Source organism: Melanerpes formicivorus, unplaced genomic scaffold (genome assembly GCF_026170545.1).
Source record: "Melanerpes formicivorus ecotype bairdi unplaced genomic scaffold, bMelFor1.0.p_v2 SCAF_30, whole genome shotgun sequence".
NCBI lineage: Eukaryota > Metazoa > Chordata > Aves > Piciformes > Picidae > Melanerpes > Melanerpes formicivorus.
This window is the reverse complement of record NW_027142382.1, coordinates 5,454,779-5,743,136: the sequence shown is the minus strand read 5'-3', so window position 1 is coordinate 5,743,136 and position 288,358 is coordinate 5,454,779. Positions and strand designations below refer to the sequence as shown.

Sequence of the window (288,358 nt, the reverse complement as noted above, 5' to 3'; positions counted from 1 at the left end):
GTTCCAGACTTTATCCTTTTCTCTTTATACCCTTAGCATTATCCTCTTGCAGCTATGACAAGGCAATGGCTACCGAGTTGCTTCTATGAAAGTGCTTATAGCATAGCCGTGTCTCTTATTCTCCCTCTCTCTGTTTCTAGTTTCTCTTTCTTCTGCAGTGACTGGCACAGGTTGTTCATACCACCTTATCTTCCTTCACCTCTGTCCTTGCTGTCAGCCTGTGTTTAAGGCTCTAGAAAGAAACCATGTTCTGAAGGGACATTAGAGCCTAAATTACTTCCAACCATCTAGTCTCTTTGCTGGGCATCCAAATGGACCCAGGTGTGCTGACTCTGCCTCCTGAGCTGAGAGACACCATTGGGATGCTGTGGGTACCTATTCTGCTCATGCAGGACTTTGTTTTTTCTGTAGCTAAACTAGTGGTTTCCAATAGTGCACTGCATGGTAAAAAACCCATCATGAATATAATTTAAAGAACCTTAATTAGAATAATGATTGCACTATTGATGGTATCAACAGTGTCCTAGAATGAAAACAAAAAGTTTATTCTTTCTAATGGATCTTTCCCCCCCTTCTTCTCCCATGAACAGGAGCTTATTAGCACCATTTCCACTCCCATATTCCATATGTGACTCCTGAGCTATTTCATCTCATGGCTGGCAGGGTCAGTTTAACATATCAAAATCAGCCTGACTTACATCTGCTTTGCAGATCATTACTGGCATACTTCTAAAATTGTAATATGTCTATAATGACACCTTCCTCCCCTCCCCCAGTGCTCCAGTAATGTCAAGATTTATTGAATTTGAGGGTCCAGTTGTGACCTTGGCTCCCACTCACTAAATCTGAACCTCCAGGGTCTATAAATCTTTGTACACAGTTCGATTTATAGAAGTGAACATCTGCTTATCATACAATATCTCAGTTGCAGGTGTATTCTACCAGTAAAATAAACACAGGAGTTCACAACTGCCCAAGCTATAGGACATTAGACAGATGTAGAAGAGATGGTGATAGTTTTGCCTGTTGGGAGAACCCTCAGCAGGAGCACTCACTGTTGGCAGAGCTGCTGAACAGTGAGGTGGCTCCCAGTGCTCTGTGTCACTGAGAATTGAAGGCAGCAACAGCTTTTAACCCCCAAACCTCAGCCTAATCACCCTGCCATGCACAGAACAATATGTGGTTGAGATGCACACAAATCACTAAGGGAAAAGAGATCTTGTCCTCCTTCCTTTCCTCTGTCTGGTGGGAAAGGTGTCAGCCCACGTAAGAACTGTGAGCTTTCTGCACAACCTGGGGAATGAGAGGCAGAGCAGTGATTCTGTTTCTTCATTCATGTGCTGAAAAATACAGTGCACAGGAGAACAGCATCTCAGAGTGTGCACAGAGAGACCTATGAACACCTGAGAATGAGTCCTGCTCCACAGGGTAAGGAAAGCATTACTGACCACAAATCATCGGAAAGAGAAGACAAAAGGAGCTGAAAGTATCCACTGTGAGTGCAAAGGAGGAAAGAGGAGGTGATCAAGCAAACAATTAGTCAGTGATGAGCTGGGAAACAGAAGGGTAGAACAAAACCAGATGATTTTGTACCCAAAGGAGATGACAAGGACAGAAAGTTTTTGACAACTGGGGAAGCCAGGGGTGACAGCAGTTTCATAAACAAAAGGAGGAGGAGATAAAATGAATTACTAAAGTGACTGAAAATCTTCCTAGTTTGATGAGAAAGCTGAGTTTTAAATATTGCATATATATTAAGACTATCTTGCAACAAAGCTCCCAGGTCCAAGCAGGCATTCCAGCTGAATCCCAACTCTCTGTTAGGAGGTTACCTTCCTTTCTGTCTGCTTGCCTGCTTTGAAGGAAATTTGGCCATGGGGACCAAATGGGAGCTGTGGTGTGCTGAGGACCTCTTTGGGCATGCAACCTAATGCAGAGATGAAAGATGCTGACAACCAGCTCCTCTGCTCTCCCTATGGCTCAAGTCCAGTCACAGCTGTGCACAGAATCACAGAAACATTCAGGTTGGAAAAGACCCTCAGGATCACCAAGTCCAACTGGTAACTCCACAAGGTTCTCCCCTAAACCAGATCCCCAAGCACCACATCCAAATGACCTTTAGACACATCCAGGGTTGGTGACTCCACCACCTCCCTGGGCAGCACATTCCAATGCCTGACCACTCTTGCCATGAATTTTTTTTTTTTCCTGATGTCCAGTCTCAACCTACCCAGTTGTAGCTTGAGGCCATTCCCTTTTGTTCTATCACTAATTACCTGTGAGAAGAGACCAGCAGCAGCCTCTCCACAACGTCCTTTCAGGTAGCTGTAGAGAGCAATGAGGTCTCACCTCAGCCTCCTCTTTTCCAAGCTAAATAGCCCCAGCTCCTCCAGTCACTCTTCATGAGAAGTACCATTCCAAGCAGTGCTGCGAGAGCAGCTGAGCTCAGAAGTGTGGTGAGCATTCACAAAGGCTGGGGCAGCATTTCTGGTTGCCCTCCATCCTTGTGGCTGACAGGGGCAATGCCTTTCTCCCAGCTTTGCCCAAAGAGAGTCCTTGTAAACAGCTTTGGTCTTGCAATGGGCGAAGTGTCAACTGCAAGCAGGTAGCAAAAGATCCTTTGTGCATGAGGCACTTTTAAAAAGCATATTTGCATTTAAGAAGTGTTTATGCTCCCTCTTTGGGATGACAAGCCTCTCTGCAAGGAGCTCAGCTCTTAGGTTGGGGCAAAGGGCTTTCTCCTCTCAGCTAGCAGCTGACTGGGAAGGGAACTGTCGATGATGGATGCAGCTACACCACATGGTGTGGTGCTGGGCTGAGAAATTGTCTGGAGTCTCAAAAGCCACGTAGCTGTGTCAGCAATGGGCTGTCCCCCAGCTAGATAACCCTGTTTTGCAGGAGAGAGGATGACCAGCACCAGAGTGTTTCTGAGGCAAAACCATGGACCTTATTCTGCCTAGGCACATGGCTGGCCACCGTGCTTCTCTCTTCTCACTGCTTCTTTGACGCTCCAGGGTGTACTGGGGAGAATGTGAATTCACTAACTGGAAAAGTTGGACATACCATAAAGAATGGCAGTGGCAGAGGATGTATTTTACTTTGCTTTTGCTCCTGTATGTCCCTGCGGAAGGCAGAGCTCTGCAGCTACAGCCAGCCTCATCATCCCATTGCATGCATTCTGGAGGGTGACCAAGCTCAGTTCATTAAGTTGCCCATGAAGGAGGGCAGGAGGTCATCCAGTTAGCATAACAAAGCACCTGAAGAAAAAAAGATCGTGAAATATTTTAGCTCTACTTCTATCAAAACATCTATTAATATATTTCAAGACCTTCCATAGTTGTTTTCTCCTCCCTCTAGGCTACTCTAACCCCGGCCATAATTTAGCGGCAGGCATGAATATCTCCACTTATTTTACCCATAAAAGAAGAAAATCGGGAATTTGTTCAGACTGCCAGGAATCTGGAATTTGTTGATGAATGGACATTTGGCTGAACATAGTGAATTCCCAGCTAATTGAAAGCAGATAACAAAAGTAATACATTTACCTTGAAAAACATAATTTTCATAATAAATAATTGACATGGCAATCTCCTGACAGATGAAAAAAAGAACAAAACACTAAATAAATTCAGGATTAATTCCTGTCCTATATATTATAACATACTTAGCAGGCATACTTTGTGAGGAGATTAAAAACTATAAATCTTTTTTTTTTCTTTTCTTTTTTTTTTTTTTTTCCAGCATAGTCCCAGAGAGTGCTTTGGTCTAGAAAGTGCAAGGGCCATCCTGTTCAGGGGAATGTGCTTTCAGCCATCATGTTCCTGTCTCCAAATATCATACCTAGGGAGAAGAACGCAGAAGAAACCAACTTTGGTAAAACACATGGGCTGCCTGAGGAGGTGGTGGAGTCACCATCACTGGAGGTGTTCAGAAGGAGACTTGACAGGGTGCTTGGTTGCATGGTTTAGTTGGTGGGGTGGTGTTGGATGATAGGTTGGACACGATGCAGTGTGCCCAGGCAGCCAAGAGGGCCAATGGCATCCTGGCCTGCATCAAGAACAGTGTGGCCAGCAGTAGCAAGGAGGTCATTCTGCCCCTGTACACTGCACTGGTTAGGCCACACTTCGAGTCTTGTGTCCAGTTCTGGGCCCCTCAGTTTAGGAAGGAGGTTGACTTGCTGGAACGAGTCCAGAGAAGGGCAACAAAGTTGGTGAGGGGTTTGGAACACAAGTCCTATGAGGAAAGACTGAGGGAGCTGGGGTTGCTTAGCCTGGAGAAGAGGAGACTCAGGGGTGACCTTATTGCTCTCTACAACTACCTGAAGGGAGGTTGTAGACAGGTGGAGTTTGGTCTCTTCTCCCAGGCAGCCAACACCAGAACAAGAGGACACAGTCTCAGGCTGCACCAGGGGAGGTTTAAGTTGGATGTTAGGAAGAAGTTCTATACAGAGAGAGTGATTGCTCATTGGAATGGGCTGCCTGGGGAGGTGGTGGAGTCACCATCATTGGAGGTGTTCAGGAGGAGACTTGATGGGGTGCTTGGTGCCATGGGTTAGTTGTTTAGGTGGGTTGGATTGGTTGATGGGTTGGACGCGATGATCTTGAAGGTCTCTTCCAACCTGGTCTATTCTATTATTCTATGATCTCAAAGGTCTCTTCCAACCTGGTCTCGTCTCGTCTCGTCTCTTCTCTTCTCTTCTCTTCTCTTCTCTTCTCTTCTCTTCTCTTCTCTTCTCTTCTCTTCTCTTCTCTTCTCTTCTCTTCTCTTCTCTTCTCTTCTCTTCTCTTCTCTTCTCTTCTCTTCTCTTCTCTTCTCTTCTCTTCTCTTCTCTTCTCTTCTCTTCTCTTCTCTTCTCTTCTCTTCTCTTCTCTTCTCTTCTCTTCTCTTCTCTTCTCTTCTCTTCTCTTCTCTTCTCTTCTCTTCTCTTCTCTTCTCTTCTCTTCTCTTCTCTTCTCTCACAAACAATTGAATCAGTATCTTTGTAGGTGTTCATCCTTCTCATCTCCTCCTTCTCCACAAGGGTGGGCCATCAAACATGTTTCTCATTGAACTGGTGAGGAACTGGTGGATAGATATTACACTTCAAGCAGGAGGCAATGATTTTTAGCTAAAGGGAGGTTAATGACTGAAAACATGTTCGCTTGAAACACTTGCAGACGATCTGAACACACCCTCCATATTAAGGCAAAAAATAGTGAAGGATCCAAACAAAAGCATATGGGTCCAAATATCCCGATCTGGGTAGGGCTATGATTTGGAAACAGTTCTGGATCTAGAAGCAGGTTCCTCCCATCTTTATGCAACAGGGCAAAATTAAACTGCTGTTCTGAGCTCCACCAAAGTGTAGAGTTTTCAAAATGGAAAGGTGGGTTTTTGTTTATGCTTCAATAGCTTTGGTTTGGTGGTAATAATTTGCTGTGGGATTGTGGTTTGAGTGGAACAAAATGTTCACCAAGAGGCATGAAACCTGACAATTTTTTACTCTTTTAAACTGCAAAACTTGGCCATGCTAACTGGGAGTGTTATTAATCTGGGTTAAATTTGGAATTAGTTTTTGAATTAATTTGCAGCAGGTTGTGGCTTTGGGCAAAAGCCATGGAAAACTTGGTAGTCTCACAGATTTTTAAGGGGAAAATGGGGAAAATCATGGTGATTTTGCTTGAGCTGTGATTTAAGACCATAGACGTTGTCAAACTGGTGGGCTGCAAGGCTATGCAAACTAAAAGTCCTGCAAATGGAAGCTTTCCCGTTGAGTGCAGCAGATCTACTCACAGAGTTAGCACAGATCAGCTCTTTAGCCGACAAGCAGCAAGAGATGCATCCAGCTTCTTCACAAAATCAGTGAGGCAGAAGTTTCAGAAGGCTACATAAGGAGATGAGGAGAATAAAGAAATGGAATAAATGGTTTTGAACACCTAGCTTCCTCACTACTAGTTGCTCACTAATTTCACAGAATGACAGAATCACAGAATGTTAGGGGCTAGAAGGGACCTTGAAAGATCATCCAGTCCAACCCCCCTGTCAGAGCAGGATCATCTATACCAGGTCATGCAGGAAAACATCCAGGCAGGTTTTGAATATCTCCAGAGAGGGAGACTCCACAAGCCCTCTGGGCAGCCTGTTCCAGTGCTCTGTCACCCTCACAGTAAAAAAAAAAGTAATAAATTCCTTGTGTTTATATGGAATTTGCAAGATCTGTAAGTCCTATTAACATGGGGAAATTGCCATACTCTCAAGTCAGATTTGAAAGAACAACTTCTGAAAAGCTTGACAGTGAGCAAACATGGTTGCTGCACTAGCCAAGAGGCCTGCTTTAGTTTATCTGTAAGAGCATCTAGCTGGTAAAAGTAAAGAGTAACTTCAGGAATACACTACTGTGTAAATGAGGGTCTTCCTAGTTGTCCCAGTGGTGAGACATTCTGCTGGACAAAAGACTCACTGAAATTGTGTGTCATCACTGCCAATCTGTTTTCTGGGTTTTTATTCTAAGGTTAGAAGAGACCTGAGGGTTTTTTAGAGAAATCTTCATTGTAACACAACCCCTCAGTTTCTTCCTGCTTGAATTGTCCTGATTTCAATGTTTTACAGTACTTTTGTTTTTGGTTTTGGTTTTTCTTTGGGAGTTCAGTCCTTAGAAACTGATCAGTAACAAGGAGCCTATTGATGAGTAGCTCTGGCAGTTAATTATTATCCCTTCTGAAAAACAGTGTCTTATTTCTGTCAGAATGAATCCAACTTCAGCATCAGACCATGAGATTTGTTAAACATTTATCCACCAAGTGAAGGATCCCATCTTTGTGAAAGCTCTGCTGCCTCTACATCCGTAACTCATTAGTATCAAATCATCCTTGAGCCTTCCATTGGATGTGTCACATAAACTGAGCTCATCTCTCAGAACAAAATATGCTTCCCTATCATTTAAACACATTGGAGATTTGGGGTTTGAGTGTTGTTACCACCCCCACCCCCCTCAAATTTTATCTGTGTTCTTTTGTTTGGTAGGATTGGGTTTTTTGGGTTTTTTTAAGTACCCCCTTTTTTTTTGTTCTAAAAAGGATTGAATGTGGCACTTGGAGCCATGGTTTAGTTGTCATAAAGTGTTAGGAATTAGGTAATAGGCTGGACTTGATGATCTCTGAGGTCTTTTACAACCTGGTTGATTCTGTGATTCTGAGCACCAAAAAAATTGTAGGAGCCTTCACATCATTGTCAAATACAGAGGATTACCCTGCCTCTTAATGAACCCTGCTTTGGACAGCCAAAAGCTGTCTTGGCCTCTTTAGACACTGAGCTGATGTTCAGTTGACTTTATACCTGGGTCTGGAAATCCCTTCATAATCACTGACCTTCCCTCTTGGTAAGGCTGTCCTCTTTGTAATGTGTCACAGAGCAAACCAGATTTGCCTCTCCCATCAACTGTTACATCTTTGCCATGTACCAGTCCCTCACTGCTTTTGTCTTATTTTTCAACTCCATCAGCAAGGAAGAGTTAACAAAGAGAACAAGAATCTAGTTCATGAGATTGGCTGATTCCCCAAAGCCAGCCTTATTTGAGGACCTACCGGCTGGTAAAGTAGTCCAAAGGTATCATTTACATCAGTACCATTACCTTCACCAGTTAAACCTGTAGATGTTCCAGCATTATAAAATTATTTGGATAGAGTCACTTTTTAAAAAAATTCATAACAATTGCAATATAATTTGGGGCTTTTCTCCTTTAATTCTTCTCTAATTAGATTCTTAATAGAGTCCCCAAATAACCATTCTATTATTTTGCTCAGATTGCTGTCAGGCTGACAGGCCTATATTTACTCACATCATCCTAGTTACTCTGTTTAGGAGCTGGCACAGCATTATCTTTCCTTCACATCTCTGACTCTTGTAGTGTTCCAAAACTTACTCAAAATCAGCAGCAGAGGTTCAGTGAAGATCTTTGCCTCTTGGATGCGAATTGTCCAGGAACTGCCAATTAAAAACGGCTAAGTTTAGAAATGATTGTTCTAGAAGAAAGGCTTGTTTTTGTCTTACATAAGATGGAATGCATTATCTGGCTGGTCTCCAAATACAAGTGGGAAATATTTACTCAACACTTTACTTATTTGGATTTATTATTAGTAGTCTTGGCATGTCCAAATATTTAGAAGCAATGCAGTACCTCTCTGATGATCCAATTTGTGGCTAGCATGCTTTCAAAACTGCTGAACATAGATGTCTATTTGTGTCCTTTTCTTACTGTACTGTTGTAACTTACACCTTCTAATTCAGACTCATTATCCTCAATTTGTGTTTTTATTAATAAATGGCTTCTCTGGATTTAAGTCTTTAGTACTGTCTTTAATTACTAGACATCAGAGGACCCATCCTAGAGGATCCCCTTATGAACAGCCAGCAATAAGCAAAGCTTTGGCCAAGATCAACTTTTGTCAGACACCAATGGCCGGTCAGTGGTGAAAGATCTTTCTCAGAACCAAGGATTCATTTAATCTTTGTTGTCACTGATCTGCTATTAAGCAGCTGTCAATCACCCGTGGTTCTCTCTCTAAGTCTTCCTTGTGATGTTTTCAGGCTTTTGAAGCCAGGCTTTTCAAAATACTTGATCCTGGATGGGGCTATGTGGTGATGATTCAAACAGTCATGATCCAGCCATGATGGACTGTGTCTATCCAGCCTTCACTTTGCACTGTCTGATCTGGTGGTAACCCATAAGTCATAAAAAACCTAGTAGACAGTATGCTGCACACCAGATTTTACACACACTACATCTTATACACTGCAAGTGTTTAATTTGAGCTATGTCTTCTGTATGTCTGGACATGCCATAAGTGTGTTGGTAGATGCAATGCAAGGTCTCTCACTTGCACTCCACAGGCTGCAGCACCCATGACAATGTGGGGGTTTGTCCCCAGGCATCATAATCCAGGAAGCTAAATTCACTTCTCCCATTTGGCTTTGGAGTTGATGCTGGTTGTATTCATATCAGACATGATTTCTGAGGACACTGATACATGAGAATATGAGAACATTCATTCCTGAGTTGCTAAAAAATTGGAAGCAGGCCAAACCCATTTTCACAAGGAGTGCAAGTCCTCCTTAGCTTTTGCTCAGCTGATCCTCCTGAAATACACAATAAAGATTGATTTAAACATTCCAGCCATGGGAATGTTCCCAACAGATTTCAGCCATACTGACGAGGTCAAGCTTATGTTTCCAAAGGAGGAAAAATTGTTCCCAGTTTGCCCTACAAGCAATTACAGAATGTCCTCTCTTAGTCTATAAAGGTGTTTTCCCTGACTTTCTGATTTGGTGCTAAAGGAATGATTGGACCTTCTCTTGCTTGCCACCCTTTTTCCTCCAGTGTGCCAGGAAGATCAGTTCTTTCCTTAGATGGATGCTCTCCAGCCTGCTGCAGCCCATGCACCAGAGAGCAGAGACAGATGAACCACAATCTAAATGACAGCCGCTCTTGGCATTTTAAAGTGGCCAGTAGTAATTTTGCTTATGAAATAAAGTTCCTGTCTGTTTCTCACACAGCACAGGAGACAGCCTGTCTCAGTGCAAACTACATTATTGTAATGAAGCAATCATTCCTTTACAGCCAAGCTACCCATACTCTGAAGGGGTTGTGTCAAGTGATAAACAGAGACAACAGCAAATGCAGCTGAGAGATTGGCTGACTCCTTCCAAGAAGTCCCTTCATGTTTTTTACAGAGGTATGCAACAAAAGTCTAGGTTGGGCAAATGTTTGGTGCTTCACTTCTTGAAATTCTCAGCCTTATTTTCTTGTTGACACTCAGTTTGGGGTGAAGAGCACAGAAAGAATGAGTTAGCTAGAAACAAACTGGTCGTCTATTAACAAAGACTCTTTCTGCCTTTTGTATGTGCTTACTGGATGACAATGCTGAGGCTGAGGCCACTCATCTTAAAAATCGTTCTCCAAACTGAAACAAAGTTGTTCTTGGGGCTGATGACTTGCTCACAGAAGTGGAGTCTACCTGAAGCATGTAGGCACCCAAAGCTCAAATAGAGCACAATTCATCTCACCTGGCTTTAGGAAGCTTTTGTCAGCAATTGAGAAAATAATGTTTTGTCTAAGACTTCAGTCTTCCTTTCCTATGGTAGATGTCCACACAGTCTTCAGTTTTAATTAACCACCTTTACTCATTCCTAGCAGCTCCAAAATCTATGGACGGCACTGGTCCCCTCAGCAGGACTGCTTGAGGAGCAGACTGCTGCAGAGAGATGGATGAGGATGACAGAGAGCAGGGCTAAGCTAGCACGTCATTTTGCAATGAAAGTATGGTGATTTGAGGCATTTCTTCAGATTTCAGTGCTTGAGAGACAACAGTGCAATTCTTACAGCTCTTCCCTTCCAACTCTCCTGCCAGACTTGGAATGTTCTTCAACCATTTGGGAAGGTATTATACTTGCAGATCCATTTATTACTTTGATTTGGGCATTCTCATTAGAGCCCTGGCTGTACATCTGAACTAACACCCCAGCTCAATTTACCTTCTTGTAAACTTTGATGATATGTGAAGTGCTGTATGGGTCCTGTGTAAAGCATATTGTCCTATTAAAACACATTTAAAGATCTTGTAAACCCTGGAGATTAACCCCAATGTTTATGGAGAGTTATAGATGCTAATTCTTGCATACTTGTCATTCCAGAGCATGGCCTGGTGGCAAACATTCTTGCTACCCACACCATTTACGTCAATGGGATTTGTCCATGCTCTGATTTCTTAGCCAGGGAAAAGAAATGGTGGGAAAGTGAGGAATATGGGCATTTACCATCCTGGACAACATTAGCTGGTCGTAAAATCTTACAACTATCTCATAAGAGGAGACCTCAGACTGGGAAATAGAAGAAGATCTTCCCCAGAGGACAGTTTTAGTTAAGACTGTACTGATAAGAGGTTGTCTTGTCCTATTGGAAGAGTAATTTTATCTTTCCATTTTAGTTAGTGACCCTGTTATGGGGCACATCTCTTCTCTCTGTCCTGCCAAACACACTGTGTTGGCAGCAGCAACCACACACAGCTTCAAGTTCCTCACTAGCTGTGGTCATCTCAGTCTGCTCAGCAGTCATCAGTTTCTTTTCTTCCGGGTTTATAATCATAGAATCATAGAATCAATGAGGTTGGAAAAGACCTCAGAGATCATCAAGTCCACCTGTCACCAAAGACCTCATGACTACTAGTAGTCCCTTCCCTTCCCTTCCCTTCCCTTCCCTTCCCTTCCCTTCCCTTCCCTTCCCTTCCCTTCCCTTCCCTTCCCTTCCCTTCCCTTCCCTTCCCTTCCCTTCCCTTCCCTTCCCTTCCCTTCCCTTCCCTTCCCTTCCCTTCCCTTCCCTTCCCTTCCCTTCCCTTCCCTTTTAATGATGGAGAAGGGTTCTTTGAAATGTGAATGAAGGAAAAAAGTTGCTGTATAAAACTGAGAAATTGCCATGATCTGGTGTCCTGAGCCAGCCTTGGGCAGCAAGGAGGTTCATGCAAAGACTCAAAAATTCCCTTGGAGTTAATGAAGGTGAACTGATGCCAAACAGCTGATGAGTTGGGTTTATTAGAGCCAATGGAAACTCTTGATCACTTAAAGACTCTTGGTTGGACTGGAGCAGAGGGAAAATGGGAAGAAAAAGGAAAGGGAAAATAAAAAGAGAGAGTTAAGAAGTAAGAGAGAAAGAAAGATGTCACCATATTTGGATCCCATAAAGTCTCATGGGCATAGTCCAAGTCCTTCAGTGGTGGGTAGACATCCCAACAGGGTCTTCTGTGGTAGAAGCAACACGTGGACCCTGGAAGTTGCAGGATTTTTATGCCCTTCTGGCAGTGGCAGGGGTGGTCTCTCCAAATCACAAAGAGAGGTGTGCATGAGTGAAGTGTGGACCTCAGTGCAATGTCTGCCATTGGCCTTTCCATGGGGTTGTTGCAGTGACTTTAAGGAGGGAATGCCTACCTGCAGATAAATTACCTCTTTTGATTGTTAAGGCAGCAGCTCTAGTCCAGAGCTATTAAGGCCATTACTTGCTCGATTCAAGACCACCTTGTTTGAGACAATAGAGTCATTAAGGACTATCAGCCCTGCCCTGCCCCGCCCCACATTTTTTTGAGACAAGGTAGGATTAGGCTATCACAGAAACCAAGAGTGAATAACAGGACAGCTAAAGGATGGCAGATCATATAGTCATTTCTGATTAGATTTCTGCTGGACAAATCTTGGGGAAATAGTTTTTCAGGAAAAATCAATCTAATGAATTTAATCTCTTTTATCCCCCCTTTTAAATGTCTTTTTCCCCAAGAGAGCTCATCATTTTGAATACATTCATCCATCAACTATATTTTCTGGACAACCTTAAAAAAATATTTCTTCCTCTCTTGGCCTAGAGCAGATCACAGTGAGTAATAGATGTTTTTAATGCTTTGGGTGCATGCTTCTCCATGTAGAATGCCTCTGCTGTCTGCTTAACAAAATTCAGCTTCAAAACATAGGTTTCTAGTAACTCTCTATCTCTGTATGTGTCTAGTAGCTCTGTATACCTAGCTAAATATCTATGATACAGTGTAGAGGAAGGTGCACTAACCTGTTTAAGAAGATTGTATGTGAAACATAGATGGCAAAAAAGACATGCTCCCTTTGGCTTTTGGAGCATGCTGGATGCCCTGATTTCTCCTGGCAGTTACATCTTTGGAAGCCCTTTCCCTTAATCCCTTTGTTGTGGCCAGCCTTAAGAAGCCATGACTAAGAGAGTCATACATGAGGAGACTCAGGGGTGACCTTATTGCTCTCTACAACTACCTAAAGGGAAGTTGTAGACAGGTGGATGTTGGTCTCTTCTCCCAGGCAGCCAGCACCAGAACAAGAGGACACAGTCTCAGGCTGCACCAGGGGAGGTTTAAGTTGGATGTTAGGAAGAAGTTTTATACAGAGAGAGTGATTGCCCGTTGGAATGGGCTGCCTGGTGAGGTGGTGGAGTCACCATCATTGGAGGTGTTCAGGAGGAGCCTTGCTGGGGTGCTTGGTGCCATGGGTTAGTTGTTTAGGTGGGTTGCATTGGTTGATGGGTTGGACACGATGATCTTGAAGGTATCTTCCAACCTGGTTTGTTATTGTTATTGTTATTGTTATTGTTATTGTTATTGTTATTGTTATTGTTATTGTTATTGTTATTGTTATTGTTATTATATTAACTCTTAGCTCCATGATGACCTCTCTGCATACCCCTGACATTTGGCTGTGCTTCTAAGATAAAAGCCTGAAGAGTTGCCTTTGTAAAGAGCCATGAGCATCCAGCTCCAGGCGATGTTGCACACATCATTTTACACAGATATAGCATGCAGCTAGTGAGGTTTTTTCCCAGCGTTCACTTCAGCTTAAAATGCTCACCAACTACCTTATGATTACTTAGTGCTTCTGAAGGCAAGATTTGTCCTTTCTTGTTAAAAAAAAAAAAAAAAAAAAAAAAGAAAAAAAAGAAAAAACGGAAAACAAAAGGGAAAAATAAAAAGAAATGAACAAAATGTCATCCAGGGTTCACTTTTTACTCTTTCAAACTTCATCTACATTACCTTGCAGAGTGATTGCTTGGGCACTTGTGAGAAGACCCTCTCCTGGATGTGCTGATAACCTTCAGGTACCCCCTCAGGTTGGACTGTCTTGTAACTCCTGGAAGGAGAAATGGGTGTACATAGTGTTTCAGGCTCTGGTTATACTGCAGCCTGTGAGAAGCAATTCACAACCTAGCACTCTTTTATCAGCTGGGTTTGCTTAGACATTCTCCTGTGAACAGCTGTTTGGGCACTGCATGGAAATTTTACTGATATTGGTGGATTTTACTTGCTTCATGTAAGAACAGCCTCTGTGCCTTGCTGACTCCCATGCTTGCACCTAGAGCACAGTGGAAATGAAACCGTAACACCAGAAAAGAGCTAGAGACAGTTTCGCCTTTGGATGATTAAGAACTTGGAGTCTGTTATCTCAAACAGCTAAAACGCAAAATTACTTAGTCGTGGAGCAGTTCAGAGTTGGACCAAGGCAGCTCCTCCACAGAGGGAGGAGCACAAAAGTTCCTCTTCTCAGTCATTTGTCAATTTAATGCCTGACATGATTCAGCCAATAGCTTTAAATAACAAAACCATTCATTGCATTTGCTTATGGGAGCTGACTGCAACGGCTGGTCTTGCTGCAGGGTGTGGACTAGGGAGTTGCGTGTGTTTCCCACGGCTGTGCGGCATCCTTCCAGGCACCACAGCTTGGACCCTAGAGCTACCAAAAGAGCAGCCAGGCATGGGCTAAGTGTGCTGCACCCTGCTCAAGTAGAGAATCTCCCCCCACAAAATAGAAAAAACTATATAACTGGTAAAGGGTTCAGGCTGGAAAGCTTTTCTTAATATTCTGGGAGCTACACTTGCCCCTTGGGGTTAGTTTCCCCATTGTTTTTCTCTCAGTTAATTTAGACCTTTATTTTGCAAAAAAAGATTGTGCACAATCCCTGTCTGCTCCACTTTGAGCAGGATTTTTTTTTTGGTAGTCACAGAAAGTCTGTGTTGGAGCAGGGCTGGGTGTTGGAGCAGGGCTGGGTGTTGGAGCAGGGCTGGGTGTTGGAGCAGGGCTGGTTGCTGGAGCAAGGATGGCCATGGGACCACCTGCAATCATCCTTCTTTCACATGACTAAAATGAGTGGAAGAGCCTCTGGGCTGCTGTGCTGGGCTAGTCCCTCTGCAAATGCCTTGGTGCTGAGGTGAATTGGTGTGCAGCAGAGATTAGGCTTTCAGCATTATGAGGAGAGTCCAAATTTTCATTATTTCCTAGGCTTTAATGTGTTCTGGTTTATTTCTTCCTCAGAGGAGAAAACAGAAAATATTGTTTGGGTCTATAAAAATGACTAATTGAGACAAAACCAGAAGAGCTGAGCAGCTCGAATGCTAAAAGAAAACATGCAGCTATTGAGTTTGGTCTGGGTGGATGATTGCTTGATTGTGCAGTTACTGGAAAACATGTGGTTAGAGTGGCAGTGCAAGCATTTTGTTGTAAAGCCTTGGGAAATGCTGGGGTCCTGCTAGCGCTGCATCTGCTGACGAGCAGGGAGCCTCCTGGAGGGCATGTGGATATGCTGCTGCCTGCATGACAAAGGGCGGTGACTGATGCAGACCCTGAGGATGCTGGCCACCCTGCCAGACACGCAGCTGCAGGAAAGTGTGGCCACTTTGAGGTTGTGGGTGCCTTTAAGAACCACAAAGTTACAGACCTCCAGAGAGGCTAGTGTTCAGGAGGTGGACTGGAGGATGTATTTCATACCCATAAGTCCTGCATCCCTATGAAACTGGCTGCAAAATCAATTTTCTCCTGTTTTTCCTCCCTCTCTTCTCCTAGGAAGGACACACAGGCTCTTATCTCTTTTGGCGGGGGAGTGAGGCCTGGTGTCAGCCTTGGCAATGCTGCCAATGAGGTCTGGAGCTGCCTAATTGGGATCTGGAGCTGTCTAATTGGGGTCTGGAGCTGTCTAATTGGGGTCTGGAGCTGCCAAGACAAATTTTGTGCTGTGTCACAATGGTGTGGTATGGAGGGTAGAGAGACTTGGCATGAAAACTTGGGTTTTGTTAGCCTGGTTTAAAGGGAGGTTTGTGTAAAGCTTTGGCTTAATGAGCTTCAGTGTTCAGCCTAGACCATGGATTTTGGTGTACTTTATACGCTCTGCTGTGCTGCGCCATGCTTTGTACGTTGTGTCTAGCTGTAAATGGCGTTTCCATTTAAACGTTCCAATCCTATCCAATCCTTTTTGTGAGTGATTTTCTTTTGCCTCTTTTGGAAGAGGTAAAAGAGCAATCTGTCTTGCCCTAAACCATGGCAGAAATCCAGCATTCCCATTGGAAGTGCAGGCTCTTTGTGGAAGCCAAGACCAGTGAGGTCCTGCTGGACTGGGGGTTAGCAAATGTGACACTGATCTACAAAAGGTGCTGCAAGGACAGCAAGATGATTAGGCCCTGTCAGCATAAGTTTATGAAGGTCAGGTCTTGCTGAACTGATATGGTTTCCTTCTCTGAAAAGGTGTCTTGCCTGGTGGATGAGGAAAAGGCTGTCAATGTTCTCTAGGTATGTGAGCCAGCAGTGTGCTCAGGTGGCATCCTGGCTTGTGTCAGGAATAGTGTGGCTAGGGATGTGATTGTCCCCCTCTGCTTGGCACTGGTGAGGTCATAGAGTATTCAGTTTTAGGCCACTCATTACAAGGACACTGAGATTCTGGAACGTGTCCAAAGAAAAGCAACCAAAGTGGTGAGCTGCCTTGAACATAAGTCTTACGAGGGAACTGAGGTTTGGTCTTCAGAAGGGGAGACTGAGGGGAGACCTCATAACCCTCTACAACTACCTCAAAACAGGCTGGAGTGAGGTGGGAGTCAGTCTTTTCTCACATGCAACAAGCAACAGGATGACAGGACACAGCCTCAGGTTGTGTCAGTGGAAGCTCAAGGTTGGATATTATGAAAGTTTTCTTCGCAGGAGGAATCATCAAGCATTGGAACAGGCTGCCCAGGAAAATGGTGAAGTCACTGTCCCTGAAGGTGCTTTAAAAGATGTATGGACGTGATGATGTGGGACATGGTTTAGTGGTAGTGGCTTAGCAGTAGTGGTGGGCTCTAAATGAGGGATTTCTCCTGATGATCTCGAAGGTTTCTTCCAACCGTAACAGTTATGTGATTCTATGGTGATCACTAAGCAAACACAAGTGATAGCCTCAAATTACAACAATTTGGTGGGTTGATTTCTATTGCTTAGAAACAAGCCACTCTGCCTTTCTGCTTGTGAGGACATTGAAGCTATAGCCCACAATGAAGCCGTAGCCCACAATGAAGCCCACAGAGACAGCAACCAGTAGCTCATTGTTTGTGGGAAAGGCTCTATGTTTATTGTTTGCTGTCCCAAGTAATTTCTTGTTACAATTAATCTGTGACTGACTGTTAAAAAAATCTGTTGCCTATTTTAAAAAGACTCCTTCTCCCATACCTGAGCATGTAGTGTGGGGCCTTAGCTGGCTGAGCAGAGGAAAGAGAGGCTGCTGGTACACTGGCTTGACTTTAACACTTGCAACCAGATCCAGCCTGCCTGGCCTTGAGTTAGTATTGAATGGATTGTGGCTTCCCTGTTTTGGCTCTGCACAGGGACTTAGGATGACTAAAGCTGGAGTGATGAGTAAGCCAGCTTGTCTGGTCTGACCCCTGAATGGCATTTTGCTCCCTGGATGAGCACAGCAGAAGAAAGAAGGTGCAGATCATGGGAAAGTGGTGAGAATCTCTCTCGATGAGCCAATTACTCAGACTTTCCCCCTCTGATCATGTCAGGTGCCTCTCTCAAAAATCTTAACTCACACTGTTAGGAGTTTAATTTTAGGCTCATGCCTCCCACATATGGCTTTTATACTGTGGGAAGCCTTCAGACATATCACACTTAATCTGTTTATCCTTACTCATTTTCTTGCCATGCTTGATATTTGTTTTTAATCAAGAACAAGTTTTCTGTCTCATGCACTCATCCAGCTAAATGATAATGTGTAGTTCTGCTCCAAGAAGTCACTAGGAGCTTACTGCATCAGTTCAAAGCTGGGCTTGCTGAGTTGAATGGCAAATACAGCTTTTTCTTCTGCCATTCCTGAGCAACTAGCACAATTCTGAGGCAGTAAAATAAGCTTTATTTTATGCCTTGTCAAAAGAAATGCCAGAAAAATTCCCTATTCATGGCACTTTGAGGTTGCTTGTAGGGCTTTTCCTAGGAAGGGAGGTAGTGAGGACAGAGAGATTCCTATTTGAGTGATGCTGTCCTTCTGCCCATTGGCAAAAACACAGTGAGTAAAAGCTTGGCCCTTCAGAAGACAGCAAGAGCTTTGCTAAAGGCTTTCATAAAACCAGGATTAAACTCACCTACTTTTAGCACAAAGTAAATTCTATGCCCAATACATCTGATACATTTCCTATTGGATTTACTAGTAGCTGAAATGGGATCTTGGGTCTGAAAGATAGTAAACTCAGAGACACAACCATGTATCACTGGGGAACCTAAGGTCTCATACTGCAGCTGATGTGTTGCCAAGGTAGAAATATGTGGGAGACAAGTGCAGATGTTTTAGCTCTGTAAACCTTGGAGTCAAACTGGATTAAAAGAAAATACATGCTTACTTCCCTTGCAGTCATTGATGCTGTGATGGAGAGAGAGGAAAACACTCATCCACAACATGTATCCATACAAGCAGGAATTCTATGAAAGCAGCTTTGTCAAAGGGTAAGGAACAAAGGTGTGTGTGGTGGGTTTTTTTGTTCAGCATTTTAATGTTCACATTTTAATCCGCTTCTCTACTTCTTCTGGCTATTTCAGGGAGTCGAAGATGTTTGGAAGTACCTGACACACACATCAGATGTTTTCCATGTCAGAATCACCATGTAGGATGCAGCAATCATTTTTATCTGTTAGTGAAAGAATGAGTAAATGAATCTGCATTCCCAGCAGAGCTGCCCAGATGGGATGGACATCCTCTATGCAGAGTCTCCTCACAGATGCTGACAGACACCAGCACTTTAAAACTCTTTATCTTTCACCTTCCATTTTTGCATACCAAATACCCTGTAAAAAGTACATGCTCTGGAGAGGTCAAGGGTTAGGTGAGACATAACCATATCTGGTTTCTCTTTTACCCATCCCCTCTTGCAGAAATCATCCTCCAAACCCTGTAACGTCAACCTTGCTCTGGTTTTATAAGGGCTGCTTTTTCTTGTGGCCAGGTTTTACAGCAGCCTGTGATGATGTTGGTCTATTCGTTCTCTGCTCCTTAGAGCATCAGCTCAGATGTGGGTGACCAAGAGGAGCCACACCACAGAGCTGCAGTGTGACACTGCTGGTGCACAGTAGGAGGATGGCATTCAGGGGCTGATGTTTCACTCAGACATAGATGCAAAGACAAGTTTTAGCCAATCACTGAGTAACCCCTGAGTGAGCAAAGCCCTGGTCTGGTGCTTATTAGCTCCTTGACGCCCGAAGTCTTGTTGCTGCCTTGACTCTCAAGTGACTTCTGGGTCTGGTGAATTAAAAAATTGTGTACATTTAGCTTTCCTACAGTCATAGGACAGCTGGGAAAGTGGTGATGCTAATAAAACATGAGAGAAACCATGGGGCAGTGCAATGGGAAGGGATATTTAGTAGATGCTTTGCTCCTTTGCTCTTTTCTGGGCCAGAATTTCTCCATGCTGAAGAGGTATTCCAGTATTAATTCAATGTGTTTCCTGTTATGATGGCAGACAGTTTTGGTTTTGGCTTCTGTCAACACCCACACAACTCAACAACTGCTTCTTTATAGAAGTAACCATTAAGGACTTGAACTGTCTCACAATCCACAGGCAGGAGTAAGAAATGACAAATAAAACTCCATATCATCAGGAAAACTTCTAGAACAAGGACAAGATATTTACTTATTTTATATCAGCTAGAAACAGAAAAGGCATCTTTAAACTTTGAGCTTCTTATATGCCATCAGTCAAAGTGATTAGAATCCAAGGTTAAAATAGAATATCCTTCTTAAGTCCTCCTTAAGTTGGTCTTATCCACATTTCAGTCAGGTACTGAGGAGACACAACCAAGCAAAGCAGCTTTTCAGTCTCATAAATCGAAAAGCTTTTTCCCATCACGCTAAAGCTTTGTGCCAGAATTGATTTTAAAGAGAAATGTACAAATATGTTCTGCCTGAAACACCCACAATTGCTAGAAAACACAGAGAGGATTTGAAGGATTAAAACAGGGCAACCCTGGTGAGACCCCACCTGGAGTACTGTGTCCAGTTCTGGAGCCCCTATTACAAGAGGGATGTGGAGGTGCTGGAACGTGTCCAGAGAAGGGCCACAAGGATGATCAGAGGGCTGGAGCACCTCTCCTATGAGGACAGACTGAAGGAGTTGGGGCTGTTCAGTCTGCAGAAGAGAAGGCTCCGAGGTGACCTAATTGTGGCCTTCCACTATCTGAAGGGGGCCTCCAGGAAGGCTGGGGAAAGACTTCTCAGGATCTCAGGTAGTGATAGGACTAGGGGGAATGGAATGAAGCTGGAGGTGGGGAGATTCAGGCTAGATGTGAGGAGGAGGTTCTTCACCATGAGAGTGGTGAAGCCCTGGAATGTGTTGTCCAGGGAGGTGGTCGAGGCCCCGTCCCTGGGGGTGTTTAAGCCCAGGCTGGATGAGGCTCTGGCCAGCCTGATGTAGTGTGGGGTGTCCCTGCCCATGGCAGGGGGGTTGGAACTAGATGATCCTTGTGGTCCCTTCCAACCCTGAATGAAACTATGAAACTATGAAACCTGCAAATTGAACTTGGCTGGTAAGGAGTGGGTTTGGTGTTGGTTGTTGTGTTGCTTTTTATTTTATTTTTTTTCCAGTTCATTTGCAGCACTGAAAGAACTAAGCCATAGTTTGTTTCACTTTACCCCAAAATGAGAATATTCAAAGCATTCTGGATGAACAGAAGAGTGAAAAGAAAAGTGATTTGTGGCTGAACAAAAGGGCTTATTGTGAATGAAATCAAAGATTAGAAACATTTCAATGAAGCTGGAACTCTGTTTTCAGTCTTGAAAGCATAGCATCTCATCTTAAAAATAGGAACCTGCAGTTGTTTTTTCACTTTATCAGGGCTTTTTTAAGGTCTTATTTTTCTGACCAGTCCAACTAGCAAATGTTGAACATAAACCAGGACTTAATTTTGTCAATCTGTGTCAGTATTTTCTAGGAAAAATCTGTAGCTATAAATGCCATCCATCTGTTCAGCCAGGAAGCATGGCAATACCTGCTCCTACTTGGTACAGTAAGCGTGATTCACCAAGAATGGGGAACTGGTAAGAAATTATTCTGATCTCTTAGTCTTGCAGCAGAGCTCTAGGTTTTCATCTTTCTAGGCTCATATTGTGCTGGAAAAAAAAAAAAACACAGAAAGAAAGAGAGAAAGAAAGAGAGAAAGAAAAAGAGAAAGAAAAAGAGAAAGAAAAAAAGAGAGAAAGAAAGAGAGAGAAAAAGAGAGAAAAAGAGAGAGAGAGAGAAAGGGAGAAAGAGAGAAAGAGAGAGAGAAAGGGAGAAAGGGAGAAAGGAAGAAAGAAAGGAAGGAAGGAAGGAAGGTAGGAAGAAAGGAAGGAAGGAAGGAAGGAAGAAAAAGAAAGAAAGGAAGAAAGAAAGAAAGGAAAGAAAGAAAGAAAGAAAGAGAAGGAAAGAGAGAAAAAGAAAAATAAAGAAGGAAAGAAAGAAAGAAGGAAGATGCTGATCATTGTTACCTCTTTGCAGCAAGGCTTTTCTCTGAAGTGTCAACTCCATCTCCATGCAGCTATGTGAACGGTGGAATCTTCTAGGGCTGCCTGGCGTGAAGATGTTTGTAGACCCCAAGAGAACAAGTTCTTGAGTGCTATAATTAACTTTAGAGCAGCTTTAATTTTCGAAACCTTCCATCTCACAATGGGCTCGTATCTAAAATGCATTGTGCAATAGATTTTTGCCATCCAATCCTGAGGCTATACAGCAAGCTATCGAAAACACACAATGCATGTTATTTTACATAATAGTGTTTTACATGCAGCACATACAAGAAGTTATTTACTCTGCAAAGACCTGTGGTGAAACATATGTTGACCTTAGTAACATTTCCTCTTTTTTTTTTTTTTTTCCCTTTTGCAATCTACATGTTTGTGGAAGGGGCAGTGCTTTCCTGTCTGTGACAGCCTTGTGTTTGAGAGCAAATGTGAGAACAGAAGACTCATGTAGTTGGGAATGAATATTTTTTTGTGAAGCACATATTTCTTTCTGGTATATGAATGCACATCAGAGGGTGAGTCCCCCAGCTGTTGAATATTGGTCCCCTGTGTGTTTCATCTGTATAGCACACTGTAAAGTCCAGTGGTTGTAAGGCAACAACAAAGCAAACCCGTGAAGCCTGGAGCAACTGCAGTGTTTCAAAACCCAGAACATGAACACAGTGATGTTGCCAGGACTGTCAAAGCAGCAGATTTCCGACACCTGGGGAGCTGGATGCTGCACCTCGATCAATGGAGATAAGGACTTTGTGAGAGTCAGCATTTGTGCTAATTAGAATAACTGTGATGCTTGTCTGGCTTTTCTTTTAACCTCTATCATCCATGCGTATGTCTGCTCAAGCTGGAGAGTTAGCCTTTGACTAGGAAGCCCACAGTGCTTCTTGTTCCGTGATATTGTCCCACAGCACTAGCTCCCCAGACACAGTGGAAGAGGATATTCAGAAGGTTACTCAAAATCTTTTCTTGGCTGGGCAGTTTGTACAGCCCCAGGAAACAAACACAGAGGAGGGCATGGAAAAGCAGCAGACATTAAAAGCACTGTCACATGCTGCTTTTCCATTCTCTGAAACCCTGGTTATGTACACTGTTCATTCTTTATGAGGAAGAAGTTGTGGGGGTGAGTGCAGGGGGTGGGAGGGTCATTCACTTCACTGAGGAACTGACTTCTCTCTGCCCTTCTCCATGTAAAAATGAGAAACCTCCAAGGGAATCCAAAGGGATGTGCAGTCCCAGAAGGCTATTCAATGGGTAAAATACGACACTTTGCACAACTTAAGAAATGGAGCAGACATGCATTAAATCATGTCCATTGGTGGGAAAGACGCTTCTGCCCTGGGTAAAATCATGTCTTCGGTTCTGCAGATTTACTGCTTGGCCATGGCGGAGAGTGGGGTTCATGGAAAGTCCTGAGTATTCTCGTATGAGCAGTGCTGTGGAGGTGGAGAAAGTTTACACCTGCTTGGGGCTGGACTACTTGTCAGAGGACCGTGTACCTCTGTGACATGATCTAATTCTGGACTATAGAGGACACCTACTCAGTAAATGAATCTGGATATGGCAAGTTGATGAAAAACCCAGAAACAAATTGGAGAAAAAACACCCAAAAAACTAAACGGTTTTCAGTTCCAGAGAAGTCTAGGCTCCTGTGGGACCTTGGTCCCTGTTATTTATTTGCATTGTGTTGCTGCTTGCAGGTCCTGCTGAAACACCAGCAGCCTGGTGTGGCCAGACTCTTAGCAACTGAACTAGATGCAGTGACCTTATGGCCAGCAGTGGAGTACAGCAAATTGATGCAGACTGACAAAAAGGCAGTTTCTGTTAGGGTAAGCTCTTGCTGTTTCAGTAACGTGCTACAGGATAAAATTGCTCAAGGTTTAATTTTGGCATGCCATGTTCTAGTCTTCACTCTGGCTGAAGAAGACTATACCTGATAATGTGATGTCTGAAGACCTGTTTTTTCCCCCCTCAGAGGTACCATTGTGCAAAGTGACAAACTGAGCCTGTCACTGGAACCTCGATTGTCCACACAGACCTGCTGTTTCCTATGGCACTACAGCATCTGTGCTGGAGATCTCTAGGGGCTAGGGCCCCTCATTACTCAGGGTGTCTGCAGTCTTGAATCCTTCATCAAAAATTTTCTTCCACTAGTTGAACAAGAAAGGTATTGTGGTAGTTTTAGTCTGATGCCTAGGAAAATTTTCTGCAGATTGAGTAGAAAGTGGTAGAATGCAAATAAATTACCACTGGATGCAAAAGAAAAATAGTAATAAGGTCTAAATAATCCCTTTGGTCTGATACCTAACATAGAGTTAGTTGTGTAAACTACCTCTCTCTCTTTTTGGTTTCTTCACTCTAGCTGATACTAGCTGGTGCTGATCTTGACTGCGTTCTTGTTGTGGCCAAGTACTAACAAGCTACCATTTGCTCTTCTTGTTCTCTTGTACCATGGAAAAGGGGGAAGAGGGGAAAGCTGTTGGTAATCCCCTGGTTTTGTCCAGGGGTCATTCTTGTGCTGTTTATGAATTGTAAATACATGTAAATATTGTATATTTTGTACATATCCATTGCATTCCATATTTCTAGATTGGAGTGATGCTTGTAAATACAGCTTCATTTGCTTTCCAACTGAGCTGGCCTGGCAATTTTATTATGGGGGTAAATTCAACCCACCACATGTATGCATGAGAGGAGACTGAAGGATAGTACAAAAGCAGCTAAGGTGCAGTGTGCAAGTAAGAAAATCAGTGGGCATGTTGGTTTGTACAGTGCAGCTGCCAGCCAAACTCTGATCCTGTGCACTTTTATCACGAGCAACAGAGGAAAGAAACTTCATGGTTGCTTTGCAGTTGTTCAAAAAAGAACCCAGGCAGAGAGGCATGTCATGTGAAGCACAGGGAAAGCAAATGTGATTTTGGTTTCCCAAAGACAAGCAAGCATGATTTTGACAATTGCCAGAGAGACATGTGTTGTAGGTTAAGGGAAACCAAGAGTTAATTGGTGTAACCACAAAGAAAAGTCCTCCAGAGGTTAGAGAGTCCCAGGGGTATGGGCAGTTTGTCCCAGGATATTGTAATCTATTATTCTATTCCATTTCCCTGTATTTCTCTATTTAAGGGAGTGCACAACCAGTTATCTCTGCTTCCCAGTTGGGATGCACGTGCTGCTCTGTCATGGTTTGTGGGGAAGAGGTTTTTCTCTTGGCCTTGGCTAGCAGGGAATTTCCAGCTATGCTACAGAGCCTGTTGAAGCCTGTGGCAGACTTGAGTGTAGTGGGGTACAACCTGGCCTACTCTTGGGCATGCTGAGACTGAGGGGGGTGGAGGTTTTTGTGGAAGGCTCTGGAAGCTTTTGCCTTGGTAAGCCCAGGTGTATTCCTTTTGCCCGGGGATGCTTGTGGCTCAAAACTTGGGCAATGTGTGATCTCCCTCTAACCTTCCCATCCCCAAGAAAAGTGATACTTGTCAGAGGCAACCCCAACCAGAGATGCTGAGGGTAGGGTAACCCATCCTCACTTTCCAGTCTGTTCCTAGGATGAGAACAATGGCACTAACCTATCATTCAGCCCTTCTCAGCTGACTGACTCACTGTTTTATGGAGTTAACCCACCTGCATCTGAAGGCACCCTTTGCTCCACAGAAAGAACTGATTTGCTGTTGTCTGCTGGGCGGGTTGGCTTTCTGTTGTTGTGGTTTGGTTTGTTTTTTTGTTTCACTTTCGATTTGTTTGGTTTGGATTGGTTTGTTTTGTTTTGGTTGTTTTGTTTTGGATGGTTTGTGACCTAGACCTCCTGAGGTGCCATGTGGCAGACAAACTGATATGTAGATCCTGTCCTTCTTACCCTGCACACCCAAAGCCCATCATGGCACCCTTGTCATTGCCTAAGAAATAATACATTGAAATGTAGGGCATGGGCCTGGGTCCCTGTTGCTCCTTTCTTCAATCCTGTCAGCTCCAAGCAGGGTTACGGATATTCAGCAAAGCTGGCAGCTTTGGTGGATTTGGATCTCAATCAAAAACAATCATAGAATCAGTTGGAAAAGACCTTTAAAATATCATTGAGTCCAATCATTATCTAACTCTACCAAGTCCTGTGCCAAACCTTGTCCCTCGATATATCTATGCCTCATTTAAACATCTCCAGGGATGGGGATCCAACCACCTCCCTGGGGAACCTATTCCAGTTGCTGTTGCTGTTATGGGCAAGATGCTCTTGGCCTTGATGGCCACCTGAGTACACTTAAATAGAATAGAATAAACCAGGTTGGAAGAGACCTTCAAGATCATCACGTCCAACCTATCACCCAACACCACCTAATCAACTAACCCATGTAACCAAGCACCCTGTCAAGTCTCCTCCTGAACACCTCCAGTGATGGCGACTCCACCACCTCCCCGGGCAGTCCATTCCAATGGGCAATCACTCTCTCTGTGTAAAACTTCCTCCTGACCTCCAGCCTGAACTTCCCCTGGCGCAGCCTGAGACTGTGTCCTCTTGTTCTGGTGCTGGCTGCCTGGGAGAAGAGACCAACCTCTGCCTGTTTACAACCCCCCTTCAGGTAGTTGTAGAGAGCAATAAGGTCACCCCTGAGTCTCCTCCTCTCCAGGCTGAGCAGCCCCAGCTCCCTCAGCCTCTCCTCATAGGGCTTGTGTTCCAAGCCCCTCACTAACTTTGTTGCCCTTCTCTGGACTCATTCCAGCAAGTCAACCTCCTTCCTAAACTGAGGGGCCCAGAACTGGACACAGTACTCGAAGTGTGGCCTAACCAGTGCAGTGTACAGGGGCAGAATGACCTCCCTGCTCCTGCTGGCCACACTGTTCCTGATGCAGGCCAGGATGCCATTGGCCCTCCTGGCTGCCTGGGCACACTGCAGGCTCATGTTCATCCTACCATCAACCAGCATCCCCAGGTCCCTCTCTGCCTGGCTGCTCTCCAGCCACTCTGACCCCAGCCTGTAGCTCTGCATGGGGTTGTTGTGGCCAATGTGCAGAACCCGGCACTTGGATGTGTTCAATCTCATGCCATTGGACTCTGCCCATCTGTCCAGCCTGTCCAGGTCTCTCTGCAAAGCCTCTCTACCCTCTAGCAGATCAACTTCAGCTGGCTGCCAGTTGACACCGCCAGGTCTTTCTCTGCTGGGCATTTTTTCATCCACTCTCCCCCAAGCCTTTGGCATTGCATGGGGTAGTTGTGGCCGAAGTGCAGGACCTGCCACATGGACTTGTTCAGCTGACCTTGGCCCATGGATCCAGCCTGTCCAGATCCCTCTGCAGAGTCTTCCTACCCTGAAGCAGATCAACATTCCCAACCAATTTGGCATCATCTGGAAGCTTGCTGAGGATGCACTCAATCCTCTCATCTAAATCATTCATAAAAATACTTAAGAGAACTGGCCCCAAAACTGAGCCCTGGGGAGCACTACTTGTGACCAGCCACCAACTAGATTTAACTCCATTCTCTACCACTCATACAGACACTTTTTTACCCAGTGAAGTGTCCACCCATCCAAGCCATGTGCCGAGCCAGTTTCTCCAGGAGGATGCTGTGAAAGACAGTGTCAGATGCTTTACTAAGGCCCAAGTAAGCAATATCCACAGACCTTCCCTTATCTACTAAGTGACTCACCTTGTCTTAGAAGGAAATCAGGTTCCTCAAGCAGGACCTGTGTTTCATGAAACCATGCTGGCTGGGCCTGATTACTTGGTTTCCCTGCACATGCTGCATAACGGCACTCTGTGACCCTTCCCAAGTCTGTAGTTCTCTGGATCCTCCTTCTGGCTCTTCTTGTAGGTACATGTCACATTTGCCAGTGTGCCAGAGGGTGGGATTCTGAAGCTGTAACAAGGAGGTGGTCCATTCCATGCTGTGAAGCAAGCCCAATTGCTCCTGGCAGCCCATTCATTCCCAAGCCTTTTGGAGACCAGCTCCCCACTTCTGTCTGAAGTGTCTTAGAGATCCCTAGCATAGCTACCCCCTGCCAGCAAGTTTATGAATTTCAGCATTTAATGTTGTTCTGAGTATTATTTACAGATGAATCCTTTCCCTAGCTTAAACAAATTATCCCTTCCTCTTTTCCCCATAAATCATGCATTTCAGTCCCTCGCATCTCCTCTTTCCTATATGCTCCCATCTGCCTGTGTCCTCTTCAGAGTCTGCTGCCAAGGTCTGGGTGCAGGCCTGCTTCTCAGGGCTCCTCAGAGCAGAGTAGCTGTTTATGATGCTTGCTGACATGTCCCAGAATGACATTTGCCTTTTTTCCAACAGTGTCACATTGTCAATTCATGCTCACTCCCTGCTTTGCTCTAACCCCCAGACCAGTTTGTGACACAGCCCAGCCCATCTCACCAGCTTGTCCTGGGCACTCAAGTAGGGGGCATTTCCTGAATGCCACCCTCCGTGTCTGAGTTTCATCCTGCTGCTTTCAGATCTGGTTTAGTTTATTTTATTCAGACCACTTTGAATTCTGGTTTGTGTTCTTTTGTTTATTTGTTTTTCTCTGAAAGTGCTGCTCAGGCCTCTCTAGCCTCACTGTTGAAAATCTTATTGATGCCAAGATACACCACATCTACAGCATATCCTTATCCACCAGCACTGTGACCCTGCCAGAGAAGGAAATGTAGTTGGTTGGACACAATTTACTCTTCAGAAATCCAAGCTGGCTGTTTCCCTTCCCCTTGTTATCCTCTAAGAGTCATAGAATTGGTTTGGGTTGGAAGTGACCACTAAAGTTTATCTAGTCCATCCTGAGAGACATCCTCAGCTAGACTAGGTTGCCCAGAGCTCTGCTGAGCCTGACCTTCAATATTTCCAGGGATGGGGCCTCAACCACCTCCCTGGGCAACCTGTTCCAGTGTTCCACCACCCTCATGGTAAAGAACTTGTTCCTAACATGCAATCTAAATCTACTCTTCTCTAGCCTGAGTCACAGAATGATTGTCTAATAATTTGGCTGAGTATTTTTCAGGGATGTCAAACTTCATTTGAATGCTCTATCATTCCTCAGGTGATCTTTCTCTTCCTTTCTAAAGCCAGGTACTATGCTTTTGCCTTCAGTTAATGAATCCTGCATCTCAAAATTCATTCACACCTGGTTTATTTGGAGCATTGCCCCTGGGGTTGCCAGGAGTGCCAGCAGTACTCAATGAGTGCATGACCAGCCCAGAAGGTAGACCTACACACACCTACTGGTCAGTTTTCAGTGAGCTATGTGTTCTCTAAAAGCAGTTTGTTGCTTTTCAACACACAGCAAAAATGGTGCCATAGGAAGGCTACTGCAAATAAATCAAGGAAAAAATCTGCTATGTAATTCTGGGAGTTGAATTAGCTCCATGAGAGGTGGGTCTTCATGCATGGGTCTGGGAGTTGGATTAGCCCCATGAGAGGTGGGTCTTCATGCATGGGTCTGAGAGTTGGATTACCCCCATGAGAGGTGGGTCTTCATGAATGGGTTTGGGAGTTGGATTAGCCCCATGAGAGGTGGGTCTTCATGTATGGGTCTGGGAGTTGGATTAGCCCCATGAGAGGTGGGTCATCATGCATGGGTCTGGGAGTTGGATTAACCCCATGGGATGGGGGTCTTCATGCATGGGTCTGGGAGTTGGATTAACCCCATGAGCGGTGGGTCTTCATGCATGGGTCTGAGAGTTGGATTAGCCCCATGGGAGGGGATCTCCATACATGGGTCTGGGAGTGATGCTTGAGCTGGCCAACAGAACCACTGTCTTTCACTGTATTTCCACCAAGTGTCACAAGCAGTTACTTCCTCCAAAACAATAATAATAAAAAAACCATAGTGCAACATCCTCACATCTACCTCTCCTAAAATGTCATGTGGTGGTGATCTCTGCTGTTCCTTTGAGATTCACTGCTGTGTTTTCTGAATTTGGTGATGATGTAATTACTTTGATCTTAGCCTGGTCCCCCAGTCACCTAATCCTGCTCTACTTGCACCTACCCACATGTCTTAAATCCCTGTGCAATATACCTTTTGCAGATGCCTTCTCTAAAGATAAACATATGTTATAATCATAGTAAAACAACACCTAACCCTCACGAGCCTTCACACTCGTTAACACTCATCTGGATGTATGCAACCTCAATTTTTATGTCTATAATTTTATTTCCATTAATTTTAAATCCATACCTAGGCTGTGGGATTTAATAACAGGTAACTAATGCCTTGCTTTATGAAACTTACTGTTGGTGCACTTAACTGTAGCACAAAGCTCAAGAGCAAAACTTCTTTGCTGGGACCCATATGTTAAAAGAATAAAGCTCTGACTTAATGCTGTAACCTTCAGGGTACCACAGTCAATGAAGCACTATCAGATCATGGGATAAATACATACAAATTCCAGAGTATTGTTTAAGCCTGTTGCTGTAGTAATTTGAAATATATCAACTGCTTTAAAAAGGGGGACAAAGCAACACGTTGGTATTTGCTTCCTCATAAATTTGCTGTATTTGCAACATTCAAACCAGAATAATCTGCTTTTGAAAGAACAGCAGAGGGTGGGCATCTCTAGTCCAAGTTGCTCTGCATAGGCTTCCACCCTGGAAATTAATTTTTTCATATTAATGGAGAAAAAGAGTCTTTTCTCTGCTCACTCATCTGATACTTTAAAGTTCAGAGATCCTAACCAGATGACACTGCTTATTGTTGGAGCCACAAAAGTTTACAACTTCATGTGCAGGATAAGTGTTTTAATGGGTAGTTGTAGAAGGGCAGTCATGCACTATGCTTTACTGAGCAGTGAATATCAAGACTCTTAAGCATAGCACAGGGAGGAATGTATCATCCATAATGTACAGACTACCCCTGAGCAGACTTTCTGTAGTGTGAAAAGATGGTGGGAGTGCATCGGATAAGAGCAGAGACAAAGGTCAGGAACCTGGGCAAGCCTGAGCAGACTGGACTAATTATCAGATGTGGCAAGGGATCATGCATGGACTCTTATCCAAGTTAGGTCTCCACAGCTGTAGCAACTGTGTGAGGTTTGTGTCCTTTAGCAGGACTCGGCAAACTGACCAGCAGTATTTGGTCCTTGTTTCATATATGTTTCCTTCTATAGTGCAATCTTCTTGGAAAGCATCAGTCCCCTCCTGCATGGTGGTGGTTTTTTTGCACTTTCTCTGTAGTAGGCAGTATTCTTTTGCCCCTCTCTTATTTTTTAGAGGTAAGGCTTACTAGCTAGAGATGTCCTGCAAGGTTATTTCTTAGGATTTTACAGTTGCTACTTCTTAACACAACACTGCACTTGAACTCTTAGCCTGTTGTAATGCTAAGGCTCTATGAGGGAAAGGAAAGTGCTCTTCAATCTGTGGTACACGCTTTCTGCTCGTCTGTAAAGCAGCAGATAGGTGGTCTGCAGGTGGACAAAAGAATAGAATAGAATAAACCAGGTTAGAAGAGACGTTCAAGATCATTTTGTCCAACCCATCAACCAATCCAACCCACCTAAACAACTAAACCATGGCACCAAGCACCCCATCAAGACTCCTCCTGAACACCTCCAATGATGGTGACTCTACCACCTCCCCAGGCAGCCCATTCCAATGGGCAATCACTCTCTCTGTATAGAACTTCTTCCTAACATCCAGCCTAAACCTCCCCTGGCGCAGCCTGAGACTGTGTCCTCTTGTTCTGGTACTGGCTGCCTGGGAGAAGAGACCAACCTCTGCCTGTCTACAACCTCCCTTCAGGTAGTTGTAGAGAGCAATAAGGTCACCCCTGAGTCTCCTCTTCTCCAGGCTAAGCAACCCCAGCTCCCTCAGCCTCTCCTCATAGGGCTGTGTTCCAAACCCCTCACCAACTTTGTTGCCCTTCTCTGGGCTCGTTCCAGCAAGTCAACATCCTTCCTAAACTGAGGGGCCCAGAACTGGACACAGTACTCGAAGTGTGGCCTAACCAGTGCAGTGTACAGGGGCAGAATGACCTCCCTGCTCCTGCTGGCCACACTGTTCTTGATGCAGGCCAGGATGCCATTGGCCCTCTTGGCTGCCTGGGCACACTGCAGGCTCATGTTCAGCCTACCATCAAAGGACATCCATGCACAACCAAAAGTCAAACAAACTAGAAGAAGAAAACAGACTGAAAAATTAACATCTGAAATTTAGCATGAGTTACATTTGACTGTAGAGGAATGTGGTAGTTTTAGGTTGTGCCTAGAAAATTTTCCACAGATCTTGAACAGAAGGTAGTAGGATGTAAATATATTATTATTAGATGTAAAAAGGAAAATAATGATAAGTTCTGAACAATCCCATTGGACGGATATCTACCATAAAGCTAGTTTTGTACACTAAGTCACTCTCTTTTTCAGCTTCTTCACTCTGGCAGACACTAACTTGTGCTTCTGCTGGCTTCGCTGACCCTGAATGCGTTCTCGTTATGGTTAAGTACTAACAGCTACTCACTGCTCTTTCTCTTGTCTCATGTACAGGGGGAAGAGAAGGGAGCAGTGAATGAGGAAGCTATTACTAGCCCCCTGGCTTGTCCAGGGGCATTCTTCTGTTGTTTATAAATTGTACATATATGTAAATATTGTATATTTTGTTCTTGTTAATTGCATTTCATGTTTAGATTGTAGGTTTGCTTGTAAATACAGCTTCATTTGCTTTCTAACTGAGCTAGTCTGGCAATTTTATGTCGGGGGAAACTTTCAACCCACCACAAGGAAAAGCAAAATGGGGGATCACAGAAGTTGGCCCTTGATTTTTTTTTCCTCTCCCTTCAAGATGATGCAAAGCTTTTGGCACAAAAAAATGTTATAAGGCACCGTTGGGCAGTATTGCCTACACTGTTGCATAAGACTTATGGGGACTGCAACACTACCATGTGAAATCTGGTAAATGCCTTTGTCTAAATGTCTGGAGATTGCACAGTTGCTACTGTGTCTTTGATAAGGCAGCATTTTGCAAACTATTGAATATGTGGCTACCTGCTCTGAAGTTACTGTATAGTGGCTTTTGATGGCAAGGACTAGTAAAAGTGAGCCTCATCGACTTGTGCAAGCCGGGATTTGTCACTTTGAGTTTTGGTTCCTGCCTGTGCACACTTGCTGACCCCACAACTCTATGTAAGAACACCCTTGGAAGGGTTAAATCTTTCCTTTAGCAGTGACCAACTCCAATCCCTGTGTCAAGCCTTTCTCCAAGGAGCAGCCTTTTCCCCTTCTCAGTTCTCAGAAACCAAACGACTGGCACCATGCCCACAGTTTGTTTGTCAGAAACTGGGATCCTTTCTTTTCTGAGTGTGTGGCCACAGAGCAGTGAGTGTGCCTGTCTTGGTGTAGTGGTTTGAGCCTTAACTGAAAGTTAAAAGCTCAAATGGGGAAAAGGCTGAGAATCTCTTCCCCACTCCCCCCCCCCCCCCCAAACAGGGAGAGGGAAGAAAAAAAGGTAAGGAGCAAATCCACTAAACAACAATCTGGAGTCAGCTTGGAAGTAGAGAGGCAAATAATGGTTTTTTTCTTCAAATTATATATATATATATGACAATAACAGGGAAAAACCAAAAGGTTCACAAGGGCAAGGAACAAGAATGGGTGGGAGTGGGACAGAAAAGAATAATACAAAACCAGTCTTTCTCTGAGGAGGTGCAGAGGCAGCAGGGAGAAGGATCAGGTCTGGCCATGTGGCTGAGGAGCAGGAGGGCAGCTGCAGTAGCTCTCATCCAGCAGAGGCAGGAGCCAAAAAGGAGATCCCAACAGCTATGATGTCCTGCTTTTTATACCCTAGCTGGGCAGGGAGGGGGGAGTGGAACAGACTCAGCTTTCCCAGGGGGAAACGCCCTTCAGGGAGTGTAAAGTACCCGCAAGCCCTCCACCCTGCTCTCTTCTTTTGTTTTCAGAAAGAGGCGTTAACCCACCACATTTGGTCTGTCAATATCCTGGGGTAGAAAATGTTTCTCACAGCTCTGGTGACAGCTCTCAAGATCCACTGGATGACATCTGGCTTTTTCTTTCCATTTTCTTCCTCCTCGCAGCCCTGGCAAGTGCAAATCTTCTACTTGCAGGTCATGAAATACGTTTTATTTGCAAGGAAAGGTTTTATCTCCTACTCTGCATTGATATTACAGAATTATAGAAGGGTTTGGAAGGCACCTTAAATATCATCTAGTTCTAACCCCCTTGCCATGGGCAGGGATGCCTTCCACTAGAACAGGTTGCTCAAGGCTTCATCCAACCTGGCCTTGAACACCTCCAGGGAGGAGGCATCCACAATGTCCCTGGCAAACTGTTCCAGTGTCTCACCACCCTCACTGTAAAGAATTTCTTACTAATACCCAGTCTAAACCTACCCCTCTTCTATCTTAAAGCCATTACCCCTATCACTACAAGCCCTTGTAAAAAGTCCCTCCCTGGCTTCCTTGTAGGCCACCTTCATGTATGGGAAGACCACTATAAGGTCTCCCTAGAGCCACCTTCTCTCCAGGCTGAACAGCCCCAACTCTCTCAGCCTGCCCCCATAGAGAAGGTACTCCAGCTTCATGGCCCTCCTCTGGACCCACTCCAACAATTTGATGTCCTTGCATTGGGTGGAGTATTCCAGTTAGGGTCCCACGAGAGCAGAGTAGAGGGGGTGAATTGCCTCCCTTGTCCTGCTGGCCACACTTCTGATGCAGCCCAGGATACTGTTGGTCTATTGGGCTGCAAGCACACATTGTCAGCTTGTGTTGAGTTTTTCTTTAAACAGCTCCCCCAAGTCCTTCTCCTCAAGACTGCTCTCAAGCCATTCTCCATCCATCCTGTATTTGTGCTTGAGACTGCCCTGAGCCAGGTGCAGGGCTTTGTACTTGGCCTTGTTGAACTTCATGAAGTTGACATGGGCTCACATTCCAAGCCTGTTCAGGTCCCTCTGGATGGCATCCCTTCCCTCCAGCATGTACCATCCATATGCTTGATGAGGGTGCATTCTGTTCCATGTGATGTGCATCACCCAGAAATGAAGATATACTTGTGGAGGGAGTGGAAGGAAAGGGGTGGAAACACTCTGCTCTCAGATTGATGACTGCTCAACCTCCACAGCTGCTATGGACACATCCAAGGGCTGCACCCCTTGTTGAATTTCACATCAAGCAGGTAAGGAGAAGGAGGAGTCTTTCTTGTACCTGCAAGTCACTTGGGAAGTGCTACACTGCAGGTGCAAGTGAATGGTTCAGTACCATTTTGGGTAATAATCTACCCTAAAGCACCACTTCTTGGACTGCTGTCAAAATCACTAGCTGAGCAGTGAGACCAACAAATGCTTCTGCACGCTCATTAGGTCTCACATTTGAAGGGCATCCCACACAGCTGGATCCTGACACGCAGAGTTTATAAATATTCAAAAGGTGACAATCTAGTTATTTTTGCATGAGTAAGTTGCCTGGGCACTAGTGAACTCTAGATGCTACGCCAGCCTGGAAATTGAAGTAGTTTGTGTCTCCTTGCCTCCTTTTTTTCTGTGGGAAACAATGGCAGACATTTTCTGTCAGCACCATCTACAATGTCCTTCCCCAGGCACTGTCAAACACCTCCTGTTCAAAAAGCATCTGTGAGAGTTCTCATAGCTACATGCTGGGATGTGTAAATTCACTTTATTTCCATGGGTGATGCCACTGCCCTGAAGCTTTTAATTGCTGCAGAGGAATTGCCTCTGAACCCTTCTCAGAAATGCCCAAGGTATATGATCTATCCACAGCTGTTTTTAAGAGCTGCCTGTGATTTTCACCATAGCATGCACTTTCTGGGCCAAACTCTTTGGTGGCATACAGTAAGAGAGTGTCAAGGACCATGTAAACCAAGATCAGTTCACAGCAATAGAATCATAGTATTATTTTGGCTGGAAAAGGCTTCTAAGATCATCAAGTCCAACCACCAGCCTAAGAACACCATAGCCATTAAACCATGTCCTGAAGCGCCATGTCCCCACATTTCTTGAGTACCTCCAGGGATGGCATCTCCACCATCTTCCTGGTCTGGGAGGTGGTCACTTTCCAGCCACTCTCCCCAGGCCTGTAGCACTGCATGTGCTTGTTGTGACCCAAGTGCAAGACCTGACACTTGGCTTTGTTAAACCTCATACAATTGACCTTGGCCCATTGATCCAGCCTATCCAGAGCCCTTTGCACAGCCTTCGTACCCTCAAGCAGATCAATACTCCCACTCAGTTTAGTCTCATCTGCAAACCTACTGAGCATGCACTCAACTCCCTTGTCCAGGTATTGAAGAGAACTGGCTCCAATACTGAGCCCAGCCACTTGTGACTGGCTGACAACTGGATTTAGCTCCATTCACCACCACCTCTCTTTGGGCCCAGCCATCCAGCCAGTTCTTAACTCAGTGAAGAGTTTTAGGTAAGAAGCTGCAAGTTTCAGGTAAGAGGAAGAATATGATGCACTGAAAATCAGCACTGTTGGGCTCACAGATTGAACTGTGAGGCAACCCCTTTCTGCAGGTGCCACTGGCAGCATCAGTGAGAATTAGTGGGGAAAAATGGACTAGCTTGTGAAGCAGTAGCTTGAAAATGAAGCAAAAAGTACTATTTAATGAAGCTGTGATATAATGATTAAGTGGAAAGTATTTTCAAAGAAAATACAGATAAAATGACTGAGAAGACAGTTGAGTCCCATGGGTAAAATATCTGGAGACCTTTAGCTCACACTAACATACACAAGGAAGTCTTGCAGGATTTGCTATTCTTCAGATTTCATTTATTTTCTTTATAAGCAATGCAAGGAGTAGAGTGCTTCTTAGGGAGCTATGACTCTGTACATGGTATCTGTGAGTTTAGGGAGGAAATGCAAGCAGGTAGATGTAGCTATCCTCTAAAGAAAAGGCTCCTGAAAAGTGAAGTGTGACCCTGTAAAACTGGGAGCATTTGGCAGGCCTAAGCATTGATGGTGCTAGAGGAAGGCATGCATATGCAAACATGGAAATAGATATGAAACCAGAGAACATCTATTGTACTTATTCCTTGGTAAAGGCACATTCCCCAAAATAAGAAGAGCTCTGCAGCTCATGTGTGTGTCAGGAAAGCTGCTTCTGCAGCCAAGAGTGTGTCATAGTGGCAGAGCCTCAGCCATGTATGATTGCAGTGTTCCTGCTGCAAACTCGGGGCTCTGGCTGGCCCTTTGACTGGGCAGAGTTGAGCATTGTACAGGAAGCAATGACATGGGAGATGGGCATGGAGAAGAGAGCAACCACTACAGGTGTGAAGAGGTACAGCCAGTGCTGCCAAGCCCCTGGAGGTGGGTAGAGCTTTCCTGTGAACCAAGAGGTAGGAGCAGGGACTTGCTCAGCTCTAAGTCAGTTTGCTTTCTATTACTCTTTTGTTTTGGCAGGATGTCTAGCCACTTCTATCAGACTTTTGTGTATCTTCCATTTTGGGCATGAATCACAGAATTACAGAAACATTAAGGTTGGAAAAAACCCTCAGGATCAGTAAGTCCTATCAATAACCCTACTTTACAAGATTTACCCCTAAGTCATGTCCCCAAGCACACATCCAAACAACCTTTAAACACATCACAGTATCACAGTATATTAGGGGTTGGTAGGGACCTCAAGAGATCATCAAGTCCAACCCCCTGCCAAAGCCTACAAAGACTAACTTTTGCTGAGCAATAGTATTGAAATAGCCAGACCCTTTCCATAAATTTGGTGGGATTTGAAATGTTTCTTATGTCAATAATTTTTATTCATTCTTGAATTTCATGTAATTATTTCATTTCTTATGACAATATACAGAAGACCTTATTTTCAAAACAAGGTAGCTTCAAATCCATAATCCATCATAGCTACCATATTATGTTTTGATTTCATTGTACAGTAAAAAAACAAAACAACAAAACCCACCAAAACCCTTAAAGATGTTGACTTGGGCTAGTGAAAGGTGTCCCTGCCCTTGGCAAGGGGTTTAAAACTAGATCCTAGAGTCACAGAATCACTAGAGTTGGAAGTGGCCTCTACAGGTCATCTAATTTAACCTCCCTCCCTCCCCCACCATCAGCCTTCATCTTCCCAGAGCAGCTCCTGCTCCCTCTGCACCATCCTCCCCCCTTCCTGAACAGCTCCTGCTCCCCACCCACCATTTTTGAACCCATCCCAGAGCCAGGGGCAAGACCCTCAACCAGCCAAGATACCACACAGAAGAGCTCAGCCCCAGCATCTGTGGATGATATTAGGGTGGTCATCAATCATTGCCCTACCTAACAGGGGGCCACTAGACCCCCTGGCCTTTGTTGTCACCACCACCCAGTGTGCACCATGGGCACTCACCAGTGATGAGAGAAGAATGCCTCATCCCAGATGGGCTCAGCTTGGGGCTTCTGCCTTTCCTGGTGGGAATTAAAAAGGGAGTGGGCAGGGAGGGCAAAGTGGCCACACCTGGGGTGGGAGGAGTCCTACTCTTGTTGCAGCCCTGCAAGGGTCCTCCCCTTGCTGTAGCCCTGTGAGGGTCACAGATATTCAGGGGTTGGAAGGGACCTTGAAAGTTCATCCAGTCCAACCTCCCTGCCAGAGCAGGATCATCTACACCAGATTACATGGGAACACATCCAGGTGAGTTTTGAGTATCTCCAGAGAGGGAGACTCCACAACCTCCCTGGGCAGCCTCTTCCAGTGCTCCATCACCCTCACAGTGAAAAATTTTTCCACATACTTACATGGAACTTCCTATGCCTCAACTTCCACCTATTGCCCCTTGTCCTGTCATTGGGCATCACCAAGAAGAGCCTGGTAGGCTCAGGTAGAGAACTGGGTTGAGGCTGATTTTGATTTGTATTAAGGCCAGGCTGGATGTGGCTGTGAGCAACCTGATCTAGTGTGAGGTGACCCTGCCCATGGCAGGGGGGTTGGAACAAGATAATCCTTGAGGTCCCTTCCAACCCTAATCATTCTATGATTCTATGATTTCCTTTGTACCTTTATATCTTTAGAGTTGGTGGGTTTGTTTGTTGCTGTTTCTTGTTTGTTTGTTTTTAATAACAGTATGCATATTAAACCTCCAGTTCTGTGTGTTTTTATTTTACTCCTTTCAGGGTAAAATAACTTCCTGTCCTTTCGCCCTGGGCAGCTTGTGGCTCAAATGAGGACAGGCATCATGATAGTTTTTTCCCAAGGGGAGGGTGAAAAGCAAAGCAAAGGGGAAAGCAAAGCAAGGGGAAAAAAAGCAAGCGGGTAGCCCATGTGGAATAAATATCATTCAGCTATACAGAAGGAAGATCAAATACATGGACTTTGTTGAGCCCATAACTTTTGTTTTCACTCTAGTAAACACTCTCCTTTTCAGGGTTGTCTTTTGGCATTGCATCAGAAGCCACCATTCAGGATGACCCTTTAAGAGGTCAGGGGGGAATGTGTAGTGAAAAATATTCTCTACATGGTAACAGGATGCTATGGTCCTTTATTGTCTGGCAGAGTTCACTCCAGCACACGTGTTGTCCAACTGCACAGTTTCAATGTCCTGTAGTGCACGGGTGTAATGTGTGTCATGTTTCATGGTGAGCATGTGAAGGCTCCCTGGACTGCAGTGGGGCTGCTCAGGGAGCAGTGATGGCAGTGGCTGCAGAGATGGGCTGGCAGGTTTATTTTCTGCTCAATCCTCTTCATTTGTTAAGGCCACATTCACTTTGTTTTGCTTCTGATGATGAGTTTGTTGAGGGTTTGTTGGGGTTTATTTAAAAGGAAGTTAGATGCTAGGAGAAGTTCCTTTCACAACCCGTGGTCTTCTAATGCTGGTTGTGGTTGCTTGCTGATTTTCCATGTGGATCCCATTAGGGTTTAGCATGTGAAAACTAAGGAGTAGCATTAAGCTTCTGGTTCCTCATTCATTGTGAGGTAAAAGTAGTTTTTTTGATAAGCAAAACCCAATCCTACACCAATGAAGTGCCATCATTGCTTTCCTCTAAGTGACTAGCTGTCCTTGAAGGGTCTGCTTTAAGGTACAGTGAAGAAAATATGTTTTGAATGGTTGCAAGCTCATTGTTTGTCTGCAGGCATGCTTGTGCATGGAAGACTGGGTGTGCCACTTCTCTAATGACAGCACCCACAAAGCTGATAGAGGTGTAAGGATGTTTCAGAGACAGCTTGATGGCATTGCTGATTAATGAATTTGCTATGAGAACACAAAACAAAGCACAAGCTTCCAATCCACATGGTGAACATGTGATTTCTGAATGTTGGGTGAAGTATGGGCTTTAAAAGGAAAAATATTCTGTGAAGCTGGTTATAAAGAAGCTGGTGCATCTGGGGGTAACCCAGGTGCCTTTGGCCTGAAATGATTGGAGAAAAAATGAAAGATTGGTGGGGTCAGGGATGAAGTGGATGAGTTTGGTGGTGTGTTTGGGTTGGGAGTCTGTGACTAGATGTTATTTTGCAGGTTCTTCAGAAAGGCTGCACCACTCTTACTGGGGATGTCATTGCACAGGTGGTGCTTGGCTGTTGTTGAATGAATGGTGCTGATCTGGGGGACTTCATGGGCAGAGCTGAGGATAATTTCTTTGCCTTGTGATAATTCTTCAGGAAGTGGGAAGCAATTGATCTGCCCAAGTTATGAGGTGGTTTTTTTTCTTTTTGGTGTTTTGTTGGCTCAAGAGAGCAAAAGCACTGAATTCAGAACTGTCGTCTCAGTGCAACCTTTGTGTGCTGCAGGGCTTCCCAAACCCTGCAGCCGGGCAGCTGACCAGCCTCTGCCAGCAGCCAGGCTCCCAGCTGCCAGCACTTCATGTGCATGCATGCAAAGAGCTGCCTGTTCTGCCTTTTGTCTGACTTCCTGCATCTCCCTCCTTTTCTTTGCTCAATTCCTCCCATGGAGGAAGAAGTGGCTGCATGGCTGAGGAGTTACCCAGGCAAGGGAATATACTGGGATTTTCAGTCACGTTTTTGTGACTTGGGAAGCTGTTTGTCCTCTTTCAGTATTCCAGGCAGCTAGCCTGAAAAGAAGTCCTTATCCTGTGCTACAGGCCAGTGCTGTTCACAGAGATCTCTTTGTTACACCCGTGTCTATTGCATTGTTCTTCTTGAATGAAGATCCTTTGCCAAAGCCTCAGTGTACTTGGCTCTGAAAGTGCCAGGCTGGTAGTATAAGGGGTGAATGAATTCCTGCTTGTTCCCCCTTCCTGTCTCCTGCATCCTCCTGACCCATAGCTTGCTTCTTTCCTTCTATGATGGGCAGGACAATGCAGGCAAGTTATGGTGGTGGCGGTAACCTTCTTGCAGCCTATGTTTTCCTTTGGCTTCATATTATCAGGTGGGCAAAAGTCCTGCTGTCCAGACAAGTTTGGACAGTTTGTGTAGTGTCAGACCTAGCAGATTGTGTCTGGGTAGATTACAGTGAACAGGCTTTCAAAAATGGGACTGGCTGATCAGCCTGTGGGGAAATTGAAGCGTTAAGGTCTTCATCACACCAGAGGGTTTTTAATACCCATGCAGAGGGCTCCTTAGTGTCTGTACTAACTCAGCTGCCAAACACCTGGGAGCATTTGTCAGTTTTTCAGTCCAATGCACCTATTTCTGGCCCCTGGGACAGGACACGTGGGCAGGACCGCAGACTCTGCAACCTCAATTCAGCCAAAAGCTTGAGTTCCTTGAGTTCCTGTTGCTGCAGGCTGTACCTGCATTGCCATGTGATATTGTTAACGCTTTTTGTTTTTCCTTAGTTAACTTGTCCTGTTTGTAATCACTACTGCAGTTTTCACTATGTTAGAGGAAAATCAGAAGAGTTTTCCAACCAGTATTTCTGTTCAAGTTGACTTGTATTTCATAACAGAGGGTTTAATAGGGAGGTGCCAGAGGTGGGGAGCAGTAAAACCCCTCTCCCTTTCTCCTTTCTGGTTCTGCATCTCCTGAAGCCCTTCTAAGGGTCCTGAACAGCCCTTCTAAGACATCCATCTGCTCCTGGCAAACTCCAGTCAAACACCTGTGAGCCAGATGCAAACAGCTGCATGGTTGGTGTTATTTGTGATCCAGACTTAATTCAGACCATGCTTAGGAATGGCTACAAATGGCTCCATAAAAAAGAGAAAATGCATAACACAGGTAAGTAGCACCTCTTTCCTTATTTCATCTTTCCTTTTATCTTACTTGCTTTCATAGCTATGATGTGGAGGATACTTTTCTGTGTCAGGATGAATAACAGTTGAATTTCATTAGTTTGGCCTCAGTGTATTAAAGCACTCAAGTAAATGCTTAAGTCATGTGCTTGGTCTAAACATTTGTTTAACTCCTTACCTGGACAAGGAGACTTTAGTGCTATTACTTACCTTCACTAGCCCTAATGGCTAGCCTGGCAGGCTGACTGGTTCTGTCTTGGATATTTAACTTGGTGCGTGTAAAATTACTAATCTGAGTGTTTCTGATTGCCAAGCCTTTCAAATACTGCAATCCCTAGGCTGCACAGGCTTCACAAGGGCATTGCCACACAGCAAAGTATCTTTGGGAGACCCCTCTGGGTAAGGGTTAGGTGCTTTTTCCCTTTGAGATATCGGTGTTACAGGCTGCAGTTGCCTTTGTTCACCCCTCCAGGGCTGGCTTTTCACCACTTGTCTTCCATTACATTTTCCATTTCTTAATACTTTTTGGATTGATATCAGAATCTCCTCTTTTGGTTTATTTTTATTTTAAACTTGCAACATCTTGCCTTGTCCAAGGGCTGCTGTTAGCAACTGTAGGGAATGCACTGACTATTTTCCAATAGTCTGTGTGCCTTTGCTGACAATTTCAACAAATATATTGAATTTCAATCTGGGTCATGATATTTTATAATCTCACATTTTATAATCTCACATTCCAGGCAGTTACAGCTTGATTCTCCTGTCATTGAGAGCTATTCGTATTTTTAGCAGGCTGCTGGATAGTTCATGCTGTGTCAGATCATGCTGGGTTCCCTGTAGTAGTTGCATTGTAAGCCCCCAAGGATTCATATTCTGTAAAATAGGTTTGGCTCAGACTGGATGCTAAATCGAGGTTATAAAAAACCTTGCACGTTTTTTTCATCTTCTTTCTTTTCATTCCTCCCCTTCCTTCCTTTTCTTTCTTTCCTTTCCTTCCCTTTCTTCCTTCTTTCCACCCTCCATCCCTGCCTCCCTCCTGCTCCTCCCTCCTTCCTTGCACGTCTGGCATGCATCTGTTTTCATTTGCCACATAGGGTGGGAACCCTCAAGAAAAAGAAAGCCTTGAGGTTGTTCTTGCCTACCATCAAGCAAAGCTGCTGAAATGAAATTCAGACCACAAGAAGTAGGATCAAAAATAAAAGCGATGCCAATATGCTGCTTTTGCAAGCCTATCTCAGACAAGTTTCAGAAATCTTTGGGAAGTGGAGTACCTATAAGTAGACTTTTAGTGCTTTTCTAATCACACCTTGATGAAGCACTACAGACTGGATACTTAGAGTCAATTGCTTCATATTTACCTTATAAAACAAATAGCAGCCATTAGCCATTGTCCTTAACTGTACCCTTACTAAATTTGAAGGGAAGAATAAAATACAAACCTAGAGCTAACAAGCACCTCTATTAGATAGTTTTGCACATAGAATCATAGAATTGTTAGGGTTGGAAGGGACCTCAAGGATCATCCAGTTCCAAACCCCCTGCCATGGGCAGGGACACCTCACACTAGATCAGGTTGCTCACAGCCACATCCAGCCTGGCCTTAAAAAACCTCCAGGGATGGAGCTTCTACCACCTCCATGGGCAACCTGTTCCAGTGTCTCACCATCCTCATGGGGAAGAACTTCTTCCTAACATCCAATCTCAATCTATCCATTTCTATTTTCCTTCCATTCCCCCTAGTCCTATCACTACCTGACAACCTGAAAAGTCCCTCACCAGTTTTCTTGTAGGCCCCCTTCAGATACTGCAAGGCCACAATAAGGTCTTCTTAGAGCCTTCTGTTCTTCAGACTCTGCAGACTGAACAGCCCCAACTCTCTCAGTCTGTCCTTATAGGAGAGGTGCACGCAGATTTACAGGAACCACTCAACGCAGAAGAGATGCAGGGCTGGAGATTATGTCAATGCTCCCTTAACTCAGGAGGTTAAGTTAGCAGTGGTGGTCTCCTGTATGGGTGCCTATTCCCTGCCATCTCCACAGTGCTGTTTCCATGGTATCACTTTGGCGACAAGTCCTGAAGAGGTGGGGAGAGACCGGAGTCAAGTATCTGCTGGTACTATCACACGTAAACATGATTTACTTAATCTTCAAGTGTCAAAAGAAAATGTAGAAATGTTGGGCTTGGCTGGCAATACCACTTGTAGGTTGGATGCTTGGGAGTTAGAGATTCAGTAAATATGAACCTTCTTTTTTTTTTTGGCCTTGTTTGTTCTTACTATCTCCCTGCCCTTTTTCCATCAAACACTTTGCTCTCCTGCAATAAGTTGACTTATTTTTGTTCCTGTTCCAGGGAGTTCTAACAAAAAAAAAATCTCAAACTTTAGTAGAAAGCAAGAAACAAGGCAAAATCTTGGATGTTTTTTTTTTTTCTTCTGAAGAACAGATTTGCAGGACAGTGTTTGGATAACTTAATTTATAAGGACACAGCGAAAAATGGAAGATGACATTTAAACGTGTTTAACGTCTGGGCAACTTCTCACTTTGGCTTTCTTCAAAATCCTTGCATTAAGGCTGGGGTTCACTGTTGAGGGGAGGAAAAAAATAAATAAAAAGAAGCAAGCTATAAATGGATTGGTTTGCTCCATCACAAAAGGGACTGAACCGTAAGTTTCATCTGGAAAGCAAACAAGAAATAAAGTGCACTTCGCAGGGTTGAGTAACCCTTGCTAACAGTGACTGGCACTGTACTTGAATCTAAATGAGAGCTGTACTTTGCAGTTACACTGCAAAGGTGGAAAAAAAAAGTTATGCCAACTCTGTGTTTGATCTCGCTTGTTTTGGGAAAAGGAACAGTGTGGCAACACACATGGACTAAGTTATAAATCTCACGCAAAGATTCCTGAGGACTTCCAACTCTTCACCCAGCTTTCCAGATCTCTATACAAATGACCTGCTGTTTCAAGACAGCAAGACCCCATAGCCCCTGAAGGCAGTTACTTTCTGGTTCCTGGTTTTGGGTGTCTGGCAGGTGACTGGATAACACGGACATCCCTTGGATGCATTGGGATGTGGTATGAGTGCATTTCTCACCTCCCTTCCTGGACTGTGTGACAAGTTCCCCCCTGAGAAAGCCCATTGCTACCTAACACAAGGCAGAGTTGGTTCAACCTTCTCATTGTGTTTTTCTTTCTCATATATAGTTTCAGTTCACAGACACCAAAATTGCCACATTGTTTTGTAGGTGACAGTGCCCTGCTGCTTGTCCCTGTGAGGGGCATTGGGCACAATGGCTGAAACTAGGAGGTAAGTTTTGGGTGAACGATGATCTTACCTGATCCTGCCAGACCCTCACTTCTTCATACAAGTGAAACACAATACCAAATAGTGATTCAGTCAGACCTTCCCACCTTTGTGTGAATTGAAGACAAGAACAAACACTTTCAAATGAGATTCAGAAGCTCCTGCTCTGTATTACCTTTGAGTATTGCAGGAGGCATGATGCCACACAGGAATTGGTTATTTATCAGAGCCTTTCACCTGCTAGCCCAGATACAAAGCCAAATAATGTGCGGGACAGGGGTCCCTCAACACAGATGACAAGGGAATTCAACAAGTCATTGCAATGAGTAGTAATGGTTGAATCTAATGAACGTAAAGGTTTTTTCTAGCTGAAGTGATTCTCTGATTCTGCAGTATGTCTTTGGTCTGTGCCTCATAAAGGCTGCTCTACAGAAGTACTCTGTTCATAAAGGAGTGGAAGTGCAGGGTCCTGACACTCTAGGTACCATGAGAGGTTGTACCTGGACCAGTGCAACACAGTGGCTGTGAAGTGGTGCTGTCACCGCAGTCCCAAAAGTCAAGTCTAGTAGGTGCTAAGGAGCAGCAGGATTTTGGCTTGCTTTTAGGACCCACCATCAGCTGGATGGCAACTCTGGAGCATCAGAGGGACGTGGATATGGTGATGTGTGTTAGTGAGCACTAAAGCTTGTTGTCTCTGTCCGGAGAGGGAAAGAGACTCAAGTTGTTTTAGAACATTCTCGTGATGTGAAATTAGAGGCACAAACGAGGCCAAAATATCAACAGCTAGACTATTTATTACATAAATAAAGTGGACATAAGAAGGGGAGAGGGAGAAAATAGAGAGGGAGAGAGAGAGGAGAGAGAGAAGAGGAAAGGAATTATATTACCACACCCCTCATCCCCCCAAGACAGTTTGAGTCTGTGGAGGAAAGGTGCTGCAGGAGATGTTGGGTCTGTAGATAAACGGTGCTGAGGCTTTTGCTGGAGAAGAGCTGTGGTCCTCTGGGGAGATGTTGGGTTTGTACAGGAACGGGGATGAGGCTCTGGCTGGAGAAGAGCTGTGGTCCTCTGGGCAGCCTGGGTCTGTAGAGAAAGGGTGCTGAGGCTTTGGCTGGAGAAGAGCTGTGGTCCTCTGGGCAGCCTCTTTTCTCCAGAGCAGCATTGTCCTGGCTTTCCCTTCTCAGCGGCATGGTCTGTCTCCTGTGTTTTCCTTCATCTCCGTTTTTCTCCCTCTAAGCCAGTCTGGGAGACACAGTCCCCTGCATTTTCCTTCCGCGTATTTCTCCTCCTGCTAGCCAGTAGTGGCTCCAGTCTTTTATACAGTTTTTAGTATGTGTCCAAGTATTGTCCCTCAGGAATTCCAGGGGCAGGAAATAATCCTTAGGTAAATATCCAGGTATCGTTTCCCTGGAAATCTTTCTGTGCATTTCTGTGTGTTTGGGCAAGAGATCTGGATGGGGGGTGGAGGGGGGCCCTCCATCCAGACAAACCCCCCCCACTCATTACACATCATTGTCTACCCTTTCCAGGGTACTTGATGGGTGGAGATTATCTTGTCCTGAAGGCGTGAATGGCTGGGTCATTGTTGTAGGCCAGCTGTGGCCCAGTGAGCAATGTTATCTTTGCACCTTCCTAGAGTCGTTCTAGTGGCTCTGTCAGCTATTGTCTGCGCAAGCAGCAAGTGATTTTATCTTTGTTGACTCACACCAAGAGAGACAAACTTTTGGTCTCTCACACTTGTCTATCCAGATGATGGTCCTACCTCTTCCTTGCATGTGCGGTATTGCTGCTGATGGAGTTCTAACAACTGAAGATCTGCAAAGATGTTGACTAGTTGATGTAGTTCTAATTTTATAGATTTCTGTTCTTTTGTACACATCTGAAATACTGAACAGGTTTACCATCTTCTGAATCTTTGTCTTTTTGATTTGGTAACATTACGCTGATTTGTTGCCTATAGGCAATCATATAATTTAAGGCCATATAAATGAAGTCACTGCACAGCTCCTGAGAGGAGTTGCTTATTTGGAAGAGAAATTACCTTATTTGCTCTCTGTCATAAATTTGTGGCTGCCATAAATGTTACAAAATGTTTTGCTTGTTCTTTTCTGTAACGCTCCTATGTCAGACAAGATGTTTATGTACATAAATTAAATTTTATATAGTCTTCCAAACTTCATAGCAGGAGGTGCTTTATCTTGCTACACCATAAATGGAATACCTCAGGATCACAGCATGTCTCCCTGCCAACAAACTCTCCTCTTCATGACAGATGATAAATTATTTCAGCATTTTAGCAAGGTGGCTGCGTTCACCTGGAAAATTAGAATTGGCAATGGTAATTAAAGAAACTGCTTCTATAGAGACATCAATGCTCGAGTGTACAACCAGCCTGAGACTGCTGTGCTGAACAAAAATATCCTTCAATTCATTACAGACTGAAGAGATAGAGTTGGCCTCTTGAGTTCTGTAGAGCAAGCCATTGAAACAAATGGATTCGATTTACAACTACAGGGAATCTGAATTGTAATGTTACTATTATGAAACTCCAGAAGAGATAATTCCTCTTTTCTAACAGCATCATTTTCTCCCCTAAAGTACAGCACAAATGCAAATGAAATGAAGCTGTTAAAATCTGAGAAAAAAACCTCAACACAACCCAAATCCCCAGACAAACAAAATCAGCAAACCATGATATTGCTTTTCTTTATCAGAAGGCTTGATTTTAATAATGTTGAGAAGTTCTGTTCTGAAGAAGCAAACCCATTTCATTTGGCCATCATCATTCCATTCACTTAATTCAGTAAGCTATCATGCCATGCTGTGTCATGCTATGAAATATCTTATGATATCAATCAGAGAACCCTAAACATGACCCCACTGCACCAGACAGAGGTCCACCCAGTGAGTGCCCCATTTCCAATAGGGTCCAGTAGTGGATGCTGGTGGTGAGAAGCGACCAAGCTTGTGGGCAGGATTGTTACCAGGAGCAGCTTTCTGGTTCAGAGCCCTTAGTAGGTGAGGTTGGTGTCTGTGCTGCCTTGTCACGGTAGTGAAGCTCTCCTGCCCAAAGGCTTTGACATTACAGCACTTTCTAAATGGATTGTCACCCAAACTTTTCACTTCTGTGTGAGATCTGGAAGCTGCATTTCACTCCCAGTTTCAATGGGGAAGAGATTTGGATGAATACCATCCTCATGTCCTCCATCCTTAAGACATTGGTCAGATCTCTTTTCCAGGCTAAAGAGCCCCAGGACTCTCAGCCTCTCCTTGTAAGAGAGATGATCCAATCCTCTAATCACCTTTGTAGCCCTCTATTTCACTCTATCCAGTAGTTCTCTGTCCCTCACAGTAGATTTCATGTGAACTTAAGGAAAAACTTCTTTACATTGAGGGGGAAGGAGCACTGGGATAGGCTGCCCAGAAAGGCCATGGAGTCTCCTTCTCTGGAGACTTTCAAAACCTGCCTGGATTCATTCCTGCACAACCCAATCTAGAAAAACCTGCATTAGCAGAGGTGTTGCACTAGATGGTCTCCAGAACTCCCTACCATTCTGTGATTCTTTGACAGGTGTTTCTCCTGCCATGTTAGCCATGCTCTAAGCAGCTTTAGAAGACATAGTAACAAAAAATGGAGTGTCTTGTCTGCACTATAGCTCCTAGTCCTCCACATAGGTGAATTGGCTTGACCCATTTCCAGTGCTTGGCAACCATTTCAATGAAGAAATGAGATGAAGCACTCCTGTTCCAAAGCATCTCTTGCAGTTGTTGCAATGAGTTGTTACAGGCTGGTAGGAGATTACAACTCCAGACTAATCTTACAGAGGTTTTAGCTACCCAGGGCCTTGCTGCACCCAATGGAACTGTGAAAGGCACAACTGAGGAGGAGGTGAATAGCTGCAGCTTTTATGAGCTTTGGACCAGTTCTGATCAAGCCAGTCCACAGCACAAAGGTGTTGACAGTCACAGACAAGCCTGTGCAGCTTTGAAACCAGGGAACCTGACAAAAACCTCTATAATTAATTTGTTCATTCATTTGTTTATTTTGCATCCAGTGACTGAGTTGTAAGTGATTTTCACAGCCCAGCAAGGAAGTATCAAACTCACAGCTGTATTTCCAGCTAATTCTTAGAAGAGCATTCCAAATTAATTTCCTCCTATTCTACCAGGTTAAACAAAAAAAGCAGCAATGAGGCATCAAAACCACAAAAGTTAATGCCATATTCTCAGTGGGTTAGTGGTGCTTGCTGAGCCTCTGAAGAGCCTTTCACTCACAAGTGAAGATGCTGGCTTTGCCTGAGACTATTTCTGGCATTTTAGGCAGGCATGTAAATGCAAATCCATATGGTGTATTTCCATGTTCATTGCTAACTAACCACTCTATTCCTTGAATTTTATCTTTTCCTGGCAATCTAGGTTTAGTTACATATTTTCATTCTTACAGCCTGTACATGAAAACTGGGAGATGGGGTGTGTGTGTGTTGAGATATTTTGCTGATTCAGGGAGTAAGTACCCAGGGGTGGGACTTTGTTGTTTGACTGGCACAAAATGAGGTACTGGAGCACTGTCTTGAAGCACTTCTCCTTTGCATGGTAACTTACCCAGTCTGGCTTTGAAAACAAAGTGTTTGACAGTTCTGTCATTATTGGGAAGAATGTGATCTGCCATGCCAATGAAGTTATGACTTTGTCATAAGTGAAACAAAGTTCCCTGCCTCTGTGCTGGTCAAGTGCGATATGAGACTTCAGGACATTGTTTAATGGCCATGGTGGTCTTAGGCTGAAGGTTGGACTTGATAATCTTAAAAGATCTCTTCCAACCAAAACAATTCTATGATTCTATGAACAGCAATTCATTGGTCCAGGCTATCAAACTGGTCTAAACCCAGAAGTGTACCTCTTCCCCTGAGTCATTGGCTGTCCTAGGCTCTGGACCTCAGCCCCAGCCTGCTGCAACACGACAAACTGGGCAGGGGCTTACAAGGATGGCCATCTGCGTTTCCAAACACATTCCTCAGGGTCGGACTTATTCCCATCAGGCTGTGCCCTTGTCAGGTGTTCTTACATCAGATAAAGTGTGTGTGGTGAACCCCTCACCTTTCTGCCTATTTTCCAAGAATTTTCTATTCATGTGTTTAATTTCCAGCCCCAGGGCCACAGGCTCACAGCAACATCACAAAGTCCTGTTTCCTTCTCTTGGTGGCCCAGAAGACAGCCAAGTAGTAGGCTAACACTTAGGTGGTGTAAACCAACAGGAAACCACACCTGAATTTCCTGCACCGTCCTCTTCTAGTTAGCAACATGCCTACACCCATTACTGCCTTATCTGTGTCTGTCAAACTTCAGAAATTTATTTCATAACTGAAAATTTTATTTTCAGTGCTTACTAGGCAGTGGGAAAAGCTGGTCCCTTCAGCCTGGTTAACAGCTTCAACTGTGAGGTGAAAGCCTAGGCAGAGTCTTTGGCAATCACAGTTCATGATCTATAAGATGGCATCCAGGTCTGCCTTTTCCTTTTGTCTCAGTGCTGTGGACAGGCACCTTGTGCACAATGCTCAAAAGGTGGTCTGGAGCTACCCACATGCCTTCTCAGTGTGATGGTACTATGGTTCTCCCTACACAGAATCACAAACATTCAGGTTGGAAAAGACCCTCAGGATCACCAAATCTAATCCAACTGAGGATATCCATCCCAATGATACTTTACATCCTTTCCTTGTCTGTTGGGATAGATGTATTGGTAATAATTTCAGCCTTATCAGGATATGCCTGCATCCTCACTGTGCTGTTCCCCCTGCCAGGCATGAGATTCTGTGCCATGGAATTGGCAGTTGTTGGTAGCTTTGCTGCAGTCCTGGGAGCCTGAGCCACTTCCTGAGCTCAGATCTGTAGATGTTCTTCCATTCAGACAACAGGATTATGTATGGAGTCAAGGAAGCTTTATACAGTCAAAAGGTGAATTTCCTTCAGAGGTTTCTTTTCCTGAGAAACACCTTCAGTTTACCTCACCAGGCAGTGAGTCAAGGAAATGAGGATGCTAAATACACTCTATTTAAACACCAGCTCCTGCCCAAGAGCACTGCCTGGTGCGTTGGATACAGTGTGTGGTATCAGCCATCTTCTGAAAGCCATTCCCCCATGTAAGGAGAGGAAAACAGACTCTATTCATGTGCTGACTTCATTTTCCTCCTATGAATGGACATGGAGTCCCTCCAGGCCTGAGTTCCTCCCTGGATGGCTGATTCCTAGAGCAGAAGGTAAAAGTCTCCAGCCATCCCCTGGAGTGGGAAAGGGGAGGGTGAGGTGCTTTTGTGCACTGTTGCACAGTTTGCAGATAACATCTTTACTCTTTGGAGTCCTTTAGACTTTTCTGCTATTATTTTGACTTCAGTGCACTCACACCAGGGCTGGGATCAAGGATGGGACATTTTGAAAATCCCTGACACTGTTAAGAGCTTCGTCTTTCATTTATACATGCCTTTATCTCCTTCTGTGAGGAACAGCTCTTCTGAGCCCTTTCTTTTCTTCCCTTATGTTGCCTGTAGCTTTTCTTTCAGTGCTTGCAACCCTGTCAGACACCTTATCAGCTTGTGCAGCTCTGTCCAGCTGAAAAACTGATTATAGCCATTTGCCTATGGGCTGGTTGTCCTCTTATCTGTGCTGCAGTATTTGTCTCAGCTCTTGTGAATAAACCCCATCCCTCTAATGGTGCTGTCACAATCCTTCTCACTCATGCTGTGCACCACAGTTTCATGATGATTCTTTCTCAGGCAAAGTAAACTGTTGTGATTCTTGCATCTTTTCCCAAATCCCAGGCATATCCACAGCTTGTCAAGGCATGTGCATCAGATGTGGTTTTCCAGTGTCTCCCAGCACAGTAGTTCTTGGCTTAATCTTCCATTTCAGGGCTCTTTTCGGAGTCTCTGCCCTTCCTTACACGAGTCCAAATCTGTTCTGGTTGACTTCCTTCACTTGGCAGATCCTAGATCCTTTCTCCAGAGTTAATTCTACTTCCTGCAGTAGACTGTAGGCTCTGCCCCAGGCAGCAATTGCAAGGGAGGCTTTTGCCAGAGTCTGCTCCTGAAGCTCTATCTTTGTCTCCCGCAATGTGAGAGTGGTTTTGTACCCTCTATTAGAAAACCTCTTATTTATCTTCTTAGCTTTTAGATGAAGTACATTTCTGGATTGGTTTCTTTGCCCAGCAAATCTGAAGATAATTTAGAAACACCAAATAGTGTCTCTTTCTAATGCCTCTCCTGCTTTTTGCTGACAATCTCTCATACTTACTGTGCTCATTACACCACAGCGTATGCTCTCTTCTGGTGTCCTTTTCAGATGTGGTGTATTTCAGGTCTGTCAGGTCTTTTGCTACCTTTAGTCTTACACAAAGGATGTTTTCTCAGTTTGACTTGCTCCTGAGAATGTATCCTTCAGTCTTTGTTGCCCCAAAAATTCCTCTGGTGTTGAGGAGGATTGTGAACGCCTTGGCTTTCTGTAGCCTGTCACCCTTCTGTGTCTTGATCATCCCCCTGAAGTCAGCAGGGCCCCAGGAACCTGACCAGCCATGGAGAGTGGCTGGCTTTTTTTATGGGCTCCTTAGCTGTGCACAGCTTCAGACCTGCAGAACATCTCTCTTTATAGACAGAAATCCAAATCACTCTTTTGTAAAGGCAGTACTGAGGAAGTGGGTCAAAGGTGCTTAAATTTATAACTGTGCAAGTATTTACTCTCTTTCTGTACCTAAAGTCCACCTGTGTTTTACACTTGCAGCTTGAGACATATTCCATATCAGAAAGATGTGCTTGCTTTTATTATTAATAAAAAAGTGCAACAAAACCAACCAACCAAAAAAAGCAAAAGCAAACCAAACCCCAAAACCCTACCATAATAATTGTATAAGTTGCCAAAACTTCACTCACATCAAAATTGCTAACCATATGCATTCAATTCCCTATTCTAGACTTATAACAGGGTGAAATAATAGTTCCTATGCTTATTTAGATGGAATAAACTGCAGTAATATGAGCAATCTGTGAGCTTCTTCTCTACTGTGGAGGCCAGAAAGTGTCCAGCATCTAGCTGTCAAAGACTTGACAGTGGTGGCAGCAGATTTCCACCTAGGGCACCAAAAGTCAAAAAGAATTTCCAGCTCTCACTGGATGAGGCTGTCCCTGGGCTGTCTCCTTCTCCACTGAATTGCAACAAGTTGCCTTCTGCAATGTTGGTTTCTCCAGTACAGGCATATGCTTCACTGAAGCTGGGGTCTGCATGCAGATGGGTACAGACATGTCCTTGTGTCTCTGCTCCCACCAGCTGCTGGAGCTTCAGGAGCTCATCTGAGTCCAAAGGGAAGCTGAGATTTCAGTGAATTGGTTGAAACCATCATATATCTGAGGTGCTACCTGCATAAAATGCACAAGTTTTGCAGATGAGGGCGCAGTCTGAGCATCCAACCATTCCACTGTAATGACTTTTGTCCTAGTAATAGCTTAAATGGTTTCCTAAACATTAACTCGAACTTGCTTAAGGGAAGGGCCTTTCTTATTTCACATGAAGTACAGCATGCACATTGGAGGGTAACTAGAGTTAATGACAATTATGAATCACCAATTTCCTGCTCTAAATGGCATTTCTTCTCAGCAGCTTCACCTACAACAAGTTCTCCTGCAGTTTTAACCCAAATTGTTTAGCTGAGCCTGATTCTCTTTTAATGTCTCCTTTAGAAACATGAAGCTTTGCCCAGGGAGTGGCCTCACGAAGCTGGGTGGTAGACAAGATAATGGTCTTTAATTTTCCATAACAAGTAACTCAGAAAAATGTCTCTTCCACTTTGCTTATTGCATTTTTACTGCAAGAAAATCACATCACGTGGGTACTGGCAGGAGACTGCAATAAAATAAGGTTGCCATTATTAATATCTGGCTGTATCTTATCAGGTCATTTTTGCTGCTGTAAATGAATTTAGGGGAAGGGTTTTGTCATTATGGAAGCGTTGTCCAAATTGCATTCCAAACCTGGTATACTACTGAGGAAGGTAATGATGCCCTTCCCAGTTAAGTGGAGATACTTCTGCCACTTTAGTTAGTATTTTCTGTCTCTCCTGCCATGTGTCCCAGAAATGAAGCTACAGTTTGACCCTCAGTGATATGCAAGCTACAAGAAACCCCTCAGAACCCGGCCCTTGCTAAGGAAAGCTACTGTAAACTACATTTAGATTCATCAACCCTCAGTTTGTACTCAGGCAGAACTACCAGTTGTGCCACTGCACACTGTTTAGGGCTTTCTGGCAAACTCTGATCTCTTGAGGAACACAGGAAACAGCAGAAATATTCTGGCTTGTCGTTTGGGAAGTCAGGGTAGAGAGAACAAGTTTGATGCCCAAGACACATGACACATCACCCGCAAGGGGAGATGGAGATGAAGCTACCAAAGAAGCATGGGAGAAACAGAATCACAGAATTGTAAGGTTAGAAGGGACCCCAAGGAACATCTTGTTCCAACCCCCCTGCCATGGGTTGAGGTTGCACAGAGCCACATCCATCCTAGCCTCAAAAACACCCAGGGATGGGTCTTCCACCACCTCCTTGGGCAATCTGTTCCAGTGTCTCACCACCCTAATGGTGAAGAACTTCTTCCTAACATCCAATCTGAATTTCCCCTCCTCTAGCTTGGATCCATTCCCCCTAATTCTATCACTACCTGACACCCTAAAGAGTCCCTCCCCAGCTTTCTTGTAGGCCCCCTTCAGATACTGGAAGGCCACAATAAGGTCTCCTCGGAGCCTTCTCCAAACTGAACAATCCCAACTCTCTCAGTCTGTCCTCATATGAGAAGTGCTCAGCCCTCTGATCATTCTCACAGTTTCCAGTGTGGAATTAAGGATCTGAGATCCTAAACTCCACATTGCATGATTGTAACTCCTGTCTACAGGAGACTGGGGTTCATGTAGCCTGCTTTTAAACGCGGTTTGGGGATCCTCTAGGACACACCATAACTACATTTTGATACTTGGATAAGCATTTGACATACTACAAGCCTTCACAGAGAGACTTTTCCTACCTCTATTGGAGGGAAGAAAACCACTGCAAATTACACTCTGAAGATCAAGGGCTGTTATCCCACACTGACACAAAACTTCCCCTGCAGCCTTGGCAAAAGAGCAAAATATTTAGCATTGACCTGTGTACAACTATAGATATCTGGTATGTTATCTATTCACCACATAGGCTTATAAGATAATTTGAAACAAACTTAAAGGTGGAATTCATCTGTTCTAGCCAAGGCATCCAACAGCTGGATGGCTAAATCTGATCCAGTCACTCTCGGCTCCTTTTGTTTATTAATAGAGATAAATAGACACTGTCAAAAGGCAACTCCACCTCATCCTATCATCAATAAGTGCACAGCCCTGCAGGCAGTACCCCTTTGTGCTTTCCACTGACAATAAGAGGATCCGAGATGTGACTGATTTCAGGTGGGGTTCATAAATCCCACTAGGGTCTGGAGAACTCTTGATGGATGTTTCTGAGATGCAGAGAAACATGGTAGCTTTCTTCTTTCTTCATTAGATATAAAGTGGTGGTAAAGGACATTGAGAAGTGGAGCCAGCCACTTGAAAGATGATGGGAATGGGGATCACAGTGGCCACAGTCTCTTCTAAGAGAAAGAGAGCCTACCTTTCAGCAGCCTGAAGGTAGAAAAAAGATGTCTTTATTCTTGAGGTGGTTTAGGCTGGGTGGTGGCCCAGATGCCACTGTACAGACCACACCTGGGAGGTCCCAAAAGGGTCCAGCCCACTGGGTGGTCACAGCAAACCAGGTTACTTCACCCACAATCCTCTGCTCCTCTATAAAACATCAGCGTGGGGTCTTCACTTCCTCTTTCATCCCCTGCTGCTGCCTAGGTAAAATGGCGTGAGCTGCCTCCCTTGGGCCTGCCCAGGCCCAAGGCTGGGTTGGGGGGGGGAGAAAGAGCCCTGTGGAGGTTTGGATGTACCCCCAGGTGGGGATGGGATGTTCTTGAGTATGTGTTGGGGTTTCTTTGGTCACTGTGTTTCTGGCTTTCTGTACACACTCATGGTTTTCTATTTAAACTTTCCATCACTTTTGCAATCCATTTGTCTGAGTCGTTATTTCTGCCCGCGGTGGGGAGGGGGGCTGCCCCAACCCATTACAATTCTCTCATTTAGAATTTTTTGTGGAATTGAGTTGCCCTTTCCTCTGTCTGCCCTGATGTTTGTTTTTCCCATTGGCTTTTCAACGCTGCCCAATTTCAACCAATTGGAACAGCAAAGTAGAGGTCTCAAAGAAAACTGCATTTCTAGGCAATTTCTTGGACACATAAAGAGCTGTGGTGCCTAGCCAGAAGTCTTACATCTTATTGTTGTCCTGCAGAAGAAAACTGAAGCACACAGAAGTTGGCAGTCTGAAGAAGCATGGAGCCACAGAATGCTGGATGATGAGCATGTGCTTGCTAACCAGTGAAGAGCATGCTGCTCCTTGCTCCACAGTCTTGTAGGGGCTTTAAAAGTAGTTGAAAACTTTGTTGGATGGAGCCAAGGGAAGGGTGCAGAGGACAGAGAGCTGAAGATAACGCAGAAGCAAAACCTGAGTGGATAACCATGAGGGTCATGGGCTTAAAAATGTGCAGGAATCCAGGCTTCTTCACCCCTCCTATACAAACTGCTGATCACAACTCTGTGCTGAGCACAGGGGAGCCTGCATGTGTCCAACAGTAGGCAGCAACTTGGATCACTCATGCTAAACTTTCTCTGCTTGATTGCTGCCTGCCTCTCAGAGATTTGTGTAAAAGCCAGTGTTCACCCAAGGTGTCTCCTTGGTACACTGTTTTCCTTGTCAGGCTGTTCAGCTTGTCTTTTTTAAGCACCAATACTCCAACATCAGTTGTGCCTTGTAGGTAGCATACCACAAGCAGGTCCCACTTGACCATCTACTTCTTGCTGAAGGAGCTAGCAGGACATCAACTTCTGGTCTTACTGCAGTCTGTTTTCAAGTAAACCTAAAGTCTGAGTATAGTCCAGGGGCAACATGTCTTTCTGACTTCTGTCATAAAATGAATAAGCATATAGTTTAGGCCCAGTTTTAACTGTCTTCTACATAGCAGCCTTATTTAGATGATGGGAGCCTTGCTGTAATAAAGGTGTTCGTGTAAGGCTATGAGTAAACATTTTAGGTACTGTGTCTTAACCACACACATTGATGGATACACAATAAAATAGAAATAAAAGGCTCAGTTTTAGGTTACAGAAGAATATATGAGTTTAGGTATTTAAATATCCCTGCAAAATGAATCTGAGATAATGCACAACAGAGAGGAAGAAAAGATGAAAAATATCAAGTGCCTCAAAAGACTTCTGTGCCACCTGCTCCCACACTGCTGTATGTGAATGTAGAAATTTATTGATTATATGCCTAATAGCTATTTTGATTATTAAAACAATAGAAAGTACTTCCTCTAAGAATTTTAGGTATCTCTTGCCTGCACAAAGTGTATATTCATTATAGAACTATTATATTGTTTATTATTGTAGATTATCATCACAATGCTGTGAGTTCCTCCTAATCTGCAGCTACAAAAAGAATACCAATAGTTAAGCCCTAAATGTAAATCACCCTTTATCATTTCAATAGCAGAACAAAGCATGGGCCTTCCCTGAATCATATTTCTATACATCTCATTCCCTCTAACTGTTTGCATTACTAGTGTGTGGGTTTATGTACGTTCATTAACACATACACTTAAAAATTGTCCTTGCACAGGTACTCCATTCATGGTATTTGCAGGTACAAACAACACAGATGATAAGCAGTGCCTGTTCCAACAGTACATTTGATGGTATGGAGGCCTGTTATCTACTGTCTCAGAACGTTGGAGTTGCTTGAGGAATCACAGAATCACTATGGTTGGAAAAGGCCTTTAAGATTATCAAGTCTGACCATTATCTAACTCTACCAGAGCCACTACTATACCATATCCTGGAGCACCATATCTAGACATCTTTCAAATATATCCAAGGGTGGTGATTCAACCACTTTCTTTGGCAGCCTGTTACGGTATCACAGTATCACAGTATCGCTAAGGTTGGAAGAGACCTCGAGGATCATCAAGTCCAATCTGTCACCACAGACCTCATGACTAGACCATGGCACCAAGTGCCACATCCAATCTCCTCTTGAACACCTCCAGGGATGGTGACTCCACCACCTCCCTGGGCAGCACATTCCAATGGCCAATGACTCTCTCAGTGAAGAACTTTCTCCTCACCTCCAGCCTAAACTTCCCCTGGTGCAGCTTGAGACTGTGTCCCCTTGTTCTGGTGCTGGTTGCCTGGGAGAAGAGACCAACCCCTTCCTGGCTACAGCCACCTTTCAGGTAGTTGTAGAGGGCAATGAGGTCACCCCTGAGCCTCCTCTTCTCCAGGCTAAACAATCCCAGCTCCCTCAGCCTCTCCTCATAGGGCTGTGCTCAAGGCCTCTCCCCAGCCTTGTTGCCCTTCTCTGGACACATTCAAGTGTCTCAATGTCCTTCTTAAACTGAGGGGCCCAGAACTGGACACAGTACTCGAGGTGCAGCCTAACCAAAGCAGAGTACAGGGGCACAGTTCCAGTCTTTGATAACCTTTCCATATAGACATTTTCCTTAACGTCTAACCTAAACCTCCTCTGGTATAACTTGATGCCATCTCCCCTTGTCCTATCAGCTGGGACTCATGAGAAGAGACCAATACCCACCTCTCTCCAACCCCCTCTGAAGTAGTCTTAAAGAGCAAGAAGGTCTTCCCTTAGCCTCCTTTTCTTCATACTGAACAGCCCCAGCTTCCTCAACTGCTCCTGATAAGACTTCTTTTCAAGACCCTTCACCAGCCTTGTTGCCCTTCTCTGGACATGCTCCACGACCTTGGTGTCTCTGTTATTCTGAGGCTCTCAAACCTGAACACAGGACTCAAGGCAGACTGCAAAACGGCAGCACTGGAAAATGAAAAATTGACTTTGCTGCAGAAGTCTGAAATGTATTTCACAACGTGATGATGGAGAGGTGAAATCCTGCTCTTCTGACAAAGCAACACATTGCTAGATGACACAAACAGGGCAAACAATCTAAGCCCACTGAATTGTGGGTAATGGTAGTACAATGTGTTTCCAAAGGCAAGCATAAGTCTAGTAGCTCGTACAGTGGTGGAATGAGGAAATCCACAAATTAAGGTTGCAGGTCTCCTGTGCCTGTCATGAGAATGCAACCAAGGAGTTTGGTGGATCTCCATCTCCTCAAAATTACAAGGACAAATTTGTCTCACCTAGTTTTATATATTTAGAAAAAACCTAAATATTTAGTCCAATTGTGTCAGCAGAGCATCTTTGGTGGTTCACAGAGAGAAACACTGCCATCCACGCCGACCTGGAACTAGCCTGAACTGAAAGTAATTTGGGAAGGAAACTCCCCATTTGCTACTGGGAGATCCTAAGCTTAGTTTTCAGGCAATTACTGTTAAGTGAGCTAAATTCCTCCTGAAGGGAACACAGATCAGGAGTGATGGGAGTAGGATACTTTAGGTCTTGTGGAAATCTTATCCAATATCTAGGGTCATCTCAAATATCTAATCGTCTTTGAAAATTGAGCTCCGAGCTCCTGTGCTTTCCGCTTTTATTTGTTTCTTTAAAATAACTGGTTTTATAGGTAGGATTAAGTCACAGTGGTTGAGAAAGGCCAAAGATTTATGAACAGCTATGAAAAAGTTATGGGCCATAGTGTTCTTGAGGTAGGGGAAGGATACATTTGATCTTTCTACTTTTTTCCTTGTGATTGTGTGTAAGTTCATTCAGAAGGCCTGAAACAAGAGCATCAGTTTATAAGTCACCAGCCTAAGAAATCAGTTGCCTGCTGATTAACTTCCACTTACTGCCAAACATGGTCTTGAGGCTGAAGATAAAAAAATTGAAAGCCACTTTAAAATTTCTTTTTTTTTAACTTTAATTTTATTTTTAGTAGGTTTTCCTGTATTAGGAATTCGCAGCTGCAGTAGAACACGGCTGAGCACTACTCAAAAGTATCCTTTTGAGCATTATTGATTACTGTTGAGTATTTAAAGTATATTTAGGATCCAACAAACAATTAATATAGCTATTGTCACCTGTAGATTACACACAGATAGGAAAACTAAGCTGCACCAGTTAAAAACTTAAGCATCATTTTCAGTAAGGTCCCTGAGTAGTATATCTACTGTCTTCTGGAAGACATAATCCAGGAGCTGCTTAGTCAAGCCCATGTCTTGCACACGGCAGGTTCTTAGTGCAAACCTCCAGAGTGTCTGAGTCACCTTCTTGCCCATGGAAACAGAGGCACAATCTGGCTGCATAATGACCAAATGGCCAATAACCTTAATTTTAAAAGAGGGTGTTGGTGTCTGTTTAAAGTAAGGCTAGTGCCAGAGCATCAGTTACATTTCAGCTTGCAGTTACAGAGAGGGAAAGATGCTGGTGAGCTCTGTCATCATCCACCTGGGTGACTGCGGTGGCATCAGTGAGGAAGGCAGAGAGCTGGGACCTGTATGGTCAGTGAGAGAAACTCAGGGTTGGCTTAAGAGGCAAAGCAATGTAAACACTAAATATGAGGGGGAAAAAATGCAAAAATCATCTTGATAATATTGATCCTGAGTGGATCATTCATTTATGCCACTAGCCAAACCTGACTGTGTACAAAGCAAGCCAAAGAATGTCTCCTTTATTGTTTCCATGATGCTTACTCATCTATGAGCTATTCCTCTTTTAGATTATTCTGTTTTTAAGGCGTAATTTCCACCTGTCCTTTGATCTTATACCACATAAGACACTTAGGTAATAACATCATCCATCAAATACCAACTTTCCTTTAGAGTTCAAACAGAATTGACACAGGACCCTGTCCATCTGCTGGCCAGTGGCTCTGAACAGACCCAGCTTGTGAATGAGCAGCTATGTTGCCTAATTTTTAATTAACCAGGTCTGTGCTTCCCATAATGCCGCAGGACAACCAGGGCACGCTTCAAAGGCAAGTGAAATACTCTCCTCTGTGGAAGTGGAGAAGAGAATTTGTGCATCCCATGTTGCCATGTGCTCATTTTAAGAGAGGTTTTCCAGTGGATGGAGATTGCCTTCAGCCTCTCAGGGCATTAAGTTTTTTTTTACATTAATCAGCAATAGCTATATAAAATGTTTGAAGTATAACCTTCAGAAGAAGGTAAAGCAGAAAGACAGGGTTTGCCTCTGTGAACAAACTTCCGGATTTATTTGAGAGAAGCTTCAGAATTTCAGGGCAGGTGACAGAAAGCATCCAAACTACAGATTTGGAGGCAAGTATTTATGCAGAAAATGGTTATCTGCTTACCCAACTGGAGAGACAGAATTTGTCAGATGACTGTGGTCACCAATTGTAGTGAAGCCGCACAGTTTGGATTAAGGGTACCTGAGATCAATCACAGGTTAAAAAATACTAAGAAAAACTTGTCAGAGGGGAAAAAAAAAAGTAGATTAATGACTAATTGTGGGGGAAAGGTAGTTTCCCTATAGATATGTCTGAATTGCAAACAGGTATCAACTTTTTAAAATCACAGCTTTCAGCTTCTTTGCTTAGCTCTGTTACCTTGCCTCTCAGTGGTTTGCTCGATCTTGCACACAGTGCATTTGTTTAGGAAGGAATTTGATTCAGGATTTGTATTCCCCTGGTTTGCATATGCCACAGCGTGTGTGTCTCCCGATCCGAAACAATAACAACAACAGAAAAAGAGCCCACATTTCCTTCTATTTCCTGGCTTGCCAATAATAAGAAGTCCCTGCAGAGTGGAGCTTGGCTGGTGGTGTTTTGTGATTTCTCAGATAACAAGAGCTTCACATTTCTGTGGAATTCCCATTTGCCAGTGAGCTGCTGCTGCCGCTGCCCTGATTGATATATGACTGCAATGGCACTTTTCCATTTGACATTCCCTCTCTCTCTCTCCCTCTCCCTCTCTCTCCCAAACAACAGCTCTAACTTTTGTGTGTTGCAAATATAAAAGGCAAGCCATGTGACGGAGGGACAGAAGAACAAAAGCATTTGGAAGTAACAGGACCTCTTTTTAGCTCTCTGAAGAGTTCGAGGGGAGGAAGGAGCAGTGCATTTCCTGAAGGTAAGCGAAAAAAATAATAAGAGATTCCTCCAGATTTTGAGTATTACAGGGACTTAAACCGAGTGCTTGATTTCTTTGACAGACACATCTTCTCCTTGTACCAATTTTTAAATGTAAAGGTGCTGATGTGAGATCGACACAGCTGTAGTACCTGTGTCTCCTTCGCTACTTGTATCTTGATCTCCTGTCTGAAGAATGCCTGTGTGCAGTCAAATATGCAGTCCAGTGTGCTTCTGAGTAACTTGATTAAACCTCTGTGTCTTGTGAGTGTGGCAGGCTCATGTCTGCAGCTCTGTGCTGGTCCTAGCTGTACGGCATTGGAGTGAATGGACACACTGGACTCTGCCCTGAATTCATTGAGACGGTCCTGGTATCGCCAGCACCCTCTTTGTCTCATTACAATAGGGCTCTATGAGCACAGGCAAGCCTCCTAGTTTAAAGCTGAGCTGTTTACTTCTATCAGTACTTATGCATGCTGTTCTCTTGCCAGTCATCTGCCGGAGTGACAGAATAATTTGAAACAACAGGCAGTATTTATTTCCAGCTTTGTGTGTCATGCTTTGCAGGAGCCCTCTTAATTTGCACATTATTATTTATCCAAACTTCTGGGAAGCTTTACTATGGACTGCACAGCACCGGTTATGGATTAGGACAGATTTCATATTCTCTCTTGATTGGCTGAAACCCATGAGGAAAGCCACAGTGTTTGCCTTTGTGTAGCGCTGAGGGATATATTTAGTAGGTAGCCGACCCTGTCAGAGCGACGTGTAATGCAGCGTGGCTGTGCAGTTGGTAGCTGACACGGGAGGATGCTGCAGGACCCCAGATCGCCTGCTGAAGGGGAGAGGGGGGCTCTCCTCATTTGCTAGCAGATCATTTTCCTGTGTATCAGCATCAGAGGCTGTGCTCTCTGTGTCTTGGGGACAAAAGAAGAGTTTCACTGTTAGGAGCTCAGTGATAAAGTGTCAGTGTAATGTAACTGCGAGGGGCAGGGACAGACACTGCTCCAGGAGAGCTTGGCTGAGAAAGAAAGCCCCAACTCCATCCTAGGATTCAGGTGAGTGAATTCATCCTATAAAAGTTAAAAAATATGGGTCCAGTAGCAAAAAAACAGAGTAACAAAGACAAAGTATATGAAGAGCACCATCAATAGTCTGTTACCTGACTGCTGCAGTGTTAGTAAAGCAGGCTCACACAGGGTGTGTGTTGAGTGGGGGTTCATTTTCTTGTGGCAAATCTAAATTTGCAAATCAGTGTGCATGGACAGACTCCTGTGTGGCTGTCTGCTACCCCTCCAGGTCATTTAAATTTCTCCCATAGCCTCCCCATAACACAGCTTATTTGTTTCTGCTTGTTTCTGCCTTGAGCAGATGGCATGGCAAGTAGTTTGTTAAGGTTTCTGCAGCTCTTTAAAGATGGGTGCGGGGGGGGGGGGGGGGGGGGGGCGCAAAAAGAAGTTTCCTATATGCTAAAAGTTACTAACAGTTCCCAAAGCTTTGTAACTGTGCTGGTGAAAAGTCTGCATATTGGAAAAGGACAGGCAAATTACTATTTTGTATTTAAAACCCGCAGTGAGGACAAATTCACTTCAAACCAGTTCCTCATTGCAGAGTTATTTTGTAATAGAAGCAACCCAGCTGCCTGGTAGAGTCAATAAATGTGGAACTAATAACAAAAGTGCTGTTATTTGTCCCTCATCAAGGAACATCTACATTTTAGGACTTTCTTTCTTTCTTTCTTTCTTTCTTTCTTTCTTTTGTTAAAATTTCAATCCTTTGGAATTAGTAATGATGCTCACTTTTACTCAGGCTGTGGGACCTTACTCATATCTGTGGGCAGTTTATACACATGAATAATTCCCTCTACCTAAATGGAGCTGTTTGGTGAGTAGTTACATAGCAGTCTGAGTCAGGGGTTCCCAGTGTGATTTATATATGCACTGACATCCTCTTGATGCAATAATGAATTCTTATTTGCAATGCTGGTATTATAAGAAGATGCTTGAATATTTTCCATTAAAAGCAAATATGGAAGGAATAGGTGTTCCAAGCTTATAAAATAAAATGCAACTTGATTCAGTGAGTTGCAATTTGATTTAGAGACTGCTTCTGATTACTCTAGTTACAAGCTCAGATCTCTACCTGAAGGTGTCCCATGCAGGTTTCCTGGGTTTGTGCAGCACCTGGTTTTGATCAGATGCTTGTACACTGGTTATTTCCCCTTGCAGAGCAGGATACTTGTTATAGACAGTCTTGTGTACAGTTTGCAGTAGCAATATTCCAGGTAGCTACCTACACATGGTTGATCTCCACAAAAGTCATCTGTCCCGTCTGTACAAATCCTCACTTGCCATCAAGGCTTATGATAGGATCTGTATGTTGTTCTTTGCTTGATTTGCCAACATTGCAATCTCTTGTTTCCAAGTGAGCCACAGTGAAGGCTCACATTGATGTCTGCAGCAACCCATTTGGCAGGGAGTCTCCCTGGAGTCGGCTTCATTCCCCATTTCCTCTGGGCCTACTGCTTCCCCTTCCTGGCCTCTCTGTTGTCAGATGCACTAGGAAGTGCTCAAGGTTGTTCTTGGACCTTGAAGGGGTTTGACTACCCCTTGGTGCAAAGATTGCATGAAGCCACTGAGACATTTATTTTTGCAACAAGTCTAGTGGATTATTTGTTTAACTGAAAGAAGTAGAAGAAAATACTCCTTTCCTCCTCCCTCCCCCCCCCCCCCCCCAAAATGCTACCACTGTAATTCCAAGTTGTGCTACAAATACTACAAATTCCTCTGCCTCTAATGCCCTGCAGAGTATGAGGAGAGACTTGTCTCTATGAGTTTATAGAAAAGTTTTGCTACATGAGACTGTACCACAGTCCCATGTTATTTGAGCAATCCACCTCTTGAGCGTGGCTGGAAGCAGCCACATCAAAGACAGACATAGAGACCCCATGGCAGGCAGCTATAGGGTAACTTGCTGTGGCAAAGGATTTTTCCCTAACCCCATCGACTGAACTCTCAGAGTCCTAAGAGTTTATAATCCTTCCAGAAACCTTTTAAAAATAAAACCCTTGCAACTGTAACCCTCACATACATAACAGGTCCTTTTGCTGAGCCCAGCTAAACTTTTGCCCTCTATGATATCTTGTTCCACTGGATCATTGTCGGTTGTGTAAACACGTGTTTCTTTTCATCAGTGTTAAATGTGCAGGCGCTCAGCTCCCCTGCCCTTCTCCATGTCCTGGTATCTCAGGATAGGGTGAGTAGCCATGCCCAGGTCACATTTATTTTTACTGTTTTGCTCCCTGCTCAACACTCCTTTCAATGAAATTCAGTACAAAGGCAGGAGAGAGGCTTAGCTGGGTCAGGTTAGCTTGGGTACTCAAGTCTCCCTGGCCAAGAGCACCCCACTTTGTCCTCGCTTCTGTGCATATATATGAAGTGATGCTGCAGTCTCTGCTGACTATGATCAGCTGTTATTTCCTTTTTATATGTGTCAGCGTGGAACATATTAAAATTTCTCAGTAGCGGTATGTTAGGAATCCCTCTGATGCCCCACCTCTAACTTAGCAGAACAATAAAAGCAAGGTTGTAATAAGCCTTTGAGCAGCTGGCTGTCTATATATTCCTTCTTTTCTCACATAATCTAATTCAGACTATTATCCAGGCAGCAGTGGCACTACCACTTCCAGACACTCATTGGTCCTCATCCTGTTTGCTGGAATTCCATTGTGCAGCATGGAGATCCTTTCTCCCACAGAGGAGTATAACCTTTCTCCTGGTGTCAGGACAGCGGGCTGCTGGTGCCATGGAGATACCAGTCCCAGGAATTCCACCACATCACTGTTTTTCAGTTCCTCTTTGTTATTTTTCTGCGCACATCAATCATTGTTACAGCTCACGCCTGTCACATTTATGTGCTCATTATTACTGAGCTGCAAACTGTGTTGGTCTGAGACTGTGGAGGCAGCACAGGTTATGTTGCCCTTTAAGACATGTGAGTTGAGGATCTAAGTTAATGCCTCAGCTCTGGTTTGGCAAAGGTTAAGCATACCATGGCGGTGACAATCGCATTACTGTCATAGCAGCATGGCTCAAAGAGGGTAGGACCCAGAAGAACTCTGTTCCCCTTGTTAGAAGACATTAAATTGTTACTATGAGCCAAATATTTATGTTCCCTAATTATCAGAGGCTGAATTATATGGATGATGGTCTGAGTCTTGCCTGTGTATAAAAGAAGAGAGGATTTTGCTCTAGGGTTAGAAAAGAACGAACTTCTCCTTTGATCATGCTATCTCCTGCACGCAAAGCATTCTCTGCTGGTCCCTGTGGCAGGAATGTCTGTGTGTAGTATTAAAGAATAGGAAACCCATTCCTAGTCCTGCACCTATTGATAATGTCAGTCCCTTGAGTTCTCTGGAAAATATATGAAAGATAGAGTCAGAAACTGCTCACCTGCTTGTAATACACTCCAACAAGTAGAGGACACATGCCTGAATGCACTAGACCTCTCAGCAACTTGCAATTTGGCCAAGAGTCATTTTGCCTCATGTTGGGTCACAAGACTAAAGCAGAGGTAATTACTGAGGCAAGTCCTATAGCTAATGCTTGGCTGGGAATATTTATGCTTCAGCCAGCAGCCACCCTTGCTAGTTTGCCTCCTGGGAAGGATGGGCAGCCTTACTCACACAGCTCAGCTCTGTGCCTGGTACTTCACCGAGGGGTGATCCCATCCGGTACCCTCTGCATGAGCAAATGGAAAGCTGTATTCCTCACAATTCCTATCCCATGCTCAAGACCATGACCACTCTGCTATTCAGAGAGACAAAAGAATGAAGAAAGAATCTGAGGCTGGCATCACCTCACTATTAAATGACTCTAGTAGCTCATTAGAGAGAGATCCCATACATGCCCCTAATCAATCTATTTAAAGTTTCCTGGAAACAGGAAAAGGAAAGAATAAAAATACAAGCACTCTTTTGTCCACCAAGTGGACAAGTGTATTAAGAAACTTTTCTCCATGTTGGTCTGTGCCTGTCTGCTGGCAGGGTGCCAGGGTGTGCAGTACCCACTAGAGTTTGTTATTTCAACCGCCTTGCAGGAAGGCCTTGGCTGCTCCCCCTCTTCTAGCTACCTGAAAGACTGGAAATGTTCTTGGAAACTTAGAAATGAGAGGGAAGCTCAGGCAGCTCAAGTGCTGTTCAGCTTAATTTGTTCCACCTCACGCACTGGGACCCCACTGCATGAACACTTATGGGGGCTTTACAGGAGCTGCTGCAGCAAAGCCTGGGGAACAAGTCCCATGCGTTCTCATCACACGCATGCTGGTGCTCTGAGAGGTGCTTGCAGCAGTAATGCTATATTATGTTATATTATATTATATTTCTTCCATTATATTTACTGTAATTACTATGCTGTTTCTTAAGCGTCAAACACATTGGTCTTCCTACTTTTTCAGCCACAGGTATTCATCTCCTGAAATATTAAAAAACCCTCAGTAGAAAAAAATGTGCAGGCCTTTCTCTCAGCTGCCACCAGTGTGTCTGACATTTCTGACTGCTCTGAGGTAGTCTCCGTTTTATGTTCTTGGGTTTTACAGGGCAACGTTCTGCAAGTTACTGGCTGGCAGGTGGTAGGACAGGCAGCCTCAGTAGGACCAGAAGATGTTTTGTCTCCTGTGGACACTTGAATGAAAAGGTTTACGTCCTTCCTTGGGAGCCTCTTTTCTTTCTGCCTTGTTCCCTTCCCCTCTTGTCTTGCCTCCCAGCTGTGCCCAGCTCTGTCCAGGAGTGCATGTAATTTGTGTACCCTCCTTGCAGGTGCACACTGCTCTGCAACCTCCTGTGTAACAGGGGGATGGAGCTCCTGTGCTATGGGTGAGCACACTCCCCTTGGTGTCAGAGGGGACAAGCTTCAGCACAGCTGGATGTCAGCAGGGCAAATGCTCATTTGGCATAATGAGGCCTCAGGAAAGCATTTCACTTATGTAGACCTGTAAGGCTCTCACTTGAAATATTTAGTTTGGTATTTGTCCTGTCTTGGGAGGGGAAAAAAACCTGTTTAAGTGTTCACCTGCTGCTTCCCAGTTGCCACATGGGCACTCTGTGACTTTGTCAGGTGTTTTGAAAGGTGGCTGCAGCTCTGAGCAAGGATTTTGATAGCATATATCACAGAATCACAGAACCACAGAACGTTAGGAGTTGGAAGAGGATCATTTAGTCCAACCAGGAGGAGGCCAGCTATTTCACTGCTGGAACAGAAATGGCCAAAGTAAAATAACTAGAAGACACTTATTTATGGAGCTAAAACATGCACTGGAGCTGATTCAAGCCTCTGAGCTGATTCAACAGAAAGCAGGACTAGGCACAGCATCTTAGGTCATCTACTATATAAACTGTTTTCTTAAATTGCTCAAATGATCACTTGTATAATTTTGTCCCACAGCACACAGTGCAAGCAGTGCTTGAGCGTGGTGCAGGCAGTTCCATAGGCTGGGAACTGTCTGAGTGGTATGGAGACTGCAGGAGGCCTGAGAACAGACCACAACAGGCCAGGTGGCCAGAGGGCTGGAAAGCCACTCCAGGTGTCTTTAATGTCCCAGCAAAGATGTGGGCTTGGTGTGGATTTTTGCTGTGGACATGCAGAACAAACACATGGCTTCAGGACACAGGGAACCTCTTCACAATGGCAGCCCTGGCGAAAGGGCAGTCCGGCTGCTGCTGCCACCTGGGAGCTATGATAGAGAGTGGGGCAGCTCTGTACACAGGTGTCCACCAGCTGACAGCCCATCTGAGGCCTCAGCAACTCATTGCAGGAAGAGGATAAATGGCTCCCCAAGTTTTCTGAAAGCACAGCTTTGTTATTCTGATATTGTTGTAATGAGTTGCTGCAGAGCACACTAGCACTATGGCCAGGTGGCAGCAGGAAGGACACTGCAGCTCTACTCCATGCCCAAGACTGAAAGTCTGGATGATGTCTCCAGCACAGATTGCTCCTCCTTGCTCTCTCATCCCCATTCCCTTTCATGGCCCTTCTCATGGCAGTGGGTAGTTTAGCTCTGCAGAACAAGCCTTGGTATAACCTGATGGTGTAGTCTGACTAATGCAATTGTTGCAACTACAGTCCAGATCTTGGAGCACCAAATCCCCAAACAATCATCTTTCTGGCATGAACTTTTCCAGGTTAGATAAACTTCCTAAGAAATACATTTTGGACTCATAGAAGATGTCTTGGGTTTTTTTTTTCTTGTCAGAACAGCAGTGGTGAACTACCTATGCACACAAATAAATACAGACACATATATAGTGACAGTTTTTGTAGGGCTCAAGTTTGGAGAAACTAAGTAGTCTTGCAACTCTTCTGTTTACATAACAAATTCAGAATGAGGGAACCACATGGCGGGATCCAAGTAATTGTGTTTACTAAATATGCACAGCATGCAAGGCCAGGCTTAGTTATATATACACACACTGCTGCTCCATCAGGATTTTGGCAGCCTCCAAAACACAAGAGGCATCGAATGACTTGATTTGTGCCCTCATCGTCAAGGAGGAGACTCAAACATGGAAAATGCACAGCTAAACCAAGGCCAAGCTGAACAGACATTCAGGCCTAATTCAGGGGGCTCAGTAGCAGGGAACAGCTGAGTAGAAGTTCACCATAAATGAGTTTTTCCCTCGCTCCTTTCCTACCTTCCTGGGTAAAAGCGATGCAGATCCAATAGGCCTTCGGAGAATTGCTCAGCTCTTTATTTTTTTTCCAAGATACATAGCGAAAAGGGAATTTCTGTTTATGTTCTCACCAAGTGACTGGCTAAATAATTCCAGATGACAGACTTTTCTCCTGTCCTTAAAGCAAAACAAAATCTTAACCTTCACCCCTCTGTAAATAAGAGTATGATATGAAATTTTTATTTCAGCATTCACAAAGCAGTTAATAGCAACAGAAAGTGGGGGGAATAATCCTAACTGCCCCTGTGTCCATGTACAATGCAGTCTGGGATTGTATGTTCCTGTGGTCTGCCTTTGGGTTGGCTTCTATTTTTCCCTGCAGTTTTTTAGGTAACAGCTGTAACAGTTTTTAGCATGTTATGTCTCTATGAATTCCTGAAAACTAGTTTCATGGAAAGGGCACCATAAGCTTGTTACTAACAGCACGCAATGTCTGTATCAGTGAATTCTGGAAAAATCCAAACCCAAAAATGGGAAGCAGTGATTTTCATCCACTGTTAGCCCAAATATGTCTGCAGACAGTTTTCAGCCTGAGAATAGGAAGTCATCTTTTCATCTTTTTCTTTGCAGGATGCTGTAAAGAAGAAGTATTTTAGCTTCCTTTTGTTAGCTTGACAAATGAGCTGTTCACAACAGGGTTGTTTTTTCTTTTTCCACAGGAAAAGAAATTGAGGAAGCATTAGCTGAAATAAAAGAATAAAACTATCTATGTGAAATTAATGAATCATGATTACAGGTGTACTTGCATCTGGTTTTGGACAGAGGGATAGACTGAAAGCCACATATATCAATCCCAATACCGCATACTGCCTAGGATATGATCATTTCAGATAGCATTTCAAAAGGAATGCAACAACAAGAAAGTTAAAGTGAAATGCCATTGCACACTATCAACTGGAAATGGAAAATGTCATGCCAGCATATTTCATCAGTGAGGTACCTGAGGGAACATATTTGGATGGGTTTTTACACAATCAAAAATCTATACACTGACTTCCATATGTTTAAATGTCCCTGTGAGGCTTTTTGTCCCCCCAAACATCTCAATTCTATAGAGCACATATACTTAATGATAATGATAATGATAATGATAATGATAATAATAATAATAACAATAATAATAACAATAATAATAAACAACCAGGTTGGAAGAGACCTTCAAGATCATCGTGTCCAACCCATCAACCAATCCAACCCACCTAAACAACTAAAAGGTATGCCCAACCCATCAACCAATCCAACCCACCTAAACAACTAAAAGGTATGCTTCACACAGGTATGCCAGGAGATAATGGCATCTGCAAATAGTCCTGTTTCCAATACCTACACATTCTTTTTGCCAGCATGTCTATCAACAACTGTACACAGATTTCTCACACAAGATGGGTCACATTTACCTCTGTGGTCTCCCTTTCTTACTAGCAAATATGTGATCGCAGTATTTTTTTCTTCTTTAAAACGTTTTGTTACCAAAGCTTGTTACATTTTAATTTATTTATTTATTCATTTCTTGCTAGGCAAGTATCAGGGCAAGTTTAAAAGATTGTGAAAGTCTTACTACTTTGTGTATTGTGCTGTGCTTATCAGGAAGAAGGTACAGACATCTTCCTTTTCTCACATTTCCCCCCTCCTTCTTTCCAGCTTTCTCAGGATCTTTTCATGAAGCAGACTCTATGTCATCCAATTATTTCCTGAAGAAAACTAGAGAGATAAGCCTTTGAAAACTGAGCCAGGACTCCAGATTTCTCTCACTGTATTAAATCATTAAGACACAAAGAGATATGGAAGCACAAAATTAACAGTGGGACAGAGAGAGTGGGAAATGGGGATCCCTGGAAGCAACACGACATGAGAGGAGACCGTCCAATATCAAGTAAATTTAGCTGGACAGAGAGGGAATTACTGGGTGTGTAATACTGATTAACTATGTTGGAGAGAGACTTTGCCAAGCAGCATGTTCTGGTCAGCCTCTTTATAAAGAATAGGAATGTAGGTAAAAGGTTAAATAAATGTAAAAAAAAAAAAAGAAAAGTTCATCACTCCTGCTGTTAGCTAATCCTTGGGCATCAGTCTGCATGAATCAGAGCAGCACAGTTCACTTCTGGGAACAACGCTGTCCCAGCTCCCATGACTGAGAGATTCCTCTCTTAGCCTGCTACAGTGTTTGGAGGGATATTTATTGACATGAATGAGTCTGTGCATAAACGTATCCAAGATTCTAAGTGGTTAGTATGAGTTTAAGCTTGTTACACTGCAAAGGCATTGTATTTTTTAAATGACATATCCACTGAAAATCATTTGCTTCAGAAAAATATACCAGGTCATAAGTTAGACTCTGGGGGGAAAAAAAAAATTGTTTATTAAATTCAACTTCACATCATTTTTCCTTTCCTGCTTAGGCACATGGATGATAGCTTGAAATCCAAAAAAGGCTTTAAACAATGGTTAGTACACAGAGCATCCCTAATTATATTTCTTCTCAGCATGAGATTTTATATGTCACTTGAGCTCAGCAAATCCTGACTCCCAGCTTGGATGAGCTCTGGAAGTGTTTCTCACTGCTAGGCACTCTCCTCACAAAAGTGTTTGAGCGAGCTATAAAGCAACACACAAATCATCAAGCACTCTGATGGGGAGGCCTCATCATTTCAGGCTGCGTAGGAGATGACTATCAGTCAGTTTTGAGTACCAACAGCAAACCAGAAAACAGTTTTGAAAGAGGATTGTATAAGGCAATAAAGGCACACAGTGGCTATTTAAATAGGCAAGAGGTTGTGAGGGAGCGTTTCTGAGCGATCAGGAAATAGTTTTACTATAAGTTTCTTCTGAAAGTCCTTGCTTTTTTTTGCTTATGATTATCCTTTGCTTCATCAGATTGCATTTAGCTGGATAATCCACGGCTCTTCCAAGCTATAGATGTTTGTAGTAAAAGCAAAACTAAACTGTTTGAGACAACAGGCTTTGTGAGAAGCTCAGGGGGTTGTGATAAAGCAGCTAAGGGAGGTGTCCTACTTTCCCTGCAGCACAGAGCTCTGGACAGTGTTTCAGGGGCTGCCCTGTGCCTATTTTCTGGGGGATCGCCAACATGCACCAGAAATCTAGATGCCTGGGTGGATATCCACTTGAATCCACCTGCATTTATTTTTGTTCCCAGTTGATAGGTAGAATGTACTTGGATATTATGGAGCAAAATATATTTTTCAGATGCCACTTTTTAATTAACAGGAAAATGTGAAACTGAGCAAGTGCAGCCTGATGAGTAAGTAAGTAAAACCTGCATGTGTGCGAGTTTCACACTCAGGAGGTCAGGGAAGCCAGAGACCTAGGCAGTCCTCCATGCAGGGCAAAACAGTGCTTAGAAAGCTTTCCAGGGGACCATTTTGCTCATGCCTGGGCTTGGACTCTCAGCATCCCTCCATCCTGGGAGTGTCCCTTGCCTCTGTAGCACAGCAGCTGCAGGAGAACAACATGGAGCCCCTAGAGCCAGGGATAAACCTACCTCAAGCCTTTCCATGTGCTACCTAGGCCAGAAATTCCCATCTGTAGTGCAGGAGGCAGCCTAGCTTTGCTCCCCATGGACACACTGTCCTTTCAATTTGCAGAAATCTCTGATGTGTTACAAATGACCAGTTTGGAGGGAAGCCCATTAAGGACATCACCAAGTGAAAAAGATTGGCACCATGCCACTTGGGATGTTAAAAGTCACAAAGCTCTCTCCAGTAAAATGACAGAGCAATGCTTTAAGCCTTGACATCTCCTTCCTAATGCCATACACACTCTACCTGCTGTGGGAATGATGCTCACTCAGAGAGTATACTTTAGCTAGCAAAAATCCTGGGAGCCTTAACATTATTTACATCTGTTTTTTCTCCAGGCATCTTTTTGGTCAGGATTGTGATTTATGCTGGTTTTATCCCAGCTACACAGGAGATTCTTTGATGGATTACAATCTCAGCAAACTCTAACTAGAGGAGAAGAATGACAGTGAAGAGGCTTAAACCAGACTTTTTACTCTCGTGGAAAGGAACGGGCTGTCAGTATTTGGAGTTTTTTTAGTGCTCTACCTCCCTCTGCTGTTACCAGCGAGAAGTTCCTCGACAATGGGAAATCAAGTACTTGCGGCTTCGATTTCCATGCTCTCTCTCCTGGCCATGATGGGAGACTCGGACAGTAAAACAGACAGCTCCTTCATGATTGACTCCGACCCCAGCCGCTGTATGAGGCATCACTATGTCGACTCCATCAGCCACCCCCTCTACAAGTGTAGCTCGAAGGTAAGGATTGCCCTCAGCACCTCACAGCAGAGTGCTGCACCAACAGAGTTGTTAAAATAAGCCATTTTAGGTGATTTTTCTCTGTGCAAATTCCATGCTACCAAAATCAAGCTGCAGAGGCATGCTGATGTAGAGACCTCTGAGTGTGCACACCAGAACTAGGACTGGAGAGAAAGGTTCTTGACTCTCTTTTCACCTCTTCAGAAGGAGAAACAGACTACTGACATGCAGTAAATGGTGAGCTTTAATGGAGCATGTTGGGATGTCAGGTGCTGGTACCAAGCAGATGGGCTAGTTTGGAAGTTTAGATCAACCCAGCCACCCCCTCCTTCAAGTGAGTCTTTAATCAGGAGTATGTAGACTTACAACTTTCAGGGTGAAGGACTGAGCTGAAGAATTACATGGTAAAATGGTAATGAATCAAGAATGTGAAAAACATGGCTTATTTCTTTCCCTGATTTAGTTTCAGGGCCTTTGTTTTCATGCAGAATGACAATTGGATATTTACTGTAGGGCTTAGGACCAGAAGGAACTACAAGATTATCTTTCATTTGGGATTTCAAGCCTGAAAAATTTTGTGTCAAAAAGGTTTAGCAGCCTGTGCATATAGCCTCTAGTAATTTATTTCATTGTGTGGAGAAAAAGAATGGGGAGAAACAATGGGAACATTCTTGCTGGTTCCTTTCATTTTGTCCTAATTTATTCCATTTTAGTTAATTCAGCATGTATTCAGTTGTACAGTCTCTGCATATTCCATCCCTCTGTTCTGTGGAAAGTGGCTTTGCCTCATAGAATTGCCTGGTTGGAAAAGACCTTAAGATCATAAAATCCAAGCATAACCTAACATCTCCCTGTACACAACTGTTAGACCATGTCCCTGAGCTCTTCATCCAAATGTCTTTTAAACACCTTCGAGGATGGTGGCTCCACCACTTCCCTGGGCAGCCCATTCCAGTGCCTAGTGCCCCTTACAGTGAAGAAATGTTTCCTCATATCCAATCTAGATCTCCATTAGTACAACTTGAAATAATTTCCACTTGTCCTATCACTTGGGAGAGGATTCACCCACATTCCTGGATTAACAAAAGGGGACAAATGCCAGCACCATGCCAGCCCTGTGCTGGGTAAGAGAGCAGTGAGAGGCAGGTACATGATGGCAACCCCCAGCAGCAGTGATCCTAGGAATACTTCTAAGGAGGGAGGATGCACGTTGTTCAGACAGGTGCAGTGCTGGCTATGGAGACTCCTAAAAACCTTTGTGCAGAATGAGCTGTATTTACTTCCTGCTATCAGCACAGGATAAGGTAGTACCACAGGTAGCAGGAAGTTGTAAAATTTAAAACGAAGCACAAAGAGTCAATAGAAAGTAAGACTTGCTCAGAGCTCTGCACTCTCCCTTTGCACCAGGATGGCTACTGCCCTTGTTATGCACCTTCAGTGGGTCTTGCCCTGTGCCTGCTCACCAGAGAGGGACTGGTGGCCTCAAAATTTGGCACAAAGGAAAGTCCTACTCTGGGTATCCTTACACCATTCTCACAGCAGTGCTGTCAGCCCAGCTTTGTGTAACCATGCCTGATTCACAGCAATAGGAGACCAGAGACTTTTGCCCTACTGTCTCACAGTCTCAAGCTGCGCCAGGGGAGGTTTAGACTTGAGGTGAGGAGGAAGTTCTTCACCGAGCGAGTCGTTCGTCATTGGAACGGGCTGCCCAGGGAGGTGGTTGAGTTGCTGTCCCTGGAGGTGTTCAAAAGGAGATTGGACGTGGCACTTGGTGCCATGGTCTAGTCATGGGTCTGTGTTGATAGGTTGGACTCGATGATCCTCGAGGTACATCCCAACCTAAGTTATACTGTGATACTGCTTCTGAGTTCAAACAGTAAATTCATGCAGTACTTGTGATTCAGGAGAGATCTTTTGATTAGCTTTCAGACCAGAATAAACCAGGTCACCAGGAGCTGTGATTGCACCTGGACTCTGTGGGTTTCTTACTTGATGGCTGGGATGTGCTGCTAGGTCTGTACATGATTCTGCACACCTCAGTGAAGCCCTTTCACTGTGTGGTTGCCTTCCTTGCTCTGCCATTGCTGTCATCATCCTCTTGTATTTTGATAAAACTCTGGCTGCCAGAGACATCAGACAGGACTTTTTTTTTTTTTTTTTTGAAGAAGGGATGAAGGGAAGGGAAGGGAAGGGAACACCAGAACAAGGGGACACAGTCTCAAGCTGCGCCAGGGGAGGTTTAGACTTGAGGTGAGGAGGAAGTTCTTCACCGAGCGAGTCATTCGTCATTGGAACGGGCTGCCCAGGGAGGTGGTGGAGTCATCGACCCTGGAGGTGTTCAAGAGGAGATTGGACGTGGCACTTGGTGCCATGGTCTAGTCATGGGGTCTGTGTTGATAGGTTGGACTCAATGATCCTCGAGGTCCTTTCCAACCTAAGTGATACTGTGATACTGTGGAAGGGAAGGGAAGGGAAGGGAAGGGAAGGGAAGGGAAGGGAAGGGAAGGGAAGGGAAGGGAAGGGAAGGGAAGGGAAGGGAAGGGAAGGGAAGGGAAGGGAAGGGAAGGGAAGGGAAGGGAAGGGAAGGGAAGGGAAGGGAAGGGAAGGGAAGGGAAGGGAAGGGAAGGGAAGGGAAGGGATTCAGAAGGAAGGAATTTGGAAGAAAACCCAGCAACTCAACTTCTTGTCATTCCCAGTGACAGAGAAAAGCAGTCATGCCTTTAGGCACAGGACTGATGGAGATGAGAACACAGAACACATTGTAATGAAAACCAGATTATTTCAAAAATGAGCTTGGAGAAAAAAGCTGTTGAAACAAACATTTGTAACTGACTGAAAAAATGTCAGTGGCTTCTTTTAAATCAAGCCTTTAATGGAGATCATGTTTTGCAATATTACCACATCTCTTGGCTTCCCAAATTCCACAATGGTTTCAAGAACTATTTTCTTAACTATACTGTAAGTTGCATGGACTTTCTCATGAAGTGTTAAACCAAGCTTTTTTATTTTTTTGAAGATCTCAGGAATCTGAATCATCCTGGTAGACATATGGCTTCTGTTCTGGATCTAGCATATAAACACAGAAACATAGAGCAATATTAGACTTGTTAATGAAAATTAGACATCGTGTCTGTTCCTATATATAATGTGATAGAAGATAAACAAGGGGGGGGAAAAACGAGAAGGTTCTGTGGGAGTAGCTGTGGGAATTATGGAACCTCATCTCCACCAAGTTCCCATTGTGAAGCTTGGATGGACTACTGATGCCAAGCAGAGACTTTGCCCTTTTTTGGCATGATATATTGGTTCCACCAAGCTCCCCTTTTTCACTCCTTATATTTTCCCCTTTCAGTGCAGCATAGAATTACAGAAGTTAAAAATGGCTTCAGAAACTGCAATTCAGATTATATCTGCTGTCCATCTTGGTTAAAAAAGGATTATGTCTACTGTGCTCCTCTGTGGAGGCTGCCAATTGTACCCACATGGGAAGTAGTTTTGTTACATTTGGAAACAACCACCCAATGTAATTTAAACATTAAAATTCCCCCTTGCTGTGACCTCAGGCAGATGTTGAGAAAAAAGTTTCAAAGCCTTCAGAAATATAGTCTATTATACTTACAGAATGTACAAAAGAGGGATGGAAAAAGGGTCCTGAAAATGTGCTTTCCTTTGACCTAAAGGAAGTGTTTCTATCAGCTCATGAGGTGTTGCTTTTCCAACTATATTGGATTCTGCCTTGTCTCTGTCACAGAGATGCCCTGATCTTCACCAATGTGCTGGATCACCTCATCGTTGCAACCAGAGCCTCCTAAATTACAGTACTGGCTGTAACATACTCTTCCTCCAGATGTGCCAGGAGTGTGCTACCACTGTCAGCCTTGCACTACAGAATCCACCCCAGAGAGACGCAGACAAGATGAAGAAAGATTTAGAAAATGTTCACAGACACTTATTCATGAGGTAGCTTGTGGAAGATTGTCAGTTTGAAGCCAGGTGCTGGTTGAATCTCTGTTCTAATGCATCTCAGCCCATCAACATGAGGAGGAACTTCTTCACTTTGAGGGTCACAAAGCACTGAAACAAGCTCTCCAGAGGGGTTGTGGAGTCTCCTTCTCTGGAGACTTTCAAGACCCCACTGGATGCATTCGTGTGTGACCTGTGCTAGATTCTCTGGTCCTGCTCTGGCAGGGGGGTTGGACTTGATTATCTCTTGAGGTCCCCTCCAACCCCTAACATCCTTTGATCCTGTGATCAGCTTGCTGACAAGGAGTTCGGAAAAGTAGACTACAAATACCATTAATAACTAATCACTTCACATCCTTCTGAATATGGCTCAAATGTTAAGAGTCAAATGTTGATTCAGACCCCAGTTGCTCTCTTTCATGGTCTTCCAGACAGCTATGAGACTTTCACTAAGAAAACCTACTCTGTAGCATACTGAGGCACAGACCTCATGGCATCTTAGAAGGAGAGGCTGGACACTGTGGAAAGCTCAGGAAAGGCAGGATGCACTTTATTGTGAGAGCATAGGGTTTACATGTCTTTCAACTACAGCACAATGCAAGCAGGAGTCTAGGAGTACTTTTCCATTCCTAGCAAAACAAAACTAATCTGAAAAGTAATTGGCTGAGCAATTCAAAACTTCTTACACCACTGAGGAAAACTGAAGAAAACAGCAGATGTCCATTACCTGTCTCCTCTCTGTCTTAGTGCTTCTCAAGGCCTCTTCATAATGAGGGTGTCTGCTTCTTTACCAGCACACACTGTGTTGCAGGCTCAAAAGAGGGAGATGGGGCTCTTCAGCTTGGAGAGGAGGAGACTGAGAGGTGACCTCATTCATGTTTATTAAATATGTAAAGTGTGAGTGCCAAGAGGATGGCGCCAGGCTCTTCTTGGCAATATCCAATGACAGGACAAGGGGCAATGGGTGGAAGCTGAGGTGTAGGGAGTTCCATGGAAATAGGAGGAAAAATTATTTCACTGTGAGGGTGACAGAACACTGGAACAGGCTGCCTAGGGGGGATGTGGAGTCTGCCTCTCTCAGGACCCACCTGGATGAGTTCCTGTGTGACCTGGTCTAGGTGATTCTGCTCTGGCAGGGGGGTTGGACTGGATGTTCTCTCGAGGTCCCTTCCAGCCCCTAACATGCTGTGATTCTGTGAAAAGTAAAATTAATTAACTCTTTCTCTTCTCCAACCCCCTCACTATTCTTCCCTAGCTGCTCATACACGTGAGACTCCTGTGGTCCTCACGTTGTCTGTAGCATGTTGTGCTTCTGGATCCAGCGTTGCTAGGTAGCATGCACAACCCCACATGTGTGGGAGACAAAGGGAGCCAAGAGGCCTATCAGGTTCTAAAACACCCACACATTTTTACTATATATATCCCCCCACTGTATTACTGTGCTATGCCACCATAGTATTACTAATTATTTAGGTGATAATCTCAATTGCACTATAGCATAGGATGCAATTGACAGCTGTTTGGATTGATTAGATGGCAGAGCAAAGCTTTTAAAGTACATACTATTTCCAGCTCATTTGCACACCTGCCAAAAACCACCGGTGCTGCTCTGGATTTATGAGGAGTAGGAGGTTCAATTTTGCTGAGGTTAGCCCAGAAGTTTAGAAAGCTATTAAAATGGGAAATCTGAACATTTGTTATCTTGTGAGTTTGACTTGACACCTATGGGGCTACGGCATCCGTAAAAGTCTACATCGTCATCCAAAATCAGGGCATAAAACCAACACTGTAATTTTACATAGTATGATTATTGACCATATTCTTATGAAAAAATAAGTTGCCAGTAAAATTTGAGATTAGAGTCTCCACAGAATAATGCATGTTTTTAAAGGCAAGATTTGCTAAGCAATTATAAATGCAGTTGCACATTGACTGGCTTTGCAGTAGTGTGGCGGGTTTAACTTCATGTTAGTAATCAGACCAATGGGATTATTTAGACCTCATCATTATTTTCCTTTTCCATCCAATGGCAATTTATTTACATTCTACCACTTTCCTACTCAGTCTGTGGAAAATTTTCCTAGGCATCAGCCTAAAACTACCACAAAAGCTTGCTGGTTGAGGGGATATTGGCACATCAGATAATTCTATCGTATAATTACACTGCTGCAACTGTTCTGTAGTCTTTAGTCCTGTTCCTTGGGGGTTTGTTTTTTGGTATTTTTTCCAGCCATTTCTGAAAGTACTTGCAGATACAGGAGCAGATGTGTGCCATAAAATAGTCCTCAAGGCAACAGTACCAGAAGTGACTGATGCTCCAGAAGCATCAACCATTAGAAGTTCACCTTCTCCACACAGCCACACATGTTGTCATATTTGGGCTAAAATCACTGAATCGTAGCAATGATGGTTGGAAGGGACTGTGGAGGTCCCCTGAACTTTCCAAAAAGCATCTTGTGGCCATTGCACATCCCCTTTTGCCACTCCTGAGAAGAGTTTGCGTACCTTGTCCTTGCAACCTTCAAGCGATTGCCAACTGCCTCTTCACCCTCCTCTTCAGTCAAACACTTGGAAATAGCTTGTGACAGACAATGCACACAGTATGGTGAACTGGTCAAACTTGGGGACCTAATAAGAGCTGTCAAGGGATCCAACAGTTTAAAATGCCCCAGTCTGCTGTCTTTCCTTTGCAGTACAGGCAGGATTACGTACATGTGTATCCTCCCACCAGCTGCCTGCCTGTCATGATGAAAAGTGAGATTCATTTAACGGAGGGACAAAAGTGGGTCTTTATCTGCCAGTAATGAGGTGCTAGTAGTGTTCTTATATACACTACAGACACTGGTATGAAGGAGCTTGACATAGCTGATAGTCTGAAACCAGGATGTAGCTCAATAGTACTCTGAAATGTCCTTCCCACCATATTACTACTAAAGGCTGAAGTATCTGTACTCATCAATGTACACCATCACAGGAAGGGGACCACAAATTTATCCTACAAATCATGAAAGCCAGCAAATTTGTCAGAGAGCAACCCATCACTTAATTAAGCCAAGAAACAAGATGGTACCAACCCCAGATCATCAGTTCATGAAGACACCTATCTCCCTTGTAATCTACTTGTGTTGTCTGGAGGTGTAGTTGTTAGTATACTAACACATTTCCAAGCAAAACATTCAGCATGCAAGTACTCCTGGAAGAGTAATTTTTAATGGGTGATCAGTGTCTTTCCCATGGATGCAGGTGGTGCTGGTATCTCCTACTTGATACCCAGAACATTCTCTCTCTGTTTCTCATGACTCTGACAAAAGAGAAAATTAAACATATGGCATACCTTCCTGCAAGACTTGGAGATTTGCAGGCTGTTATGCATGTGTAGGGAAAGAAACTCAAAATGGTTTCATGTTGTAAAATATTTGCAGTTATCCTTTAGGCTGCTGAGATGTTAGGAAGAAGTTCTACACAGAGAGAGTGATTGCCCATTGGAATGGGCTGCCTGGGGAGGTGGTGGAGTCACCATCATTGGAGGTGTTCAGGAGGAGACTTGATGGGGTGCTTGGTGCCGTAGTTTAGTTGTTTAGGTGGGTTGGATTGGTTGAAGGGTTGGACGCGATGATCTTGAAGGTCTCTTCCAACCTGGTCTATTCTATTCTATTCTGTTCTATTCTGATATATGCAGCATTAATATTTAATTTTCTTCTCAGCTATAGGATAGACTTCTGTCTGTTTCGCTGCCTACTTCCTCACCTATGTCACATTTTGACCTTGTTTGAATGATACAATAAGTTGATTTTTTTGTATTTCTGTTGATTAAACAGAATTGTGTTGGTTAAACAGATAGGAACTTAATATTTAATTCCCCACTCTTATACAACAGTTTGTTCAAACTTGTCCAACACCTACCTGTTAAGAACAGCTGTTTTTAACCACATCATTTCCTGTGCTTTAGCACATCTTTCCATGTTTTATACAAAGCCTAAGAGAATTTATCCAAATTCTCTGCTAAGCAAGGGGTTGTTGGGAAAGGTGACTCCCTATGGGCTTTCCTTCCTCAGTGGCTCCTGTTGTGCAAATTACCTTGTTCTGGTCACAGTTCATACGGTGAGCTCAGGAGGAGAAGAACCATGGAGCCTGCATTGCTTTTGGAAAACCTCACTAGTGAACCCTCATGTTTGGCAATGAGTTCATTTTGTTTACATTTTCACTCTCTTAAGCTATGCAGTGATACAGATACAACTCATCCAATTATATATACAGACACACATATAATTGTCCATATGTATTCAAGGTGATTGTAAAAAGAGTGAGCTAGAAATGTACTTCTTTAGAGATCTTCTTTATATTTCTGCTTTAGGTGTCTATATAGAATCACAGAACTGTTGAGGTTGGAAGAGACCTTTGAGATCATCAAGTCCAACTGCTCATCTAGAGCTCACAATCCCACCACTACTGCTAAGCCATTACCACTAAACCATGTCCCTAAGCATCACATCCATGCATCTTTTAAATACCTTCAGGAAAGGTGACTCTACCACTTTCCCAGGCAGCCTGCTCCAATGCTTGACAACCCTTCTTGTAAAGACACTGTTCTTAATATCCAACCTGAACCTTTCCTGGCACAACTTGAAGCCATTTCATACATCTAAGCATTTGAAATATTCACTGGCCTCAGAGACCTGCTCTGCTGGTCATTAATACATACACTCAAAACATTGGAAAATACCCCACAGAAGTACCAGGCTGACTGATGATTTGAGGGCTTGGCTGCCAGAAATACTGGGTTAGAAATTTGCAGTTGCAGCTCCTGTGCAGGAATGCACAGCTGCCTGTGATCATTTGGAGCCCTGAAGTCAGTTTTCAGAAAACCAGGCCCCATAGTCCTTATTGGTATTGGTACTTGGGACTCCAGGAGTAGCCTTGCTTTTTTAGGATGTCAGGTAAAGATAGGACTAGGGGGAATGGAACAAAACCGGAAATGGGTAGATTCAGATTGGATATTAGGAAGAAATTCTTCATCATGAGGGCAGTGAGGCACTGGAACAGGTTGCCCAGGGAGGTGGTGGAAGCCTCATCCCTGGAGCTTTTTAAGGCTAGGCTGGATGTGGCTGTGAGCAACCTGATCTAGTGTAAGGTGTCCCTGCCCATGGCAGGGGGGGTGGAAGAAGATGATCCCTGAGGTCCTTTCCAATCCTAACAATTCTATAATTCTATGATTCTCCTGCCCATGTTACTGTCTCCATTCTCCCAGACACAGCTCAGAGGCAATGTGCTGTGTGGGACTGGGTGCCCTTCCAAGGTAGGAAGATGTAGGAAGCAAAGAAAAAGGCCAGGCAGCTTGGAAGAAGGTACCCATCTGCTGGTGTTAAGCTGTGCACTGGCAGCCCCAGGGGCACATTCCCTAACCTGTCTCTTTTCCTCCACAGATGGTACTGCTGGCTCGCTGTGAAGGGCGCTGCAGCCAGACGTCACGCTCGGAGCCAATGGTTTCTTTCAGCACCGTCCTGAAGCAGCCTTTCCGCTCCACCTGCCACTGCTGCAGGCCCCAGACCTCCAAGCTGAAAGCCATGAGGTTGCGATGCTCGGGGGGCATGCGGCTCACGGCCACCTACCGCTACATCCTCTCCTGCCACTGTGAGGAGTGCAACTCCTAGGGGTGTATGTGCCACAGCAGAGAGGGGGTTGGGATGCTGCTGTTGAGGAAGGCTCCCAAGAAATAGTCCAAGGTGAGGCCGACACTCCCAGCGTACGTTTGCAGCATGGACAGGACTAACTAGGCTGGATTGGATCTGAGAGCTAAAGTGTAAAATATCCTGGGGTCCTGGATGGTGCTGGTAGCAAAGTGTGGGCTGTGACAAAGGCGAAGGCACAAGGACTTGTTTTAAAGAAGCCTTTCTTTCTTGCTGAAAGGATATTTTTGTGAGTTTCTTCTTTTTCAGGCTCAACAATGACCTCAGAGAGGTGCTTTTACTTTAGGCCAAGGGCAGCAGGGGAAAAGAGTGGAAGGACAGCTGGATGACAGCACCGCGCCCTGGAAGGTGGCATTCAGACAGAGGATGGGCATCAGTTCCAACATGCAACCCCTTAACACTATGAATTTTATTCTCAGTCTTCTAGTAATATTGGCCTTCAAAACAAACTGTGTTGCTGGCAGGGTTTTCTGTTACTGACCTAGCAGCCAAGTGCTGGATAACTTTAATTGTGGTTCGTCAGAAATTACAAATAAATCATTGAAAATTGAACTGGATATGAAATGTCACGCTGGGATTACACAGCCCCAGCCAGCCAAAATGATTACTTGCAGTGTGTGGCATTACAGTCCAATGATTGAGTGACTCTCGAGAAGTGAAAGGTCATGAGACTCATCATTCCCTTCTAAAAGCCTGGAAATGTGACACATCTCATCTGTCACAAAAGCCATTACTCAAATGCTAAAAACCAATCAAAGATTAAAATGAGACATACTAAATGGAGTCTTTTCTTAAGTTGGGTAGAACTGTGGATGTACAGAGTCAGGGCCACCAAAACAATCACCCAACCTAGGACTTATTTTCATCTACAGATTTTAGGTTATTGAGTGAGTACCATTTTGCCTTTTAAAGACCAGCAATGCCAAAACCAGGGGCATTAAGCTGACATGCCCATAGGAAGGTCAAGCCAGAGTCCCAGCGTTATCCACTCAGCCACAGAGGCTGTGTGTCAATTTACCTAATTATCTGCTACGTGGGATCCCAGGTGATTCACCATTCCGCTTGGCAGCTGCTTGGAGAATAGCTTAGCTCTTGGCTGGTCCCTACACTGACACATCCTTTGTGCACGCACAAGGATGTAGGAGTCTCTGGAGGAGTTATAAGACCAGAGCTCAACCATAGGTGAAGCTACCCCACAGCTTCAGAGCTGCAGGGTCCTGCAGATCAGGCATAGACAGCACTTCTTTGTAAGAAGTGAGGCCCTAGGCTGCTTTTCCCTGTAGGCCCATCTCAGAAAGAAATTCCTTGAGGAGCTGAATGAATTACAGTGACTGACAGGGTGAAAGGCTCTCAAAAATAACAAATAAAGATCTTAAAAATAACCAGAGATCCCAGCTTTCAGAATGGGACTTGGTATTTGCAGAGACACTCTGTCCCTCTGGCATTAACAAGAGTTTTTAGGAAGGTTCAGTAATAGCCTCTTGTGATTGCAAGGAGATAACATAACAGTTCTTATCTCATATTACAGTTCTCCTTATGGAAATATATCCCACCACTCAGCAACATGTCTGTGATGCTCACATAAACCTAGCTAAGCTATTTTTGGGACAGAAGTCAAGAAGAAGTTGGCAGCATCTTTGCTGTATAAGTTGTGCTTTCTACCCCTCAGCAGATCCCATGCACATAGTCCCACAGTTATTCTCTGGGACAGGCTGGAGTGGACACCTGCACAGCAATGTCTGGCAGGGTCCCAAGGTAAGAAGGGGAAGTCCTATCCAAGTCCAGCATTCGGTCCATCTGTTCATCACCCTCCAGTCTGTCTGCAGCAAACGCCATCAATTGCAGCTTGAGGATGCACACTGATGTTGCAGAGGATCCCCAAGGCCTGCCAGGGAGGGTAGCCATCCAGTGTTCTGCACAGGAGGTACTGCAGCTGCTCAAGGAAAGCCAAATTCCTCTGCCACTGCCTCCTTGTGATGAATATATATGGGATATAAAAGCAAGGCAGACAACAGAATGACCTTGAATGCCAAATGCTGGACCAGGGTGGCAGTCAGTAGTGGAAAGTGACAGCTACACCAGTTAGAGAGATTTCTAGGGAAGGATGGGCTATGCTTTTGGGAGACAACTCAGAGATGGCCAATTTTCAACAACACTGAGCTGTGGGCAAACAAAAGGGCAAATTAAACTGTTACAATCTGAGGAGTTCAGATTAAATGTCAAAACTGGGAGTGATGGGCCCCAGTGTGCTCATTAGACACCATGTGTTGTTTCAGTGTTGTCAGTCACTCTTTTCACATCTGATGCATGGTCTGAACATCAAAGGGTGGGCAAAGGCTACTTTCTGTGGAAGATCATATGTGCAACCCTTTTCTACTCTCTTTCAACCTCCAGTGTCTAAAAATCCCAGTAGCAAAAAAGCACCACTCCCTACTGATAATTATATATAGAAAATTCCAGTCCTTATTGGAAACATCAACAATACCTTTGATAACCAAATAACTATACTGCAAAATATGTGTGACCTCTGAGGGTGGGTACAGAAACTGCTGCACACAAGTAATATTATGCAGTTTCCTAAGGAACAGGGAATGTTTGAAGGGTAACTGCTACATCCAGCATCACCTCCCCACTGGGTTGTGTTGCCATTGGCCTCCCTTGCCAGTGCAAAAACGGGATGGCAGGAAGCTGAGACACAAAACTTGGGTGATGATTTGCAGTGCTCCTGCATGGCTACAAGTGGCTCTGTTGGCTGAACAGGATGTGGCAGAACAGAGTGATCCCAGTCGGAGACAGGAGAGGTTTGAGTAGACACCATGCCTGAGCTGACTTGGAGGGGGAGGGGGGGAAGAGAACATTATAGTGAGAGAACAACCTGGCTGGTATTTATTCTCACATCTTCTCACTATCACAGGGCCAGAGCTATAACTGCTCAAATCAGTCTCACTAAAGCTATTCATGGTCCAACAAAGGTTTTTTTTTCCTTCTCACATCCCACATGCCTTCTTCTTTTGCTCAATTCCTCTAATGACATCATCACTTTGCAACCACAAAAGCTGTTGTCAGCTGTAAGTGTTGAAGTGAATTCAAACCGTTCAGTTGAGCAAATGCATGGAAGGGCTATAACAGAAGTTAGGAATGACAAGACAAAACATATTTGTAAATAGCTGGAACTGGATATCCAGCAATGAATGGAATGGAATGGAATGGAATGGAATGGAATGGAATGGAATGGAATGGAATGGAATGGAATGGAATGGAATGGAATAGAATAGACCAAACCAGGCCAGGTTGGAAGAGACCTTCAAGATCATTGTGTCCAACCTATCATCCAACACCACCCAACCAACTAAACCAGGGCACCAAGCACCCTATCAAGTCTCCTCCTGAACACCTCCCGTGATGGTGACCTCACCATCTCCCCAGGCAGCCGATTCCAATGGGCAATCAACCTTCTCCTTTTGGCTTTGTCAGACAATCTTAATATTAACATTTAAGAAAAGGAGGAGCTATTCTTCAAAGCCAGATGCCCCCAAAATTAGTATAAAACCATGTTTTGATACCCCTAAATCAGTATCTTAGGCAAATAAGTGCTGAATGAAGCACATGAGTGTTACAATTCTGGTGTATTTCAGCAAAAGAAAATGAGGTGTCAGGTAAAATGCCAGGGTATGGCTCATGGTGAGACAGAGTTTAAATGGTGGTTGGAGATGAAATGCCTTTCTTATCTTGACACTATTTTGGATACTTAAACTCTTTTTTCTCTTTTAAATCATAGTTTTGTGTAAGTGCATCTGAAATTGAACGACACGGAGAGTAACGTCTGGTTGCTTTATGTACCTCAACACAGAAAGATCAGGGTTCACTAACAAGAATAACTACATTAGTTTGGTCTGCACCAAGAATGCATTTTTCAATATGTTTCCCATTCAGGAATGGTCTAGGAATTAAAAAAAAGATAAATTAAAAGATAAAAGGACATTTAAAAGGACACCTAGGAACTCCATGCAGAGCTACAGGCTGGGGTCGGAGTGGCTGGAGAGCTGCCAAACAGAAAGGGACCCGGGGGTGCTGATTGACAGCTGCCTAAACATGGGCCAGCAGTGTGTCCAAGTGGCCAAGAAGGCCAATGGCATCCTGACCTGCATTAGGAATAGTGTGGCCAGCAGGAGCAGGGAAGTCATTGTGCCCCTGTACTCTGCATTGGTTAGGCCACACCTTGAGTCCTGTGTCCAGTTCTGGGCCCCTCAGTTTAGGAAGGACACTGAGATACTTGAACGTGTCCAGAGAAGGACAACGAGGCTGGGGAGAGTCCTCGAGCACAAACCCTATAAGGAGAGGCTGAGGGAGCTGGGGTTGTTTAGCCTGGAGAAGAGGAGGCTCAGGGGAGACCTTATTGTTCTCTACAACTACTTGAAAGGAGGTTGTAGACAGCTGGGGGTTGGTCTCTTCTCCCAAGCAACCAGCACCAGAACAAGGGGACACAGTCTCAAGCTGCGCCAGGGGAAGTTTAGGCCCAAGGTGAGGAGAAAGTTCTTCATAGAAAGAGTCATTAGCCATTGGAATGTGCTGCCCAGGGAGGTGGTGGAGTCACTGTCCCTGGAGGTGTTCAAAAGAGAATTGGATGTTGCACCTGAAGCCATGGTTTAGTAGTCATGAGGTGTTGGGTGATAGGTTGGACTTGATGACCTCTGAGGTCTTTTCCAACCTTATTGATACTATGATTGGTCCCCAGCTCTACAGCAGACTGGGATCAACCCTCCTGTTTGAGCAGAGGAAGGACTGCAATTTTTCCACTAACTTGGGGAAAAGCAAGGTGGTAAACCCACAAAAGCAGTTGTTACTAACTGCAGTGAAGTCTGAGTGAGCTAAGCATACTTTCAGCACTGAGAGAAAAACTGGGTTCCTCATTGGACATGAGTTTTCTCTATGCCAAACAATTTTACACAGATGCAATTTCCCAGGTAGTCCCTGTAGGAAAGGCAGAGAGAATCTCTGATGGTCAGAGAGAATTCCATCTGAAAGCCTGAGTCTGAAAATGACTCAGGTAGGTGTATTAGGAATCAAATTTGCAGAATTCACATAAATATTTTTGAGAATACATTGAGAGCATTTCAAGCAAATTTCATGCTTACTGTCAGCTTGGCTCTCTGAAAGTGACATAAATATGCTTTTGCAGAAGTCACAGGACATCACAGGATGGATGGATCACAGGATGGAAGGGATCTTTGAAGATCTTTGTGTCCACCCCCACTGCTAAAGCAGGACCATATAATCTACCCCAGGTCATGCATCCAGATGGGTCTTGAAAGTCTCCAGAGAAGGAGGCTCCACAACCTTTCTATGGAGCCTGTTCCAGTGCTCCATCACCCTTACAGTAAAGTTGTTCTCCCTTATGTTGGGGTGAAACTTCCTGTGCTGGAGTTTACATCCATTGCTTCTTGTCCTATCGCAGAGCACGACTGAGAAGAGGCTGTGCCTTCCTTCCCAACACCCAGCACTCACATATTGATATACAGTACTTAGATCCCCTCTCAATATTCTCTCCAGACTAAACAGCCCCCGGGCTCCCAGCCTTTCCTCACAAGGCAGTACTCTAATCCCTTGTAGTCCTCTGTTGGATTCTCTCAAGTAGATCCCTATCCCTCTTGGTCTGGGAAGCCCTTAACTGGATGCAATATTCCAGGTAGGGCTTCAGTAGAGCAAGGTAGAGAGGAAGGAGAACCTCCCTCAGTCTTCCGGACACACTCTTCTTAATGCATCCCAGGATACCATTGGCCCTTTTGGCCAGAAGGGCACATTGCTGTCCCATAGATAACTTTTTTATTCTAGCAAGACTCCCAGGTCCTTCTCCACAGGGCTGCTCTCTAGCAGGTCATCTCCTAACCTATACTGGTGCAGTTTATTATTCCTTCCCACGTGCAGGACTCTGCACTCATCCTTGTTGAACCTCATTAGTTTCCTCTCTGCCCAGCTCTCCAGTCTGTCTGGGTCTCACTGAATGGCTGCACAGCCTTTGGTGTGTCAGCCAAGCCTCCCAGTTTCATATCAAATATCACAAGCCCTATAGCTTTACTAAGGAGCAATTTGGTACTATTAGAAGTAATAACTTGATCTTTTTTATAGTCCTGTGTATATGTACACATATGTTCAAAACCAAACTCTATTTTATAGGCATTTCTCTTTAGCCTCACAGCCTGATAGCACTTCCTGAGAGCCTGGTAGGTGGAGAGTAGCAAAGACCTTTCCTAGATCCTTTCCACCACTCTTAGAGAGCTGCTGTGTTTCAACACTGTTTGCAAGACGGACAAAATTTTGCAAGCAGGTGGCCTGAATTACTCATCATCCTCCTCGAGTGAGATGTGACAGAAGGCATCCAAATCCACCTAATTCCCTTAGCTGACTGCTCAAATACAGCTCTCTGTGGTCACATCAGGGGTCACTTTTTGGAGCCAAAGAAATATTTCAGACAAAGCTCTATAAAAAGGATCATGGTGGTGCCACGGGAAGCTGCCTGTATACATTTACTCTTCTCATCTATACTTACTTTTAAAATTGCAGGTCTTCCCAACTCTTGTTTTGAACTGTTCAGAGTATCGACAGAGAGACTGTTGGCACTTCAGAAAAACCCAAACTGTTCTATATTGATTAGAAATTCTGCCATTCCTCATCCCTGGAATTAGATTCAAAAATGTAGTTCTTTTCTACAGACTGCAACTGTGGGGAAAATACATCAGAAGATGAAATGCAGCAGAGGGAAGCTTGAGGGAAGACACCATATTTTACACTTTGATGAAATGACAGTAAGGGATTTTCTTTAGCTAAAGAGATCTCATAATTTATTTAATTGAATAAGCACTGAATTAATTCCAAGTGGGATTTTTCAAAGGTGCTAGCTTAACTCCAGTTCCATTCACACAGAAGACCAATCTGTAACTTTACTGAGAAGCTACCAGCACCACAAAGCATCTGTCCTGACAGGGATGGGGTAGACAAATAGGGGAAAAAAGGTGGTTGGATCCATTTCTGTGACACAGCTGCTCAGGATACTAGTAGTCCTCAGCATCAGACATTCACAAGTCAGCTGCCATTACTGAAGAAAATTCAGAGTTATGCTCATTAAAGATTTCTTCATCCCTTTTGTTTGTCATGCTCCTTCTTACCTACTCTGTACCTCTAACTAGTGGAAACAATTATGCATCTGGGATCCTCCTACTAATATCAGACATCACTACATTGTTACATGCACACCTTGTCCAGATATTCCCAGTAACTGGGAATGGGATGCTGGAAGAAATCTGTCACCTGCTGCAGCAAGACTGTACAGACTTAAAACCAATTCTAAGTTTATATTAGCAAGATAATGTTCAAATACTCCTACTCCAGGGACTGGACTTACTGCTGCCTGACATATTTCATTCCTTTTGAAGTGTAAGAGCATCCCTACACTAGGAGAACATATTCCTGTACCTCCTCATTTCCCATACATCCATAGAATCAATAAGACTGGAAATTACCTCAGAGATCATCAAATCCAACCTGTATTTGTTTATGTTAGCTGCTGCCTTTAAAGCCTTGAGCAAAGAAGAGCCAGTAGTTCACCTCTCTTCCTCTGTACTCTCCAATTTGGAAACAGCCTTTAAGGGGGAAATATCTGCATCCTCCTCCTCTTCTGTAACTGATGACTTATCTCTTGTTTCAAAGATCAAATGATGTACCAATGCTGGTTTTTCATATGCAGGCACTGTAAACTCCAGGCAGTAGGGCTATTTGGTGATCTGCTGCTGGAAACTCACTACTGACTTCTTTGTGAGTTCTGCCCCCCCCCCCCCCCCAAACGTAATGATAGGTACCTGTGTATGCATATGTGTATGCACACATACACATGGAGACAGGCGTAGTGAGACTGTGTTTACTGTAACATGAGCAGAGCTGCAGTTTGTAGCCCTGACTTGGATAATCACAGCTTTGTCAGAAGTGATTTCTACTAGGATCTTTCATGAAATACAAGAGAAAGAGAGAAACCCACACAAATCTGCTTCTATATATTTATAAATATATTTGTAGGCATTTAAACCTCAATAATATCATTGCTGTCAGGAAAAAAACAAACCACAAAAAGATAACTGCATGAATGACCTTGAACACAATAAAATAAAAGGTGATAAATACAAAAGGAGGCCAGGTCAGCAGCACACCTGCCTGCAGTGCAGGCAAAGGCAATTACTGACGGATCCTACATTTTGCTGAGTAACCTATGCTTTTCCCTGGGTGTGGAGCACAGAAGTGAGGCTCAGACATGATGAAATCCCCGTGGACCCCTCCTCCGTTCCTGAGAGAGAACTGGGGGCTGAGCCTTTAGGTGGAGCTCACGTACCGCCGCTCCCGGGAAGAGCCACGCTTAGAGATCCTGCTGGACACAGCCGACCTTGCCCAGCCCTGTAAGCAGAGGCAGGAAAAGCAGAATTAGTCTCCTGGTTTTCACAGCGTGGCTGGTAGGCAGATTCGTCACAAGCTGAAAATGCTCTTCTTTCGAGAGCTGTTTGAAGATGACTTTTGTCCTGTGTACACAGTGTGGAGTAGCGCATGCAGGGCATAAGGCTGCTAGTGGATCCACCTTGGCTAGGCTACATTACTGGAATTGGACTACCATTGCAGGATGAGATCAGAGACTCTTTGTGCAGCTCCACACTGCCAGAGAAACTCCCTTTAGGTCTACCTCACATCCCAGTCCAAAAGGATTCCATGGACCTTCTGCTCAGGATGAGACACCATGGTCCAGGAGCATGGGACACTGGATGTTCCTGGCACTTTTTGCTGCATGGCTGCAGAAGGCTGTGCTGTGGGACAGGGTGGGCAGTGTGTGATCGGGAGGAAGGCCACTGCACAAGTGCAGTGCATTGGAAAGTATGAAAAAAAATCAGGTTTTTGTGCAAGTTTTGTGCTCAGGAAGGGAAACTTGCTAGCCATGCACCTGCTGCAAAGTGTGTGGTTCCCACCTCTTGCAGCTTCTTCTGCGAGATCTGGAAGGCTGGAGGACGAGCACAAATAAGTGAAAGCAAGCTTTACCTTTATCTAAATTAATGGACTGCAATTAAGTCACATGAGAGGGGCTGCAGTTGTCTAATATAGCCACGCTTGTAAAAACTGATCATTTCACACTCTAAAGGTGACACTGGGCATGACAAGCAAGGCCTGTGTCAGCTAAGGGGAGATGAAGAACCCAAGTGTCCTGGAGAACCCAGGGGACAAGTCTAGACAGCAGAAAGGGGCAGGAATGGTTTAAACCTGCAAAATGACATCACTTGTCTTATTATACCTGACACTGCCAGCGATATCACATTATACTCATGGAAGTCACAGAATCACAGAACTGGAATAGGCTGAATAGAATCACAGGCTGGAATAGACCTCTGAGATCATCAAGTCCAGCCTATGACCTAACACCACCACACTGACCAGACCATGTCACTAAGTGCCACATCCAATCTTTCCTTAAGCACCTCCAGGGATGGTGACTCTACCACCTTCCCAGACAGTCCATTCCAGTGTCTAATTACCCATTCCATGAGGAAGTGCTTCCCAATATCCAACCTAAACCTCCCCTGGCACAGCTTCAGTCCACGTTGTCTTGTCTAGTCCTAAGCTGTCTGGGAGAAGAGCCTCACCCCCACCTTACTATAACTTCCCTTCAGGTAGTTGTAGAATGTGATAAGGTCCCTCTGCAGTCTCCTCTTCTCCAGGCTAAAAAACCCCAGCTCCCTCAGCCTCTCCTTGTAAGACTTTCCCTCCAGTCCCTTCACCCAGTGTCCTTGCTCTCATCTGGAAGAGCCAGACATAGCTCCAAATCTTGCCCATCATATTTTCACACTCCCAGGCCTCCTGGGATGATCAGATATTTGGGACAGAAAGCTATTTTAAAAGCACCTTTACAGTGAAGGAGTCCACCTGCTAGCTGTGGGATGGTGCATGGATATCCAAGAGGGATCAGGGGGTGCCAAATGCCATGTCGAAGCCCTGGCAGTGAATTGAAAGGTTAGACTTACAACAGCTGCCCCTAGCTTGCTGTCCCAGGGCTGAACTGAAAGGCTAGGTGGTTAGTATGAGCCTGGACTGTAGCAGCATCATGCAGGCAGTCTGTCCACATGCTGCAGCTTGAGTAGGGATCTGTTAAGAAAGTTACTCTAACATTCTTGTTATCTCATTAAATGCTATACCTATGAGCTCTTGCTCCTTCTTGCCTTTAATATAAGTTGATATGAGGTATGGTCAGGTACAAAGAAGGTTGATATTGTCAATCTACAACTTCAGCCAGCAGAATCTGCCTTTAACGATTTGGGTTTATACAGCTGAGGCAACTAAAGGAGGAGGAAAGTTCAGATACTCAGTTAGCAGGCAAGGCCTCTGAAGAGCAGATTTTGTGATTCAGCTTTGTACTTAAACAATATTTAAGTCTTTACAGCTGAGAATTGGTGACCAATAGAAGAGGAGACATAAGTGGTGCCTCCAGGGAAGAACTGTCTGCAGCCATGGTATAAACAAAAGGCAGACCAGAAGAGCAAGAAGCATTCAGGGGGAAAAAAACCCAACAAAACACCAAAACACAACAGCCAAACCCAAAACCCACAAACAAAACAAATCCAAAACAGATATAGATGTAGGTTTTGTAATTTTGGCTTTGTAATTAGGCTTTTCAATTCTGCTGCCTGAAGAGCTCCTCTTCTTTCTTACTTCAGCGCATATTTTTGCTGGATTCTCACAAATGCCTGTGTTTTGGGGTTGGTTTTTTTTTTTTTTTTACTACCTGTGCAAGATAGAAGAGTCTGGGTTATTGTGAATATCTGTAAAATAGCAGTTCTTTCAGTGAGCACTTTCTCAGATAAAGCTTCATCAACTGAAACTACACCTGCACCACAAAGCCTTCCCTACCTTGCGATTTCTCATACTAATATCCACACCTTCCTCCTATGTATGCATCTAGAGGTTTCAAAAGGAAATAAAGTTAGAAAGGAAACAATCTTTAAGTGTTGCTAGCACATGCTTCTCATTCTGTTCTTGTTACTGTATTTTGCTCCCCATGTTTTTCACAGCACAAAGCTTAATTACTACAAATGTAAGTAACATTAGTAATTTAAGGTGATCTCATAGGTCAGGGTTAGGAAGACTCAACTACCCTTTTCACATGACAGATCACTGTCCATACTGTAAGTAATTACTGAGATCAGCAATAACAAACTCCTGTGTTTATAGACTCATAGAATGACTGGAGAAGAGAAGGCTCCGAGGTGACCTCATTGTGGCCTTCCACTATCTGAAGGGGGCCTACAGAAAGGCTGGGGAGGGACTTCTCAGGGTCTCAGGTAGTGATAGGACTAGGGGGAATGGAATGAAGCTGGAGGTAGGGAGATTCAGGCTGTAGGTGAGGAGGAAGTTCTTCACCATGAGTGTGGTGAAACCCTGGAATGGGTTGTCCAGGGAGGTGGTTGGGGCACTGTCCCTGGAGGTGTTTAAGAGCAGGCTGGATGAGGCTCTGGCCAGCCTGATCTAGTGTGGGGTGTCCCTGCCCATGGCAGGGGGGGTTGGAACTAGATGATCCTTGTGGTCCCTTCCAACCCTGAATGAAACTATGCTTACACAGCAAATATTACCCTTCTCATTGGTTTTCTCCTACACTTTGAAAATGTGTGCCATAATAGAATCACAGAATAGTAGAGTCACTCAGGTTAGAAAAGACCTTTCAAATCATCAAGTACAACTACTAACTTAACACTGCCATGTCTGCCACCAAACCATGCTCCTAAGAATGAGAATTACTTGTAAGTCCACCTAGACCACAGCTAAAGGAGTGTAGTATCTAAGGACAGCTTAAATAGCTTTCTTTGAGGGTCCCTCCTAACCAATGCCTTCTATGATTTGATGATTCTATGATTTGGCTTACAGGTCAAAGCACTTAGAATCAGGTCTGTGTCTAAACCTCCTGCTGCAGTCAGTGGAGATACATTTGAGACAACTGAGTCTAGAGTCAACCCAGATGACTAGACATTGGTGTCTACTTCTAGGTGAGACTAAACTCACTGTCCTGATTAGATATCCATGGACTATGGCAGGATGTTAGACACTGATTACCTACTCTTAATCTGCAAGGTAAATCCACCTGCTATTTCTTTCCTATAATTTATTACTTTTGCTATGATTCCTAATGGAGTGATAGTTTCAGGTGCAGATCACTATACTGTACACACACAAAAAGGACAATTTTAACTCAAAGAACTCAGATTCAGATATAACCTCACTGCAGTTGTGGAATCAATAGGAGTCAAGAGAATGGTCTTAGCATAATCTCTTTAGTGATAGCCTCACAAATATGATGATGAGGAAGCATGGTCCAGATGGCCCCCCAGCCTTTGTTGTCATCATCACCACCACCCAGTGTGCACCATGGGCACTCCCCAGTGATGAGAGGAGGATCCCTCAGCCCAGATGGGCTCAGCTTGAGGCTTCTGCCTTTCCTGGGGGGGATTAAAAAGAGAAGTGGGTGGGGAGAGCAAAGTGGCCACACCTGGGGTGGGAGGAGTCCTGCCCTTGCTGAAGCCCTGCAAGGGTCACAGAATCAAAAGATCACCCAGTCCAACCCCCCTGCTAGAGCAGGATCATCTACACCAAATTACACAGGAATGCATCCAGGCAAGTTTTGAATATCTCCACAGAGGGAGACTCCACAACCTCCCTGGGCAGCCTGATCCAGTGCTCTGTCACCCTCACAGTGACAATTTATTTCCTCATACTTACATGAAACTTCCTATGCCTCAGCTTGCACCCATTGCCCCTTGTCCTGTCATTGGGCACCACTGAGAAGAGCCTGGCTCCATCCTCTTGGCACTCACCCTTTACATATTTATAAACATTGACGCGGTCACCTCTCAGTCTCCTCTTCTCTAAGCTAAAGAGCCCCAACTCCCTCAGTCTCTCCTCTAACCACTCCTCATGGTAAGGATACTTACTGGTTTTGTACGTGGCACTAAGCAGGAAGGACAGCAAATAAAAATTAGTATTCAAAACAATCCTGACAAATTGAAGATACTGCCTAAAGTAAACAGAAAGGAGACCTGAAACACACATCAGACAAGAAAGAATAATCAGCTGTGCAAATACAAAACTTCACCAGGAAAAGATACAGGGGTTCTGGTGGATCACATCAGAATGTAAATCAATAGCATCATATTGTTATGAGAAAGCTAAATGTGATACTGCAAGGCATCATGAGGTGCCTGAAACAGTCCTTCCACAATATTCAGTGTTAGTAAAGCTTCAGCGGAATAGCATGATCAGTTTAGAGCTGAAGAAAGTGTTTCACTAAATAGAGAAAGCATAGAGGACAGAAATTCTACTAGAGGACATGAAAACATAGCCCATAAGAAAGAACTGAAGGAAGTGGGGTTTATGACCAAAAGAAGAGAAGGTCTGCTGAAAATAATAAAATATGCAAAAAAAAACCCAAAACCAAACCAAAATGCTGCAGGGATTAGATTTATAATACTCAATGAAAAAAACCACCATTCTTACACAGAAGAAAAGAGCAGTTTAGATAAATGGTTAGGTATAGTCAATCCTACCTCTGGATGGTGCAGTGAAAGAAAAGATCTACTCAGGTGTCTTTCTGTTTGTCTGTGTGTAACAGTGCATCACAACCGTCATCTTTCTCGTGGGTAAATTCATGATGCATAACCCCTGATGAGAGGTTGAAAATATTATGCTACTGAACTAAGTGGAGTAGGTCAAGGCATGTGTCATCATTGCAGGGGGTGTTAGAAAAATTCTGCCAAAGTGATTCTCTGCTCAGGAAGCAGAAAAGGAGAGTCACCTGCAAGCTGCTATCAAAACTGAGCTGAAAAGACAGCAGAGCTGCAATGTTTGGAAATAGTAAATACACCATGAAATTGTTTCATATAACAAGGCAGCTTGCAGAGGCCTGGCAACAGTTGGCTTGTCAAAGTGTAAGCTAAAGTAGCCTATTATTTGTCCTGACTGTTCTTTGGCAAAAGCAAAAACAGCTTTAGGTTGCAGGTGTGAGCAGGTGTCTGCTGCAGATACCTGTAGAGATGGGGAAGATTCAACCAAAAGCCTTGAACAATTTACAAGAGCGATTGGATTCTGTTTCTCTTGGTCTACATTTTCATTTCTGTTCTTGTTTATATTCTGCACTTCCTAAACACAATAGAACATTTGTCACATAGCCAGGAAGCTTAGAAACTTCTTGAGGCTTGAAGCCAGGTCCTTGAAACAGCCAGTATTGACACTAATGCTTCCTTACTATAGTGCTCCAGCAATAAGCTGAAATGCTACTCATCTAAAGTATGGTGGCAAGACCATAAGAAATAAGATGCCTTGTTTCTGAATACAGGAACAGAGGCTTAGGCTTTATGGCCAAGAAGGTATACAGGAAAGGGCATGTCCAAAAGGCAGGGAAAAAGGAGTTTTGAAATCTCAGAAAATAGCTCTAGAAAAAGATTTTGAGACTAAATTGTGGCGGTCATGCATAGAGATATGACAATGCAAACAAATATGTAAATGCTGCTTCCAGGCACTCGAAGCTACAATCACTGTCCTGGGAATCTCTGCGTGAAGATGTGTGAGGAACCTCAGCATTTCTTTGTGTGAGACTGGATGTTGCGAAAAAATTCTTCACAGAGAGAGAGACTGGCCATTGGAATGTGCTGCCCAGGGAGGTGGTGGAGTCACCGTCATTGGAGGTGTTTAGGAAGAGACTGAATGGGGTGCTTGGTGCCATGGTTTAGTTGATTAGATGGTGTTGGGTGATAGGTTGGACTCGATCTTGAAGGTCTCTTCCAACCTGGTCTGGTCTATTCTATTCTATTCTATTCTATTCTATTCTATTCTATTCTATTCTATTCTTTGCTGTGTGTATGCCTCTGCTGATCATAGAATGGTTTGGGTTGGCAGGGATCTTAAAGACCACTTATTTCCCCTCACCCTGTTGTAGGCAGGGACACCTACTAGACCAGGTTGCTCAAATCCACATGCAATCAGGCCTTGAACACTTTCAGGGATGAGGCATCTAAAACCTCTCTGGACAACCTGTTCCAGTGTTTCACCACCCTTACAGCAAAGATTTGCTTGTACCTAAACTAAATATACCTCTTTCAGTTTGAAACTACAGGACAGCCACAGCTCTCTCAGCATGTCCTCACAGGGAAGGTGCTCCAGAGTCCAGATCCTCTTCATGGCAGTATAGTTCTGATAATCCCAAATAAGGAGGCTTCTGGGCGGTTTCATTGACTTCTTGTAACACGCTTTACTAACCCTGTTTTTCATGAGAACTGACCAAAGGAAGTACTTCCATGTTGAAAAAGAGATTGTGGTAGTTTTAGGCTGTGCCTAGAAAATTTTCCACAGATCTTGGACAGAAAGTGATAGAGTGTAAATAAATCACCATTGGATGCAAAAGGACAAATAGCAATAAGGTCTAAGTAATCCCATTGGACAGACTGCTAACATAAAGTTAGTATATATAAACTAACTTTCTCTCTTTTTGGCTTCCTTTACACTAGCAAGATACTAGCTCTAGCTTCTGCTGGATTTCCTGACCTTGGCTGCATTGCTTTGCTGTGGATAAGTATTAACAAACAGCTGTCTCTGCTTTTCTCCTTTCTTCTCTTGTCCCGTGTACAGCGGGGGCAGGCAAGGGAGCAGGGAGAGGGAAGCTATTAGTAGACCCCAGGTTTTTGCAGGGGGGTTCTTGTGTTTATAAATTATACATATATGTAAATATTGTATATCTTGTACATATTCATTGCATTTAATATTTTTGATTGTAGTTTTGCTTTTATATAGAGCTTAATTTGCTTTCTAACTGAGCTAGTCTGGTAATTTTATGTTGGGAGGTAATTTCAACCCACCACAGAAATGTATGTGCAGATATTACCCTCTGAGATCAGCATCCAGAGCTGAACTGTTGCCACAACAGTTTGGCAGGTAAGTAGAGTGGCAGTGCTCAGTGGATGGGGGTCTTCTTTTTCCCAAAGCAGGGATACACATGGTGAGTGGAGCAACCTCCTTCACCAAGCTGATCACTCTTGGGAGACAGGCAGGCAAGGTGTGGGTGGAGCCACAGCCTCAAGGGGCTCTTTAAATGCCAAGGTTGAAGAGCAGGGGACATGTTGAGTCACCTGGGGCAGTCTGCAGGGTTAGTTACCTGTGCAGATACAGCTATGGTTGCAACCTGGGATAAAGCTTTTAGTAAAAGAAATGTGGTGACAGTGGTTCCACATAAACAGGTAGGTGTCCAGGCCCCTGGCTGCAGGAGAGACAGCTGAGGATTGGAGGAAAGCAAATGTCACTCCAGCGGAATAGGTTAATGCAAGGGCAACCTGCCTGCTCCCCCTGTTTGTACTGATGGCAGCTGTTCTGCTGCCTTTCAGCATGTGAGACAATGAGCAGCAACTTGTTGTCTGGTATTTAGCACCATACAGCTGTATTTTACAGGCTGGGTGGAACATGACAGGCAGCATGGAAATGGGATAACTGTGAGGAGCTCATGTCTTTTTTGTTCCAAGTGTAAATCCTTCAGTCACACAGAGATCACAGTTACATAGTCTGACAGGGAACACAAATGCTCCTCACAGCTCATGAACACGTGCGAACTATGGACCATTTTGGACAATAACTGTGATTTGGAACATGAACAATGTCAACAAGGAGATAGGGTGACATTATCATAGTTAATATTTGAAGATTGCTTCATCTGTAATCTGTCTTAAAATCACTAAGGTTATGAACCTTCTGGATGCTTTGTCTCTATCTCATTTAATTGCCATGGGCTTTTCAAATGCCAACACTGACATTTTTTTCTGTACTGAGATCTACGTACAGGACAAGTGTTCAGACTCCGAGGCTTCACAGGGCTACAGTAATAACCAGAACATAAATTTTAATTGCATTCTGAGGTGTCACTCTGATTCTGCTGGATTATGAATCATCGTTGAGTACCACACAAACCTACCAAAGCTAGACACGTAGAGACAAAAATAACCTCGCTGATGAAAGTTGGGATTCTCCATTTTGCTGCTTTGTACATTTAAGCCAGGTTGTTCTATCACTTTCACTATAAATAAAAACAGATTCTTTGTCTCCTGGCAGCAACATATGTGCTACTCACCCCCTTCCTTCTTCCTCTGGGACTGACACTTTGATGGGAGAATGATTACTTATCGGAAAAAGAAAAGGAATCTTGCTAGGACAGAGCCAGTGTAATGAGAATGTAATAAAATACCATGCTGTTCACATGAAAGAGAACAAACAAGCACTTAATAACATAGCTGAGTCATGTCACCTTGTTGCTTGCCTATTCCAAAGCAAACAGTGGCAGTACAGTTTGTCATACATTGAACACGGATCAAGATGCCAGCAGGATGAAATAACTATCCAATAACGAGGCTTGCAATACAAACTGTTAATCTGGTTATGTTCCTCTTCAGTATTCATTTCATATTACAAAGAAAGCCTCTTGTAGAGCACTAATAATCTTAGAAAAACAGAAACATAGCATTGTTAGGGTTGGAAGGGACCTCAGGGATCATTTAGTTCCAAACCCCCTGCCTTACTACATCAGGTTGCTCAGAGCCACATCCAGCCTGGCCTTAAAAACTTCCAGGGATGGGGCTTCCCTCCCTGGGCAACCTGTTCTAGTGTCTTACCACCCTCATGGTGAAAAACTTCTTCCTAACATCCAGGGTTGGATTAGATGATCTTTCGAGGTCCCTTCCAACCCCTAACATTCTGTGATTCTCTGATATGGTTACTGAGTGCCAGTTTAAAACATACAGGTACAACAAAGAATCTCACTTCAGAGTACATTCCGTCACTAAGCAAGCCTCATGGTCATGTAATGCTTACAATCCCTGAGTCTCCTATGAAAATGTCAGCATTTCTTTCAGAAATACCATGTATATTTGCTAATTAATCACAATGTGTTTACTTTGCTTATCTGTACTATTTTTACTGGTCAGTCAATCCCAGACAAAATGCTGGCTACTCTAATGAACTCAGGGTATTTGAAATCACTAACCAATATTCAAAAAGGCCATTTCTTTCTGTTATTGTCTGCACATAATTCTCCAAGTATGAAAGTATGCAAATATACTTGCTTTATTAAAGTCTTACATCAATGCTGAGGCATTTTTGACTGTGAATTCATAAGACCTGACTGACAGAATTGCTTCAATTGCTTCTCTTGACTGACATAGCTTAAAAGTCACATTTATTTGCCAGAAGAATTACCATATGAGATATTTCTTGTACCTTTGATCAGACATCCCTGGACAGGTACCAGTTCCAGAAACCTGTGTGGCTTAGACAAAATGTCTGTCTAACTTCAGTGAACTGCTTGTGTACGTCAATGTTCTTTTAATCTAAAAATCACGCATGAAAAGCAAACTAGTTTTTTCAAAGCTGGGAATTTCTGAACAGCAATAAAACCCATGACACCAGCTCTCAGGAAACAGTCCCTGACACCAGCATGAATCTCTCCACTGACTCTGGCAGTCACCAGAACAAAATCACAAAATTCATTGGCTATGGGCAGCATGCCAAGCAAAAAAAATATGTGGCAGAAGTTGCAGATGGCTGTAAATTAGCTTGTCACACCACACTCTGCAATATTTAAAAAAGCCAAATAATGAAACTTTGTAACCTCTCTCCAAATTGGCAGAGACATAGTGGATGAACCAATAGAGGGTGGAACTAGTCATACACAGTATATAAACAAAAGCAGTGTTCAGAAAGGCATCACAGCAATTTCCTTCACCACTCCGCTTACGCTGCAGATACATGAAGCCAACAGCAAAAAAGACTGAGCAAGGTCAGGCTCACCCAGCCACAGCAGACAAAGCCAACTCATAGGAAACTAGAAGAAAATGCAGAACAAGACAGACCAAAAGTCCGTTAGGGAAGCAGGCAAGACTTTAGAATGAGTACAGACTCAAATCAGGACATAGTTTGATTCCAGGGCATCATTAGGAGTACTAACACAACATTTAAAGTAAAAGAACACCTGTCTGAACAAGCAAAGCAGGTGGAAATAGCCTTGCAGAGTACTCTACTGAAAGTGCCTGCATACAATGCGTTAAAAACGTCTGACACAGCACCATCAGGTATCAGCCATTCCCCAGAAAAGCGTAAGGGAAAGCAATGGCCAGTGCAGGAGGCAGTAAGTCAAATGCATGTGATGGATCATGATCAAGATTTTAATCCTAACACAGAAAAGGCAGGAGGCTCACCTTAATCTTTTTTTGCCATCTGCTATGAAATGGTAATGGCCGGAAGATAAAGGATCACTGCAGTTCTTTGCCCAAGCATGCAGACAGTAGGGTCAGGTATTTGATCAGTACAAGCTTCTGTTTTCACATCACAAACTAGATGGTTGATGCTATCCTAGATTCTAGATGATATTCTGATTTATGGATCTAGTTCATGAAGATAAAGCCAGGACCAGGTGAGGTCTTTATTTAAAATAATGTTGCTCTCAGCCAGCCCTGACAATTCCGTTCAATGCAGTCACCAGCAACAAGAAAACAGATGAAGAGACAGAGGCAAGGTCACTTGGTGCTGTCTTGCTGCTCATCTCTGTAAACTAACAGCATTTAAAAATATCCCAGTTAGTACTGACCTCCTCTAAAACCAACCTTTTGTGAAATACAACCCACAGTAACACTTACTACATGCTGGCTACTGCATGAAACCAAAACACTGATCATGAGAAAGCTGGGATCGAATAATATTTTTATCTGATAACTATTGTTTAGTTTCTATATGTGACAGCAGTAAAAAAGCTGATGCACAAGGGATCTGTAAATACAAAGGACATGCAGCAGGCTCCTTTTGCAGTAAACAAAGAGACTTACAACTGATCCTTGGTGCACTGTACAGAAAAGCAAATATAAACAAACCCCCTTTGCTTGCCAGGCTTATTAAAATAACCATGTGTTTCTGAAGAAGCAGGCTGTACAATGTAAGACAATAAGGAAAGACAGATCTACATACTTAGAGAGACAATAAAAATAGCATGAAAACACTACAAGGAGCCCTGCTTATTGTTAGAAACAGATCCTATGGATTTAAAACTATTGTGCATCTAGTAAGTGGACACAGATGTATTTGTTTAGTTCTCTGGAGGACTTCTGTTCTTCTATGGAAATAAGTTAAAGGAAGCATTCAAGGAAAAGCTGATGAGGAGCTGGACTTGGGAATTTATGGGGCAATTAAAAATTTGGGAGAAAGTTTAGGCCTGAAAAGAATGAAAATTGTGTATAGAACAGAAAGCAAAAATAACATGAGCATGGAAAATCTGCCCCAAGCCTCAAAGAACAGGATCAAGTCCTCACCCCAGAGGATTTGGCATAGAAAGATTTGGATTAAACCCAGCCCTGTGCAATGCTTGGATTTTGAATGTTTAGAAAGCAGACCACAAAGAGCAATGACCAGATACAAACTTGATTCTGGTCCAGCATTCAGCTAATGATGTTTATGTCTGTGGGTACTTATAATCTGTGCTTTGATGTTAACATTTAGCAAGGCCCCAGTCTTCCTATGTCAAGAGGCTCTCCCTGCCCATTCAGGAAGCTGTATCAGCTTTGCTCCAGGGCAGTGAGGCGTACTAATGAAAGGCATGGGGATGAGCAATACAACCCAGGCCTTTGCAGTGGAAGTCGTGGCATTCCTGGAAGTGCAAGGAACCAATCCATCTTGAAGTGACAGTCTCATGCTTCTTCTCAGGAACAAGGACAAGATCTTACGATCTGTACAAAATAACCCAAGTGGTGAGTTTCCAGGGAAGATCTGTATTGATTTCTCCTTAGTTAGCCTGAAGAACTTATGAATAGTTCTTTGCCTCCTCAATACATACTTGGATTGGGACGTAGTTCACTAGTTCTCATAATCTGAAAGTTTATCTAGTCAAAATCAATCAGTTAAGCGTCCTTAGAGAGAGCCAGGCATCTTGGGAGGAAATTTATCCCATCTCTCTTGATCTCTCTAGTATAGTATAAATCAGTCTTAGACCTAGCTATATACTCAGAAGGGAGCTTGTTGGCCACTGCAAATGGCTGATAGAGGACTGGATGAATCCCACCTGTAGAGGCCATAACTTCTTAACCTTCTCTTCTTTAAATTTGATTATTCACTAGAAAGCATATTTCCCAGTCTGTTATTTATTTTCAGGGCTCTTCACTGAAGCCATTTTGACTGGGGCTATCTTGGACTATGGAAGTGTGCAAACAAGTATAAGCGGCATACCCCTAGTAGTGACACCAGCATTACCATACACACACTTTGTAGTACATAATACATGCAATAACAGCCTCCTCAGTGACAGTAGCTTCCATATCAACACATGACAGCCTGTTGTTAATTATTTCAAGTCTTTCCTAAGTTTGCATTGTAGCAGCTTGGAGAATATCTTCCTGTATACATTTCCCATGAGTTTTGCTACTGATGCTGATCTATTTCACCACAGCTACCAATTAGGGAATGAAGCATTAGAGGAAACACAGGTAAAAGACATAATTAGAGAATGAGGAAAAAAGAGGAATGCAAACCTAGGAACTCCTTTTGACTCCAATTCAGGTAAAAATAGGCTAGTGGTGAATTAATGAAAGCTGGCAGTGGCCGCACAGAAAGGGAGTTATCTTTCAAGTGACAGATGGAAACAGCATGCTTTGCCTTCAATAGATGTGAAGCAGCAAAACCAGCATGATTAAGGAAAAATAAAAGGTCACCTGCCATTATTCACTAGGAAAACATTTGACATAAGTGAGAGGCATAACCTGTCTCTTCAGTAACACCTCAGATCAGGTTATTGGTGAACATGACAGTAAGTTTTTCAAAAAAGGATGAAAGTGTTTCCTTGCCTCATGTATTCTGAGCTATGGCAATGCATATCACACAGAACAATGTTCAGAGTTATGAGAAGGAATTTCACTGCTGTCATCTGCTTTGTATCTTTAGCATCTGTTCATCTAGTTCAAGAAAAAAAAAACCTGAGCTCAAGCAGACTCTAAACATGGGTCAGAACAAAATAAAAAGGCTTTGCATAGCAAAGACTGTAGATTGTCAGTTCAGAACATGTGTCTGTTGGTATCTGGTTGCTAAACATGGATTATTTGGCAACAAAAGCTTTCAACTACAAACTCAAGACTGGCTCCGTCTGAAATTCTGTATGCTCAGGAATAATGTGTTTACTTTCACTCATCACTTTTGCTAATGGCCTTAATCTTGTAGGGTTTATGCTTAATGATCAGTCCTGCTTTGAATGGAATCTGATTGATTAAATATTTAATTTGGGCTTATTAGCTCTAGATTAATGTCAGACTGTTGCATGTTAGATTAAAAATTGTGACTGTTAACATTTAGGGTCTCCAGTTAACATTTTCTGCTAATGAAGCTACATTTTGGTTATGGCTGATGCTGCCATAGGGCATAGGAAAAGACTAGACAACCTCCTGAGACTTCTTGCAGCAGTTTTCTCTTTATTGGGAAGCCTAGCATGGAGCTTATATTTATTTAATTGTAGAGTACATCAAGAGGACCAGGAAAAGCTTTCACAATCTCTGTACTGATAGCTTTAGAGAGATTCGAAAGCATGTAAAATAAATTCTTAAAGTTTTATTTAAATCTGCCTTTCCTCTGTAACATCAGTATTCAGCAGACACAAAGGTACTAACCAGAAGAATAGCATGACCTGGTAGCAGACTAGAGGTAGCAAGCCATGTTCAGCCTACCTTCAGGGGATTCTCCAGCAGAAATTGATTATGAAGTACAAGTACAAATTCACTAAGTGACTGATAACTCAAAGTCTCAGCATATGCTCATGATGGAAGACTCAGTCTTACTCTTCACAACCAATCTCTTTATCTTTCCCTTCTCAGTTTCTCTGCATATGATGGCAATGTCCTAAGGTTGTGTCTAGGCTTACCTGTGCTCCTACGATTGCACCTCTGACCATCAAACCCAGAAAATTATTCAGTTCCTTGTGCCCTGACCCCAATTATGAAGGTCAGGAATCCACTGTGGTGTGCTATGGTGTACATCTAGCCTGTGTGTCTGGGCTTGTGCAGTAGGCAATGGTGGCAGTGGTAGGGAATAGTGGGAAGCAGGATAAAGGTCCAGAGCTCACTGACATTGACCTGGCACAGTGTGATTTTGCATCCAGACCTTGGAACTTAGAAGAATTTCTGTTCTGATCATATGACTATCAGTGAAGCACTCCAGTGATGAAGGTGCTAATATAGCTTGCAGGTAATGGAGGAATTCATTATGATGCTTTGATTAAAGATGATGTCAACACGCATTACCTGCCAGCAGGAAAATTCAGCAGCAAAACCTGGCTTGTCCTGAAGCAGAGACATTCCTGCTGAATATGATGGAGAGAAACTGTGACACATTAAAAACAATGAAAAGCTGGCTTATTAAATACACTGCTGTTTAAGAAGAAGAAACTGAGAAGTGTAATTTAAAATGCTGTACTATGTTTTACCCGTCGGTGACCAGGCAGTCATGAATCATGTGCCTAAGTTCTACCTCTTAGTCTTTGTAAATTTGGAGGTCTTTGGCTTTGATCCCTACTCCATCATCTTTCCACTGATTTCTTAAAATTATTTCAGAACTGTCAGTACATTTTCTACCAGACAGTACATCTATTTATACCATCTCATGGCCACAGTGCCTATATGCCTAACAACATTTATGAAAGCATTACACTTTGTCTCAGACATGTTCTCTTCCAAGAGGAGAAAAGCTGGAGGCTCTCAGTTGCCATTTCCTTAGAAAGTTTGATTTGCTTTTAATATTAGACTTTCACAGGGTAACACACGAAAATCCAGGCAGAAGACTTCATCTATCTCATTAGTTAGAATCAAATAACATTAGAGAAGTAATGGGGCCATAAAAACCAGAAAGAGAATCCTAATATCATTAGAAGAGAGGGTTCCAGACACAAACAGTCTTTATGCCATTAAAGAGGTTTTGTTAGGATTATGTACACCACTTTAGTCAGCAGCCCCCTGCTTACTGGAGAGAGGTTGGACAAGATGACCTCTGAGGGTCCCTTCCAAGCCACTGCAATCTGTGACTCTGTGAATCGCACTATGAGAGGATACTAAAGCACTTGACAAGCATCAACACTGCAAAGAGAAAAGCAGAAAGGGGAACATGGTATCTCTTTATATGCATCATGGTGTAAGCATTTTGGAAGCATAATCTACTGAGATGAAAAAAAATGAACTCTTGAAACACTGTAGGAGAGAGGAGGGAAAAGCTACCAACCCAGCTTGGGGGGAGATTTGTCCTGTTATATTTATGCACTAAAGAGAATTATATGATGTGTTGTGGTGGGTTGAAAGTGCCCCCCAACTAATTGGAATCTACCCCTCAGAGTAAATCCCCAAAAGGAAACAAATTCAGAACTCAGAAAGCAAAATGAAAGTTATATTTACAAAAGGGAAACTAAAATCTAGAAGTATGAAATGCCATGAATATGTACAAAATATATTTATGACTCAACAATCAGAATTAGGGTTGGGGTTCATGGGGAACATTACTAACCTCCTCCTGTCCTTCCCTTACCTTCCTGGTATCACACACAGTAGTCAAGAGAGCAAGGTCACAGAAAAAGAGAGAAGTGGCAAGCAGAAGCAACAGAAGAAGGGAAAAAAAGAGCTATATGTGCAACCAAGTATAGGTTGCTCAGCAAGGGAATGGAATGATATATACCTAGCAGTTGTTATTATTCCATGTCCAATGGTAACTTATTTACCTTTTTTTTTACTCTAAGTCTATGGAAAATCTTTAGGGAATGAGAGTAGACTTGGAGAGGAAACTGAGGTGGAAGCATAAAGACATTTTTTTTGGCAGAAGAAATTATTTATAGTGAGAGTGGTGTGACACTGGAGGAGGTTGCCCAGAGAAGCTGTGGATATCCTATTACTGGAAGTGTTCAAGGTCAGGTTGTATGGAGCACTGAGCAACCTGATATGGTGAAAGATGTCCCTGCCCATGGCAGCAGGAGTTAGACTAGCTGATCTTCAAAGGTTCCTTTCAACCTACCATTCTGTAATTCTATGAAAAGTGTAAGGGGACACAGAATCCTTTTTAGACACCAAGATAACGGTATTTCATCCTGGAGCATCATGAAGATGGTAGAGCCTTAGCACTGGACATTAAACTTGGTGTCCATGAACAAAGTGTCATCTACTGTGAATGAGAACCAGGATACAGGTCTTCTAGCAAACTAAGCATGTCCAAGACACATCCTCAGGCAATGCCCTGTGATCATCTTACTGTCTGTTAGAATACCTCCTGGCACTGCTTGGCCCATGGCAACTAGCACAGTGCTACACAGTGTCTGGGTAGGACATACGGAACAGCATGGAGTGGGAATTATTCTCAGCAATGAAAGACAGGATGAGACCATGAATGATTAGTTTTGCAGACAGTTGATTTAGACCTAATTTTGTTCTGCTTCCTGACCTGTACATTATCTTCCCTCCCACTCTCCCCAAAAAGGTAGGACTCCACCTGCGGTAGCAATATTTGTGACTCCCATCACAGGTGTCTCCATCTCTGTACACCATAAAATATCACTCAAGGTATCATGGAAGAGGGACAGGGACTCTTGTTCAGACTCTCATGGCCTGTTTCTTCTGATGTATGGCTCCAGGAAACTGAGAATGGCACATGAAAGTGCATCTTGGGCTCAGAGGAGTCTGCTTGATGTGATCTGTACCGCTGTGCCTGATGAAACATGTTTACATGTTTCAAACATTATTTCCAAAGCCATGGCTTCTTGGAGCCACACTCACAGTAAGGTAGAAACCCATGTGATGGAAAAACCTGCTGGGGACGTAGAAGACCAGCCCAAAGACTCAAGGTGAACTTGATGATGCTGTTGCTTCTGGGTGAGCCAGTCATTTTCCCTGTGGGTCAGTCTCTTGGAGATTTCATCAGACCATTCTCAGTGTGGTGGCCAATGTGGAAAAGCACCGATGCATACCAGCATGTCACTACAAAAACTGCAGTGGGCACAAGGTGCTGCTCATTTTGAGGAGCTCTTGAGGGAAGCACTAGCTGGTTTTCCAGAGTCCATACTTCCGGCCTTAGCAGCCACAGGTCCCCTCTGGCAGCACTGGGGCAGCTGCAGAGGGCACAGAAGTAGACTCCAATGTTTCTATGGCCTTTGGAGAGAAGAAGAGTGCTGCATCTCAAGGGCGGCACTCCTCATATGGGGGCATTCTCTCTCCCCAAACCCACTGGGAGGTAGGAGAGAAAAGAGCAACATGCATGTTGCTGTGGGTGTGGGTTGTGGGGCTGATATGAGGGGTCAGCCATCACCAAGAGGCTCAGTGGCCCCTCAGCAGTATCACAAAATCACAGAATGGTAGGGGTTGAAAGGGACCTCATCGTCCCTGATTGGAGCACAGGAACATGTCCAGGTGGGTTTTGAATGCTGCCAGAAATGAAGACTCCACAACCTCCCTGGGCAGCCTGTTCCAGTGCTCTGCAACTCTAATAGTGATTTTTTTTCCCCGTTATGTTTACGTGGAACCTCCTGTGTTCCAGCTCGTGTCCGTGGCCCCTGGTCTTGCACCACTGAGAAGAGTCTGGCTCCATCTTCCCGACACTTGCCCTTCAGATATTAAGGATTGAGACCCCTCCAGAGTCTCTTCTCCAGGCTAAACAGACACAAGTCTTTCAGTCTTTCCTCGTAAGGCAGATGTTCCAGCCCCTTAATCGTCGTAGTGGCTCTCCGCTGGACTGTCTCCAGTAGTTCCAGCAGCCCTATTCGCCGCCTCCCCGGCGAGCCTACACACCCGGCAGAACGCCCGGAGCGCCTCCGTCACCCGTCAGCCTCGCCGGGGGGTGGTGGGAGGCGGCGCCCATCGCTGGGGCGGGGAAAGAAGGGGTCCGCCCTGGGGACGCTAGAGCTGGGCTAGAGCCGTCACGGGAGGGAGCGGCCGGCGGGCCGGGGAGCGGGCATCAGCATGGCCGAGCGATACGACGTGATCGTCGTTGGGGGCGGCATCTCAGGTGGGTCCGGCGGCCCGGGGCGGAGGTTCTTGTAAGCCGCCGGGCCGCCGAGCTTGAGCGGTGGCTGGGCGAGTGGCGGCACGCACACGCAGAAGGCTTGGGCTTTGTCGCCCGGCGCCCCGCGCTGCCGCTCGCTCTCCCGGCCGGCCGGGTGGAGGCGGCGGAACCGGCGGGGTGGCCGGAGCATCACGGCATCGCAGCGGGGAAAAGCTGTGCTGGTGCTCATCTGCTCCTCGGCCTGAGCGGGTGTCCTGTGGCGAGCCTGAAGTGCGAGCGCGTCCCGTCTGGCTCGGTAAAGCTGACTAAGCTGGGTCCCCATAATTGCCACAGACAGTATTGTTATTTATTGTATTAATTGTGTTTAAAATGGTTTATATTTTATTTTATTTATTTATTTTTTAATTTATTTTTATTTTATTTCGTCGTATTTAATTATTTATTTTATTATTATGGTTCTACTGTCCAGCCCCAACATCCCCTGAACCTGTGTGATTCTGAATGGAACCCCTGGGAAGTTTTGGGCAGGTGAGGCTGTGCATGTTCTGCATCCTCTGCACTGAGTCCAGGGGTATTATGCAGAGGCCCTCGGTCACAAATGCCTAGTTTAAATCTTGAGGTACCTTCTGTTTAGAGCAGGTAGAAGCCTAAAGGAAAAATGCCTGGAACAAGCTGGATCGTTTAGTAAGTTTCTGGCTCCTTAGTCAGCACAGGTATGGATTTGAGAGCATGTGTGGTCTGCCAGAGATGGACAGCAGGCCTGGAAGCCTTCTTGCACCGAATGGATATCTGCTGGTTTTAACCTGTTCCTGGCAAAAGACTGCCCAGAGTAAATCTCCCTCCTGTGTTTTGTTCTGAGATACATAGAATCATAAAATTGCCTGGTTGGAACAGACCTTGAAGATCATCAACTTTGCAACTGTAACCTAGCATCTCCCTGTACACAGCTGTTAGGCCATGTTGCTGAGCTCCTCATCCAAATGTCTTTTAAGCACTTCCAGGGATGGTGACTCCACTGCTTCCCTGGGCAGCCCATTCCAGCGCCCAATGACCCTTTTGATGAAGAGATTTTTCCTAATATCCAATCTAAACCTCCCCTGGCACAACTTGAGGCCATTTTTTCTCATGCTATCATTTGCTCCCTGGAAGAAGAGAATGGCTTTCCATCTCACTACAACTTCCTTTCAGGTAGATTTGGTATGTGCAGTAGATTTTTTTTTTCCCTGTTGTTTTGGCATACCAAACCATTGCATTGAGTCATTTTAGTGCTGGGAGGTATGTAGCTTGATAGCTTCTATGCCATATGTGTATCTCCTTGGTGTATAATGAGATCCAGGTAGTATCTTTTGCCAAACTGCAAACGAGTTACTCAAATTTGTTACAAAGCATGATTGCATTAATCCTTTTTGTATCTGCCTTTTAATGTTCACTATTTATTTATGTGTAGTTCTGGATGTCTGTACAACCATTCCATTAAGGTGTGCAGTGTGCAATCTGAATGACGTACAAAATGCAGTGGACAAAGTCATTGGCCTTATTTCCTAAGGGTGATTCTTTGATAACAAACCACTGAACAATTACAGAATGTTTCAAGTATGATGAGCAAAAACCGACCATCACTTTTGTGTTGATTTTGAACACAGTGTCATGGCTAATTTTTAACTTGCACCATGTTTCACAGTGGCAGCTGGTTACAGAAAATGAACCAGTGTTAGCTGTTTGTGCTTTCTAAATGAAAATATTTCCAGTGGTGTGCTTTAGTACAGCCATAGCGCTACAGGTTCTCTCTTGAATGAGTTAGAGTGAAAGAGTTAGTCTAACAGCTTTTAATATACCCTTGTTTTTTTCATGGTTGCCATGGGAATACTTTCATAGCAGGCCTGCACAGCCCACATGTTTGTCTGACAAAGCAGTCAGAGCAGAGAAGCAGTCTTAGGCCATATTAAATTGTGTGCTTCGTGTTTTGCTACCTGTGGACAGCAGCAAGTAGCTGCTGCTGGTGGTACAGGAACTGATTTTGTATTTACTTCTTGTTACACTGGACAGTCACCAAAGCACTCTGGTTTCATTTGTGCAGCAGCAGCTTCTCTCATGTCTTTATAAGAGGCTGGAACACACACACACAAATATTAATAATGACTAAGCACCTCTCTTCAGTCGCTTTCCCTTAGCTGCTATGTACTTACACTCTTGATTCACCTCTGTCTTCGGCCTGCACACCTCTCTGTAAATCATAGAGTCATTGAATCATAGAATGTCAGAGGTTGGAAGGGACCTACAGAGATCATCAGGTCCAACCCCCCTGCCAAAGCAGGATCACCTAGGGCAGGCCACACAGGAACATGTCCTGTTTGGCTTTGAAAGTCTGCAGAGAAAGAGACTCCACAACCTCTCTGAGCAGCCTGTTCCAGTGCTCTCTCACCCTCACGGTAAAGAAGTTACTCCTTGTGTTGAGCTGGAACTTCCTGTGTGATCTTGCAGCCAGGTGATGAAATTGGTTTTGTATCTCCTTACTCTGATTGAAAGCTCTTACTGGTGTGCCACCCTGCTGCAGAGACCTGTCTACTGAAAAATTAAGTATATGATTTTTAAAATTAGTTGTTTGTTGAAGCAACCAAGATGTGGGCTCCTTCATAAAACCACTGCTTTTGAGCCATCTGAGGCATAGCCACCTGAGACTCTGCTATTCCTGCCTTTAGGAGAGGAAGGCAACAGCTAGTGCACAGTGGAAAGCTCTCATAACCCTCAGGTGTGCTTGAGTTAACCACTACAGCCATAAGCAAAGCTCATAGTCACAGAAGAAACAGAGTTGCTGTGCTGAGGTGAGTGTGACAGCAAATAGAATAGAACAGAATAGAATAGAATAGAATAGAATAGAATAGAATAGAATAGAATAGAATAGACCAGGTTGGAAGAGACCTGCAAGATCATTGTGTCCAACCCATCAACCAATCCAACCCACCTAAATGACTAAACCATGGCACCAAGCACCCCATCAAGTCTCCTCCGGAACACCTCCAATGATGGTGACTCCACCACCTCCCTGGGCAGCCCATTCCAGTGGGCAATCACTCTCTCTGTATAGAACTTCTTCCTAACATCCAACCTAAACCTCCCGTGGCGCAGCCTGAGACTGTGTCCTCTTGTTCTGGTGCTGGCTGCCTGGGAGAAGAAACCAACATCCGCCTGTCTACAACTTCCCTTCAGGTAGTTGTAGAGAGCAATAAGGTCACCCCTGAGTCTCCTCCTCTCCAGGCTAAGCAACCCCAGCTCCCTCAGCCTCTCCTCATAGGGCTTGTGTTCCAAACCCCTCACCAACTTTGTTGCCCTTCTCTGGACTCGTTCCAGCAAGTCAACCTCCTTCCTAAACTGAGGGGCTCAGAACTGGACACAGTACTCGAGGTGCAGCCTAAGCAGTGCAGTGTACATGGGTAGAATGACCTCCCTGCTCCTGCTGGCCACACTGTAAAAGCCTGAGCCATATTTGGGACAGGAACGCCTCCATTCAACCCACAAATGTTGCAGTGGTGCCACTCAGCTGTCTCTTTTTCTCTATTTATTGAGGTGAATGTGAGCTGTCCATGCAGTGCTGTGGCCTTCTTTACCCATCCTTTTATCCAGATTTAATTAGTAGGATTTAAAAGATAAAAACTGAAAAACCTGGTAATGGAATAGCAGTGCAGAGACCTTCACAACCCTGACAGCCACCATTCTCCTCTGGAGGGGCTGATGTTTAATCAGAAAATACCAGCTCCTTTGATGAATTATTTTCAGTGTCCTTCATTACAGGTTTGTTGAAAACTAAAGAACTGGCTGATTCAAGTGTTATGTGATGAAAATCAACTCAAAATTAAACTTTATGAAATTCTTTCAAGTCTAAAAAAAAATGCCCTGTGGCTTCTCTGAAGAATTCAAATTATCTCTGTACAGCTGATGACAGCAAAGACCTGTGAGGAACAGGATTTACTGAAGCGCAGATCGCAGTTTATGGCTAAAGCCATGACTCAAGTTCTTGAACTTTTTGTGACTGGTGTAGATTAAAAATGAATATTTTGAAAGAAAATTTAGCAGCCTAAAAAAGCATGCCTGAAAATGCTTAGCCATACATTGTGTGTAGCATGGACATAAAAGGTCCTCATGGGGGTGGAACTTGTGACAGGCTCCTCTGTCTGCTCAGGCCATTGCTTTCTTTGAAGGGCTCCTCTAGCACGAGGATGGAAATGACTGTGAAAAACTATGAGGTTGTGTCATCAGGCTTGCTCATCTTCTTAATGGAGGTACTGAGGACAGACATTTTCTTAAAATCAAATCTTGGAATCTCTTCAGGGGTTTTGTTTGAAAACTCCCTCTACATGTTTTCAGAAGTGCCTTCCTGTGCCTGCTTTTGCAGTGGGGCCTTTTTCTTCCATTTTTTCTTTGTTTGTTTCTTTGTTGTCAAAGAAGTTATCTAATCTTATCCTAATGTTATGCCAGTCCTCCTGATGAAAAAGCTTCTTTTAAATTTCTGGCACACAGATTTTACAATCAATTATAACTTTTTTTTTTCCTGAAAGGTGAAACCTGTCTTTTCTCTTAAATTATGCTGAATGTTATTTTCAGTATGCTTAGTTTTGTTTCTGTTCACAAGCCACCTGTCATGTTCTTTTAAGTTAACAACCAAAGCCTCATGTAAAATAACAGAACAGAATTACAGAATCAACCAGGTTGGAAAAGACCTCAGAGGTCATCAAGTCCAACTTATGATCTAATATCTAACACCTCCTGACAACTAAGCCATGGGTCCAAGTGCCACATCCAATCCTCTCCTGAGCACCTCCAGGGACAGTTACTCCACCACCTCCCTGGGCAGCCCTTTCCAAAGGCCAATTACTCTTTCTGTGAAGAACTTTCTCCTCACCTTGAGCCTAAACTTCCCCTGGTGCAGCTTGAGACTGTGTCCTCTTGTTCTGGTGCTGGTTGCTTGGGAGAGGAGACCAACCCCCAGCTGTCTACAACCTCCTTTCATGTAGTTGTAGAGAGCAATAAGGTCTTCCCTGAGCCTCCTCCAGGCTAAACAATCCCAGCTCCCTCAGCCTCTCCTCATAGCTATGGCTGTGCTCAAGGCCTCTCCCCAGCCTCGCTGCCCTTCTCTGGACACATTCAAGTATCTCAATGTCCTTCTTAAGCTGAGGGGCCCAGAACTGGACACAATATTCAAGGTGTGGCTTAACCAGTGCTGAGTACAGGGCAGAATGACTTCCCTGCTCCTGCTGGCCACACTATTTGTTATGCAGGCCAGGATGCCCTTGGCCTTCTTGGCCACCTGGGCACACTGCTGGCTCATGTTTAGGTGGCTGTCAATCAGCACTCCCAGGTCCCTTTCTGTTTGGCTGCTCTCCAGCCACTCTGACCCTAGCCTGTGGCACTGCATGGGGTTGTTGTGGCCAAATTGCAGCACCCAGCACTTGGACTTGTTGAACTCCATCGTGTTGTACACGGCCCATCTGTCCAGCCTGTCAGGGTCCTTCTAACAGATCAACACCAAAATATTTCTATTGAAGTGTCAGTTTTTTAAACTATCACAGTATCACAGTATCAATACTTTAATACCTATTCTTGTGCTCTGTATTCTTCTTTGTAAGCCTTGTTTTGAATTTGTGTGATGATCTAATACGCTGTTAGTTACAGTAGCTGTAACTGCATCTGTTTGCCAGTTTCAGATTAGTTTAAAAAGCCCCAAGCCAAACCAAACCCAGATCCAGTGCTTTAGGCTGAAGATGTTCAGTCTGTTTTAAAATAGGCAGAACTAGAGGGTAAAACTGGTTTTGAAACAAGACTAGGACGTGCTGCAAGAAAAGTTTATGAGATGCATAACCCCCACTACTTGCTTCTTTTTGCTCTCTGCTAGTAATTTACATTGTCATAACACTTCTCCTTTCAAGTGCCAAACAAGACACTATTTTTGGATAGCATTACTAGTCTAGCAGCCCTGTACTAAATTCAATCTGAAGAGGAAAAAAAGCCCAGAACAAAATGAAATGCAGGCATGGAAGAAATAGCTGTGCATGACGAAATAAATGGATCCATCCACGGGAGGACTGTGACCTTCACTGAGGGATAACACTCTCTCTGGGATGCACTTGGGCAAAGACAGTCCAGGACATTTCCCAGTTGGCTGACACGACAAAGCTCTTTGTTCAGTTTTTCAGTCCTCAGCCTCTGTCATCAAGAGTTCATCCTTTTGTATTCAATTACTTTTATGGCTTCTGCAAAGGATCATGAGGCAGTTGGGTGGAGCCTGCTGTTTTACTCCTCCCCCTTCCCCCCTCTGCCCCCTAAAAACTTGGCAATACACAGTAAACAGGACAGAAAGCAGCTGTGTAATGTTGCAAAATAGTTTGGTAGCCTAGGCAGCAGGGACAGTGCTTCTAATTCCCTGGCTGATAGATACCTCCTAATTGCACTGAAAGCTGATTTGATAACAAGCTTTGCAGCCTACATGCAGGAGCCATCTCATCTCCTAAAGCTCAGAACAATGTGTCATTAAAGAAAGCCTTTTCATTAGCTTATTTAAGCATTATGAAATGGTGCTATTAGGGAAAGTTCATTCAGACTGTTCAGTAAAATGTGAAAACCAATGTCAGGGGCTAAAAAGGTGAGTTAAGGTGGCAAAACTTTGGGCAAGTAATTCCTAGGAGTTCCCAGGTTTGTGTGGAGAGTTGCAAACTGCAAACGCCACAGGATTTTCTTATCTGTACTGCTGAGTTGCACATTGTTTTTTGACCCACAAGGTTAGACGCAGGAGAAGATGGAAGTTCTTTGTAACAAAGTTCAGTGCATTGTTTACTTGGACAACTACCTGCAGTGGGGCTTTTAGTTTGTGAGATTTGTCAGAATCTGGTCTAGTACTTCACTGCAACCTTATCACACTGCAGGTGGTGGTAGGTATTCCCTATAGAATGGAATGGAATGGAATGGAATGGAATAGAATAGAATAGAATAGAATAGAATAGAATAGAATAGAATAGAATAGAATAGAATAGAATAGAATAGAATAGAATAGAATTAACCAGGTTGGAAGAGACCTTTGAGCTCATAAAGTCCAACCTATCATCCAACACTATCTAATCAACTAAACCATGGCACCAAGCGCCCCATCCAGTCTCTTCCTAAACACCTCCAGTGATGGTGACTCCACCACCTCCCCGGGCAGCCCTTTCCAGTGGGCAATCTCTCTTTCTATGAAGAACTTCTTCCTAACATCCAGCCTAAACCTCTGCTGGAGCAGCTTGAGACTGTGTCCTCTTGTTCTGGTGCTGGTTGCCTGGGAGAAGAGACCAACCTCTGCCTGTCTACAACCTCTGTTCAGGTAGTTGTAGAGAGCAATAAGGTCTTCCCTGAGCCTCCTCTTCTCCAGGCTAAGCAACTCCAGCTCCCTCATCCTTTCCTCATAGGGCTTGTACTCCAAGCCCCTCACCAGCTTTGTGGCAGGGCATTGGTTCAGATCCAGCTGGAGCTGCTTAGCCTGATTGACCCTACCTGTTACTGTATGGTATGCATCATGGTGCAGATCCAGAGTCTGCATTGGATTCTGTCTTGCTCAAGACTGAATAGGAAGACATGCTCTAGGAGCTCACATTTTGAACTCCAACTCCTAATGGGATGTTCAGCCTGTAGGACCATACAAGAGTTAGTCTGAAATAAGGCCCTTTCCGTGGATATAGTATGGCCACGTGTTCAGGATACAACTCTTACTCTTCAGACCTTCTGCTCTTCTGCACTATGTGCAAAGGTAGACACTGCGCACTGCTTTCCTGGGATGCTTTTAGTTTTGCAGATCAAAGGTAGTAACATAGAAGGAGTAAGCATTTAAATGCTATGCTTTTCTTCCACAAAGAGACAGTTAAACAGTAATGTACTTGTTTATCCTGACCACAGACATGCACCTGCATCCTCTGTCTCAATCCTCTATGTGTTCTACTTTTTTCCCCTTTCTTTAATTTTCTTGTAGCATCAAGAGGCTGCCAAAAGATCACATTCTGTGTACTTGTGAATTTTGATTTGCTCATTTTACTGCTTGGCACCACCGAGGACAGGAGTAATTTTACAGGCACACAACTTGGCATGCTTCCCTTCCTGTAACAAGTGACTGTAATGTTGGTCTTCAGCAAATAGCAAGATGTCAGTCACCACAGTGATATGAGTCTGGGTCAAATGCTGGTCTCTGCAGTCCCAGAGACTTTGAGGAGCAGCTCAGGATGTCTGGTGTGATCCCATGAGTATGCAAGGACTTAAGGACAGCTGTAGAGTTGAGGTAGTCTTATCAAAAGGTGGAGAACTGAGGCAAAAAGCTAAGTAGGCATGTTTGTACTGCCTAAGTAGCCAGCCTGAGCAATGCAGGCTTATGCAGCTCTGATAATCCCGAAGGGTAAACTTCCAGTGCTGCTTGTAGCAGCATAAACAAGCACAGAGCTTGATCTGTGTTTACATATTTTACACAGCAGCTAATGACAATGAATTGGTTCTTATGCATGATTTAGTCAATGAAGAAGGCTTGTCTTCTACAGAAGATAGTATTCTGTATGTAAACAATCTGGATGACTTTGGCATGTTTCCCACTGGCTCAGTTTCCCTCTGTATAGCAAAACTGACAACTGTAGTTAAGTACTTCTGTTATTTAAAGATAAAAAACCCATACTGTCTCACTGCCCCTTTCAGAAGAGGAGTTGCCTGTCTTTGTGTTTTGTCTCAGTTCTGTGGCAGCTACTTCAGACAGTGCTGATACAATGGTGAAGCTTATCATGGTTATAACTTCTGAGCAGTGCCATAGTACATTGAAGACTGACCTTATATTGTCATTTACAAAGAATGTGTAATGATGCACTTAAAAAGCTCTCATTATGTTTCTGAAATCAGTCATCATTCATAGAATCGTAGAATGATTGAAGTTGGAAGTGACCATTGAAGGTCATCTAGTCCAAGGGCCCTGTAGTAAGTAGGGGCATCCTCAACTAGATCAGGTTGCCCGGAGCCCCATCCAACATGCCTATAGATGTTTCCAAGGATGGGGCATCAACTGCCTCTCTGAGCAACCTGTTCCAGTGTTTCACCACTCATATTGCAAAAATTTATTTCTTAAGTCTAGTCCAAATTTACCCTCTTTTAGTTAAAAACCATTGCTCCTGTCCTATTGCTACAGGCCCTGCTTTATTACAAAGCCCCCTTTAAGTATTGAAAGGCAACAATAAGGTCTCCCTGGAGCCTTATCTTCTCCAGGCCAAGCAACTGCAACTCTCTCAGCCTTTTTTTACAGCGGAGGTTGTTCTATCCCTCTGATCATTTTTGTGGCCCTCCTCTGGACTGGCTCCAACAGATCCATGTCTTAAATTTCTTGGAGAAATTCCATTAATCTAATTACAATTTCAGATGTTTAGTTGATATATATCCATTATTGAACTTAATGTGGCTTTCCTTCTGGGTCAATAATCTATTTCATCATCATAAACTTACATGAGATATTACGGTTCTTGCTGCCTTGTGAGATGCTGTGTCAGAACTTGATCATTCATCTAATTGACCAATCTGAATCTCCCTCTTTTAGTTTCAAGCCATAACTCTTTGTCCTGTCACAACAGGCCCTGCTAAAAAGTCTGTCCCCAGCTTTCTGATCAGCCCCTTTAATTACTGAAAGGACACAACAAGTTCCCCTTAGAGCCTTCTCTTGTCAAGGCTGCTCTGCCCAGGGAGGTGGTGGAATCACCATCCCTGGAGGTGTTCAGGAGGGGATTGGATGTGGGACTTGATGCCATGGTTTAGTCATGAGGTCTGTGGACAGGTTGGACTTGATGATCTTTGAGGTCTCTTCCAACCTTGGTGATTCTGTGATTCTGTGATTTTATTTCCTTGTGGGCTGATCTTGTTCTAAGCTTTATAATTGTGTAATGTATGATCCTTCTTTAAAAGGTTTGGTTTTTTTCTGATTTTAGCTGTCAATGAGCTTGTACTACAGTGCATTGGTATTTTAACCACGAATGTCTAGCATTCTTTTAAGTAACTTACCCAGGCACTTGTATTTTGTACAACCTTTTCTGTCAGTTTTCTGTTCATACAGCTTGGTTAAAGGTAATGTCAGCATGAAGTCTCTTAGAAATGGTATTTGCTCTACAAACCACTACTACGAGAAGTATTTGGGGCTGGGGTGCTGAAAGGGAACAGGAAGAGGAATAGGCATTGGTATCTCAGTTGGTGAGACCCTGAGTTCTGGACAAGTAATCAAAAAAGGAGATGCTGGAAAGTGCCTTTCAAGCAAAAGAGGAGTTGTATTGATTTAGTCAGGAAATAGTGATAATATTTATTATCACTTGCAACAGCAAGTTTCCAAGAAAAGAGTGAAATATGCTCAGGGACAAAGCTGCCCAAGGGAATTTAACCCATCTTTTTCTTCTTCCCATCTCTTATTCATTCCCCTGTTGTTCTTCATGCTGCCCCCATTGCCAGACAGATGTTACCACCTTCCTGGCAAGTATTTGGGGCTCCTGCTCTCATAGATAGTGTAAGGAGGAATGGGCTTTTGATGGCATCAGTGACAGTATCAGCTGTGGATAGAGAGCAAAGAATGCTTCAAGGAAATGATGGGCATCAGGATTTTTGTGTGGAGTCTGTGTCTATTTGTGCAGAAGAAGGGAGGGCAGAGAACAGGATGGGGAAACACAATGTGCACATCATGCCCAGAAGAAATGGTTGTGCACTCTGGAAAGTTTGAGACCGTGAGCTACTTCTGGCAAATGGTGTGTAAAGCAAAATACATCATAGATGAGCTAATGGTTGACACTGGCTTAACAATGAAGAGGCTAGTTGTGGCTTGTTAGAGCCTCTGGCATCTTGCAGTTAAAAGAGTTATGGTGGTGACCACTGTTCATGTATCAGGTGATTAATGAATTCCTTGAAGTTTTAATTCTTTTTAAACATGTTTATCTTGTAAGTATTGTTTTGTACTGTCCATCTTCTTCAGATTCCTCAGTTTCCACCATATAATTCAACTGGGAGTGAAAGGAGTGGGGAGGAAAGACGTCTTTGTAGCCTTCTGCCTCCCAGCCAGCTGGCCTTTGTCTTGATGGTACAATTCATATATAAAACACTGAATGCAGTCTGTTTGGTTGACTGCACATGGCAACAGCTGATCAAACAGCCGGTTCATACTATGCATATAAAATTGCATCCTGCTTGCTTGAGCGATAGATCTGTGTTTGAGTTATAGGAGCACACCTCTTTTGTTCCCATATAAATGAACTTCTATGACTTGGCCGAAGGATGAATCAGTGAATTATGCACAAATAAGGAAAGGGGAGAGTGTAAATTCTTTTATTTTACACCTTAGATACTTCTCTTTCCCTCTGTGCTTTCTTCCCTGCCTGGGTTGTTAGGGTTTTGTTTTCTTTTGTTTATTTGCATGTTTTGTTGGTGTTTTGTGTGTGTGTGTTTGTTGTTGTTGTTTTCTGTTTTGTTTGGTTGGGTTTTTTGTTTGTTTTGTGGTTTTCTATTTTGTTGGTGTGGGTTTTTTTCCTTTTCTCACTCATTATATCAGAATGGTACAAATCTAACTTTAGCATTTTTTTTCTTCTGTAACACTGATGGTTTTATGGGATGCTCAGATCAAACTTCATCCTGCCTGCACTTAGAGATGGAGGGAAGACTACTTGAATACTTTCTTATTCAGTAGTTCCCTTTTGGACTTCTCTGGGTGACATCTATGTTCTCAGCCTTTGGTGTCCCAGCTAAGGTTCATCCTGAGCTGGCTGTTAAGAAATGAAGTGGTCTTTTGGGGTATCAGCAAAGATCTAGATAGTAGATGGGAAGTATTTGGATTCATCTTCATTTTCCAGATAAAATGCAAAGCCTTGTAAGCCAGTAATACCTAGCCTGTGTGTGCATGTGCATGTATGTTTCCCTACTTGTACATGTGTGCTGTGCTGATTCCAGAGAATCACCAGGGCGTGGCTTGGTGGATATATGAAAGCGACAGTGAAATATGCTCAATATAAATCCATTAATTTGGGGGTTCAGCTAGCTGAAAATAGCTGAAAATCAAGGCAAACGTGAAACAAAATGGATAACCATGGAATGAAGGCATGATAGCTCTGCTGAGGGCTTTGCTATCTGCCCTGAGAAGGGACCTTCTCTAGATGGATGCCTATGAGTCACCAGATACTGAGAAATCTGGGAAATGACGTGTTACTTTTTAATATCATGATATGAATGGCTGAATGATAGTCTGTTTATTTTTTTTAAGTTCACATCTATGTGATCACATATTTTGAGACTATATTTTTTTTCAAGGGACAGTAGAAAATAAATTCTTTCCTTGAGAACATGCAAGTCTTAGTGAAACAGGTTAACATTTCTGTACTGGTGCAATTGCTGCATAATTTTACAAGATTTTCTAGACATAGCTTAGTGTTTTTTTCCCCCCTCATATTGCTGAGTATGGAAGCCAAAACTCTTCTTCAGAGTAAGTCTGGCTGGTTCTTTGTTTGCTTGTATATCTGATCATAGTAGTAATGCCTAAAAGCATGCTTTTAGTTCACTGCTTGTGTACTGCCTCAGCCAGTTCATTGTGCTAAGCTTTCTTTGTTCCAGTGCCACAGCATGCTCATTGTAGTGCTGCCTTATCTTTCAGTTCTCTTTCTCTCTGTTTTTCCCTCTCTCTGTTGTGTTTTGAGGCAGCTTAGGTTGTAAACTGGCAGAAAGGGATGACATAAGCCAAAGGAGGCTCTAGGATTGAACATATTATATAGTACTGCAATACAGATAATAATAATGTAATCAACCTTAACTCTTCAGTATATCCTTGGGCCATAACAAAGGATGTACAGAATGTTTGTTGGGTTTTGTTTGGTTGGTTTTGTGTGTGATTTATTTTTATTTTTACTTTGAGTTTTTGAGTGCCTGCTTTCATTGATCTTAAGTTTCACTGGAAACTTCAATTGTAAAAATACAATGGAAACTAAAGGGAAGCCCTGAGCAAGGACAGAAGAGCTGTGGCCTCAGCGCTTCAGTGTGAGCACCACTGCATTGAAGACATTGAGTTTCTCCCCAAACACAATAAGCTTTCTTCATTCTGTGCTTGGCAGGGCTTGGTCTTAAGGCACCACCACTTTGCTCTTCTCACTCATAACTGTACAGGCTCTTTATCACTTAACCAAGTGTGATACCTGTAGACTGAATGGTTTTAATGTTCTTAAGAAGTTTGCTTAATATACACACAAGCTCGCTGCACTGTGGATGAATCGTCTGGGAGCGTCACCAGGGAGAAGAAATCACAGGAAGTTGGGACTTGACTTTATGCTCACATGAAGTCACATTAGCTCAAGGGTAACGGTCTCAGTGGCAGGGTTACAGAACCAGTGTTCAGACAGAAGTACTCATTGCTTCAGCTAGACAATGAAATGCTAACAGAAATAAATTATATTTGCTCATAGAGTGCCATATCCTAGGCAGAAATGTTCTGTCCTTTGTACAAATATTTTAAGTAAATGTACATTTTAAGCAGAGAGGCAGATTGATAATGTCTTTTTTCTCTCCTTGGGGTTTCAGAAATTAAATTTATTATTTTATTATTGTTTAAGTTCTCTAATGTCATAGGTGAGTGATACTCATTTTAATGAAATTCATTGCTGCGCAGTGATGCAGCTTGGGAAGAGAGAGTATCTCCCACATGGTCAAAATACTTGAATGAAAAAAAAAGTTGCTTTGATATCTTTTACTGTATTGTTCAACACATGAAGTTAAGGCATTGAGAATAACCAAGAGTGACAATTTACAGAGGCCCAGCTCTACCATGTGTTAACTTGTGAACCATAGCTATTGTATCTTCCATGAGATTGAGTCAGGTATCTAAAGTACCCATTAGAGAACTCAAGAAGTTATCTTCGCTGGAAAGTCTATGAGTGGAGGCAAGAGGCTTAACTGCTGAAAGATATTGTCAGATTGCCTGTCACCCTTGCAGCTCGCTTCTTTCTTTCTTTTTCTTTCTTCCTTTCTTTCTTTCTTTCTTTCTTTCTTTCTTTCTTTCTTTCTTTCTTTCTTTCTTTCCTTCTTTCTTTCTTTCTTTCTTTCTTTCTTTCTTTCTTTCTTTCTTTCTTTCTTTCTTTCTTTCTTTCTTTCTTTCTTTCTTTCTTTCTTTCTTTCTTTCTTTCTTTCTTTCTTTCCTTCTTTCCTTCTTTCTTTCTTTCTTTCCTTCTTTCTTTCTTTCTTTCTTTCTTTCTTTCTTTCTTTCTTTCTTTCTTTCTTTCTTTCTTTCTTTCTTTCTTTCTTTCTTTCTTTCTTTCTTTCTTTCTTTCTTTCTTTCTTTCTTTCTTTCTTTTCTTTCTTTCTTTCTTTCTTTCTTTCTTTTCTTCCTTTCTTCCTTTCTTCCTTTCTTCCTTTCTTCCTTTCTTCCTTTCTTCCTTTCTTTCCTTTCTTCCTTCCTTCCTTTCTTCCTTCCTTCCTTTCTTCCTTCCTTCCTTCCTTTCTTCCTTTCTTTCTTTCTTCCTCTCTTTCTTTCTTCCTCTCTTTCTTTCTTCCTCTCTTCCTCTCTTCCTCCCTTCCTCCCTTCCTCCCTTCCTCCCTTCCTTCTGTCCTTCCTTCCTTCCTTCCTTCCTTCCTCTGAAAAGCTCTTTGCTTCTCATAAGTATTGCATCTAGCCAACTCTTGGAGCAGTCTGGATGCTGTCCTCCTTGCAGAGGACTGAGAAAGCAATGAAGCAGGAAAACTGACTTGTTTACTCTTACCATTTCCGATAGAAGTGTGCCAGTCTGCTGTGAACTGAGTTTCAAGGCAGTGTGCTCTCAGCTGTCTCTCTTTAGTGCTCCCATTACAATTCTGAGCACGCCCCTTGAATTTATAAAGGGATACTATTCTTCACATGAGCAAAATCCCTTGATCTTTCCATAATATGAGGAAAGCTACAAAACAATTGCCTGTATCACCTTAACTCACCCAGACCTTGGACCAGTTTCATGTTCGCTTTAATTTTTTTGTGGTTGTTGTTTTGGTGTTTTTTACTTTGCATACAATCCATATCTATAATGCCTTACAGGCATTATTACAGGCATTATTGTCTCAAGCCATTATTTCAGTTAAAACACTTCAGCTGGCTAATCATGAGTGACAGAAGTAAAGATGCCCAGTGCCAGGTTCAATCTCTCAGTGGCAGAGCAGTAATCGGATTGTGTTCATTAGAGCGGTCAACACAAACAAGACCAGCACTATTAAATTGCCGTTTCTAACACAGTAATACAATAAAGAAGCCATGGAAGACTTGAAGGAGAAAACCCACTGGTGCAAAATGGCTGCTCAGCTGTGGTTTTGACTTCTGTCTCCTCAGTACCACAGCAGTGTGCTAACTGTATTACACTAACGGCACTGCCCTGACAGGGTATTTTGGGGACATCTCTTAAAAGGAAGTCACAGGTATCTGAATATAAAGAAGGAGGGGGTTTATTTTAGTTTTAAAGTAATTACATCTAAGTAACACCAAACAGGATTCTTCCTTTAACTGATTTAAATTTGAGATGCTAGGAACTCACCCAGAGGGTATTGATGGTTGCAGGAGCGTTTTCCAGCTATCCCTACAATTTACATCAATTACTTGGAGTATATTCCTTTGTATTTCTTCCTGTTGCCCTGAGTCAAACCCTGCAACTGTGATGACCACTAACAAAGAGGTTATCCTCAGAAGTTATTCTGCAGTTTTAAGACAGATGGATTTTATCTTGCTGGGTACAGTGTAGCAGTTTTGGCCAAAGTTATTTGCTGTATGTTTTTGTATGTATTTCTGAGCACCAGAGATGGAAGATAAGGGTTGAGGTATGAAGACATCTTACAGTGATGGCAGTTGTGTTTCTCATGTGATTCCACAGCAATACCAACTTCTGTTACTTTTTGTAGGTTTTGACAGATTTGCTGCTTTTTTCATAACATTTCAGCTTCTGAAGCTTGCATTTTTGTGAGGCTCATTGCTTTCATTATGAAAAGAAATTAAATTCCTGAGCTCTCTGGTCAAAATGAAACTTGGGCTCAAGATCAAGATGAAGAATGCAAATCTTGGAGATTTCTAGAATGACTGCTTCAAGATGGTAAATGGCCATGGACAAAGGTGGTCTGACTAACGATGTTGAACACTTATGTTAAAAAAACCTTGAGTTCATTTACCTTAATGACCTTGAACTCAACTCTTATTCATCTATATATCTAATAAATTATGGTATGTTTCCTTTAATGACCTTGAACTCAACTCTTATTCATCTATATATCTAATAAATTATGGTATGTTTCCTTTTCTTTCTTTCCCAATCTTGTGAAACATCTTGTAACTTCTTCCTTAACCCTAGGGCCAAAGACTCTACTTGTTCTGCAAGCTAAGTATTGTGCTATTTCCAAGATGCATCTTGTGACATGTCCTTGTGTTGAACTTTGTGCTGTGCTTGTTTACCTCCCTGAGCCCCATCAAAGTACTGAGGCTCTGACCCTGGTGCTGTGGGCTGCTCTGCCCTGGGTAAAAGAGGGTCTGCTACCTGACATCTCTGCAGACAGTGATTTAGATGTGGCTGAACAAGTTGAGAGCAAGGAAATAGTCCTTAAGAAACTCAACAGTCTTGGCTTTATTTACAAGGTATGTTACAGCAGCTACTTCTCATGCCGGCATGCCTGAGGTTTCATCTGGTTGCCTGGAGATGACTTTCAGTGCAGCTGGTGCGCTTGTAAATATATTGGAAAAACCACGTGTTAGCCCCTGCTCAAACACGTGATGTCAAAGGAGAAGCTTGTCAGCACAGACCTTGTTCACACATACATCCAAGTCATGAAGACACAGCAAAAATGGAAATCAGCTCCTTTCCTGCTTTGTGTTGGATGTTTCTAATCTATTGGGGGGGCAGGGTGGCTCAGCTTGGTAGTGCATCAGACCCTTAATGGGAAGGTCATGAGTTCAAGCCTGTAGTGGGCAGTAGTGTCTTCCCTACACTAGTCATGTGGTCTGTGGTGACAGGTTGGACTCGATGATCTTTGAGGTCTCTTCCAATCTTAGGAATACTGAATACTGAATCTACATATACAGCCAATGTTCGTATGCAGAGCTCAAGCGCTCAGGTTCTATTATAGATGTTACAGCTCCTCTGTGCAGTACTTTGTAAACATATCTTTGGTGTTAAAATAAATAAATAAAGAGGAGGAGAGAGAAATATCATCAAATTTCATGAGTCTGAGGAAATAAAAGTGTGAAATATTGAAGTTCTGCAGTAAGACTTGCGAGTAAGTACCATGCAGGTATGATGGCAGCCTTTCGTCTTGCTCATCTTACAATTTCTGTTGGAGAAAGAAATTAAGTATTTAAAGTAAACAAGTTTTTTTACAACCATCTTAGAAACTGTTAAATGAACGCCAGTGTCTTTGGGATTATTTTTTTTTGCTTCCTACAGGAATTAGAGTTTAGAATTTGTAGTCAATTTTTATAAGTACATCTTATGTTCTAAGAAGAGAGATAGTAAATATGGAGGAACGTATTAAAGTGGAAAATGATACAGAGCAAGTACATCAGGTCCTCCAAGAATGCCTTCATAACTAAACTTTATTCACAATTTTATAATATATACCTCTTGAGACAGGTGATTCTACAACTCTACTTAGCTCTGGTGAGAACATACATGGCATACTGTGTCCAGCCCTGGGGCTCCCAACACATGGACCTGCTGGAGCAGGTCCAGAGGAGGGCTGCAAAGATGATCAGAGGACTGGGTCACCTCTCTGACTGAAAGAATTGGGGCTTTTTGGCCTGGAGAAGAGAAGGCTCCAGGAAGACCTTATAGCTACATTTCAGTATCTGAAGAGCACCTGCAGGAATACAGGGGAAGGACTGTTTAGAAGGGCTTGTAGTGATAGGATAAGGGGCAATGGTTTTAAACTGGAGCAGGGTAAATTTAGGTTGGACATAATGAGGAAGTTCTTTACAATCAGAGTGGTAAAATACTGGAACATGTTGCTCAGGGATGTGGTTGAAGCCCTGTCCCTGAAGACATTCAAGATCAGACTTAGTGGTTACCCTGATCTAGTTGGAGGTGCCTCTGCTCGCTGCAGGAGGGTTGGGCAAGATAACCTTTGAGGTTCCCTTCCAACCCAATGCAATCTGTGAATCTGTGAGCCTGTGAATTTACCTACCCTGTCCTTTATACATTGCAAGGGAATTGAACATATCTCGAGGGAGAAAGATCTTGCTGATGATCTTGCTGTTGCGTCTGGGTTATGTAGCCATGCAGAGAATGACAAAGTATCCTATGGAAAAAGTAACTAAATGGAAGAAGTCACAAGTATCATTTAGAGACCTGTTAGAGATGCCACTACCATTCATGTCCTCTCCAGTGAAACTTTTGTGGAAATCCTGAAGTTGGAAGAGTATTTCAGTAAATTTACTGATTCCAGGCAGAATGAGGCTGGTGTTACAGAATTTCAGTCAGTTTTGCAAAAGTGTGCCTTACAGTATTTTTCAGTCAGATGGGTTTAATTTTGAGCATTCGTTGTAGTCAGATGAAAAATGTGACTCTTGACACATTTATCATGAACATTTACTGCAAACTAGAATGATCCCTGAGGTCCCTTCCAGCCCTGATCATTCTGGGGTTCTATGATCAGTCCAAATGTGAGTTTGGATTCTGCCCTAGCACAGAAATACAATATTTTCTCTTTAAAGAAAAAACTAATAATTAGTTCTTGTCTTAACATAAGACAGTTGTTAATGTTAGAAAGTGAGTGAAGCTGTTCATAATCAAGTGGTGTAATTCAAGATATTTAGGAGGTATAGAGATATCAAGTAGGAAAGAAGAAAGTTGGATTTGAAGATGAAGTAATTATTGTGATTGTTACATTAGAGTGTGGTCTGTGTGAGAGCACAGTGCTGCACGATGGAGAAAAGATTTTCATGGCTTGAACTTGCATTATAAATTTCTGGGGAAGGCAATCTCTTACCAGAATCTCTGAGTGGCTGCAGTTGGGTACCAGGTTGCTATGGTGACGGATGAAGGCTTGCCTGGTTAAACATTCTCTAAGCACAATGGTATTTTCAGTCTAGGGCTTCAAATAAGACCTAATGTCTTTGTTTCTTTGTTATGTGCATTAATTATCTGCCTATCAATTCTTTGAGCAGAACTGTAAGTGAGGCTGCTTAACCACATGTTTTCTGCCATGGGTATATATCTGGCACTCTCTTAGCCCTTGAAGAAATCTGACCTGCAATGGAAACAGGACCCAGTTACTGTCTTTGAAGTAGTGGCAAAAGTGGCTGAGCCCTTATATTGCAAATCAGATCTGATTCTATTGCTGATTCTATTGAAATGTTCCTGGGAGAAGGGAGAGATGCCAGTGGCTGACAAAACATTGTGCACAAAATAAGAGTAATAACAGCATCAGTCACACTTGGGAGTGAGCTTTACATTTGAATGTAGCTATTTGCCTCACTCCTGAGGAATGGGGGCAATATTAAAGATCTGCCTTTTGTTAATAGTGATATGCAAGACAATGAGAGGTAAGGCAGAGACAGTGCTGAAATGTGAAACTTGTGAAGGGTTAAACTACTCAAGAGGAGACCTTGCCTCATGTGTGATTGATTTTTTTTCCAGGCTTTGCTTCTCTGGCTTCACGCATGCTCTGTTTGCCACATCTGGAGTGTTCAGCACAGCAAGGCCACTCTGATTCTTTCCCAGACATGGTTTGGATGAACTTTCTGAAGCAGTTTTTAGTTTATGAAAAGCAAACCTCAACCTCATGCCTCAATATTCATATGCTAATATTTATTTTAATATGTTTTTGTTGCTGTTCCTGATTCCCTATCTGTCCTTGTATCACTTTGGTTTGGAGCTCTCCCTCTGAAGCATCCAGTTCTCTAACTGATATTATAGTAACAGTTCAAGAGCCCCTTTGTAGTCTTGGCTTGAGCTCCAGGGCACAGGTACAGAGAGATGCGCCAATATTGTGACAATACTGTGTGAGATACCAAAACCAGTGATGCTCCTGCTTGTCAGCATCACACTGGTGATGTGTTATCTATGACAGCAGTCTTGCCCTGTCCTGTGCTGCATGTGTTGTGAGACCTATCCGGATCCTTCACTGAGCCTCTGGCTTCATTTATTCCACTTGTTTTCCCTAGTTACATGTTTGTGATGAGGGAGATACTGGTTGTGTTTCCTGTCTTTGTCAGCACTTACCTGTATAATTTCTCTAGCAAACTTTGGACCAGAATAGAGATGTCATGTAGGTGAGAGAAGAAGGTGGACTGCCAGTCCTTGAAGTGCTCAGGTGGTGCTTAGTTTAGGAACCCTGAAGACTGCAACTGCTGCTATAAATCCAAGTTCTGAGGACACATTCCACCACCTGCAGAGATCTATCTCCTGCAGGAAGGGCGTGGGGCAGTGAGATGCTGTGGCAGTTTTAGGCTGATACCTAGGAAAATATTCCACAGATTGAGTAGAAAAGTGGTGGAATGTAAATAAATTACCACTGGATATGAAAGAAATATAATGATAAGTTCTAAAGAAACCCATTGGTCTGATAACTAACATAAGGTTAGTTGTGTAAACTAACTCTCTTTGTGGCTTCCTCACTCTAGCAGATACTATCTAGTAGCTTTTACTTGGCTGTTGCTGACCTTGGCTGCATTCTTGTTGTGGCTAAGTACTAGCAAGCTACTTTCTGCTCTTCTGTCTCTCTCTTTTACCTTGTATAGGGTGGCGGAAGGGAGCAGGGAGGGGGAAGCTATTAGTAGCTCCCTGGTTTTGTCCAGGGGGGTTCTTGTGTTGTTTATAACTTGTAAATACAAGTAAATATAGTATATTTTGTACATATTGCATTCCATATTTCTAGTTTTTAGTGCATTTGTAAATATAGCTTCGTTTGCTTTCCATCTGAGCTGTTCTGGCAATTTTATTTTGGGGGGTGATTTTAACCCACCACAGATGCTAATGAGCCTGATCCTCCTCTCAGCACTGGTTTGTGGAGTTTTTTGTACTTGCATCAAGAAAGTAAGTTGTCATCCATTGCTACCAGGTACACTTGTGAATGTGGGGAGAAAAAAATCCTAAAAGGATAGAACTTGCCTCAAAATGAACATCAGGGAAGAAATATTATGTAGGTCAAATAGGGTGGATGAGAAGTGGATAAGGAAACGAGGGATTGTTATCTGAGCCGACCACTGCAGATTGGCTGCATTTCAGTTGAGTCTAGAGAGCTATCCCTTCACAAGCTTCTCTGTCTTTTCATCTCTTGGGAGTAAACTGCCTTTTTTCTCAGCTATATTGAAGTGTTTATTCATTAGATTTTAATAAAGGAAGTCAAATCTTATATTCCTTAATCAGTGCTGGTAAGTGAATGTTATTAATTGATTAAGCAATAGCTGTTAGCATGGTGAACCAATGGCAACCTGCAGTGACAGCAACCTTCAGATTATGTATTCATTCTGTAAATTATTAATAAAACCTATTGATCCACTCCTAACTGATGAAACATTTGTTTGAAGAGCAGTGGTTTGGGTGTTATGTATTTGTTTTTTTTTATTTGGTTGGGGTTTTATTCCAGGTTGTTTTTTTGGTTTTTTTTTTCATTAACTGGTCAGATATATTTATTTAGGAGATTTGTTGCCTCTTTTTCCTTCAGGAGCTGGTCTCTTTCTGCAGATTGTTTGAAGAGGTGGTCTATGTTTGCATGCCATGAAAGTTTTCTATATTTTTTTTTCTTCCTCGGTATCTTCAAATATTTGTGAATGGAGTCACAGAATCACAGAATATATCTGGTTGGAAGAGACCTCAAAGATTATCCAGTCCAACCCTTGACCCAGCACTAAAGGGCTGACACTAAACCATGTCCCTAAGCTCCAAGTCCACACCACACTTGACCACCCCCCGGGAATGGTGACTCCAGCATTGCCCTGGGCAGACCATTCCTGTGTTTGATAACCCTATCAGTGAAGAAATATTTAATACCTAACCTAAATGTCCCCTGGCACAGCTTGTAACCATTTCCACTAGGAAAGTCACAGCCCATAACCCAGCCAGATGTTTTTACAATACAATTTCTTCAATAAGGAAGTATGGAAAGACCTTTATCAGTGTCATTACTGGTTTTCTCACTAACACTTAAGTAAACACTCTAGCCTGGCCTGTGCTGAACTTTATTCAAGAGGATGATGAAGCTTTCTAGAGTATTAACTCCTGTTGTCCACTAGAAATTCACTCACCCAAGGCCAAATTAATAACTTCAGTTTATACAAATCTCAGTTTCTGTTCCTTCCTATAGAAGCTTGGCACACTAGCTCTAGGACTTGGTGTTAAAATTTTCATCTGCTACTATGGAAAATGATGGCATCAGAACTAAAATGAGATGTTCTCTCTTGCATTCCCATTGTTTCTTCCCTTGGTGTCTCAGCTTCAAGAATCACAAGATGGAAATAAAAGTGTGTGAAGAAAATGGATGAGGAATTAAACAATTTTTTGAGGTTGACTTATCTTTTTTGTCTTTTTTTCCCCTTGCTGCCACTCACAAGTGCACGTTATGTCTCTTCTGAGTCAGACCATGTCTTCTTCAGAGGAAGAAACTTGACTGTGTGGGAGTTTTGCTTAATGTACTTCAAAGTACTTGAAGCTGTAAAGCTGTTGTGTGCAACAAGCTTCAGGAAAACTTCAATTCCTTTTTTTTCGTGTGTGCTGATATTAGAAAACAGAAAGCTGTCCCCTCCCCAAGTTCTCTGCCTGACTGGATGCCTATCACCACAGTGTTGGCTTATGCACCAGCCGAGCATGCAGTGCAAAAAGTGCTCAGCATGTATAAAATTTAGCTTCAGTTCCATTTCATGGTTATTGTTGTTTGGTGGGTTTTTTTAATTCCAAATCACCACCCTGGCAAGTGTTTTAATGAAAACTTCAGGATTTGGTGGACAGCTAATGTAAGTGTTTCATGTTAAGTCACAGAAGCTGTGGGGTGCATATACAGAAATGTTCTTTAATTGTTTTTCTTGTCTTGTAGGCCTCTCAGCAGCCAAACTCCTGACTGAGGCAGGCTTGAATGTGGTGCTGCTAGAAGCCAATGACAGGGTTGGTGGAAGAACGTTCACTGTAAGGGTAATTATCTCTAAACCCATTTATACTACATACACATCCCTCTAATGTATACCACACGTATGTATAATTATGCACGTGCATGTAGTATATATGTATATAGGTATAGTATACATATAGTATATGAATAGTGCACATAAATGTATTTATTTATCTTTTGTGCTAGAGGACCTACCTGGGGGGAAATTTCTAGAGCACTCTCAGGTGGGAAATTCACTGTTATACCAGCAAGAGTGGAGAAAGATTGGTGTGATGATGAGGACAGAATATTTCCTTGTGATCTCCAGGCTCTGGTGCTGTCAGTTCTTTCCTCTGGGAAGAAGAACATGATTAACTAAATTTCAGAATATTTTCCCAGGAAGAGGCACTGTAGAAATCTCTAAAAAAACCCACTCATGAAGCAAACAATGCCTTGAAGAGCCATGAGCTAAACTGTAACAAGCTGTGTGAGAAGTGACCTAGGCTAGAGGAATGGCAAGGGTGGCTGGGAGCTGGAATGTTGCAGCATGTCTCCCTTCACTCATTTACCTTCTACTGTACTTTGACCTGGGAGACCACTTTTCCCACTCAGCTCATTACAAAATCTTACCTGTGCAGCTTCCTAGTACAGTCTGTTTTGAACTAGTTGTTGGTGAGATGCCTGATGGAGCAAAAACTGTGTGTGTGTCTCTGATGTTAATCTCTCTCTCTGTGTGTCAGATTCTTTCCCCTCATGTTTGTTAAGGCTGTAATGTAACAACAGACCATCTAAGCTGGTTATGAACTCCTGATCTGAGATTCTCAGTAGCCACCACACCAGAACTCTATAAAAGAGCTGAAGTTTTCCATGGAGAGAAGAATCTTCTCCAAAATTCTCTGGGAGTATTTAATTTGATGAATTTGCCTGGTTTGCTCTTTTAATTTGTATACTATTTTTAAAAGGCTTATCTATTTTTAATGTTTATTGTTTGTGTTTGTGGTTTTTTTTCCCTGTTGTGTGTGACACACTAGAATAAACAAGTTAAATATGTGGACCTTGGAGGAGCTTATGTGGGGCCAACACAAAATCGTATCCTGCGGTTATCTAAAGAGTTAGGAATAGAGACGTATAAAGTGAATGAAGTGGAGCACCTGATACATCATGTCAAGGTAAGATGCTCTCAAGATGTTGCTGTAGACCAGCAAGATCTAGTGATCTCCTTTCTCATTGTTTTCCATCCGTGCTTCACTGGAATATACCTAGTTATGTATGACATCATCTGAGTTTCTTGGAGAAAAATAAGTATGCTGGTAATGAAGAACTCCTACCCATTACTATTTGCTTGCACATGTACATGTGTACCTTCTAAGGTCATCCTCCTAGCTGTTGCCTTGCTTCAGGTCTGAGCTCTTAGTTAGAAGTTCTCAAAAAGCTTCATTTTTTAGTGGACACTACAACTATGACTCATCCATGCAGATGAGCTCTCATATGCACTGCCCAAGGTTTCTGAAAGTCTCAGAAGTCCTAGAAGTATCTTCAATCAGGATGAAAGTTTCTCAGGAAGGACTTCCAAAACCAGTGACAATGTTTATCCTGACTGAATGAAACATGAGAGGTTAAGTCTGGTTTGCTGGTAGGGAAGCTAGCATGCAGAGGTGCAAAAGGCATTGTATTAGTAATTTCAAAATGCTCTGGGAGTAAAATGTTCTTGTGGAGGCAGATCTAAACAATCCGAAGCAGGACAGCTATGGCAAAGCTGTTAAAAAGCCCACATGTTCTCAGTGCTCATACTATGCCTTCTCTAAAAGAGCAGCCTTTCTCCTTTCCTGATATAGAGCAATGTTGCACTCCCACAGAAGGGAAACTTCCTATGTTAGTCTTGAGGAAATGAGCATTATATGCTTATGAAAAACAATTGTGCAGTGACTGGCAAAGTATTCGTCGGATAGTAGTTGGTGATTAACCAAAGGTGAAAGAAAACATTGGCAGAATGTAAAACAGCTGTACAGAAAAGGTGTTCTGTCATGTTATCCAACATTTTTTTCCACTCAATTGTTATTAAAAAAAAAACAAACCAAAAGGTGTGTTCTTAAAGTGATTTGCTATGGTAACTGTTCATAACTGCTTCTGCTGTGGTAGAACTGATGGGTACATCCACACTCTTTTGTTTCATGTGCTTCTGGCATCATCCTCAAACCCAATTTTTCTGCTTGTTCACACTATTTAGCCTTCATAGCCTTCTCAATAGCAATAGGAGATCATGCTGTGATGAGAAACCTTAATGATAGAAGACAATTGACATGGTTAGTCAGGATGACCACCTCTCAGGACAGCCTTGCTGTCCTAGCATGGGGGCATTCCAAAATGCTGCAGAAGTCACTGAAGCTCACATGTGGGCCTGATTTATGTCTGCTCTTTTGGTAAGTCAGACCACGTTTTCTTTTAGAATCTCTAATGGGAGCCAGTTTGTGGGGAGATATCAGTATTGCTGCGGCAGCAGGGGGGTTGGACTTAATGATCTCTTGAGTCCCTTCCGACCTCTAATATACTGTGATACTGTGGAGGCATTCAAGACATGCAAGCCTGGAAATATGGAGTGCTTGCTACTTGATACCTTGCTGCTTGATACTTGCTACCAGATCCTGCAGGGGCTGTGAGGAAGGCTGAGGGCCTGGGCTTGCTTCAGTGTTCATATTCTTAGTTAGCATTCATAGTTGGGTCAGGTTGCTTGGGGCTATTCCTAAGGAAAGAGATCCCATCTGCTTACTGAGGTGCTCCCAAGGCATGCCAAGAACCTGTAGGTTGGTTTCAGATGTGGCTGCCTGTAGGGGAATTCCTGAAGAGAAGAAGAGAGGAGCGAGTGACATGTGTGCCAAGCAGGAGGTAAAGACAGGAGATATTCCACAGTCAGTAGAACCTTCTTTAAAGCTCCTAATTTCATTAATTTTAAATCTTTTATTTCCTTTTTTATTCTGTGTTTATATGAATGTGGGAAAGGTTTAACATAGTTGAAGAATTACTTGCAGTTAATAATTTGAACATGAACACTATGCAGTAGACATGCATTGATGTGTGGCCAAATCAGTGTCATAATCTCCAGCCTTGTGCATTTCATGTATCTGTAATGCATTCCTTACAGGTCTCTCACTTTCAGCCCCGTGGTTTGCACATGATCTCCCTGCAAATGGACAGAGTTCTTGTGTGCTCCCTGAAACCCAAGCATAGATTACCAACCAGATTCCAAAATACACAAAGGCCCCCGTGCAAATTTGAGTCCACATGCTGACACCTTTGTGACTGTGGCCAAATGTAATTAATTTTCTGAACTCAGAGAGGCAATGAAACCTAAAGGTTATAATTCTTGCACTACACAATCAGGCGTCACAGTGCATCTTGTAAAATCACCTGCTGTTTTCACACATACCCGAAGGCAAAATCAAGCCTCTCATGCTTAAATTCATTTTACAGGCTTCTTAATACAAGTAATATATGCAGCTTCTTTGTACTACAATATGAAAAGAATGCATTTTGATCTCTGGGTGAGTCTCTGCTAATTAGGCCTTACCAACTTGATTGGATTGTGTGGGGGTTTTCCCCCTTTAATCTTTTTTAATGTCGGGTTCTATTGTGAGATGATTTTTGTCTTGCTTTTATTGTGTGATATCTTCACAGAAACTCAAAATTATATTTCTTACCCTCTTTTCTTTGTCTTTTTTTCCCCCCCTTTTCTCTCCTTCCACTTGTTAAGCAGCTTTTTTCTTTTCGTGGTCTTTGAAAGATTAGTATGTTCTGTTCATTTGTGTAAATTCTAGTTCATCAGTCTTAGTGAAAAAAACAGTATAACTCTGCAAGCAGTATTTGGTTGGCAGATTGATGCCTGAATAGTGTTGCTTTTCAATGGCATAACTGAAATTAGGTTCATAAGTCCCGCTTTAAGAAGCAAAAGTAGAATGATATGAAAAGCCATTGTCTCCTCACAGTGCTCCCATTGGATTGGTAGGTAAATGTAAAACACTTCTTTAAAAAAGATAACTTTTCCTTAGCTGCCAAAGAGGATGCTGCAGGGCCCTGACTTGGATAGGTGATGTTTATTTTCCTCAGCTTTCGATTTAGAAAATCAAACCAAACTATATATAGTCCAGGTGGCTTTCACCCTGGAAAGAATTGTCCAAAGATGAAAACATGTAAATTGTTGTGACAGTTTAATTACCAATGTATTTTCTTCCTTAATTCAAATTGTACTTTACTTTTGTGCAGTCCCAGTAGCCATACAAACTCCCTGCAATTTCAAACACAAATTTACCAATGTCATAAAACATCAGAGAGGTTCCTTTGCTGAGTTAAGGTAACTATGGATCTGGTTTATTCTGCTACCCTAAACCTCAGTAAAGAAACATTTCCTCGGATGACTGGTTTGCCAAATTAATGTTTTTAGAACTTGATTCCTTCATATACAGCAAGGATGATTTAATGATGTGTTTGGGTGCAAAGATTGTGGTATGAAATAAGGGGTGGTATGTTGCAGTTTGAGCTGGGTGCCCCCCTGCAGTGTTTACTTCCTGTGTCCAGAAGTCCAGCCCAGGGGTGGACACAGGAAATTATATAGTATTTCCTACCACAATCCTTTGCACCACTATAAGATGCAGTGCGGAGTCTGGCACGCTCTCTTTTCTTCCTCCTCCGTCAGCCGGTAACTGGGGAGATGTCTCCTGGCTTTGGGCCTGGTTAGGCCCAAGGCCACGGGGGGATGGGCAGTCTCAGATCTGGCCAGCTGAGACTAGCCTAGCAGTGGGAGGGGGAAGAAGGAGCCCTGGGGGTCTTGGGTGTACCCTCAGGTGGGGATGGGATCTCTCTGGGTCTGTTTGGGGATTTTTCTTTGTCACTGTGCTTTTGCTTTTCTGTAAAAGTTCACTGCTTTCTATTTAAACTTTCCATCACTTTTGCAATCCGTTTGTCTGAGTGTTTATTGTTTGCCAGGGGTGGGGAAGGGGGCTGCCTCAACCCAGCACACCTCTTTGTTCTGCTGTGGTGCCAGACAAGCATCTGATCCCATATTTACTGATGAAGAGCTTGCATGTAAACCTGGCAACAAGGCTCCTTGCTGGCTACATTAGACTAACCATGCATGTTTACAGTCATCAGTCTACGGCAGATATTCCCCACTGACACTGATGCTTCTTGTAATCTTTGTTTGGATAGTTTTTCCACCAGAACTTTCTGTGGGATAACGCCATCATCCTTCCTGGAATGTCCCCAGATTATAGCATAATTGCTAGAAAGTAATAATACCACTCATTCTTTTTAATCCCTCTTTTGTCACAGTGCGGACTGCAGGTAGTGCCAGCAGCTGGCTTAGGTGGCTGGCAATTTTGACAGCACCTGAAACATTCCTCATGGTTAAAGTGGAGGATAGTCTTGCTGGTTGCTTCCTTAGCACCAAAAGGCACACTTGGCATTGTGTACATCCAGGAGAATCTTTCAGGTTAAAGTACAGGGTGAAACCTGAAGCATCCTTTCCCTAATCGTGAAACAGGTTCTTGACACCAACTTGCCAATAGCTCTGTCAATTAAGTTCCCAGTAAGAGAATGGATTTTCCTCACACTCATTCATCTACCAGCAGCACTGGCTAGAGGTATCTGAATGCATGTCATGCCCTCTTCAAGTTTAGTGCTGCTTTCATACAAGTATATACATTTAGCATCTCTGGGGAGACTGCTAATGTGAACCCTGCCTGCAGCACATCTCTGAAGGTGACTATTTAGTTTTATACTCACAGTACTTTTAACTAGGGCCACAAATCTGTGCTCATCTTACTGGGTTGTATGCTGATATACGATAGATATTCAGGAAAAGAAAATTTTACAGCCCTCTTGGGTGTCCTTCATTTTCAGCACTGTTGTGCTTATTAAAATGCAGTTTGTTGTGGTCTTGTTCATGAATTAAAAATGTGGTGGTTGTGTTGCATTGGGATTTAATTAGCAGCTGGGTAAAGTGACTGCCTTATCTGAAGTTATAGAATTTAGTGGTATTTCTTCAGTGCTATCAGTGATATATGCACTGAAGCTAAGCCATATGATTTATTTAAGCTTTTTGACCTGCTTTTCTGCAAATCTAAGAGCAGTGTCTCCTGCCATAGTCTGTAGTATAGACCATAACAGCTTAAATGGATTTTTGAATGACTAGATAAAAGTGCTTTCATTTTTCTTTGTGTATCTTAATTAGAGTGCAGTCACAGAATGAAAAGCCTGTGAGACTCAGTCGCCATCAGTTTAAGCGAGATGAGATGGCATCACGTCTTCTAGTTTTTCCTCTTTTTGCTGATAATTTGTAGGCAAGAACTTGGGCAACCTAGAAGAATATATCTGAATTATGCTGGGCATCTGCTATCTTGACAAGGAAGCCAATTAAATTAAAATATGCTTAACTATTACAAGGCCTTTGTAGTTTTACATACCATTGCTGCAATGGAGATCTACGTTATTTTGACTCCTTTACTAGATATGAGGGTGCAGGTATTCCTACGACAAGACACTATGTGATTAATCACACTTTCTGGTAGCCTCTAAAGTGAGTGTGAGAATCAAACAGGTGGAGGTTGGTGAAACCATTTTCCAAATTCTCATCCTCCATGCTGTGAGTGAAGAGTGGTCATTGGCAAGACTATAGGAAAGGCTGCTCTTATTTTTGCCTCATCAGACCTGCCCTGTAAATAAAAGGGCATCTTCCCTTTTCTATGCCAGCCACCTGGCAGTAATTGCAAGAAGGAAGTATGTAATTAAGCCTTTTTAATTAAATAGAATAGAATAGAATAGAATAAACCAGGTTGGAAGAGACCTTCAAGATCATTGCGTCCAACCTATCACCCAACACCACCTAATCAACTAACCCATGTAACCAAGCACCCTGTCAAGTCTCCTCCTGAACACCTCCAGTGACGGCGACTCCACCACCTCCCCAGGCAGCCCATTCCAATGGGCAATCACTCTCTCTGTGTAAAACTTCCTCCTGACCTCCAGCCTGAACTTCCCCTGGCGCAGCCTGAGACTGTGTCCTCTTGTTCTGGTGCTGGCTGCCTGGGAGAAGAGACCAACCTCTGCCTGTTTACAACCCCCCTTCAGGTAGTTGTAGAGAGCAATAAGGTCACCCCTGAGTCTCCTCCTCTCCAGGCTAAGCAGCCCCAGCTCCCTCAGTCTCTCCTCATAGGGCTTGTGTTCCAAGCCCCTCACTAACTCATGATGGATAATATATGTATTACAGCAGCCTAAAAGGAGGAAGGTTATGTACAGCAAATCTGCAGAGTCCCCTTTGATCTCTGCCAAAGGGGACTGTAAAACAAGGTTTTGCAAGGGATGTTTATTGATCAAGAAGATTGACTGGGAGGCTGGCAGCTGTGACCTAATGGTAGCATAAGGATGAAAGTAGTAGGAAAAATTAACTGGAGATAAAGTATGCAGTTTTTCATTAAATCTAAATTGAAAGAAACTTTCATAGAATCATAGAATGGTCTAGGCTGGGAAGGACCTCCAAAGGTCATGTAGTCCAACATCTCTGTAGTCAACAGGGGCATCCTCAACTAGATCAGGTGGCCCAGGGCCACGTTGAGCCTCACCTTGAATATCTCCAGGGAAGGGGCCTTAACCACCTCCCTGGGCAACCTGCTCCAGTGCTCCACCACCCTCACAGTAAAGAACTTGTTCCTGACATCCAGTCTCAATCTGCTCTTCTCCAGCTTAAAGCCATTGCCCCTTGACCTGTCACTGCAGGCCTTTGTAAACAAAGGATAATAAATGTGATGATAGAAAAAAGGAGTTCAACAGGTTCCCCAGAGAGGTTGTGGAGTCTTGTTCTCTGGAGACTTTCAAGACCCCTCTGAATGCATTCTTGTGTGACCTGTGCTATATTCTATGATCCTGCTCTGGCAGGGTGGTTGGACTTGATGATCTCCAGAGGTCTCTTCCAGCCCCTAACCTGTGATCTCGTGATCCTGTGCCTCATGTCAAATTTTGCTATAGGCACCAAGTTTGCAGTGGTGGCTAACTATAACAGGGAAAAAAGTAGCAAGAGAGACCCCTTCCCTTTATCTCTGAAATGTATTTTAAAGACTTATATTTTCCTTTATCCTCCTCTTTGCTTGCAGAGTGAGGTAATACTGAGTTCCTCAGTGAACTCATAACCTGACCTGCTAACACTGCAAACTGATTCCATCACTGAGGTTTTATAGAAACATGAAAAGCAAGTGATTCCATTTGAATAAATATCTAGGAGGAGTTTTTAACAATTGTTATGGTGTGAGGCAGAATGCCCTTAAGAACCACAGAGTTGAGGACCTCCAGGAGGACCAGAATGGTCCAGAGATGGATCAGGAAGTGTAAATTGTTATCCTGTCCTATAATTCTGCTCTTTATGAGCTGGCTGTATGGCCAGGTCTTCCTCATTCTCCCTTTGATCTTCTCCTGGGAAGGCACAAGCTCTTATCTGGTATGGGGGAGGGCGGGATTTCACAGAATCACAGAAATGTTCACGTTGGAGAGGACTCTCAGGATCACTAAGTCCAACCAATAACCCCACTCTACAAATTTCACCCCTAAACCATATCCCCCAGCACCACAGTGCCTGACCACTCCTGCTGTGGAAAATCCCAATGTGCCAGACCAAACCTGCCCAGCTGCAGCTTGAGGCCATTCCCTGTTGTTCTATCTGTAGTGATGGGATGAGAGGGAATAGACTGAAGCCTGGGGAGGACAGATTTGGACTAGACTTGAGGAAGAAATTCCTCACAGTGAGGGTGGTGAGACACTGGGAAAGGCTGCCCAGGGAGGTCACAATGTCCTCTCCCTGGAGGTGTTCAAGGCCAGGTTGGATGAGTCCTCAATCAACTTGGTCTAGTGGAAAGTGTGCCTGTGGCAGGGGGGTTGGAGCTCTGGTGGAGTCTCCTTCCACCCCAGGTGTAGCCACTTTGCCCTCCCCACCCACTCCCCTTTTGAATCCCCCCCAGGAAAGGCAGAAGCCCTAAGCTGAGCCCATCTGGGCTGAGGGATCCTCCTCTCATCACTGGGGAGTGCCCATGATGCACACTGGGTGATGGTGACAACAATGGCCAGGGGGCCTGGTGGCCCCCCGGTTAGGTAGGAAGAGGGTTGGTGGTCACTCCAGTATCATCCATGGATGCTGGCTGGGTCTGCTTACTGGGGCTGAGCTCCTCTGTGTGGTATCTTGGCTGGTTGAGGGTCTTGCCCCTGGCTCTGGCATGGGTGCAAAAATGACTTTCTTAGCCATCCCAGACCCCAGGGCCTGTTTCCTAGGAGATAAGGAAAAGGAGCTGCACTCCCACCTAGCTTATTTAATTTGGGCTGCTGGGAGAAAAGCTTCAATTTCATCTGATTATAAGAACTGATTTTTGTTTCCCCTGAGGAGTTGGTCAAGGTCTAGAGAAAAACAGAATTAGAGAAAAGTGTATTTCTGACAGGAACAGCTGGCTGAGTGTACTGTTTCCCACATCTGTGCAGTTACGTGCAAGGTGTTGGTTTTGGGTTTTTTTTTGTATCTCAGATACAAAATTAGTGAACCCAACATTATGCTTTACATTAAAGACAGTGTTTTAGTTGTGAGAGTGTGTGCCCCCAGTGTGTTTAGATATATTATCTGTAGGCAGAGCTCATTTGATGTCCTTTTCCTGCATGAAACTCCTCTTTTCTCCTGTTTTCTTTCAATTTTGTCCCTTTCCCCTCTTCTGTGAGGGGAAGGATGGTTTTCTTAAGACTAATTCTAGAAATACTGGGAGGTTTTCAATTGATTTTATCCATTTTGTTTGCAGGTTTATTCCAGGTGTCGAAAGCCATATACAGTCCCATTTCAAAGTCTGTTTAGAATAACAGTCTCTATACATCTGTGCTTCATAAGACATCTGACTGCTTTCTGTAAAACTGTTTTTCAGCTTCTAAAACAAAGCCCTTTCTAGTAGGAAGGAGACAAAGTTGTCTTGTTGTTTTACAGTGTATCACGGTATAACTAAGGTTGGAAGAGACCTCGAGGATCATCGAGTCCGACCTATAAACACAGACCCCATGGCACCAAGTGCCACGTCCAATCTCCTCTTGAACGCCTTCAGGGACAGTGACTCCACCACCTCCCTGGGCAGCACATTCCAATGACGAATGACTCGCTCGGTGAAGAACTTTCTCCTCACCTCGAGTCCAAACTTCCCCTGGTGCAGCTTGAGACTGTGTCCCCTTGTTCTGGTGCTGATTGCCTGGGAGAAGAGACCAACCCCTTCCTGGCTACAACCACCCTTCAGGTAGTTGTAGAGGGCAATGAGGTCACCCCTGAGCCTTCCCTTCTCCAGCCTTCTCTCTTCTTGAGTTTTCCAACTGATTGGAAATAACAAATAGTTGTACTTCTTTTTAAATTCCTAACAGGACCTCAGTTTCCCTTACTAAATAACTTCATTGTCGGAGGTTTTCTCATCTTGCTGTTTTTGCAGATAAGTATTCCAGCATCTATATGGCTTATGTTGTAGCAGAATGAAAATGGACTTTATTTCTACAATATGGCAGGAACAGCTTGTTCTCAATTAGCTCCTTTCTTGTTCAGGGTGCATGTTTTAAGCCAATGTGTCTGGCTGTGCTGCACTCAAAGTGGAGTTACTTTTACTTGCCGAATTTCACAAAGCACTCTGGCATTCCCAAGCTGATGGTCTCAAACTAGATGTAGAAAGAAAATGGGAGGATGTTTTATTGTGCCTTCATACTGTAGTTTTTCACCATTAGTTATCCTGATTTTCTTGTGCTGCATTTATATTTACTAACCTAGAGATATTTTTATCTCTAGAATATCTGTCAGTATAGTAACCAGCAAGTATATGAACTCCTGAAGGGTTACTCATAGGAGGGAAATTCAGTGAAGCTTGACACTGTTATGGTTTTCGAAGCAGGCCTTTATCATAGTATCATTCAGGGTTGAAAGGGACCACAAGGATCATCTAGTTTCAACCCCCCTGCCATGGGCAGGGCCAGAGCCTCATCCAGCCTTCTCTTAAACACCTCCAGGGACGGGGCCTCGACCACCTCCCTGGACAACCCATTCCAGGGCTTCACCACTCTCACGGTGAAGAACTTCCTCCTCACATCCAGCCTGAATCTCCCCACCTCCAGCTTCATTCCATTCCCCCTAGTCCTATCACTACCTGAGATCCTGAGAAGTCCTTCCCCAGCCTTCCTGTAGGCCCCCTTCAGATACCTCTCTGCCGCCACACTTTTTAAAAAAAAACATTCTCCAGTAGGTTCTGTGGGCAGGGCTAGCCATGGTGGTGACTCGCCGCATTAACTCCTTTAAAAAGTCAGTCTCAACTCAGACTGAGGGGGAATATAAGCAGACAGGTAGGTGTCATAAGCAAGAGGTAGGTGTCCAGGCATCTAGCTGCAGACAGTGCTGGAATCTGGCACTTGAGATGCAGGGTAGAGGGGACGGCTCCTGCTTTAGGTGTGAGCAGATTGACTGTCTGCTTAGCCTGGTGGCTGGACTGAAGGATAAGGTTGCTAGATTTAGAGATGTATGCAATTGCAGAAGGGTGACGAACCTGAGTAACCAGGCTCTGCAGGCCCCCCCAGCAGAGGCCAGTTATCCAAAAAGAAGAGGGGAATGGATGCAGATTCCTATCAAAAGATGCAAGGTTAAACCTCCTTGCCCCCCCACCCCCCCCCCCACTGCCCTTGGAAAACAAGTACGGGGCATTGGAGGTTGAGGGTGAGGTGATTCTGATATCGGAGGGCACGCCATCTGGGGTTTTCCCTGTGGCAAAACAGCCTAAGGTGAAACGACCTAAGGTGAAACAGCCTAAGCTTAAACAGCCTTCCGCCGGCATCAGGACTTGCTCCCTTAAAAAAAAGAGGAGGGTAATTGTTATTGGCGATTCCCTCCTGCGGGGAACAGAGGGCCCCATATGTCGGCCAGACCCTACTCACAGGGAGGTTTGTTCCCTTCCAGGAGCCATGGTTGGAGATGTTACCAGAAGACTGCCTGGTATGGTGCAGCCCTCTGACTATTATCCCTTGATAGTTATGCAGTTAGGGAATGATGATGTTGCAAGCAGAACTCCCAGGGCTATCAAAGATGACTTCAGGGCCCTGGGAGATCTGGTTGAGGGATCAGGGGCACAAATAATTTTTTCGTCTATACCCTTAGTTGCAGGTGGGAATACCATAAGGAACAGGTCAGCAGCTGAAGTCAACAAGTGGCTTAGAGGCTGGTGCAGGCAAAAGAATTTTGGGTTTTTTGATCTTGAAAAACTTTCTGCTGCACCAGGCCAGCTGGCAACAGATGGAGCACATCTGTCCCAGAGGAGGGGTAAGATCAGAGTGTACGAGAATGGCCTATCCCTCAAAGGGAAAAAGATTCTGGGGAGGGAATTGGCAGGTCTCATAGATAGGGCTTTAAACTAGTTTCGAAGGGGGAAGGGGTTGAAACCAGTCCCCCCAGGCTGGGGTCTGGGGGTGATAAGCCAGAGCCAGAGGTGAAACCAGCAGCCCGGCTGAAGTGCATGTACACTAATGCACGAAGCATGGGCAACAAACAAGAGGAGCTGGAAGCCTTGCTGCAGCAGGAAAGTTATGATGTAGTTGCCATCACAGAGACGTGGTGGGATGACTCACATGACTGGAGTGCTGCAATTGATGGCTACAGGCTCTTCAGGAGAGACAGGCAAGGAAGAAAGGGTGGAGGGGTGGCCCTGTACGTCAGGGAGGCACTAGATGCCATTGAGACGGAGATTAGGGATGATCGGGTTGAGTGCCTGTGGGTAAGAATTAGAGGGAAGGCCAACAGGGCTGACATCCTGGTTGGAGCCTGTTATAGACCACCCAACCAGGAGAAGGATGTTGATGAGTCATTCTATAGGCAGCTTAAGGCTGTCTCAGGATTGCCTGACCTTGTTCTCATGGGTGACTTCAACTTGCCTGATATCTGCTGGGATCTTAACATAGCAGAGAAGTGGCAATCTAGGAGGTTCTTAGAATGCATGGAGGACAGCTTCTTATCCCAGGTGCTGCGAGAGCCTACCAGGGGCAAGGCTATGCTTGACCTCCTCTTCACCAATAGGGAAGGGTTGGTGGGTGATGTGGTGGTCGGAGGGTGCTTAGGGGCCAGTGACCACGAGATAATTGAATTCTCATTATTTGGTCAAGCTAAGAGGGGTGGCAAGAAGACCTCCACTCTGGATTTCCGGAGGGCGGACTTCAGGCTACTCAAGGAACTAATTCAGAGGGTTCCTTGGGATAAAGCCCTTAAAAACAAAGGGGTCCAGGAGAGCTGGTCCTACTTCAAGGAAGAACTGTTGAATGCTCAGGGACAGGCTGTGCCAATGTGCCGGAAGATGAGCCGCCGGGGCAGACGGCCAGCCTGGATGGTTAAAGAACTTTTAATGGAACTAAGGGAAGAGAGGGGAGGCAACCCGTGAAAAATTTAAGGATGTTGCTAGGTCTTGCAGGAAGAAAGTTAGGGAGGCAAAAGCACATTTGGAGCTTAGTCTGGCCTCTGCTGTGAAGGACAACAAAAAGTCCTTCTATAAATACATTAATAGCAAGAGGAAGGGCAGAGACAACCTCCACTCCTTGATGGACACAGAAGGGAACGTTGTGATAGGGGATGAGGAAAAGGCAGAGATACTTAACACCTTCTTTGCCTCAATTTTTACTAACAGGACAGAATGTCTTCCAGACAGCTGGCCTCCAGAGCTGGCAGAAGGAGCCAGGGAGCAGCATAGTTTTCCACTGTTCCAAAATGGGGTAGTTGGTGATCTGCTCAGCCGCCTGGATCCCCACAAGTCCATGGGACCAGATGGGATCCATCCTAGGGTGCTGAGGGAGCTGTCAGAGGAGCTGGCCAAGCCGCTCTCCATCATTTTTCAGCAGTCCTGGCTCACTGGCGAGGTCCCAGAGGACTGGAAGCTGGCCAACGTGGTGCCCATCCATAAGAAGGGCCGGTTGGATGAGCCAGGGAATTACAGGCCTGTCAGCCTGACCTCAGTGCCAGGCAAGATCATGGAACAGGTCATCCTGAGTGCATTAACACAGCACTTAGAGGATGGCCAAGGGATCAGGCTCAGCCAACATGGATTTAGGAAGGGCAGGTCCTGCCTGACCAACCTGATCTCCTTCTATGATCAGGTGACCCGCCTGGTGGATGTGGGGAGGCCTGTGGATGTAGTTTACTTGGACCTCAGCAAGGCCTTTGACACCATCCCCCATAGCAAACTGCTGGCCAAGCTGTCAGCCCATGGCTTGGACAGCAGCACTCTGAGCTGGGTTAGGAACTGGCTGGATGGCCGAACCCAGAGAGTGGTGGTGAATGGTGTCACATCCGACTGGCGGCCAGTGAGTAGTGGAGTCCCCCAGGGATCAGTGCTGGGCCCCATCCTCTTTAACATCTTTGTTGATGATCTGGATGAGGGCATTGAGTCTATCATCAGTAAATTTGCTGATGACACCAAGCTGGGGACAGGAGTTGATCTGCTAGAGGGTAGAGAGGCTTTGCAGAGAGACCTCAACAGGCTGGACAGATGGGCAGAGTCCAACGGCATGAGATTTAACGCATCCAAGTGCCGGGTTCTGCACATTGGCCACAACAACCCCATGCAGTGCTACAGGCTGGGGTCAGAGTGGCTGGAGAGCAGCCAGGCAGAGAGGGACCTGGGGGTGCTGGTTGATGGTAGGATGAACATGAGCCTGCAGTGTGCCCAGGCAGCCAAGAGGGCCAATGGCATCCTGGCCTGCATTAAGAACAGTGTGGCCAGCAGGAGCAGGGAGGTCATTCTGCCCCTGTACACTGCACTGGTTAGGCCACACCTCGAGTCCTGTGTCCAGTTCTGGGCCCCTCAGTTTAGGAAGGATGTTGACTTGCTGGAACGAGTCTAGAGAAGGGCAACGAAGTTGGTGAGGGGTTTGGAACACAAGCCCTATGAGGAGAGGCTGAGGGAGCTGGGGCTGCTTAGCCTGGAGAAGAGGAGACTCAGGGGTGACCTTATTGCTCTCTACAACTACCTGAAGGGGGGTTGTAAACAGGCAGAGGTTGGTCTCTTCTCCCAGGCAACCAGCACCAGAACAAGAGGACACAGTCTCAGGCTTCACCAGGGGAAGTTCAGGCTGGAGGTCAGGAGGAAGTTTTACACGGAGAGAGTGATTGCCCATTGGAATGGGCTGCCTGGGGAGGTGGTGGAGTCGCCGTCACTGGAGGTGTTCAGGAGGGGACTTGACAGGGTGCTTGGTTACATGGGTTAGTTGATTGGGTGGTGTTGGGTGATAGGTTGGACGTGATGATCTTGAAGGTCTCTTCCAACCTGGTTTATTCTATTCTATTCTATTCTCTCAGTTTGGTCCAGCTAGTTACCATGTTTTATTAAGAATTATGATTCCACAAGAGGCTTAGTCCCAAAGGCAAATATTGTTAGATGCTATGGATTGGGCAAAGGAGAAAAAAAAAAGGGGTTCTCACAAAACAACTGAAAATCACTTTTCACACAGCAGCAGATGAGAAACTACTTATCTGAGACAAGTACAGAGTTATATTCTGAGGAGATGCCTTTCTGTTTCTTTTCTTTCTTACAACTTTGTATTTTCCTGTTCCTAGGCTTTGTATGAATAATGTTACTAGAATTTAAGTCAAGAATAGGAGGTACGTGCCATGCACCAGGGCTGTGAATCAGCAGAGGGCACTATGTAACTGAATTAACGTGCTGACGCTGAGTGACATGTTGGTAGGGTTAGCATCAGTTACACTAAGGCTTAGGTGACTTAGCTGAGGGAATACCTGTATTCATTCAGTGATACAGAGAATGCACCACACCATCTAATTTCTTCCAATGAAAGCTGACTATATTCCAAGGTGTTTTTACTGTGCTATAAAGAATGTCTGGATCGTTGCCACCAGCACTTCCAATTCACGGCACAGCATCCCACTCAGGTGCTATCTGGACACATAGCATTTAGGGGAGTGTGAAGTTGTCTTGTGCTTTGTGCCAGACTTTCTCCTGAGATTCCACTCAGTGTTGAGGTACCGATGATATTTCCTGGCAGAGCATGTTCTTTCTCAGCCAACCTTCACTCACTTTCACTCTCCCAGGAGAAATGAACAAAAGAGTGAAAGGGGCAATGGGTGGAAGTTGAGGCGTAGGAAGTTCCAGGTGAACCTGAGGAAGAATTTTTTTTACTGTGAGGGTGACAGAACATTGGAACAGGCCGCCCAGGAGGGAGATAATCAAGACCTGCCTGGATGAGTTCCAGTGTGATATGGTATAGGTGATCCTGCTCTGGCAGGGGGGTTGGACTGGATGATCTCTGGAGGTCCCTTCCAGCTCCTAACATTCTGTGATTCTGTGAAAGTGTCAAGTCCCTACATCCTCCCAAGTGCTGGGGTTCAGTTCTCATGTTATATTTTTTCTTCCCCATATTAAGTCACTTACGTCAGCTGTTTGACTTCAAACAGAGCTGCTGCATGCAGAGAGGATATTTCTATACTATTTACATTAGTGAGTCCAGTGTTACTATGCCAAATGTTGATTGACATGAAACAACTGGATGGGAAAAATCTCTTGGGAATTGTAATATTTGTGACAAACACTGTATTTCTCATTACCCTCTTTGTCTGGTCCAGAGACAGCTGGATTACATCAATTTCCTCCCTATAGTTTAAGCCTCTTCCCTATGCTTTATTCCATACTGCAGCAACTGCCTTTGTAAGCAGTAAGTGACCTATACAAACACAGCACCTCCAACTGCTAATGCTTGTCTTCTGTTTTTTTTTGACAGCAGCATGAAACAGTATCTAAAAATATATGCCTGTATTAAATACTACTAAGCCCTAAAAAAATCCCAACTAAACCCAAAAGATTTGTGGAAGGCAAAAAGATTCTTCTGAGCATCACAGTACTGGAGTTGCAATGTGTCAGTTATTATTGCAGGGTTTGTACTGCTCTGGTTTACATATGAAAAAATACATTTGAACAGGAAATGTTTTATGCATCTTGGGGCACGGTTTTCATTGTCCCTGTCTTTCTTCAGAGCAGAAGGAATTATGGAGAATGCAATTCCCAGCAGTATGGTAGGAACTGACAAATTTGCAAAGCTAGCAACCTCACTGATATTTGAAAGTGCAAATTCATCAGAATTAAAATGGTTTTGGTTTCTTAGGTCTTACAGTTGCACATAGTCTTTCTTTTGGTGCTGCTGCTTTTGTTTCTGTGTCGAGCCTAGTCTAGCAGTTTCCTCTCTCAAAACTCTGACAGCTGCTGGAACTTTATCTGTGTAGGAAATAAGGCTCAAGCCTTAGGTAATGTCTTAGGATCTCTTGAAGCTAACTTTCACATAAGACTACTTCACTCTTATGATTGCTTTTGTTTTTCCAGTGTGTTATTGTGCTTTGAGACTTATCCCCCCAGATTTCTGCACAAGAGACATACCCAAGATTTCCCTTTTTAGGAGTTCAAATGCAGTGAAACAGAAGAAAACTAAAACAAAGGTATGTTTTGTATGTCTCAGCTGTGAGACATACAACCACTCAAGAGGAAGCACCACAGGGAATTTATAAGACTTGAGTTAACTTGGAGGGGATAACTCAGTTTTGCCTCTGGCAGAGCAGGAAGCTCAGTACAAATTGGAATAACCTATTCTGATGCTGTCCTGGTTTTCTTGAGCACAGCAGTTACATGTTCCATAAATCTAAATCTGGAAAATGATAGATACTTAAAACCAAACTGGTGTGCATGTTTCTGGAATACCTACTTAATCTTTACACTAGTGAAGTGTAGCTCCAGTGTTCAGAAAAATACAAGATAAAACTGACTTCCTGCTGCCACAGGAATTATTTAAGGAATTTTAAAGTGCCCAAAAAGGCCAAAAGGTAATTACCAACGTATAATTTCAGATGTTACTGGCTGGGACAGGAAGGTACTCAGTCTGAGTACTTTTGCTTTTCTTTCATAGCATTTTGGCAGAACAATAGGGAGGTGTACCTCAGGTTCAGATTAATTGAATATTCAATTCCATAATAGATTCCAAATGCCTATGTTGAGACTAAATATTTCTGTTCAAACAAGCTCACTGAGTTAATATCCATCTGTAGGAATTTCTTTTCCTGATTCCAGTTTTCACAAGAGCTGTAAGCATGAACCTTTGTTCCATGATGAATGAAAATGGAGGGCTGAGCCCAGAGAGTGGTGGTGAATGGTGCCACATCCAGCTGGCAGCCAGTCACCAGTGGTGTGCCCCAAGGATCAGTGCTGGGCCCTGTGCTCTTTAACATCTTTATTGATGATCTGGATGAGGGCATTGAGTCCATCATCAGTAAATTTGCTGATGATACCAAACTGGGGGCAGGAGTTGATCTGCTGGAGGATAGAGAGGCTCTGCAGAGGGACCTCAACAGGCTGGACAGATGGGCAGGGTCCAAGGGCAGGAGATTTAACACATCCAAGTGCTGGGTTCTGCACATTGGCCACAACAACCCCATGCAGTGCTACAGGCTGGGGTCAGAGTGGCTGGAGAGTGGCCAGGTAGAGAGGGACCTGGGGGTGCTGGTCGATGGTAGGCTGAACATGAGCCTGCAGTGTGCCCAGGCAGCCAAGAGGGCCAATGGCATCCTGGCCTGCATCAGGAACACTGTGGCCAGCAGGAGCAGGGAGGTCATTCTGCCCCTGTACACTGCACTGGTTCTGCCACACCTCGAGTCATGTGTCCAGTTCTGGGCCCCTCAGTTTAGGAAGGAGGTTGACTTGCTGGAACGAGTCCAGAGAAGGGCAACAAAGTTGGTGAGGGGCTTGGAACACAGCCCTGTGAGGAGAGAGGTTGAGGGAGCTGGGGTTGCTTAGCCTGGAGAGGAGGAGACTCAGGGGTGACCTTCTTGCTCTCTACAACTACCTGAAGGGAGGTTGTAGACAGGTGGATCTTGGTCTCTTCTCCCAGGCAGCCAGCACCAGAACAAGAGGACACAGTCTCAGGCTGTGCCTGGGGAGGTTTAGGTTGGATGTTAGGAAGAAGTTCTATCCAGAGAGAGAGTGATTGCCCATTGGAATGGGCTGCCTGGGGAGGTGGTGGAGTCACCATCTCTGGAGGTGTTCAGGAAGAGACTTGATGGGGTGCTTGGTGCTATGATTTAGTTGTTTATGTGGGTTGGATTGGTTGATGGGTTGGACACGATGATCTTGAAGGTCTCTTCCAACCTGGTCTATTCTATTCTAAAATAAAAATAAAGAAAACCAACCACCCTCCATTTTCTGGTGTATATGTGAACATGTGCTGTAATGTCTGTTCTTAAATTGGAAATGCTAGGTTTTCAAACTTGTTGTCTCTGGCTGTTTAAGTGACTGGAAATCTACTCTGGCTAGGGAAAAAAATTGATTGAAACCCATAATCTCTTCTCAAAAGCACCTCAAAATGAAACTGTTATTTTGCAGCTGCTTATTCATATGTCCCAATCCTTTCCTCCTACTCTTTGCTTTCTTCCTTTCATTACTCTGTTGTTTCTGACAAGGATTCCATTAGAGTCCTGTATCAATACAAAGACTAGATGACAACACATTTTCTTCTTTACTTTGTCTAACCTGCTGGGTTTTTTCATAACCTGATCTTTTTCTCTCATTCTAATCCTTAGGGTGTTCTTTTTTTACATTGCTGCTTTCTACATGTCTCATTTTGAATTAGGAGTCTTCAAAGTTATTAGACAGCACTTTTCGAGTTGTGTCTTGTTATATTATTTCCACACCAAGTTTTGAGTCTTTCAAGATCCCTTTTATGTCCTTTTACTGTCTCTTCTGGTGCTTGCAAACACCTGCAGATTTGAATAATGTGCTCTCTGTCCCTTCTTTCACATTATTATTCAAGAGGGTAAATCAAATCAAGCCTGACACTTCTTTATATAACTGATCTTTGAATTCCTCTCCTCGACACGGCACCTGGTTTTAAATATTAAATCTTGGTGCAGTATTTCTTAAAGCTAGTCTAAATAATTTTTTTAGTGATAGATTTGTGTGACACTGCATCAAATATCTATTAAAAGTGAGTACTTCTGCCACCTGACATTCTTGCTGATACAGTGCTCACTTAAACACATAATTTAATGCAAATTGACAAATTAGCTGTGGCATACAATATGGCCCTTATTGTTTTATCTATTTTATGGAGTTCAGAATGCATTGGGGGGGGGAAGTACCCACATAATGCAAATGAGCATTCTTTGTGATATTTTAAAAGCTAATATGCTGCCATCCATATAGTCATCCAGGGAAATAACCATGGAAATCAAATAGCTCTGCAAATTACCTGCTGACTTCCACTCTTTATTAAGCTAGATCTTCTGAATATCCAGTAGTAGATAAATAGATATAAAAGAGCTAGCTCTTAAATGATGTAATTAAGCCATTCTTACTGGCCACGCTAACACACTCAGGACTTTAAGGCAAGGGGAGCTGGATTGGAAGAATGAGTCGTTACTAGTAAATACTCCTCTTCTTTCTTTTTAGGGTGGGGATTTTCAGGTTTACTGAATTTTTATGTATTTTTTCTTTTTTCTTCTCCAGGGAGGTCTCAGAGCTGTGATTTGAGTTTATTGTAAAGCTCATAACAGCTGCTGTTGTGAGGAAAAAAACCCCAACAAACCCCAACACCCAACCATTAAATAACTAACAGTTTGGTCTTATGAGCATTTAAGAGAAGAAAATGTAACATATGTTTCTTCAGTAACAAATAGGCAGTTTTTCATCTCAGTTGAACAATGCTGTTTCACCTCACTTTTATGATCTGATCTTAGTGACTCTTCTGCAGGTGTTGTTTTTTTGCCCAGAAGTGCTCAATATGAAGTTTTGAAGGTAGAGGGCACTATCAGTTCTGCACACAACTGATGTAGTTCAACTCTGTATCACACTGAAGGTGCACATAGAATCATAGAATGGTTTGGGCACAATCACAGAAGGGTTGACATTGAATGGGACCACAAGAGGTCCTCTTGTTCAACTCTCATGCTCAAACAGGGCCACCTAGAACCAGTTGTATTCAAGCAGCTTTTGAATAGTCTTCAGGATGGAGACTTGATGAGCTCTCTGGCAGCCTGTGCCAGTGCTCTGTCACTCTCACAGTGGAAAAAATAGCTCCTAATGTTCAGAGGGAACCTCCTGTGCTGCAGTTTGTGCCTTTTGCCTCTTGTTCTGCATGTACACATGTAAGTGATGTGTTGCAAGTATTGATTAATATTTGTGCTTTCTTCCAGAGAATGTTTAGTTGTTTGGTGCAGCTTCTCATTCATGAAAGCCATGGTTATAATTGTGTTGAGTTTTTGTCATGGGTTGGGTTTTTTTTTTGTCTTGTAGGGTAAGTCTTATCCCTTTAAAGGTCCGTTCCCTCCTATGTGGAATCCTTTGGCCTACCTGGACTACAACAACTTATGGAGGACCATGGATGAAATGGGAAAGGAGGTATGGCATGAGGAATTGCAGCTGACCATATCAGCTCTACTTTGTCGCCATGAGGGGCAAAGTGAGGATGTGACTAGAAAGCAGATAGGCAAGCCTGCTCTGTCTTGAACAGACCTGGTGATGGCAAGGGCAGCATCATACCATGCTTCTTTTTATGCATTAATGGTCAGAGCACAGGTATAAGTGGTATCCTGGCAAGCTCTTTTGAAGCCCATGCTGCTGAGGTTGTCTGCAGTCAAACCTTCATTTTTTTCTGGATATATAAACATCAGGGCTTATGCATGTGACTTTTAGCACCTTGCCTGACAACTGTGTGAGTAATATTTTAGGAGGCTTGTAGGCCTCAAAGACATGCCCTTCTCCACCTTCAAATTCAACTTGTTCATTTTATTTTGTTGCCAGTAGTGTGTGTTTTCCATTGACTGAGCTACAAGACTTTGAGAAGTTGCTGTTAATTGCACAGGTGAATGGGAGGGACATGGAATAAGTCAGAGATATTCCCTGGCATTGTACTTTGCCTTTTTAGATGAAGTTATTAACTCTAAAATTTTCTTTCTCAATCTACAAAAAAAATAACAAAACAAGCAAGCAAACAACAAGAAAATCCTAAAACCATCCTCTGAGTTCTCTGTATTACCTGCCAGACATTTGCACGTTGGATTGCCACGTAGAACTGAGACTGCTTCTGATTGCTCATGTTTGTTGCCTCTTTATTTATGCCGCTCATGCTCTTTGTCTCCTTAGATTCCTAATGAAGCCCCATGGAAGGCTCCACATGCTGAGGAGTGGGACAAAATGACTATGCAAGATTTCATAGATAAAATTTGCTGGACAAAGTAAGCAGCTCTTTAATGCAAACTATAATAGCTTATGTTTATACACCTTGGAGTCTCAAATAAGTGTAACTGGTTTGCAAACAGAGAGAACTGCCACTGGAATACAGCCTTTTTAAAGGAAAGGGGAGAAAAGCAATGCCTTGCAATAATGGACTGCATCTGTCAGCATACACAGTGGATTCTGCTATGCTTCCATAACTTTTTTTAAGACTAAAAGATAAAAGGAAGATGTTTGGGGAGGGTTACTTCTGAGGGGATGGGTAGTACCTTCATTTGTTACATGCACTTTTCCCACTTTACTGTGTGTTTAACCTTTGAGAGACAAATGTTCTGGCTACAGCAGGTTTTTGAATCACATTTTTGATTTATTCTGTGCTGGAAGAGCTGATTTCAGCAAAATGCTAAAAAAAAAGGCATTTGTCTTGAAATAGCACTAAATCACTTTTAGCAGCCATCATTCTATTGTTTAACTGCTGCACCATATAACCACTGAGGGAAACTGAAAATGCTTCCTGTTTTTATGTATACATCAAAGCAATTTTTCTTTACTTGCCATTCAGCCACAGTTTGATTGGTTTTCATCACACTGATTCTGTCTTGCTGTAAAGCAGATTGAATTCTGCAGCAGCCTCTTCACAATTGCTAAGCACCTGTCATGTGGCTGCCACCAGCCTGGCACAGAAGCCTGCTAGCACCCACTCAAGCTGATGCTGTAAGTGACAGGGACAAATTTATAGCTTCAGACAGCCTTTAGAGACCAGCATGGTCATTATTAATGAACCGTAGGCACTTGACCAAAAGCTTTCAATCTTCTGCTTTAACAAGAGTGGAAAATTGCACAAAACCTTTCTTTTTTTTTTGTCTTACTGTCCAGACTCAGTAAAACCACATAGAAAATGATGCTGGCAGTTCTGCTGGCTATTTGAACCTCTGATTTGGTGAGGAACTACACAAGTTAGCAAAACACTGTGCATCAGTAGTCAGTCATTGAATATCCAATGGCTCGTGTGATTACAGTCCGATGTTTTCAAACTGATGGAATGAGACTTGACATTTTACCTGAATATTGACATAACTGTCAGCTTCTCTTAGTTCCAAGATGCTTTTCAGATTTTATATGTGCATCTCAGCTTGATTTGACCAGTTTGTTCAAGATTTAGGCAACCTGCTGTTTTAACTTCTCACCCTGGAAGGTAATGATCCAGAAGGGTAATCTTCTACTGTACAGATTTGCTTATGGCTAGAGTTGCGTGCTGGAAATACCCTGAGTGCTCTTGGTTGAAATCATGCTGCCATTTCCAGGTAAAACTCAGAACTGGGGAACTGAAATGCTGAAAAGCAATGGGAGAAGGCAGCAGAAATAACAAGAATTTAATCATTGCCTAATAGCTTCAGCTATTGATATTTTGCAATATTGTTTTTAATATAAAATTGAATATTTTCTGTATTAATTTTGTCTGTCAGAAGTGAAGCTGGAATGCACTCATATTTCAGAAAGTAGATCAGCTTTTTACTTCAGCAGTGAGACTTTTCATTTTTAGAAATGACAGAAGATGTCTCCTTTTTTTTTCCTGTATGGATCTATGACTGCTTGAAATAGTTTCAGTTATGGTTTTCAATTTTTTAATTTCTTTTTTTAAAGTTTGATGTCTGAAAAAAAAGAAAGAAGCAGCTAACAGTGGGTTCTGTACTGATTGCTTGATGCCTGACCTGTGTCCTGGCATCTGTTTCCATGGTGTCCTGTGATAGGACAAGGGGCAATAGCTACAGACTGGAACACAGGAAGTTCCACTTCAAAATGAGGAAAAACTTCTTTAACTGTAGGTACTGCAGGGAAGTTCTGGAGTCTCCTTCTCTAGAGGCTTTCAAGACCCACCTGAATGTGTTCCTCTGTGGCCTGCCCTAGGTGATTCTGCTTTGGCAGGGAGTTGGACTCTTACGATCTCCAGATGTTCCTTCCAGCCCCTACTGTTCTATGTTCTATGTGAGTTACCTATAGAATCTCAGCCCCTATTGATCACAATGCAGTTAAACTGAGCATCTGTAGTCCTGTCCATGTCCCTTTGAACTCCAGAGTGAGAGCAGAGGAAGTATTTACTTCTAACAGGGGAAATGTTTCTCAGTCTTAATGAACTCTTAGTGCACTCCAAAATCTTGTACAGGTTTACACAGTAACTTTCAACTGTTATGAAAACACCAAGCAGAGGACATAAAGCCATGATCCTTAATGTGGCTGCTTTTCCACCATATGTATTCATCACCACTGGCTATCAGATGACTATTTAAAATACTAAGCTGAGCAACCAAAATTTTCCTTTCCCTTTTCTTCCCAGATTTCTACATGAATGTCTATATGCTGTCTTTTCTCTTATGGCTTCCTGCTTGCATTTCTTTCCATGTGTTCCAGCTTCAGTGCCCTGTCTCAGCAGAGCAGAGGAGTGGGCAGTGAGGGGATGCTGACTAATCCATAGAATTTAGATAATTATCTTAGACAAGATCACTTTTGTTTTTAATGGCAAGCACTGAGTAATCTGTGTGCTCTAGGAATGTGCATGTTCAGCAGGTGCAAACTGAGCTACAGATCGTCTATGTAACACAGGAACCGTGGGAGGACATGGTGGTTTTGGAGTCCAGTGAAGACAGGAAGGCTGTCTCTAGGATGACAAGCTAACTTTGCATTAGTAGCATAAAGCAACGTAAGCTTTCATGGCCTCTTGTGTGCCCTGGAGCCCTAATTTGGATGGAATACAGCAATGCCTGATTGACTTTTCTTTTGGGGATTACTTGAAAAAATGCTGCATAAAAGGAATTGATAGTTTCCTACTTCAACTGAAATTAGGGAATCTATTGCCTGCAGTGAAAGAAGAGGCCAGCAACATCAGTTTCTCCCCTACTAAAGAACAATCTTGCTGCCCTTCTTCAGCTTTTAAACCAACTCAATTTCCTGTCTCTTTTTGCAGGGCTGCCAAGAGTTTTGCAACTCTGTTTGTGAATGTGGATGTCACTTCAGAACCCCATGAGGTCTCTGCCCTTTGGTTTTTGTGGTATGTGAAGCAGTGTGGGGGGACAACAAGGATATTCTCAACGACCAATGGAGGACAGGTACTGTGAGCCATCACCTTGTGCATCACATGATGGGTCCTGTTTTACCTTCATTCTTTTGCTTTTTTTTATTTTAGTTCAGGGGGCCAACTGAGATGCCAGCAGCACATGTGCCAGTAGCGCGTTGATAACTGGGTCTGTTCGTTTGCACATTAATCTGAACCTTGCAAAACTAGTGGTGAAGGCTGTTGCTGTGTTGAAGCCATTGGCATCTGCTCTTTCTGTCTCTGACTTCCTTTTGGGCTCTGGTTATGTTATGGATTTAGGACTGGTGTCATATCATAGAGGTTTAAAAAAAGTCCTCCAAGGGCTACACAGGAGGTAGACACAGGATATTGTGAACTTAGTTATCCCATCCCTTAATATTGCATCTTCTATATAAACTGACTGTGCTGCCAGTTCTTCTCTCTTTCTCCCTTCCTCTGCTCCCATCACTGTAAGCCATTATCTCTTGGTATTCTGGGGGAACTGTGGCCTTCGGTGGCCTTGGCAAAGATAATTTCTTGCTTTGGCCTAGCTGTGGGGGGCAGTGAGACTGGGCAAGGGGGCATTCAGCCCTGGTCAGCCTGTCCTGGTGGGGGTTAGGTTTTGGAAGGTTGTGGTAGACCCAGGTGGAAAACTGGGCTGAGGTTGAATCTGAATTTGTGTATTTTGTATCTCTGTATATATTGTAAATAGAATTGGAGATTATATGGAAAACACTGTGTCAGCATTTTTATTTTACTCCTGGGGTGGGGAGGGTGGGGTAAAATATCTTTCTGTCCTCTCTCAAACCAGGACAGGTTAGAGAATGTAATTGGCTTTTCCGTGTTGAGGAAAAGGGAAATTTTACATACACCTATTAATGTTGTGAGGCTGAAGCAAGCCTTTGGAAGCACTTCATAGAGATGGCAACACTAGTTGTATGAATGCAGAGAGTGCTCCAGATTAATAGTGAAAATCTAGCACAGAGCCAGGTTCCTAAAGATGTAACTTTCCAAGGGTTAAAACTATTCAGATTTTTAAATCATCTTGAAGAAAACGTTCATTTCCTGCTTAAAAGTAATATTTCTCTGAGGTGTTTGAAATTTGATACAGAGTGCTTCTGCATTTCAAGGAATTAAAGACTGTTAATGGTCTTCTACTTGAGGGAATGCAGATTTTACTAATTGTATTGGAAATAATATTTTTAGAGATGCAAGTTATTTAATCATAGCTAACTAAAAGTAAAAATACATTAAAACACTAAATGCATAAGTATGCATTGCTAAGAAATAATTCTAGGTAACTCTGAACACATTGAATAACATAGTATAGAATTATTTTAGAGGTGATTTGAAATTAAGTTACAGTAGATAATACACTGCAGGAGACATTTATAGTCTTAGCTATTTCACTTCTAATACTTTCTTATTTATTGTGAGGATCAGGGTTCCTGCTTCTGTTACACAGACCTGTGCAGCAATAGGAGTGAACTTGGAGAAAGGTTTAAAAGCTTAAGTGCTTTTCTTAAGTCTGGCTGATGCACACAGGTCCGTGGAATCCATTTGGAGACCATAAGAGGAGGTATTTTCTCATGAGGATACTGGTAATTCTAGTTTTGGATGATGGTCAAATATAGAAAGTATTTGAATTAATAGGAAGAGAAAGAAACATGGACACATTTTCCAGCTGGGACTGACAAGCTTCCCAAAAGTGTTCTGATACTAACAGAAGAATGGTGTTTGTTTTGAATGCCAAACAAAATGTTGTGATACACACTTGATGAGCACCTCTTGCCTGCATCTGCTTTGCTGAGTAGTTGGTTTCTGTTTTTCAGGAGAGGAAATTCATTGGGGGCTCTGGCCAGATCAGTGAGAAAATAATGGAGCGCCTGGGAGGCCGAGTGAAGCTGAGGAAGCCAGTCATCCGCATCGACCAGTCAGGTCAAAGTGTCATAGTGGAAACCTTAGATCATGAACTATATGAGGTAGTGAAATCTCTAATGTTGAAGCAGCACTTCTTGCTAGAAATCCTTTAACTGTTCCTTTTTGACTTCTCAAAAATCCTTTAGCCAAGAGACTGTGACAGAAAGTCACTTTTTTTTGATTGTCCAAAAGTAGTAGCAGTGATAGAGCTTTAAAGTGTTGCCTGAAAAGCAAAGTGTATATTCAAGCTCTTTCTTTGCTACTGTCTCTTTGTGTGCAGTTACCTCCTGGATTAAAGGATAACTGTTAAGGTGATCACAAAAATGTAACCATGATAAACTTTCTGTAAGAAATGTTGCAGGTTTGGCTTCCAAGTTCTATCAGAGGTGTCCAGATGGAAGGAAGATCAATGAACTCTTAAAACACGGCACCTTTTTTTTTAAGGACTGGTGAAAGAGTAGCTGCCCACCATTTGAACAGATGGTTGTTTATATAATGCTAGTTAGTTGTTTAACAAGCAGGATTTGGGGGGAGTTGAGTTTTGCAATTCTCATGCTAAATGCCAAAATTGTGTCAGAAGATACGCCCTGCAGCCTCCTCAGATGCATGCCAAAATCATTAGAGCAATATACTTAGGATGAACTAGTGGAGAATGTGTTTGGCTGATGTCTAATTTCTTTTCCAGGGTAAATACGTGATCAGTGCCATTCCTCCTGCTCTTGGTTTGAAGATTCATTTCAACCCACCTTTGCCACCAATGAGAAACCAGCTCATCAATCGAATCCCCATGGGCTCAGTCATCAAGTGCATTGTGTACTATAAGGAAATTTTCTGGAGGAACAAGGGTACTACATTCTAATTTGTAAGAACAGTAGCAACAGGGAGAGGGAAGAGGGTACATGCTAACAGACAAGACTCTGTGTTTAGATGATACTGGATCTTAGAAGGAAACTCCATACACTTCTATACCAGTTTTACTTTTCCCTGTGTGAGAAACTTGAGAGATCAGTTAGGGAGAGAGGGTGGGTGGGGGAACAAAAATGAGGTGGTAGTCACTGCTTTTATCTGAGTAGTGATAAACCTGCAAAAATTCTGCCTTCTGGGATGCACTGAGCAGGATTAATTGAAGGTGTTGTCATATAGACATCCTGGAGTCCCTTTACATGCTGAATACCTCCATCATGATCCCTCAGCTCTGAGAAGTAAGACAAACTGAATCTTAACCAAAATGCAGGGTAATAGCACCCATTTTGCATCACTGCATGTAATGGGTCCACATTCGTTTGTCTACAAATGTCATCTAGCATTCACCTGTGTGAATGATTTTTAGGAGTTCTAGTTCCTGGCATATTCTGGCTGTTAGACTTGGGATGCATTAGCAAGGGTTAACTCCCATTTTCTGATATAACCCACATTTTTTGTACTTGCTTTGTGTTAACAAAGCTTTGCTAATTTTTCTTCTTTGAAGAACAATTTATGTTCTTTAAACCCTCCTTTTTAAAGGCAATTCTGTTTTCAAACAGTGTATAAATGTCTTTCTGTGTCTGACATAAATGTCATATATGGAAGCAACTGTGCTAGAGGCACTTGAATGTTTTCAGCATCTAAGAGCAATCTCTTCCTCTGCAATTAATAATTGCCTTGCTAACCAGGTTGCAGAAGACTTTCTTCTTCTGTCATGAATTCCACAATGGAAGATTCCCATAGTGACTTTATCTTTTTAAGATGCTTAAAGGATTGTTACTTGTCAGCACATCTGAGATCTAAACTTTCTCTTTTAGAGAAGATCAAATACTTCTCCAACCCAAGGCAAAAATTATGCTACACTGCCTTGCAGATCATCAAGGCAGCTGTGTGCTAATCTTTGTCACCTGATGGGGGTCAAATTACTTGGCTGTTGGGTCCCATCCCCACCCCTTCCTTTGATTCTACGATTGTAATACAGGAAAAACAGAGTGATAGAGATTGGGAGTGACCTCTGGGTGTCATCTAGTCCTGTGCCTTGCTCAAAACAGAATTAATTGACTCCATCAGTAAATTTGCTGATGACACCAAGCTGGAGGCAGGAGTTGATCTGCTGGAGGGTAGAGAGGCTCTGCAGAGGGACCTCGATAGGCTGGACAGATGGGCAGAATCCAATAGCATGAGATTTAACACATACAAGTGCTGGGTTCTGCACATTGGCCACAACAACCCCATGCAATGCTACAGGCTGGGGTCAGAGTGGCTGGGGAGCAGCCAGATGAGGAGACTCAGGGGTGACCTTATTGCTCTCTACAACTACCTGAAGGGAAGTTGTAGACAGGCAGAGGTTGGTCTTTTCTCCCAAGCAGCCAGTACCAGAACAAGAGGACACAGTCTCAGGCTGTGCCAGGGGAGGTTTAGGCTGGATGTTAGGAAGAAGTTCTATACAGAGAGAGTGATTGCCCATTGGAATGGGCTGCCTGGGGAGGTGGTGGAGTCACCATGATTGGAGGTGTTCAGGAGGAGACTTGATGGGGTGCTTGGTGCCATGGTTTAGCTGTTTAGGTGGCTTGGATTGTTTGATGGGTTGGACGTGATGATCTCGCAGGTCTCTTCCAACCTGGTTTATTCTATTCTAATTGAAATCAGGCTGTTCAGGGCTTTTTCCAGTTGAGCTCTGAGTATTCCACAACTTCTTGGAAGCTCGATCCTATGTTTGGATACATAGATCCTCACTTCTTTTCCACTTTGTGCTTAACAGGATATTGTGGTACCATGATCATCGAAGATGAGGATGCTGCAATTGGTTTGACACTTGATGATACTAAGCCTGATGGCAGCTTTCCTGCCATAATAGGGTAAGAGACAAAGAAAGTGTCCAGTTAATACCTTTTTATTTTGGCTTAGAGGCAACAATTGAAACAAAAACTTACTACTTTTGATGATAAATACTTCAAAATGCTTAAAGGGTTGAGTTTCAGAGTGTGTGGTGAATAAGTTATATGTTTTTGTCTTAAAATTCATATGTTTTAATTGGTGACTTAAAAAAAGGATACACAATTTTCTTCTTTTTCCCATTGTTGTCTTTTGCCTTTTGGTGTGGCAAAGTGTGAAACTGGAGAATAGGAAAGGAAGGAGAAATAAAAATGGGGTGACTGCAGTAATGTAAAACTTTCTCCAAATATTTTGCCTCCTCCAAATCTTCCAGTTAAGTGAAAATTTATTTTCTAGAATTATATTTTGGCTTGTTCTCTTGGTGTTTCTTATGAACACCCAGAGAATGTGATCAGTCTTATAAAGTTTATTGAACAGCAATGTCCAATTCAGTCCCAGGCTTCACCTCTTCTGCCTCTGTATGCACTCATTGCTGCATAAAATTATTTAGGAAACATCTTATTTGGGAAATATGAGAGACAGGGACCTATGGAGAGAATCCAATGGAGAGCCAGGGGATTTGAGCATCTCCCCTATGAAGAGAGGCTGAGAGCCCTGGGGCTGTTTAGTATTGAGAAGACTGAGATGGGGTCTCATCAATGTGTACAAATATCTAAGGGGTGGGTGTCAAGTGGAGGGGGCCAAGCCTTTCCTGTGGTGCACACTAATAAGATAAAGAACAATGTGTTCAAACTTGAACATAGAAAACCTCACCTTAACATGAGGAGAAACATCTTTACAGTGAGGGTGACAGAAGACTGGAACAAGCTGCCCAGGGAGGTTGTGGAATCTCCTTCTCTGGAGACTTTCAAGACCCACCTGGATGCAGTCCTGTGTGGACTACTCTAAGTGATTCTGCTTTGGCATGGAAGTTGGACTTGATGATCTCTGGAGGTCCCATTCCAACCTCTAATATATGGTGATACTGTGATCTCATGCAAAGATTCTAAGCTGACTCTCAGATTGGTTCCTTCCACAGTGAGTCTTGTAAGCAGTAAGCAGAGTGTAGAACATTAAGCAGAGAGGTGAAATGGGTGTTTTGGAAAGAGAACCAAAAGCTATTGGTATGAATTACAGCCTCACATCATAAAGTTTTGGCATTTTAAACGATACAGAAAATTTAGTAACATGATGGAGGTGAATTGTTTGTGGTCTTCCTACAGCTTCATTTTGGCTCGGAAGTGTAGAAGACTGACAGGTCTCACGAAAGAAGAAAGGTAAGTACAAACACTGGAGATAGGAATGGAATCTGAGTCTATATTTTGTTATAAATGGCCAGAGGAAGAAAAAAATGCCCTAATTTGAAGGGAGTTACCTGTAACCTTGTGACACTAGGCAGACATGTCACTATAAGGAATAAGATACCACCTGGTTTTGGTGGGAGGCCCCACAGAATTGCCACAAACCAGCAGCAGATGTGGTAGCTAGCCAAAAGGACAGCCCCTTTGAAAAATATCTGATCCTGGTTCACATTTCCCATCGGGTCTGCTTCATTTATGTCACTCAAACAAAAGAGCTGCTTTAAGATATGAATATGAAACCTTCACTGGAAAGGGTTCAGGGCCAGCCTCATCCCCCTTGCTCTGTTACCTCTTGGGCTTTCTGCAAATGCACTGAGTTTGAAGGCTTGTCAGAAGGAGCAAACTTAGCCACTGTGCTTCAATTTTCTTTTATTTGTATTTTTTTCTAATCACCCTGGAGGGACCTTTCAGTGCCTGTAACTTAGCAGCTACAGCAGCCTCAAGGTTACACTATGAAGGGATCAAAAACCTGCCTCCAGCTCTTCACTCTCAGTTATGGGGAAACAACATGCCCTTCAGGCACAGATGAAGGTCTTTTTTACTGTCATCTTGAAACAAATTTCTGCATACAGTAGTTCTCTTTGGTTTATTGCTAAAATAGATTTATCAAGTAATGAGTTTTCCATCACATTGATTCACAGTAGCTGAATGAATTAAAGCACAACAACCCCATGCAGTGCTACAGGCTGGGGTCAGAGTGGCTGGAGAGTGGCCAGGTAGAGAGGGACCTGGGGGTACTGGTTGATGGTAGGCTGAACATGAGCCTGCAGTGTGTCCAGGAAGCCAAGAGGGCGAATGGCATCCTGGCCTGCATCAGGAACAGTGTGGCCAGCAGGAGCAGGGAGGTCATTCTGCCCCTGTACACTGCACTGGTTAGGCCACACCTCGAGTCCTGTGTCCAGTTCTGGGCCCCTCAGTTTAGCAAGGAGGTTGATTTGCTGGAATGTGTCCAGAGAAGGGCAACAAAGTTGGTGAGGGGTTTGGAACACAGCCCTGTGAGGAGAGGCTGAGGGAGCTGGGGTTGCTTAGCCTGGAGAGGAGGAGACTCAGGGGTGACCTTCTTGCTCTCTACAACTACCTGAAGGGAGGTTGTAGACAGGTGGATCTTGGTCTCTTCTCCCAGGCAGACAGCACCAGAACAAGAGGACACAGTCCCAGGCTGTGCCAGGGGAGGATTAGGTTGTGTGACCATTTGAGGCTGTCCCCTTAAGAAAGGGAATATTGTAGTCGGAGGTTCGTAAACGAAAAGACAGATCTAAACTAATTTCATTGGTAGATTGGGGGGAAGCACCTTCTGAACTGGGAGTGCAGCAGAGTATCATGGGCATTCCTGCACTTTTCTGGGCAGTCTGTCTTCCCCTCCTTTGGTGGCATGCAGCTTTCTGGGCTTTCGGCCAGACTCGGCCTTGGGAAGAGATAAGAACTTTCTAACACGTAACGGCCTAACTGCTTCTAATTAATCACTGCTCTTTCTTTCTCTTTTCTCTCTTTCTAAACCTCTCTGGGAAAAGGGGGAGAGAAGGGGGAGCAGAGGTGGGGAACCCCCTCAGCAGAGGGGGGGGGAACTCTCATTTCTGTGCTGCTTTGTTGTATATTTTTGTATATATTGTAAATATTGTAAATTCTGTAAATTCCCCTGCATATCCTGTATTGCTTTGTAAATATACAGCTCCACTGCTTTCTAATTCAGCTGTGAGTTTTTTTTCCTTTCACTTTCCGGGGGGAGGAAAAGGCGCCGGCCTTTCCCTTCCAACCCTATGACAGGTTGGATGTTAGGAAGAAGTTCTATACAGGAAGAGTGATAGCCCATTGGAATGGGCTGCCTGGGGAGGTGGTGGAGTCACCATCATTGGAGGTGTTCAGGAGGAGAGTTGATGGGGTGCTTGGTGCCATGGTTTAGTTGTTTAGGTGGCTTGGATTGGTTGATGGGTTGGACATGATGATCTTGAAGGTCTCTTCCAACCTGGTTTATTATTATTAAGTAGAAAATCTGAATGTGAGGAGAGCCTTATTTTGATTTGGAGAGAATGCTTTTGTTATTAAAGCATGACACAAGGAATACTGTAGCTAAGTAAACTTTTTTAACAGCAATAGGTAGTCTAACTCAATTTAGCTTTGCAGGTAGCCTGGCAGTCTGTGGATTTGGGGTCTAAATGGAGCTGGTAATGTCCCGGTCGTTTCAAATCACAAAGAAGTCTTTTCCTTAGCACTCAGGCTTTGAGATAGTCTCCCAGCAGGCAACTGATGATAAAAGTAGTGTAAGTATTCTGTAATCCAATGTGCTCAGCATCTTAAGCCATGGTAAACACCAAATAGTGTCTTACACTGTGTCAGTGTACTAGCTACAATGGAGCTTTTTCAGTACTTGAGAAAGCTTCTCTTTCTTTGAGATGAAGAGCTGTTCTGCCTTTGCAAGACCCCATGAAGGAAAGGTTGCTTTCCCCTGGGCTTTAGAAGCACTGGCACAAGTGTCTGACTCTGCTGCTGCCTACAGCCAAGTTTTAAATGAAAGGATTTTGAACTCTTCTCTTTTGAGGAATTAGGAAGAAATTTGATTTGGTAAAGAATGGTTATAAAATATGTTTGGGTTGGTATCTGACAGATGTATTCTGTTGTGGGGGTTACTTCTCTGGCTCCTGCAGTCCAGGCCACAGCCAGCTGATGCAGGAACCCATTGGGCTGCACTGCAAATGAGCAGAAGTCAGGGCCCAGAATAAGGGGGAGAGCACAAATCCTGACCTTCTCTCAGTGGGTGCTGAGGGTGCAACCAGTTTTGATAGAGGCTATGGTGTTTTGAGGGAAGGATGTTTTCTGAGAACTGACTTCTTGTGGCACACCACAGACAATGCATCTTGCTTAGATACTATACTTGCTTATCAACACAAGCAGGGTTCTCCCTGTTTCATGCTGATGACAGGGTAAGGTTTTTCAGTAATCTTTGGGTATGTAGAGTAGGGTGTAGAATTAATGGGAGCTATTGTAAATCGAGATTGTGGAAGGGGATGGAAACAGTTCTGCAGCCTAAGCCAGACTAAAGTGAATAAAACTCACTGCTACCCTCCATCTGGTCTTGCCACACCAGGTACCCCTGAGTAATTAGTGCTTAGGTTGTGCCCTACCTTTCACAGCTGTGTAACAAAGATGATAGCATCACCCACTGCTGTGGAAGAGACCAGCTAAAAAGAGCTGAGCATCTGCATGTGCACCACTTCTACACCACGCAGCATGTAGCACCACCGGATCATAGTTAGGTGGCTTGAGGCCTCTTACTTAGTGCTGTTGGCATCTTCATAGCTGATTCCAGAGACAAGAAATAAAGAATATTCTTGCTTCATATTCCATGTATTCTATGCTAACATTAACAGCAATCCATACTTAGGGGTTTTGGGTTATTAGGGAGAATGGCCTCATTACTAGATTACTGTTAGTACAAGTCTATCCTTTAGAAACTCCTTTTCTGTAGTTTGTGGGGTTTTTCCTTTGTCAGATAATACTTTATTATTGATGAGGATTACCTTCCAAGATCAATTTTTTTTTTTAAGTCTGAAGATGCCCTTGACCTGAAGCTTAGAGTTTTCTTTTGAATGGCATCTTTAACTTTATCTGTATTTGCAATGTAGTTAGTAAACAGTAGTGAACTTGGTACTTGGAGCCCTGCAGCTGGCTGTATATGAATGCTATTTTCAGGCTTTTTGGGTCTCAAATCATGTGTGGAAATAGGACAGGACACAGGCAGATGTAGAGGGGTTCTTCTAATTCTCATCATGGACAGGACACAGGCAGATGTAGAGGGGTTCTTCTAATTCCCCTCATGGTGCTGGGAGAAGCAGAAACAAATGAGCCCCTTCATGTTACTGACCTACCCTGGAAGCAGGAGCCAGTAAACATTTTTGAGAGTTGACAGGCAGACCACAGCCTTATTAGAATATACTGTGAAAATGGCTTCCTTCTGGTCAGACACTGCATAGGTGCTGGTGGTCTGCAGTGCACAATGGTTGCCTCACGTTGGAGTTATAGAGGAAATGATCCCTTCTGTTATGGTTATTGCTAGATGCATGTCATTCTTTGACTGTAGAGGGTTGTTCATGTATAGATCTTTCCTGGCCAGCCACTACATCACCATGCATTTCTGCTTCTGGAGCAGGCTAACCCTTGTCCTCCACCATGGGTCACAAGGAAAAGGCTGCTTCCTTCCTTTTTGCAGCTGCTTGGCTTCACACCTGCCAGTCACAAAGTCACCCCAGGGCCACATCTCTTCCTGAACTGTATCAGTCTTCACTTTGCCTTGCTCCAGCAGCAACCATTACAGGACAACTTCTTTATGGTCTTTTCTCTCTTTCTGTTTTAACTCTTTCTCCTCAACCCCTTTCTGTAGCATTCTCTGAGTTCAGATGCTCATGGGTAAAGGTGGGCTTCTGTATAGCTGCGTTGCTTCATACAGCAGTAGAGATATGGTTACCTCATACACTGTAAGTTGTAGCCCATACAATTACACAGCTGAGGCTGCTGTATTTTTGCCCCCAGCATGGCTTTCTGAGGAGCACAGGATTTGCTTCCAAAAGTGAACACCTTTCCAGTCTTGTGCTTGTGTGTTTCTCTTTCGTAATTGGTTGATTTAGTTAATCTTTATCTTCTTGTGTTTGGATGCAGTTAACAGTGAAAAATTTAAGACCCCAAAGCTTATAGGAGCAAACTCAATTGCACTTGAGGTTTGCTACAGAATGAAGGATATTCATGGATTTATAGACTCATAAACTAAAACAGGAGGAAGTTTTATAGATCTAGAAATAAAGTACTGATACCCTGAGAGCCTCTTTTCTGCATCTTTGCAGAAAAAAATCCAGTAAGTTAGATAATGTGCTACAACAAAGTGCAGTGCCTTACTGCTGCTTCCTGGCAGCCTAGAGGATAATGTATGGTTTTGGACTGCTCAAGGTACCTTAAGGGAACAGCTTGCATGACTGCTGGTAAAACCAGCACTTTGCACAGAATTGGAAGTTATTTCTGGTGATCCAGAGGCTGATGACATTAGATTGCCAAAAACTAGAGCCTTGATTTTAAACAGATATTAATACTTGTTCTAATGAAACTAGGACATATTTGGGGTGGGTTTTGTCTCTCCTTACGTACAAGACTTCTGTTGCTTTTCCTTTGCAGGAAAACGAGGCTGTGCGAGCTTTATGCAAAGGTTCTGGGATCAGAAGAAGCTTTACATGTAAGCACAAAATCTAAACCATGGCATCTCTTGTCAGACTTGTTGAGCTGGGGAAGGACAGAATGAAACAGTGCTCTGGCACTGCATAGCCTTTTGGAGAAGGTACCTGCTGTGGAAGCACTTGCTGCCCCTCTGCAGAGGAATGGAGAGGAGGTTATGGCGAGTCTTGGGTTGTGTATGGCACTGAGGATATGAATGAGCTTATGAAATAATTAAAAGGTAGATATGTTCTTTCAGCTTCATGGATGGCATTCACAGTGCATACCACCGCATATTTCAACTGTTTCAAAAGGTGACAGTCTTGCCTTTCCTCTCAGTCTATGTTGGGCATAATGTTTCTGCTTTCTTATTACTTGTTAAGTTTCATTGCTACATGCATTTTGCTGATATTGTTCCAGCCTGTCCTTTGCCTTCTCTTCCTAACTAACAAATAACTGATAGGATCTCTGTGATCAAGAGGAGTGTAGCCAGCAGGTCAAGAGAGGCAATTCTTCCCCTTTACTCCATGTTTGTGAGACTGCTCCTCAAATACTGTGTCCAGTTCTGGTGCCCCTATCATATGAAGGACACCAAACTGTTGGAGTAAGCCCAGAGGGTGGCCACAAAGATGATCCAAGAGCTGCAACACCTCTATGAGGATAAGCTGAGGGAGCTGGGGTTGTTCAGCCTAGAAAAGAGAAGACTCTGGAGGAACAGTATAGCTGCTTTCCCCTACCTGAAGGAATCTAAGAGGAAGGCTGTAGAGGGACTTTTCATAAGGGTGTCTAGCAAAAGAACAAGGGGGAATGGTTTTAAGCTGAGGGAGAGTAGGTTTAAACTGGATCTTAGGAAGAAGTTCTTCAGTATGAGGATGGTGGGACTCTGGAGTAGGTTGTCTGGGGAAGTTGTGGATGTCTCCTTTCTGGGAGTGTTGAAGGCCTTGAACAGCTGAGTCTAGTTCTGAGGTGTCCATGGCAGGGAATTTGGAGTAGATGGATCTCTAAGGTCCCTTCCAACCTAAGCCATTCTATGATCTCATTTAGTTTTCAGTCAATGCTTTTTATCCTTTAAGGGCAGCTTTCCATGAGTTGAACCTTGTAGTCACCACTGTCAAGGTTACAGAACTGAGCAAATGTCATACTTGGTGTTTCTGACAGTGTATACTTGCATCCAGTGTACATATAACAGGTGTTATACCTGTTTACATTGTGGTTAATATTGCTTTCCATGGCTCAGCATAACTTTGTGCTTAAAACATGAATTTACATTGACAGATTAAGAGGATTATGTTCTACAATGGTCAGATTGTTGTTTTGGTTTGTGTTGTGTTTTGTTTTAAATAGCAAATAGTTTCTAAAATAAAGGCTTTCAGCGTTGGATCCATGTTGTTAACTGTTAAGAGACTTGTTCAATTTGCTTGTCTTGTCAAAGTTGATATGCAACAAGTCATAACCTATTCTTCTCTGCTTTCTCCTTAGTCCTTTTATTAGCTTCTAAGGGACTTCGCCCCTTCCTTAAATGAATTAATCTCTGTTTTACAGCCAGTGCATTATGAAGAGAAGAACTGGTGTGAAGAGCAGTATTCTGGGGGCTGCTACACAGCCTACTTCCCACCTGGAATAATGACTCAGTATGGAAGGTACAGTGTCTATTTATAGTGGGCTTTGGAGTAGTAAGATAAGACCAAGTTAATAAATATGCTCAGAAAGGATCATAAATCCTCTGTCACTGTTTGCTCTACACAGGTATTGTAACCTTCCACTTGTCTCAGTTGTGCTTTGTGATGGATGAGTACAGCATCATTAGAGGGTTTTATTCACGGTTGTTATTTGCTATGCCCTTCTAAGGGAGTTGGGAAGCTTTCACAACCTGTTTAGAAAACTGGATTTGGATATTTGAGACTGGTGTTACCCTTCCTGCCACATCTTTAGCTGCTATGTTATAAATACTGGCAGAGGGTTAATTCTTGCCAGTATTGACAGTAATTTCTTTGGACTGTTCTTCTTTCAGGAGGGAAGGCTTAAGCTAGTAATCAGCCTGCCATTTTGTATACAGTCCACTCTGACATAGTTTTTTGCATGAAAATAAGATTTACCAAAAAGAAAAAGGCTTCCTGGTCCAACAGGTGATTGGATTTATATACATAGTTTTTAATGGGGTGGCATAGCCCAACTTTTGGAGGGCAAGTTTTCACAATGTAAAAAGAAATCAGAGTAATGAAAGAGTTGCAATGAAGAGCACGCGGAGGCCTTAGTGTTTAATTTAATTTTCATGTATTTAATTAAATCTTAATGATGATTGTTGCAAATTCTGGCAAAAATAGAATTAGAAAAAAGTAATCCTTTTTAATTTTGTTGGGTTTTTGATTAATTATTATTTGCTTGTTATTTTAGCTATTATGAGGATGGTACTTCAGAATGCTACACTGCGTCAGTAATGCCTAGCATTGGTATTTGTGACACTGGCTAAAATTGTGTCGTAGAATAAGTCTCATCTTTAATTGTCCTTTACACCCATAAGTAATGTAAACATCCAGAAAATATGAGCACTGTGTTTACTGTCAAATATTAAATGCAATGCAGACTCCCTCTCCAACTCATCTTACCCACGGTTACTGTGGAAAGCACTCACCATTATTTAAGACACTTTATATTAGCCTAAGGATTTAAGTTACTGTTTCTGAAATGGCTGATGTGACTTACTACTTGTCCTACTCCAGGATTATTCGGCAGCCTATTGGCAGGATCTATTTTGCTGGCACAGAAACAGCCACGGAGTGGAGTGGATACATGGAGGGGGCTGTACAGGCTGGAGAAAGAGCAGCCAGAGAGGTACAGACACAAGCCCAAAACAGGAGGCACCATCAAATATCCTATAAAAATGAAAGCTTTTCTGGTTGGAGGTTAAATGGAACTGTTGACAGCTTCAGACATTCTGAAGTCTTGATGCAAATCCCTGCAAAAGAGAGAGACTCTTAAGTGCATAACCTTCATCCTTTTTGATTTGAAATGCTTGGGAAGGGCTCTCACTGTTTCATCAAACTCTTCTCTGTTTCCAGGAATTAAACCCTTTCTTCTTTAACTGAAATCCTGGTCATGGACCTAAGTAACCTTTTCCCCCAGATGGACACTCATAATTTGATAGATCATGGCTGTTAGCCTTACTAGGAACAGCTCAGTTCTGCAGCTATCCAACACCTTCCTCAGGTGTTTTCAACAATACCACTGACAGTGATATACTGTTGAGACAGCCTTATGTAAAGTCATCAAACAAGGACTTTAATGTTTTACTTCTGAGAAAATGCCAATTAGGCAAGTATTTTCAGGAATATTACAGTTTATGGAGCAGTAAAAGAAATTTCATCTCTGTTTTATGAGATGAAGGGAACTTTGTGGCTAAAAGCTGCAGTCAGGGAACAGAAATTGGCCTGGAAAGAATCTGGAGAGTTCATCTAGCCCTTGCCCCAGCCTAAAAAGGCAGCGATCCACTGTTTCCAAGCTATCCCATTTTTTTGACAGCTTGCTCCTGAAAACCTCCAGAGACAGTCTTCATGACCTCTCTAATGTTAGGACATTACTATAAGACTTCCATAGGCCTTGGCAGAGAAGTTGACAAGTAAGCCTGGCTGGTTTAAAAATCTGCTGTTTTTCTCTCCCCATTTATTTGTGAAAGAAAAATGTTTAAAACCTAGTGAAAAGTTGTTTCTTGCTTTCCCATATTGAAAAGTTGTCAGGGTCCATCAATCCTATCTAGAATAAAAGCCCATTGTAAAAGACATAAAATCTTAAAACTACAAGTGCCTAGAATAGGGAAAAACCATTAATATCACCACCTCCATTTTATTTTACTGTAGAAGTAGTTCATCTTGCTGCCTTTTTCTGCCACTCATTGCAGATAATCTTTGCTATCCTACTGATCAGTGGTTGCTCTGATACTTTGAAGGGTTATTTTTCCACTTCTTTTTATCATTACTTTTTTTCTGACTGAAAGCAGTGGTCTGTCATCACTCACAGGATTCTGTTCCTCTTCTTAAATCCCAGTATAATTTCCAAAACAAGCGTCTCCTACCTATCTAGCTTGGCCATGCAGTAGCTGGTTTATGCATGCCTCACTTCCATGAGTGTATACTCAACTACTATTCAAATTCATATTAACTCTTTCCCATGGGACTAGTCAAGTTCCAGTATCTTGCATGGTCTAAGTAAGCACAGAGAGGTTTTCTTGTTACTGTTTCTATCTCCCACTAGGAGGGGGTGCCTTATTAAATATCAGGCTTCCTCAGTTTTCTTTTAACATGTGACTACACAGCAATTTATATGCTCAGTATTTTCATCATTCTGTTTAACAACAAACACTAAAGCCAGCTCTTTTTCCCTTTTGAAGAGAGAATGGCACTTACTAGAGAATACTATTTATTTTCAGATACTGTTTGCTATGAGGAAAATCCCAGACAGTGAAATTTGGAAGCCAGAACCTGAATCAATTGTAAGTCTTTCTGTAGAGTAAATGTTTTGTTTTGTTTTTCCTGGGGTTTTGCTGGTTTTGTTTAAGTTCACTAAATCAAAGCCACAGAAGACTTTCACTTACTCACCAAAACTACCCTGCCCTAAACATGATAAAAATCTGGAGAGGGCACTCACCTGACAACTGTGTAGCTTGGGATCAGAAAGAACTGTGATTTTTAACCATTTTTTCCACATAGCTCTTCTTCTTACCTTTAACTGATCAGTCTGATACTCTACTTGATAAAATGAACTGCTTCAACCCAGTGTCTGTTCCTGCTGCAAGAATCTCCAGATTTCTGCCTCTCACAGTGGAAATTATGTGATGTTGATAATGGATACTGTCCCTGCAGGACGTTCCAGCTTTGCCCATCACTACAACCTTCTGGGAGAGGAACTTGCCGTCTGTGCCAGGGCTGCTAAAGCTGATTGGATTTTCCACTTTCTTCACCTCAGTGGCTGCAGCTGGGCTATTTGCCTACAGAAAGGGGCTTCTAGTTCGAAACTGAAAGGTACCAACACAAAGCCTCACACTTGTTGTCTTTTTTAAGGAGGTTCCTTTGACATGTATTTCCTTTTCTCCAAAATCAAACCAGGACTGGGCAAGAGGATAAAACAGTAAAGAGAAGAGGCTGGAGGGGAGGGATAAAAGAAGGGGAGCCATATTGAAAAAAGAACCTTTGAATTCAAGCTTCCTGTCTACCAGCATTTTGGTGCTTGAGTTTCTAGCATACCCTGCCAAATATTACTGTGTCTTGAGGTTTTTATCCAGATCTCAGGACAAAAGTGACAAAATATCTCTACAAAGCTTGCTTGGATTAGATTTTGAGTTCTTATGCTTTCATCTGAACCAGACACTGAACTCCAAGTCTTCCTAGGCACTTCTATTTCTACTTGTAAACAAAGGATTTCTGCCTTCCTGGTAGAAGTCTGAGAAAGAAATCCATTGTTTAAAGAATAATTAACTAGTCCATGCAAATTGCTAGTAAGGATTCCTTTAGCAGTTTTGTTTTTCACCCAGATGTTCAGAGTAAAGACAGCACTTAAGGGACAAGTCAGGCTAAATTTATCCCTCTGAACTGTGCAAGTGTGACCACAGGTTTTTGGCATTTCCACTGGCACATTTGTTCTACAGTGAGTTAAGGAACAATGTTTTCACTGCCTTTGGCAAGGAGGTTGAATCTCCCCAGCTGTGTTCACACTGCCTGGAATGGCAGAGCTTGTGTGTCCCAGTTGTGTGGGTCCCTGTGCAGGATCAGATCTCCTCTGACTAGAAAACTAGCAGGCTCTGGTCTGATGCTTATAGCAGTGTGGCAGATCAGAACGTTGGACCTGAGTGTAAATGAGGAACCTTGTGTTAATGTACAGACACACCTTTCTGAACCTTTTTCACCCTGCCTGGCATCTCCTTGCCAAGGAGGTGGTCTTTCAGCTTACTAAATTCTTGGGGTACAGAGAGGTTAATTTGCACTCTTGCTATCCTGCGAGAAATTGTAAAGCCTTCCATAAAAAATTCTTTTTATGGTGGTTTTTGTGTTGTTTTGTTGGTGGTTTTTTTTGTATTTACTTTATTTCATCTACTTACATGTACAACTCTACAGCTACCTGAATGGAGGCTGTAGAGAGACAGACACTGGTCCCTCTAATTCTATCATTAGTTTCTTGTGAGAAGAGAATGGCCTCAAGCTATTCCACAGGAGGTTTAGGCTGGACATCAGGAAAATTTTTTTCATGGAAAGGGTTGTCAGGCACTGGAACAGACTGCCCAGGGAGGTGGCTGAGTCACCATCCCTGGATGTGTTTAAAAGCCATATATATCTTGAGCTTGGGGACATGGTGTAGTGACAGACCTGGTGGAATGGGGGAAATGGCTGCACTTGATCTCAGAGGTCTTTTCTGGCCTGGATGATTCTGTGTATGCTTCAGACACCTCAAGGCTGTCACTTGCCAGGTAGGGCACAATGGACTTCCAAATGTAGCACTGGCATAAAATAACCCAAAGAATAGGAAGCCAATTTACCTGCTTCCCAAAACTTGGTTCATGCTGAGCACAGCTTAGCTGATTCAGAGCTTCAGTCTCAGGATCCTAACAACTGTACTGATGGAATTAGCACTTCTGCCTGCTGTGTGGTACTGACTGTGCACTTTTTAGTAACCAATCAAGGATCTAAATGACAGAGTAATCCAAAAGACTCAGGGATCAGAGTTGTATGCAAGTGCTTCTACCCTCCCAACCTTGGTACTCTCCAAACAATGTTAAAGAAAAAGGGGGTGGGGGGGTGGGGGGAACGGAAACAAGGAAAAATTCAACTAAACCTTTTAGGTACTTGTCAAGATGATGGTACCTTGTTTCTGCTGGTTTACAGCTGCACACAAAACAGGAAGACACAGGTATAATATGAGGACAGGAATTAGTGCAGATGAAGTTTGAGATGTCTGGAATTTTTTCTGTGCCTGTTTGCTGCACTTCTCCTGGCAATCAGTTCCGATTTATATGCACAGAAATTGCGCTGCAGTAAAAAGCCACGGAGGGAAGTGTAATAATATATTCAGCAACTAGTGTGAACAGATGGCAGAGGAACTGTATCACCAGTCTCAGGCAGACTTTTGGGGATAGCATCTGATCTTTCTTGTGCAGAGCCCTGCTTTGTTCTCCAAATAGTCCCATAGAAATCCACTGAACTACTTATAAACCTGTAATATTTGTAAGCAGCGCATCCGTCTCCGGCCCTTAGGTTTCTTTCTTTTTAACTTGATGTGCCAGTTAAAAAGCTTCTTATAGCAGCAGCTTGGATTTTACCACAAATGAATATCCTCATAACAGCCTCTTAAAATGCATAAGGGAGCTTTTCAGACATAAAGATCCTTAAGTCAGAAGAGCAGTGCAGCAGCATACATATGGCCTTTCTCATTGTATCCCATAGAGCACTCATTGGCTAGGACATGTGCCTACCACAGAGTGCTTCTACATGGCTCTCTCTCCATGTGATTTGTTTACTAAATGAATTTGTAACCAAAAGCTGACTGGGTAAGTTCAGAACTTCTGCAACTCAGACAATTCTCAGGCCTGAATTAAACATAGGAACCTAAATTTGGGGAGATACTTTTCAAATTGGCCCAACACTTGTAAGTGCTAGATGGTGAATACATACTTAACACGTAAAGAACTGCTGCATTTGCAGTTGATTTCTCTGCTCCAAAACTGTTTGGAGTTTAAGCCCTGCTTCTGCTCTAGAAATACTCAGCAGGTTTCTAAAGGGGGAGCAGATCATAGTCATTCAGGATGGGAAAGACCACTGGAATCATCAAGTCCAACAATTGAGCCTACTCTACAAAGTTCACCCCTAAACCATATCCCCAAGCACCACATCTAAATAGCCTTTAAATACATCCAGGAATGGTGACTCAACCAACTCCCTGGGCAGCCTATTCCAATGTCTGACCCATCTTTCTGTGGAAAAAAATAATAATTTCCTAATGTCCAGTCTAAACCTACCCTGCTGCAGTTTGAAGCCATTTCTTTTTGTTATGTCGCTAATCACCTGAATAGAACAGACCAGACCAGGTTGGAAGAGACCCTCAAGATCATTGCATCCAACCCACCACCCAATCAACCAAACCATGCAACCAAGAACCCCATCAAGTCTCCTCCAAAATACCTGATACTCCTTCCAGGTAGTTGTAGAGAGCGATGTCTGCCCTTAGCCTCCTCTTCTTGAAATTAAACAGCCCCAGCTCCTTCAGGCACTCTTCATAAGATTTATTCTCCAGGCCCTTCATCAGCTCCATTGCCTGCCTTTGCATTCACTCCAGTAGCTCCATATCTCTCTTGTATTGAGGTGCTCAAAACTGGACACAATACGCAAGGTGTGGCATCACCAGTGCCGAGTACAGGGGGACATTCACCTCCCTACTCCTCCTGGACACAGCATTTCTAATACAAACCAGGAGGCCTTTGGCTTTCTTGGCCACCTGGGATCTGTGAGACTAGTGAGGGTAAATGGGTTTTATTCACATCCAGAATATATCTTGCTTTTCTTTGCTCCCAAATCTGGCAGAGTTTTTTTTTTCCAGCCTAACAAGAAAACCTTGTTTGCTGTGGAGACAGAAAATCCAAAGATAAAACAGAAGTTAGGTATAGTTTGAACTGAATCATAACCAAAGCTTTTCATGGGACTGGTCAACTTAAATAAAATTTAATAGCCATAAACTTTCAAACGGAAGAAACAAACAAAAATAAAAGTGATGATAAAAAGCCCACCCAAAATCCACCACAAAGCATTTCTCATGTTCTACCACAGCTAAAAATAGTTGCAGCTAAAAGTCTTAAATTAAATTTGGATCTTCTGAGATTTCTAGCCAAACCTGACGAAACTGGGAAGTCTGAATTACACCTGTATTAGCACTCAACATTTTTTTGTCTTCATCCTTCCAGACTGCCACAGCATTAGGAATGCTCTCATTGTCTTTACAGCTGTGTCTTGCTGCGATTATGCTGTGGAGGTTACCATCACTATGGGATTGAAAAGATGGAATTGCTGCTGTTTTCTTGCCATTTTCCACATAAAAGGAATATGTGGCCCTCCGTGTATGTGGATGCCACTGTGATGACAAAGCTGACTAATGAAGGTAGAGAATCAAGTCGCTCCCCCCTGGGAAGAGGGAACATTCAGCACTGGGCTACATTTTTCAAACTCCTTTGCGTCAACCCTTCAAAAAGAAGAATGAAGTCTGGTTTAATGGGTAACCAGTTGTGCTATATTCTTAATTTATTGTCATGTTTGATGAGAAATTTGCTATTGTGAACGTTCCAGCAGTTTACTGGCTTCATAAAATGTGTTCTAGGAACAACCATGGAATTAATTGGTTTTGTCTCTTACAAACTGATTTGTGTTATCATGCATTTTTTGTAAGGCTCCTAAGAGTTTTCAGGAAAAAAAACACCACCACAAGATGTTTCCTTGCTTGTACACTGCTTTTATAGCAGCTGTGCATGGCAAAGGATATTGGCTCATGGCATGAAAATGTGTGTTGATGAAAGTACTTGAAAGCTAATTGTATAAACTATTTGACAGTAACAAGGAAGTGAGCGATTTGAGGCAGCCTCTTCTCTTTCCTTGAACTAGTGGATTTTTTTATCTCCATGCATATCTTGATTCCAAATGGTACATCTGCTGTCAACACAACAAAGAACATTAATCATAATTAAATATATGTCTGAGTATTGGGCATCACTGGAACCCAAGGCCTGGAGGAGATGCTAGGGACTTCTATTAAAATATCTTCCTATGTCTTTAGTGCAACTATTGTTTCACTGAGGAAGACTACAGAAGTCCAGAAATGGTAGGATTTTTCTTTCATGTCTAAAAGAAAGAAAGACAAATGTTTTTGAGGAGGAAGGGATTGTATGATTTCCAAAAGTATTTGTATGCAAAAGAGAGGCAGGATTAAATGACAACAGATCTGCCACTGATCTCAGTCTCTTCTCGGTGATGTCCAATGACAGGACAAGGGGCAATGGGTGTAAGTTGAGGCATAGGAAGCTCCATGGAAACAGGAGGAAAAAAATTTTCACTGTTTTGGGTGACAGAACAATGGAACTGGCTGCCCAGGGGGATTGTGGAGTCTCTCACTCAGGAGATACTCAAAACCCACCTGGATGCATTCCTGTGTGATCTGATATAGATGATCCTGCTCTGGCAGGGGGTTGGACTGGATGATCTTTCGAGGTCCCTTCCAGCCCCTGACCTTCTGTGATTCTGTGAAAAAGCAAACCCATGTAAATCACAGATTACAAATAAACCTGACCTGTGTTTAAATAGTCTAACGTTCCCTCTCCCATTTTCACCATCTTAAGATCACCTTGATCTTACAATCTGTTCTTCAACAGAGAGAATAAAAGAGATGACCAAAGCAGTCTTGCTTTCAAAGTATCTCTACAGTCAAATTGTTTAGGCGTTGTCATAGACTGCCGCTTATAGCATGTCTCCTGTGGTTATGTACAGGTCAGTGTTCAGTGATGCCTGCCTTTGTGTTTTGGAAAAAAAAGAGTGACTTCACTTTGCAGGAATATGTATTATTTTTTTTTTCTGTGTGTGATGATCTTGTGCCTTTCATAACTGTAGCATTTTCTCAAGTGCCTCTGTGGTAACTGTCTCCCTTGGTTTCCTCCTTAAGTTTGTTTTTTCAATAGGCTCTGCAGGTATTTTTATCTGACAGATGTGAACTATTTTTAACCTTAATTAGAATCAATAAATATTGTCATGTCACATTTACTGTGTGAAGCTTTTCTTTTTTGGAAGCCCTTTTAGACTTGGTTGTGATGGTATTACTTGGTAACACAGTGTTTTGCCAGTGAGGTATTGTCGTCTTTTCTCGGCAAAGAAAGCTCTCTAAAGGAGAGGATAAAAAAAGCCAAGCAACCCCGCCTCAAAAGCAAGCATCAAAAAATCCAACCATACTTGGTAACAGTTCTTGCTAACATGTGGATGGCCAACTGTCTTGTACTGAAATATTAGTTTTTATTGCCACAGCTGGGCTTGGAGTGTCCCCAACATGAACATGCCTCTCTCACAGCACCTTGTTTACAAGAACATATATGGGCAGGTGCTTGTGCTTTATAGGTGCTCATAAGAATCAAGGGCAAATGGTATGCAGCTGTTGGTGAATATGGGAAGAAACAAAACTTGTACCAAATACTGTACGGTGTAAACATAAAAAACCTGGAATAAAAACAAGAGACAAACAGCAGTGGGTTTATTTAATCCAGCAGCCCAAGGTTAGTGCCAGAGAAATCACTGAAGAAATAAATTTGTCTTTGGGAAGCGACCTGTGTTTCACAAAAACATAGACTATGACTGCTGAAAAAGTGTGAAAAACATGTCAAAAGCATGCAGTGCTCTTTGTAAGGACTTAACTTTCAGTATTACTTAAGAGTTATAAAGGAGCACAAATGCCATGAAAGTAAATATCCTCAACTAATCCTTTGCATGCTTTGTAAAGCATCACTCCCCTAAGAAACGTATCAGAGCCAACAACTCATTTCACAGGCCCTCAAAGCAGCTCATACATGGTTTTGAGTCTTCAGTGTTGCTGCCCTGGGTCAGATTTGAAGTACATCATTAACCCTTTGTTCAGACATATCCTGTGGCATTCCAGAGAAGGTATTGAAATGCTAATGTGTGCCTGTGTTTATTTGCAATTCTTTCAGTGTACACGTCAAAGCAGCTATGTCAGCCGGGGAGCACTTCATTATTTCCAGCAGTCCAGCATACTGAAAATTAATTTGGACAGATTAATACAGGTGAAATGCATTTTGTACAACATCCTTAGAAGGTAATAATATGATTTCCTGAGAAACCAATTTGAAATCCCACTTGCTGTTTAAGAGAGGGTAGGATGTGTTTGCAAATTATTTGGTGAAATCATGCAAAATTGACTTCCTAGTATAAAAATAGAGGATTGTCTTTTCCTCTCACCTTGTATGCTTGTACAAATCTACTCATCAGAAGCAAACTCTGAAATGTTTGAGGGGCTAATGAGGTTTGCCTTCTGGATTAAGGCAGGATAAATTCTCCTTGGGCCTACAGAGTTGCCTCAAAAGAAAAGCATCCAAGAACAAAAGGCAAAACTGGCCTCAGATTGTACAGAAACAAGACACCGTTTGGTATCTACTGGAAACAAGGTGAGGATTTCTATTTAGACCAGTGCAGTAGGGCCCAGGTTTTTGCCACCTCCTTTGAGTTGCTTCTGTCAACAGAGCTGCCAGGACACAGCCTTGTGATTCAACCCATGCAGGACTGGAGGAGTACTATTGACTGGTCCTTCTCTCTTGCTCTCTGTGTAGTAAAATACCTGAATTGATGGAGTTTCTAACTTCAAGATCTCAGTTACATGCTTCAAATACATGGGATTAGTTCATATCTAATGCACCTGTTTCACTTATTCTGCAAAGGCATCAATAGCTGGGTTAGATGTTTTCAAAGAGCACATAATATTTGCCCACTTAAAAGCAATTCAGGAATCAAAACATAGTTGCCATGTGCCTTTCAGACACCTGAGGGCACTTTGACCATTCTCCATCTGCTGCTACTATAAAAGGTGAATACTATAAAGGTGGCTACTGTAAAAGGTGGTAGACATGTGTCCTAAACCTGTCCTGCACAGCTGCACAGGATTTGGATACCAAACCAGGCAGCTTCTACCTCCTACCAACTGCTGATGGCAATTAGGTGCTTAAATGCTTCCTTGGAGTGTTTCACTTTAGAGAAATACAAACAAGGATAATGCAGGTGCTGGGAATCTAGTGTCATGCAAGTTAATACATTGCATATTAATAGGTACCTGCACATGTCATTTGTTAATCCATAGCTGCCCTTTATGCAGACAGCCTAGGCAGTGATTTTGTTGGTCATTGGAAGGGAAAAGGAAGGTGTGATACTCTAGTCACAATACTGGCAGGGGTTGCTAGAAAAGCCTTCAGTTAGCAGTTGAGTGCCAAGTTAAGCTGCAAAAAAGAGATACCTGAGTAGAAGGGTTTGTAGGTTTATCTTAGTTTGCATGATTGGTACAGTCATAGCAATCAGCTGTTCTGAAGTTAGGCTAGAAAGAGCTCAAAAATGAATTTTGTTGTCTGCTGAGTCTTTACCCAGTGCTGTGTTGGCTCAGTCCCAGTTTTCCATTCTTGCTGACCTTACTGAAAGATGCAACAACATTGTTTGAGTTTTTACATATATTTTGGGTCAAAGACAATCTCACTCTGTGTTTTGACAGAATGTGAGTGTTAACTTTTCTAATTTGGATATAAAGGGTTGTTACCTTCCACCTAGGGCTCTTTTTCCTATGCCCATAGGGAATTTTCTGTTAGTAAATCTTGCAATCACTTCTTAATGGAACAAACCTTACAAACCTTGAGTACTATGTCCAGTTCTAGGCCCCTCAATTTAAGAAGGGTATTGAGACACTTGAACATGTCCAGAGAAGGGCAACAAGGCTGATGAGAGGTCTGGAGCACAAGCCTTAGGAGGAGAGGCTGAGGGAGCTGGGGTTGCTTAGCCTGGAGAAGAAGAGGCTCAGGGGAGACCTTATTGCTCTCTACAACTACCTGAAAGCACAAAAGCAAAGAGCTTGGTAGCTCAAGCAACGAGAGAGAGGGCAATGAGAGAGAGGGCAAAGAGAAAGAGGGCAACTTGTTTGCAAGTTGGGGTAATACTTATAAGTTTCTCAAAGTTGGATTTGGCCCATGGGCACTCTTGTAAACAACCAGCTTCAGCCTATAGAAAGTGTGAAGGTTGAATACTTGGCCATACTTGGCAGTAGCACGAGCATCCTGTGTGAAAGGTGCATGCAGTTGTTTGTTCAGCCTGGCTAACGCCTTGGCCTTTGTTTCTCTCAGGAAGGGAGGGGGATGTGTCCACACATGCTGGGACGAGTTTCAATATTTGGGGCATAATTCTGGGTGTATGGTGCCTTCACCACAACAGAAAGAGTAATTGGTCATTGGAATGTGCTGCCCAGGGAGGTGGTGGAGTCACCATCCCTGAAGGTGTTCAAAAAAGGATTGGATGTGGCACTTGAAGCCATGGTTTAGTTAGTCATGAGGTGTTGGGTAATAGGTTGGACTTGATGATCTCTGAGGTCTTTTCCAACCTTATTGATTCTATGAAAATAATTAATATCCAGCTCCATTTACTCTGGCATCTATAGACTCCTTTTCCAATCCCTGCAACTTTGAGAAGGGAAAAACACCTCATCCAATTCTAAGCCATCCAGTCATCTGACCTACAGCAGAAAGGGTGTGATAGGACAAGTTCCTGCAGGAGGAGGGACTTCTTCACTGTGAGTCACAATCTTCTCAGAGGGATTGTGGAGTCTCCTTCTCTGGAGATTTTCAAGACCCATCTGGATGCGTTCCTGTGTGACCTGTGCTAGATTCTATGGTCCTACCCTTGCAGGGGGGGTTGGACTTGATCTTTGGAGGTCCCTTCCAACCCCTAACATCCTGTGACTCTGTGAAGTACAGACCAGCCTCACCTGCCCAAGGGCATAATGTCATTGTCAGTAGTAACTTTGGAGGGGTCTTGTGAAGTGCTATTTCCCTGTGGACAAAGAGACCTGTTGAAGATACGCTTGAGGAAGCAGTACCCAGCAGAAACACCAGCCTATGGTTGATGGGGTTTGTCAAATGGCTCAGTTTGCTCCCACACAGCCATCTAATGTTACTTGATGATGCACTCGAATATGCTCTGATGCTTGGATGGAAGTAAGCATATTAATGGGAGGGGGAGTAAAGAAAGCATATTAATAATGCATTGAGGCATCCTTGTCAGCTCTCAGGCTGTTCACTCCAATTTGCATGTGCTCCAAGTTCTAAGAAAACACTTTGTACAGCACTGTTGCCTTTAGCAGAAATTACATTATAATTTCAGATGTGGAAACTTCTGTTCCAGGTTTGAGGCAGCGAGATGTCCCATCAGACTGTGCAGTTGTTATCTTAAACAATTGACCTGCATGCTTGCACTTAATCACAATTAATGGGAGATGTTACTCCAGCTTCCACTTGCCAATTCAGCCTGAAGTGGAACAAGAATATTAAACTGAATTAGAGGCTATGTTATTCCCTCATAATTTGTTTATGAGCTGGAGTGTGGCCAGGATGCTTTTTCAGAGGTTGCATATTTAAGCTGACACCTGTATTCTGTCAAGAGAAACACCCTTCTTGGAGGAGGGGAGACTTCAGGTGCAATTAGGATCTGTACTCACACTTTTCTTCCAGCTCCTTTATGCTGCCAAGCATCAGAAAAGACTCAAAGCTGCCCTTCAGAGGAGGTCTTGCAGTGTTGGCAGAGAGGTTGCAGAGTGGTGGTGTGCAGCAGCCATTCCATTGCCCTGATTTCTGCCAGCAACTGCCTAGGGCCGGAAAGCAGGGATGGAGCCTGCCTTTCTCCATCTCCTTCAATGTGTCCTTATGGGAGCTTGGACATGAGCGAGAACTGGGACTTTAATCTGGGGCTTTGTTTTAAGTGTGCTTCCGTTCCACAGTTTGATATTTTGGGTACCCGGCAGGAGGTAAGCACCAGTGCGGAAAGACCCGCTGAGATCTTTTGGCAAATCAAAGTGCAAGGTTGCTCCTACAACACTTTTGTTTGCGAGGTGGTAAATCGCTGCTGCGCTGTAGCCAGAAGATGGCAGCCCCGAGCCCCGCCGCGTCCGGCTGCGGTGCCTGCCGTGCTCCAGCACAGCTGGCTGCAGCTGGTGTCTGCCAACAGCTGTCCGCTCTCCAGATGCTAGGCTCTGCCTTTTTTTTTAAGCTCTGCTTTTTTTTAAACTCAGACAGACATCTTGGATTGAATCAACGTTTTGATGGAAATCCAAACTCATTATCAGGAAGTATAGTGATAGGATAAAGGGTGATGGTTTTAAACAGAAAGAGGTAGATTTAGGTTAGATAAAAGGAAGAAATTCTTCATGGTGAAGGTGGAGAGACCCTGGAACAGGTTGCCCAGAGAGGCTGTGAATGTCCCATCCCTGGAAGTGTTCAAGACCAGGCTGGATGGGACTTTGAGCAACCTGGAGTAGTGGAAGGAGTCCCTCCCTATCCATGGTATCAGGGTTAGAATTAGATGATCTTTTGGGTTTCTTCCAACCCAACCCATTTTATCATTTTGTGATTTTATGATGGTGGTCAGGCTATCATCCAAGGAGTTTTCAAGTGAATGACCTGGCCATGAAAGTCCAAATGAAAAAGTACTCAAGAAATAATTATGTTCTTTGCTTTGTTTTCAACCTTGCCTCGAGTGGGAACTGTCTTGTGGCAGTGGAGCTCACAGTTAGATTTCATAGAGGAAGTGTAACAGTGATAAGATAGAGCTGACAAATGATGTTTGTTTTATATTGTCTGTGCTTGGTAAGTTCATAGGCAGTTGAAACATCCCCCTGTGTGATGTGTTCATGGTTATAGGCTGTAGCACATCATATCTCCTGGGACCCCTGGAAGCAAAGGGCAGCTTTAAGGCACTTCTGATTTCCTCTGGCACCCAGCAAGCTGCCAGCATCACTGTGCTAAGCTTCCCTTTTCTTTCATAAGTAATGTGCTCTTGCTTGAGAAACTTTTATTCTCTACTGCTTCCATGTGTGATGAGTTATTTTGTCTGTGCTAGATAAGGTGAGGAGAACAAAAAGCAAACAAAAAACCCCAACCAAGCACAAACAACAACAAGGAAAACAAGAAACAGGTAAAAGAAACTGGGAAGCCAAGAAGTGCAAGTAAAGAGCAGAACAGGAACTGCAACTGGAGCCTGAAACATTGATTGCCAAGTGCAGGAGCTAAGTGGGAAAAGTTACAGTTCACTAACAAAGAGCACATTTAATTTTCCCTGCCAGATTTAAACCAAGGTGAAATTTGCTTTCTCTCTGTGTGTGTGGAAAGTAATTGTTGCTGTGAACATTCACAATGCAAAATTTCTTGTTTCTAACTGCGCCAAAGAGCAACAGACCAAAAGGAACATAAGAACACCAACTGAATTCACATTCCCACATATGAGGAGTCTCTGGATTTGTCCTTTTTTTGATGCCACTGTCTGGGACTGGAAGGTGAGCTCTGTGTAAAGAACATAAGACTAGTCCCCAGCTTCTTCCGGGAATAGTTTCTGGCTGGAGAAAGCCCTTGCTGTCAGGCAGCAGAACATGGTCAACATAGGAACTACAGATGGGAAATAAGGCCACACCTTGAGTACTGTGTCCAGTTCTGGGACCCTCAGTTTAAGAAGGACACTGAGACACTTGAACGTGTCCAGAGAAGGGCAATGAGGCTGGGGAGAGGCCTTGAGCACAAGCCCTGTGAGGAGAGGCTGAGCGAGCTGGGATTGTTTAGCCTGGAGAAGAGGAGGCTCAGGGGTGACCTCATTGCCCTCTACAACTACCTGAAGGGTGGTTGTATCCAGGAAGGGTTTGGTCTCTTCTCCCAGGCAACCAGCACCAGAACAAGGGGACACAGTCTCAAGCTGCACCAGGAGAAGTTTAGACTCGAGGTGAGGAGAAATTTCTTCACAGAGAGAGTCATTGGTCATTGGAATGTGCTGCCCAGGGAGGTGGTGGAGTCCCCATCCCTGGAGGTGTTCAAGAGAGGATTGGACGTGGCACTTGGTGCCATGGTCTAGTCATGAGGTCTGTGGTGACAGGTTGGATTTGATGATCCTTGAGGTCTCTTCCAACCTTGGTGATTCTGTGAAACCTTCCTGTTACAGCCTGTCAGACTGTGCAGCATTGACACATGCCCCAGACGATAATTTATGTTCAAATACATAACGCTAATTTGTGCTGGTGGTTAAGGGTGTGTTTGGAGCTCCAGTGGGAGCTGGATTGAACATGGACTGGGACATACTGTTGGTGAAGAAGTATCAAGAGATCAGGTGCAGGTGGTACCCACTTGCTTGCCAGGTGAATCTGGTTAGATCTCCCTCTGCCTTGTCCCATGTGAGGAGTAAGGCTGAAACAACACTGCTTGACCTCAAGGATATTCATGTCCACTGCACCAAAGCATACAGCCCCTGCAACCCAGTGCTTAATTGAAAAGAGGCAGAGTCTCACATGCATCAGCTCTGCTTGCTTATTTCAGACTGCCTGATCTATTTGCTCTGTGGTGCTCCTTGTTTCACTGCTAGTATGGAGGAATAGATGGGTTTTTTTGTTGTTGCTTTGTTTGTTTGTTCTTGTTTGTTTCCTCCTTCCTCCCTGCTGCTCCTTCTGCCAGTTCTTGCTCTGCTCTTTACTTTATTTCCAAGCAATAACCAGCATAATTTTCACTTGAGTCTTGCCCATTTCCCAGGCATGTCAATGCAGTTCAGTTCCAAACCTGGTACTGATGGACTTAGTGTGGACCTTGGCCTCTCTCATCTCACCCCTCACTTTGAGAGGACAGCCATGTCTGCCAAGGGAGTCCATGGCTCTTCCTTCAACAACGAGGGCACTGAGCATCCCTGGTTAGGGAAGGTTTCCAGCTGTGTCAGGCTGTGGGGCTCCAAGCACGAGAGATGCAGGTACCTGCTGGAGTGAGTCCAGAGGAGGGCTACAAAGATGGTCATAGGGCTGGAGCACTTCTCTTAAGAAGACAGCCTGAAAGAATTTTGGCTGTTCAGCCTAGAGAAAAGGCTCTGGTGAGGCCTTACAGGTACATTTCAGTATCTGAAGGGGACGCACAGAAAGGCTGGGGAAAGACTGTTTAGAAGGGCTTGTAGCAATAGGACAAGGGGCAATGGTTTGAAACTGGAGCAGGGTAGTTTTAGATTGGACATAAGGAAGAAGTTCTTCACAATGAGAGTGGTAAAATACTGGAATAGCTTGCCAAGGGATGTGGTTGAGTCTCTGTCCCTGAAGACAAGGTCAGACTTGAAGTCTGCCCTGGGCAGCCCATCCTAGTTGGAGGTGACCCTGCTCACAGCAGGGGGTATGGACAAGATAACCTTTGAGGTTCCCTTCTGACCTGATGCAACCTGCAAATCTGTGAAGGTTACCACAGGTTTTCTCACTCCATTGCCTGAGTGAGTAGCCCAGTGAAAAAAAAGGTGTTTCTGCTGTGCTTCAGTCTCATGGTTTTAATACCAGGAGCAGGTTGTTTGGAGACATGTCAGTGGTGATAAACTCAGTTCCATTCTGTCTCAAAATTGGTTTAAGAAGGATGCCTGACTGTTTAATATTTAAGCTAAATGTTTAATGTTTAAACAGGGCAATTGTTCTGATTGTCAGGAAGGGCATTAAAGCAGGATGGAAACTGGTCTACAATCTCTGACAAACGCTGCCCTTGCTCTGCAGTAGTCTGGTGCCTGGGAGCTGCAGGGGTTTCAGAAATGCCAATTTTAATCAACCTCTTTCATTTCATTTGCTGCTTACCACTCCCACTGCAGTGAGACGTGCTTTCTTTCCCCTGCAAAGGGGGGAACATTGTACCTGGCCCTGTTTCAGGCTAGTTCAGCTGAATCGACCTCGCACTTCAAAACTGAAACGACTTGCGATAGAAATGTGTGGATAAGGTGAAAAATGAAGCTGGACAGTGTTGGCTTATGGGCATTCTCCAGATTCGGGCTCCATTTTGCAAGCACACACAAAAGCTGTGAAATTCAGATATCGTTTAAAGTCAGCATAAAAATGAATGGTTCTAATTGCCCCAAATACACATATCACAGAATCAGAGAATGTTAGGGGTTGGAAGGGACCTTGAGACTAGTCCAAGCCCCCTGCCAGAGCAGGATCACCTATACCAGACCACACAGGAACTCTTCCAGGCAGATCTTGAATATCTCCAGAGAGGGAGACTCAACAGCCCCCCTGGGCAGCCTGTTCCAGTGTTTTGTCACCCTCACAGTAAAATAGTTCTTCCTCCTGTTTCCACGGAACTTCCTATGCCTCAACTTCCACCGATTGCCCTTTTTCCTGTCATTGGGCATCACTGAGAAGAGCCTGACTCCAACCTCTTGGCACTCATCCTTTAGGTATTTATGATCATTAATGAGGCCTCCCCTCAGTCTCCTCTTCTTCAAGCTGAGCAACATATGGTTGAATGTTTTTTAACAGGTATGGACAGTGTTTTTCAGGTGGTGGAAGTATCACCCTGGTAGAGTGTGCAACTGTATAGAACTATTTTTCAGAACCACCAAATGCTTGTCAGAAGCAAGCCTGTGCTTTGTCTTCTTTGGGGAGAGCTTGAGAGCTCATAGACCTGTTGTGCTTTAAGGCCTGTGGGGGGGCAGATGGAAACCTGACCCACTGGGTGGACTCTAAGGTGGGCCCCAGGTCATGTTTATTCCCTCCCATTTCCTGCCTAGTCTCTATATAACAGGCCTCACTTTGTCTTCCCTTTTCCTCCCTGCCTGGTGGAGCTTGCTGCAGTTGCTGAGAGCTGGTGATAACGCGGCTGGACTTACCTGCCAGGTAAGATCCAGGTCTGCTACCTTGCGTGGGGGCCTGCGTCCCAGGAAATCCATTGCCATCCAACCTGGTTCTGTGTACACCCGTATATACATCCCTTTCCCTAATACCTCTGGACCTTCCCCTTCTCTAAATACCTTTTATTTTTTTGGCAAAAATTACTTCCTTCTGATTTCTGTCCAGGTCTTTTGTTTACCCTTTTAATTCCCATGCCTACCTTTTCCCTATGCAGGGAGTGGGAGGGGGAAGAGAGGGGTAACCTACTTTCTGTCCCATTGGGTTTCTGCCCTGGAAACTCAAATGGTAACAAGACCTTAGGTAGCAACTACAGCTGTGCCAGGCTGCATGCACCAGGCAGTTCTACTACACAGCAATCCCTTCTCTGTAATGGCTGGAGATGGGGAGAACAGCAGTCAGCAGGAAACCCTTGAGTCAAGCAGCAATTCACATTAGTCACTTTTCCCCTTAATATTTTTCTAAGGCAGATGCTAAGCCAACCTATCAAATGACCTGTCAAAAAAACCTTTAAACATTTAATACTAAAGTTCAGTATGTTCAAAATCAATATTGCTGCTTCCTACTGAGACTTAGTCTCTCCTTCACTGTGAGAGTAATTTGAAGTGCCTCTGTAAGTTCAAGGTAGATGGGGAAGCTGTACCTGAAAATGTAGATATTCTTCTTATAAACAATCTGTTCAGGTCTTTTTACCCCAGAGAAGGCAGTACTGGCTGGCTGATCCTCGCACAGAATGGCTGTGAACAATGAACAAAGCATCTCAAGAAACCTGTCCTGTTGTCGCAACCTTTTCTGTGCGGTGCGTCACACTGGGAGCATGAGCACCTTCCTCACATCTCATGGAAAAGGGCTGCCTCAGGCATGCCCTTTCCTTTGGAAATGGCTTCTGGTTTGGAGCCCACCAGCACTTAGGCTGAGGTTGGTCTGGACTTGAGAGTGTCTACAAAGTTTTGATACAAAGAAGTGAGAGAATGTTGTTGAAACAGAGACCAGAAGCGATGTCATCTTGGGTAGGTAGGTGTTTCTGTTGGTGTGTCCATTGGGATCATATTGAGGAGAACACCATTTTGGTGGCTGCTGCATGCGATAAGCTGAGTGATTTAACACAGTAGACAAACATCATCTTCCGTAAATTCACCCAAAAAAATGACACAGGAGAAAATCTGAAGAAAAGTTTATAGAAGAACTCCTCTTATTAAGGTTTCAGAATTATTGAAAGGCACATTTCACCCACGTTGAATGACAGCTGAGTTCATGGATACATACAATTGTCACATTTTGTGGCAAAAAAAGAGGACTGCATAATGCCAGTACATTGTCAGTTAAACATTAAAGTGATTATTTTAAGTCTGTCATGAACATAGTAAGAGTGGAACAGGCAGATGCATCCAATTACTGTAATTTACAAGGCAGTAATTCAAGCCCCAAATGTACTTCTCCTTTTTGGAGGAAGGCAGTACAGATTATGAGCAAAACAAGGGGCAGCAAATTGACAGGGAGCCAGGAAGTTGCTGCCCTCCAGAAAATAACAGCCAGCACCTGCTGCAGGCCAGAGGGGCTTTAACTTTGCAAATTGATTTTACTTCACTTTGACAGCAAGTGGCTTGGCTGGATCAGATGCTCTTGGGCTGTGGAGCAACCAAGAGCCATGTATTATGTGTTTAAGAAATTGGATGTCTTTACCATGGAGTTGAAAGACCTCCAAGTACCAGAGAGGTGCAAGGAGGTGGGCTGGAAAGTGTAATTTTTTTGTTAATTTATTCCCATCAGCCTGCATCTACCTTCCCTATAAAAACTGGCTGCACATTCAGTTTCTCCCTCTCTCTCTCTTCTCCCAGCTGAACCTTATCTCTCATGAGGGGAGGTTTGCAGCCTGCCTTTGGCCTTGGCAGAGCTAATTTTTACTGCGCCATTCAGGCCTGGGTAGGGAAGTATGGGGAGGGGGGGCTCCGAGGCCTGGGTACTGGGGCCTGGTTGCAGGGGAGGTTTTGGAAGGTGATGCCCTAGTGAGGTTTTGGAGAAGCCCAGGCTGGAGAGCTGGGCCCAGGCTGAGCATGAACTGTTGGGTATTTTTGCGTGTTTTTTGTACTGCTGTATACAGTTGTGAATAGTACTCCCATTTAAATTTCCAATTCTTTCCAGTCCTGTGGGGAGCATTTTCTTTTACTCCTTTGGGGAGGGGTAAAGAGCATCTGTCTGCTCCCTAAAACTACAGCACCGTGCCACAGCCGTGCCACACTGACACAGGCACTCTGCAGAACAGAAAAGCGCAGATGCTTGCTCGGCAGCGGGCAGAATAAAGTCCACTCACGCTTCCTCTCTCGCCATTTACTGAGCTGCTTCATGCTAATTAGCTCTTTTCATCCAGCTCACAGACAAGTTTCACGTCGTGGTGATTAATTATTAATCAAATGCATTTGGAAATTAATTTGGCAATTCCACGTCTGATTGGCATGCTAATCTTTTCTGTGCAGTGGGGATGCTGTGGGAATAACTTCAGCTAGTCTGAGCTGCTAACTGAGGTGAATACAGAAGGGCAGTTATTACCTCGTGTGGTACAAAAATAAAGTGGCAAGTTGAAACAAACGAATTCTCCAAGACCTCTTTGCCTTTTGGGAAAGGTGTGATTTGCATTTTGCCTTGGCTGTCTTAGGAATATACCATTGGTATCATCAGGTCCAATCAAAACAAATGGACAAGGAAAAGGCAAATTGGAAAAAACGCCTCCACAGTTGATTTATTTATGTTTAGCTGGTAGGAACTGCAGGTGATTTGATGAATTAATTGTGGTACTAAGAAGAAAAATCACAAGAACAGCTTTTGCCCTTTCCAGATGTCCATATTTCTGTCCAAAAGTAACACTCCTCTGGTAAAAGTGAAGAAGATTCAGCTTCAACTGGACATGTGGTCTCCACTTAGTTCCGAATTAGTAGTCCCTTTTTATAAGCGAACAGCCCCACGGCAGCCACAGAGGTGACACACATGGTACAGCTAAGCAGGCACAGCAGCCCTGGTGCAGATGGCAGGTTCCTCTCCCAGAAGCTCCTGGTGAATGGTTTGGCTGGAACATCCTGGGAGAGAAAAGAGATGGTACTACTGCAAGGCTTCTGTCACCATGTGAGTGGGGAGAGTGCCACTGTGGGATTGCCAAATATCCCTCACTTGGCTGAGGAGATCACGGGGTTTCCCAAAGACCAGACAGGGGGTGGGAAGGAGAGTAGGGGTGTGAAACTTGTATTTTTGTCATCCTGAACAGCCACAGGACAGTGGAGGTAGAGTTACTTGTGACTGGAAGGAAGCTATATTTGGCTTAAAACCATGGGACTGGGCAGATCTAGGCTGATCTCCTAAATATTGTAGTCCCCCAGGCTCCGCGATATTTGTCTCTGGCTCTTTCCATCCACCCCACAGACAGAGTATGGTAGTTTCAGGCTGTGCCTGGAAAATTTTCCACAGATCCTGAGTGATAAGATCTAAATAATAATAACAATAAGGTCTAAATAATCCATTGCCCTGAGATCCAACATAAGGTTAGTTGTATAAACAAACTCTCTCTCTTTTCAGCTTCCTTTGCTCTGGCAGACATTAGCTGCTGTGTCTGCTGGCTTGCTGACCTTGACTGCATTTCTTTGTTGTGGTTAAGCACTAACAAGTGACTCTCTGCTATTTGTCATTCTCTTGTCCCCTGTACAGGGGGAGGGAAGGGAGCAGGGAGGGGGAAGCTGTTGGTAGCCCCCTGGTTTTGTCCAGAGGGGTTCTTGTGCTGTTTATAAATTGTAAATGTATATACATATTGTATATTTTGTAGTTTTGCTTGTAAATATAGCTTCATTTGCTTTCAACTGAGCTGGCCTGGCAAATTTGCTGTTGAGGGGGATTTCAACCCACCACAACAGAGGCAGCAGTATTCCTCAGCTGATTCAAAAATAATGAATACCATCAGCATGTGAGGTAAGCAAAACTTTGCCAGGGAACAGGCTCTATAGGATTGCCAAAACAGGGATTGTAGCCTGACTGAGGGGTACATGCATGACCAAGTGACAAGGACAAAGTCTGGCTTACCTTTGACTCTGGCTCTGGCATCCAAATTTCAGTCTCTGAGATCTTCCCCATACGGTGCAATACCTGGGAGAAATATTTATTTGTGCCATGTGAGAAAAGAATTAAACCCCACACACTGCTTTCAGTTTTGGAAAAGCAGAGCACGTGAGAGCAAGGTGACATGGATAAAGGAGATAACTATGACTAGCTGAAAGTGCCTTAGACCAGAAAATGTGTAGTGATTTCTCTGTTTCTATCAGCAAAGAGAAAAGGAGGAGGCAGTTTTAGGAGTTTGTGTATCACAGTCTCAGGCTGCGCCAGGGGAGGTTTAGGTTGGATGTTAGGAAGAAGTTCTATACAGAGAGAGTGATTGCCCATTGGAATGGGCTGCCTGGGCAGGTGGTGGAGTCACCATCATTGGAGGTGTTCAGGAGGAGACTTGCTGGGGTGCTTGGTGCCATGGGTTAGTTGTTTAGGTGGGTTGGATTGTTTGAAGGGTTGGACGTGATGATCTTGAAGGTCTCTTCCAACCTGGTTTATTCTATTCTATTCTACAGCTGGCCATCAAATGGTTGTGTGCCTAACCAGGATAAATGGACAGTTCCACAGAGTCATTAGTAAAAGGCAGGACTTCTCTTAGAAATCCACACGAACTACAGCATCTGCAAATGATTATTGTAGATTTTTTTTGTCTGAGTCTAAGTAAAAATAAAAAAGCTTTTTCACATGACAGTGTGAAAAATAGCAAGGTGAAGTTACTGCCACACACTGGGGACGCGAAGCCTGTTAGGAGCGACGCTTCTTGGATCACACACTAGAAAGAGGAGAGATACAACTCTGGGGCTTTCAAAACATATAATTAGGAAATTATCTTCTGGCTATTCAGGCAGTATAAAACTCATTGAGGATTCTTCTTGAGGATAAACTGATTGTAACAATCATGGCAGTTCTCAGGGGCAAATGAAGGTCTCCAGAAGGAGACAGTTGTCTTTGTAACTCCTGCTCAAAGGCACGGAGAAAAAAAGAAAAGAAATCAGATGACCTGAAACAGCACAGGTAATGAGGATAAGGTGAGTGTGGCATTCTGTCAAATGGAAGGAAAGGGCTGATTTTCCCTTAAATAACAGTGCTGTGGCTCTGCCATATAGCAGTTTTCATTGTAAAGTACACCCTTTAATGTTCTTTTTTGTTCCCCTCCCTCCAGACTACTGTAAAGGGATTTCACTGGGACTGGGAACACAGCCCAGTGCATGTCACTCGGAGGAGATTTAGATGTTATCAGAACTGCCTATTGCAAATTCATAAAGCTGAGCTAAGGGTACTCTCTCATAAAGGGAGAAGCAGAAGGGACAGATCAAAAATTAGAACAATACTCCAATTTCCAGATTGCTGCACAGCTGTGAGCATTTGTAATGACTTAAATTCTTTTTTAAACATACAGTGATTAATTTGTTAGCAACTGTGGTAGTGTATCTAAGGGCAGCATCAGGTTGGAAGGTTTTTCCCTCTAGACATGAGGTATATGGCATGAGCTTCATTTGAAGTCTCCAGTGCAGCATCATACTGCATGAAGTTCTGATTTGGGTGAGATTCTTGGCTTCACTTTATTCAGTAGAAAAGGAAGTAAAGTTTAGAATAAATTTTGAAAGGCCTTTGGTTCATACCCTTTTCTTCCCTATCAGTTCCAGGAGGGTCTGCAGAATTACAGGGTGTGATGCATGAAATCAGACCCTCCAAGCTGTACTTAATCCTTTTTAACCTTTTTAATAGAGATGTTGAAAACAAACCAATGGTCTCTACCTCTCTGGCTGCTCTCTCTCCCGCCTGTACAGCCCCCTCCATGTATCCACTCCATTGGGTAGCTGTCTCCGTGCCAGCAAAGTAGATTCTGCCAACAGGCTGGCGAATGGTCCTTCAAAACAAATGGAGAATGTCAGATGTCAAGTAAGAGGAAGGTGATGATCCTTCTAAAAGCTATTTATGGGCTTTGATGGAGCACTCAACTCCAGTTCTTCAGAACTGCTGTAGAGCATGGTGCAATGAGCTGTCCCTGCAGGACCACCTACTTGCTTCTGAACACAAACAAGACCTGAGAGAGTAGAAATGTAAGGCATAAATCAGTGTTCCTGCTTTCTGTGCAAAGTAATATGAGTCTTATTTTAGTGTGGGGATAAGGGATAATCCTAACAGCCTCCAGAAATGCAGTGCAGCTGACAGATTTATGTCTTCTGGATGGGAGCACCATTGTTATCCTGTCATTACAATAGGATGTGAATGATGTTTTTGCAGTGATGGGTCACAAACACTGGCTTTTCTCTGGAGGCTGGACTTGCCTGGCTGCAAGTCCTATCAAATGGGGACCACAGCTGAAGGCCTCAGCATTCAGTGAGTTGTTCATCCTATGGGGTGAACACATATAAGCCAGCTGCATGTATCCCAGTCAACCCAACCACAGATAATGAAGCCCCTTTCCCATAGAGAAATATGCTTGCTTTAAGAGCTCCCAACTAACCCCTGATTAGATTTTCCTCATTTAGCTGACACCAGCTTCCTCAGCTCCAAGATCACACTCATTACTACACAACTGTTCAGACAAATTACAGTAGGAGAGGCAGTGCACAGGATTTTTTCCTACTTGCATGCTTGCAGAGAGGCATGGTGTAGTTCCATGACGGGCATGTTAAATAGATGATGGTGAGGTGTGTTACATGGTTTGTTTGGTCTTTGGCTGTGGATACAAGATTTGTCTGGCTGTTCTTATTATGTGCTGAATAGCGCCTTCCACATGCTTCTCAATGATAGACCATGTATATGAATCAGTATTATCTAACATGTGCCTTTAGAAATACAGCAGTTCTGCATGGGGAAGGCATGGAAGGCTTTGCTGGGTGGGAAAAGACAGTGAGTTTTCATGTAGGGTTTTGTGCCTTCCCCTTGTGATGCGTTTCAGTCGGCTTTGTCAGGACCTGGTGCTCATCTCCCAGCAGGAGCAGGGAGGTTATTGTGCCCCTGTACTCTGCATTGGTTAGGCCACACCTTGAGTCCTGTGTCCAGTTCTGGGCCCCTCAGTTTAAGAAGGACATCAAAACACTTGAATGTGTCCAGAGAAGGGCAACAAGGCTGGGGAGAGGCCTTGAACACAAGCCCTATGAGGAGAGGCTGAGGGAGCTGGGATTGTTTAGCCTGGAGAAGAGGAGGCTCAGGGGTGACCTCATTGCTCTCTACAACTACCTGAAAGGTGGTTGTAGCCAGGAAGGGGTTGGTCTCTTCTCCCAGGCAACCAGCACCAGAACAAGGGGACACAGTCTCAAGCTGTGCCAGGGGAAGTTTAGGCTCAAGGTGAGGAGAAAGTTCTTCACCAAGTCATTAGTCATTGGAATGTGCTGCCTGGGGAGGTGGTGGAGTCCCCATCCCTGGAGGTGTTCAAGAGGAGATTGGATGTGGCACTTGGTGCCAAGGTCTAGTCATGAGGTCTGTGGTGACAGGTGGGACTCGATGATCCTCGAGGTCTCTTCCAACCTTGTTGAAACTGCGACACTGTGATCTACACAGTCAGCTGGAGACTCTCCACCTGTCCAAGATGTATGCCCGTGAGGTCTTAGAAAGCATTAAGGGATCTACTACCATTACTGTGTAGAGGCAAATACTGTTGGTAACCTAGGAGGGAAAGGTTTTCTGCCTCTAGCATGTCCCTTTGTGACTGTGCTTTGTTTCCTTGAAAGTCATAAGAGAAACTCAGCTTTTTCTAAAGTCAGTACCAAGATCCTTGCTAGCTGGGGACTAGGGAGCAGAAAGATGGTTGGAGTTGCCTCAATATGCTACATGTCCCTTCAGTTTGTTGCATTGTACATGAGCTACAAAATGTAAATTAGAAAGCAAAATGTTCTCTGGATTACCTTCCATAAGAATGCATTATGCCTGGTGGATAGTAGGCAGTGTAACAACCCCCTGAATATTGCTCCATGTTCCAGTTCTTTTCTTCATAATGTACAGGCTGTAAATATTAGCAAATAATAGAGAGTGAAACTATGGCAGAGAAAATGGAAATAAAACCCAAATTTCCTTTGAAGAGGGGAAAAACAGGCTAAAGAGTGCCATGTCACCTGGCTAATGCCATCCACCCATGCAAAGCAAATCTTTGCACTTGTGTGGAAGTACTAGCCTCCCATGGGGAAATGACAAGACAAATAAAATCATGCACTGCCTTCTTTCTTTCTTGTAAAGAATGAGACTGGCAGCTCTTTTCTTCCTGTACTAGTTGCTGCTGCCCTCTTGGGAATACAGATTGTATGGCACAACCTGCTATTTTAGGTACACATTTAGGTACCAGGAATTTTGGCTTCATCTTCCAAAACAAAGAAGCAACATCACTCTACAGCAGAGGTGAAAAACAGGCATTCATTTCTTACATGTAAAGCTTCTTCCATTCCCAGTGCCTTGGCATAACTCTCACAGATCTTCTTCTTCCTACATGCAAATAAAATCAGTCAGGAAAGAAGAAAAAAGGTGGGAAAATCCCTCATAACTATTGCTGCTCTTATAAAGAAATCACATTTGCTGCAATACAGTGTTTGGCTTTGTTTTTCAGTCTCATTTCCAGTTCTGAGCCCCTCAGTTTAGGAAAGATGTTGACTTGCTGGAATGAGTCCAGAGAAGGGAAACAAAGTTGGTGAGGGGTTTGGAGCACAAGCCCTATGAGGAGAGGCTGAGGGAGCTGGGGTCGCTTAGCCTGGACAAGAGCAGGCTCAGGGCAGACCTTATTGCTGTCTACAACTACCTGAAGGGAGGTTGTAGCCAGGTGGGGGCTGCTTTCTTCTCCCAGGCAACCAGCACCAGAACAAGAGGACACAGTCTCAAGCTGCACCAGGGGAGGTTTAGACTGCATGTTAGGAAGAAATTCTTCATAGAGAGAATGATTGCCCATTGGAATGTGCTGCCCAGGGAGGTGGTGGAATCACCATCACTAGAGGTGTTCAGGAGGAGACTTGACAGGGTGCTTGGTTGCATGGTTTAGTTGATTAGGTGGTGTTGGATGATAGGTTGGACGCGATGATCTTGAAGGTCTCTTCCAACCTGGTCTATTCTATTCTATTCTATTCTATTCTATTCTATTCTATTCTATTCTATTCTATTCTATTCTATTCTATTCTATTCTATTCTATTCTATTCTACCCTATCCTATCCTATCCTGGAGAGCATCCCAGAGGACTGACTTCTTTCTGTAATATTTAGTCTCTGAAGTCTTACCTCTCTTCCTTAGTGAGATGGGCCAGCTTAACAGCCTTTCTGGCAAGGATGAAACTGAAAAGAAAAATAGGATATATAAATATCATGCAGTGTCAGCAACCCAGCTGATTCACAAGCTCTGACTTGAAATGAGTAGAAAATATGAGCAAAGCACTTGACCAGTATGTAATGGTTTGCCAGTTTTTCATCATACCTCATCAGTTAATAATTACAGGTCATACAGGTGAAAAAGTCTATGCACGGTAGCAGCCTCAGTTAACTGAAAGTGCATGCATGCCTAGGACTGTCTGACAGCTACCAGATCAGAAAGTTTGGGACTGCAAATGTGTTTTCAAAGTTGCCTCATTTTGCTCTATGAGAATGCTCTCTTGAATCAGTGGGGTGGAGAGTTCAAAGTTATACCCAAAGTGGGCAGAGGGGACACTGTGCAGAAAACTAGCCTGCACTATCCACCCTCTTAAACTTTAGTCTTATACAAAAGGAATGAGACCCTGAGTTTTCTTGAAAGTCTCACAGACAGCTGGCCATACCACTGCCACTTCAATTTGTGTTAGTAGGGATGAGAGCTTTCACCTCTGACAAGCACTGCACAGTCTCATGCACCAGTCATGTAAGAACTGGGATTAATATTTATTCAGCTTGAAGGACACAGATTTGATGATCATTTCATTTGACCTTAGTGAAGATACCCAGGGGCTGAAGTATGTTCCTGCACTCTTTGAAATTTGCATAAATCCACAAGGAGAAAGCAGGAAACTGACATACGAGTTTTGGAAAAGGCTTGCTGCTCTCAAGTCATGGAGTTTTTTTAAGCCTTGAACATGCCCAGAAACACATAGAGTTCAGAAGAAGTGGCAACCTTTCCTTACCAGACACTTAAGGATTAGTTGTCTGACATTTATATTTGCCTTTTGGAGCAGTCAATTTAGATTACAGCAGAAACATTTGTAAAGACTGTTTGTTTATACTGGTTCAACCTATTTGAAAAGCCAGTCAATGCTGTTACATATTTTCTCATCTGTTTGTCCAAACTACAACTTTTTTACTTGGCAGTTTCTTCAGCATCTTGGTTTCCTCACTGTACAGGTGCTGTCTTGCTTGACCACCAGGTGATGTTCATTGTCCTGCCTCAGCTCAGTGAGGAGAGAGGGCAAATGAGGATTTCTTGGATAACAGCATTTTTGCTTTGGCCCAGGTGCTAAATACAAGGCCTGATATAAGCTGAATAAAGGCTCACAAAGCTAAGTAAGAAAGGGAATTATTTCTAAACCTACTCCACAGCAAAGAAACCTCAAACCATTGACTAGATGTTTAAAAGGAACTAAGGCTGAATTCTGTGACTGCTTCCCAAACATCTCTTCTGTATTAGGCCATTTGTAGCAGAAGCATCACCTAAAAGTTTATATGGACTGGGGAGACACAAAAGGCTTGTCAGAAGTGCTCTCCTCCATCTATAAGGATTGTGGGAGTGGGCAACACTCATGTGACCTGGCCATTTCCTCTCCTTCTCCTACTTCCACTCCTTCATACAAAACAAAATACGCATCTGTAAGCATGGGTGGGAAGCTCCTAACCCCATAATTGCAGGGAAAGATCCATCAGGTTTTGTGTCATCTAAGGTTATTCCAATTGGAGAATCTTCATCCTCAAGGACAAAGCAACCACAATAACCTAAGGAGGAAAAACAGAAACATAATAACTGGCAGAGAAACTTTCTGATGATGGTTTCTGATAAAAATGAGCAAGGAAAATTATTCATAAGAGGAATTGTACAGAAATTCCTTCATCATCAACAATGCTTCCATGTCTGAAGTGTTTTTCTGTTTCTCTCCTCTTTTCTCTCCAACCCTGAGAAATTCTATACACAGACTTATAAAAGTCACGTTTAAATTCCATTATTACTTAACAAGGAATTTTTGTGAACTGTTGAAAGTCCCTTTGGCTCTCTCCACTGGGGGCAATAAACATTAAGAATAAATGGATTTAGAAATAACCATGACGGTCCATTCCAAGAGTAACGCTGGCCAGAACATCAACAGCAGCAACAAAGTTCAGTGTGATTACCACTGGTCACTGCAGGCTCAAATTTACACCTTGTATTGATTTTGCTGATGGTAAGACTGTCAGGAATCATGGTGTCCCAGTACAGTAATGCAATAGAAATATAGGCCATCTAATCTGGTACCACATCAATACGTGTTTCAGATGAGCACACAAAAAATCCCACGTAGATCACAATGTATAAGCCTGTTTACACTTCTTTCTAATCCCAATGGCCTCTTTATGCCATGTAAAATGATATCCTTTGGATTAAGAAGCATTCTCACTCAGTGCAACTCTTGGCACTGTTGCACCGGAAGCAGAAATTAATCTGTTCATACAAATAGCTCTGGAAATGGTATCAGTTAGAGCTGAGACACACATGATGCTGCAGCATATGGTAAAAATAACCCCCAGTCAAACAAAGAGCTATCTCAGTTCTCTGTGATATTGTCTGTAGAACAGAGGATTAAAAACAGGGAAAGGTTTTGTCATCTGCTGTCTGTTCTCTTTGCTTGCCTTAACTCTGTCCCTGATGCTTCCAAGGGAATCCTTGCTTGCTCTGACAGTTGTCCATCCTCAGCTAGCAACAATAAATTTCAGGATCCTCTTTGGGTCTGGACTCATCTCTGAGACATGGCATGCACTCATTCTTGGAGGAAGAGTTCTTCGTTCTAAGGAGCATATTATCTTTTGCTTTCCTGTGTGTTTGGTTTTGGGGTTTTTGGACATTTAATTCCCCCTTGGATGTATTCCAAGGGTGAACTGTGTCCAGTTTTGAGCTGCTCAGTTCAGAAGAGAGAGGGATCTGCTGGAGATACTCCAATGCAGAGCTACGAGGATGATTGCAGGACTTGAACATCTTTCCTATTGAGAAAGAGACCTGGAGGTGTTTAGTCTTAAGAAGAGAAGGCTGAGAGGGCATCTTATCAACATCTATAAATATTTCAGGGATGGGTGTCAAGATGAAGGTGCCTGTCTCTTTTGGTGGTGCCCAGTGACAGGACAAGGAAGAACGGGCACAAACTAGAATACAGGAGGCTCCACCCTAACACAAGAAGACAATCCTTTACAGTGAGGGTGATGGAGCACTGGAACAGGCTGTCCAGAGAGGTTGTGGAATCTCCTCTGGATACTTTCAAAACCTGTCTGGATGTGTTATGCTGCAGCCTGCCCCAGCTGATCCTGCTTTGGCAGGGGTTGGACTTCATGTTCTCTGGAGGTCCCTTCCAACCTCTAACATTCTGTGATATTCCCTGATAGACAGCAGAGCTTTAAAATTTGAATAGCATGGGGCTCCCAAGTCCTTCACTTTCCCCACATACCCTTCCTCTCCCAGAAGGCTTCCTTGTAGTACACCATGCATTTTATGACACAGCCCATGGGCAAACGTTGAATTAACTCATTTCTCCTTGGTGGCAGTTCTGGTTTGTAATGAATCTTCGTTGTCAGGATGGGGGGGATAGCACTGATCACATACTTGCCCTGAAACATAAAACAGTCAGTACAGACAAGGTGCTGCTTCTCACTGAGCCAGCCCCACAGGACACGTTTGAAAGACGACTGTTAACAGCTTTCCCACACCTGACTTTGCTGCTTGGCTGTCCCACACAGATATTTCCAGGTGATCAAAGCAATTCTGCCATTTGAGAAAAAGAATCTGGGGAAAAAACCATGTTGCTTTATGGTTACTTGATTCTTGACAGTTTGCTGGACACTACAAAACCAGAGCTGAAACTTGGCTAAGGACAATGGGAGAAATGGAACAAGAAAGATCTTATGGCATAGGTCAAACTGGTGTTTGTTATCCCCAGGGGAATATAACCTGCATTTGTCTAAACCTGTAAATTAAAAAATTAATCACTTTTGTGCAGGTTCACAGAACACTACTCAAGGGCTAGCAGCAATGGTTTCAGCTTTCCTGAACAAGCTCCATCCCTCTCACAGATACTGTGTCAGACTGGAGCGATGAAGGATGCTCGGCTTCAGGGTGACACTATGCTGCTGCTCTCAGGCTCTCTTATGCTGATGGAGCTGCTGAGTACAGGAAACCCATCTCCTTTGCCTTGGCTGTCACTCAGCCAGCATGGAAGGAGAAGCCAGTGTTTTAACTCCATGGTTTAAAAAGCTCCAGAGAAGGAAGAGAATCCTGCCTCCAGGACATCCTTAGACTGCCTTCTCTGACAAAAAGCCTTCTCCCCTTCTGCTGGCTTTCTCTCAATATCCTCCAAACAGTGCCACCAGTGAGACAAGGATCTTGTAGACCATGACAACCCTGCACAAACCTGCATGGCAGGCTGTGTTCTGCACCCATAAGGGAGCTGCTGCCCTGAGGGTGCCACTGTGGGAAATAATGCACTGATGGAGCATTTCACAGCACGACTGAACAGAGGCCAAATCTTATGAAAGGCATTTAAAATATCTTTTGTTGTTGTTCTGCAGATAACAAATTTAGATGTGAACAGGAACACTATTTTTCTTTTCTTTGAAATGGTCTCAACGCAGACCTTAAATGTAAGAATACAGAATCACAGACAATATTAAGGTAGAAAAGGCAGAGTAATACCAGAAACTATCTAGCAAAACACCAAGAAGAGACTCAGCCAGAAATAAATCTGTAATGCAGACTTCACAGAGAGTCAAGGCAGTCCAAGAAATAGACACACACAAATGGGTACTTCCTGATTACATCTGGCTAAGAGCTACAGTAGATGTATTCCCCCACTAAATGCATGGTCTACTTTTACTCTGATCAAATTACCTCATACATCTCATGGTTTAGAGTCTCCACAATGACATTATCACCTGTCTGATCAATACAGACCACAGGTCTCTCTAGTTTAACTCTGTCTTTGAGGCGTTCCATTATTTTCTCCGATATCTGACCAGAACCCCCTTTAAACTTCCTCTCCTAAAAAACAAACAGAAAACAAACACAAACAAAAAACATCATCAGCATTAATCACAATGACATTGAATACAACTTTTGCTTAAAATCAAGGAACTCCAGGCTAAATCTGCAAGTCCTAAGGAAGCATAAGGAGGCCCAGACTTTCAGACATGTAAAGGCATAAACCTGAGTGTCAGTGGAGACTGTCTTAATGGTTTCCTCAACTGGCTGGCCTAAAGACTCTTGAAACCTCAAGAACAAACATATATCATGCAGGTGCTCCAATTAGTATAAAAATATCACTTCATTAAAAGGAAGTTTTGAGTATTTTACCCATCACTGTGCTACCAGTACTCTCATGGGTGACAGACATCAACTTGCATCTTTACAGTGAAAGCCTGCACCAGCCCAGAAGGAAGACAGATCTTTAATGGGATCTGGCCTCAGGTGCAGCAGGCAATGAGCTTTATCTGTCCATGGGAAAATACAAAGACACTGCTGTCTGGGAAAAAAGCACAATCTGTGACACACACTGCTTTGCAATGTCTCTGCAAAGGCTCAGGGGAAGCACTTCGCCTCTTTCATCTACCAGCTGCTTGCGTTATATCAAGCAGCTCACTGTTACATAGAGGATGTGGGTACCAGCAGGGAGGAAAGGATCCACAAAGTCTTGTGCTGAAATTGCTGCCTGAAGAAGTTTATAAGACTTGTCATGGCTGCTAAGTCAGAAACCTCTAGTGTTTTTGCTTAATTGATTTTGACTGGGATAAGGGGAGGTGGAAGGCTGGTAGAAACAAAGACAGCATGCTCCATCCAGGCCCAAAGAAAATTAAATGCTCTTCCCAGGCTATTTGTCACCTCTCCACATGTTTTGTTTAGCTTTGAGTACTTGAAGATTCATTTTATTTTTAACTCTTACTGCAACTTCTAGCATTTGCTGACATGGGACAGCAAATGTGGTTGAGGGGCTTTGGTGGAGGAAGTCTCTTAGGTCATGCTCCTATCTCAGGGCAGCTCTGTTACATCCTTCCTGAGACATGGTTGTCGACTTTTACCCCAATGGATAGATGTTGACGGAGACTTCACATCTTCCCAGGCAGCCTTTCTTAATGTCTCCTTATGCCGGCACACTTGGAACAGCATGGTACTGTCCTTACTTTTGCTGCCAGTAGCTTAAGCTTGAAATGCTGTGTCCACTTTATGCAGCTGCATTAACTGCAGCAGAAGACTAGTAAAGGGTGCCAAGATACCACATGCAAATTACTTTGTCCTCTGTCATGTGAACTGTCCCAGTAAGGAAGGGCTTTTGCTACCTACTTCAAAATCTTATCATTAGAGGCTTCAACACCAAAAAAGCATTTCCCTCTGAAGTGCACTTGCTTTGAACTTGTGAAAACATTCGAAGGTGCTAAGTGAACCCCAGAGAACAAATTGGCAAACCCCAACAAAACAGCAACAATAGGAGTGTGCTGAAGTGAATGCAGGAAAACCAAGTTGATTAAATTGTCCAAATGTATCCCAAAGGATAAATTGTATAGAGTCAGCCAAGAATGCTGTTCCACCCCTTGAGAACATGATTGTCTCCAGTTCTCATAGTGTTTCATCCTCTTTTCATTAACTGCAGGGCTTTGATGGGTGCAGCACTCCATTTGCTCTTTCCAATTCCAAGAAAGGAGGAAGAATATGAGAAATTTTGTACCTGGCCCCCATTGGTGACGGAGAATATCCTGTAAGTGCCCCCACACTGCCTCACATACCACAGGAACCAGAGAGCGGAGACTTCATGAGGCTCGGATGTGACGTTGATATTCACAAATAAGGCGGCATATTCTCTAACAGCTCTGCATGAGACAGAAGCAGAAGCAGGCAGTGAGTAAATGTGGCTTCCTGACTGCTTTCAGGATTTTCTTTGTTGTTTTCAATAAGGGCTGCTTTCCCAATGCCAGAAAAGCCAAGGTGATTTATATGTGTCATTTTTCAGTCTATAGTGAGACTGTTTCAATGGGTTTATATCAGCACCTGCCTCTTTCCCAAAGCATTTACCCATTCAATTTGAATCCCACTGATATTACCCCAGTTACTTCTTTAAATAGTTTCCCAGCTGCTATTTCTCTCATCAGAACAAATGCTTTCCTCAGCAGGAGAATGCATTTGGCAAGCAAGCAGTGAAACTCTTCTGCATTTGTCCTTCATGGGGAGATCAGCAGACTAATAATTTCCAAGGTCTGATGGGTCCCAAAGGACTCAACTAGCCACTTGGTCAAAATATTCCCTAACTCCCACGTAGCACTGCTGCCCAGACCTTTTGTGAAACTGAGGATCACATGGTAAATAACCCAGAGAAACCAAACTGGCAATCATTGCCATAAATGTAATGAGACAGTCAACTGTCTACCACACTAAGTCCTCTGAACATAAACAGTTACAGCAGTAGGAAAGGAGGATCTGGCTGCTGCTCTTTCTTTCATCTGTGGCTACAGATTGCTAAAAGAGTTGAGATTTCTCGCACAGAAGTTAAAACTTCTTTGACTAAGAAGAAATATCATAAAACAACATGAATTTGTAATCATCTGATAAAGGAAGGGGCTGTGCAAATTATCTAGGCTGAAATCCATAACTTACAAATCTCGTGTCCCTGGCTATGAAGCCCAGTCACCACTATGACATCAGCCAGACTATGAAAACATCCTGCATGCAAGAACTCTCTACCACAATCCTGAAAGCACTTAAACACTAAACAGCTGTAGCTGGTTTAGGCTTGAGAGAGTCTCCAGGATGAGTAGCTGCTGATCTGTGGCACACAACAAAAAATATCTTAGGTAATCGTGACCGAAGCCATACAGAAAATACTGTGGAAGAGCTTTTGTGATTAGGGTACTACAGTTTTCAACTGTGTGTGGAAAAATATGATTTGTTTTGAAGGTCTTAATTGGCTTTTTATTGAGTTTTTGAATGTGTTTCCACTGAATGCATGCATTAATAGTGGAGTGTCACAAAACTACTGGTAGCAGAAGCAGTCTTGCAAAGTGTGTTACAGGAGGAGAGATTGCTGTAAATCCAGTTCTGCTTATAGTCCACTGGCACCCTGACCAAGAACAGTGAAAAACAGAAGAGGAAGCGTCAGTGCACTTGCAACAGAAAGGGTAGATAGAAGTACCCAAGTTTGCAGGCAGATGGCTCAGAAAACTAATTGTAAAGAAAACTACCAACACCACAGAAAGCAAGAGACAACCCAAATGGTTGTACCTTGTATCAGATGGAGCTGGAGAAAGAATTAAGTGATCAAAATAAATTTCAAACAGCAATTTTTGGTCAGGAAGCTGCAGGCACAGGGCTAAACCACAGGGCTAAACCACAGTCCAAATGAAAGGGCAAACAGAGCACAGCCACACAAATAAAAGACACTGAATATGAGGCAGGAGAGGATTACAGAACCACACAGAGGCTGGCACAGCAAGTGGGGACACAAGTGCTCAAATGAGCACACTTCTCTGTGCTTTATAAAGGGAATTAACTGAAAAAAAGGAAAGGAAGAAAAAAGTGTTTGCAGTAGTTGTCACCTCACAGTGAACACTGTTCCTTTTTGCATTGTGCAGTGTGGTCCCTTACAGACTGGCCATTTTCTAGGCAATACAACAGCTTGGGCACCCTTCCTACCAAGCAGGATTGATGCTCTGTTGGGCCTGCTACTTACAAACAAGGAAAACCTGTTTGGTAGTGCAAAAGTCAAGGGCAGCCTTGGCTGGAAGGGCCATGAGACTATGTAGTTTAAAATCCTAAGAGGAGCAAGACAAACATCAGAATTACAAGCCTGGATTTTGGAAGAGCAGGTTTTATCCTTCTTAAGGACCTGCCTGGCAACATCTCATGGGAAGCTACCCTGTAAGGCAAAGAGGCCCAGGAGAGCAGGCTAGCATACAGATAGATTCCCAGGAGAAGAGGGAGGGTGTGCTGCAATAGGCAGAGCTGAGCAAAAGCAGCAACAGGCTTGCTGGGATGATTGTGGACCTCCTGATTGGGCTCAGGCACAAACTACCCAGGGAAGTGAAAGACAAGAAGAAAGTTTGCCTTGGTTGCCTTGTTTCCCTCAAGGGGTGATCCAGCAGGCTTTACTACTGAAATAAGGAACAGCATTTGAACTTCTCCAGAGTTTCCAAAGCCAACAGCTACTCAGCTCCCCCTCCTTGGGTCTCATGCTGCCCCATCCGTTGAGCAAACACTGGAAAGCAGCTGCCCCCTGGCATAGCATGCTGCTCTGTGATGAGCCAGTTGAACCTGCCTGCTCCATGGTGCAGCAAAAGCAGAGAGGACTGTGCAGGAGAGGACATAGCCAAATTGGAGGACATCCCTCCTCAGCTCCTATCCTGCCAAGCAGAGTTTTATTTCCACCTTGCTCTTCCTAAAGACAAAGGCACACAATCTACAACTGAATGAAGTGAAAGCATGGTGGCAAAGGCCCATGCTGTCACTCCCGTATGCATGGGCCTGCTGAGGCAAATTCCAGATATCCCCAGCACCTTTAATCCCACCTGCCAAGTGCTGCTGTACCACCCTCATCCACTGCCTGAAAAAAGCTCATCAGAAAGACCAGCCTCATATCAAATAACCTCCTGGTCTCTCATTGCCTGTATCCCAACTATATTCATTTGTACCCCAGATTTTGTCAGGGAGCCACTATCATTCTGCAGATGGATTTCAAAGTGAATGAAGACTTATGTACTTGCTCCAGCAAATCTTATTTATCAACTCTTGCATGGTCATTTTGTCCCATTCTTCAGCACGTGGAGCATTCCATGGTGCTTCAGGAGGAATCTGGAGACAGAGGCAAGATATTCAATATATTATTCAATACTATAGCATAGCTACTAACTAGTAGCACAGAGTTGATTGGTATGTTGGCCAGAGGTTGCTTTTATCCCCTGCATATGGCTGTAAGTTTGGAATAAATTTATCAAACAAACAAACAAACATCCCTCTGGGGATGGCCACCAAATCTGGCTTTATCTGACTAATGAACTATATCATTATGTTGGGACTCATCTGGCCTTTAGCTGTCCAGAAGTGAGATGTCTATTTTAATTTAGTGGTCTTAGTGTTCTCTAACAGCTGAGAGACTTTTTTTCCCTGCAGTCTAAGACTCAGTCAATGCCAAGATCACAGAATCACAGAATATCAGGGGCTGGAAGGGACCTCAAAAGATCATCTAGTCCAAGCCCCCTGCCAGAACAGGATCACCTAGAGTAGATCTCACAGTAATGCATCTCCAGAGAGGGAGGCTCCACAGCCACCCTGGGAAGCCTGTTCCAGTGTTCTGTCACCCTCACAGTGAACAGATTTTCCCTCCTGTTTCCATAGAACTTCCTATGCTTCAACTTCCAACCATTGACCCTTGTCCTGTTGTTGGGCATCACCAAGAAGAGCCTGACTCCATCCTCTTGGCACTCATCCTTTACATATTTATAAGCATGAATGAGGTCACCCCTTAGTCTCCTCCTCTCCAAGCTAAAGAGCCCCAGGTCCCACAGTCTCTCCTTGTAAGGAAGATGCTCCACTCCCCTAATCTTTTTTATGGCTCTGAGCTGGACTGTTCCATGCAGTTCCTCATCCTTCTTGAATTGATGGGTATCCAAAGGCCCCTATGTCTCTCTGTTAAACCACAGGGGGAGAAAAAAAATATCCAGATACTATTAATAATTTTTTTGGGCAGTTAAATTCTTAATACTAATCCATTGCAGGTAAGTATCATGACACATGAGGATAGTACTGTGCATTGCAATCTTAAAAAAATCATGCAGAGTATCCTGAACAACGTTCCCTCCACAAAACCACATCAGTTGAATGAACTAGTGAATGATATAGTGGAAGGTGTCTCTGCCCAGGGCAGACAGATCTGAACTAGGTGATCTTGTAAGGTCCCTTTAAACCCAAACCAACCTGTGTTGTTTGGTGAATTAAGAGTTTTATGCAGTATAACTCTGTGGCATCCTTAGTCATATAGAAATAGGCATATAATGCTGTCATAGCTTCAGTTCTTTGGTGTTTTACAGGCTTTGGGTTGTTGTTCTACATAGACAAAAAATAAGCCAGACAGTGCCCTTCAGGCAGGAAAACTTAGCTTGAGGTTGACAGTTCTAGCAAAAATAATCTTCTGATGTTTTTATACCTCAGGTCTTTAGTGCTAAATACTTTTCTTTTTTTTTTTTCCTCTTTTCTTTCCTTTCTTTTTTTTTTTTTTCCCCCTAATTACATTCTTTGCATACTTCCAGAGGTATCTTTCACTTCATTTGCTTATAAAAAAAGTAATAGCTCTGTGTTGGTCGTGATTTTGGGTTCACACTTTTAATGTGAAAACTGGGTTGATCATCATAGGAATCTTTCTCTGTGTTTTTCAGCACCATGCTACAATTTGTGGGTTTTCAAGTTAAACATGTTTGTGTCTAACACTTTTTGGGCTTTTCCAGGTTCTTCTTAAGCTACTGTGAAAACACAAAAGTAAAAAAAGCAAAAGTAAAAACCTAAACTGTGGCAGTAAAAGCAAGTTAGATTGTTTCGGTTTCAAGGAGTGGAGTTCTGGCTGCAAAATGAATTTTTTGCGGATAGAAAACATTTCTATACAATTCTGTAGCAACTCTCTAGATGTGGTGGGTTAACGCCCTTTCCTGAAAACAAAGAAACCAAAGCAGGGTGGAGGGCTTGCAGGTACTTCACCCTCCCTGCAGGGAGTTTTCCCCTGGGAAGCTGTGTCTGTTCCACTCCCCCTTCCCTGCCCAGCTAGGGTATAAAAAGCAGGACATCATAGCTGTTGGCTCTCTTTTTGGCTCCTGCCTCTCCTGGATGAGAGCTACTGTGGCTGCTTCCCGCTCCTCTGCCATGTGGTCAGGCCTGATCCTTCTCCCTGCTGCCTCCACACCTCTTCAGAGAAAGACTGGTTTTGTATTATTCTTTTTTGTCCCACTCCCATCCATCCTTGTTCCTTGCCCTTGTGAACCTTTCCTGTTATTGTTATACATATATTGTTTAAAGAAAATTCTTCATCTCTCTACTTCCAAGCCAACTCCAGATTATTGTTTAGTGGATTTGCACCTTATCCTTTTCTTCCCTCTCTGTTTGGAGGGAGGAGGGGGGAGTGGGGGAGAGATTCTCAGCCTTTCCCCCATCTGGGCTCTTAACTCGAAGTTAAGGCTCACACCACTACAATAGACTATATGCAAAGGCCTGTAGTGATAGGACAAGGGGCAATGGATTCAAAGTAGAGAAGAGTAGTTCTTTACCATGAGAGTAGCAGAATGCTGGGGAAGGTTGCCCAGGGAGCTGTGTGGGGCTCCATCCCTGGAGATACTCAGAATGAGGCCTGACAGGGCTCTGGGCAACCTGGTGTATTTGAGGGTGTCCCTGCTTACTTCAGAGGGGGTTGGACTAGATGACCTTTGGAGGTCTCTTCCCACCCAGACCATTCTATGATCCCATAATTTGACAAAACTTTTTAGGAATACAGTTGAGGGTGACAGAGCACTGGAACAGGCTGCCCAGGGAGGTTGTGGAGACTCCCTCTCTGAAGATATTAAAGACTCGCCTGGATGTGTTCTTGTGTAATCTGGTGTAGGTGATCCTGCTCTGGCAGGGGGGTTGGACTGGATGATCTTTTGAGGTCCTTTCTAGACCCTGAAATTCTGTGATTCTGTGAGCTGTGCTTGAAGGTTACCCTGATTTGTAGTCAGATTATAAGGCAACTGATAAATCTTTCAAAGACAGCATGATGATGCTTCAGGGATTAATCTTTTGCATACAGGAAGCTCTGCAGTTGCACTGCTTCAATTTTGAAGGCATTTACAGTTTAAGAATTTTAGAAATAAAAATACTATGAAGCCAAAGTGAAGCCCAGTTTTGGCAGCTACAAGAGAAAAGAATCATCCTTACTCACAGAGTCTGTCACAGAGGAAATGGAAAAATTCTTCCTGTCTCTGGGAGTTGAGGGAGCTGGGTCTCTTTAGCTTGGAGAAGAGGAGACTGAGTGGTAACCTCATTAATGTTAATAAATATGTGAAGGGTGAGTGTCAGGAGGACACAGCCAAGCTCTTCTCAGGGATGCTCAATGACAGGACAAGGGACAATGGATGGAAGCTTGAACACAGAAGGTTCCAGGTGAACATAAGGAATTATTTTTTTCATTGTAAGGGTGACAAACACAGGAACAGACAGCCCAGAGAGGTTGTGGAGTTATAGAATCATAGAATCAATAAAGTTGAAAAAGACCTCAAAGATCATCAAGTCCACCTGTCACCCAACACCTCATGACTACTAAAACATGGCACCAAGTGCCACATCCAATCCCCTCTTGAACACCTCCAGGGATGGTGACTCCACCACCTCCCCGGGCAGCACATTCCAATGGCTAACAACTCTCTCTGTGAAGAACTTTCTCCTCACCTCGACCCTAAACTGGAGGCATTCAAAATCTGCCTGGATGCATTCCTGTGTGATCTACTCTAGGTGACCATGCTCTGGCAGGGAAGTTGGACCAAATGATCTTTCAAGGTCCCTTCCAACCCCCAATGTTCCATGATTCTGTGATTCTTTGATCTCCCAGCTCATGAAATGATTTTCCCTGGCATGAGAATGTACATACACTAAGGTTCAACTTAATATTTTTTCAGGTACCTAAATATCTAGATATTTTGTATCCTCTCACAGCATGATTGGGTTGGAAGGGACCTTTAAATATGTACTCCAGCTCTCTCTTAGTGAGGAAGCCCTCTTATTCCTGATAGGTCCTGTGCAATATAGGTGTCTTTCCTGAATGATATTTCTTTTTTTCCCCTTTTCTTTCCCTATTAAAGAAGCAATAAAAAAGCCTGCCAGAAACAACATCAAACCAAACCAGATTTACTCATGGTGAGGTGAGCATTGTAAAAGAGAGACAATTTGCAGAGCTTACCTCCTTTCCCATCTTGTCCACGGTCCTCCAGAAGTTATTGTAATCCAGATAAATTAAGGGATTCCATGTTGAAGGGAAAATATCTGTCATATAGCTTGACTTCCCCTAAAATGCATATAAGAACATAACTGAAACACACCAGAACATAGCTTGATATATTACATGGCCTATAAGGAGCAGCTAAGGGAGCTGGGATTGTTCAGTCTAGAGAAAAGGAGGCTGAGGGGAGACCTCATCACTCCCTACAACTACCTGAAGGGAGGTTGGAGCGAGGAGGGGGCAGCCTCTTCTCCTTGGTGTCAAGCAACAGGACTACAGGAAATGGTTTTAAGCTGTACCAGGGGAGGTTCAGGCTGGATATTAGGAAATACTTCTTCACAGAGGAGGTTATCAGACACTGGAATGGTCTGCTCAGAACAATGGTGAAGTCACTATTCCTGGATGTCTTTAAGCAGCGTGTGGACCTGGTGCTTAGGGACATGATTTAATGTTGACCCTTCAGTGCTGGGTTGAGGGTTGGACTGGATGAGCTTTGAGATCTCTTCCAACTGAATGTTTTTTGTGATTCTGTGATTCATTCCTCAAGAACACGAAAGTCTGTCATCATGTGGCTGACCTGTTGCCTCAACAGACCTAGGGCTTTTTGTCATTTTGATTTTGGTTTGATTTTTTTTTACACTGTACATGCATGTAAGCAATGGAATTCATGAAGCTAAGTATGAGGGGGAAAATCAGTTAGGCTGATGTTAAAGAGGACAATAACACTTTTCTTTTTTTTTTCTTTCTTTCTTTTTATTTTTTCCACATTTTGTTTGGATGGGATGGAGAGAAGTGCATTTGTTCTGAGCAGGTTCTCAAATTCAGGGCTAAACAGACTCAAAAAACTGTCCAGGAAAGTAATAATTTCTTGTTCCTAAGCACTCTGTACATTCAAATGAACCTAGAATAGAATAAAACAGTCATAGAATCAACCAGGTTGGAAAAGACCTCAGAGATCATCAAGCCTAATCTATTACCTAATACCTAACACCTCAGGACAACTAAACCATGGCTCCAAGTGCCACATCCAGTCCTCTTTTGAACACCTTCAGGGACGGTGACTCTCCCACCTCCCTGGGCAGCACATTCCAATGGCAAAGGAGCTCTGGCTGCATCTTTCACAAAGGAGCTCACTGCAAGCAGGCAAGGCCTTGCAACATTTCATTTTTGAACAAGTTTATAGAGTTCTGGGGATATTATTTTGAGAATGACTGGTTTCTTAACTGAAAGGCAAATAACCTACTGGCATTCTTCCCATGCTAACACTCGGCTGCTAGGCTGCTTGTCTGACCCACAGAGTTTACCTAACTTTCTTTTTACTTTTTTTTCCCCCTGATGTGTCAAATGCTTTCCTGAAGACCTCAGATTTGAGTCCTGCTGCCTGCCTGGATTAGCTACCCCACACATATCCAAAGGAAACAACAACCTCAAGCGCCACACTTCAGTCATTAGAAGGAAGGCAGCAGAGATATGCTTGGCAAAGTCCGTAGCCCTGGGCTACACTGTGACTTAGAACTACAGGAACTAAGCCAATGTCACCCCAGCTGTGACACCACCCCAAGTTTCAATTTGTGTTGGAGGCGCACACAACTTTGCCAGCCTTGAGAAAGGCAAACCTGGCTCCCAGCTGCTGTACTGAGGACAAGCTACACTTCAGGAAGCACGGAGAGAGCATTCCTTGCACCCCAGAGCAGATTGCCATTGCCCTTGGGCTGTGCGCAGCACGCACAGACAGAGCAGCAACTCCCTTATGGTTTGGGAGGGTTATAGGTGGGCATTCTTCACTGCTCAGTAGTCAGCTCTAGCCTTGTAAGCATGGCAGTGCCTTGGACTGTCTATGATTCCTGAGTTCAAACTGCAGATTTATGGCAATCTGCACAGATTTAGCCACAGCCTTAACTGCTGGGCCCTAATCTTTTAAAGCTGACGGAAGGAAGGAAGACTAGTTGGGCAAAGTGAAACTTTGCATACAAATATTTATCTTTTGCCAGTTGTTACCTTGCTCAGAAAATCATAAACAAATAAATAAGCAAATCCAGTCCTCATTTACTGATGGTATATATGCTGGAGCTGGGTGGTGCAACCAGATATTAGAGGACTAATTGTATGGGACTGTTAATACCACACCAAGGCCCTCACACACTTACTTTCCATGGTGTACTAAAGAGATGGTGAAAATGGAGCACAGCATGACCTTCAAGGACCTCTGTAAGAATTAAAGCTATCTGCCCCTTCTGGGAAGGGAGAATGCCAGCACATCTGCTTTTTCTCAGTCTAAAGCATTCTTGATAAATCATGAGGCAGCAGTCACAGAGTAATTTGGCTGATGAGAAAGTTGGGTTCAGTAACAAAACCTATAGTTTGAAGTTACACGTTTACAACAACAGGATACAAACAAATTCCTGATTGATATCAAAGCAGTCCATGTTACTATGGTGACCGATGGGAAAGAATGAACAATCAACAACAAGAAGATAAACAACAGTTACATGTTTGGATTTTTCTAACAAACTGTAGCAGCAAAAGAAACCTGCTCACATTGAATCAGCATGCTTTTTCAAGCTTGTAGGACATGGAATTTTTCCACACACACACATGGGAAAAATTCCTTTCAGAGCAAAGAGGCTCATGAAATCTCCTTGGGGATTTCCATTTTCCCTTGGCTGCCTCTGCTGCTAGGATGAACCATTTCCCCACACTTTCCCCTAACTCAACCCAACCCAACCCTGGAATCCTTCAGAAAGAGCCGAACTTGACTGATTAATAGGGCAAACAAAAAGACCCAAAAATCTCTTAATCTGAAGATGCTTGGGGTTATATGTGGTTGAATGGCTGTCACAACAAATTCTAAAGCCAAGTTTAGTCATCCTCAAAGCACTCTCCTTCATGCCTCTGACAAAACCACAGCATTCGAAGAAATGCCCTTGGGAATGGACCTTCCTGTCTGGCCCCAGCTCTGTGTTCCCTGACAGCCACCAGCTGATAGAAATATCAAATGAGACACAAGGGAAAAAACAAATTGTTGTAAAACTTTTCAAACCTGAAAGGCAGTAGCTGACCCACAGCTGACAGTCCAAGAAGATGAAACATTCATCTCTCAGATCAGTATTTAATTTCTGGAGCAACGATCATTTAATATCAAATATTCTCTTTGCTAACAAGTTTTCTATCACCTAGGAAACACCACAGGTGCTTGGGTTCCTGGAGCATCTTTAATGAATATGAGGGGTGGGTCTGTGCAGGTAAAATGTACAACCCTAAGGGCCCTGGGCACTGATCAACTCAACCAATAGCCAGGACTGCAGAGATGGTTTTCACTGGGCTTCTTGTAGACGTGTGATGTAAAAGGGGATTAAATAACAGATCCCTGAAACAAAGACTACATGGTTTCTCAAGGAAACAGTAAGGAGGAGCAGCAGTGGAAAACCTTAGGAAAAGAAAACAAGCCTGCAATTTGTGGGAAGAGGAGGAGGAGGAATAAGATTTACTGGAGGAAAAACATTGTTATTTTTTCATCTGTGTTCAAGTTTGTCCACACTAGCAGACTTGCAAGCCCCTTTGCTGTCACCCTGGGCCAGCAACCATGCCTCCCTTGGGGCCTGGTTAACTCAGCAGGATCATGAAGCCAAATCTAGAACTGGTCCACACAGGCTGTGATCCAGTTGAGTAGCACATCATGCTGACTCTTGCTTAGAAACACACTTTCACTTCAAAGCAAACACAAAGTTACATGGTTGTTAGCAAGGATATGCATAATATAACGTGGGATGAAAAAAAAGAAAAGCTGCAGCTTCAGTGTCAAAATGGATTAAAAGCTGAAATTTATGCAACCCATTAGAGCTTTTTATTTGACATACAGAAGATAAGTGCCTTTTAGAATGCTAAGAGATCCATGTCTGAATGTAAATCAAATAGAGTGGGCCAAAAATTCAGGTGGTACAAATCAGACCAGCCTTCTTGCTGTAGAACTACACCAATTTCACACCAACTGGTACAAAATAACTTTTTTACTATTATGGACTAGCTATGCTATTATTGAAGATGTGACTATTTTTTGAGTATGTCAGGAATCTCCTCAGTATAGTGAGGTTCCAGAACCAGATTTGCAGAATGAGTGTACTGTTCCAGTTCTCAGAAGAAAAAAGTGGGAAGACATAACAGAAACTAAATCAACTCAGGATCCACCCCATGGCCTTACTCTATCAAATATGTCAACTCTGATTCATACAGGCTATAAACCTCATTCTGCCAGAGACTGGGTAGTATCAAAATGAAAGAACATTGACAAAATGTAGAAGTTGTAGTCTTTGGAAGATAAAGCAGTTTGTGAGTTATGGAGATAGATAGTTGTACCTCATGCCTACAAATCTCAGGGGTCTGTCCTTGTCCCTCTCCCTGCCCCTCTCCATCTGCATTGGTTTTGGCAGTAGGTCCTGACTAGGACTTCAGGAAAAAAAATCAGTGGGCTAAGTATCTAAGGGCTGGAAATCTACTCTCACAACAGGTTTTACTGCGGTGCACTTTAACCACACCAATATCTACTCAAGCATGGCCCCTAAGTCAAGATCTGGACTCCTATATCACATCTCAGACACGAAGTTTATAGCAACCCTCAGGAGGAGTTTATTTCTCACTGTTACCCAGAGAGAGAATCTCAGTGAGTCTCAAATTAGATGCCCAGCTTCCAGACATGCAACTGCAATAACATGAATCCCACACTACAGGACTGGGAGGGATCTCAGAGGAATCCTAGTTATATAAATGGTGCCAGTGTGTGGCACTACTTCCAGACCTGTTCCATAACGCTGCTGTCAAGTATTGTTGCTCAATAACATCCAACAGTGGTTTGTTGGGGTTTTTTTCTTGCTTAAATCTGGCTTTTACTTCAGAACTTCTGAATTTTAGGCAAAAATTCTTTAGAGGGTATGTTCAAAGGAAATCATCAGTTTCTGAATGTATCCCAATTGATTTATTTTTTTGCTGCTGTCAGTCTTTGTGAACACTTTCCAAAAGAAAACAAGAACCACCGATCCCACTTAACCACTAAGTTAAAATAGGATATGAGAAGAGAAGGCTCTGAGGAGACCTCATTGTGGTCTTCCAGTATCTGAAGGGGGCCTACACGAAAGTTGGGGAGGGACTTCTTAGGGTGTCAGATAGTGATAGGACTAGGGGGAATGGAACAAAAATAGAAATGGACAGATTCAGATTGGATGGTAGGAAGAAGTTCTTCCCCATGAGGGTGGTGAGACACTGGAACAGGTTGCCCAGGGAGGTGGTAGAAGCCTCATCCCTGGAGGTTTTTACGGCCAGGCTGGATGTGGCTGTGAGCAACCTGATCTAGTGTGAGGTGTCCCTGCCCATGGCAGCAGGGTTAGAACTAAATGATCCTTGAGATCCCTTCCTACCCTAACAATTCTATGATTCTATGATGAGTATTTCCAAATGGTGCTAACTGGGTTACTAAAAGTCAGCTTTAAAAGAAACCCTTTTAATGACTGTCAGTAATTTCCAAAGCCCAGTGGTATTTTTAGGTATCTCAACATAAAAGATGCAATACTTACCGATTTGTAATGGACCATATGCCCATCAACATTCACTTTATAGTTCTCAATACCCAGCTCTTTAGCCAAGCGGAGAATCCGGTTTTGGGTAGGTCCCACATATGCTCCACCAACATCTACGTAATTAACCTTATCATTCTGTCAAAAGAAAACACACAGGAATCAGAACATGTGCAGGAAGCTCTTCAATACATGCAGCCAGAAGTAGAAATGATTATTTCATACTGACTAGCACTGCAACTACACATGCAGGAGAAAATGTATACTGACTGACTTAAAACCAGGCAATTTTGAGCTCTGTGAGAGATTCATAGGCTCACAGAATACCAGGTTGGAAGGGACCTCAAGGATCATCTAGTCCAACCTTTCAGAGGGTAAGAATACATTTTAAATGAGATCACCTAGCACCCTGTCAAGCTGGGCCTTGAAGATGTCTAATGTAGGGGAATTCACCACTTCCCTTGGGAATTTATTCCAACGTTTGATAGTTTGAATGGTAAAAAAAAATGTTCTGGCATCCAGTCTGAATCTCCCTAGTAGCAACTTGTGCTCATTATCCCTTGCCTTTACTGTGTCACTCTTTGTAAAAAGGGAGTCTCCCTCCTCATGACTTTATGAACCTGTACATGGTTATGAGGTCTCCCCTAAGCCTTCTCTTCTCAAGGCTGAACAAACCCAGTTCTCTCAGCCTTCCTTCACATGACAGGTCTGCCAGTCCTCTGATCAATTTTGTGGCCCTTCCCTGAACCCTTTCCAGCCTGTCTGCATCCTTCTTGTGTAGCAGGGACTAATACTGTGCACAGTACTCAAGGTGTGGCCTGACCTGTGCTGAGCAGAGTGGGAGAATGACATCTTTATCCCTGCCTCCCGTTGGCTTGCTCTGACACCGCAGCACACTGTTCACTCATGTTGAGCCTTTTGTCCACCAAGACCCCCACACCCCTCTCTACAGTGCTGCTCTCAAGCCATGTGGCCCAATCTGAGCTGCATTCCTGGGTTTTATGTTCCCAGGTGCAAGACCCTACACTTGGCCTCATTAAACTTCATACCGAAGATCACAGAGTAGTCACTCCATCGTGCATATGTGCAATTGAATTAAGTCTTGTTTAAATTTCACTGCAGTTTTTAGTACTGGCTTTTTAGTCTCACAAAATACAAGAGCATGTGAAGAACTATGCATCTTAATCAACACTTTGGTGAAGTCTAACCTCCCTCTTTCAGAATTCATGTTCCTTTTGTTGTCATTGCAAAACATTTCTCAAGTTGAAACCATCTCCAGAATTGAGGTTTGTTTTCTCTCTGTGTTTATCTCCTTAGATTTAATGCTGTAGGTGCTGAGCACTGCACTGCAGTATGCAAGGAGAGTAATCTGCTTTCCAGCCGGGCACACCTTGGCTCTAGCCTAGTGCACTCTGGCTAGCAGTCCCCAGCCATGCCTGCCACTGAAAGTGCTCCACACACCCCTCAGACCAACATTACTTTCACTTGGGAAGTAAGAAGACAAAACAAATTTCAGGGACGTATGCTATTACAAGCAGGCTGACTGCCCAAGACAGTAACTCCTTTTTAACACTGTTTATAGTGAGCATTTCAAGCTAGGCACTCTTAGTGTCACAGAAAGATGGTGTTTATGCTTCATGTTTCCAGTATAATGATTTCTGCTGAAACCCCACTGTTTATCTTTGGTTCCTCTGCAATGGCATCAAACATAATTCAAACCTCCCTTACTTCCAGGGTGGGAAGCAGAGGTATTGCGTTACCCTGTGCCATAGGTGACACATCAATTCCTTTCCTTTTCTTTTTAGAGGCAATCCAGACACAGTCCATTTTCAGAAGCAAGAGTGTTGTTTCAGATATTGTAAAGCTGGGTAAAATGCATGGCTGAGCTGAGCTGAGTGATGTCTGGTCCTGCTCAGGCTGTTTCTTACTGGGCTCTTAGTTAAATGCCTGCTACAGTATATAAAGTGAGGCAGGAATGAGAGGAGTGCTTTGACACTCATTGTCTGAGATGATAGTTTCCCTCTCTAATGCTAAAGGCAGAGTAGATCCAGCCATTGACAAAGGGTATGGACTGTATGAGTGGAATTCAATTACCTTAATACAGGTGTTATATCCCACAGTCTAAGTTATCCAAGACTTCTGTGCAAGGCTGACAAATTTGACTCATGTCCCATGGAAGACCTATAGCTGGAGGCCAGGCAAGGTATCCGAGGGCAGCTAAAATGGCTCTACACACTCCTGGTTAGGCAACCAAGTGTCATTTGATGGCTCTCAGAATTGTTTCCAGACCAATTTTAAAGCATCTGTCAAGAAAAAAACGCTGGCGTGCACTGCGATGCACCTGTCCAAACAGAGCTCTATTACTTGACAAAAGTGACAGTAACTTGAGACCCCTGTCTTCTTTGGGAACATTACTCACCCTCTTTCTCCTGGCTAATGATGTCAAACCCAAAGGAACCACAGAATGGTTGAGATTAGAAGTGATCTCTGGAGGTCAAGCAGGGCCGGGACCATGTCCAGACAGCTTTTGAGTATTTCCAAGGAGGGATCTCCTTGGAACCTCCCTAGGCAACCTGCATAGTGCTTGGTCACTGTCACAGGCAAAAAAAGGATTTCCTAATGTTCATATATACAATAACAGTGTTCATAAAAACAATAGAGCTCAGAGGGTTGTTACCAAGGGAGCAAAGTCCACTATGGCTAGTTGTGTTTCCCAGAGATCAGTGCTGGCTCCAGTCTTGATCAGCACCTTCATCACTGATCTGGATGATGGGATAGAGTGTACCCTCAGCAAGTTTGCTGATGATATGAAACTGGGAAGTTTGGCTGATACACCAGAAATCTGTGTTGCCATTTAGCAAGATCTGGACAAATGGGAGAGCTGGGCAAAGGGAAACCTAATTAAGTTCAGCAAGGCTAAGTGTAGAGTCCTGCACCTACAGAGTATTAACACCATGCACCAGTATGGATTAGGGGTTGAATGCTGGAAAGCATAGAGCAGGACCTTGGAGTCCTGGTGGGTAAGTTATCCATAGGACAAGATTGTGTCCTTTTGGCCAAGAAGGCAAATGGTATCCCGGGATGCATCTTAATGCATCCAGCAGGTTGAGGGAGGTTCTATTCCCCCTCTACTCTGCCCTAGTAAGACCACATCTGGAGTATTGTGCCCAGTTCTGGGCTCCCCAGCACAAGGACAAGGAAATACTAGAGTGAGTCCAATGGAGGGTGTGACCATTTTAGGCTGTGCCTTTAAGAAAGGGACATTTGCTGGAACACTCTGGATGAATATTTTGAAAACATTCAGATATTCTAAACGAATTTCATTGGTAGATAGGTAAAATGCAACTTTAAGTTTTAGTTCAGTTTGAGTCTGTCTCTGTTCCAGTCTGTTCCGTTTGGCCTGTCTGCTTCTATCTCTCTCTTAGCAAGTAGCCAGAGCTGACCTTGGATAACAGATAAGAGGACTAATCCTTGCATGCGCTTTGAAGCCTAACAAAATTTCATCCTTATTAATTACCTTTCTCTCTCTCTCTAACCCTTTTTGGGAAAAAAGGGAGGTAGGGGGGAGAGAGGGGGTAAAGGGGGGAACCCCCCTCTGCTGTCCGGAGGAGGGAGTTCTGTTCTGTCTTACTTTCTTTGCTGTGTATTTCTGTGTATATTGTAAATACTGTATGTACACAATATATTGTGTACTGCATTTCATCCCGTTTGTAAATACAGCTTTAATTCATCTTGCTTCTCCAACTGAGTCAGCCGTGGTTTCTTTCTTTGTGGGGGAGGGAGAAATGAACCTTAGGAAATCCCTTTTTTACCTGTGACAGTGACCAAGCACTATGAAAGTTGCCTAGGGAGGTTCCAAGGAGATCCCTCCTTGGAAATACTCAAAAGCTGTCTGCACATGGTCCCGGCCCTGCTTGACCTGAACACAGGAAGTTCCATCTTAGCATGAGGAAAAACTTCTTTACTGTGAGGATGATGGAGAATCAGAACAGGCTGCCTAGAGAGGTTGTGGAGTTTCCTTCTCTAGAGACTTTCCAAACCTACCTAGACATGATCCTGTGTGACCTGCCTTAGGTAATCCTGTTTTGCAACGGTGAGTTGGACTCAATGATCTCCAGAGGTCCCTTCCAACCCTTACTATTCTATGATTCTGTATGGTTCCAACCTCCTATCTTTCAGCTTCTGCACATTGCCTCTTGTCCTGCTACTGGACACCACTGAAAATAGCCCAGCTCCATCCTCTTTGCTCCCTTCCTTTCCTCCCATCTATACACTGATATCTCCCTCAGTCTTCACTTTTCCAGGCTTAACAGTACCAACTCTGTCAGCCTTTCCTCATAGGAGAGATGCTCCAATCCCTTCAGTATTCAGATCATTAATGAAGAGGGACTGGACCTAGCATTGGCCCCTGTAGTACACCACAGATTACTGATCTCCAACTAGACTTCATCATCCTTTGGCCCAGGTTGTTAAGCCAGTTTTCAGTCCATCTCACTGTCTGCTCATCATCTGCTTGTCTTTGAGTATCTTACAGGAGACAGTGCTGAATTATTGAAATCTAATATCCACTCTTCTTTCCTCATCTACCAAGCCAGTAATCCCATTATAGAAGTTTTATCAGGTTGGTCAAGCATTGCTTCCTCTTGGTGAATTCATGGTGACTGATGACTTTCTTGTCCTTCATGTGCATGGAAATGAGCTCAGGCTGCCCAGCCTATAGTTCTCTGTGTCCTCCTTCTTCCCCTGTTTGAAGGTAGAAGTGACATTTGCCATGTCATAGACCTGCATTAAGTTACAGACCAACATCTAAAGAAGCACTTACCCTGATGGTGTATGTCCTTCCCCCAACTCTGTTCCGGGCCTCAAGAACCACCACACTGACCCCAGACTCAGACAGCAATTTGGCAGCTGACAAACCTACCAGAAGAGAAGGAAGTCCTTAAAAACAAGTGGCAGGAACCGGTCATGCTTATGTTCAAAAAAATGAACCAAAGCTTCAAATTCAGACATTTCTATCCCACTTTCAAAAATTCCTGAAGATTCAGAAACTTTTAATGATGTCTTGCCACAGAAATCACGTGCCTGCTGCTTAGTTTCATGTTATGACCATCTTGATAAACAGCACTTACAGCCTGAAGCTTCCTCCTCCAGGTTAGCATTTTGTGGTGGGATGAAATTACCTCCCAAAATAAAATTGCCAGACTAGCTCTGTGGAAGCAAATGAAGCTGTATTTACAAGCACAACTACAGTCTAGAAATATGAAATGTAATGAGTATGTGCGAAATACACACAATTTACATATAGTTACAACTTATAAACAACACAAGAACTCCCCCTGGACAAAACCAGGGGGTTACCAACAGCTTCCTCCTCTCTCCCCCCACCCCCCACCTTCTCCCCTGTATGCTGTAAAAGAGAGAAGAGCAGAACGTAGCTTGTTATTACTTAGCCACAAGAAGAATGCAGCCAAGGTCAACAACAGCTAAGCAAAAGCACCAGCTAGTATCTGCTAGAGCAAAAAAAAAAACAAAAAACCACCCAAAAGAGAAAGAGTTAGTTCATACAACTAACTTTATGTTAGTTATCAGACCAATGGGATTGTTTAGACCTTATCATTTTATTTTTCCTTTAACATCCAAGGGTAATTTATTTACATTCTATCACTTTTCTACTCAATCTGTGGAAAATTTTTCTAGGCACAGCCTAAAGCTACCACACATTTTGGCATTTTAAGCAGTAAACCCTCAATTATTAAGGGACACACATTGAACTCTCTGTTTGTGCAATGCACAGAAAGGCAAAGCCCATCATATGGGCTATAGCAGCATTAAAGTGAAAGAAATAATAAACAGGTATGTTCCAGTAAGGTAGGCTTTCAACTTCTCTCACTCATCAACTCTCCATTCTACTGCTAGCCATTGTCCTCATTCTCATGCAGGAAGGTCTGCTTCACTGTCAAGGTTACTTTTCAGCAATGGGGTTTGACTGTAGCAATCAAACACTCTGTATGTAGACACTTTATCAAAAGAATTGTGGTCTCAGAAAGGATCATCAAATTATGGGACTTAGTGATGGGGGCACTAGAGACAACTGAAAATTCAATGGGACAGGAGTCCTTTTTGCTTTTGACAAATGCCAGCTGAAATTGTAAAAAGCAATCATGACTCTGTGAAATCGGATTACCCCATTGCCCTGCAGGCTAGTTTGGCACTGAAGCATTCTGTCTTTGGAGTTGTTTCCCCTCCTTAAGTATATGAAAGCCAGCGTTATTGATCAGAACTTCCAAGATACCCTGCAGTAAGAAATAATATTATATTCATGTTTATTACACTACCTCAAAATCTGATTAAAAACAACTGTATGCGAGCCTACAATGAATGCACATCTGAAAAGACCAGGGGAGAGAAATCTCTCTGGGCAGCTTTAGTGGGGAAGTGGAACACCATTCCCTGGAAATCAGAACTGAGGAAACTCAAATCAGAGAATCATAGAATGCCAGGGGTGGGAATAGACCTCCAGGGACCATCAAGTCCTACTGCCCTGCAAAGTAGGACCACTTAGGGCAGGTCACACAGGAATATGTCCAGGCGGGTTTTGAAGATCTCTAGAGGAGGAGATTCCACAACCTCCCTGTGCAGCCCATTCCACTGCTTGGTCACCCTCACAGTAAAAATGTTTTTTTCTCATGTGAGATAGAATTTCCTATGATTGAGTTTACATTCATTTCCCCTTGTCCTATCACTGGGTATCACTCTAAAGAGACTGACTTCATCCTTTTGAGAGCCACCCTTAAGATATTTGTAGACATTTATAAGGTCCCCTCTCTCAGCCTTCTCTTCTCCAGACTAAACAGACCCAGGTCTCTCAGATGTGATCTAAGTAGGGCTGAGTAGAGGGGAGAAAAGTACCTCCCTTGACACTCTCCTTAATCCGTCCAAGAATACTATTGGCCTTCTTGGCCAAAGGACACAACCCTGTCCCATAGATAACTTACTAACAACCAAGACTAGAAGGTCCTCCTCTCTGAAGCTACTCCCAGCAGATCAACCCCTAACCTGTACTGGTACATGGTGGTATTCCATGTTGAACTTCATTAGGTTTATCTCTGCCCACCTCTCCAGTCTGTCCAAGACTCACTGAATGGCAGCACAGCCTTCTGGTGTGTCAGCCATGCCTCTCAGTCTCCTATCATCAGCAAACTTGCTAAAGGTATGCTCTGTCTCTTCATCTAGATCGTTGATGAACATGTTGAATGAGACTGGACCCAGCACTGACTCCTGGGGAACACCACCAGCTGCAGGTCTCCAACTGGACTCTTCATCCTACGCTGACAAAAATTACTCAACCAATTTCCATGCTCATATTAAAAATATATTTACATTCTTGTGCCCCTTGCACCAGGGGAGGTTTAGGTTGGATGTTAGGAAGAAGTTCTATACAGAGAGAGTGATTGCCCATTGGAATGGGCTGCCCGGGGAGGTGGTGGAGTCGCTGTCCTTGGAGGTTTTCAGGAGGAGACTTGATGGGGTGCTTGGTGCCATGGGTTAGTTGTTTAGATGGGTTGGATTGGTTGATGGGTTGGATGCGATGATCTTGAGGGTCTCTTCCAACCTGGTTTATTCTAAGTATTCTATGTATTCTATATTCTTTAGCTTGCTGCTGGAGGAGAATTGTACTCAATTCTTCCATCTATTTAATATTCTAATTTTAAAAAGTACAAGCCATTTGTCAGTGAGGGATCACATCTTACAAACTGATCTAATTTCTTTCAGTAGTTCTTTATAATGTTTTTTTCCTGCATGAAATTCTACAGAGAACATTTTACCATTTTTCCCAGTTAATTTCTTAATCCTTGTCATGGTGGTGTTCTTCTCTTCCTCAATATAAACATGCAAGACACAAATCTATAACATTAGCAACACAAACTGCAGTACTTTCTTACAAATATTTTCAATGTTTATGTGAGGGAAAATTATTTTTTAAAATACACAGTGTTGGTTTGTGTTTTTTTTTCTCACAGAAAGTGGCTTTCCTGCATATATAAAATAAAAGGTTGAATTTCTTTACTCTGCCTAAAACCACTGGCCACTTGAGCATGACTGTGTGTAAATCTTCTGGAAGATTTTATTGTAGAAGCAATGAAAAATCTGTCATAGGTATGGGAAAAAAAATCATGCATGCCAATCTTCGCTGCTTAAACACATCTTTTCATGCTATGTACAACAGCTATTCGTGCCACAGCTATTTTAGAGAATATAATGGTTGCACTGGGCTGAGCTGGAAGTAAAGCTTACTGCTGGGGGCTGTTTAGTCTTGAGAAGAGAAGGCTGAGAGGGGATCTGATCAATGTGCATAAATATCTGAGGGGTGGGTGTCAAGTGGAGGGGGCCAGGCTCTTTTCAGTGGTGCACACTAATAAGACAAGAAACAACAGGTTCAAGCTTGAACATAGAAGATTTCACCTCAACGTGTGGAGAAACTTCTTTACAGTGAGGGTGAGGAAGCACTGGAACAGGCTGCCCAGAGAAGTTGTGGAGTCTCCCTGGAGACTTTCAAGACCCACCTGGATGCATTTCTGTGTGGACTACCTTAAGTGATCCTGCTTTGGCAGGGGGTTTGGACCCAATGACCTCTTGAGGTCCCTTCCAACGTCTAATGTACTGTGATACTGTGAGAGTGTGATTTCTTTGTGTTTGTTCATTGGGGTGAGAATGAAAGAGAAGAATGAATGATACCTTCTACCTTCCAGCTCCTTGCTCCATTTTTGCCTGCTCAGCTCCCTTCAGGCCACATAAAGCTAACCTCTCACCTCCTTTCCAACATCTCTGCTATCTCTATAGAGGCCATTATGCTCCTTCCAGGAGCTTCTAAGGGGGAAGACAGGACCTTCATATTTCAAGGGCCTCCTACAGTACAAGCACTGCTCTAAAACCATCACCCTCCACTATGTGTAGAGGTTCTGTCAGCAGCCACACAATCCTAGGATATTGTGAGTATCCACTGTGCCCTGCAAGCACACCGAAGCACTGGATTGTGGTCTGTTGGGATTCCACCAAGAATTAGGTAAGGTGTTTTAAAGTGCACCTCTGAATGCCTGTACGATTGCAGCACAGACAAGCCTCTTACCATCGAGGCTGCTGCTGTGTTCCATTGCTGCCTTCACTTTCTCCAAATGTAGTTTAGAGATAAAGCTGCAAACCACCCCAGATCACTGGCTGTATTCCTTCCAGATACCACTCTAATTCTATGAATTAGAAATACACTATTTGCCTCAGAAAGATAAAAGGAACATGCCAAAACCATGCCTCATTTGAAGTATCTGGATGTAGAAATTCACTTGTTATTAGATGAGAATAAACAAGGCAAGATGATTTATACATCCTCCACAAGGGTTTCTATGGCAATCTCAAAACAAGCTTCCCTCGTCTGAAGATGTCGTGCAGGAAAGCTCTGTTCCTATTGATTTTTGTAGAGCTATTAAGAACTCAGATTTGCTGCTGCTTTCATTTCAGGAAATTGTCACAATCCCATCAAGCAAAGCAGTTTCGAGTGCATAAAAACACTGGCTATACAGTTAAAAAAAAAAGGAAGAAAGAAGGAAAGGAAGAAAGGAAGAAAGACAAAAGAAAGAGGAAAGACAAAAGGAGAAGAGGAAGGAGGAGAGGAAGGAGGAGAGGAAGGAGGAGAGGAAGGAGGAGAGGAAGGAAGAGAGGAAGGAGGAAGCAAAAGAAAGAGAGAGGAAGCAAAAGAAAGAGAGAGGAAGTGAAAGAAAGAGAGAGGAAGAGAAAGAAAGAGAGAGGAAGAGAAAGAAAGAAAAACTAAGAAATTAATTTATGCCAATCTGCAGACAAGACAACATACACCATAGCTGAAACAGAGATGCTGAACAGCACACTGAATTTTGTATGTAGCCTGATGGTAAATACCACAAAGCATGCCTTCACCTAACAGAAGAAAGTTTCAACTCTACAGGTAAAACACAAGACTGAGATTTAAAAGAACTGATCTTGATTCCCAACCAAGTCCCACAACGTCCCTATTTTGTAGGGGAACATTTTTAAGGGTAGCTTTTATGAGAATAATTCCAAGTTGTGTCAATTCTGGTCTTGATAGAAGGCGCACGAGCAGATACAAGTTCTGTACCATAAATGGTGAGAGTTTTTAAAAGTTACTTTATTGGAAATATGACAGTAATTCTATAGAATAGTATAGTAGTTCTGCTTTTCAAAATCTAGGTTCTGTAAATCCACATCACCAAACAGATGCACTGATAAACCATGATCAGAAGCAAAACCCACTAGCATCTTTCCCAGAAGCATCACTTACATGATGTGTACTGAACATCTCCAAAACACGCAAGGGCAGTGATGATGACAGTCTGATACCTTTAACCTTTTAACTTTTCAAACTGAGGCCACTATGTATGTGCCATATTGAGCACACAAAAAAAAACCCCAAACAACCCAAAGGCAGAGGAAGCTACCTGTTACTACTGAAAAGGGAACTATCTGCTGGTTCTCTAGATGCATTGTTTGCCTGCTTTCTAGCTTCCTCAACAAAGTGCATTTGACTTTTTATTTGCCTGTTGAGCTGAAAGTTTCCCCAAACCCACCTGATGCAACATTCCCTCATAAAATCCTTTTTAATCCACCCTACTGTGCATGGAGTGGGATAATTATGCTGTAGGAATGATGAGTAACCCTTTTACTGTAGTGTTCTAGCAGGCTGTAATTGAGTAACACACACGGGGGTTGGGGGAATCTTCCTGGTAAATCTCTCCCTTTTATTCTGATCTTAAGCAGGGAATAATTCTAAAACTTATTTGCTCATGATTCTAACATAGATTAGTAAACAAAAACAATTGTCAATATATCCCCATTAAAGTTCCACTGTAATGCTCTGATTCTTTCTATTGTTTCACTGATGGAAAACCCTAACTTTTTCCAGACATAGCTGGGGAATTAAATCTGTCAGTGGCCACATTAGAACCAGCTCTCGTTATTCATCTACAACTCTCTTCACCAAATAAATATGAGCATGTCAACAAGAGATGCAAAACATTAGTGCCATGCCTGTAGAGTAAAATATCCCTTCCTCATCTCTTTCTGGTCCTTATTGCCTCTCCCTGATTTTCTTCTCACTGGAATTTTTGTGCACATGATGGTGCACAATATACTCAGTCACTAATGGGCAACAAAGTATAGAAGGCTGAGAATGAAAGAAATGTGTTTCTTTCACAGACCAAGGATTTGAAGACTTAAAATTTCCATGAAAAAGTGAAAAATAAATAAATAACAAAAGCATTAATTAAATTATAGCCCCTTAAATTTGCACAATCCAAGAATACACAATCTGTATTAATTTCTTCTTCAGTCCTGCCTAATACCAGAACATCACAAACTTCGTTTGTCAGAAACCATATTTTATCTCTCCCTACATTCTTTCACAATCCTCCATGTTGGATATTAAACAATGAGGATGAGGTTGCATTTATTTGTCATTTTCAGGTAAATGTTTTTCATTTCTTATTCATCAATTCCTCTTTCCCCACCCCTTTTCCCCAGCAAAAATCATACAGTTGCCACCAAAAGAGAATAGATATTTTATAATGCAGACTACACTGTCCAACTGAGACCAAGCCACTCTGGCTGGTTTCAATAGCACCGCTGTCTAAATGCTTTTAACAGATGCAAGCCTTGTTCTGAAGGGCACAAAGACAGTTTCTCACAGAGAGTGTCAACAGAAACATGGCAGGCAGAAAGAGGAATTATATCCTGAGGACGAATCCCCTTCTCTTTTTAAGTCCAAAGGCCATTGTAGGGAACATCTCTTCACAAAATCACAGAACATTAGGGGTTGGAAGGGACCTCAAAACATCGTCTAGCCCAACCTCCCTGCCACAGCATGATCATGTAGAGCAGATCACACAGGAATGCTCCCAGGTGGATTTTGAATATCTCCAGAGAAGGAGAATCCACAACCTCTTTGGACAGCCTGTTCCAGTGTTTAGCCACCCTCACAGTGAAAAAACCTTTTCCTTATGTTCATGTGGAACCTCTTCTGCTCCAGCTTGCACCCATTGCCCCTTGTCCTATCATCGGACATCACTGCAAAGATCCTGGCTCTATTCTCCTAATACTCACCCTTCACATATTTATAAACATTAATGAGGTCACCACTCAGTCTCCTCAGCTACAGAGACCCAGCTGCCTCAGCCTTTCCTCATAAGAGAGATGTTCCACTCCTTTAATTGTCTTTGTGGCTCTGTGCTCTTTCTCTGAATAACATCCTCCCCTCAAACAAAGGCAGAAAAAAGTAGCAGAAGCATGGAGTTAGAAATGCAGCATGCTCCTTTCCCTTATCTGTTGAATTGAGTAGCACCAGTTAAAGTGATGGTACAATCTAGTTAATGGGAGTTAGTTACATGCTTTCTAACTATTGATAACTGTTTTGTTCTCTATGCAGAATAAAATCCCATTTGCCAAGCACTGATATCCCATTAAATATGCCTGTGAAAAAAAAAAAAGGTTGCTGCTAAACTATGATCAATGTCCTTGCCAGCACTGGTATTCCCAGGAAAGACATAATGGCTGTCCCACGCCTGGTTTTGCTATTCTAGGATATTTGTCAAAATTACTTGGCTATGTTTTTGCCAAGTACTTTTGCCAAGGATATTTGTCAAAATTTGCCAAGGAAAATTGTTAAAACTACTTGGCTTTTTTTCCCTTTTTTTTCTTTTCTTCCCCCCCCCCCCCTTTTTTTTTCCTTCAAGGCTATTTATTTGGAGTGAGTAACAATCTTAAGTCTTCAGATCTATTTAGCCAGCAGGTATACTCTTTCCTACCTTTCAACAACTTTCACATAAGCCCAAATCTATGCCTCATCAAAAAACCATAGCTGTACAGCTCTGAACTTGCTAACCTATGACTCATGCTGGGTTAGACAATCTTTATTAATGATGTCTTTACTGAAGGAAAGAAAAATATGATGAAAGATTAAGGAAATAACAATATTTCTACATCTAGGTATATAATGAACACATCGTGACCATATTTTGGCAGTCATTAAATATCAAGCACTGAGCACACAAAGGAGTGTCTTAACCAAAACCCAGGCCCCATATCAGAATGTGTCGAATCTTTAGCACAAAAACATTAGCAGACATTATGAAGGAGGAGGCAAATGGAAACTGGTATTTCTGCTTATTTGCAAGCATTGTATAAAACATCTATTATACATCATAGGGGGGTATGACGATTTTGTTTCTGCTGTACATTGTTTTCTCATAGTGACAGCTTGCCAGCAGCTCATGGAGAATTGAGAGCTCTGTGAAACATTGTTAATCATTTCTGCATTCAGAAAAAAAACAAAACAAAAGAAAGCCTTCAGAAATTACAGGTTGCCTAGGGAGGTGGTAGAAGCCCCATCCCAACATGGTTTTAAGGCCAGGCTGGATGTGGCTCTGAGCAACCTGATCTAGTGTGAGGGGTCCCTGCCCACAGCAGGGGAGCTGGAACTAGATGTTCCTTGAGGTCCCTTCCAACCTTAACAATTCTCTGATTCTATTAATTTCTGGTACCAAGTGACAATATTATTAATGATTATTAGCTTTCCTGTTGGATCCAAAAAGGAAGTTGGAAGTAATTGGGTAGCCAGAGCCAGCACAGGCCAGATATGAAGAGATCAACACAGCAGCAACTGAATTCCTACAGATCCAATTCTGGGTAACATTAGAAGTAACATTAGAAAGATAAATATCTACTGAAAATTACCCCCGATTTACACAGGTAGGACTGATTGTGTCTTCTACCAGTAACTGTGTATTTGACAGTTTATCTGACAGTACCACTTAACAGCAGCTTAACATGCTGTCAAAACAAACAGAGTAGTATACAACTGCAGTTGTTTTGCCATGATAGCAAGCAAGCAACATTTTCATTTCCTCATTATTCAGGCTTTCACTCAGAGACCACAGCCAATGTGTAGGTAGCTCAGGCAGTAAGGTTGAAGATCACACACTGTGGAGCAGGAGATGCCAATACTGAGCGCTCTTCTATGAACAAGACAAAACAAAAAAAGCCTTAATAGTGTGTCATATATTTTATTTCAATATAAAGACTAATTACTCCTATTTTTTACATCCCAGTTTCTTGGAGTCCTCCATGAGTACATTAGAAAACAGATCCATTTCCTGCCCGCAGCTGGAAAATCTAAGTGTCTGTTTTGTTGAGCCACAAGATTGCCTTGTTTCTAAGACAAAATAAAGAAGAACTATCTGTGTCATAGAATGATAATCTTCAGACTAAGTTTCAATTAGGGCTGTGTTTCCCTTGTGATTTGTGCTTGAAACACAATGTGCTAGAATTTCTTCCAAAAGATATTGGCATGCATGTTTTCTTGGACTTGACTCCTTCTGGACATATTTTCCCATGTATCTGCTGTGTCTCTGGCTTGCATTATGTAAATAACTTTCTTAATTCTCCATTACTTCCTTTGATAAACTCAGCTTCTAGTGTCCAAAATTCACATGTAAGGTGAGACTGGCAAACAAATACAATCCAAACTTCCTGCTGAAAAAAAAGTTAGGTTATTCTGCCTACACCCTTTTTTTTGGTCACATTTTGAACTATTTAGGCTTGAATTTTGAGGCTGTGTTTTTCAGGCTGATTCTTTTTTGCTGGAAAATCTTGGTCAAAATCAGCTAGCTGTTTCTAAACCTCTAACAAGCAAACATAATTTGATTTTCAAAATTCATGGCTTTATTTTTTATTATTATATTTTATTCCTGTTTTGGAAGTTCTAGCAGCCAGTTGAAATTTGGCAAGGAGGTAGCCTTTGAGTTAGCATATCACATTTTGTTATCCATGTGAAAATATGCCCCAAAAAGGACACTTAGAGAGTTCTGACAGGTCACATGTAGGCAGCAGCCATTTTCTAGATCTGAAAAGGTGAAAATCTGAAGTTTTCGACAAAACTGCCTGAAAACTTAATGCTATCCAGCTGTTAACAAGTAATTCCCAAAGAGTGAGTGACTGAGCATCTTGGACCTCCTTGTAACCCACCTCATATCTCAGAGCTCCTGTGTATGCTGCATGCTTGAGCTACGGAGCAAAAATCTGAATTTCCCTGTAACTGCGGTGTTAGCTGGTAAAGTAGGTAATGGAGCTGGTGTGGGTACAAAGTATCAGATCAGGAGTGGTGCAGTGGTATCACAGTATCACACAGTATCACAGTATAACTTAGGTTGGAAAGGACCTCGAGGATCATCGAGTCCAACCTATCAACACAGTCCCCATGACTAGACCATGGCACCAAGTGCCATGTCCAATCCCCTCTTGAACGCCTCCAGGGATGGTGACTCCACCAACTCCCTGGGCAGCACATTCCAATGACGAATGACTCGCTCAGTGAAGAACTTTCTCCTCACCTCGAGTCTAAACCTCCCCTGGCACAGCTTGAGACTGTGTCCCCTTGTTCTGGTGCTGGTTGCCTGGGAGAAGAGACCAACCCCTTCCCGGCCACAACCACCCTTCAGGTAGTTGTAGAGGGCAATGAGGTCACCCCTGAGCCTCCTCTTCTCCAGGCTGAACAATCCCAGCTCCCTCAGCCTCTCCTCACAGGGCTGTACTCAAGGCCTCTCCCCACCCTTGTTGCCCTTCTCTGGACACGTTCAAGTGTCTCAATGTCCTTCTTAAACTGAGGGGCCCAGAACTGGACACAGGACTGAAGAGTACAGGGGCACAATGACTTCCCTGCTCCTGCTGGCCACACTATTCCTAATGCAGGCCAGGATGCCATTGGCCCTCTTGGCCACCTGGGCACACTGCTGGCTCATATTCAGGTGGCTGTCGATCAGCAAGGTGACTTGCTGCATAAAAAGGACAACTTCTGGAAGCTGTCAATACAGTAGTTAGCCCACACAGGGGATGGCAGTCTCCCACTCCTCAAACAGTGTAGCTTCTTAACCCAGGCAGCAGAGGACTCTCTGATGGGATGTCCAGGTTACAGTTCTGCTGATTAATCAGACACATATCCATGGTCAGCTTGGTGTGTTTAACAAATGAAGGGATTCCATAGCCTACGCCAAAATGCACAAGCAGAAGGTCCAAAACAATCCAAACTAGAACGCCTCCTTCAGTTCAGTAGAAAACCCTACAAGTAGAAAATGGGAGCCATTTTCAAGGCATATAAATGATAACTCCTTGCAGGTATAGGGAAAGTCTTTAACTTCAGGCATCAATTTATTTAACATGTTTATGAACAAAATGTTATAACTAGTATTATCTGTATTATGGGGGACATCATCCACTTAGAAAGATACAAACATGTGCCTGGGGCCTTTTCTGGTCATGATCCACATTTTTAACATGCATGCTCACAAGAAAAGAGGAATATAGCCCAAACTCCCTCTTTGTCCAAATGTACTTGCTGATGCAGTTTGGACAACTTGAACACAATTCTGTGGGGTTCAGGAGGAAAATCTATGTGGTAGGGGCCACAAGATCAGAGTTCTTCCAAGAGCTTCCCCACTGTGAAGCACTCTGCAGAAGCTCCCTCCATCCCTAGAATATAGCTTCCTACAAGCAGAGTAGATTCTGTGTCCCTGTGAATGACCATATACAGGTGGGTGCATACAGAGGCCAGGAACATGGATTACAAGAGTGTGTTAGGTTGTACAGAAATTTATTCTCAAGCCCATGCTTCATTTTGTGGAATAACTAATTCCAGAGGCATCAGTCAGGATTTAGGCTTCATTTTGGAAATATTGTATAAGCATCTTTAAAAGCCCACTGCTGGGAAGCTTACATTCAATATAACAAGCAACTTGCTTATACACGATATGCATTTCAAGCACTTCTAGTAGAGAACTCCTTTATCCCAAAGTTTCCCATTCTTTGTTGCAAGCATCACACAATGAGTGTTTAAAATACAGCAGAAGGAGAGGAGGCAATAATCTTACCATTTGAGGCAACTGGAAATCTATAAATAAGATATCTATTATCTTATTTATCTATAGATAAATAAGCAGCAAGTCAAGACTAGAGCCAGAGAGATGTTGAAAGGAAATCCTGTCGATACTACTACTTATACTGGCATCAACATTCTAGATACAGATTAACGTTTTCCTTTTTTTTTGAATAATTTTATTAAGACCAGAAAGTAGCACTGTCTCACTACCTAGAGAACTGAGGTATAGGCATATTGATACAGGAATGGTAGCCACAGAGAAAGTATATCAAACACAGAACAAACTAGGAGCTGATAGAAATTATAATGCCTGGCTATGAATGGTGTTGTATATTAAATTGGATTAATTATAAAATAAGGCAATTATTGTTCATTTATCTAAGGCATCTTTCTTAAAATAATGCCTTTTCTAACAGGCAAACAGCAATTTCTATGCCAGTGGCATGAAATAAGACTTTCCACTGGCAAGAAAAATGTTCCTGTGCCTTAACAGTACTGTGACATGTTTATTTGTCTTCCTAATGCCACTGACATTTTCAGGGATTGTAATGCCTTAACGTTTCCTGCTTGGCTCCATTACAGACTCCACTCCAGGCTTTAGTCCAAGGCGTTAAGTGTTCTGAAATAGGATACTGACTCTTGCACTGGTGAGGCAAGACAGAATTTAGAAATGCTGGATGCATTTCACAAACACTGCTACAGGTTGGAAAAGCCAGAGGAGCAAGCTGCCGTCAGACATGAAGAGCTTCTCAGAGCCCTAGAAACCACATTGAGATCATATGGCTATCAACTCCACACAGTATGGGTGATAATTCCCTAAGGGCACTCTGTGCATTACAGAAACCTTAAGGATCAAGACCAAATGACTTGTGCTAGCAGGAAAACACCCAGGCATCGGGTACAACTGAAAATCAACCTAAGCTAGGTCCAAACTGTTTATGTTCAGCAATATTACAGATTATTTACATAATTACATTGTCACAAATAATTATTTAAACAATTACTGTTGTTTCAACAAATGAAATAATGTCATTAAGTAAACAATTTGCTGTCTCATGCACTAATTCACTACAGATTGAATAAAAGGAAGTCTCTGACTTCTGAATTCTAATGAAAAAGTAATTTTACCTATAGCAATAATTGTAGCATCACTGAAGTCATTCGGTCACATAATTTATCTTTTCTAAATTGTTAGTGAAGTAAAGACTCCCTGAAAACTGAAACTTGGCCAAACCTGCTAATACTGTATTTATCTGATGGACAGACCAAATGAAGATTCTCTTTAGCAACATTCTCATCTTAGGAAACATTTGCACTTGCAAATGTTGAAGTAGATCTGAACAGCATTTTGGGAAGTACTTTTCCAAGTCCATCACACCGGGAGAACTTGGCTGTCTGCAGAGAACAGCTCTTTTTGCAATCACAAAAGCCCAACATGTTCTTACAGATATTCCCAGGTGACTTTCTGTAGTATTTGTCAAAACAATAGAAGCGCCAGCACTGCAAGAGCAACCTAAAAAGCACCACTGAATAAGAGCGTATTTCTTGTGATGTAAAAATCCCAGCCTGTATCCCTGCATTCTCCTGCACCTGTGGACATTGTAAAGTCAGGTTTTCTACGGACTTTCTTCTGATGAACACAAAGTACAAATCAATGCAGAAGAAGTGAATACGGTCTAAATCAGCCATCTGGATATCTTCCTCCCCACTTCTTTAATATCAAATGTATTTGAACCCCGTGGAGACCTGACACTATCGTTAACCATTGCCTAAGCCTCAAGGCTTGCCGCGACAGCCAGCCACCCGCCGCTCCCAGACCCCGCACTGCTCGGCCGGGCGTACCCCGTCCCCGAGCGCCGGTGCCTCTACGCCGCCCCCGGCGCAGAGCAAACTCTGCGACCACCCCTGGTGTGATGCCCCGGAGAAGGCTGGCGGATGTGCGGTGGCCGCGCCAACTTTCCGCATCTACCTGAGATGCCGCCCCCGACCACGATCACGTCGTATTTCTGGGCCATGCCTCTGCGCCCCGTCCCAGCCGCCGCCGCCATCCAGCTCTCCCGCGGCACCGGCTCCCGGCGGGCTCTGGCAGTCGGACAGCGCCGTGCTGGCCTCGGGCACGCCCCTGGGCGGGGCACGGCCGGCTCCACCAATGGGCGCTGTGGAGAGGCGGAGTCTCAACTAGCCGCGCCCCTCAGGTTCTCAGCTTGCCCCTCGCCAGGACTAGCACGGCGGTTCCAAGCGGGGCCCCGGCGGGGCGGGAGAATGGCGGGGTTAGCTCAGCGGAGAAAAGCCGTCGCAAGCACTGCCTCCGGATGCAGGTTTTGCCTGCGCCCAGCTCGATGCCGGCTCGATTTCGCACCAGCCCGTCCAGGAGGCACCAGAAAGGCTGGAGGCAGTCAGACAACCCTGGGCCTGCTGCGGGATGCCCCAGCTCGGGCATCCTGCGGTCACTTACCCCTTGAGTTACTGAAATTCAGAAAGCTGGCGAGCAGTAAGTGTGGGAAAGGAAGAGGTCCATGGAGTTTTCAGCATCGTGGAGGTTTTAGCATCACTCAGATTGTACTCGGTCAATGAGCCGAGGAACAAAGGGTTAACCTTTGCACCAAAGCAGTTCCTCAAAGACAAAGCTACTACAACTGCTTTGAAAAGGTGGAGTTTTTTTCATGCGTTTTGCAGCTAGTACAATTTTTATTGCCAAAGTGTAAATGTCATCTCTGTGAAGTTAAGTGGAAAAAAATAGAGCCTGTCCATCCACTTCCAAGTAAGCACAGAAGACCTTTACAGTTCACACAGCTACAGAAAATCCTAAAATCACTTCATGTTAAACATTGGTGTAAGTTCTGAGAGTTACCTAGTTCTGCAACCATATTCCATACCCAGGTATGACCAAAGAATTGAATGAGAGTGCAGTACTACACAGTCAGTGTCTTCAGAAATGCTTTGGCTTTCTTATAGTGGGAAAAATCAGGACTTCAGGTTTGTACTAATTGTGCTAATTGTGCTAAGTGTGTCATCTATGGATCTGTTGGAATGGGTCCAGAGGAGGGTCATGAAGGTACTCAGAGGAATGGAACATCTCTCCTATGAGGACAGGCTGAGAGAATTGGGGTTTTTCAGCCTTGAGAAGAGAAGGCTCTAGGCAGATCTTATAGCAGCCCCTTGGTTCTTAAAGGGGGCCTTATAAGAAAGATAGGGATAGACGTTTTAGTAGGGCTTGTGATAATAGGACAACGGTTTTAAACTGGAAGAGGATACGTTTAGACTAGGTATGAGGAAGAAATTTTTTACAGTGAGGCTAGTGAAACACTGGAATAGGTTGCTCAGGAAAGTGGTGGATGCCCCATCCCTGGAAACATTCCAGATTGAGTTGAAGCTGTCTATACTCACTGTGGAGGGATTAGATCCTTGAAAGGACCCTTCAAACCCAAAGCATTTTATCATAGCAATGACTGAATGCAGAAACATCTATGAAATCACTACACAAGAGACAGAATAAAGGATCTTCTTCAAAAATAACTTTACTTTTAAAAGTTTGTAAAGTATAAACTACTTCATAAAGTAAAGTGCATGTGTAGTGCTGATTAAGTGTGTTGTATTAGCTGCAGACACACAAGTGTCAAGTGCTATAGCAAATAGGAAGAACAACAACACTTCTACTTCTGTGAGTGCTATCTACTGACACATAAGCTCTCTACCACCAAAATTGCTGCTGCTTCCATGCCAGATTAAAGTGAGCAAAAAGGGAGCAGTCCGAGACTGTGAGAGTGGTATGTACTCAGAAACAGAAAGTACAATGTACTGATGGCCGTTTGTGCCTATTGGGGAAAAAAAGTCTTTGCTTCTTGAGGGTGATAAGGATACCCACTCCCACAGCTTTGATGGCCCCGGTGAATACGTCACAGGGAATGTGACAAATAAACATGTTCAACAAATAGCACTTCCCTTGTAATCCAGAAGCCAAGTTTGTAAGAAAAGAACAAAAACATCCTTTGTGATAACAACAGGAAACTTGTGTGTATCTTGCTTGTAGATACGCTTGCCAAAAAATCTCTAGTGCTAAAAGGAACTGCAACAGGCTTGTTAAAGAGCAATGGAGATTGAAAAAGTTTTATCTAGAGCAGCTCTAATGATAAAGGACAATGTCAAAATGTGAATTGTACACTTTGTGGTGTCCTCAACCTTTTTAACAAAGACCAAAAAATGTCTAAGGGACTACCAAGGATTGTCTCAGGTATTAGCAGCCTCCATGAGTAGCCATGGCTGTTGGAAACACACAACTGCTAAACATTTGACAACTGTATATTACAAATAAGAGACCTTGGAATAAATTTTACCTCAGCTCATATAGCTCTGCTCTGCAGACATCTAGGACTTGGAAAATAAGCAATACAAATGGTTGCTGAAGCCTTGCTTGAGAGCATCAGGATGAAAACAGTGGATAATTAAGGAGATCTTGTCAGCATCTTTGCTGGGTCCATCAGGGTTTGCTGAAGACTTGCTGAAAATGCAAGAGGCAGGGAAGGAAGCAGACAGTGCTACAAATTGAGAGTAATCTTAATTTCCTAAATGTTGTGATTACGTTTTCAAAGAGAAATTTGAAAAGTGCTCAGAAATCAACAGAAAGTAAAAGAATGACAAACTTTCCAGTAAAGGAAATTTTATTCCAAGCACATATAATTTTATTTGGAAGGAAGGTATCAGTTGCTCAGAACAGAGAGATCAATAATAAAGACGTGCTCCCCAATGAGTCCTATTAGAAGAATAGAAGAATAGAATAAACCAGGTTGGAGGAGACCCTCAAGATCATCGTGTCCAACTTGTCATCCAACACCACCCAACCGACTAAACCATGCAACCAAGCACCCTATCAAGTCTCCTCCTGAACACCTCCAGTGATGGTGACTCCACCACCTCTTCAGGCAGCCCATTCCAATGTGCAATCACTCTCTCTGTGTAAAACTTCCTCCTAACCTCCAGCCTATACCTCTCCTGGTGCAGCCTGAGACTGTGTCCTCTTGTTCTGGTACTGGTTGCCTGGGAGAAGAGACCAACCCCTGCCTGTCTACAACCCCCCTTCATCTAGTTGTAGAGAGCAATAAGGTCACCCCTGAGTCTCCTCTTCTCCAGGCTAAGCAGCTCCAGCTCCCTCAGTCCCTCCTCATAGGGCTTGTGTTCCAAATCCTTATGCACTATCAAAAAAACCAACCAACCCCACCAAAAACCAACCCCCCCAAAACCAACCAACCAAAACCCCCAACCCCTCCCCCCCCCCCAAAAAAAAAAAAAAAACCAAAAAAAAACCACAAAAAACCCCAAAACCACCCAACCAAAACAAACAAAAAACCCCAGCCAACCAAAACCCCCCAGGGCAACACTGAAAAGTGAGCATAGGAGGATACTATTACTGAAACCATTTTGTAGTCATTTTTCTAGTTGTTATATGTCTGCTTCAGTGAATGACTTGTAATAATTTGCTGAGCTTGCAGAGTATGTCTGATCATTAATGTGGAGATGCAGAATGTCATAGGACTGACTTAGACTTTGACATTTACCAGGAAAAAAACCCCATAAAAAATAGTGGAAGTTGCTGAGAAGTGCAATGGAATATCCTTTCACTTCAGGTCATAGCTGTGTCATCATTTTAGACTCGAGGTGAGGAGAAAGTTCTTCACCAAGCGAGTTGTTCGTCATTGGAATGTGCTGCCCAGGGAGGTGGTGGAGTCACCGTCCCTGGAGGTGTTCAAGAGGGGATTGGACGTGGCACTTGGTGCCATGGTCTAGTCATGAGGTCTGTGGTGATAGGTTGGACTTGATGATCCTCGAGGTCTCTTCCAACCTTAGTTATATCAACAAGGTTTTTAATAGTAGTACAAGTGTTTTGTTTTCAATTTTGCCAACTACTTATACAAAGAAGAAAAAATTCTTAGGTTATTTCACGAGTGTTGTAGGGTTGGGGGAAAGGACAGGCCCTTCCCCCCCCCCCCCCCACTGTGAGTAGAGGGAAGAAAATTGAAGGGAAAGAAAAAAAATCTCACAGCTGAATTAGCAAAGCAGTGGGTGCTGTATATTTACAAAGCAGTTTAGGGAAGCGCAGGGAAATATATACAGAATTTATAGTATTTACAATATATACAGAAATGTACAACAAAGTAGCACAGAAATGAGAGTTCCCCCCTCTGCTGAGGGGGTTCCCCACCTCTGCTTCCCCTTCTCTCCCCCTTTCCCCAGAGAGGGTTAGAAAGAGAGAATAAAGAGAAACTGTTAATTAAAAAGCAGTTATGTGTTAGGATGTTAGAAGAGGCCTCACACTTTTATCTGCTTCAAGGTCAAGCCTGGCTGAGAGCCCAGAAAGCTGTGAGCTGAAAAGGGGGAAAAGCAAGACTGAGGAAAAGTGCAGGAATTCCCAGGATTCTCTGCTGTACTCCCAGTTCAAAAGGTGCTTCCCCCCAATCTACCAATGAAATTAGTTTAGATCTGTCTTTCGTTTACAAACATCCGACCACAATATTCCCTTTCTTAAAGGGACAGCCTCAGACAGTCACAACGAGTAGTCACAGTTATATGTTTATTTATTTCTTTATTGAATGCTGCTCTGTATGCAAAATGATGAGTGCAATCTGTCATAATAATAGTTGTGGAAGACACAAATGTTTCCCATTCCTTCCTGGTTTCACTGTTACTTATTTTGCCAATGCATCTGAAAACTGGAACACAAACTCAGGGAAAGTTCCTGCCATTAAAATTCCTTGTCGGTTTGTTATGGGTTGTGGTTTTCTGTCCAAAATGTAAACCTCCTCTACTGTGTGTTCATGTATGCAGTATAATTCTTAGTTCTTAATTTGTTTTATTAATCTATTTTTACAGGCAAAGGGAACCTCAGTGCTCTAAGTCAAGAATGCATTATCTAGAAGACTGATTGCTATTATTAAGGTCATAATTACCTCCACTTAGCCACCTCAGAAGTCACGCAATTCTTGTGCCTTAATGATATCAACAGAATCTATCTGAAATATCCTAGAATATGTCATCCTTAGTGTTACTGCCAGCTGAAATTTTCCCCATTAACTCATCATCTGTGTTGATTAGCACTCTACCCTGCAGGCACAAAGATGAGCTTTCCAGGATACCTCAGCCTTTTGCAAAGCTCGATTCACATAAATTTACATTCACATACATTTCAATTCTTGTAATTGCATGGTTAGTATTATATGGTTACATCAAGATGAAATATGAAAAACACTGAAAAAATAACCCAAGCTCTTCCAGACATCAGACTTACTACTTCTGTTGCAAGTCCGTTTGTTGGGCAACAGTGTGCATAGCGTGAAGCAGCGTCAAACATCAGCTGCAGGTGATACTGTTTATCCTGAGGACAGTTTTCTATTTTGGAACAGTATCTTAGATAATCCCATGCTAAATGTGGGGTCATCAGTTAATTTACATTGCTAATGATGTTTACAGAGCTGTTTGGTTGGTTTTTATCAATAATGGAAACTAAAGAAGGACATGACATGGAAATAGACAACATTCACAGAATGTTAGGGGTTGGAAGGGAGCTCAAAAGGTCATTCAGTCCAATCCCCCTGCCAGAGCAGGATCACCTATACCAGATCACACTGGAATGCATCCAGGTATGTCTTCATCTCCAGCTAGGGAGACTCCACAACCCTGCTGGGCAGCCTGTTCCAGTGTTCTGTCACCCTCACAGTGAAAAAATGTTGCACAGCATGAGTAGAAACAAAAAACCACAAAAGGAAACATTCTAGAAAATGTTTCAGGCTGCCTTGCTGTGATTGCGCAGTCTGACTACAATTGTTACCGATCTTTTAACAGCATCAAACTCTCCTCTGTGTGTAAGTCTCAAAACTGTCAAATATTTTTAAAGTAGTAGATAATGAAAATTTGAGCACCATGTTAATGAGCATTGGGCAGGCTTCCTCAAGTGGATGAAATAAAGCACTAATCACCATGTGCCCAGGCAGCCCTTGCACAGAGAAGTCTCTTTGCACACAGTGCTCCTGGAAGAAGTAGGTGAAGTACAAGGCAGCCATTTGTTTTCTCAGAACTCAGCCTTCTCACCCACACAGCTTTTCTGAAATAAAGCAATGATATAATTTCATAGCTAGTTGACTTCCACTAGGATGGCACTGGCAGATTCCAGACAATCTTTTGATAGCTGTTTTCTGGAAACTACACTAGGTGATCACAAAATACTTTTGTCGCCTGTAAAAATGTACAACCCCTCCAAGTGGTTGCTTATTTTAATGAAAGATGTGAAAGAAACACAGCTTCATATCTATGACTCATGCTCACAAAGCAAACAAAGGTGATTCAGGTTCAAGTTAGCATGCATGACTGTGGTGTGTTGAAATTACCTCCCCACAAATTTAAAGAACTAGACCCCAAAATAAAATTGCCAGACAAGCTCAGTTTGGTATGGAAGCAAATAAAACTACATTTACCAGCAAGCTAAACCCTAGAAATACAAAATGCAGTGAATATATTCAAAATATAAATAAATAAATAAATAAATAGAGATATAGATATATATATATATATATATATTTACAATTCATAAACAACACAGAAACTCCTCAGACCCCCCTGGATGGCTCCAGAAAAGAGAGCAAGAACTGTTGCTGCCACTACTCTATAACTGCATTAGCAAGCCAATGAAGTATACAGACCTTATCACTATTTTGCTTGTATGTCCAATGGTAATTTATTTTACTTTCAGTCTTTGCAGTCAAGATCTAGGCTAAAGTTTCCCCTTCAAACTGTCACAATGACTAAAATTATTATGGTGATAACCCTTTAGCACACTAGCCTATGTCTTTAGTTATGTGACTTACTTCAGCTGCCTGCTGAGACTGACATGAAATCTTTCCTATTTTCTTTAATTTATCTCCAGGACTCATGTGCCTATAAAATAAGTTTATTTTAATAACTAAGATATATTCATTGACTGTAGTAAGATGGATTTCAACAATATGCATGCATCTTTTTTTTTTTTTTTCTTTCAAATAAAAGAAACCCTGAAATTATATCAACAAGTTGAAATTAATTACCTCCTTCAGGATGCATGGTTCTACTAACCCTTTCAGCTCGAATATAAATGCCAATATGAAGTCAGTAGATGCCTCTGGAGCTCCTTGCTCCCATCTTCATGAGGGAAGACCTTGCTAGATAGCATACATGGCGCTTTCATTGCACAACAGATGGAGCAAGATGGAGGCAAAGTGGCTATGCAAGCAATTCAGAGCATAAGGTCATGTCCAAGAGGAGCTGCAGAAATAGCTGCCAACAGGAGATGCCTGCAAGAATTCTGGTCAAAAGGCATGCAAAAATCCCAAGCAGGCATGTAGATGACAACAAGGAGCAGCCATGGCAGAATAAGCTTTGCCTCTGGAAATGTGAAGAAATGTATGTCTTCCCTGCTGTACTCAGCCCCTCAGCAGATGTGTGTTTAACATTCAACCTGGGCATTTCAGGTCTCTGACTGTGTCACTGTGCACCAGACTTACACCCCTGCATTTCTGAAGGCATATGAAATTTGCTTAATCCCATTCTTAGTCTCCTGATGATTTTCCAAGGCTCATTTTTCAGGCTTTAGCTATTATATGTCTGCAAGCATCTCCTCGCCTTTGAAGGGGAGAGTGTTGGTATTGCACAATGTATGCTAATAGATAGGGCTTCACGTGAAGACCTGAACTTCGGTCATGTTCTTTGAAACACGTGACACAGATCTGTGCTGTGCAGTGTCTTTTTTGCTATCAAGTTTTCTAAATGCCCTTCATTACCATCACAGTATCAGATAATTTTTATGCATCAGGTTTTAGAATACACTTCCAGTGATATTAACAAAATGTTCCTTAAATTGCCAGCTCGATAAAACAAGTGGTCTGCACATAGCGCATAGATTTCTGGTAGCATCTAAGATTAGATCAAAGCTTGTATAAGAGATAACAACAATGGGAATGTGAGAGTACCTTTGGAGAACAAGTATTGGTTATATATCACAAACCCTAGCTGCAGTTGGAACAGGATTTTAGAAGTAGAACAGCCATTATAGGAATAGGGGGAGGTATGTGGAGATCATTGAGGCAGACAATTAAATACCAAAAAAGTAGAATAACATTTGATCCGAGAGTCAGCAAAAGCCTGTTGGAAACACCAGCGGGAATAAAGAGTCCAGTTAGAGCCATTGTTACAACAATGATAACAACAGATCAAAAAACCTTCCTAAAAGTATGTCAGAAAAATCTGTAATGCCTTCTCACTGTCTACCAGGTAAGACAGCATTGGTAACCTATAGATAGCATCCAAAGGGAAATAAAAGCTATTCTCCTCTGCAAATCCTGTATGGGATGCAGTCAGCTGAAGCCATGTGGACAGCTTCAACTCTCCTAGATCAATAGCTACTTCACTGAATAAATAAAACTGTCAGCACTCCTCCCTAAAAGCAAATTTACTTAGGTGTTTGGGAGCTGAACAACCCTTTCTGCCAGCCCTCCTTGCCCTGTGCTGTGACCCCAGCACTTTGCAATAGGACCCAGCCCTAAGTAGCACCAGGTAGAAGTCAATCACAGACACATTTCCCAATCTTGTTCAAGTGGCTGAACTGAGCAGGACAGAGAAGTCCGCTTCCAAGGTGCCATTTCTTGTTTTCTTCAGAGCCCTTGACTGGAAGTTACCCTATAGATTCAGCACACTTTCTAGCGTGACCCAAGGAATCACGTTCTTGTATTGAGTAAATAATGTTAATAGCCTGATTTCCTTTTTACAAACCCAAATAGAGAATCCAAGATCCTAAAACCATGCTTATTCTTAAAACTGGCTTAGGGAGAACCTCAGCTTTTTTCCTTGCATAATTGCTGGAATTTAGATAACAGATTATTAGAAACTGGTCAAACCAATAAATTAGCAGATTTTTTGGGAACTGTGAATAAATGCATTAAAGTCAAAATCATGAGAATAATCACTATTGTTTACCTGGAGTTATCCAAACATACTCTAGAGTACTATTGAATACTCCTGCTTCATGCAGATTAGGCTCTCCTACCCTCTACCAGATCAACACCTGCTGCCAACTTGGTGTCATCTGCAAATTTACTGATGATGGACTCAATCCCTTCATCCAGATCATCAATAAAGATATTGACAGGATCGGGCCCAACACTGATCCCTAGGGGACATCACTAGTGACTGGCCGCCAGCTGGATGTGGCACCATTCATCACCACTCTCTGGGCCTGGCCCTCCAGCCAGTTCCTAACCCAGCACAGAGTGCTGCTGTCCAAGCCGTGGGCTGCCATTTTGGCCAGGAGTTCCTGCAGTTTTACCAGCTCCTAGTAACTTGGGGTGCAGACAAAAGAGCTGCTTGGCTTATGTAATGCAATGCCTCAATGTAAAGACTGTTAAGAGAGATTATTGCTTAAATAAGCACATATCTTATCTGATGCTCTTTGGATTTTGACTTCTGGCAGGTATTATTTTTATATCTTGAATGTCACAGGGCTGTTAAAAGGAGTGTACATCAATAAATAATTCAGTGTGTTTGCTCTTTGGTGTGAAAGTACACTTTCTGAACTTTGGGAGCCTCCTCTACATGAGGTTTTATATCTGCCTGAACTTTTTCCCTGCACGATGTTTTGTGTTTGCAGGTGTTGAAAGTTACACAGAGGTGAATCACTGAGTCTTTTGAAATATGAGTTGTGCCTCCTCTGCAATTTGACTGGCTTTCAAATATATTTCTAAGGAGATAATGCACAGTTTTTTGTTTCCCCTAAGAAAAGTTCTGTGTGATCAAAGAATCACAGAATGTTAGGGGTGATGAAGGAATGACTACTGACAGGAGAGTCCTGAAAAGAGAAGCAATAAACAAGATTTGCAGTGAAGTATTAGGTTTACAATTCCCATCTGTTATTGGGCTAGGACTTGGAAATTAGTGTGAGACACTCCCAGAACACTTTGTTGAATGTTTTTCTGTTCCTGTTTGAACCTATTTGAAAAAGCTATGCTAGCTTTCAGTAGCTATTCTTTTGTAGTTCATGTTTGCCATCTTTTCAGACTCGTTTGTCAGAGGCGTGCTGATTACATTCAGATCCCTTGGTGACTAATGTGGTTGAAAATAATCCCATTTATTCAATCTGCTTCTATCAAGTCTATGTTAAATCTTTTTATCTTATTTTCCACTGAAGAAAAATACCTGCTCATGTATTATGCCATGTAATTCAGATGCTTGTGGAGTAAAACGTGTTGATTATCTGCATGTGGTATTTTTAGTACATATATACATTCAGTGCAATGCAATAAAGTAGAATATCTTTTTTTGATGCAAAAGCTTTAGTCTTCCTGTCTGCTGCAGTCAGTGCACAGGAGGAGCTGGCAGATTAATATTATCTGAGAACAAATGGCCATTTGGGTGGAGCAGCCTGGATTCAGTGATTTGGCAAACATGCATCAGTGATCATCTAGAGCCAGGGAAGAGGAGGGGGCATTCTGGCCATCCAGAATGGCTGAGCGGTGGAAGGCTGCACTGGGAACCTCAAACAGAGGAGCAACTTCCAGGTGCAAGTATCGATACAGTTGTCCATTGTCCTAGTCAGGATATGATGTTTCTGCTGCTTCTGGCTGCATGACTGGGCATTTTGCTCCTGATTGATTCTCTGCAGACTTGGTCCCCAACAAATCAAGAGAGAGCTCCACAGGATTGAGCTCCTGTGACCTAGGGGTGACAATACAATTGTTCATGCCTTTAGCACCTTGCAGTATCTGTGTCCCTTGCCAGTGCCATGTTAACCTCCCCACAGGGAGGTAGGTCCCAGACCTTCAGCCCATGTATAGCATGGGACCTTCCTTCTGGGACAAAACCCCACAGTCTAGCAGCCAAGGGCAAGCAAAACAGGTTGCAAGCAAGTGTGATGGAGATATTGCCAACTAACAGACCATCTTCAAGCCTGCAGAGTTTACTGGCTGCTGAGCAGCTCCTCCCCAAGCCTGGGGAGAAGGTTGTAACTCCTGCTTGCATGGCTTCTGCTAAGCACCCAGGTGGAGTGAACAAATTCAAGCCTTCTGCAAATGAAAAGACATTGCTTATTTACTTCAAGGACACCCACAAACAAAAAGTATCCCTTACTGTCAGGCCAAATAATGAGAGAGTGTCTCTGAGTACAATTAATCTCTCTTGATTTCAACTAGCAAGAAGACATCTAGACTGTCTGTACAGTTCATGGGGAAGGCACGTATTTCACAGGAACACTTTATTCTGCCTAAATTGTATTTACATGTAAGTTTCTGACAGTGGTAAACAATATATTATTGCAAAGAAAATAGAGATTCCTCATAAAAAGGAAAACTTTCCTTCCAGCATCCACTAGAACTGGTAAAGAAATGACATGGAGCTGATGAGTCCAGGTATAGCATGTAGGGATGCCGCCGCCAGGTTCACTGTCACTTTAGGCATGTAGAATGATGAGCTCAGGAGACAGGATCAGGGCTCCTACTTACATTTCTGCACACTTCAGTGGTTCTTTGGTGAGGCTGAGACTGGGAAAGGGAGCGCTGAAATCCAAGGAGAAAAAAAATTAATATTCTATCATCCCCAAGGCAGATGTACTGACTCTATTTTGCTCCCCCTGGGAAATTTCTTGTTGAGACCATCACCAGGTTTGTCTAAATAAAAATAAGACAGACTGGTTTTTTGGGTTGAGATATGTGGACAGCTCAGGTAATTATTCAGCTTTCTTGCTTCTAGCTTTACTTGCATTTTGACATCTGCCAGCCATCAACCTGCTAGTATTGCAGCACAAAGTCTGTCAGACCAGAGTATGTCTAGCAAGCATTTGACAGTGATGACTGCAGACAAAATCTCATTCTTGTCCCCGGATCTTTGCAGCAGAGGAACTGCATACATATACATTGTTTTAGTTATATATGTGTGTGTGTGTGTGTGTGTGTGTGTGTGTGTGTGTACATACCTTTAAGCACACAAAATCCTTAAGATTCAAGCACACATTAGTCTCTGCTCATCACTAGACTGGAGGAATTTAGAATAAACAAAGTCCATGTGCTAAGATCACTTTCATGATCCATTACACAAGAAGCTGACAAAGCCTTTAGAAATGGAAATGCTAATTCAGAAAAGGAAAAGCCAATGCTTTAACAAACCATGAACCAACGCTTTAACAAACAGACACTTAGGTAGTTAACAAGTGTGTTTTCTGGTTGACTAGTAGAAATCTGTTCCAGGAGGCAACAGGCATTTTTAAGCATCTGTGAAGAAAAATTAAAAATGAAAATAAAATAATGAGGACACTTTCCTCTCATCTGGGATTGCAGCTGTGGTGGCACGAATGGACAAAGCATCAAAATCCTAGAATACCTGTCAAACATTTTAGTAAGTGCTAATTTCATTTCTTGTAAGTCATTGATTTCTGAGTTTCTTTGCTGTCAGCTGCTGAACTTTTTTAGCATAGATAATCACAGTGTCACAGTATAACTAAGTTTGGAAGAGACCTCAAGGATCATCGAGTCCAACCTGTCACCACAGACCCATGACTAGACCATGGCACCAAGTGCCACATCCAATCTCCTCTTGAACACCTCCAGGGATGGGGACTCCACCACCTCCCTGGGCAGCACATTCCAATGACTAATGACTGACTCAGTGAAGAACTTTCTCCTCACCTCCAGCCTAAACTTCCCCTGGTGCAGCTTGAGACTGTGTCCCCTTGTTCTGGTGCTGGTTGCCTGGGAGAAGAGACCAACCCCTTCCTGGCTACAACCACCTTTCAGATAGTTGTAGAGAGCAATGAGGTCACCCCTGAGCCTCCTCTTCTCCAGGCTAAACAATTCCAGCTCCCTCAGCCTCTCCTCATAGGGCTTGTGCTCAATGCCTCAATGTAATGTAGCAGTTAGCTGAACTTTTCTCTTACTTCCACGAGTAGCAGATAAGTGACTGCAACAGCCACTGTAAAAGTAGGCAAGCAAGCAAGAAAAAACATTTCTTAAACCTTCCTGATTTGAGAAGATTGCATAGGCACAGGCAGGGCTAAAATCTAATGATCCAGCTGGTGATGAAAAGCTGTAATTGAAATAATGCAGTGACCCAAAGTGGCAGTTTTTCTTGTGCTGTTTGGCATGTGCCAAATGACTAGAGATGTAGACAGGTGACAGAAGGGAACCACATGGGCAGTGGTTGCCCTCAAATCACGTGGTATGTGTACTCTTATTCTCACAAAGTTTTCAGGCTTGTGAGGGACAGACATCTATACAGGCCCTGCTAAATCACAAAATGGGCTTAAAATTGAAGGGGGAAATAAAGAAGAAAAAGAAAGAGAAGAGAGAAAGAGAGAAAGAGAGAAAGAGAGGAAAGAGAGAGAAAGAGAGAAAGAGAGAGAGAAAGAGAGAGAGAGAGAAAGAGAGAAAGAGAGAAAGAGAGAGGAAGGAAAGAGAGAAAGAGAGAAAGAAAGAAGAAAGAAAGAAAGAAAGAAAGAAAGAAAGAAAGAAAGAAAGAAAGAAAGAAAGAAAGAAAGAAAGAAAGAAAGAAGAAAGAAAGAAAGAAAGAAAGAAAGAAAGAAAAGAAAGAAAGAAAGAAAGAAAGAAAGAAAGAAAGAAAGAAAGAGAAAGAAAGAAAGAAAGAAAGGAAGGAAGGAAGGAAGGAAGGAAGGAAGGAAGGAAGGAAGGAAGGAAGGAAGGAAGGAAGGAAGGAAGGAAGGAAGGAAGGAAGGAAGGAAGGAAGGAAGGAAGGAAGGAAGGAAGGAAGGAAGGAAGGAAGGAAGGAAGGAAGGAAGGAAGGAAGGAAGGAAGGAAGGAAGGAAGGAAGGAAGGAAGGAAGGAAGGAAGGAAGGAAGGAAGGAAGGAAGGAAGGAAGGAAGGAAGGGAGAGAAAGAAAAAAAAAGGTACTTCTACTATTTTTTTTTCATTGCTAGCTTATACCCCTGTTATTGGTGCCACTTCTCTGCAACTGTGGACAGCAGAAGCATACTTCTTTAAAAAGAGCCCAGTCTGAGATTTTCATATAATCATAAGAATGTGGGACCCAAAGCAGCGAAGACAGAGCCTCATCACCACAAGATTTTTGGTGGACTCAGAAGAATTGGCAGCGCTGGCTTTGCATCTCATTTACATGGAGAATCCAGCAGTTGTAACTTTGAGAAAACACTTCCAATTTTTGGCATGACTCTTGGAAGAGAATCCTGAGCTTTCAAGAGTTGTTTTCTTTATCCCAGTTTCTCTACAGTCAGGCCCAAAGCAGCTGGTCCAAACCCACATCATTTCCAGGAGTGTAACTCTAATTCTGTCCAAGCAGGATGATTTATAAAAAATGCATGGTACCCTCAGAAGCAAGCTGCTGGAGACAAGATGCTTTATGACAGTTATAAATACGTATCTCCTTCCACACTTATCTACAGCACTTGTACTGATACTTAGCTGTAATAAATGCTTCCCTTCTTTCTTTCCAGACCAAAACATAGGGTGGATGACATGCAAAATGTTTATAAAATATTCGCAAATGTATCCTTCAAAATGTACTTCATGCAAGGTGTTGGCACTAAAAGACAGGTATTATAAACCAAATGTTGCATTCCAGGCAGGAACAGACACAGCTGGCACAACAAATAGCAGACCTCCCAGGACACCTGGACACTGAATACATCTCTGTGTTCACTTATCTCTCTGTGCCTTATCTGCTTCATACACAGCACTGGTGGACAAGACCCTGCCCATGACACTCCTGCCAGGTCCCACACATTTTCCCCTGGGCACTCTGATGAAGACTGAGATATGATGCATTCCTATTCACAAGCCATGGGGCTGAGATAGAAGCCATGTTCAGAAGTGCTGTTGCCATGGTTGGACCCCAGCCTACTATGGGACTCCCTTTCCCAAGGCGCACAAGCCCTGAGTACACCCAAACAGGGAAGTCCCACAGCCATCAGGGTTCTTTCCTCAGAGTGCTCCAGTATTCAGGGCAGAGGAGGTAGCCCATGGAGAGAAGTGTTGCTGGGGAAAGTGTCTCTGTTTCTGTTTAAATTCATGGAATGCTAAGAGCCACAGAAGTGGAACAAGTTTTGTGAAGGCTCCTGATCTCACCAGCAGCAGAGTACACTGATAGTCTTTCACATAACTTGTTAATTGAAGTATTTCTTTAACTTTGCTTCAGTGGCATTTAACTAAGGCATTTTGAAAACATGACAATGAGCAGGAATGTGACAGGCATTATGTACTTAAACACACCAAAAAGGATTATTCTTACAAAGATCTAGCCTGCATCATGATATTTCATATAATCATAGAACAGTTTGAGTTGGAAGTGACTTCCAAAGGTCATCTTGTCCAACTGCCCTGCAGTGAGCAGGGACATCTTCCACTAGATCAGGTTGCTCAGAGCCTTCTCAAACTTGACCTTGAGTATCTCCAGGGATGGGGCCTCAACTACTTCCCTAGGCAACCTGTTCCTGTGTTCTAGCACCCTCAGGGTAAAGAACTTGTTCCTAACATCCAACCTTAATCTACTCTAATTTAAAACCTCTGCCCCTCCTACCACTACAGGCCTTTGTAAACGGTCCCTTTACAGCATTCTTGTAGGCCCCCTTCAAATACTGGAAGGATGCTGTTTGGTCTCCCCAGACCCTTCTCTTCTCCAGGATGAAGAACCCCAGCTCCCTCCACTTGTCCCTCGATCATCTTTGTGGCCGTCCTCTGGACCCTTTCCATCAGGTCTATGTCCTTCCTGTGCCGAGGGCTGCACAGCAAAGTGGCAGAATCACCTCTCTTGATTTCCCAAGGGGGTTTACAACTTCAGTTCTATCTGGTGAGGGAAAAACAACAGGGTATTGTGCTTGTGGGACAGTCATCATTGCAGATGAAACACCAGTGGTTTATATATAGATATTCAGAGATAGAACCATAAGCTGGCTAAGGCTAACCTAAGGAATTATCTTCAGGGACTATAGGTGCTCCTTGTAACAGACCTTGAATAGTAGATTACAGATACAGGCTAAGAAAAACAGCATTCTTGTGGTCCAACAGAGATGGCTTGAATGTGTTCTCCTGCTTCCAGAACATGAATAAAAAACTTGGCAGATCCTAGTCACTGATTAACAATAAGGAAAATACCTAAGCCAAAACACTGACAGCAAAGAGTTACGCAGTCATAGGCTGTCATTCCATTTCCTCTTTCTCTCCAGCTCCTGGTAGCTGACCTTCCCAATTGGAAATGGACTCTATAGAAGGGCCTGTAGTGATAGGACAAGGAATAACGGTTACAAATGAAAAGAGAGTAGATTCAGACTAGATATAAAAAAATAAATAGAGGTTTTGTTTTTTTTTTAATGAGAGTGGTGAAACACTGAAACAGATTGCCTAGAAAAGTGAGAGATGCTTCATCCTTGGAAATGTTTAAGGTCAGGTTGGACAGGGCTCTGAGCAAACTGATCTAGTTAAAGAGGTCCCTGCTCAGTGCAGTGGCATCAGATTAAATGACCTTTAAAGATCTCTTCCAAACCAATGCATTCTGTGATTTTACAGTTCTATGATCAACCTGGACTTAGAGACTTGCCATCATGGGGGGAAGGCAGTCATGTCCTGGGTTTGCTCCACTTACCTGGTGGTAGACATGCCAAATAGATGCAGGTTCTGTTAAGGCTGGATACATCTGGAGAAGCAAAAGATACCACCTATTTTTCAGAGGCAGGTGAGTTCTTTTTAAAAGCAGTACATTGAAAAAATATGTACTCAGAGAAAGCAAACAATCCAGGTGATTTGGTTTGTTTCTTTGTGGGTTTTTTGGTATTTTAATTTTGGCTGAGTATGTCACTTTCTGGGAGAGGGCTTTGAGGTACAAAATGGAAAGGCAACATTTTAGATCATTTTCCTAGCCTTGGAGTTTTCTGACTCTACCTTCCTATTTACTACAATTCACTCAAGATTTTATAACCTGTCTGCCATTTACAATGGACTTACAAACCCTTCAGCAGGGGGAAGCACTGCACGTGCCGCTCAGCAGCCACCCATTTCTGCCTTGCCACTTGTTTTTCTTAGAGACATCAGCAACATGCTCACAGTGACTCCTCTGATACCAGTGCCTTTGGGCATCTCCCTTCCTTCTTCTCCTCACCTCTGCAAACATCTTTTGTCAGTTGATTTGGGGAGCTTTATCCTGACTGGTGGTTTTTGGCAGTGCGTGTCTTCACAAACTGGATCAGGGGGATGGATTAGATCATCCCCACTCCTACTAAGTAGACTCCTTGAATGGTCTTAGGGATGCAGGTTGTCAAGTGGGGTGGGTAAGCTGAGACCAAGGAGGGTACTGTCCCAAATGGGAGAACAGATCATGGCACTCCTTGTGTGCTCTGCTCCCAAATGATGTGGGAAGGCCTCTCTGAGGAAAGCAGACAAGTCAGGATTGTGGGAGCCACGTCCTGTAGTACCCAGCTGCTGAGCAGGCTGCCACCGGGCCCTGTGCCACTTCTGACAAGCTGTCTGGAAAAGCCAGGACATTTGCTTTCCCAATGGGTCACTTCTCTGCTGTGAAAGACACTCGGTGGCACGGGAGCATGTAGCCCCTCGGCTGATAAGGAGCAGGACTTTATAATGAGGCTTTTTTAAAACCTGCCACACTCTGCTGCAGCAATACCCTTTGGTACCCAACATCTTTTATTTTGAATTTTCAGTATGTTATGTGAGTCATTAAAACACTCAGAAATCATTTGATAAAGGCATTTGCATCTTCCTTCATACTTGTCTGCCCACTAGGAAAGGAAACTTCCAGAGCTGTACCAGATCTTGAACAATGCTGCTGGTCTTTAAACTCAAATTAAGATTTTAGACATTAACAGACATCATGTTTTTCCTGGCTTCTTTTATTTTTATGTAAGCAGTTATACTGTTAACATACTCAAACAGAGCTCCTGCACAGAAACCACTAAGATAAGAAACAGTGAAACAGAAAATGTCATGATCTCTTTCAAAAGGTCTTATGAGCCCTGATGCCACAAGACCGTCTTCAAAAAGGGCAAGAAGGAGGAACCAGGGAACTACAGGCCAGTCAGTCTCACCTCTGTGCCTGGAAAGATCATGGAGCAGATCCTCCTGGAGTCACTACTCGCTCAAAAGAATAGTGAAGAGGTGATTTGGAACAGTCAGCATGGCTTCGCCAAGGGCAAATCCTGCCTGACCAACCTGGTGGCCTTCTATGAGCAGGTGACAAAATTAATAGATGAGGGGCGAGCAACTGATGTCGTTTACCTGGACCTGAGCAAAGCCTTCGCCACTGTCCCACACCACATCCTGGTCTCCAAGCTGGTGACACATGGGTTTGATGGGTGGACCACTAGATGGATAAGGAACTGGCTTGATGGCTGCACCCAAAGAGTGGCTGTCAATGGCTCCATGTCCCAGTGGAGGCCAGTGACAATCAGTCCTGGGACCTGTCTTGTTCAACATCTTTGTCAGTGACATGGACAGTGGCATTGAGTGCACCCTCAGCAAGTTTGCTGATGACACCAAGCTGTGTGGTGCAGCAGACAGGCTGGAGGGAAGGGAGGCCATCCAGAGGGACCTTGACAGGCTGGAGAGGTGGGCACAAGCCAACCTCATGAAGTTCAATAAGAGCAAGTGCAGGGTCCTGCATCTGGGTCGAGGCAATCCCAGGCACAAATCCAGGCTGGGCAGGGACTGGCTGGAAAGTAGCCCTGAGGAGAGAGACTTGGGGGTGCTGGTGGACAAGAAGCTCAACATGAGCTCTCAGTGTGCACTTGCAGCCCACAAAGCCAATCAGATCCTGGGCTGCATCAGGAGAAGTGTGGCCAGCAGGGCAAGGGAGGTGATCCTCCCCCTCTACTCAGCCCTGGTGAGACCCCACCTGGAGTACTGTGTCCAGTTCGGGAGCCACTATTACAAGAGGGATGTGGAGGTGCTGGAACGTGTCCAGAGAAGGGCCACAAGGATGATCAGAGGGCTGGAGCACCTCTCCTATGAGGACAGACTGAAGGAGTTGGGGCTATTCAGTCTGCAGAAGAGAAGGCTCTGAGGTGACCTCATTGTGGCCTTCCAGTATCTGAAGGGGGCCTACAGGAAGGCTGGGGAGGGACTTCTCAGGCTCTCAGGTAGTGATAGGACTAGGGGGAATGGAATGAAGCTGGAGGTGGGGAGATTCAGGCTGGAGGTGAGGAGGAGGTTCTTCACCATGAGAGTGGTGAAACCCTGGAATGGGTTGTCCAGGGAGGTGGTCGAGGCCCCGTCCCTGGGGGTGTTTAAGAGCAGGCTGGATGAGGCTCTGTCCAGCCTGATGTAGTGTGGGGTGTCCCTGCCCATGGCAGGGGGGTTGGAACTAGATGATCCTTGTGGTCCCTTCCAACCCTGAATGAAACTATGAAACTATGAAACTATGAAAGTGTTTTGAAAGACATGATGATCATTTCTTTCTTGGATGCTCTCTGGGAAACTGTTTTCAAGGATCCTACTGGGCCGCTCTCCTCAGAAACAGCAAAAGCCACTCTGGTGGCATTTCTTAATCTTGCATCACTCCTAGACCATGGTCTGCAGCATGCTGAAGCAAAATATTCCCTCAAAGATTGGGCCTGACCAGCTTCTAATGTTATTGACCCATCCCTGCTCTATCTAATTGAATAGATAATTCCTGTAGATTAAACAAATGTTGTTTCTGCACTGGACATTATTTTACCACTTTGATGTGCTCTAAGAAAAGCTCTGTACAGAATTTTTAGTATTGATAGAGATTGTCTGGGGATATTCTGGGCCAACGTGCAAGATTTTGGCACTCCCACTAATTGATACTCCCAAAACGATGAATACTGCAGACAAGAAGCAGCAAGCTGGGTTTGGCTGGAGCTGGGCTCTGGCCCTGAAATGCTAAACTCCCACTTGCTGGGAATTACATGTGGGTCTGGACAGAATGATCACGAATGGCCAAGCACCAGCTGCTCCAGTACTGCAGAGTCCAGGGCAGGCTGCAAGAAACAAGTGGAGTGAAACAAGAGGAAGGAGAGAGACCAGGAAAAAGAGTTGTGAGCAGGCTTTGGAAGCTACCTGTTCATTTCTGCCTATACAACTTTCAGTGCTGACAGAAATTAGTTGCTTCTTCAAGGAGAGAACAAAGAACTACTTTTATTTCCAGATTTCTGTATTTCATACATGATATTATCTAATTTTATGTTTTAAAATTCTTGGTAAAGTTTGCTGTGTGTGAAGAGCTCTATTTGGAATGACCAGGTGTAAGCATTAAAAATGGGCCCTTCTCTAACATATACTTTGTAGTCAAACCTGCACACTGCTGCAGAGTGGCCAGCTAAATGTGTTAGGCTAAATCAAGCTACTAACTAAATGAGAATATGTATGCTGTGAAAATTTAGTTCTTTGTTTCCAATAGAGCAAGTTATACCTGCAAAAGAACAGCAAGAGGCATAGAGCTTGGGGTCGGCCAGGCAAGAGCTTAGAAAAAGCACTGGCACATTAGCTGGTGTGCACATCTCAAGTGCTTCAGCGCTGTTGAAACAGTCCTGCAAATAGTTGCTATTGTATCTGTTGAACTGAAGAAAAGTCAAGTCCTCTCATCTTCTTATCTTCAGCACTGGGCACGACCATTGGGTTGCACTTTTGCCCTGGGGTGATACCTCTGCTGAAAGTCAAGATGCAGCCAAGAAACTACATTGAGTCATTACACAGTAAACCTCAAGATGTGTCTGGGGTTACTTACTAGCTCCTGAGAGCCCGAGGTAAAGGAGAACAAGACAAGGAAAGGCATGCCTAGACTGACCTGGATTAGATGTAGTCCTTATCAAAGAGTAAACTGCTGGCTATGTAGTAATGCTCTGATTAATGCAGGTCCTTGTGCATGCCCTCTCCTCCTCAGCTTATCTGTCTTGTGCTTGCATATGGACCAGTCCCCACCTGTGCAGCCAGAGCTACACCCTGAGAGGAGATGTGAGCAGGCTGCACAGAAAATTAACTGAATACTGAGGTGAAGGATGCCTGAAGAACCCCTGATGTCCCACATGCTGTATGCTAACTTTTGCTAATGAGTTTCCAAACATTGAAGGCCTAAACTCCATGATTTGGACCCATGTCCACAGTTAATTCATCAGCAGACACCACCAATAATTTTAAGGTTCATTAGGCATGAAATTACACTTCTAACCCTTGTTTCTCATGCGTGACTAGGATTACCAAGAAAACAGGTCATTGAGGAAAACCCCAAAACCTCTGACTGACTTTGCCCACAGCCCAAATGTCTATGTGGTAAATGATTGCAGAGAGCAATAAAATATTTCACTTCTGATAATAGCTTTCACTTTGGTGCATGTTATTTATGTCTGCTTGACAAGACTGTCTGGAGGAAACATCCAATAGATAGGAAAAAGAGCCTAAATACCATGTGAGATGAGTAACCCACTATGGATGTGGAGGTGCTGGAACGTGTCCAGAGAAGGGCCACAAGGATGATCAGAGGGCTGGAGCACCTCTTCTATGAGGGCAGACTGAAGGAGTTGGGGCTGTTCAGTCTGCAGAAGAGAAGGCTCCGAGGTGACCTCATTGTGGCCTTCCAGTATCTGAAGGGGGCCTACAGGAAGGCTGGGGAAGGACTTCTCAGGATCTCAGGTAGTGATAGGACTAGGGGGAATGGAATGAAGCTGGAGGTGGGGAGATTCAGGCTGGAGGTGAGGAGGAGGTTCTTCACCATGAGAGTGGTGAAACCCTGGAATGTGTTGTCCAGGGAGGTGGTCGAGGCCCCGTCCCTGGGGGTGTTTAAGAGCAGGCTGGATGAGGCTCTGTCCAGCCTGATGTAGTGTGGGGTGTCCCTGCCCATGGCAGGGGGGTTGGAACTAGATGATCCTTGTGGTCCCTTCCAACCCTGAGTGAAACTATGAAACTATGAAACTATGAAACATGATCCTGTTTACAGTATTGCTACTACAAGACTAAAACAAAATGTTGACTAACACACATTTTGCCATCTATTGTTTGTCTGAAAAGCTTGTGGCGGTATCTGTGTCAAATCTGGCTGCAAACAAGTCCGTGCAGTATAGAAATGGAACAGGTAGTGTGTGTCAGACATCTTCATACTCATTTTGGTAGTAAATACATTTAAAGCCAGTTAGATGAAATCTAAGGGGGGGGGGGGGGGGAGGGGGAAGGGGGGGTGGAATCTCTATGGCTATCAAATACTCAGACACAGGGGGGTTGGAACTAGATGATCCTTGTGGTCCCTTCCAACCCTGAATGATACTATGATACTATGATACTATGATAAATGCTGCTAAGAAAGCTGTATGGGTTTTAGAGGGATAGACATTTGGTGAAAAAAACAGTTAAGCATCTGTCTGAGAAAAGCCACTAGACCAGGAGTAGGTGATGTTGCCTGGCCCAGGCTGGAGAGGAGTGATGCTTTACTCATACCAGCTGAGAAAATGGCCCTAAACCTGCAGGCTCCTGGCAAAGTCAAGAATATGAATAACTTCCATTACTGTCTGCTCCCAGGGTTGGAAAATCTGCCTCTGAAGAAGTCATTTTAGGATTACACTACTAACACAAAAAGAGACAGATTTGTCACACAGACTTTGGTTTATCTCAAAAATAATAACTATGTCAGGGGCTTTCTGTAGTGTTATGATTGTGGTGTTCTCGTTTACAACAAATGCTCTGGGGTGTTCCTCATATGGGTGGTTCCAGTTAGAGACTGTAGCCAAGTTGTGGCTCCAGATACTGGCAATATTGAGATTCCTTGTTTAATTGATGAAGTGCAATGTAATTACCAGAAACCCCATCAAAAATGAGATCAGCATCAATAAGTATAGAAGAGCTTTGTGTTGGCCAGATGAACACCAATGTGTTTATTGTAGATGGTCTGCTCTTGTAAGGACACTACCTGAAGGTTAGTTGGTCTTCTTTGATGATAGTCTCCTATCAGAAGGAGTAGTGAGCGAAGAAATTAAGATAGGTCAGAGGTAAAGGGTGGCAGGAGCTCTAGGGATATGGTTAGCTGTGATGGGTTGAAATTACCCCCCAACTAATTTGGAGAAAATATCCCCCAAATAAAATTGCCAGACCAGCTCAGTTTGGGATGGAAACAAATGAAGCTATATTTACAAGCAAGCTACCATCTAGACATATGAAATGCAATGCATATGTGCAGAATATACAATACAATGTACAATATTATACATATATATTTACAATTTATAAACAACACAGAAGCTCCTCAGAACCACCCTGGTTGGATCCAGGGGATGCATTCACTTCCTCCCCCACTCCCTCCCTCCTTGCTGTTACCTCACACCGTAGTCTAAATGGAGATACCCCTGGCAAGGCCACAGGGGAGAGAGAGAGGAAAGTTGAAAGCAGAAGTGACAGGAGAGTAAGAAAAAGAAGAGAAAGAATTGTTTGTGCCTCTGCTCTATATTCCCATTAGCAATCCAATGTATTATATGGACCTTGTTGTTACTTTCCTTTTACTTCCAAGGGTAATTTATTTCAGTCTTTGCAGTAAGGGACTAGGTTAAAGTTCCCCCTTCAAACATTAGCTTATGTAAAATTTGTTTGGCACTGCTTTCTGAATTTTTATGTTGGAGTTAATAAACTGGACTGTGACAGAGAGGCTTGGTTTTCCTTAAGCCAACAACAGACTATGTCTGGTGAGTATGTGAGTGGAACTAGAGGGAAAAAGAAGTCATGGTCTGACAGGGTTGCTGGTGGAGTCTAAAATAAGAAGAAAAAGGGTGAGATATTTGATGTGTGCCAGTAGAAGACATGCTAAGCAATTGAAACAAGATCAGTTAGTATGTCTCCAAGCTATACGGTATGCTGACAGGAGGCCCAAAACAATCTGTAAAGTAAATGGCTGTCCTCAGAGAGGTTCATCAGGAAGGTGTGGTGTGATGAAGCCAAGAAGAGGACCCAAGGCTTTCTTTTGGCTTTTGCCAATGATTGGTGAAACGATCGTTTTGAGATTTTAACTTACCTCAATCTCTGCAGAGGGCTGGTGTGTGCCATTAATGCCCCCTTGTGTTGGGGAGGGTAGGAGCTCACACCCCTGTTACAGGAGGCATTTTGCTATGAAGGTCACACATGTCCAAGGCAAGACCCACTCAGAACAGTCCAGAACTGTCTACCTGGACTTCAGCAAGGCCTTTGACACTGTCCCCCACAGCAAACTGCTGACTAAGCTGTCAGCTCATGGCTTGGACCATTACACTCTGTGCTGGGTTAGGAACTGGCTGGAGGGCCGGGCCTAGAGAGTGGTAGTGAACGGTGCCACAGCCAGCTGGAGGCCAGGCACCAGTGGTGTCCCCCAGGGATCAGTGCTGGGCCCTGTCCTCTTCAACATCTTCATCAATGATCTGGATGAAGGGGTTGAGTCAGTCATCAGCAAGTTTGCAGATGACACAAAGTTAGGAGCTGATGTTAGTCAGTTAGAGGGTAGAAAGGCTCTGCAGAGGGACCTCGACCGACTGGACAGATGGGCAGAGTCCAATGGGATGGCATTCAACAAGTCCAAGTGCCGAGTGCTGCACTTTGGCTATGGCAATCCCATGCAGAGCTACAGGCTGGGGTCGGAGTGGCTGGAGAGCTCCCAAACAGAGAGGGACCTGGGGGTTCTGATTGACAGCCACCTGAATATGAGCCAACAGTGTGCCCAGGTGACCAGGAGGGCCAATGGCATCCTGGTCTGCATTAGGAATAGTGTGGCCAGCAGGAGCAGGGAAGTCATTGTGCCCCTGTACTCTGCATTGGTTAGGCCACACCTTGAGTACTGTGTCCAGTTCTGGGCCCCTCAGTTTAAGAAGGACATCGAAACACTTGAACGTGTCCAGAGAAGGGCAACAAGGCTGGGGAGAGGCCTTGAGCACAAGCCCCATGAGGAGAGGCTGAGGGAGCTGGGATTGTTTAGCCTGGAGAAGAGGAGGCTCAGGGGTGACCTCATTGCCCTCTACAACTACCTGAAGGGTGGTTGTAGCCAGGAAGGGGCTGGCCTCTTCTCCCAGGCAACCAGCACCAGAACAAGGGGACACGGTCTCAAGCTGCACCAGGGGAGGTTTAGATTCGAGGTGAGGAGGAAGTTCTTCGTCCTTGGAATGTGCTGCCCAGGGAGGTGGTTGAGTCATCGACCCTGGAGGCGTTCAAGGGGAGATTGGACGTGGCACTTGGTGCCATGGTCTAGTCATGGGGTCTGTGTTGATAGGTTGGACTTGATGATCCTCGAGGTCCTTTCCAACCTAAGTTATACTGTGATACTGTGATACTGTGAAAGACTTGCTTGATGTGAATTATTCAGGGAATCTTAGCGATAGCAGCTTGTTGGTAAATATCTCTTACTGAGATCTTGAGCTGGATAAAAGAATGACATTTCCTTCAATACATCTGAGGCTCAGCATCTTAAATTAGATGCCATCTCAAATTAGATGTCTTTTAAGTGCCAAATTTAATTATTTCAGATGGATGTTTAGTAATTTATGTTTAATGTTGTTAACAATATTGAAACCTGAACCACCTCTTCAGTATGCACAAATACCTAAACAGAGCTGTGATGATCCTAACTAAAGTAAACTAAAAAGGAGTTCAGATCTGCCAAGTCTTTCATCCCTTTGTCACATTATCTTTCTCATGGTGACCTCCCAAGCCTGCCTTTATCTTCTGTAAGCTTGTGTTGTCACTGAAAGTGCACATCCTGGCTCCAGGTACATGAAAGAAGATGGGGAGAACAGCTGCAAGCTTCAGTGTTTGTGGATCCAATTTGTAGCACAGAGATATTTTTAATCAAAGTAGTTGCAGGCCTACATTAACTACAGGTATATGCACCCTTACGAGGATTTAGAATCACAGAATTGTCAGGGTTGGAAGGGGCCTCAAGGATCATTTAGTTCCAATCCTCCTGCCATGGGCAGGGACACCTCACACTACATCAGGTTGCTCAGAGCCACATCCAGACTGGCCTTAAAAACCTTCAGGGATGAGGATTTTACCACCTCCCTGGACAACCTGTTCCAGTGTCTCACCACCCTCATGGGAAAGAACTTCTTCCTAGCATCCAATCTGAATCTACCCATTTCTATTTCTTTACCATTCCCCCTAGTCCTATCATTGCCTGACACCCTAAAAAGTCCCTCCCCAGCTTTCATGTAGACCTCCTTAAGATACTGGAAGGCCACAATTAGGTCTCCTCAGAGCCTTCCCTTCTCCAGACTGAACAGCCCCAACTCTCTGAGTCTGTCTCCATATGACAGGAGCTCCTTCCTTGTGAACCCTTCTCTGGACACATTCCAGCACATCTAGATCCTTCCTGTAATAGGGGCTCCATAACTGGATGCCGTACTCCAGGTGGGGTCTCACCAGAGTGGAGTAGAGGGGGAGAATCACCTCCCTGGGCCTGCTGGCTATGCTTCTCTTCATGCAGCCCAGGATTTGACTGGCTTTCTGGGCTGCAAGTGCACACTGTTAGCTCGTGTTGAGCTTCTCATCCACCAGCACCACCAAGTCCTTTCCTTCAGGGCTGCTCTCAAGCCAGTCACTGTCCAGCCTATATCGGTGCTTGGGATTGCCCTGACACAGATTCAGGACCTTGCATTTGGTCTTGTTGAACTTCATGAGGTTGTCATGGGCCCACCTCTCCAGCTTGTCGAGGAGCAAAACTAGAAGAACTGAGTCAGGAATCACTAGTGCAGATGCCCTTGCCTTTCCTTCCCTGAAATCAACAGATGCATGTGTGAGCACTTGGCTGCACTGAGGCTATGGAAAAGAACCTCAAAGTGTCCAAGTCTACTTCACTGAATCAAGCAGCAGAAAGGGAAAGCACTAATGAACACCAAAGTGACTGAGATGGAGTAAACACAATGTAAAGGCTTGTATAGATGTAATTAGTAGCCAGCTACTCCCTCCATTCATCCAGAAAATATGAAATATATGATATTCATCAAATTCTGCACGCATTGGCTGTCTTGTGTTTCCCAAAGTGTGCCACAAGTGAGAATATATAGCAATAATTGCATCCACAGTGGGCTGGAAAGCACGAGGTTTTTAACCATGCACAACAGGGGAGATTTCAGCCTGGAGGCAGGGTTGAGCAGGGCCCAGAACAGTGTACTAAGTCCTCCTACCTTTGTAAAGGAAAGTAATTGATTATTTCATGTCCACAGAGGTCCAGAACAATGTCTTCTGTTTTTCATTCAAAATCTTTCCTCTTCTGTATGATTTGGATCACATTTTTTAAAAAATGAATGCATCCCAAAGGCAGAATCGCAGAATCAAAGAATATATCTGGTTGGAAGAGACCTTCAAGATCATCTCATCCAACCTTTGACCCAGCACCCTTAAAGCCCTGTCACACCCCAGTCTACACATACCTTGGCATTCCCAGGGCCATCACAGGATTCAGGAGGCTCAGGACTGAGGGAGCTGGGGTTGCTTAGCCTGGAGAAAAGGAGACTCAGGGGTGACCTTATTGCTCTCTACAACTACCTGAAGGGAGGTTGTAGACAGGCTGAGGTTGGTCTCTTCTCCCAGGCAGCCAGTACCAGAACAAGAGGACACAGCCTCAGGCTGCACCAGGGGAGGTTTAGGTTGGATGTTAGGAAGAAGTTCTATACAGAGAGAGTGATTGCCCATTGGAATGGGCTGCCTGGGGAGGTGGTAGAGTCACCATCATTGGAGGTATTCAGAAGGAGACTTGATGGGGTGCTTGGTGCCATGGGTTAGCTGTTTAGGTGGGTTGGGTTGGTTGATGGGTTGGATGCGATGATCTTGAAGGTCTCTTCCAACCTGGCCTATTCTATTCTATTCTATTCTATTCTATTCTATTCTATTCTATTCTATTCTATTCTATTCTATTCTATTCTATTCTATTCAGAAGGGCCCAGGGGACTATCAATGTTGGGAAGGTGGCAGGTAGACTACGAAACCCCCAGCTGCATGCTGCAGAAGCCCTTGCAAGTCTCCTCATCCAGCAGGATGCCACAGCCAGGCTGCAGCTCTCTTTTGGGGAGTTGTGTAGAATTTTTAGATATGACATAAAAGGGAGATGTCCAAACACATCAGAGGTGAGGAAGTTTCTGTAATTTCTCTCTCTAAGGTCCACATCCAGTAACTCCATCTACTGCACATCAAAAGACTCACTCACTCACTCCACACCACCATCGACTTCAGTTGGGTTAAAACAACCTCTGGCCACATTTAATTACCAGGATATTTAGAGTCTTAATTTCCATGCCTAAATATGTATAGGGTCTAATCCTGAGTAAAATCAGTGACGTAATACATGCACAGGGGACAGCAGGGTCCCATTACCAGCATGCACTGATAATGAGAGGAAAACAATTGCTTCCAAGAGCATCTGTAGAGGTGTTTTTGGAGCTATTTTTGATGCATCAGATTTCTACAGCTGTTGAAGAATTCACAACTATGACCACAATTACAGAATGGCTTAAATTGGAAGGGACCTCAGAGACCACCTACTCCAAAATCCCTGCCACCGGCAGGGGCACCCCACAACCAGACTTGGCTGCTCAAGGCCTCATCCAACCTGACCCTGAACACTCAAATGTTCTCTGGACTCAGCAAAACAAGATGCTGGTGCCTTTCAACCTGGTGAAAAACTGACAATCCTGGTGTCATTGAAGACTTGACAGCTTCAGAAGCAATACTCAGAAGCCCCAGAAGGAGTCTTAGACAATCTACATTATGCAATGGGAAAGCTGAATGCACAAGACTCCCTGTTTATTTATTTATGCAAATGTAGAATTTATAGCCACACTGGTGATTTGTTGTTTAGCTGTGACTGGTTACACAATGATTAGGCAGAGCAATAGATTTCAACCAGAGTGTCAGCCTGGGTCTCTCATGCCTCTGTTTGGCTATTATACCTAACAGTGAAGACACTGAAATAAATTGTTATTGCCTGTGATAAGCAATAAAGTCCTTGGGAAGAACCTCCACACTTCTGGAGGGTTTTCAGCACGGGCAAGTGAGTATTTGTACTGGAGCTATTTCTGTGGTGCCTTTACATTTGGGAAAAAATAAATCAGAGTAAAATGCATACAAGTCCCTCTAAGTGCCCTCCAGAGATTGGTTACAACCCAGGCAGAAAAGGAGAGTTTATGATCTTTGGAAGAAGGGGCAGACTACAAAGTTGTTATGTTCCCCAAGGCTCGGTTTTGGGTCACTCAGGGGGACTATGAAATTGTGGTGTTTCCCAAGGCTCAGTTTTAGGGTCAGTTCTCTTTACTATCTCTAATCTGAGCAAGGGGATTAAGTGCACCCTCAGTAAATTTGCAGCTGAAACTAAGATGGGAGAAAGTGTCGATCTGCTTGAGGGTCAGAGATGCTTGGACAGGCTGGATTGGTGGGATGAAGCCCAAAGACCCAAAGAGATCAAGTCCAACCCCCCTGCCAGAACAGGACCATACAGTCTAGCTCTGCTCACAGAGAGGCCTTGAAAGACTTCAGAACAGGAGACTCCACAATCTCTCTGGGGACCCTGTTCCAGTGGTCTGTGACCCTTACAGTAAAGAAGTTCCCCCTTGTGTTGAGGTGGAACCTCCTGTGCTGCAGCTTACATCCATTGCTCCTTGTCCTATCACAGGGAGCAACTGAGAAGAGGCTGTCCCCTCCCTCCTGACCCCCAGCCCTCAGATATTTATAAGCATTTATTAAATCCCCTCTCAGTCTTCTCTTTTCCAGACTAAAAAGCCCCAGTTCCCTCAGCCTCTCCTCATCATGCAGTACTCCAGTCCCCTGATCATCCTCATAACCCTCCGCTGGACCCTCTCCAGCAGAACCTTGTCCCTCTTAAACTGGGGAGCCCAAAACTGAACGTATAGGGAATAAACAGGAGTTAGAAATCCACGTGCGGTCAAGGGATTATGATCTGGCTGCAATTACAGAGGCATGGTGGGACAGCTCACATGGCTGCAAGTGTGGCCACGGATGGCTATGTCCTTTTTAGGAAAGACAGGTCAACCAAGCTAGGTGGTAGAGTTGCTCTCTATGTGAGGGAGCAACTAGAATGTGTTCAGTTCAGCCCAGGGGTGGCTGAGGGACAAGTTGAGAGTTGGTGGGTGCAAATTAAAGGGCAGGCCGGCATGGATGACACTATTGTGGTTGTTTATTACAGACCACCTGATCAGGTTGATGAAGTTGATGGGGCTCCTCTGTTTTGGCTGGTTGAGGGTCTTGCCCCAGGCTCTGGGATGAGTGCAAAAATTATGGTGGTGGAGCAGGAGGTGTTTAGGCAAGGGGGAGGATGGTGTAGAGGGAGCAGGAGCTGCTTTGGAAAGATGAAGGCTGGTGGGGGGGGGAGGGATTGAGACTAAGCTAGATGACCTGTAGAGGCCTCTTCCAACTCAGATGATTCTATGACATCAGGTTCTAGTTTTAAACCCCTTGCCATGGGCAGGGACACCTTTCACTAGCCCATCTCAGCATCTTTAAGGGTTTTGGTGGGGTTTTGTTGTATTGTTTTGTTTTTTACTCTACATAGAAATCAAAACATAATATGGTAGCTGTGATGGATTTGAAGTTACCTTGTTTTGAAAAGAAGGTCTTCTGTATATTGACGTAAAAGATGAAATAATTACATGAAATTCAAGAGTGAATACAAATTATTGACATAAGAACCACTTTAAATCCCACTGAACTTGTGGAAAGGGTTTGGCTATTTCAATACTATTGCTCAGCAAAAGTTAGTCTTTAGTGTTTCCACTACCTACACTTCAGATAAAGTAAATTAATAACTCAAAGACAAATTGTCTTACCAATATTAAGTTATGATGTGAGCTTTCAAAGGATCGAGTTGCCCTTTATCTTGCCATCTACCTCCTTTTTTTCTTGTTTTGTTTGTGAGGGAGGTAAAATTTTCCAGTAGGAAGCCATTTCCACACAACTCAAACCTCATGAAGTTCTATAAGGACAGGTGCAGGGTTGTGCATCTACAAAAGAATAACAGCAAGCACCAGTACAGGTTAGAGGCTGCCTTCCTGAAAAGAAGCTCCATGGAGAAAGACCTTGGAGTCCTAGTGGACAGCAAGTTCTCCGTGGGACAGCTGAGGGAGACCTCATTGATCTCTACAACTGCCTGAGGCTCAGGGGCTCAGAGGCTCAGGGGTGACCTCATTGCCCTCTACAACTACCTGAGGGGCGGTTGTGGCCGGGAAGGGGTTGGTCTCTTCTCCCAGGCAACCAGCACCAGAACAAGGGGACACAGTCTCAAGCTGTGCCAGGGGAGGTTTAGACTCGAGGTGAGGAGGAAGTTCTTCACCGAGCGAGTCATTCGTCATTGGAACGGGTTGCCCAGGGAGGTGGTGGAGTCACCATCCCTGGAGGCGTTCAAGAGGAGATTGGACGTGGCACTTGGTGCCATGGTCTAGTCATGGGGTCTGTGTTGATAGGTTGGACTCGATGATCCTTGAGGTCCTTTCCAACCTAAGTTATACTGTGATACTGTGATACCTGAAAGGAGGTTGTAGGGGTCAGTCTCTTCTCCCTGGTATCTGGTAATAGGACAAGAGGAAATGGTGTGAAACTATACCAGAGCAGTTTTAGATTGGATGCTAGGAAGAAAAAAAGTGGTCAAGCACTGGAATAGGTTGCCCAGGGAGGTGGTGGAGTCACCATCTCTGGAGGTATTCAAGAAATGTGTGGACATAGCACTTCAGGACATGGTTTAATGGCTATGGTGTTCTTAGGCTGGTGGTTGGACTTGATGATCTTAGAAGCCCTTTCCAGCCAAAATAATTCTATGATTCTATTGCTGTGAACTGATGTGGGTTAACATGGCCTTTGACATGCTCTTACTTTATGTCATTAGAGAGCTTGGCCCAGAAAGTGCATAGCACTTGTCTGCCACAGAAGACACACAGTTGATTCACCTGTGCTGGTTGCCTCTGGCAAGACCTTTCTGTCTGTGCTAGCAGTTGTTATGACACCTGTGTATCCCAGTGATGGGAAGTGCATACAAATAGGTCTGCAAATATATATATGAATGTAAAATGGGGGGGGGGGGGGGGAGAGAAAAAAATAATAGTGGTAAAAAGTACTTTCTGGTAAGTCTGCATGCATGCACCCTGCCCTTGGAAAGGTCGGCATTTGCTCGGAGGGCAGGATACAGCCCGGATTTATTTAATTCCCCCCTGCCCTCCTCCTCCATAGGAAAGAGGTTGCTTGGCGATCCCCGGCCCCGGCCGCCGGCCCCGCAGACCTCCAGAGGGCGGCATCGGCTCGGCAAAACCGCCGGCAGCTCCTCACCCCCACCGCGCTGCGCCGCGCCCGGGACGGGCGCCGGAACCTGGGCAGGGCTGGGCTGCCCGCGCAGCTCCGCGCCTCCTCTGCAGCTCCGGGCGTCTGGCTGTTCACAGAGCCCTTCGCATGCAGCATAATCTCAGATGATACAGAGGACACTACATCCTCTCTATTGCCTCCTCACGCCGTCAAAAAAAAAAAAAAAAAAAAAGGGGGGGGTGGGGGGTGGGGGATGGGGGGCAACGACGACAAAACCCCAACCAACCCCAAAACCCACGGAACAAACCAGTGCGGCAGAAAATAGTTTCAGGGCTGAATCGTCTGCCCTCTTTTCAACAAACATGTCGAACTCCCAAAGTCTGTCGGGTCATCCACATTTGAAGAAAAAAGGTCCAAACGGTTGTAAGGGCAGAACACTGGAGCACAGATTTTATGTCAGTGGAATGGAAAGCATCCCTGCTCCCATGGCAACAGCAGCTCCTGCTGATGGAGCCCGGCAGGAGTATACTCCACTTCACCTCGCGGCGCGGAGGAGCCCTGACGGCCTCTGTTTTGCACATCATTTGGATCCTTTGGTTTACAGCAGGGTTTGCTTACAGCTGACCGCCCCCAGCAGGCATGTTGGTTTCGTTTCATCCAACTGCACTGTAATCTTATTGCAAATTCAAACACGCCAAATTTGGGGAGGAAAAAAAGAAACACACACACAAAAGTAAGAAAGTTCAAAATTTGGGAGGATGGGGTGTTGTACCTTTTTCAGTTAAGAATCCCCACTGCTGGGTTGGGGTTTTTTACCCCTCTACTGCAGCAAGGAAATAGAAATGGAACTATCCCTCTTCATCGAGGAAAGACAATGGGAACCATGTGTTTTTCAGTGGACATCTGCCCCTTGATAGTTCTATATTTACAAGGAAAGATCTTTATTGTCAACTACTTCCATTTAAAAACTCAGTAATTAAAAGGCAATTTACATTTCCCTCCTGATTTAGAAGGGCAAACTAAAGAAAAAATCCTGCAGATCTTTCATGGCACTTCTGATTGTTTTGTCAGAAAATCGCTTGGTCTGGCTAGCTCAAGGCTGGGACCCCACTGCTTTGGGGGCTGGGTTTTGGTTTTGGTTTTTTTTTAGATGACAACAGAATTCTCCCAAAGGGGTGGGCTGAACATACAGGGACCCACTTCTTTTTCTTTTGTCCCTGTGGCTGTGCCAGCTTTCTCATTTCCAGAGCTCCGCTGCAAAGTGCATCAATTCAGAGGCATGTATTTTTGTTTGAGTTGCCTGACTTTCTCTATTCTCACAATTCATATATTCTAAAACACTTACATTTTTCCCATTTTGTTTTGTTTGGCTTCATCCCCCGCCCAAATCAGGCATGAAACCCAGCTTGACCTTTTAGAGCAGGTAGTGAGCTATGTGATTCTGCTGCAAGGAATCGTTTAGAGATCTTCAACGCACCTCTGTTTATTCACACACATGTCCGTGCACACACCCTGGGTTATTTTTATATAGAATCACAGAGTGGTTTTGGATTGGAAGGGACCTTTAAAGGTCATCTATCCCAACCCCTCTGCTGTGATCCTTTGATCCTCAACTAGATCACGTTGCTCTACTTTACATGTTTTGGGAGGTCTTTTGCTGACCTGAGTGTGGTGGGTTGAAACTAAGCTTTATAGTCTTTGTGTCTATGAAGCATCAGTGTCATCAAAAATCAAGATAGTTCAATGCCATGGAAAACCTAAACTGAAAACAAAACTGAAAACAATGTTCAAAGGGTAGAAAAATATCCACAGATTTTCCTCTACTGTTTCATTTTGCATTATCAACCACATGAGTTTTATGATGGGTCAGTTGCTATTCTGACATGATCCCTGTGTCCATGAATGGAACATATGTCTGGAGGAAGTTCTTTTTGGCTCAGTGTGACACCATTATACTTAGATAAATGACTTGCAAGATTTCGTTTGCTGCACCCAGCTGCATTACACCACAGGACTGTATGAATCCCCTTGGAGGACAAAAGAAGGTCATACGTTCCTTTAATTGCAATTGCTCTTTTGAATTCACAAACAACCAGGGACTGAAGAGTGAAATGTTCAGTTTCTGATACAGAGAAGAGAAAAATTCACTGCTTGCCCCAAATGTAATTGCTCATACTTTTAAATCCTATAACCCTATCTTCTCCAGTTTACAGGAAAGTGTTCTCGCACAGCAGCTTTATGATCTAAGGTCCATCAGTTTTTGACAGAGATTTATGACTTTGGCATGTTTTAATTTATAATGTTAATATCTGTTCTCTTGGAAGAAATTTCATTTTCCATGCAAAGGCTCTGACATTAAGGTTTTATACCATTAAACGATGTGATAGATGTTAAGGAACTGTAGTTATTTTTATGCTTCGTTAATTTAGATGTTCATTGGAGATAACATACTTGGTAGTAGCACCTGCCTGCCTCATTGCAGGCAATCATGAGGTGGCATTTGTGGTGCTGTAGAGGCATCTCTGATGAAAAGCATTCAACAAGCGTATTGTGAGGGCTCAGCATGAAGGAATGTCCTTGAAGGGTACAAGAATTGCTCTTCCATTACATGCATGAAATAAGTTGCTGAAAGTTGAAAAGAAAGTAAAAAGCTAGATCAGTTCTTTGGCAAATCAGATCCATGGAGTAGAGGACAGGGCCATCTTCAGTCTTGATGTTATGAGGTTCAGAAAAGAAAGCAAATAAGCCAGCTGATAAAAGCACATAGACAACACCATTTTCCTCACAGATTTAAAGTGTTTCATTTCAGTTGCACCTTACAATGAGGAACAGGAAAAGGGGAGCACAGCACAGCATCCTCTAGAGCTTCTCTTAGCAGAGATGGCAAAATGAAGAGCTTGGGACTTCAGGATCCAGTGGTGTAACTTGCATAAATCCTGTGTATTCAGATCTTGGGCTCTTAGGTCCGTTGCAGTATTCAGGCAAAGCCACATTGTGAAATGCATGGAGGGAAAAAAGACTTCCACCAAACAACTACTAAAAGGCAATGATTGGTTTGGGTGCTGTCTAGACAGCCCTGATGCCTATTAGAGATCTACAAAATTGGGAAATCCTTTCCCAGGCTGGCAAAACACATAAACACACAGTTAATAACACACAATGTAATAGTCCCAGGGACTCCAATCACATTAAGCTGTGTGCTTACAAGCTCTGCTGAGCTGGAACCAGATTGCATTAGCTTGCTTTAACCTCTCCACAGATCACAAACACTAAGCTGGAAACACTTGCTTTAGAGAGCTGAAGGTAATAGGGAGACACAGGAGGAAGAAATGCTCTGACAGGCTCCTGCTGTGGTATTTTGGGCTGATATCCAGCCTGGTATCCAGCCTGGACTTCAGGTTAACCAAAGGGTTAATTATGGTACTGTATGGTGATTTGGGGACATGAACTCAAACCAGAGAACTTGGACAGTCTCTGTTGACTTTGATAGGGATGTTCCTGCATATGGAAAGAGGGTATTTTCTGCATGTAGAAGGAGAGAGGTATAAATGATCTGTCAGCAATACCCAGTCTTCTTGTAGGAGATGAGCTGAACCAAATGTAGGCTGGCTTAGAGCCTACAGTCAGTGGAGTGGCACCTGCTTCTGATGTGAGTGTATTTGGTTGTCTTCTGTCACTCAGGAATTTGCTTACACTAGTAAGGAGAACTGCAGACACTGCCCAAGCTTGCCATTGCCACTTCAGTTCCCCACAGAGACAATGTGCTGGATTTACAAGGGTTTTACTGATGAATCTAATCCTTTTTAATTGGAGTAGGATTTACTTATTTATTTATTTTAATCTGTAATGCTAATGGATGCTGTTACTGGAGCTTTGATTGGTCAACATCAAGGCAGAGCTCATGTGAAAGACTCATTTTGTCCCATATATGGGTATCCATCAGGAAATGGCATGAGCATCTTGAATGACATACTTTTATGTGAGGGAAATTAAACACAGTCTGTACTGGAAACCTGTCAGGAATTGTTGATGACATCCATTTTGGAAGCCATTATAGCTGTGTCTAGGGACTTCACTTTCTTGAAGATTGCAAGTGTCTGGGGACCACGTTAAAACACTGAGGTTCAGTTTCTCATGCTTAAAGCTTTTAGTTGTGTAAAGACCTGAATACTCTTCAGAGCATCTTAATCAGCCCACATTCTAATAGGTGTGTGTGCTAAAGATAAAGAGTGATGCAGGTATCCTTTTTATTTTTTAGAAACCTGTAATTGTGCCTTCACTGTGAGACTGAACATTTGCTTTGGGAAATCTTGGGATATGAAATTAATGCCTCATGGGCATGTGATTCAAACCAAAGCTCTCCATGTAATGAATAAATAGCTTTGAACATTTACCTTTCTAGATTGAAACACAGTCGGTCTCAATACAAGCTGCTGGCATTTCTGTACTGTTACTCACCATTTATACTTATCAAGGCTTGTAAGAGAGCTCCCAGTGCGTGACCAATGGACACTCACAGCCAATAAAATCCATCTCTGTGGCCTGCAGAGGGACTTTTTAATAGTGACCACAGTCAGCCAACTGCTGACACTTAGCTTTTCTTCCACAGTGGCTGAGCTCTGGGGAAGTCAGGGCTGCTGGATCTGTGCAGAGCCCAGGGATGCTTTCTGAAAGCTGAAGTGTTGTCAGGCAGTGCCTAGGGAAGCCTGGGGCTGATGCCCTGCTTGTGCCTCCAGCCCTTCCCTTACTCTGTGTCTAGCAAGGGCTTATTGCACTGTGTGGTCTATGGCACTGTGTCACCCTGACAAGTTTGCATTTTTATGCACAACAGGAGCCTTGAAATGCAACTTAGTGTAAAGCACAAGTTTGTGTTTTTAGTAATTGTCTCAAACACTGGCAATAAACAGATTCTTGTTCAGCTTAACCATAACACTCCAACAGATAAATCATCACACAAGGTAACATAATATAATACAAACCTTAATGGTAGAAAGGAATAAAACCAAATTATTTCTGAAGACAAAGCAAGATCATTCTGGATCATTTTGCATAGTCCAGCGAACAGCTTCTCAGCCCAGCTCCCCAGAAATTGGCAGAAGAGAATCAGGTGACAAAAGGGAACAGCACATTTGAAATCACAGGAAACATCTTATTTTCCAGTAACTGAATAGTATAATTCAATAGAGGACACAGTCTCAAGCTGTGCCAGGGGAAGTTTAGGCTCGAGGGGACGAGAAAGTTCTTCACAGAGAGAGTTGTTAGCCATTGGAATATGCTCCCCATTGAGGTGGTGGAGTCACCATCCCTGGAGGTGTTCAAGAGGGCATTGGAAGTGGCACTTGGTGCCATGGTTTAGTAGTCATGAGGTCTTGGGTGACAGTTTGGGCTTGATGATCTTTGAGGTCTCTTCTAACCTTATTGATTCTATGAAAATTGACATTAAAAGGCAAATACTTTCCCTTTAAAATTTACATATCACATTGAAGTGTCAAGCGAAAACTATATTCTGACCAGGAATATATAGAAAGTCTCAGTGCTATTTATTGCTTATTTCTTGAGCAGGGAAGGAGGGAGGGATGATGTTGGTCAAATCTTTTGCATTTCCATGAATTTTCAGGGAACACTTAATCAGTTTGCCTCTCATATTCTAGAATCATCTAGTGTGTGCTGATCGACAGAGGCCTAAACATGAGCCAGCAGTGTGCCCAGGTGGCCAAGAAGGCCAATGGTATCTTGGCCTGTATTAGGAATGGTGTGGCCAGCAGGAGCAGGGAAGTCATTGTGCCCCTGTACTCTGCATTGGTTAGGCTACACCTTGAGTACTGTGTCCAGTTCTGGGCCCCTCAGTTTAAGAAGGACATTGAGACACTTGAATGTGTCCAGAGAAAGGCAACAAGGCTGGGGAGAGGCCTTAAACACAAGCCCTATGAGAAGAGGCTGAGGGAGCTGGGATTGTTTAGCCTGGAGAAGAGGAGGCTCAGGGGTGACATCATTGCCCTGTACAACTACCTGAAAGGTGGTTGTAGCCACGAAGGGGTTGGTCTCTTCTCCCAGGCAACCTGCACCAGAACAAGGGGACACAGTCTCAAGCTGCACCAGGGGAGGTTCATACTGGATGTTAGGAAGAAATTCTACACAGAATGAGTGATTGCCCATTGGAATGGGCTGCCCAGGGAGGTGGTGGAGTCACCATCCCTGGAGGTGTTCAAGAGGGGATTGAATGTGGCACTTGGTGCCATGGTCTAGTCATGGGTCTGTGGTGACAGGTTGGACTCGATGATCCTCGAGGTCTCTTCCAACCTTGGTGATACTGTGATACTGTGTTAAAAGCACAATCTTCTTCAATAAAAAATAATATATTTTTGAAGATTACTTTTGCTTTTTTCTTGTTCCTCCTGTCACCTGCTACTTGCAGGCTGCTCTTCAGAACCTCCAGTTGTATACAGCCCACATCATCTAAGTCTATGTCAACAGTGGCTCATTTTATTTCTGTTAGTATATTAGAAAAATATAATGTAGTATTAAAAGTACTTTAAATTTGTTTCACTGGAACATTTTCCAAGATAAAATCATCCGATGCCCTGACAAATCAGCAATAAAATTCACACCCAGGATCAGGCCCATAGAAAATCTTGAATGATTCGGTCTGCAGCCTTCAGCCTATAAACATCTCACCAAACTCACCTCACAGATAATAAGGATGGAGTGTTATTTCATCAGAATATGAAAGTGAGCAGTGAAGGGAAGCCATTATGCAGTGAAAGTGTCCAGAATGTGAATACTCCATCCAAAAGCTTTTGGCACAGCTCCTCACTATTTTCTTTTTTGTCATTTTATTTTATTTTATTTGTCTTTTTATTTTATTTGTCTTTTTATTTTATTTTTTCTTTTGTCCTTGGAGTGTGTGTTATTTTTGTGGTGCTTCTTACAATGCAATAGTTCTGCTGCCATCATTAACACACGGTTGGCGTGAACTCTCAGTTATAATCACTTACATTGATGTGAAGGCATCAATCACCATGGAGTTTGTTCAGATTTGGCTTGGTTTCCAGAGAGCAGAAATCAAAACCATTTAAGTTAAGCTTAAAACATTTCAAAAGTTTCCCAGTGACGTTAAACATCACACTGATATATATATGTGCTACACACACACACACATATATATATATTTATATGTATATAAACTACAGATACAGAATAGAATAGAATAGAATAGAATAGAATAGAATAGAATAGAATAGAATAGAATAGAATAGAATAGAATACACCAGACCAGGTTGGAAGAGACCTTCAAGATCATTACGTCCAACCCATCAACCAATCCAACACCACCTAAACAACTAAACCATGGCACCAAGCACCCCAGCAAGTCTCCTCCTCAACGCCTCCAATGATGGTGACTCCACCACCTCCCCGGGCAGCCCATTTCAATGGGCAATCACTCTCTCTGTATAGAACTTCTTCCTAACCTCCAACCTAAACTTCCCCTGGTGCAGCCTGAGACTGTGTCCTCTTGTTCTGGTGCTGGCTGCGTGGGAGAAGAGACCAACATCCGCCTGTCTACAACCTCCCTTCAGGTAGTTGTAGAGAGCAATAAGGTCACCCCTGAGTCTCCTCTTCTCCAGGCTAAGCAACCCCAGCTCCCTCAGCCTCTCCTCATAGGGCTTGTCTTCCAAACCCCTCACCAACTTCGTTGCCCTTCTCTGGACTCGTTCCAGCAAGTCAACCTCCTTCCTAAACTGAGGGGCCCAGCTAACAATATGAAATACCTTTGGTATCTCCAATACCTTTGGTATCTCCAGTTTAATCTGCTGTACTATTATACCTTGTATTTCAACTCTGCTGTGAGTTTGAGGCTGGATGCCTTTAAGAACCACAGAGTTGAGGACCTCCAGGAGGACCAGAAAGGTCCAGGGATGGACCAGAAAGTGTAATCCATATTATTTCGTTCTCATATGCCCTGCAACCCTTTATAAACAGGAGTTTCTCCCTGTTCTGCCAGTTTTTTTCTCCCTCTCTGCTCTCCTGTACACACAGGGTTTTGTGGAGGAGGTTTGTGGCTGGCTGAGCTAATTTTTACTGCAGCATTCAGGTCTGGGTAGGGAGGTGGTGGTGTTGGTGTTGGGAACACTGGAGGTCTCGGGGGCTTTGAGGCCTGGGGTACGAGGCATAGTGTTGCGAAAGTTTTGGGAAAGTGGTAATCTAGTGAGGTTTTGGGAGAAGCCCAGACTGCAGAGCTGGGCTGAATATGAATTGTTAGTGTATTTGATATGCCTTTATACTGTTATTATGTAGTCATGAATAATACTTCCATTTAAACTTCTAATTCTTTCCAATCTGATGTGGAGTGCTTTTCTTTAACTCCTTTGAGAAGGGTTAAAGAGCATCTGTCTAGTCTTGAAATGAAGACAAACTCCCTAATAAAAACTCTCCTCTTCATTTCCTATCCATGTGGATATACTGTTAGCACTCTTAAAAGGCTGGGTTTAAGGTCCAGTCCAGAGTGTTCTACCATTAAAAATCAAATGCATTTGTGTGAGGAAAAAAAACACAAACACACCAAAAAACCCAAACCAAAAGCCCCACACATATGGATGTCAGTTGCAGGCGTTTCTAAAATGAAATAGCATTATTTTTTCTGTCTTTAAGGTCATAGTCCAAAGAAAGGTGAGCCATAGAAATGATGAACTAGAAAGGCAGTGTACACATTGTTTAATTGCTTTATACCATTACTTTTAAAATTAAATGTGATAGAAGACTTTTAGTGCCCAGCTAGGCTGATTCACTGGCTTGAATTACAGCAACATCTGACACAAGGCCTGGCTTGAAATGATCTCCTTTGTTTGCAACACTACAGTGAACTGGTTCAGTGCAATGTTGAGAGTGCCCTGCTCTTCATTTGCCAACACTTTTTCCTTTGACCTGCACTCCATTTTGTCTCTGTCTTCATTACCATCCATTTCTTCTCCAACTGCTCAGCCTGATTTCTCTTGCTTTATTGACTGACAATCTTCCTTATCTACTCAGCAGTCTCTGCATTCTTGCTCTCTGACTGTCTGGCTGTTCCTGTGTTGGTGCACAGCACTGGATCATTTCCTTTGACCAACGTCTTGATACTCCTCAATGTTTTGTTGCCACCTGCTGATGCACTTCTGATTTCTTCTGACAGCCATTTGGTCTCCTTTGGCAGAACTGGTGCTTTAATTGGTGATGCAGTCTTCCAGCTCTGGAGCCTACAACTTCTCTAACAGTGGGTTTTGTTGGACACATGTGCCTGTGCATCCACACTCACTATTCTCTGGTATGTGTGTTGCTTTGCTACTTTATCCCTCGTTGGATGTCTGCCTTTCCCACTGTATTCACTCTCAACCTCTTTCATTCCCTAGAAATGAAGACAAGCAAGTCCTAAGGAAGAAGAATTCTACTGCAGGCTGTTTCTTGTGTTTTAATTTTCTGCCCAAAAGAAGAATAATTTTTTTTCTAGATATTAAATAATTGCATTTTTTACCATTTTAAACCAAAGGTTCCTTGTCTTTAAAATCCTGGGACAGGTTGTATGGGACTTCTCCTGCCTTTCTTTGTGGGCCGGATTGGCTTCAACGACCTTATGGATACAGACTCTTGTCTGACACATTGCAATAAGCAGTTTAGTGCAGCAGCCTTACTTTCCATGGGGAGAATTCATAGTATCATAGTATCATAGTATCATTCAGGGTTGGAAGGGACCAAAAGGATCATCTAGTTCCAACCCCCCTGCCATGGGCAGGGACACCCCACACTACATCAGGCTGGACAGAGCCTCATCCAGCCTGGGCTTAAACACCCCCAGGGACAGGGCCTCGACCACCTCCCTGGACAACCCATTCCAGGGTTTCACCACTCTCATGGTGAAGAACCTCCTCCTCACATCTAGCCTGAATCTCCCCACCTCCAGCTTCATTCCATTCCCCCTAGTCCTATCACTACCTGAGATCCTGAGAAGTCCTTCCCCAGCCTTCCTGTAGGCCCCCTTCAGATACTGGAAGGCCACAATGAGGTCACCTCGGAGCCTTCTCTTCTCCAGACTGAACAGCCCCAACTCCTTCAGTCTGTCCTCATAGGAGAGGTGCTCCAGCCCTCTGATCATCCTTGTGGCCCTTCTCTGGACACCTTCCAGCACCTCCAGATCCCTCTTGTAATAGGGGCTCCAGAACTGGACACAGTACTCCAGGTGGGGTCTCATCAGGGCTGAGTAGAGGTGGAGAATCACCTCCCTTGCCCTGCTGGCCACACTTCTCCTGATGCAGCCCAGGATCTGATTGGCTTTGCGGGCTGCAAGTGCACATTGAGAGTTCATGTTGAGCTTCTTGTCCACCAGCACCCCCAAGTCTCTCTCCTCAGGGCTACTTTCCAGCCAGTCCCTGCCCAGCCTGGATTTGTGCCTGGGATTGCCTCGACCCAGATGCAGGACCCTGCACTTGCTCTTATTGAACTTCATGAGGTTGGCTTGTGCCCACCTCTCCAGCCTGTCAAGGTCCCTCTGGATGGCCTCCCTTCCCTCCAGCGTGTCTGCTGCACCACACAGCTTGGTGTCATCAGCAAACTTGCTGAGGGTGCACTCAATGCCACTGTCCATGTCACCCACAAAGATGTTGAACAAGACAGGTCCCAGGACTGATCCCTGAGGGACTCTGCTTGTCCCTGGCCTCCACTGGGACATGGAGCCATTGACAGCCACTCTTTGGGTGCAGCCATCAAGCCAGTTCCTTATCCATCTAGTGGTCCACCCATCAAACCCATGTGTCACCAGTTTGGAGACCAGGATGTGGTGCGGGACAGTGTCGAAGGCTTTGCTCAGGTCCAGGTAAATGACATCAGTTGCTCGCCCCTCATCTATTAATTTTGTCACCTGCTCATAGAAGGCAACCAGGTTAGTCAGGCAGGATTTGCCCTTGGCAAAGCCACGCTGACTGTTCCCAATCACCTCTTCACTATTCTTTTGAGCGAGTAGTGACTCCAGGAGGATCTGCTCCATGATCTTTCCAGGCACAGAGGTGAGACTGACTGGCCTGTAGTTCCCTGGTTCCTCCTTCTTACCCTTTTTGAAGATGGGCAATGTATTAGCCCACAGGTAGCTGCATGTGCATAATTGCATTTAAAAAGTAGAGCAGAGCTAGCTATAACTCTTTCAGCAACAGAAAACTTTTCAGAATTGCCTTTCTATGATTTCTGTAAGTGTGAGATTCTATTTGCTGCAGTGAGATCACACCTGGTCTTCGCTGAGTGGTAAAGTTTAGCAACATGGATCACTCAGCAATGAAAAACACTCCCTTGAATCTGCCAGAGCTTGGACATAATCTGCGCCTTCCTCATCTTAAGATAGAACCTAGATGTTACCCAGCCCATCTTTTATGTGGAATTTGGACAGTACACTTTATCCTTGTGCTACTGCAGGACATCCTCACACATGTAGCCTCTGTTTTGGCAGGAATGTCAATCCATGTATCTAATGCTTAGTAAAACATAACATACTTCTGTAGACAAGTGTTTATATGAATTCTCTCAGACAGAGTTTCTCTGACTGTCTTCAGATCTAAGAGTTTTAAAGGGTGAGTTACAGAGAGAAGTAGAAAAATCTTGCTCTGAATATCAAAGGCAGTTCATGTTATTACTACATGACAAGAGCAGGTATATATTCCACATGATTCCCTTATTCTTAAACCAAGTGATTTAAATATCCTGGTGATTGTAAATTCATGTGTGCTAGACTAGATCTCTAAATTCAGCTGGTGTTAGGGACTCTTCCTTAAAGCAGGGTTTCCCTTAAGTCTGCAGAGGAAGATAATTAGTTCCCTTTCTCGCTTTTCATTTGCTTAAGAGTGAAGTTACATTGGCTTCCCACGGAGTGCCCTTTGCTTTCTGCCTCATTATTGTATAGATCTGTATGTAATGTTTACAGCCATGGCTCTCTTCTCTCCTGGATGAGACAGTTACAGGTGGAGAATCAGCTTTCCGCCCTTGAATTCTAGCAACACTTAACTATCTGTTAAGAGAAGAATGAAAGTCTGCTTCCTTTTCAGCCCTGCAAACTGTACTCTTGCTAGCCAGCATCCAGCCTTTTAAAAAATGGCAGAAATCACTTATGGCTGGCCATGGTCACACCTTACTTGGACCAGACCCAGTTGTCCTTTAAATTTGAATAAGCACTGGGAAAAGGTACTGTTCTGCATACATTAAGTCTCAGATTATTTTGTTTAGTTAGATCATAAACAGTGCAAATTTCCTCACACAATTGCCAAGTAGGCACTTGATCCATAGGAGGCAATGTTTTGAAACCAAACACGCTTTGTTGGGCTGCTCTTGGTATATCCCCCACAACTCTCCCATTATTCACAAAATGGGACCTAGGATAGAGCAGTGAGGTCACTTTTTAAGGCACAGTCCTTACTCATGGGACTCATTTTACTTAAATATAACTGGTGCTGAGGAGCGTATGCAAGTATATCTGTAGGTCCTCCAGCTTCTTAGTGCAGAACCAGATCCTTGCTGATGAATCCCTTTACCCCTAGCGATCCATTTATATAACTGTACAGTCAAGGCTCTTTTTGCAATGCAGAAAGGGATGGAAAATTACAGCAATTTCTCACTCAGAGCAATTACCTTTCTCCCCAAGTAGTCCCACTCCTTTTAGCAAGGGGTCACTCAGTGAGAATGAAGGAGCAGAGTCTGCCTGTTAATTACTTTGCATAACTGAGCTTATCCTTTATGATTTCAGCTTCTCTTCTAATCTGAAGGTTCACAGCCATGGGCTCCATGGTGGAGTTCAGGGCTTAAGCTGGAAGGATGGACTTGCTGGCTGAAGACAGATTGTTGATCCTGCCTGTTCAGTGACATTTTTTTCACAGGCTGTTCCATCTTTGGAAAATCACCCTGCTTAGACCAGGGACTGTGGAGAATCCTCTTTCCTCCCTGCTTGATGAGTTGGCTTCTCTGAACTCCACAAATCACTGCTTCCCTAGTATATAAACTGAAATATGGAAATATGGGAGGAAAGTTCAAATGCCAACCACAACAGTGAACGGCAGTGATGTATTTATTTATGAATTATGACTATATTTATGAATTCTGATTTCATTGCTTTGAACTCTCCCTAAGGAGAGAAAGTTTGTATTTACTTCACTATTTCAGAAAGTGAAACAGCTACAAGACAATGCATGAGTAATGACAGCATGTTGTTTCTAAAAACCATTTCCAAAGTATTAGAAGTCTTTAACATATTTAAGTCTACCAAAGAAATACATCTAAAAATGTATTTCTTTCTCTAAGTTTTCCTACTTTAAAAACCAAGGAAATTTAGGCACACAGCCTCTCTCAGATTCAACTTTTCTTAGCTATCGACAGATAATCAGTGAAACAGATGTTAGCATGTAATTGTCCCCTGCATTAAAGATGCAGAATTACAAACATAAAGGGATAAGAAATCCATCCAGCATCCAGACACTGATAGTAATCAAGAGGTCTCATAGTCATTGTGCATACTCTGCAAGTAAACGTGCACAGTCTTGATAGCTTGAAACAAGAGCTGTATCAAACCTTCACCAAGCTATGATACCTGTTCAAATTATAATACACACAGAGAGACAACAAAACCAGAACTGATGAGTAAGCCACAGAGCAGCCCCTGAACAAACAGTAATTTTAGCAAAAATACTCAGTTTTGGAAGCATTCCAACATTGTCACCCCCTGAAAACACTGCAGCAGAGTCTGCTGAACACTGTCATCATGATATAAACCCTGACACAATAAAATTAAAAGCATACATATGTAAAAAAGGGAATGCATAAGATCAAATAAACTGCATATAAATTTAGGAAATTTCCTTGTGCAAAACCCACAGTGCTAGAGTGAAAAATTTATGTTCTCATTTTGTTGTGTATTTGTACACAAAGTTGGAGGTGCTGAGTTAAGAAATCAGGCAACCTAGATACTGTCCATTGCTCTTTTTCATCCCTGTGATAATCCCACAGCCAAGGCATCTCCAGAGGACAAACTGTCCCACTTCTAAGAAAGTGCTTAGAGAGATGAGATTAATCACTTTCTGAAGGGATCTCCCTCCATGAGGACTATATAAGCAGCCTAAATAAAACACACTTAGACCAGATCCTTAACTTCTACAGGGCTGAAGTTAAGTGAGATTAATTCCTTTTCCTTTTCTGCTTACTCTGTGTCTGCTTGGCAAGTCGAAGAAAATGACACTTCACTCTGAGTACTCAAATGAAGATCACTAGTGTAGTTATTACAGTAAAAATGCTATTGAGAAGTAGAAAGGTTTCTGGAGGAAATGAATTTGAAATAAATCAGTCCATAGCTTCACAAGGTTTAGGGAATACATTTCAATTGGAGGAGAAACTGCAGGAATTATCCAGAAAGCTTATTTTGAACATCACTGAGGTAGAAGGAAATTCATCCCTCTTAGCAAGCACCTTCATGTTCAGCTTTGTGAAAACAAGAAAGCTTGTCTGTAAATGCAGCCAGAAGCAGATCATTCACACCAAGTGTAATAAAAATATATCAAGTATTCCAGGATAACAGAAAGCACAGACAGTCATCACTTTGTAGAGTAGTTACCACAGTGGAAGCTGGGAGGGCTTCTCATCGGGTTGAAATGACTGGGTTTTGCACCGACATAAATGCTTATTAGTGATAGCAATTGTGGGAATATAACACTTTTAACCCCCCACACTGATAGCCTGATTCACAAAAACCTTATCTGCTTTCTCATGGGTACCTTGGCCAGACTGTCTTCCTTAGTGAAGTCCAACATTACTTCTTTTTCCTCCTAGCCGAAATGTCAAAGTCTGCTCTGAGGTTTAACTTTGAGCAGCCATTTATCAAACTATTTATGACATTTATTTGACAAATGGAATTAAATGAGAAAAAGTAATTTTGAATCCCAAGAATCATTTCAACCTGTGGTGGGGTTGAGGCAGCTCTAGGTTATAAAGGTTTTTGGTTTGGGGTTCTTTTATATTATTTTATTTTTTACTAAACAGGTGTATTGTCCTTGGAACATGATTCTAGGGCATTTTCTATAGTTCAGCAACTTAACTTTTGATTTCAAGTTGTTTTCTTTTAAAGTATGCCTTTCTATAATGGCAGGGATAGCAGATACAGAAGCCTGCAGAACACAACGGCCACCAGGTCTTTCCAGCAGAAACACATCCTCTCACAAATGCTATTTTAATACAATAATCTAGACTAAACCTTATGCTAAGAAACCTAAATCTCTGAAACCATCCAGCACCTCAGCAAGTAGCTCTCCATCCTGAAGAGAGATGGGTCTCATGCTGGGTGGGACAAAGTTGGCTTCACATGAGGGTGCTTTGCTGGAGACAGCTCTTCTGGACCCATGGTGTGAGACAAGAATATTTTTGACCAAATTTAGGCATGTATCTGCAATCCCTGTGTCAGCTTCTTTCAGCTTAGTCCTTCTAAATATCCCTGTGCAGGGCCTTATCTTCTCTCTGCTGCAAAATAGCATCCCTTAGCTTAAAATTCACTAAGCAGAATCGAAGCACATTGCCTTAATTTGGGCGCATGAAGAGCAAGCTCCAAGCAGTTGCTGCGAGCAAAGTGGGTCAGCCACCCCATGTATACCAACTCACTTCTTTAATAACATATGAACTATGTGATTTTCTGTTGAGTAAGTTTGCAAGGAAGTAAAATGAAAGTTGGAATATGAGGGGCATTTGCCTGTCCTTGCCCTCTAAAACTAAGGTACATAAAGGTAGTTGCCTCCTTTGGGAATATTTGTGATTCATTCAATTGTGTCATTTATTTGCCATTTTCTAAAAGGATATTTACAAAACAAATGCCCCTTCTCCCCATTCTCTGCCCTACTCCAAAATACCTCCTGTGGCAGGCTATGAAGAGCCCTACCTGCCAGACACTGCTGACAGATAGGCAGGAATGATGTAGTGGTAGCTTGTAGAATAGCTGGGTCTCAAGGTGCCAGTGCTTAAATCGTTAGCTTCTGTGGCTTGACCCTGGCCAGCAGTCAACACCCACACAGTGCTCACTCCCTCCTACACTTCACACTCCAGGTGAGTCAAGATGAAGGTAGTTTAACAGGTAAAGGGAAGGGGAACAAAACAAGCAATGCAAAGGTGAGAGTCACTCACTACCTCCCACAAGTAGACTGATTGACAGTTTTCAAGTGACAGCCACGTTGGAAGTCAAAATCCGTTCCTCTTTTTCTCTTATCACAGTTTAATTGCCAAGCATGGCACTGTATGGTATGGAGTATCTCTTTGGTCAGCTCAGCTGTCCCAGTTGTGTTGCCCCCCAGCCTCTTGCCCACCCCTGCCAGGCTACTCCTGGCTGATGTGGACATGATGAGAAATGGAGACAGTCTTGATGCTGTGCAGTCATTATTCAGCAAGAGCCAAAGCACCACCTTAGCGTCACAAAGACAAAACACAGCACCACTGGGGATGCTGTGAAGAAAGTTAACTCCATCACAGTCAGACACAGTACAGCCATTCATTAACTCAGCTGCTCACTTGATGCAGTCTCACTATGGGATGTCCTGAAAACAAGCCCTGTTTCACTTGTGAACAGTCATTCCTGCCTCCTAAATTTAGAGAGGCCATCTCCTGAGCTCTCAAAAATATGGGACTCTTTCATGGGTCATGGCTGCTGCTGGCCTTAGCTCTACTTCATCTGCCTGCTCTAAATCCAAGGGATTTTGCAAGGGAACACCAACATGTGAGACCAAGTGTGCATGGAGGGGTGGAGATGACCTTTAGCTGTCCTTCCTGTTGTCTAAGCTCTCATCACCTAGAAGTGATTAAAATGCTGGGAATTTAATTTTTGATATCATGGGTACAAGTCTCTCAGCTTAACACCACTGCTGTCAGGAAGGCATCCAGGGAGCTGAGCCAGAGTGTATCACCACAGTGGAGAATTTGGCACAGGGAAGACAAAGGGTCAGAGGCTTTTAGAGCTCTCTTTGGCAGGGGGGAAGAAAAAAATATAGGAGGAGCTGCGTGACCAACCGTTTTCTCACAGTTCAAGACCTAAAGCTCTTTCATCATTTCTTAGTTCATTCATCTAACAAATTGGCTTTAAACTACTTGGTAGGTCTTGCCAAATCCTACCAATCCCACTGGAGAAGCTAGATGGACTGTAACTTTTACATTTGCTTAGGGGGTTTCAAATAGGAAAGTTGTTAGGCCAAGCAAGAAGTATTTGTGGTGAACTTTTTTTGTGCAAAATAGTCTGTCAAACTGTTCAGCCTAATTATAAGGGTGCCATTTCTGCCCAGATATAATTAATAGTCTCACAATGATATTGAGTGCTGTGCTATGAGAGTTCATTTTGAAATGAAACTTGGCCTGCAAGGCACATGTCCAGGACAGTTATTTCTTCAAATATGCTTTATGATATGATAATTTTAATCCCTCTGAACTAATGCATTTAAAGCAGCTTGTCTATTCCTAGCCTATCAGGGCTACACCTTTCAAAGTATGGGTTTCTGTCACCTCCAGCACTGTAATTTGGGGCAGCCACAGTTGTTTAGCCTCATCCAAGGATCAAGGGACAGGATCAAGTGGCAAAGTGTAACTACAGAAAATTAAGCTAAATACCAGGTAGAATGCAAAGAGGGGCTGGATGTCCTCTCTTCTCTTGATATTATATGT

At 43.5% G+C, this 288,358-nt stretch overlaps 3 protein-coding genes across 8 annotated transcripts; 2 read left to right on the top strand and 1 right to left on the bottom strand.

The window, feature by feature from the left end:
* Positions 1 to 50,874: 50,874 nt before the first annotated feature.
* On the top strand, positions 50,875 to 84,004 carry NDP (norrin cystine knot growth factor NDP). Of its 5 annotated transcripts, none has more exons than XM_068155125.1 (4): positions 50,875 to 50,902; positions 61,662 to 61,803; positions 73,403 to 73,802; positions 83,189 to 84,004. In XM_068155125.1, the coding sequence occupies exons 3-4, from the start codon at positions 73,629 to 73,631 to the stop codon at positions 83,414 to 83,416; spliced, it is 402 nt and encodes a 133-aa protein (XP_068011226.1). In that variant the 5' UTR covers positions 50,875 to 50,902; positions 61,662 to 61,803; positions 73,403 to 73,628; the 3' UTR covers positions 83,417 to 84,004. The 5 variants fall into 5 exon arrangements, 4 of the variants coding, with proteins under 4 accessions (XP_068011226.1, XP_068011225.1, XP_068011227.1 ...); XR_010989418.1 differs by lacking the exon at positions 50,875 to 50,902 and having other exon boundaries at positions 61,486 to 61,803; positions 83,189 to 83,488; positions 83,702 to 84,004; XM_068155124.1 differs by lacking the exon at positions 50,875 to 50,902 and having other exon boundaries at positions 61,486 to 61,803.
* Positions 84,005 to 110,430: 26,426 nt separating this feature from the next.
* LOC137449537 (amine oxidase [flavin-containing] B-like) lies at positions 110,431 to 181,057 on the top strand. 2 transcript variants are annotated; one of them, XM_068155122.1, is made up of 16 exons: positions 110,431 to 110,548; positions 133,565 to 133,659; positions 134,647 to 134,784; positions 154,963 to 155,067; positions 155,812 to 155,903; positions 158,864 to 159,005; positions 160,804 to 160,953; positions 161,577 to 161,736; positions 163,617 to 163,713; positions 164,953 to 165,006; positions 170,248 to 170,305; positions 171,826 to 171,923; positions 173,004 to 173,115; positions 174,707 to 174,769; positions 175,140 to 175,298; positions 179,261 to 181,057. In XM_068155122.1, the coding sequence occupies exons 1-15, from the start codon at positions 110,503 to 110,505 to the stop codon at positions 175,293 to 175,295; spliced, it is 1,566 nt and encodes a 521-aa protein (XP_068011223.1). In that variant the 5' UTR covers positions 110,431 to 110,502; the 3' UTR covers positions 175,296 to 175,298; positions 179,261 to 181,057. The 2 variants fall into 2 exon arrangements, with proteins under 2 accessions (XP_068011223.1, XP_068011224.1); XM_068155123.1 differs by having other exon boundaries at positions 179,222 to 181,057.
* A 10,822-nt stretch (positions 181,058 to 191,879) lies between these two features.
* LOC137449536 (amine oxidase [flavin-containing] A-like) lies at positions 191,880 to 238,531 on the bottom strand. Its single transcript, XM_068155121.1, has 15 exons — positions 238,417 to 238,531; positions 224,301 to 224,395; positions 219,479 to 219,616; positions 213,876 to 213,980; positions 209,661 to 209,752; positions 206,640 to 206,781; positions 204,812 to 204,961; positions 203,376 to 203,535; positions 201,585 to 201,681; positions 200,011 to 200,064; positions 199,173 to 199,230; positions 198,660 to 198,757; positions 196,564 to 196,675; positions 194,785 to 194,847; positions 191,880 to 193,793 (listed from the first exon to the last, which is right to left on the bottom strand). The coding sequence occupies exons 1-15, from the start codon at positions 238,493 to 238,495 to the stop codon at positions 193,638 to 193,640; spliced, it is 1,599 nt and encodes a 532-aa protein (XP_068011222.1). The 5' UTR covers positions 238,496 to 238,531; the 3' UTR covers positions 191,880 to 193,637.
* Positions 238,532 to 288,358: the final 49,827 nt, after the last annotated feature.

Excerpts from the sequence above, each read along its gene's own strand:
- NDP (XM_068155125.1), top strand. The coding sequence starts at position 73,629 with ATGGGAAATCAAGTACTTGCGGCTTCGATTTCCATGCTCTCTCTCCTG. Across the intron at positions 73,803-83,188 it reads TCTACAAGTGTAGCTCGAAG|ATGGTACTGCTGGCTCGCTG; the intron begins GTAAGGATTGCC and ends TTTCCTCCACAG.
- LOC137449536 (XM_068155121.1), bottom strand. The coding sequence starts at position 238,495 with ATGGCGGCGGCGGCTGGGACGGGGCGCAGAGGCATGGCCCAGAAATAC. Across the intron at positions 206,782-209,660 it reads AATAAGATTTGCTGGAGCAA|AGCTGTTAGAGAATATGCCG; the intron begins GTACATAAGTCT and ends TGTCTCATGCAG. Across the intron at positions 200,065-201,584 it reads TCTTTCCCTGCAATTATGGG|TTTCATCCTTGCCAGAAAGG; the intron begins GTTAGGAGCTTC and ends TTTTCTTTTCAG.
- LOC137449537 (XM_068155122.1), top strand. The coding sequence starts at position 110,503 with ATGGCCGAGCGATACGACGTGATCGTCGTTGGGGGCGGCATCTCAG. Across the intron at positions 134,785-154,962 it reads ACCTGATACATCATGTCAAG|GGTAAGTCTTATCCCTTTAA; the intron begins GTAAGATGCTCT and ends TTTGTCTTGTAG. Across the intron at positions 165,007-170,247 it reads GGTCTCACGAAAGAAGAAAG|GAAAACGAGGCTGTGCGAGC; the intron begins GTAAGTACAAAC and ends TTTCCTTTGCAG.